Genomic DNA, 236,902 nt, shown 5'->3' with positions numbered 1-236,902 from the left:
ATAGGAGCTCTATCTTCGTAGTAGACACAGTTTCCAGCTTTAGAGTATGAATGGATGAATTTTAAAATTGAAATAGGTTGTGTCAAATAAAAAACATGCATAGTGTGAGAACAAGTTTCAGTTTTATTCAGGGGCTGCTTTGAGAACAATACCCCAAGAGATAGCCTCTCAGATAGCTGAGAAACTGCTCCAGAGAGGTAAGGGAGGAGACAGGTTTTATATGATTCTTTTTTGTTTTTTTTTTTGCTGGGAAAAACATGAAGTAGTGAAACATTACTGCTGGTTACAGAAAATGCATCACAGTTAATGATTTTAATGCTTTTCCATTTGTGGAAGATATAAGAATCTATTGTGGTGATCCAAGGATGAAAGAGCAGATAAAACCAAAGAGGGTTTTGGAATTCAGGAACAAAAAAACCAGACCTGTATCGTCCTTCCCTCCCCCATGTTGTAACTATTAGTGGAACAGTACAACCTGTCCCCATCTCCTATCCCATAGGGAGAAGGTATTTGCCCTATTGTTTCCCCACCCAGTATATATGCCTAATCCAATCAGCAAATGACCCGCAAGACCCCTATCCCACTCCTGTACCCTGGGTATAAAAAAGGACTAAGGACCCCCATTCAACATCAGTTCTCTCTTGAGCAGGCCCGCTGTTCTAACAGCATCTCTCACTCTAATAAACTTTATTTCTCTCTCACTCGGTCCCATGTCTGGAAATTCTTTTCCAACCCGTGCCCGGACCACAACATTTTTGGTGGCTCATACGGGGACCTTGGGGTCTCTTCCTCCACCTCCTTGCCTCTTCTTTTTCATAGGGGCCCTCTGCGAACAGGCAAGTGCTGTGGAAGCAACTGAGGCACTCTGGCCAGGGTTACCGTCTCGTGTGTTCCAAAGGCCCCACTGCTCACTGCACCCCAGTAGCTGCCGCCCGAATGGGTGAGGGTCTCTTCTTTGTCTTTTTTCCAACTGAGGACTAGGCCAACCGATATTGTCCGGGCATGGGTCAGGCACTTAAAAACCATTAGGGCTCCTGCCACATTGATAAGGGGGACACAGAACAGATCGGGCCACAAGGGCATTCCACCCCAAGCAAGACAACTTCCATGCACCAAGTCAGGCACATCGTGGTTGAAGCAAAACAGAGACCATCGTGCCCTGGCCACCGCCTCTCCGATAGGATTGTAAGGCGGATTCCTCAGCCTTCTTCCCTGTCACTTCTTTCCCTTTTGGTCCGGATTGACTTACAGGAGCCTAGATGTTGCTTTCATGGCCCTCAGTCAGAATCCAGACTTGAGGGACTCAGGCTGCATGTGTCTTTCTGTTGTCTCCCTATCTCCTGCCCCCTGTCTCTCTCCATCAGGTTTCCTAGACAACCCTTACTCGACCTTTCATATCCACATGACCTCTAGGAAAGGATTCTGAGGTTCCCTTTTGTCGGGTCTTTCTCCTATATTCAAAAGCCTGAAGAATCAAAAACTCTCCTAACATTCTAAAGAATCCCCTTCTAACTACGCTTATCTCTCAGGTGGCTGCTGCTAAGTCGCTTCAGTTGTGTCTGACTCTGTGTGACCCCATAGACGGCAGCCCACCAGGCTCCAAGAACACTGGAGTGGGTTGCCATTTCCTTCTCCAAAGCATGAAAGTGAAAAGTGAAAGTAAAGTCGCTCAGCCGCGTCTGACTCTTAGTGACCCCATGGACTGCAGCCTACCAGGCTCCTCCGTCCATGGGGTTTTCCAGGCAAGAGTACTGGAGTGGGTTGCCATTGCCTTCTCCTCTCTCAGGTGGAGAGGGAACCAAATTTCCCCCACTCCTGAACATCCTAAAGAATTCTCTTTTAACTACTCCTGTTTCTCAGGGTGGGGAAGGACCACACTTCCCCACTCCTGCAAATTCCCTTAGCACTTCAGATTGTTCTGATGGGACAAAGACCTCACTTCCCACCAAAGGGACAATCCAAGATTTTCATCAGCTCATCTGCCTCTGATATCAGAGTCAATTTGAGCACTAGTTGGTCTATATTTTAGCTATAAAACTATGACCACAGAAAGGAACGATGACTTTTGGACACAGGATGGCCATGATTTTCTTTAGACTCTGGAGAAGACTGGTTAAAATGAATTTTTTTTTCTTGGAAACTACAAAACCAGTTCTTTTTGCATACGCAGTTAAAAACAACTAGCTTATTAAAAGCCCTGCCTAGGGAAAAGCTTGAGGTTCATCCTTTCAAGTTCTTGAAATACACAGCCCACTTTGCCTGAGACCTCAGCCTTGGGCAAATTGGAACTTCAAGCAAAGAAAAAAAGGGGGGAGGGTCAAAGAGACATTTAAAATCTCAAGAAGCAAACTATGAGATCTCTGTTTGTCTGGATTTATGTATGTCTCAGTGTGTGTCTTTTTTTTTTTTTTAATATTGCTGAAGCTGTAAATGAGTTCTAATTTAAAAGGAAAGTTATGATCAACCTAGATAGCATATTCAAAAGCAGAGACATTATTTTGCCAACAAAGGTCCATTTAGTCACGGCTATGGTTTTTCCAGTGGTCATGTATGGATGTGAGAGTTGGACTGTGAAGAAAGCTGAGCGCCGAAGAGTTGATGCTTTTGAACTGTGGTGTTGGAGAAGACTCTTGAGAGTCCCTTGGACTGCAAGGAGATCCAACCAGTCCATCCGAAGGGCGATCAGCCCTGGGATTTCTTTGGAAGGAATGATGCTAAAGCTGAAACTCCAGTACTTTGGCCACCTCATGCGAAGAGTTGACTCATTGGAAAAGACCCTGATGCTGGGAGGGATTGGGGGCAGGAGGAGAAGGGGGCGACAGAGGATGAGATGGCTGGATGGCATCACCGACTCGATGGACATGAGTTTGAGTGAACTCCGAGAGTTGGTGATGGACAGGGAGGCCTGGCGTGCTGCAATTCATGGGGTCGCAAAGAGTCAGACACGACTGAGCGACTGAACTGAACTGAACTGAAAGAAAAGTAAGCACTTACAAATCAGACAGTTCTAAATACAAGAGAAATTAACCTAAATGAATTTCAGATTCACATGAACTGGGAAATAATCAATATTAAATACCTAGTATTAATGTTTGTTTGCTAATCTAATATAGACATGTCTAAGAGTCATTAACATTAAGCATATTTTCATTGTGTCTAGGTTTATTATAAGTTAAATATTGTTATATTGTTATATCTGTTACAAGTTTGTCAGTAAGGAAAGTACATCAAGTGAAGAAACTTCAAAAAAAAAAAAAGTAAATGAGATAGGAGCTTTTAGATAAACTATTAAGAATCATTATACTTTAGAAATGTTTCTCTAAAACAGTCCTTTTAGATTTTGGTAACCCTGAATTTCTAGGGTTGTGCTAAACTAAGTGACTGATGTATTGAATAGCTAGATCATTTCCAAATAAAATAAGATTCTGAAACATTCATTACTGAACACTAACTTCCTCTTACAGAGAAACTAGAGATTTTGGACTGTTAATGAATAATGTTTGATGCCATCCTGAGATGTTCTCTAGAATTTTTTTAGAAATTGTCACTGGTATTTATGTTCACCAATCTGTAGAATGCTAATATAAAGGTCAGTTCTTGGTTGCTTAAGGAAATTACGATGTGTGTTTTCAGTAAAGAAGGTATGAGGAATGAAATTACATTTTATGAAGGGAAAAGGAAGTAAGTCTGACTTACAGGTAGCTGTTTCAGGATGGGAGAACAAAGTAATGGGTACAGAAAGTGTTAAGAAGGTTTGATGGAAAGTGCATTCCAAGGGAAGAGTTTTGTGCATAAATACAAATTTTCTTGGTTTCTTGAACTGCCTTTGATAATGGATTTTAAGTTTCTTTACCTCTGAAGTGATCTGTTCTATGTTTAACTTTGAGACTCCCTTCCCGGGACGGAACTCCGTCCCTCCCTCTTTTGTCTCTTTTTTTGCCTTTTATATTTTTTCCTACCTCCTTTCGAAGAGTTGGGTTGCTTTTCTGGGTGCCTGATGTCCTCTGCCGGCATTCAGAAGTTGTTTTGTGGAATTTGCTCGACGTTTAAATGCTCTTTTGATGAATTTGTGGGGAAGAAAGTGTTCTCCCCGTCCTACTCCTCCGCCATCTTGGCTCCTCCCGCTATGTTTAACTTTGAAATCTTCTTTGTTACTTTTGCTAAGTGAATATATTATTTCACAGTGACTTACATGATCCTATCTGACTGACTTATGACCTTACTAATAACTGCTAGGGATCAGTATATTATTTTCTATGTCACTTGTTTCATAAGATTGTTTCTTATATCACCAAATGTGTGACTGAGCCTGTGATAAAATGCTGATATGCAGTTCCATATGAGATCAGTGATTGTAATAATGTAACTCTAGATATGAGAAGAAGCAACAAGAGGGAATATTTTCCTGGACCAAGAGGCTAGTAAGACAGGCATGGTCCAGAGACTTTTGCTCCTCGCAAGGCCTAGTCCAATAACAGCACACTGAATGGCCTGTCAATGGAATCTTCATTAGACCTGGGAATGAACATTCCCAGCACCGCGGGACACAATGGCTGTGAAATGCCCCCAAAGCAAGGTCAAATATGTGGCTATGAAGGGACCCTGCTGACTGGAAATTGGCACTTGCCAGCTGCCTCTGCAAGGATTACATTATGACCACTACAAGCTGCTGACCTTCAACATCCCCTGAAAGGAGTTCAGGGTGGAGACCAGAAATAAGGTACTCTGTGCTTGGGAAAAACCCACAAGAACCGGCCTTCAGATGGTCAGATGTTTTCAGGTAAAGATTTTATGAGGACAAATTCTTGCATCTTCTCATACCTAGAGAAACACTAATGTCACAAACCAACGTCTAGTCCTGATTCTCCTGACTAGCTCCTCAGCAGCTTTTCTACTTCTATTAATCTTTGGGCCAAGTACCTTTAACTTTCTTGTTGTTTGTTTCTTCTTCTGCTGCTGCTGCTGCTGCTAAGTCACTTCAGTCGTGTCTGACTCTGTGCGACCCCATAGACGGCAGCCCACTAGGCCCCTCTGTCCCTGGGATTCTCCAGGCAAGAATACTGGAGTGGGTTGCCATTTCCCTCTAGACTACAACAAATCTCCAAGTGGTAGTATGACAAGAATGTTCCCTGGCCAACACCCAGACGATGCTGAAACAAGCTGCCTTATCACTCCATGGACTTTCATCTCTCTGTAAATGCACCCCGACAGGGAGCAGGCAAAGGGAACCCAGAGCTCCACTACACCCCTGTACAGCCTGAAGAAGCCAGAGCGGTCATGGCCTCTTTTCCTTTGAGACTGGGTTCCCAAGTGCCTAAGAAGTGAAATAGGTAGGTAGGTAGAAATGAACTGGGTATCAAGAGTCCAAAGAATTGGCCCTAAAAATAGAGGGAGGAATGTGGTGACCCAAGGACGAAAGAGCAGATAAAACCCAGGAGGGTCTTGGAATGCAGAACAGAAAAACCATACCCTTATCGTCCTTCCCTCCCCCATGGAACAGTATGTGTTATATACTATATACTGTGTATATTATATGGGATTCCCTGGTGGCTCAGACGGTAAAGCGCCTGCCCACAATGCTGGAGACCTGGATTCGATCCCTGGGTCAGGAAAATCCCCTGGGGAAGGAAATGGCAACCCACTCCAGTATTCTTGCCTGGGAAATCCCATGGAAGGAGGAACCTGGTGGGCTATAGTCCATGGGGTCGCAAAGAGTCGGACAAGACTGAGCGACTTCACTTTGTGTATATTATATATACAGTATTAATGGAATAGTATAACCTGTCTCCCTCCTATCCCATAGAGAGAAGGTATTTGCTCTACTCTTTCCCCACCCAGTATACGTGCCTCATCCAATCAGCAAATGACTGCAAGACCCCTATCCCACTACTTGTACCCTGGGTATAAAAGTGGACTAAGGACCCCCATTCAAGTCGGTTCTCCCTAGAGCAGGCCCGGTATTCTAACAGCATCTCCTACTCTAATAAACTTTACTTTCCCTCTCACTCTGTCTCATGCCTGGAAACTCCTTTCCAACCCACGCCTGGACCACGACATCTATGAAATTTTCCCGGAGATACGCAACTTAACTACCTAAGGGTTAGTATACTCAAAGCAGGGAATGCGTGTTAATTTCCCCTAGTGTGAATTCCCCTCAGGGTGTACTGTAGTGAGTGCACTGCAGTGGGTTGAAGCTTAATCCGTATGAAACTCTTAACACAGGCAACGATTTTTTTTTTTTTTTTTAAACTTGGGGGGCTTGCTGTGGCTCAGCTGGTAATGAATCTGCCTGCAATGTAGGAGATCTGGGTTCGATCCCTGGGTTGGGAAGGTCCCCTGGCGAAAGGAAAGGCTACCCACTGCAGTATTCTGGCATGGAGAATTCATGGACTGTACAGTCCTTGAGGTCGCAGGATCAGGACACTGAGCGACTTTCACTTCATGCAATGCGGGAGACCAGGGTTCAATCCCTGGCTTGGGAAGATCACCTGGAGAAGGAAATGGCTATCCACTCCGGTGCTCTTGCCTGGAAAGTCCCATGGACAGAGGAACCTGGTAGGTTACAGTCCATGGGGTCGCGTAGAGGCGGACACGACTGAGCCACTTCACTTTCACTTTGTGGTGGTATAAACACAGGTGCACAGATGGACCGGGTTTGTCTTAAAAGAAGAGTTCAGGGGTTGTGGGTATTTAAACCAATGGGCGGCCAATAGGGAAGGAAAGAAGATACTAGGCTGGGGTATCCCTCCGTCTCGTGGCGGGCGGTGCCATTGCCTGATCCTCGTTCACTTGCCAGGCTCAGGCCGGCGATGCGGGTCCGGGTCTCAAGTGGAGTCTCCCTCCCAGGACTGGAGCCCGGGTCTGACCCGGAAGCTTTTCCGCGACCCCGGAAGCAGAGCCCAGCGGCGGAGGCGCCGCCGATGAGCCACCGCCCCCTCGCCGCCTGGCCGCTGCTTCAGAGAACCGCGGCGGCGCCGGGTTGCACTGATGATCCCCGGCAGGCGGCGGCGGCAGAGGCGGCGGGAGGATGACCTCTCCCCGCGAGCGGGGTGCCGATCTGGCCCGATTCTACACTGTCACCGAGCCCCAGCGACACCCGAGGGGCTACACGGTGTATAAGGTCACCGCCCGGGTGAGTGCAGTTGCCGGACGGGGGTCGGAGTCTGACCAGGGACGAGAGACAGGCGTGGACCCTGGTGTGGGGATGCCGGATGCCAGGTTGCGCCTAGTGCTGGGACAGGCGCCCGAGGTGGGGACTTTAAAAAGGATGCGGTAGGGGCAGAGCGTACCAAGTCCCGGATCGCGCTGGAAATGGTCTCAACAGTGTCCCCATTCCAGGGTGGGGCAGGCGTTGATGATCTTTAATAGATGACTCAGCCCCATCCCGCTTGGACTTTCTCTTCCGAGGCTGAAATATGCAGAAGTGGTTTTGCTTGTCTCCTAGGGATAATGCAGGTTTTTTAAAAAAATGTTAAATTGATGTACTATTTGACTTATATAATAGAGGATATTTCTTCCCTTCCTTCTGGGTTGCACAGAGGCAGATAAACCCTTGGGAAGTATGTCAGTGGTAGGGCCACCATCCTAGGACCTCTGTAACTGGTTGTGTCTTTTCGCCTCTGAATTTTTCGTGGCTTTCCGTAGGAGACATGAGAAATTCTGCTGAGGGTGTCTTGTGTGAGTTGTCTTGAGGGCACATTTGAAAGTTGTGAGGCTCCTTTACATTGACTAATTGATACAGTTTTTAGGACCCACTTTGTTCATGTTTGATTGCTCGAGTTTTAGAGTTTGCATCTTCCTCCTTGAAATAAGAGTAATAAAATTAAATATTAATATTAAATACAAATTAGTATTAAATTTACATATTTATGTGACGTATTATATGTAGTATGAATGTATGTGTGTGTTAGGCATATGTACACATCACCCAGTTAAATCCTAATTTTAATGAAGAGGAAACTATGGTTCAAGAAAGTGTCGTAGCTGGCCCAGCTTCACGTTGCAAGGAAGTAGCATATCTGGGGTATGAGGTCAATTCTGTTTAAGTTGTAAAAAAAAATGTTTAAGAATTAACTTCATCATTAATTGTTAAAAAAAGAGAGGTACAGATAGTAATATTACAGTATACGTTTGGGGGATGTAGTACTCTTGGGTGATAGATCAGGAAGTGGGCCTTGAAAAGAACCTTAGAGGTTAAATAGATTTAGATCCGCAGAGTTTGGGGCATGGGAGTGGCATGTGCTTTTTGGAGTTGGTGCACAGTTCAGACAAGTGTAAGAGGATAGGATGGGCAAATTTGTGTAAATTGTAGTAAGACCAGGCCTGGTTATTGCAGAGGGTTGTACCAAGAATACAGAGAAAATTGTTACTCTGTGTTTGCAAGTAAGGTTGTTATATAGGTGGAGTGTTAGTTTCAGCTTAAGAAAAAATTTCAAGATTAAGGGTGCTCTTACTATAGCCCCCTTGAAAGCTTCTTTTGGTCCTTCAGAAACCTAGACTTGGTTTCCTAATATAGTTTGTGAAATTAGAACAATTTTCAACATACTTAATGCCCTAACTCTAATGTTCCCCTCAGAGCACCCTGTTCATCTCCTATTGTAACACTTATCACAGTTATAATATATTGTATTAATGTGTTTGCTTGTCTGTGTCTCTCAGATTCAGAGCAGGTCACTATCATTGATGTTTATTTCCGTTTGTATCTCCCAAGGCATTGTGGGGCACAGAGTGCCTAAAATTATTGTTTTCCTCTGTGTTTTAGGTAGCACATTTACTGAATGTTTAGTTTCAGGTACTATGAGCTCTGAGGGTTACCAGGCAGCATAAAGTGTGGACCTTCTTTTCAACGATACTCCCAGTAGAAGATGGTTTACTGTACTTGAAGTATAGTGCAAGGTAGAAAGTGTTAAATGCTATAAAAGACTATAGGAAAGAGCTATGGGGTTTCACAATACAGAGTTTCTGGCTCAAGGGATCAGGGAACATGTACCAATTAAGATAGGTGGTGAGAGATGGGAAGAATCTAGATGGGTGGGAGAAGTGGAAAGGGCACTGCAGGTAGAAGGAATATGTGAATGTGTGTAGAACTTGAATAAGAAACTGAATATGATTATTACTTGTAGTCTTACTTTACAAAAGGGTTGGTTAATCTAGTTGAGATCTTAAATATCTTTTTTAAAGTGGTAAACTAACATATGACAACATCAATTAGAAGATAAAGTAGCACATTGCCGGTCTAACCAGATCCATGTAATATGCATATTAGTTATTGCTGTGGTTATTTAACTGGAAATTGCTTACACTTGTCTTTTTTTCTCCTTGTAAATATTTGTGTCCTCATTTATTGCTTATAGTACAGATATTGTTTTCTAATTTTAAAGATTGAGGATTAATAAAGAGATATACTTTAAAAAGCTTCATAGTATAAAATATAAGTAAATTATTTGTTATTTTTTGAGACTTAAAGAGAAAAACATCTTACCTCAGGAGAATTAATCAGGTAAGTAGTGCTCCCCTGACAGAACTTTGTGAGATAAAAATGTCCCTTTATGTTTCCTATTACTGACTGACTTATATTTTTAGGGAACAATCTCTATATTCTTGATTCTTGCAAGGTTCTTTATGTAAGAATAGAATCATTGGAATTACCACTGTTAAGTTTTGGTTGGCATAAGAGCTGTTTCATGTTCTTAAATCTCCTTTATACTTTTTTTTCCCCCAGTTCTCTGGAAGCTGGCAGGCTTAGATAACCTTATGACCAGTTACAAGCTTGCTAACGGATTTCCTAGTTAAATCCTATGTTGCTCGTTAATTTTCATCTTGAATAAGTACTTCTGTTCAGCATTAGAAAGTTCTTTTGTAGATTTCCCTTGATTGTTTAGTTAAAGGAGACATAGGTGTAAAAGAATCATTCACATAGTATTTTTGGTTGTTTCATCATGCTAAAGTTTACAAAATTTGTATAAGGTAATATAGATTTCTTAACAGTATTAAGTAAATAGTAATTCTTGCCTGTATTCTTTCATGAATATGGAAAGAAAATCTTGTTTCTATTTTTAAAAGACAATACTGCCTTATGACTTTCTTTCTATTGAGGCATAATTTATATACAGTAAGATTCACCAATTTTAAGTGTACAGTTTGGCGAGTTTTGACACGTGTCTGTAGTTGTGTAACCACCACCACGACGGTCATCACTGCAGGAGTTCCCTCATGCTCCTTTGCAGTCAGTTCCCTCTCCCCACCCCCTGTCCCTGGGCAGCCGCCTGTCAGCTTTCTGTTGTACTGTGCTTTTTTGTGGAGGAGGGATCTGGCTTCTTTAACTCAGCAGGCTTATTTGAGATTCATCTATATTGTGTATTTTTATTCTCCTTTATTGCTGGCCAGTATTCCCTTGTGGGCTTCTCTGTTGGGTCAGTGGTAGAGAATTCAGCTGCAGTGCAGGAGAGCAGGAGACGTGGATTTGATCCCTGGGTTGGGAAGATTCTTTAGAGGAGGGCATGACAACTCATTCCGGTATTCTTGCCTGGAGAATCCCATGGACAGAGGAGCCTGGCGGTCTATAGTCCCTACATAGGATCCAAAGAGTTGGACCTGACTGAAGCGATTGAGCATGCACGCACATCCCCTTGTATGGTTATACTACAGTTAATCCATCCGCATTTGGGTTGATGGACATTTGAGTTGTTTCCAGTTTTTGGCTCTTTTAAATACAGCTACTGTGAACATTTATATACAAGTCTCAATGAATGTGGGCTTTTATTTCTCTTGATAGCACACGGCCTTATTATACCTTTATACTAAGCTGAAATCCGATAGTCTTAGTCCTCTTTCTTTCTCAAAATTGTTTTGGCTATTCTAGATTGTTTGCATTTTTAGAAAAACTTTGGAATCAGCTTATTAAACTGCAAACATGCCTACTCAGATTTTGATTGGAGTTACATTGAGAATGTGGGGCTTTCCTGGTGGCTGGCGGCTCAGTTGTAAAGAAATCATTTGCAATGCAAGAGCCAAAGGCTATACAGGTTTGATCCCTGGGTCAGTAAGAGCCCCTGGAGGAGGGCTTAGCAACCAACTCCAGTATTCTTGCCTGGAGAATCCCTTGGACCAAGGAGCCTGGAGGGCTACAGTCCGTAAGGTCCCAAAGAGTTGGACACAACTGAAGCGATTGAGCACGCGTGCACGCACATTGATTGTAGATCAGTTTTAGAATTGATGTCTTTAAATAATATTGAATCTTCTAATCCATGAGCACAAATTTTCCATTTATTTAGCTCTTTTATTTGAGCAATATTTTCCAGTTTTTAGTGTGCAGGTCTTGCACATAATTTGGGTTTGTTTTCAAACTATCAGAATACATAAGTCTATTTTACATAGCTAACATTTGTTGAGTATTAATAGCACACACTTCTGCGGTGCTTAGTGTGAGTCAAGCTCTGTTCTGAGCACGTTATATAAATTAGCACATTTTTTATAGCAGTGCAGTGAGTAGGTGCCATTATTATTCTCACATTCTCACGTGAGGAAATTGAAGCACCTAAATGTTAAATAACTTGCCGAGGCTCACGAAACAAACAAGTGGTAGAGTTTAGATTTGAACCCTGGTAGTCTGTCAGAGTGCTTTTAATCCCAGTGCGATGCTGAGTTCCTAAGCACACTTTATTAGAGGCTGTGGGTATACTGTAGTTTACTAAAGTGATAGATGCAAATATGAATAGCAGTACTCAGCTTGACTTGAATCTGAAAATTGCCTCTTCCAAAGCTTCAAATTCAAGCACGATTTATATTGCTTGGAGGAAACCTGTTTTCAGTTCCTGACCACATTGTTGTATGGGCTGCTTGTGCTTGGAAAGATAATTATCTGTAGTCTCCTAAGTGTGCTGGTACACTGAGTTTTTCTTGTGTGTGTGTGCACATGTGTGTGTGCTCTGCTGTATCTGACTCTCTGCGATCCTGTGGGCTGTAGCCAACCAGGCTCCTCTGTCCATGGGATTTTCCAGGCAAGAATATTGGAGTGGATTGCCATTTCCTCCTCCAGATCTGCCCAACCCAGGGATTGAACACGCATCTACGTCTCCTGTGTCTCCTGCATTGGCAGGCGAATTCTTTACCACTGGGAAGCATGCTTCCTTGCCTCTCTGTTAGATGTGGCCTTCTCAGTCTGGAATGCGCTTCCATTTTTCCCTGGCAATTGCTGCTAGTCTCAAGTGACCTCTCCTGCCCTGTGTTCTAGAGAAAGCCTTTCTTAAACGGAGAACTCTGTGTATTGTATTAGGTTGGTGCAAAAGTATTTATGGTTTGCGTTGTTGAACTTTGCTGTTTGATATTGGAATACATTCTTAGATAAATGTGGTTATGTGACACATCATTTGAATGACCTTTCTTGTTTTATGTTTTCTTGTTAATGACTTAGTGAAAGTGAAGTTAGTCGCTCAGTCGTGTTTAGTTCTTTGTGACCCCACGGTCTATAGACCACCAGGCTCCTCTGTCCATGGGATTTTCCAGGCAAGATTACTGGAGTGGATTGCAATTCCTTTCTCCAGGGGATCTTTCTGACCCAGGGATCCAACCCAGGTCTTCTGCATTGCAGGCAGATTCTCTACTGTCTGAGCTAGCTGTTTATTTTATATTTATTTTAGACTAGGGAAATGATGTTAGACAAAAAGCGCATTCTAATAATTTTCTCATTTGAGTTCAAAGTCGGTAATAAAGCAGCGGAGACAACTCACAACATCAACAACACATTTGGCCTAGGAACTGTTAATGAACATACAGTGCAGTGGTGATTCAAGAAATTTTGCAAAGGAGATGAGAGCTTTGGAGATGAGGAGCATAGTGCCCAGCCATCAGAAGTTGACAATGACTAATTGACCGCAATCATCGAAGCTGATCCTCTACGACTACACGAGAAGTTGCTGAAGAACTCAACATTGACCATTCTATGATTGTTTGGCATTTTAAGCAAATTGCAAAGGTGAAAAAACTCAATAAGTGGGTGCCTCAAGAGCTGACCAAAAATTAAAAAAAATAGTCATTTTGAAGTGTTGTCTTTGCTTATTCTGTGAAATAACAATGAACCATTTCTCAGTTGGATTGTGACGTGCAATGAAAAGTGTGTTTTATACGACAGCTGGTAGTGACCAGCTCAGTGGTTGGACTGGGGAGAAGCTCCAAAGCACTTCTCAAAGCCAAATTTGCACCAGAAAAAGGGTCATAGTCACTGATTTGTGGTCTGCTGCCACCCTGATCCACTACAGCTTTCTGAATCCCTGCCAAACCATTACGTCTGAGAAGTATGCTCAGCAGATCGATGAGATGTACCAAAAACTGCAGCGCCGGCAACCAGCATTAGTCAACAGCATGGGCCCAATTCTTCTCCACGACAGTGACCAACTGCATGTCACAAACCAACACTTCAAAAGTTGAATGATTTGGACTACGAAGGTTTGCTTCATCCTCCACATTCACCTGACCTCTTGCCAAACAACTACCACTTCAAACATCTTGACAACTTTTTACAGGGAAAACGCTTTCACAACCAGTAGGAGGCAGAAAATGCTTTCCAAGAGTTCATTGAATCTCGAAGCACAGATTTTTATGCTAAGGAAATAAACTTATTTCTCACTGGCAGAAATTTGTTGATTGCAATGGTTCCTATTTTAATTAACAAAGATGTGTTTGAGCCTGGTTACAATGATTTAAGGTTCACCATCAGAAACTACAAGTACTTTTTCACCAACCTAATATATCCTTCCGTTAAAGCCTTTACCTTATTGTACTTGTTTGCTTCCTCTGAGTGAGGGCAAACTGTCTTTCTAACCTATTTTTAGTGCCTAACACAGCCTGGATATAGTAGGGACTTTAGAGAAGGCTGGAAAGAGGCAGTGTTTTCCTTTCTGTTATCTTTTAAATTAACATACAGTATAATTGATATTTTGTTGTGTAATTTTATGAATCTTTACACATGAATGGATTCACATATCCTTTGTCATGATCAGGAAGCAGAACAGTTCCCATCAGCCTCAAAATCTCCCTCTGCTTTCCTTGTTTTACACTCTTCTCCCACCTCTTAGTCCGTAGCAGCTACTGTTCTGCTCTCTTCTTCTATACTTCTGTCCTTTTGAGGGCATTTTATAAAGAGAATCATCCTCTTTTGTCTAGTTTTTTCAGTGGGTTTGTTTTATTGTTGACTTTTGATAGTTCTTTTTTGAATGTAAGTTTTTTGTCAGATATGTAGTTTGCAAGTGTTTCCTCCCAGTATGTAGCATATCTTTTCATTCTCTTTAACAATGTCTTTCACAAAGTAAAAATTTTTAATTTTGGTGAAGTCTAAGTTATCATATTTTTCTTTTATGGAGGAAAAATGGGCTTTTAGTGCTGTATCTAATAAAATCTCTTTGTTGACACCAGGTTTTAAAAAATATAAACCATTCCTGTTTTCATCTTGTTTATTGATGACTTATATGCTCAGATATTAACATTTTAATATTAAAGATTTTTACATAAACTCTTTTTTTGGCCTCACCCCAGGGTTTGCAGATATTAGTTCCCTGACTAGGGATTGAACCTGCACCCCCTGTGTTCAAAATGTGGAGTCCTAGCCACTAGACCTCCAGGAACTCAGTACATTAACTTTAACATTAAGAATTTTTACTTTCTTTGAATTTTGATTGGAAAATAGTTGTTTCCCTGCTGTCTCAGTGGTAAAGAATCCACCTGCCAATGCAGGAGATCGAACCCAGGTTCTGTCCCTGGGTTGGGAAGATCCCCTGTAGAAGATAATGGCAACTCACTCCAATATTCTTGTCTGGGAAATCCCTCGGACAGAGGAGCCTGGTGGACTATAGTCCATGGGATGGCAAAAGAGTTGGGTACACCTTCACAACTAAAAAACAGCAATAGTATTATAATAATTGGTAGAATCTGAAGTGAGAAAAGCAACTTTAGCAAAACATGTATTGAGTATACCAAGGTAACTTGCCGCTATAACTTTTATTTTTGCCGCAAAGACTTTTTTTTTTGGATGTGGACCAATTTTTAGTGTTTATTGACTTTGTTACATTTTTGCTTCTGTTTTATGTTTTGGTGTTTTGTCTGTGAAGCATGTGGTATCTTAGCTCCCAGGACCAGATATCACACTCTCATTCGCTGCATTGGAAGGCAAAGTCTTAACCACTGGACTGCCAAGGAAGTCCCTATGTTAACTAACATTACGGATTTTTATTTTCCTTGAACTTTGATTGGAAAGTAGTTTACCTTAGAGTAGTGCTATAATAATTGAGAGAATTTGAAGTGAGAAAAGTAACTTTAGCAAGTGTTTATTGAGTATACAAAAGTAACTTGTTGTTAGTTTCTTTATTCTCCTATAGATTTTGGGATTTTAATAATGTAGAAAATATTTCTTACTTTCAACATATTACTATCATAAGAAATTACTAGAAAGTTGAATGTCTAAAATTTTCCCCATTGACTTATCTATCTTAATGGGACTTCTCTCTTTTCAGAGTACTAAAAAAAAATATTGTAAAATATCCAATTATGGTTTGTGCAGGTGCTGTCTCTTGGGTCCTGACTACCTGGCTGGCAAGTGATTAACCAACCCAGGTATCCTTGCCAACCAGTGACACCTGCAGCTCTGCAGGGAAAAGAGGGGGAGGAGCTGAGATGCAGATGATGGAGGGGGAGGGGGAGGGGGGTTGAGTTTGGTAGGGGATGCTTGCCTGTGTGAGCTGGGCGCTTTGAGGTCGCTGTTCCTCTTGCCAGAGTGTGTGTGTGTGTGTGTGTGTGTGTGTGTGTGTATGAAATGCAGTTTAAAGATGTCAGTATGTTTCCATGAAGGTGGATTTTGTGAAAGTCAAATGTCTGAAAGTCAGGATTGCGTGCATTACACAGATGGATGTTCCGTTTGGTTTGCCTAATCACCATAATGGGAAATGTTCAGTATAGTGTAGCCTTACATTTCTGTATACCTTATTTTTTCTCTTCTACATTTGGAAAGTCATATCTTTGAGAAATAAAATGTGTGGGGCATGTCTCTGTTTTTCATTGAGTTTGATTATTTGTGTCATGACAGTTTTTTAAACAATATGTTACTTTTGTTAATATTTTATCCTCTTACCTCTGTTTCTGCCCTGAACTAGCAGCTGAATACTGATAGTGAAGTGGCCGTCAGGAGACCTGATTATTATAAATTGCTCATAAAAGTAGCTTTTTAAAATTCCTGTTTAAATTTGTGGTATAAATTATGATTATATGACTATAAATCATATTATGATTCTGTTTGTTTCCAAAGGGACTTATTTTGTGATCATTTTTGGTAGGAACTATAACGGTTAGATTGAATAAATTTTGTAGTTTTGTTTTCCAGTAGCTGTCTCTTAATCTTATGAAGATGACAATTCTTTTGTGTATTCAAGTTAAGAGATTGATTTTAAATCATTATCATGATAATTAGATAAGAGTGCTTTTGACTTTGACTATTGAGGAAACTAGTCACTAAGTCGTGTCCGACTCTTGTGACCCATGGACTGTAGCCTGAAAGGCTCCTCTGGCCCTAGGATTTTCCAGACAAGAATACTGGAGTAGGTTGCCATTTCCTTCTCCGGGGAATCTTCCCAACCCAGGAATAGAACCGGGGTCTTCTTCGCTTCATGCAGATTCTTTACCAGCTGAGCTCCCGGGAAGGCTCCTTAAGGAAACTAGGTAATAACTTGGTAAGAAGTAGATAAAAGAAGTTAGCACTGGGAAGAATTTAGAGGACCTAAATGCAGAGTACATCATGAGAAACGCTGGGCTGGAGGAAGCACAAGCTGGAATCAAGATTGCCGGGAGAAATATCAATAACCTCAGATATGCAGATGACACCACCCTTATGGCAGAAAGTGAAGAGGAACTAAAAAGTCTCCTGATGAAAGTGAAAGAGGAGAGTGAAAAAGTTGGCTTAAAGCTCAACATTCAGAAAATGAAGATCATGGCATCCGGTCCCATCACTTCATGGGAAATAGATGGGGAAACAGTGGAAATAGTGTCAGACTTTATTTTTTTGGGCTCCAGGGTCACTGCAGATGGTGATTGCAGCCATGAAATTAAAAGACGCTTACTCCTTGGAAGGAAAGTTATGACCAACCTAGATAGCATGTTAAAAAGCAGAGACATTACTTTGCCAACAAAGGTCCGTCTAGTCAAGGCTATGGTTTTTCCTGTGGTCATGTATGGATGTGAGAGTTGGACTGTGAAGAAAGCTGAGCGCCAAAGAATTGATGCTTTTGAACTGTGGTCTTGGAGAAGACTCTTGAGAGACCCTTGGACTGCAAGGAGATCCAACCAGTCCATCCTAAGGGTGATCAGTCCTGGGTGTTCATTGGAAGGACTGATGCTAAAGCTGAAACTCCAATACTTTGGCCACCTCATGCGAAGAGTTGACTCACTGGAAAAGACTCTGATGCTGGGAGGGATTGAGGGCAGGAGGAGAAGGGGATGACAGAGGATGAGATGGCTGGATGGCATCACCAACTTGATGGACATGACTTTGAGTGAACTCCAGGAGTTGGTGACGGACAGGGATGCCTGGCGTGCTGCAATTCATGGGGTTGCAAAGAGTTGGACTGGCATTAGGGCTGTTACTTGGAATTTTAATCTCTAGGAGGGTCAATTTAGTTATGTCCTGGAAAGAGCACTTTGTTTAGAACCAGAGGGTTGTGAGACCTGGTCCTGTGTATTACTGATGAATCTGATTAGTGCTAATATGTTCCCCTGGGCCTTGGTTATCTCATCTTAGCAGGCAAGATTGTTGTGTTGATTAAATGTAATAAAATATTTAATTTCTTAGCATAGTAAGAGATAGTTAACCTTTACTGTGAGTCCCTGTTTCCCTAAATTCAGAACTTGCTGTTGGGATTAATTGAGGCAAATGGACTACAAATGTTGCAGTAGCATTTCCCAGTCGTGTTCCAAATTTTATCAGTAATAGGTGTTGCATAAATAGTTGGGTGAAGAAATGACCTTGGGAAATACTATTTGTTTTTCCTTCGGAAATTTACCAGGTATAATAATGTTGAGAGGCCTTGAGGCCTTGAGAAATTCTGCTGTAAAAAAAAATTTTTTTTTTAAACGAAAGTAAACTGAATTGATCATTAAGCCCTTTAAAATAGGTGATTTAAAGAATATTTGTATTCCATGCAGCACAGTTTATCAAGCACTGCTTTAGATAATAATTTTCAAGATGACTTGGTGATAGAATTCTCTATAGCAAAAGGGTCTTCATGATATCTATAGTACTTACTGAGCTGGTGATAGTCTATGCTTGCCATGGAAATTTATGAACTTTAAATGAAAAGAATCACTGCTTTAAATTCTAACTTTTCTGGAATTGTATAACAAAATATTGAAATTCACCCAGAAAAAAAAATTACTGAATGCTAGCAACCTACACCAGGGTGAATTTACAGTATTTTTAAAAATATAATTTAGTTATTTATTTTTGGCCATGCTGGGTCTTTGTTGCTGTGAGCAGGCTTTTTCTAGCTGTGGTGAGTGGGGGCTACTCTGTTGCAGTACACAGGTTTCTTGTTGCAACGGCTTCTCTTTTTTTTGAGCACAGGCTCTAGGCATGAGGGCTTCAGTAGTTGCAGCATGGCAGCTCAGTAGTTGAGGCTCTTGGGCTCTAGAGCACTCGGCTCAGTATTGTGGTGCGTGGGCTTAGTTGCTCCCTGGTATGTGGAATCTTCTGGGATCAGGGATCGAACCCATGTCCCTGGCATTGGCACGCGATTCTTACCGCTGTACCATCAGGGAAGTCCCTGAATTTACAGTATTTTTGTTTTGGAATTGACTACTTATTAAGATAATTGTTAACACAATGTTAAAAGTTATAGAAATCTTCTGGATTTGAGGGTTCAATTTTGTTCATTTTCAGTATGATCATATTTTTTCCCTCAGATTTCTGATATTTTTATTTATTTATTTTTGTCAGTTTTGTAGTCCTGCTGAAGAGAATTACATAGTTAGAAAGAGTTACCCTTAAAGGACATTTGGGCTCAATTCATGCTATTCCATGAGGGGGTTTCCCTGATAGCTCAGCCAATTAAGAATCTTCCTGCAGTGCAGGAGACCTGGGTTCGATTTCTGGGTTGGGAAGATTCTCTGGAGAAGGGAACGTGAACCCACTCCAGTATTCTCACCTGGAGAATCCCACGGACAGAGAAGACTGGAGACTGGCAGGCTACAGTCCATGGAGTCTCAAGAGTCGGAGACGACTGAGCGACTAAACCACCACCACCATGTCATTCCAACCCATTGTGGTTTTTGGTTTTCATTTCAGAGGACAGATTATTAACTCATTTAAGTGAGTTTGCACACATGGGAATACTGAATCCTTATAGTGGGGTACCAAGTGGTTGAACTTGGTAATGTATTTAGCAAGTGATTATATTTTTCTAATGTTATTAAGAATCATACCCAGTGTATTCACTGTTATACTACTCTACCTATTAACAGAGTAGGCACTGATATTTGTTGAATGAATAAGAGTAAATAAAACCTAATGGTGCAGGATGTTCTGGAGTTAAGTAAAGTTATTGCAGAAAATACTGCAGGTAAATTGAAGGATACAGTAGAGCAGGATCTAATGCCTGATGATCAGAGGGTGGAGCTGATGTAATAATAATAGAAATAAAGTGCAGAGTAAGTGTAATGCTTTTGAGTCATCCCCAAGCCCACCCCCCCACCCCCATCTGTAGAAAAATTGTCTTTAACAAAACCGGTCCTTGGTGCCAAAAAGGTTGGGGACCTTTGCAATAGACTACGGTGGAAAGAGTACTGAATCAAGAATCAGAAAATCCGAGTTCTAATTCCATATCTGAAGGTGAAAAGCCATGTGACCTTATACAAGTTTCTGGACCTTGTTTCCTTGTGGGGTAAAAGGGGGACTCATAATAACCACTTCTGCATAATTCACAGGTTGTTGAGGGAATAAAATGAAAGATTGATATAAAATGCTGTGCAAATGTAAATGTATGAAGTCAAGGTTTTTTTTTTTTCCCCTCCCACTTGCCTAGTACAGTCAGTGCCTTGAACAGTATTAACACAGATTCAGACTTTCTCTCTCAATACTGAAAAGTTGAAGGTAGAAGGAGGAAGGAAAACCTACAAAAGAGAAGCAAAAGAACCAGCAAGGAACAAGAATCAAGCAAGTATAGCCCTCTACTTGCCAGACATGCTTTTCACTAAGCTTTTTTATGCTGTTTGGGAAGAGGATAGAATGCTCAGGAAGTAACTTTTGACCTAATTTTCTCAACTCTTGCCTCTTCATATGAGAAGTATGTGAGGATGAGGAGAAGTTCTTTTTGAGAGCTTAAAATTAAAGATCTCCACTTAGTTTGAGTACTTAAGTTTTGCTTTTCTATAATAACTATGAATGACTTGCCATGAAAACATTGGAGGTGCAGCCATTCTTAACTTGTTGCTTAGCAACTACCGTCTGCCACCAGACTGTAAGCTTTGGGAGGTGTGAAGGCAGGGACTTTCTTTTGCTTGCTATCATAGCCACATAGCAGAAATCCATGAGCCAACAAAGGGTGTGGATGAGGAGTCATAATCAGGTTGGTTCTTTCTTTCTTTTTTTTAAATTTTTATTTATTTATTTGGCTGCCCCAGGTCTTGGTTGAGACATGTGGGTCTTTTAGTTGCGGCATGTGGGATCTAGTTCCCTTGATCAGGGATTAAACTTGGCCCCTTGCATTGGGTGTGAGGAGTCTTAGCCACTGGGCCACAAGGGAAGTCCCAGATTGATCATTTCTTTCCTTTTTTAAACCAACTTTACAAAAAACTTATTTTTGGCTGTGCTGGGTCCTCGTTGCTGCGTGGGCTTTTCTCTAGTTGTAGAGAGTAGGGTCTGCTGTCCAGGCGCGGTGCACAGGCTTCTCACTGCGGCGGCTTCTCCTGTGGAGCGTGGGGTCTAGAGTGTGGGCTCCGTGGTTGTGGCGCATGGGCTTAGCTGCTCTGTGGCATGTGGGACCTTCTCGGATCAGGGACTGAACCCGTGTCTCCGGCATTGGCAGGCGGATTCTTCACCACTGAGCCACCAGGGAAGCCCCAGATTGGTTATTTCTGACGAAACTGTTTTTAAATTGTGGTTGTTGTTAGGGAATGGCTAATATATTTTTGATGATGCAGTACACATATATTTGATTTCCAGGAACAGCTTACCTGAGGAGAATCTAAAATGTGATATTTCTACTACATACACCAAGCAGGAAAATAATTTCTTTTGTCCCAGAAAGATCATCTGCATGTGTTAAAGTATTGTTTAGAATAGTAAGGTACATAAATCTTATTGCCAGTGATCATATGTTGATTTACTTTTGGTGGGTCGATATTAGTGGATTGATTATCTAACTTCTCTTTAGCACATTTTATAAAAATATGTTCTTATATTTTTAGGAAGCAAATTTATATTTATAGGAGGTAAAGTTAAATCATTTAGTTATGTGAAACACCATGCTTTTGGAAAGGTGGACATTTTTTAGGGGGTGGAATTTGAAAGTAATAGTTAAACTCCAGTTTTTGAATAATATGTTGTTGTTAGTTACCTGTTCTAACCTCTTACTGTAGATCTGTGTTGTTTAATATGGTAGCCATTAGTCATATGTGGCTACTTTTATTTTAATTTAAATTAATTTAAATGAAATAAAATTACTGTTCTTCAGTTGCCGTAGCCATATTTCCAGCGCTTAGGAGCCACATGTGCATGTGGCCAGGGGCTACTGTGTTGAACAGTGGCAATAGGGGATATTTCCTTCCATCATCAGAGAAAGTACTGTTGGAGAGCATTATTCTCAATTAATGAAAATGGCTAAGAGATTTCACCAAATTTTATATCCTGAGAGTTGGAGAGTAGAGTGGCAAGAAATTGGAAACCTTTTCTTTCGGACTTGTCGTGTGGGATCGTTTAAGGTACTTAAATTCCCTAGTAAGAGAAAGATAACTTTTAAATCATGGAGTTTTTGTGTCTCCATATTCGCTGTCGACTACAGCCGGCCAGAGAGTATTACCCTCCTTCCATAGAGCCCCTCGAGCCCGTGAGTGGAGGAACTGCAGTTTGAACCCAGGTTTCTGTGACTTCAGCATACTTCTTGTTTTGGACCTTAGGAGTAGTGTGGTGTTGAATGGATCATAATCTGCAGTTATAGTATTGTCACCTGTCATCAAAGACTTTTCTTCCTCTCATCTGCAGGCGCCGTTTTAATATGTTTGATCTATTTTTTTGTTTGTTTCTTCAGAATACATATTGTAGCATCAAGTTTATGACTTTTATATTTGCATAGAGGGTATGGCACCCCACTCCAGTACTCTTGCCTGGAAAATCCCATGGATGGAGGAGCCTGGTGGGCTGCAGTCCATGGGGTCGCGAAGAGTCGGACACGACTGAGCGACTTCACTTTCACTTTTCCCTTTCATGCATTGGAGAAGGAAATGGCAACCCACTCCAGTGCTTTTGCCTGGAGAATCCCAGGGACTGCGGAGCCTGGTGGGCTTCCATCTATGGGGTCACACAGAGATGGACACAACTGATGCGACTTAGCAGCAGCAGCAGCAGCAGAGGATATTATGTATCTAATATGAGATTTTCCCTGCATCACTCTGCAATGCATTTGATGATTTAAGCACCCAGCCTGCTTTTTGTACACTTTGTGAGGAATTCTTTGTACATGGTGGTAGACTTTTTGGCTTTTGTCATTAGAGAAGTCTGAAAGAATTCAACCCCACCCTCCAGGCTCAGGCAATAATGATAGGGTTATTTGTCAGTGAGTGATGTGTATACATTTTTTTTTTAACAGGTTACTTTTGTTTCTTTATTAAGCTAATTGTAGATTTATATATGGGTGTAAGAAATAATACAGAGAAAAAGAAAAATAAAAAAGAAGAAATAATACAGAGCTGTCCCTTTGTTTACTTTGCTGAGGTGCAGCTGCCTTTTTATGCTTCTGATTTATATGTAGCCTGGGAAGGGAGATAGATGAGCTGTTAGAATTGTCGAGTAAGAATAAAAGGATGAGGCATTCTCTTGTGAGTGTAATAGTACATGAACATTAGCATGTGGACTTTATTTTAGTTGCCTTTTTGTTTTCATTTTTTAGTATGTGTTTCAAATGATTTCTTTCAGCAAATTGAATTTTTCATACAAATGCTGTTGAAAGTAATCATGCAAGTGTAAAGTAGATTTGATAATGATTAGATATTTCTGTGTTCTCTTTGTTTTAGGTTGTTTCACGAAGAAATCCAGAGGATGTCCAGGAGGTAACATGTTTATCCATATGAAAATTTTATTTTATGCATTTTGACAAAAATTTAATTAAATGCTTCATTGAGGAAGCAGTTATTTGTATGTCAGTCTTTGTATGTTTGGAAATTGTCTTCAATTCACTGAACAGTAACTGAAGTATCTCATTTCAGACCTATTAAGTAAATGTTAAGTTTCAGTAGGTATTAAGGTATATAAATAAAAATTTCAGGAATTATAGTGCTATTTAATAATGTGATAACTTTTCTGATAATTGCCACTCATAAGATTTCAGTACTAGTTAAGGGCCCCTGTTGATTTGAAAATTATGATGCCTGTGTGGTAAAGAAAAAAAAATAAAAAAGAGACTATTTGGTAACTTGTATTAATTTTAAAGAGCGTAATAAATTATGGGTTTCTCTGTACTTGCAGTTTTTTTATTGGCATAGAATTGCTTTACAGTGTTGTGTTAGTCTCTGCTGTACAACAGAGTGAATCAGCTGTTCGTATACATACATCCCTTCCCTCCCGAACCTCCTTCTCTACTTCCATTTTTATATTGACTTGGCGTGTTGACATCCTGGAAAATTGCTTCTTTTTAGAATTTTGTATGTAGTTCTTTTGCAGACTAATTCCCTCTTTTTAAAATGATACCAGCTTGTTATAGTTTTGCTTAGAACTGTAGACTTCTCTATTTGTAATTACTTTGTCCTTGTTATATACCTTTAGGAATCCTAACTGAGGAGTTAACGTCTTTTAACATTTTTAAGTTTACTTTCATTTTGGTCCTTGTTTATAGTAGGACTAGAAGGATATGTATAGTCTATATATTTTTTCTTCCTATTAAAGTGTTTAAAACAGATGTTGTAATTTGTTAAGTCTTTATTCTGCAAGACTTTTTTTCCTAATTGCATTTTAATGTCTTCGGGTGGGCTATGTATTATCTATTTAACCACAAGCCCCACTTACTCCTTACCAAACATACCTGTCTTGATTCATAGATTTAAATTGATTGGTTCTGGTTGGTTTGAACATGTTTCGATAATATTTTAACTTTTATGTATTACTGCTTCTTGCTATATCTAATGTGGTACTTGTTTTTGTCCTGTTGTTAAAAAGAGTAAAAAAAAAAGTTTGATAAAAGACACATTTTAAAAAGATTCCATACTGTTTTCCTTAGGAGTTTTAACCTCACTCCCTGCCCCCCTGATAGCCAGGAAGAAAATATTGTTATTTTGGAAGACTATATTTATATATATCTATATCCTTTCAAAATGGCATTGAGAATAACTTGTACCTTTGATTAAGAGAGTACTCTTCCTATTTAAGTGTCAGTTCATTAGTATGAACTATTCCTTAGAATTCTGTTAATTCTGTTGAATTAATAGTCAATACCAAAAAAAAGAAAAGTCAATACCAGGCTTTTCTGCTTCTGAAAACTTACATCTGTTAGAATTGAAAATGGGTTGTTTCCTTTGAATACATTGTCTGATTGCTGTGCTGTAGTTTGTAGCTTGATGTTCCCCTTTTCCAGGGAGAATCCTGAGCCAACCTATCCATGAACATACTCTCTGCCATTTCCTTAATCCTTTTTGGGGGAAAACTCTTTTATAATAACAACTGTTGGTGAACCATTCATCAGAAACTCTTGTAAGTGTGCTTTAGTTAGATGATTGCATGGTCCTTTGTTAAAAATGATATAAAATCTTAAAAAGAATGTCTTCTGTCTAGCTGATTTCTTGAAGGATAGAATAACCTTGAAGTTATAACAACATTTTTTAGCTTCCCATGTGTTATTTCATTTAAACATTGAAATTCTTACTTAGGAAAGGAATTTACTACGTAGAATTTGTTTCCGTTTCTTTTCTTCTCACTTTCTTTCTCTGTTAACTGATTCACTTAGAATTTACTTATGTTTCACCAGAGCTGTTGAAGATCAGTAGATGTACTATTTGTCTAATCAAATATAAGACTAATAATAAGCTATGCTTAGAAAATTGGGGAGATTTAGCTCTTTTTCTCACTCACACACACACACCTTGGCACATGCTACCAGATAGTTATGTTTTCTTTCTAAGTAGGCCAGAATACTTGCATAGAGTCAATAATTTAAAATTATCCAGGATGGTTTTCCTTTTTATCTTTAAACATTCCCTCTAAATTTTCATTTAGTAAGAGCAGCACGGGTCACTCTGGAGGGGGGACAGCAACAGTTAATGTGACCTTTTGTCCAGTAGGTTCTCTAGAGCACACACACTTGTAGGATGTAAAGAAGTAACCTGTAGCTCTGTGTCTGTCTATTTCACTGGGGAAATCTGGGAAAGGAGAACCAAAATAGAACTTTCTGTGTATCAGAAGTCTCTCACTGTTAAGTCATTTCATAAATAAAACAGTTTTAGAAAAACTATTTGAGCACATTCAGAAATGTGTCGGGAAAGAAAAGGCTCTTTAAAGGGGGAGGAAAGAAAATTCATAAGCAGGTAGTATGATGGTGACATTGTAGGAAAATTTGATCCAGCAAGTTTTAAATATTATTTGAGAGTAAAAAGGAGAAAGTTAATTGAGTGGTTTTGTAAAAGATCTAAAGTTTTTTTGGTATTGTTAAGAGAAATTATCTGTATAGAAAGCATTCATTTTATGTAAAAAAAATCTAAGGAAATGTTTTTAATGAAAATTAAGCTTTTCTTTGTAGTCTGTTATGGTTGTCACTGAATTTTTAATCGAGGAATATTTAATTGAGAAATTTTATGCAGAGGTAACTTTAATGAATAGGATATTTCTACAGAGTTGAATCAGTAGAGTAAAAAGTGTTATTATAATTTTTTTTCCCAATAGGAAACAATTGATTATTAGAGGAAATATTTTGTTTGCCATTTGGCTGCTTTGTATAGTCCAGTTATAGACGTCGATACTCGCTGATACAGTGGAGGTGTGCTTTTGTTCACTTTTCCATTTTGAAGATCTTTAGAAATGTCCAAGCTTAAAAGGAGTGAGAAGAAAAGGAGGCAGTGGCTTGTGACATTTGGAGATGCTTTGGTTTCCTGCATTTTTTGAGGGTTTTTATTTGCTCTTGGGCATTTCACTTCTATAGTGTTGAGAATATGTGAGTGAATATGTGAATGAATAAATTAGGACATAATGAAGAAAAACAGGTTTCCTAATTTTTGCTCTGAAAGACTATCTGCTGGTTTATATGCCATGGTATTATTATCATTATTGTGATTAAATTATTAACTTTTGGCCCTTAAGTTACCCTGACTTTATTTGACAATGACCCTAACTGGAATACAGATTTTATCTACAGATTTGTTTCCATGAGCTGTGGTCTTTTGAAAAGCTCTCATGTCTAATTTATAATAGCTTTAAGGATTGTGCTTCCCTTAGGTAAGATTATTGTCAGAAGCCCACCACTCGTTTTGCCCTTAAGCCGTTGGCAGATGTGGTACCACCATAATTTGATCAATTTAAAAAATATGAAATAGCACTGTGTTCCCATGACCAGAATTATGTTAATGTATCAAGATTAGAAAATGCAGGGAAGCAAAATATGAAAATAAAAAAATCATGTAATCTCAGTGTCCTGAGGCCTTTTACTTTTCAAGTGTTGGTTTGACTCTCTCAGTTCCATTTACTCTCTCTTCTGCTGGAACTGTGGATGCTCTACTCTCTGCATTTGTCTTGTTCGTTTCCATTTCATATGAAACCTGTTCTTCCAGGTGTCCTGTCTCCTGGCACAGCTGAGCTGCTTCAATACTGACTTTGTCCTTGGTTTCCTCTTCTTTTACTTCTGGCTGACCCCCAACATTCAGCCGTCTGGACTCCTCATCTTGTAACAAGTGCTGAGAAATCTTTTCTGAGTTATTTCCACCTCTCTTCTCATGACTCCCCAGCTACTACATCTTGTTTGGTTCTTGCTCTTGAATTCCCGACCTGTCTATTGGATATTTTCAGTTAGACTTAGCCTCACATGCACCTAAATAAAATATATCTAAAATTGAGCTTCATTCTTATCTCATCACAGCTTTTTTCTCCTTGGCTCTTGACCTTTGGGAATATAGCACCACCATTTATCCAGTTGTAAAAGCCAAAATTTTAGTAGTTATATTTGGCCTTTCCCTCTCCTTTTAAAGTACTTCATTCCTGATCACTTCTGTCTCCCTCTCTTTTGTTTTTTCTGGCCATTACTTCCTCGGTGTGCTCACCTAAGTCGACACTGTGTAGGTGCTCCTTCCACAACACCCTCGGGCTGCCCCTTTCAGCATTTATCATGCCGTCTTGTGATACAGTTACTGTGTTGGCTTATTCTTCTTAATTTGACAGAGAACTCTTTAAAGGAGGGACTGTGTTTCTTATTTCTTCGTCCTTTGTGCCAACACAGTGCCTAGCATAAAGTATACTCATGAAAATATTTGCTTTGTTGACTATTTTTGTTGTTGAGTAAATGAATAAAAAGGGCTTCCCAGGTGGCTCAGTGGTAAAGGATCTGCCTGCCAGTGCAGGAGACGCAGGAGATGTGGGTTTGATCCCTGGGTCGGGAAGATCCCCTGGAGGAGGAAATGGTAATCCACTCCAGTATTATTGCCTGAAAAACTCCATGGGCCGAGGAGCCTGGCAGGCTACAGTCCATGGGGTCACAAAGAGCTGGACACAACTGAGTGACTGAGCACACACACATGCAAATGAATAAAAGAAAAGATCAGGAGTAAGCAGTTTGTTTAAATTAATTCATATTGTCTGACTAGTCTCCTAGAATTAAAAGCAAGTCTCTTATATGAAAAGCAGCACATTTAGTAATCATAATAGAATTTTTGATAGCATGACAGAATTTTGCGAAGAATTTCTTATATCACATCTAGTAATCATAATGGAAGTTCTGATAGCATGACAGAATTTTGCAAAGAATTTCTTATATGACATATAGTAATCATAATAAAATTTTTGATAGCATGACAGAATTTTGCAAAGAATTTCTTATATACAGTGAGTGGATTTTTTGACAGGTCTCTTAAATCACACTTGGTTACCTGTTTGGCCTAATGTTTGCTTATTAGTATTACACTATTGAGTTTGTTAGAAGTTAGGTAATTAGATTTTTCAGAAGTAAAGGGCCCAATGTACTAGATAATGGAATTTAAAACTCAGTTTTACCCTATAGAGACTGAGGTCTGGATCAGTGTTAAGACCATGTTTTAAATTCTTTTTATTAAGTGTTTTTTTTTCCCTTTTGATTTAATCTAAATAAGTTTAGACAATAATTTAAACTAATGAACGTAGCTTACTTTTATGTGTTATATAATCTAAATGATTGTTATTTTGTTTTTTGAAATATCCTAATTTTAGTGGTATTCTGATCAGGATTTACCTTGCCTCCAGAAATCTTATTACTATCTTAACTGAGATTTTATGAAATGCAAAAGTTTAGGTTAATTACTTGCTACAAAGCTATTTCTTCTTCAGTATTTTTCAGATTATTTATCCTTTAAAGCAAATGCTGAGTATGTTCTTTATGTTTAAATTTGTTTAAATTATTTTGTGTTTGTAAACATGCTGTTTTTGAGATGAATATATATTTTGACATCTAACTCATTTCCAGGGCAATTGTAATTAACGTTTGAAGAGGTTAAGTGACATTTTGTGTAGTGCAGACCTTTTTTGTACTAGGTTGGATATTTTTCTAATATGAAGAAAACAGTGCTTGCTTAAAATGAAATTTAAAAACCAAAACAGTTGGAGGGAGACTTGCTGCTTTATGTTTTTAAAGTAAATATTATTAGTTGATTTCAGACAGGTAACTGCATTGGTTAGAACACTTTTGTTTGCCTTTGCATGACAGTTGTGAGCACTTGAATGAAAAATTTTTTTCTTGTTCAGATATATGAACCGAAATGGTTTGACTGTGAGATACACATTTAATTTTCTTCTCTCTTTAGATAATCGTATGGAAGAGATATAGTGATTTTAAGAAACTGCACAAAGAACTATGGCAAATTCACAAAAACTTATTTCGACATTCAGAATTGTTTCCTCCGTTTGCTAAAGGAATCGTGTTTGGTAAGTGATTATTTTGTAATTGTGATTTTGAAAAGTGATGACTAGCTAATTATGTATATACACTGAACACTAAAACACTGTACCATGAGGTCAGAGGCCCCTTTATGATTGCTATTATGCCGCAAGCTCTTGAAGTTGTTTTCTCATGGCTTTTTTTTTTAAGATAGGAGATTCATATTTTATTTCTTCAGTGATATATTTACAGTTGAACATAAATTAAAGGCCTCCTTGCACACCAAAGCCAAGTGTCTTAGGTGCTTCAGTCAAAGAGGTGAGGCCGCTGACTGATGCACGTGAGAAGCAGCCACTCCTTGGCCCCGGTTTTGGGATTTTGCCAGCATCGAGTTCCTCAGTAATTTCTTCAGTATCCTTAGGCGTCAGATTCTCGTAGTAGCTGTCATTTACTTGAACCATTGGTGCGTTTACACAGCCTTCTAAACATTCTACTTCTATCAGGTGTAGCCTCCCCAGCCTTTATTCCAGGCTTTCTTCCTGAATGGCCTCCAGTGTGCTGTCCAGGTTTCAAAGCATGCAAGGCACAGTAGTATAGGCTTGGATATGGTACTTAACAACTGGCTTTGGATGGTACATTGCATAAAGAATTGCTGCTTCATATACTTTCATTGAAGATAATTGCAGAACTTCCTGTAACCTTTTTCATGTAGAGAGGGGCAGCCATGTATTCCATCTGGGCTAAATCCAGGAGTGGAAGCACAGCTATGGCCTTATGTGTTGCTGCTAGTTTTTTTTTTTTTTTTTTTTTTATAGTTGCTTCTGTCCTCTTAGAATTTTCCGGTATGAAGTCAAATGGAGTGTCTGGGTTATACTCAAGAGTATCTCTGTGCACAAATAAGGCTCCTCCAGCTCCATTTTGCACAGCTGTCTTATGCAGATTCCTTATACATCTTCCCCTCTGGGTGGTGAGGCTAGCTTTGCGGGCTCAAATTCCACAGAGAGGAACACGGCAGGACAGACGTCAGTCCTTTTGGGTCACTTGTTTTTTCATGTTCTTGCTGTGGTTTTGTTAACTCAGAGTGCATTTACTCTTCCCTTTCATGAAAAAAACAGCACCAGAACAACAACTCAAACTCTAACCAATTAAGCAAATAGAAAAACCCTGTAGGAACATAAGGTGACATTGACTTATTCTTGCATAGCTGTCCCTCAGTGTCTATGGGGCACTAGGTCCAGGACCCCCTTTGGGTACCAGAGTCTGTGGATGCTCATGTCCTTTGTCTGGTGTAGTGCAGTCGACCTTCGGTATCTGCAGGTTCCTCATCTATGGATTCAACCAACTGTGGATCAGCACCTCATATAAGTAAAATCATACAGTATTTGTTCTTTTGTGGCTGGCTTATTTCACTTAGCATCATTTCTCAAGATTTATCCACGTGGTAGCATGTATCAGAATTTCCTTCTTATTTCTGAATGTAGTCCATCAGGTGTGTGTCCACCATTTTGTTTATTTTTTCATCCATCAGTGAACGCTTGGATTGCTTTTACCTTTTGGCTGTTAAAAATACTGCTGCTGTATTGGGCTTCACTGGCGGTCCAGGGTTAATACTGCGTTCCAGTGCAGGTTACAGGTTTGATCCCTGGTTGGGAAGCTGGGATCCCATATGCCTTGCAGCCAAAAGACCAAAACATAAAACAAAAACAGTATGGTAAAATCTAGAACAGAAACATGAAACATAATAAAGAGGAAACTGAGAAAAACATCACAAAACCCACCAAACTAAAATGGTAGAAACAAGAAAAAAAAAATATGGAGCAACCAGAAAATGATAAACAAATGGCAATACTAAGTCTTCAAATGTCAGAAATCCCCCATATGTAAATGGATTGAATTCACTCAAAAGAAACAGAGTGACCAGAGGGATTAAAAACTGTTTGTTGCCTCTAGGATACTCAGCTCAGCTCTAGAGACAAATAAAGGCTCAATGGGATGGAAGGGATGGGAAGGGATGGAAGATGATACTCCAAGCAGATGTCAGCCGGAAGAAAGCATGTGTTCAGTTCAGTTCAGTCGCTCAGTCGTGTCCGACTCTTTGCGACCCCATGAACCGCAGCACGCCAGGCCTCCCTGTCATCACCAACTCCCGGAGTCCACCCAAACCCACGTCCATTGAGTCGGTGATGCCATCCAACCAACTCATCCTCTGTCGTCCCCTTCTCCTCCTGCCCTCAGTCTTTCCCAGCATCAGGGTCTTTTCCAATGAATCAGCTCTTCGCATCAGGTGGCCAAAGTATGGGAGCATCAGCTTCAACATCAGTCATTCCAATGAACACCCAGGACTGATCTCTTTTAGGATGGACCGGTTGGATCTCCTTGCAGTCCAAGGGACGCTCAAAAGTCTTCTCCAACACCACAGTTCAAAAGCATCAATTCTGCGCTCAGCTTTCTTTACAGTCCAACTCTCACATCCATACATGACTACTGGGAAAACCATAGCTTTGACTAGATGGACCTTTGTTGACAAAGTAATGTCTCTGCTTTTTAATATGCTGTCTAGGTTGGTCATAACTTTCCTTCCAAGGAGTAAGTGTCTTTTAATTTCATGGCTATAATCACCATCTGCAGAAAAATAGGCTTAAAGCCAAAAAAATTACAAGAGATAAAAATGGATGTTATATAATGATTAAGGGGACAGTCCATTAAGAAGACATGACTCATTAATAAGAATATATACATCTGACATAGCACCAAAATATATAAAACAATTATTAACAGTCCTAAAGGGAGGGATTGACAGCAACACAATAATAGTAGGGGACTTGAACATCCCACTTACATCAATGGATAGATCTAGACAGACAGTCAACAAGGAAACATTGACCTTAAATGAAATATTAGACCATTCTTACAGATATATACAGAATATTTCATTCAAAAGCAACAAATACACATTTTTCTCAAGTGTACATGAATTGTTTTCAAGGATAGACTGTATGTTGGGACACAAGTTCAGTCTCTTTAAGAAAATTGGCTAGGGACTTCCCTGGTGGTCCAGTGGTTAAGAATCTGCTTTCTAATGCAGCGGCTGTGAGTTCAGTCCCTGGTTGGTGAACTAAGAGCCCACGTGCTGTGGGACAACTAACCCCGGCACCACAAGTCGAGAGCCTGCATGTCGCAACTACTGCACTGCAGTGAAAAGATCCCACATGCTGCAACTAAGACCCGATACAGCCAAATAAATACGTTTTTAAAGAAGATCAAACTATAAGAAGAAAGCTGGAAAATATCCTAAGTATGTGGAGACTGAACAACTATTGGTCAATGAAGAAATCAAAAGAGAAATAAAAAATGCATGAAGACAAATGAAAATGGAAATATGACATATCAGAATCTATGGGATGCAGCAAAGACACAATTCTAAGACAGAAGTTTATAGCAGTGTAGGCCTTGGAACCCCACTCCAGTACTCTTGCCTGGAAAATCCCATGGACGGAGGAGCCTGGTGGGCTGCAGTCCATGGGGTCGCTAAGAGTTGGACACGACTGAGCGACTTCACTTTCACTTTTCATTTTCATACATTGGGGATGGAAATGGCAACCCACTCCAGTACTCTTGCCTGGAGAATCCCAGGGACGGAGGAGTCTCCTGTCTGCCGTCTATGGGGTCACACAGAGTCGGACACGACTGAAGCGACTTAGCAGCAGCAGCAGCAGCAGCAGGCCTTCTCTAAGTAACTAGAAAATCTCTAGTAATCTAACGTTAAACTAAAGAAACTAGAAGAAAAGAACAAATGAAGTATATAGTCAGTTGAAGGAAGGACATAAGAAAAGTTACAGTGGAAGTAAATGAAATAAAGATTTAAAAGACAATAGAAAAGATCAGTGAAATTAAGAGCTGGTTCTTTGAAAAGGTAAACAAAATTGACAAACCTTATGCTAGCCTCACTAAGAAAAAAGAGAAGGTTCAAATAAAATCAGAAACGTAAAGAAGTGAAGTTACAATGAATGCTGCAGAAATACAAAGGATTATAAGAGACTACTATGAATGAATATGCCACCAACTTGGACTGTCTAGAAGAACTGGATAAATTTAAGAATCATTCGACCTTTCAGGTCTGAAACATGAAGTATAAAATCTGAATAGACTGATCACTGGTAAAGAGATTGAAACTAAAAAAAAAAAAGCAACCACCCCAAAACATAAGTCCAGGACCACATGGCTTCAGCAGTGAATTCTCTGAATCTTTCAAAGATTTAATACCTGTTTTTCTGAAGCCCTTCCAAAAAATTGAGACTGGAGTGCTTCTTAACACGTTTTACGAGGCCATCATTACCTTGATACCAAAATCAGGTAAAGATAACATACAGAAAAGAAAATTACAGGCCAATATCTCTGATGAACGTAGATGCAAAAATCTTCAACAAAATATTAAGCAAATACAGTACACTAAAAGGTCATAATGATGAAGTGGCGTTCATTCCAGGGATACGAGGGTGGCTCTGTATCTGCAAATCTATTAATATTCTACACCACATTAATAAAATGGAAGATAAAAATCATACGATCATTTCAATAGATGTAGAAAAAACATTTGACAGATTTTAACGATCATTTGTGATAAACTTTGAATAAAATAAAATTATTATAGAAGGAATGTACCTAAACATGATAAAGGCCATATATGACAAATTGATAGTTAACATCATACTGAATGATGAAAAACTGAGAGCTGTCCTTTTATCAGTGAGATCAGGATGCCTACTCTTATTCAACGTAGTATTGGAAGTCCTAGCTAGAGCATTTAGGCAAGAAAAAGAAAAGACCTCTAAATTGGAAAGGAAGAAGGAAGACTGTCACTGTTTGCAGGTGACATGATTTTATATATAGAAACTCCTATAAACATCTCACCAAAAATCTGTTGGAAATAATAAATGAATGTAGAAAAGTTGCAGGATAGGAAATCAAAATATAAAACTGTTGCATTTTTATACCCTAATAAGAAGTAGCAGAAAGAGAAATTAAAACAATCCCATTTACAATCACAGCAAAAAGAATAAGATACTCTGGAATAAACTTAACCATGGAGGTGGAGACTTGTACACTGAAAACTGTAAAGCATTGTTGAAGGAAATTGAAGAAAACACAAAGTAATGGAAAGATAGCCCATGTTCATGGATTGGAAGAATTAACATTGTTAAAATGCCTATATTACCTAAAGCTATCCACAGATTCAATCCTTGTCAAAAATCCCAACAACAGATTTCATAGAAATTGAACAAAAAATCATAAAATTTTTATGGAATTGCAAAAGATCCGGAATAGCTGAAGTAATCCTGAGGAAAATGACCAAACCTGGAGGTTTCACACTCTCTGATTTCAAATTACACTGCGAAGCTCCCCAGAGGAGGAAACGCCAGCCCACTCCAGGATTCTTGCCTGGAGAAGCCCATGGAGGAGCCTGGTGGGCTCCAGTCCGTGGGTTCACAGTCGGACACAACTGAAGCGACTTAGCATGCATGCACAAATCTGTACTAATCAAAATAGCATGTTATTGGCAGAAAACAGACACACAGATCAATGGAGCAGAACTGAGAGCCCAGAAATAAATGCACACATACATATGGATAACTGAGAACATACCATGGAGAAAGGAAAGTCTCTCCATTAGTGTTGGCAAAAGTGAACAACTGTGTGCAAAAGAATAAACTGGAGCACTGTCTTATACCACACACGAAAAGTACCTTAAAACGTGCAAAAGACACGAACATCACATCCAAAAGCATGAATCCCTAGAAGAAAACAGGCTGTATGCTCTTTGCTATTAGTCTTAGCAGTAATTTTTTTGGATATGTCTCCTCAGGCAAAGGAAATAAAAGCAGAGATAAATGGGATGACTTCAAACTAAAAAGCGTCGGCACAGCAAATGAAACCATTAACAAAATGAAAAGACAGCTTACTGAGTGGGAGAAGGTACTTGCAAATTGTATACCTGTTAAGGGCTAATATTTGAAATATATGAAGAACTCCTCTAATTCAACAACAAAAAAGCCAAACAACCTGATTAAAAAATGGGCAGAGAATCTGAATAAATCTTTTCCCAAAGAGGATATAGATGTTCAACAAGCACATAAAAAATATTCAACATCACTATTAGGGAAATGCAAATCAGAGTCACAGTTAGATATCCCCTCATGCTCATTAGAATGCTGATTATCAAAAGTTGTTGGAGAGGATGCGAAGAGAAAGGAACCCTCTTACACTGGGAGTACAGCATGGAGATTCCTCAGAAAATTAATCAAAATGGCCATATGATCCATCTATTTTACTTCTGGGTATTCTGAAGAATATGAAAACAGTAATTTGAAAAGATCTATGCTTATTGCCAAATTCAGACTTAAATTGAAGAAAGTAGGGAAAACCATTAGACCATTCAGGTATGACCTAAATCAAATCCCTTATGATTATACAGTGGAAGTGAGAAATAGATTTAAGGGCCTAGATCTGATAGATAGAGTGCCTGATGAACTATGGACTGAGGTTCGTGACATTGTACAGGAGACAGGGATCAAGACCATTCCCATGGAAAAGAAATGCAAAAAAGCAAAATGGTTGTCGGGGAGGCCTTACAAATAGCTGTGAAAAGAAAAGAAGCGAAAAACAAAGGAGAAAAGGAAAGATATAAGCAATCTGAATGCAGAGTTCCAAAGAATAGCAAGAAGAGATAAGAAAGCCTTCTTCAGCGATCAATGCAAAGAAATAAAGGAAAACAACAGAATGGGAAAGACTAGAGATCTCTTCAAGAAACTTAGAGATACCAAGGGAACATTTCATGCAAAGATGGGCTCAATAAAGGACAGAAATGGTATGGACCTAACAGAAGCAGAAGATATTAAGAGGAGGTGGCAAGAATACATAGAAGAGGTGTACCAAAAAGATCTTCACGACCCAGATAATCACGATGGTGTGATCACTGACCTAGAGCCAGACATCCTGGAATGTGAAGTCAAGTGGGCCTTAGAAAGCATCACTACGAACAAAGCTAGTGGAGGTGATGGAATTCCAGTTGAGCTATTTCAGATCCTAAAAGATGATGCTGTGAAAGTGCTGCACTCAATATGCCAGCAAATTTGGAAAACTCAGCAGTGGCCACAGCACTGGAAAAGGTCAGTTTTCACTCCAGTCCCAAAGAAAGGCAATGCCAAAGAATGCTCAAACTACCGCACAATTGCACTCATCTCACATGCTAGTAAAGTAATGCTCAAAATTCTCCAAGCCAGGCTTCAGCAATACATGAACTGTGAACTTCCAGATGTTCAAGCTGGTTTTAGAAAACACAGAGGAACCAGAGACCAAATTGTCAACATCCACTGGATCATGGAAAAAGCAAGAGAGTTTCAGAAAAACATCTATTTCTGCTTTATTGACTATGCCAAAGCCTTTCACTGTGTGGATCACAGTAAACTGTGGAAAATTCTGAAAGAGATGGGAATACCAGACCACCTGATCTGCCTCTTGAGAAACCTGTGTGCAGGTCAAGAAGCAACAGTTAGAACTGGACATGGAACAACAGACTGGTTCCAAATAGGAAAAGGAGTACGTCAAGGCTGTATATTGTCACCCTGTTTATTTAACTTATATGCAGAGTACATCATGAGAAACGCTGGGCTGGAGGAAGCACAAGCTGGAATCAAGATTGCCGGGAGAAATATCAATAACCTCAGATATGCAGATGACACCACCCTTATGGCAGAAAGTGAAGAGGAACTAAAAAACCTCTTGATGAAGGTGAAAGTGGAGAGTGAAAAAGTTGCTTAAAACTCAGCATTCAGAAAATGAAGATCATGGCATCTGGTCCCATCACTTCATGGGAAATAGATGGGGAAACAGTGGAAACAGTGTCAGACTTTATATTCTTGGGCTCCAAAATCACTGTAGATGGTAACTGCAGCCATGAAATTAAAAGAGACTTACTCCTTGGAAGAAAAGTTATGACCAACCTAGATAGCATAATCAAAAGCAGAGACATTACTTTGCCAACAAAGATCCGTCTAGTCAAGGCTATGGTTTTTCTAGTGGTCATGTATGGATGTGAGAGTTGGACTGTGAAGAAAGCTGAGTGCCAAAGAATTGATGCTTTTGAACTGTGGTGTTGGAGAAGACTCTTGAGAGTCCCTTGGACTGCAGAGAGATCCAACCAGTCCATTCTGGAGATCAGCCTTGAGATTTCTTTGGGAGGAATGATGCTAAAGCTGAAACTCCAGTACATTGGCCACCTCATGCGAAGAGTTGACTCATTGGAAAAGACTCTGATGCTGGGAGGGATTGGGGGCAGGAGGAGAAGGGGATGACAGAGGATGAGATGGCTGGGTGGCATCACTGACTCGATGGACGTGAGTCTGAGTAAACTCCGGGAGTTGGTGATGGACAGGGAGGCCTGGCATGCTGCGATTCATGGGGTCGCAAAGAGTTGGACATGACTGAGCGACTGAACTGAACTGAACTGATGCAGACCTATGTATATTGCAACCTTATTTATAATTTCCAAGATAAGGAAACAACCTAAATACCACTGACGGATGAATAAAGAAAATGTTTCTGTGTACATATATGCAATCAAATACTACTCAGCCATAAGAAACAATGAAATCTTGCCATCTACAACAACATGAATGGACCTAGAGGGTATTATGTTAAGTGAAATAAATCAAATGGAAAAAGACAAATACCGTATGATTTCACTCATGTGTAATCTAATTGAAATGAAATGGAGCAAAAACAAACATGTGGATACAGATTGGTAGTTACCAGGGGGAAGAGTAGTGGGGATAGGGCACAATGGTTAAAGGCGGTCAAGTGCACAGGGATGGATGGAAGCTGGACTTGGGTGGTGAGCATGCTGTGGTGTGTACGAAAGTAGAATTAAAATGTTACACATGAGAAACTTGCTGTTGTAAACCAATGTGCAAATGGTTATAAACCTCAAACAAAAAAAAAAGTACTGTAATTTTCTGCTCTGTGCATCTTCTTCCCAGTTTTGCTTCTAGAGAAAACTGGCTTTTATCTTTTTTATTTTTCATTTTTTGAATGTGTATTCTGTATCTATAATAGTAAATTTATACAGTTTTTTTTTTTTTTGGTATAACAGCTTATGACATGTTTATCTACTTTTTACTCTGATAGGTAAGATTTTGACTTACCTGTTCCCGTGTATTATTACGTAATATTTTTAGTTCTTCTGTTGACCACGTCTCTATTTCTTTGTCCCATAGCTATGGACAACACCATTCTGTAAGATGAATCTAGGAGTGTATTTGTCCTCTCTTTTACCTCATTAGCTCCTTTTACCACTCAGCTTTTGAAACTTGTATGCTTATTTTAACATTTCTCAAAGGTGGTAATACTTATATTCTTTTCAATAATCATAATTAAGATTCCATACTTAATCTGTAGAATGATTTTCAAATCCGGAATTTTAATCAACTTCATCTGTAATATTAGTATCATTATGTCTATAAATATTGTTTATTATATCAGGTAATATTTGTATCATGACTGTAAATATTGTTCATTAAACAGGTAACAATTATCTTTTGTTAAGTTTAATTGTGATGACTACTGTGACAATGTAGGTTTTTTAAAACTTTTTATTTTCTGTTGTAGTTTAATCAGTTAACAACCTTGTAGTAGTTTCAGGTAAATAGCAGGGGGGCTCAGCCATACATACACATGTTACGACAATGTAGTTTTAATGGAATCTTTTTTCCTTATACTACCAGTAAATCAAATTGATGCTGCGTGCTAGTTTGCTAAATATTTGGACCATACCTTTTGTGATAGACCATCTCCAAGATGGCCGTATGTAATCCTTGTCTCCTGTTAGTTACACATTTGTGTATTCCCTTCCCAGGAATCGATTGGCCTGTGTGACCAGTAGCGTAAAAAAAGTGGCGGTGTGTCACTTCTGAGGTTAGGTTATAAAAGCTGTGGCTTGTCTCTTGGGGATGTTGTCTGCCTCTCTCATTACTTGCTCTGAGGGTTACCAGCTTTCATACTGTGAGGACACACACAACCCATGATGAGGCCCACGCTGAAAGAAACAGAGGCCAACATCAACACCCCGCAGTCATCTGAAACCTGGTACAATCATGTGGATGAGTTTAGGTGCTGATTTCTCCGGTTCAGTAGACCTTTGAGATGACTGCAGCACTGGCTGACAGTTTGACTGCAGCCTCATGAGAGACACTGAGCTGGAAACATCCTGCCTAGCCTCTTAGGATTCCTGACTATCAGAGGCTTTGTGAGATAGTAATGTTTGTTATTGTAGGCTACCAAGTTTTGGGATAATTTTTTACATCGCAATCAGTACTTAATTTTTTTTTTTTTAACCTGGAAGTTTGAGTGCTGTTATGACAAAACCCAAAAATGTGGAGAGTGGCTTTGGAATGAGCCATGGGCTTTGAGGAGAGTATGAGGGCCTACACTGTCTTGAGGAAGCTGTTTATAGAAGCCTCGTGGTCTTTGATAAGACTGCAGGTGAGGGTTTGCAGGAAAACAAGGTAAATGTTACTGGAAATTAGAGGAAGGGAGCGGGTCCTTCTTACATCGTTGTAGAAAGTTTAGCAATGTGGTTGCGTACAGAGGTGTGGGAAGTAGGAAAGGTACCAACGGAAGAGGGTATGCTGCTGGGAGATGTCCAACCAGAGTGTTTAGTAAGTTCGGTGTGGTTTCTTCTTGCTTCTTTTAGTAAAACGTGAGAGAGAAATTAGAGGAAGGTTTGTTTTTGTGGTGGCTTAAAACAATAGAGCTTTATTTTTTTTTTATAGTTTTGGAGGCCTGAAGTCTGAAATGAGTATCACTGGGCAGAAATCAAGGTGTTAGCAGAGCCTAGAGCTTCTAGGGAGGAATACATTCCTTGCCTCTTTCAGTTTTTGGTGACTGGGTGTATTCCTTGACTTATGCCAGCATCACTTCAGTCTTCAAGGCCCTCATCTTCAATTCTCTGTCTACTTCAATACTCCACTGCCTTCTCTGTGTGAAATCTCTCTCTGCCCCTCTCTTACAAGACATCTGTGATGGCATTAGTGCCCATTCCTGATAATCCAGGGTAATCTCTGCCTCTCAAGGTCCTTAATCACATCTGCACACACTCTTTGAATAAAGTATCATTTACAAGTTGCAGAAATTAGGACCTAGAAACTTTGGGGCCATCTTGAGACTATCACATATATTTGAGTTCCTCCTTTCCTCTCTCCATCCCTCTCTTCCTTTCTTTCAAAACTTTTAAGATCATGAATATATTCTGCTCTTTTACAAAATTGCCCCTTATGTTTAGCATCCATAGATTTTTGCACAAACCAGTGTTTACATCATGGCTTCAGTTCAGTTCAGTCGCTCAGTTGTGTCTGACTCTGCGACTCCATGGACTGGAGCATGCCCGGCCTCCCTGTCCATCACCAGCTCCCATCATGGCTTCATAATAATGAGTTTCCAGTTCTAGCACCGCTTCCACCTTAGTGATTATCCTCCCTATCTCTTTGTTTGTGTGTCTTTGTAACTGTTCTTCTTTTTACCTGAATCTCTGTTATCTATCTGTATGGCTGCATGTTTGTGTATTGTGTCTATTTCTGTATTTTTCCATCTATCCATTATTTATTTGGACTCATATACCTAATTTTCCCCTCCCAATAGTTTAGAATTTGGAATTCATTAGGCCTCCCTGGTAGCTCAGGTGGTAAAGAATCTGTCTGCAATGCAGGTGATCTGGGTTCTATCCCTGGGTCGGGAAGATCCCCTGGAGAAGGGAATGCTCCAGTATTCTTGCCTGGAAAATCCCATGGACAGAGGAACCTGGAAGGCTACAGTCCATGGGGTCACAGAGAATCGGACATGACTGAGTGACTTTCTCGTTCACACTTTCTTTCAGGGTACTAGATGCCCAAATTGTTCTAGATTTGACTAGTAGGGCCCCTTTTACTTTGGGCTTCTCTGTCCTTGAAACTTTTCACCATCACATGTTTTTGTGGTTGTTGTTTTTTTAAAGCACTTACTACTTTTAAGCATAACAAGACGTTCAGTGCTCATCTGTGAGCTCATAAGCTCCAGCCTTGGAATCGGCCATCTCTTCACAGAGCCCTGGTTGCTTTTTGTGGGGAATGTTTTTGGAAACTGTTAGTTATCATTTTTTTTGCATAAAATTAGCTCCAATTCCACCTTTTTTTTTTCCCCCTTATTGGACCTACTTTTCCAACTGGCTTGTATAAACTTAATCTGTCGAGGTGTTGAGGGACTCTGTGGGAGATGGACTTCTGTTCCTGCGTGCTCTGTGTTGCCAGTGGCGCGGACGTTTGTGGGCTTCCCAGCGGTCCTCACCTTCTAGCAAGTTTTGTTGCTCGCTCCTGTCTAGGGCTCCCCTCCTTCCACCTGTGGCCTGCTGACACCACAGAGAGTTTCCTGTTTGGCAGTCCAGCCTGCAGTTCCGTGCCCAGTGCCTTTGGCCCTCCTGCTGTGGAGCAAGTGGCTGGGGCAGCCCAGCTGACTCTCTCAGCCAGCCTGCTGCAGCCGCCCTGTCTCCGGGAGCCCCGAATCCAGCCTTGGGGAGCAGGCCCCCTTGCTAGGACTGCCTTCGGTTCTTCCCCTCCATCCTAGGATATGCCTTACACTTCTCTTTTATTCCTTCTTAGTAGTTAATCCCGGAGAAGGCAATGGCACCCCACTCCAGTACTCCTGCCTGGAAAATCCCATGGACGGAGGAGCCTGGAAGGCTGCAGTCCATGGGGTCGCTGAGGGTCAGATACCACTGAGCGACTTCACTTTCACTTTTCACTTTCATGCATTGGAGAAGGAAATGGCAACCCACTCCAGTGTTCTTGCCTGGAGAATCCCAGGGAACGGGGGAGCCTAGTGGGCTGCCGTCTGTGGGGTCGCACAGAGTCGGACATGACTGAAGTGACTTAGCAGCAGCAGCAGCAGTAGTTAATCCTGTGTAAGTAGTTAATAATTCTTTATAAGACTTTCCCTCTTCAAACTGCCGTGTGGATTCCACTTTTTGGCTGGACTCTGGCTGCCGCAGGGTCCTCTATCTGGGCAGTAGATAAGCTCACTATCTGGGTGGTAGACAGGCTCATTGTGGCCTGTTTCAAGGCTCTTTCAGCTGCTGTAGTTGGGAATCAGTGCATTTATGTACATACATATTACAATGCATGCATTGTACATACTTCCATTCATGTACAAATCTGTACATATATATATATATATACACCTACATGTGCTTATTTCAGAGTTGTTTATGATAGCTTTTGCCAAACAGAGTTTTATATGTTCAGTTTTATTCCTGAATGCTCCTCCACTAACCTCCTTGCCAAGCTTTTATGGTTTTGGTCCTGATGAGAAAGGTCGTCCCATACCTACATTTGCTTATAAGATGATTTTTATAGCTTAAAAAATTCTTTTTAATATCTGTGTGGAATTTATATTTGAATGGGATGTCACATGATGCTCCATTTTAGTTTTCTTTCAGATGGTTAGATATCTGTTGTCACATCACTTATTCAATAATTTGTATTTTTCCTAAGGAAATCTTTGTTATACTTTTCATATGCATTGCCATTAATTAAGGGTTTTTTCTTTTGTGGCATTTATTTGTCTATTCTTACATTAATTCTTGTTTCTATACCATGTTGATTTTTGTATAATGGCTTTATAGAGTATGGTCTGATGCTAGCTATATTTCTCATCAGCATTGGGGAAATGCTGCCTTGCAAGGTCATCTTGGAATACTTGGGGCTCTTACATTGGTTCTTCTTGGTTCTCAGAAGCCATGCCAGTTATCCATTATCCATTTATTGCCTCTGAGCTTCAGGTCCATTCCTTTTTTTTTTAAATTGGCCTCACTGTGCGGTTTGTGGGATTTAGTTCCCCCATTTTAGTTCCACTGGACCTCCAGGGAATTCCCGTCAGGTCCTTCTTTCATTTCCTGTTCCACATTAATAGGCTGGACTCCTCAAGCGTTTCCCTTTACAGTGAGTATTGCAGTTAAGCTTCACTTAGACATATGCTTAACTGTAGGGGACACTGGAGGGCGCTCTGGGAGGGTCAGGTCTCTTCTCCCTCCTTGCAGTCTGCTGTGGACTGTTTTGCTTTTGCTTTTGCTGCGCTGTTGTCAGAAGCATCTGCCTCAGCCACACACCTGGAGCCCAGGCTCCTGATGAGCTTGTAGCCACAGTTAGTTGGTGGCCGTCTAGCTAAGCACTGCACGGTCTCCAGGGCTGTTGGAGAGTGGGCTTCACACACTCTCTGTCTGTGTATTTGCCCCTCAGCTGCAGCCCGCTAGCACCCTGTACCTCTCCGACAGGACACTAGACCTCCGGCCTTGTTGCCCTGCAGGCGAACAGATTCTTGATACTCCCCCTTCTGCCTGCCAGTCTGACAGCTGCGGCCTGCCTTCCTTACCTCAGAAAGTCATTTCCTGTGGCCTTCCTTACCTCCAGCGTGTTCCCCAGGCCTTGCATGACCTTGCTTTATGCGTGGGCTCCCAGCACTGTGACTCTCTCGTTGCCCACCTGCCTGCCCTGTCCCTTCTGAAGTATGGAGGGGGTCTTTCCTGGTGACTGTGGACCAGTCCGGGGAGCCCAGCAAATGTCTCCCAATCCAGTGGCTGTAACCATACCTTTTCCAAGAGGATCTGAGATCGAACCGTGGGGAGGGCTTCCCTCTTCCAAGTTTTTTCTTCCTTGGGTACCCTGGGATATTCATTAGGATTCTCTTTTCACTTTAGAGTTTCTATTTTTCTATTGTCATGCTTAATAATTCTTTATATTAATTTTTTCCTATTCCAGTTGCTGTGTGATTTTTGATCTCTTGACTGGACCCTGCTGTCTGTCTTTGATTTTAGAAGAATTCTGGGTAATCTGACGTTATCCTGTCTCCGTTAGCTCAGGGTTCTCGTGGCACAGGGATTTCTTCATTCTAATTTGATTGCAGGGTCACGGTACTCCTGAGCTTCACACTTGCTTCCTCAGAATGTGCAGCAGGTTTTCACAGCTCCTTGAGATTTGGGCACAAGATGCAGAGAATCTTATATAGTATAGCAACATCAGTGACATTTATGCCAGAATAAAGGGGTCATTGAAAGCTTCTTGCTACAATGCTTTAATTTTAATAAATGCTAAATATTAACAATTTATGATATATGCTGACATTTCAAAATATAAGTAATAGCAACAAGTATCTTGGATGCATAATTAGAAAGATAAAAAAACAACTGAGGGAAGTGGGCCGCTGGTCACTAGCCGTAGAACCATTAGTTCTGATGGTTCCATCCATTCGTTACGTTCTTGTACTCAGCGTTAGGGGATCCACGGACTCTTGTTATTGTAGGCTGTTAACCTCTGACTGCTTGCTTTTGGTCTTTGAGTCTAGACATCCCATCGGTTCTCCACATTTCTCATGGTTTCTGTTCACAGTTACTATCCAAACCCTGTGGTTCCTTCCTTTTTTTCATGACACCTGTCCCGTTTAAGGTTGTCAAGTTGTAGCTGGTTACATGCCGTAAATGTAAGACTCTACTACTGGAGTCTTCTCTGATTAATTTCAGCTTAACCCTTAATTATCTGGGGGTTTTATGAGCACATTTAATTCAAGAAACATTTTAGAAATGGGCACTGTTGTATACAGTGACTCAGCCTCTGCCTTCTCAGAAATTTAGAGTCTCATAGTTGAAGCAAGCATCATGATCCAGAAGTGCTGGATGTGGCTTTCATCCGGTCAAGTTTTTAAGTCTTGTGATTCTCTACTTTTATTATGAAGGTGCAAGTAATGTAAAAAATTGACTATTCTGAGGAGTTTTAAGAATCATACTTCTAAAGCCACACCAACAGTTTTTTGTTTTTGTATTCTAAAAGGAAAGAAACTTCTCTTGTATTGTACCTACCTTTTCCTCCGCCTTTCCTGAGCTGTGTTGTTTAGAGACTGCTTTGTTCTTATTTACAGATGTATCTTCAGCATGTAGCACCATGCCTAACCATATATATACTTGAAAAATACAGAAATAATGAGTTAAGGTTTAAGAGCTGGACTAGTGACAGACAATGTTACCATTAAAAATCACTCTCATGGCAGAAATTTAAAAGTTTGATTATAACTAGTATGGGGAAGGGAGAAGGCAATGGCAACCCACTCCAGTACTCTTGCCTGGAAAACCCCGTGGGAGGAGCTTCTTAGGCTGCAGTCCATGGGGTCGCTAAGAGTTGGACATGACTGAGCGGCTTCACTTTCACTTTTCACTTTCATGCATTGGAGAAGGAAATGGCAACCCACTCCGGTGTTCCTGCCTGGAGAATCCCAGAGATGGGGGAGCCTGGTGGGCTGCCGTCTATGGGGTCACACAGAATCGGACACGACTGAGGTGACTTAGCAGCAGTACGGGGAAATAGATATAGGAAGGGTAGAAATTTGCATAGTTTGGGGAGGACAATTTGGAATATACCTTTTCCTGTTTTTTAGTAAATTTTACTACACATCTATTCTCTTGTCTACAGGGAGATAATTATTATTAGATATTTGGCTTCAGAATTCTCCTTTACACTCTTAAAAATTACTGAAGCTTGAAAAACTATTGTTTATGTGGTTGTAGCTATTAATATTTATCACACTAGAAGTTTAAAAATATTTTTGTACTTAGTTAAAAATGTAACGTGAGTATTTTTATGAAAAAATTAGAGTAGTATTAGTTTACTTATATGAATCTTCAATGCCTGGATTAAAAGAAAAATACCTAATTCTCATATCTGCTTCTGGATCCAGTCTGTGGTAAAATGTGATGAAGTATATGGAGAAGGCAATGGCACCCCACTCCAGTACTCTTGCCTGGAAAATCCCATGGACAGAGGAGCCTGGTAGGCTGCAGTCCATGGGGTTGCGAAGAGTCGGACATGACTGAGCGACTTCACTTTCACTTTTCACTTTCATGGATTGGAGAAGAAAATGGCAACCCACTCCAGTATTCTTGCCTGGAGAATCCCAGGGAGGAGGGAGCCTGGTGGGCTGCCGTCTGTGGGGTCGCACAGAGTCGGACATGACTGAAGCAACTTAGCAGCAGCAGCATATGAAGAAAAATTAGGGTCACACAGATGATGTTGTTGGAAAAGGGAGGAGTATTTTAACAGCTTTTCAGATGGTTGAAGATAACTCTTCTTCGATACACCAAAGCTTGGTAGTGGTAAATTCCTTCTTTTTTTGTTATTTAAGTATAGCTGATTTACTGTATTATATTAGTTTTAGGTATACAACATAGTGATTTGATATTTTTATAGATTATACTGTAGTTGAAGTTATTATAAAATGTTGGCTATATTTTTTGTGCTGTGCCTTGCATCCTGGTATCATATTTATTTCCTACCTAGTAGTTGGTACCTCTTAATCCTCTCCCACTATATTGCCCCTCCTCTCACCCTTTTCTGTGTTGGTAACCACTAGTTTGTATCTGTGAATCTGTTTCTGTTTTGTTATACTCATTTGTTTATTTTTTAGATTCTACAAATAAGTGAAAATACACAATATTTGTCTTCCTCTGTCTTGACTAATTTCAGTAAGCACGATACCTTCCAGGAGGTCCATCTATGTTGTTACATATGGGAAAATTCTATTCTTTTCTATGGCTGGGTAGACAGCAGTCATTTCGTAAAGGCTTAGTTACATTATGGAATCTGACACTCAGTCAATGAAGCTCTGGTCCTTTGTTATATTAAAATCCATTCATCTGTCTTTGGTTTGAATGTATCTTTTACTTATGTGTGAGCTTGTGACACACATTGATCATTTGACAAGTTTTGGTTCCCTGAGTTATGCAGATTTTGCAAATGTTGGCCATTTTCATTAAATAGTATCCAAAAATGTTAACTATCACAGCAGATCTCTAAAGGAAATTTTTTAAAGTATTAGGAAGCTGTCAAGCTTATAGTGAATTGACGGCTTGAATTTCATCACTGAAAATGATGCTCCTGGTTGTTTTCTTTGAAGTGTTAGGCTCAGTTTGTTTATTTTTGAGAAAATATCTGTCAGATATCCAAGTCATAGTAGTTTATATTTTTTTTACACACAGACTTTTAAAAAGAAATGGTCTCAAGTAAGTATTGAGGTTTAATAAAGTTAATTTTTATGCTTCATCACGGACATTCTTATGTAAAACTGGCATTAAAAAAATTTGATGTGAGTGGCAGTAAGGAATATGACTGTTACTAATAAGTATAGTTTGGTACCATTGTCTTGGTTCATGCCAAGAGGTCAGCAGTTTTACTGCCATTGCTTTTAGATTATCAGTGCAGATGTCCATGTGGTGAAAATGCAGCTGCTGTCTTGGTATTATTATGAAAATGGTTTTGACCTTATTGATTCTTTGAATGCCCTTGGGGGACCCCCAGCAGTCTGCGGACTACACTTTGAGAACACATAACACATGTCTGAACACATATATGTGTATACAGATGACTGTCCTTGCAGCATTTTTTCCCATTTACTTATTGGAATATAATTGCTTTAGTTTGGTTAGTTTCTACTGTACAACAGTGTGAGTCAGCCATTTGTATCCATATGCCCCCTCCTTGAGTCTCCCCCCCGCCGCCCCCCCAGGTCATCACGGGGCACTGGGCTGAGCTCCCCGAACTGCTCAGCAGCTCCCCCGCTGGCTGGCTGTTTACCCATGGTAGTGTAGATACGTCAGTGCTGCTCTCTCAATTCCTGCCTCCCTCTCCTTCAGTAGAAGAAAACTGAAACTGAGTTTTCTCACTATATGATTGTATGGATGTGCCATACAAATTTAGACAATTATAGGATTCTGCAGCTATTTGGGATACACTGATATGAAAACATGTCCAAGATTTATTTTTAAGATAAAGAAACAAATGTTGCATAGCAGTATGTTTAGTCAGATCCCATCTGTATTTAAATAGACATACATGTTTGTGTGAAGCCGTACCTAATGTGTGCAGCCTGTGGTGGCGTGGGTGGAGGGATATTTTTGCTTTCTGCCTTACGCCTTCTGTGCTGTGGAGTTCAACTGCGCTCAAGTAGCTTGTGAGCTTGTGCAAATTAAACGATAAGCTTATCACTGGGTGCAAGGGAATGGCTTCTGGATTGGTTGAGATTCTTAACTATTATTGTCTGTTGCTAGTGGGTTATTTCCAACTTTTCTCCACATCCTTATACATTAAAGAGTGAAAGTTTCTTATTAATCTTAGTAAGTAAGCAATTTATCTCTTTCAGTAACTGGTGCAGTCCATTTGTAATACTTATAGTTGCAGTGAACCCTGCAGGCAGCAGCTGTGGTTGTGTGAAGGGAAGTTTTAGTTAATCATCTATCTTTTTAGCTAGTCTCACATTTTTAGTACATGAGCCTCAGCTGCAAAAGAGTCCTGTTTGTGATTTACAGAACCATCAGATCTGTGGTTACTATTTGAGTGTTTCAGGGAAAAGAACATGCCTTTTGGAATCAGATTTAGGCCCAAATCTTCTCTCCGCTGTTCACTAGTGGTGTGATCTTGTACAAATTAACATCTGAGCTTGTTATTGAGGAGTTAGGAATTACATCCGTTCCTGAGGATCGTATCGGTAGCGTGGGTAGCTCGGTGCTTTACGCGTATCAGCTCCTTTAGCTCTCATCTGTTGCTCGGTCTGCCCTTCCCCTAACGCACCACACTGTCCATGTAGAAGCTTCTGGTTAGCCTTTCAGGGCTCTAGTTGTCTCTTCTTCTAGGAAGTTCTCTGTTTTCTTTGGGGATAGTTGAGATGGTTGTTTCCCCCTCTGGGCTGTACATCTCACCAGTCTGGCACTTAACTCATTTTATTTTTCTCCAATTTTTTTAACTTGCAAAATTTACAGAAAAGCCTAAAGAATAATATAGTGAACAGTTTATACCTTTGGCTCAAGTTCACTGAAAAACATTTTGCCACATTTTCCTGTGTCTCTGTGTATCATTTTTTTCCTGAACCACTTGAGAATACATTGCAGATTTTGTGACATTTCATCCCTACTTCCATATTTCCCCTATTACTCAAGAAATTTAATGCTGATATAATACTGTTGTTAAATATGTAGTTAATATTCAGTTTTCTCTAGTTATTCTAAATTTTTTTTTTTTTTGCATCCAGGATCATATCTGTAGGTTTGTTTATTTAGACTATTCCTTATGCATTTTTTTTGTCTGTTCATGACTTTGACATTTTTATTTGATTTTATTTTTTTTTTGACTTTGACATTTAAAAAAAAATATTATTTTGCTTTTGTTTTAAAAAATAACTTTATTTATTGGCTGTGCTGGGTCTTTGTTCTGACATTTTAAAAGAGTATTAGTTTGTAGGTTTCACAATCTTGATCTTTTTTAAGATCATAAAAAACTGTTTTTTGTTTGTTTTGTTACATCTCTCCTCACACTGTGATTTCCTGTGAGAATGGGAAAAGCAGCTCCTGACAGATATAAGGAAGAACTGGCCCGACACTCCCTATGTGTTCGACCTTGGTGTTTCTTACTAGAGTTGGCCTGGCATTCACAGCTAGGTCGTGGTGTTCTCCTGTTGAATATAAGCAGTTTCACAGAATAGGAACATTAGACAAGGGTGCTCTTTGTCTTTGGATCAAGACTAAAACAAGACCATGCTGTAATCATGTCTGAACACAGACAAAAACCTGAACATTGTCAAGTCACAAAAATGATCAAGCTTCGCTTCATCCTGGCTACCATGATGACTACAGATTTTTTTTTATAAATCACAGCCTTAGCCTCTCTTCATTCTTCTTGCCTCATAATAAAATTTATTAAAACCATAGAATCGAAGAATTATATAGAATTAACAGAATCTTAGAATGGCTCCCACTTCCTGACAGAGCAAACAAAGCCCCACTTCTTTGCGTCTTTCCCCCAGCAGCCAACAGAAACTCAAATTCTGTAAGTCCTTTCTAACACCCTCTGAGTGAAACGCCCCAGGGTTCCCTAGAGTATACATTCTCCTTAGTCGTGAAAGTGAAGTTGCTCAGTCGTGTCCAACTCTTAGCGACCCCATGGACTACAGCCCACCAGGCCCTCCATCCATGGGATTTTCCAGGCAAGAGTACTGGAGTGGGGTGCCATTGCCTTCTCCGTTAACAGCGGCTAGGCATATTATATTTACTTGGAGCTGGTATACTTGGTGACAGCCTTAGTGCCCTCGGACATGGCGTGCTTGGCCAGCTCCCCAGGTAGCAGCAAGCGCACGGCGGTCTGGATCTCCCTGGATGTGATAGTTGAGCGCTTGTTGTAATGCGCCAGGTGCCACGCCTTGCCAGCGATGCGCTCGAAGATGTTGTTGACAAAGGAGTTCATGATGCCCATGGCCTTGGACGAGATGCCGGTGTCCGGATGGACTTGCTTCAGCACCTTGTACACGTACATGGAGTAGCTCTCCTTGCGGCTGCGCTTGGGCTTCTTGCCGTCTTCTTCTGGGCCTTGGTCACAGCTTTTTTAGAGCCCTTTTTAGGGGCAGGAGCAGACTTAGCTGGTTCAGGCATGTCTATAATGACAACACCCAACAACACAGAAAGATCTTGAAAAGATCTATACATTCTCCTTACTCATAAGGAGTCTTAAACCTAACTTCTTTAACTAGAGGTATGTTCTTGGTGCTGTTGACTAGAGGAAATTCACACCTAAGAACTCGGCCTCTCCTTTTTGCCTTGTGAATGAGTTTTTAATACAGTTAGGAATTAGCACCAAGCTTCTCTGGCTAGTTTCTTACTGGTCAAGGATAACCTTTAGTTTTGTTTAACTGGTTTTTGGTTACTGACAGTTGCATTTTTAAAAAGCTGTAAATCCTGCTTTCATGAGTTGTTCTTCATAATTTAAAAAAAATTGGAGAAGATTTCAAAGACAGCTTAGAAATCAAAGAGAGAGACTGTATTTTCAGTGCTTTACCAGCTTTGTGAGAAGGTTTTGGTTTAATTTTCCTTCTGCCACTTTTAATAGCAAACCATTGTGGAGTAATTTGGAGGTGGTAGAGTGACTTAAAGATAATATATACACACTCATACACAAATAATATAGTACATAATGTGTAATACTGCATAATAAACTTCAGGAAAGATTGTTTTACATTTTCTATCATAAATTACCTATAATTTTTCTACTCTTCACAAGAAAATAAAATTTCCATTCCTGTAAATGGAAATTTAAAGGCTGTAAGAGAAGCACCTGTTCATAATTTCTCATTGTTGTTGACTTTCAAAGGAGGTTATGATGATATTAAAAGATGAACAGTTTGAGAGTAGCCCCTAGGGCGTTGTCTCCCATTAGAATTACTGTTGAATCTTGCTGCTTTTAAATTCAATTGTCAAATTAGGTGGCTTTGTGCCATGTATTAGAGCCAGTAGTCATTGCATTAAAATTTATCTGTTTCTCTTTGTCTGTGCTACCAATACTGTTTTTTATTTTTGTTATTCTGAAATATCTTAGGAACAAAGAAGTGAACATGTTCTTTTATCATATTTGTTCTGATGCGAGGATTTAGTGTAATTGAACCTTTTAATGCATTAGCCTTTAATTTTGGTTGTACTCTGAAAAATGTTCTAATTCATCTCTGCTTGTCCAAGTTTAGTGGAATAGAAATGCATAGATCAATAGAAATAGAACAAAAATGCACTTTTGACATGTTTATTCTACTTAGAAGTTGATATACTCACAACTTAAGCATTTAAATCTAGTTTAATAGGGAAGTGAGGTGATTCATTGATCACACTAGGATTAAAGCAGCCAAATTTTTATGTATTTGTTTCAACTAGTAAACTAGCATTTTTTTAGGATGTCATCAAATGTGGGGAAGTTTTTCATTTATCAGTTCAGTTCAGTCAGTCACTCAGTCGTGTCCGACTCTTTGTGACCCCATGAATCGCAGCACGCCAGGCCTCCCTGTCCATCACCAACTCCCGGAGTTCACCCAGACTCATGTCCACTGAGTCAGTGATGCCATCCAGCCATCTCATCCTCTGTCGTCCCCTTCTCCTCCTGCCCCCAATCCCTCCCAGCATCAGAGTCTTTTCCAGTAAGTCAACTCTTTGAATGAGGTGGCCAAAGTACTGGAGTTTCAGCTTCAGCATCATTCCTTCCAAAGAAATCCCAGGGCTGATGTCCTTCAGGATGGACTGGTTGGATCTCCTTGCAATCCAAGGGACTCTCAAGAGTCTTCTCCAACACCACAGTTCAAAAGCATCAGTTCTTCAGTGCTCAGCCTTCTTCACAGTCCAACTCTCACAATCATACCTGACCACAGGAAAAACCATAGGCTTGACTAGACAAACCTTTGTTGGCAAAGTAGTGTCTCTGCTTTTGAATATGCTCTCTAGGTTGGTCATAACTTTCCTTCCAAGGAGTAAGTGTCTTTTAATTTCATGGCTGCAGTCACCATCTGCAGTGATTTTGGAGCCCAGAAATATAAAGTCTGACACTGTTTCCACTGTTTCCCTGTCTATTTCCCATGAAGTGGTGGGACCGGATGCCATGATCTTCGTTTTCTGAGTGTTGAGCTTTAAGCCAACTTTTTCACTCTCCACTTTCACTTTCATCAAGAGGCTTTTTAGTTCCTCTTTACTTTCTGCCACAACAAATTATTAGTTCATTTAAAGATAATATTGGGTGGTTTTGTGGGTTGAAACATAATATAATGTGTGCATTTTCTGGATTTCTGTTCTAAGATTACGGATGCTCACACAATTACTACTACTATATTTATAGGTACTGCAGTTTGCTTTTTTGTTTAAAGGATAAATATGCTGGACAATAATCATAAGCACCGATGAATACTCAAATTCTTATTTAGGCAAAAGAAGGGATAATGGACATTTTTAGCTGTCATTTTCACCTATTTGGCCAATGTTTTTTTTCCCCCAGGATAAATATCTTAGGTTGTTTTCAGGCCAGAGAATTTGTGCTACATGTTATAGCTCTCAGAAGCTTGTTTCCAGCTAATATTATTGATAGGTAAGCTAGCAGTGTCACTTTGGGCGTGTTTTTGTCATTGGAAGAATGTAATGTAGTTGTTGAGTGTGAACTGGAAACTAGTAGATTTAGCATAATGGGTAATATTAGTTTTGGTTTCTCATGGCTAATGCTCTGGATGTAGCCTCAGGCAACGTGGCTCCAGAGCGATCAGGAATCCAAGCTCCTTCCTGCCTTGTTCTGTCTTGTTTTTAACCTCCTACATCCTAGTCCTTCCTGGAAGGGGAAAAGGAGATAGAATGAAGAGGAGAAGGGGGAGAAGGAGGGTGTATAGCAGTTATCTCTTAAAGAGATTTCTGGTAAGCTGCAAAATAAATTTCATTTATATTATTGGCCAGAATTTATTCCACAGGTAACCTCAAGGCAAGCTGGAAATTATCGTCTATTTCCACCCCTCCACTCCCGCCCCCACCCCTCGCCCACGGCTTCTCAGATAGCTCAGTGGTCAAGAACAATGACAGTGAAGTCACTCAGTCGAGTCCGACTCTTAGTGATCCCATGGACTGGAGCCTACCACACTCCTCCGTCCGTGGGATTTTCCAGGCAAGAGTACTGGAGTGGGTTGCCATTTCTTCTCCAGAGGATCTTCCCGACCCAGGGATCGAACCTGGGTCTCCTGCATTGTACGCAGATGCTTTACCATCTGAGGCACCAGGGGGGTGGTCAAGAATGGGCCTACCAGTGCTGGAGACGTAGGAGACGTGGGTTTAATCCCTATGTTGGGAGGATCCCCTGGAGAAGGAAATGGCAACCCACTCTAGTATTCTTGTCTGGAAAATTCCGTGGACAGAGTTTTTAAGTTTTTATTATTTACTCATACAGTCAACAAAAATATTTTAGCCTGTTCTATATACTGGACACTATGATGGTACTTGAAGGTTTAAAGAAACCATGATTGGTTTATTAAGAGCTTGCTATGTACTTGATGAGGAGGGCATGGCAACCCACTTCAGTGTTCTTGCCTAGAGAAACCCGTGGACAGAGGAAGCTGGCAGTTACAGTCCATGGGGTCACAGAGTTGGACACGACTGAAGTGACTGTGCATGCATGCGTGTGCTTGATACGGACTATTCATTTTGAGTACATTGTTCATTTTATTCATTTTGTAAATTAGGACGTCATCAGCCTAAATTTTATAACTACCAAATGAGAGAGCAAGTAGTTTGAACCCAGGTCTGTCTCTCAAACCGTTTCTTTCGGTTGTCATTAAGTAGATGTTTCATTAGACTTGAGTCACATTGAGCTGAGGCATTTAATTGTTCAGTTTCAAATTCTTGCCTTGGGTAGTATAACTAGGAGTCTTTCTTTTTTTTAAGGTTGACTCGTGTTTTTGTTGGAGAAGGCAATTGCAACCCACTCCAATACTCTTGCCTGGAAAATCCCATGGACGGAGGAGCCTGGTAGGCTGCAGCCCATGGGGTCGAGAAGAGTCGGACACAACTGAGCGATTTCACTTTCACTTTTCACTTTCATGCATTGGAGAAGGAAATGGCAACCCACTCCAGTGTTCTTGCCTGGAGAATCCCAGGGACAGCGGAGCCTGGTGGGCTGCCGTCTATGGGGTCACACAGAGTCGGACTCGACTGAAGTGACTTAGCAGCAGCAGCAGCGTTTTTGTGATCATACTACCTTGCTTATTTACACTTCATAGACTTGTAAAAACCTGTTCATTTTCTATATAACTATTTCTATTGTTATATATATATAACCATTTCTGTTGTGTTATATATATATATATATACATATATATATACACACACACACACCCATTTCTGTTGTTATATATATATAACCATTTCTGTTCTATTTCTGTTTAAAAACCTGTTCACTTTCTGTTGTTAACCATTTTAAGGTGATGTCATGATTAAAATCAACAAGCTTGAACCTCAGTTATTTTCCACAAAGTCTGGTTGTTAAGTTTGTCAGCTGGGAGATAGTATAATCTTACATGTAAGTGTTGGTTTTAAAGTATGTTGGATTAGATGTGTGTGATGTTTCCTAGGTTAGAACATTTTTTTTTTTTTGTAATTCTGTGCTCTCACAATAGAGTTGAGCATTTTGAAACAAATTTCCCTATAAACAATAGGGAGAGTAGAGATTTGGCACAAATTTAGTTAACATACCAAAATTTAATCATTAATTGTGTTTCTGAGTGAGTGGAAAACATATGTGATATTTTAAAAAGTTGCTAAAAAACAGATTTCCTTACTTTATCGTTATATTAAGTACTTAGTAAGCTACTGGAAGAAGTGTGGCAGTGTAAAAGTGACCTCTTTTCTCTCTGTACTCTCGGATGTACAGTGTTTAATCCTTTGACTAAAGCAACTGAGGGCTCTGTTCTAATCCATCTGTTTCTTTCTTCCCTTTCATTCATTTGCGGCTCTGTGATAATTGCAAAGAAGTTGATTTATTTCCAGTAAGTTGTGGTGCCTATAACTAAGAATCTCTTTATGCCTCTGTTTTCATTAACATTTTTCAAAGCCAGTCAAGTATGGGATGTGTTACTGTTTTGATTTTGTAGTTTTTTAAACCTAAATCGCAATCAGTATGATGCATGGCGTGTGACAAATGCCAACTGGTAATCTTATCCGAGAGTAGTACAAAATGCTCATATTTGAAAATGTCTTATCAGCATTCAAATTGTATATATCATTAAAAAAATTTCTATGAAAACCACCTTTCAATCACCTTGTAAACCAGAGCTGACTGCCATGCGGGTTCTCTGTTTTCTCGCAAGCATGCTTTATGTACACTGACAGCATCGCACATGGAAATTGGCTTGAAAGCTTTTTGCTTCAAGCTGAGGTGTTTGACCCCACTGCCATACAGATGTCCTCATAATTTCCTCTCTTCGACTCCTTTTATAAATCAAAAAGGAGTGGAAAAGGGAAAATGATATGAGTAATTGCAGTATTAAATTACTGTAGAAAACTGAGTTCTTTATAATTCTCTCTTCAACTTGAGTTTCAAATTGCCAGCTTCTTAAATGGTAAGTTTTTTGTATTGACAGTCTTTAGATTATGACAGCACTGTTTATTGGCTAGTTGACACCTCTGCCTCCCGTGTTATCAGAAACGTTCCTCTTCCCTGGTGGGAGCACAAGTGATTCCAGGTATGGAGACTAGATTTGACTTCAGAAGACTGCGTGGTGACCACAGCAGACAGCTTTCTCATTGTGAAGCTCAACTGTTGTAAACCAGCTTTGATCTTTCTTTCCTTCAGTGTTGACTCTTATTTAATTCCAGGACGATTTGATGAAACTGTTATTGAAGAGAGGAGGCAGTGTGCTGAAGATCTGCTGCAGTTTTCTGCCAACATTCCTGCCCTTTATAACAGTAAACAGCTTGAAGATTTTTTCAAGGTTTGGTGTTCTTTCTGGAATATTTTGTATCTTTTTTTGTTTTAAATATTTTGTATCTTATTCAATGTCTTTATTTTCTGATTTGTAGTAAAGCAAGATTGAAGTTTTTTTTTTCTCCCCCAAACAAAATGTCATTTACTTTTAAATTTCATTATTCAGTAAAATAACTAGAAGTTAATAGTAAATAACAGTGTCTGGCATGTCTTCTATTTCTCTTGTGGAAATGTGTACAGTTTGTGATTCACCAATTTAAGAAAATTGTTGCAGAGGGCTTAGAGCTTATCTAATTCATCATAATTGAAAAAATTAAAACATTTAAATACCATGAAACTCCAGTAGTTATCTTCACTTTTTGAGGTTTCTTTCAGTAAGAGACTTCTTTTGGGGACAGAAACCGCTGTAAGTCCATATTAAATTTGTTCTAATTAGACTAATTTGTATAAAGATAGAACGAAAAATAGTTCGTGTACAACTTAAAGAGGTAGTCTAGTTCAAACTGTATTACCAGAGATCTTTGGATATTAGTGTTTTAAGTTTCTTGACATGAGATGCCTTCATTCTGAGTTCATTATCATTTTTACTAATAATATCCTAGTTTATTATGTATTGAATTTTTGCTAGTTGTCGGTTAATATCAATGTCTTTATTCAATATTAATGTCTTAATTTTTCTGTTACATTTAGCTTTCTAGACTAAAACTATATGATTGTGCCATAATTATTTTTTGCCTTCTTTAACTAAAAATCTACTCAGTTGTATAAACGTAATTTCTTAGAACATGCAGCCAGCAAGGTATATGAGGATCTTACAAAAGAATATTATCTACAAAAGGAATTTATTTTTTATGGTCTATTTTAGTTTGCTGAAGGAAGTGGATCTTTTGAAAGACATTACAAACTTGTGATTTAGAAATAATAGTAGAAAAGTTTGTGGTAATAAGATTCTTGCTGATTGACTTTGTTGCTTAATTTTTCATTACTCTGCAAACTGGGCTGAGATGATGAATTGGCTTCTGCTTATGACCTAATGCTATTTAGGATAAAAGACCAAATCAAATTGATACAGTATTAGCTGTTTGCTAAATACAGCTGTTTCTGTATGGCAGGGAATCTGTGCTTATAGAAAAAGACAGCATTATTAAGCAAGAAGAATATTGCTTTATAGAAATTATGAAAGGCAATCTTGCAAATTAACACATGCTGCTGCTGCTGCTAAGTCGCTTCATTTGTGTCCAATTCTGTGCGACCCCATAGACGGCAGCCCACCAGGCTCCCCCGTCCCTGGGATTCTCCAGGCAAGCACACTGGAGTGGGTTGCCATTTCCTTCTCCAATGCATTAAAGTGAAAAGTGAAAGTGAAGTCACTCAGTCATGTCCGACTCTTAGCGACCCCATGGGCTGCAGCCTACCAGGCTCCTCCATCCATGGGATTGTCCAGACAAGAGTATTGGAGTGGGGTGCCATTGCCTTCTCCTATACCAAGGGCTAAAAAAAGAATATAGAGATCAGATCGTAGATTTTGAATAACTTAAATAAAATAAAAGCTGTTCATTCTGTTTCTTTTGGATCTGGGAATTCCTCATTGTAACTGTTGCTGAAAGATACTTATTTTTGGGTTATGTGAAATGAGAAACAAAAGAAGAGGAAGAAAAAATTGGGCAGTTTAAGAAAGGTCAAGCTAGTCTTGGAGAATATCTTGGAAATATCCTAAGCAGTGTGTTTGGTGGGAGAAGTATACTGATTTAATATCCTAACAGTGATGCTTAGTTTCTTAATGTAGAGATGAGTAAATATGGTCTTAGAAGGTTATTTGACTCCCAAGTAAGCAACAAAGCAAAACTCACCATGTTATCTTGTTTGTCTCACACAACAAAGTTTTTTTTTTCATATATGTACATATTTTAAAATTATAGTTGATTTACAAGATTATGTAAGTTTCAGGTATACAGTATAGTGGTTCACAATTTTAAAGGTTGTACCCTATTAATAGTTACTGTAAAATACTGGCTATATTCCCTGTGCTGTACAGTATATCCTGGTACCTCTTAGTCCCCTACTCCTATTTTGCTCTTCAGCTTTTCTCTCTTCCCAGTTGTAACCACTAGTTTCTCTTTGAGTCTGTTTCCTTTTTTTGTTTTATTCATTAGTTTGTTTTTTACATTCCACATATAAGTGATATCAAACAGTATTTGTCTTTCTCTGACTGACTTTTTTCACCAAACATGACACCCTCTGAGTCTATGCATTGTTGTTGCAGATGGCAAAATTTCATTATTGGGGAATGTAAAATGGTAAAAATCACTTTGGAAAACAGTTTCTTAAAAACATAAACTTCTGTTGATCTGTGTGCCTGTTCTTTTCTAATACCATACTGTCTTGATTATTGTAGCTTTATAATAAGTTTTGAAATGAAAAAGTGTAAGTTATCCCACTTTATTTGTATTTTTTCTGAGTTATTACAGCAGTTTTGATTCTTTTGAATTTTCATAAAATGTTTTAACATGAGTTTGTCCATGTGAGCACCAAATTCTGATGAAATTTTGATTGGAATTATATTAAGTATACAGTTCAATTTGGGGAGAATTGTTATCTTAATATAATCTGTGAACATGAAATAACTCACCATTTATTTAGGTATTCTTTAATTTATCTCAGCACTGTTTGTGATTTTCCTGTATAAGGTACTTTTTTTGTACCTTATACAAATTTAATATAAAATATTTTATTCTTATGATGCTATTATGAATGGAATTGTTCTTTCATTTAGCCTTGTGCTTTAAAGGTTTATCCATGTTATAGCCAGTATCCATTAATTCCTTAATTTATTTTTAAATACTAATTATAATTTTCCCTGTGTGGATCCATAGATATACCACATTTTGTTTATCTGTTCATCAAGTTGATGCCCATATGGGTTGTTGTCTTCTTTGACTACTATGAATGATGGCTGTTAGGAATATTGGCATGTAAGTTTTTATGTGCACATTTTTTGTTTCTCTTAGGTATATACTTAGGAGTGGAATTGATGTGGAAGATTTTAAATTCTAATTCAGTTTATTTTCTTGTATCAGATCAGATCAGTCGCTCAGTCGTGTCCGACTCTTTGCGACTCCATGAATTGCAGCACGCCAGGCCTCCCTGTCCATCACCAACTCCTGGAGTTCACTGAGACTCACATCCATCGAGTCAGTGATGCCATCCAGCCATCTCATCCTCTGTCGTCCCCTTCTCCTCCTGCCCCCAATCCCTCCCAGCATCAGGGTCTTTTCCAATGAGTCAACTCTTCGCATGAGGTGGCCAAAGTACTGGAGTTTCAGCTTTAGCATCATTCCTTCCAAAGAAATCCCAGGGCTGATGTCCTTCAGAATGGACTGGTTGGATCTCCTTGCAGTCCAAAGGACTCTCAAGAGTCTTCTCCAACACCACAGTTCAAAAGCATCAGTTCTTCGGTGCTCAGCCTTCTTCACAGTCCAACGCTCACATCCATACATGACCACTAGAAAAACCATAGGCTTGACTAGACAAACCTTTGTTGGCAAAGTAATGTCTCTGCTTTTGAATATGCTATCTAGGTTGGTCATAACTTTCCTTCCAAGGAGTAAGTGTCTTTTAATTTCATGGCTGCAGTCACCGTCTGTAGTGATTTTGGAGCCCAGAAAAATAAAGTCTGACACTGTTTCCACTGTTTCCCCGTCTATTTCCCATGAAGTGGTGGGACCAGATGCCATGATCTTCATTTTCTGAATGTTGAGCTTTAAGCCAACTTTTTCACTCTCCACTTTCACTTTCATCAAGAGGCTTTTGAGTTCCTCTTCACTTTCTGCCATAAGGGTGGTGTCATCTGCATATCTGAGGTTATTGATATTTCTCCCGGCAATCTTGATTCCAGCTTGTGCTTCCTCCAGCCCAGCGTTTCTCATGATGTACTCTGCATATAAGTTAAATAAACAGGGTGACAATATACAGCCTTGACATACTCCTTTTCCTATTTGGAACCAGTCTGTTGTTCCATGTCCAGTTCTAACTGTTGTTTCCTGACCTGCATACAAATTTCTCAAGAGGCAGATCAGGTGTTCTGGTATTCCCATCTCTTTCAGAATTTTCCACAGTTTATTGTGATCCACACAGTCAATGGCTTTGGCATAGTCAATAAAGCAGAAATAGATGTTTTTCTGAAACTCTCTTGCTTTTTCCATGATCCAGCGGATGTTGACAGTTTGGTCTCTGGTTCCTCTGTGTTTTCTAAAACCAGCTTGAACATCAGGAAGTTCACGGTTCACATATTGCTGAAGCCTGGCTTGGAGAATTTTAAGTATTACTTTACCAGCGTGTGAGATGAGTGCACTTGTGCGGTAGTTTGAGCATTCTTTGGCATTGCCTTTCTCTCTTTTTGCTTGATACTTGGTACAGCTTGGTAACTTGTGTTTTACTAGGAGTTTTCATTTGAATTCTGTAATTTGTTCATGCTGTTCACTTATAATGTTTCTAACTCCTATAGGAATGGTAGTGATATCCCCTCTTTCATTCGTAATTTTGGTAATTTGTGTCTATTTTTTCTTGACCCATTTAGCTAACGGTTTGGTATTTTTGTTGATCTTTTTAAAGGATCGACTTGGTTTCACTGATTTTTTTTCCCCTGTATTTTTCTATTTTGTTTTACTGATCTCTGTTCTAAACTATGTTTCCTTCCTTTTGCATGCTTTGGATTTACTTTGCTCTTTATCTGATTCTTTAATTCCTTAAATTGAAAGCTTTAGTTATTGATTTGAGATGGTTTTTCTTGTCTGACATAGGCATTTACAGCTATAAATTTCCCTCTTAGCACTGTTTGAGCCTCATAAGTTTTTGTTTTATTTTCACTTTTATTCAGTTTAAAGTATTTTCTGATTCCTTTTATGATTTTTCTGTTGACCCATTGGTTATTTGGAGATGTGTTCAATTTCCAAATGCTTGTGGATTTCTTAAAGTTTCATCTGTTACTGATTTCTAATTTTGTTTTCTTGTGGTTGTGATCAGAAAATATACATTGTATGATTTCAGACCTTTTAAATGTATTGGGACATGATTTATTTCCTAGCATGTCCTCTACCCTGGAGAATGTTACATGTTGACTTATTCTGTTATCAGGCAGAGTTACATTTATTAATTCAGGTGGAGTAAATATGAAGTCATGTTGGTTGATAGTATTGTCTTCATTATCCTTGCTGATTTTCTGTCTAGTTGTTCTAGCAATTATTGAGATTGAGGTATTGAAGTCTCTAATTACTGTCGAATTTTCTATTTTTCTTTTCAGTTATGTTGATTTTTACTTTATTTTGGGCCTTTTTTGGCGTGTGCATGTATGTTTAGAATTTTTCTGTCTTCCTGATGAAATGATTTACTTAATCTTACGAAATGTCCCTCTTCTAGTAATGTTTATTGTCTTAAAGTCGGTTTTGTGTGATTTTGATACAGGCAGTCTAGGTTTCTTACAATCTGCATGTACTTTTCTTTTAAATTTTGCTTTCAATCTGTTTGTATAACTGAATCTAAAGAGTACTCTTACATGCACTATATATAGTTTGACCCTATTTTTTTAATCTAGTCTGAGAACTGCTGTTGTTGATGTGGTATTTAGTCTTTTTGTATTCAATTATTGATAAGACTGAATTTTTGTCTGTCATTTGCTATTTGTTGTATGTCATACATATTTTTTGTTTTTTCGTTTCTACTTTATGCCACCGTTTGTATTGAATAGGTATTGTTTATTGTACCACTTAAATTCTTTTTTTTCTGTGTGTGCTTTTATTTAGAGAACACTTACTTGCTTGGCTGCACCACGTCCTAGTTGTGGCGCACAGGCGCAGTAGTCCCGGCCTGGGCCTGGTTGCTCTGCCACCTGTGGGGTCTTAGCTCCCCCACCAGGTTTTGAACCCAGGTCCCCTGTGTTGCAGGGCAGGTTCTTAACCACTGGCCACCAGTGAAGTCCCTTATGTATGTGCTTTTAAAAGTTATATTCTTACTGTTTGCTCTAGGGATTAATGTATGCATTTTAATTTATGACAATTTACTTGAGAAGAATGCTAAATTCTAGTAAAGTAGAGCTTTATGGTGCAAACTTACTCTATTTACTCCTTATTTTTTATTATTATCATCATAGACAGCATATTAAAAAGCGGAGACATTGCTTTGCCGACAAAGGTCCATCTAGTCAAAGCTATGGTTTTTCCAGTAGTCATGTATGGATGTGGGAGTTGGACTATAAAGAAAGCTGAGCGCTGAAGAATTGATGCTTTTGAACTGTTGTGTTGGAGAAGACTTTTAAGAGTCCCTTGGACTGCAGGGAGATCCAACCAGTCCTTCCTAAAGGAAATCAGTCCTGAATATTCGTTCGAAGGACTGATGCTGAAGCCAATACTTTGGCCACCTGATGCGAAGAACTGACTCATTGGAAAAGACTCCAATGCTGGGAAAAATTGAAGGCGGGAGAAGAAGGGACGGCAGTGGATAAGACAGTTGGATGGCATCACCGGCTCAATGGACATGAGTTTGAGCAAGCTTTGGGAGTTGGTGATAGACAGGGAGGCCTGGCGTGCTGCAGCCCTTGGGGTCACAAAGAGTCGGACTGAGTGACTGGACTGAACTGATACCTCATATATAAACAGAACAATACAGTGTTACAGTGTCTTTTTAAAAAGTTCAGGGAGGAAAAAATAAGACCACATATATATGTAGTCTGTGTACTTGCCCTGTTTCTCTCTCTCTCTCTGTCTTTTTTTTTTGGTGTTATTTATTTGTCTAGGTGGATTGGAATTACCATATGTTATTCTTTTCTTTCAGCTTGGAGGACTGTAGTTTTCTTTTGTGTGTGTAAGGCAGATTTGCTAGTAATAGAGTCTCTAGTCCTTATCTGGAAATGTTTTTATTTCCCCATCTTTTTAAAAATTTTAAGAATAATACATTAGCTTTGACATACAACTATATAATAATCTCAGTTTTAAATGTAAAGAAACAGATCCTTACAGGACCAAAGTAACCCCTGGGCCATGAGATTGGTTTTTCCTTTTTCCTTTTTTTTGGTTTCAATAATTGTGCACCACAGTGGTTCAGCATACAAGGTGGATGTGGTGAATACGAGAGTTGTAGTTTGCAATATACCACATCTAGAACTCAGAGGAGCTGAATTAGACAGAAGCGGTAGTTGTTCTAGTTAAAGAGTCAGGAAACACCCGGACAAGTTGGTCTACAGCATCAGAAGCATCCGTTTAAGTGTCTTTTTTCTTAATGATCAGAGGTCCCATATTGTCTCCAGTTTCTTCATTGTGTTTTGTGTCAGATCCATCACAGAATGGGAACTATTTGGGACCTTCAGCAGCGTCGTCAGTACACAGCTTTATCTGCCAAATCTTCCATGTCAAAAGCATGTACTACCTTGATGTTGTTTTTCTGGATGAGAGGGTTTACCCTAGATTTGTTGTGATGATCTTTAAAATCTTTTGTAAGCTAGATAACCAGTTGCAGCTGTCCCAGCAGCAGTGGTCAGTGCTGAAGTCCATTCAACTTGTGTGCTGGACGTCATACTCATGGCACTGTCCCTTGCCAGGGTGTGCCTTTACCCACAGTAAAGTTTAGCCTGGAGTAGTCTGGCAGGCTACAGTTCATGGGATTGCAAGAGGAGGACACGACATAGCACTGTCTTTCTCTCTTTCTTTTTTACTGGACATAGATAATTCTCGATTGACATGTTTCTTTTTTAAAAAATTCATTTACTTTATTTTTGACTGTGCTGGGTCTTCGTTGCTTTGCGTGGGCTTCCCTAGTTGCCGTGAGCAGGGGCCTCTTCTCACCGTGGTTTGTGGGCTTCTCACAGCTGTGGCTTTTCTTGTTGCGGACCACAGGCTGGGTGTGCACAGGCTTCGGTAGTTGCGGTACGTGGGCTCAGTGGTTGCGCTCGAGGGCTCTAGAGCGCTGGCTCAGTGGTTGTGGCATACAGGCTTCGTTGCTCCGCGGCACGTGCAGTCTTCCTGGATCAGGGATCGGACCCATGTGCCCTGGGTTTGTGAGATGTTTATGTGAGATTTAAGTCACATAACGTAAAATTCACCATCGGCAGGTGGGTTCTCATCCACTGTGCCACCAGGGAGGTCCCACGGTGTTTCTTTTAGCACTTTGAACTTATCATTCCTCTGCCTTTTGTCCTTTATTGTTTTTTTATGTGAAGTCAGCTGTTAATTATACTATGGCTCCACTGTATACATCTTTTTCTATTACTTCTTCCAGAATTTAGCCTTTGTCTTTCAATTGTGTGACTAGGTGTTGATCTCTTTCTGTTTATTTTATTTTGGGTTTATCTTCTTATATAGTAGATTAATTTTTTAAAATCAAATTTGGGAAGTTTTTTGCCCTCATCTTCTCAAATATTTTTTAGCCCTTTTCCCACTCTCCTCTCTGGTACTATTAGTTGGTATGTTTGATATTGTCTGGCAGCTCTCCCTGATTCTCTTTATTATTGCTCCTTTTTTTCCTATGATTTTCATATTGGATAGTTTATATTGATCTTCAAGCTCATTGATTATTTGTCTTTCAGAGATCTATTGTTGAACTTCTCTAAGTAAATTTAAAATTTTGTTATTAAACTTTTCAACTCCAGGATTTTCATCTGGTACTTTTAAAAAATTGAGACCAAGTCACATAACGTAAAATTTACCATTTAAGGCGTACAGTTCAGTGTTTTTCTTTTTTAGTATATTCACATGGTTAGGCAACCATTATTACTACCTAATTGAGAACATTTTTATCACCCATAAAGAAACCTTAGAGGCTTCCCGGTGACTCAGTGGTAAAGGACCTGCCTGCCTATGCAGGAGATGCAGATTCGATCCCTGCGTCAGGAATATCCCCTGGAAGAGGAAATGGCAACCCACTCCACTATTCTTGCCTGGAACATCCCGTGGATAGAGGAGCCTGATGGGCTACAGCCCATGGGAAACAAAGAGTGGGACAGGACTGAGCGACTGAATACACAAAGAAACTTTATATCCATTAGCGTTCACCCTTCCTACACCATTTGCCCCAACCTGTAGAAAACACTAATCTGCTTTCTGTCTTGATGAATTTGCCTATTCTGGACATGAATGGAATCATCTAATATATGGTCTTTTGCATCTGACTTGTTTCACATAGCTTAATGCTTTCAAGGTTCATCTGTATTGTAGCATATATCAGTACTTAAATCCATTATATGGTTGAATAATATTCTGTGAAGTGGATATGGATATATCACATTTTGTGTATTTACTCTTCATCACACTTGTCTGTTTCTTTGTATGTCTTGTAATTTTGTTGTTGAAAACCGAAAAGTTTGGATAATATAGCGAATCTGTGTTGATTTGTTTCCCCTGAGGGTTCTTGCTGTAGTTTTATCAGTGTGTTTACTAACATGTCTGTACTAAATCTGTGGAGTCTGTTTGATGTACAGTGTGTGACTGCTAATATTTCTGCTCAACATAATATATTTATTGTATTTTTAAACCTAGTTTGGTATTGGCTAGCCCTGTGTAAGCATAGCTTGGGTCAGCCAGTGATTGTTCTTTGCTTGTACACTTTGTTTCATTCTATTTCTCCCTTAATGTGATGGTTCTTTGTGTGTTTTGAAAGTTCAGGCATGTTTTAAGTTTGCTCTGGCTTTTGTTTTCCTCTGGGATCTCTTGGATTTCCTCTGTGCATGTGCACCCTCTCATGGTTTGCCAGGGATTTGCAGATAGCTTGATCCCTCTCTGGTTTTTCGTTCATGGATAGGTGGAGAGCTTATTAAGAACCCTTAATAGCTCTGCCATTTTCTGGATCTTCCTGCTAAATGTCTGGTCTTTTGTTGACTGCAACTTTGTGCTGCTACTGAGTCTATGTTCTTGCCATGTTTGGCACTGAGATTACTACTGTTGTTGATGACACTGGAGTGGACCTCTTTCTCTGCTTGAATCTGAATCATGCCAGCCTCATCTGCAAGTGAATCTGCTAGTTTTTAAGGTTTGTCTTCCCTTGTATGATTACCATGGCAACCCAGATGGGATGGAAGATGGAAACAACCCCAGGCAAGAATGCCACAGACTCCCACAGTTCTTACCTTTGGTTCTGTAGCTTTTCATGAGTAGCCACTTACTCATTTGCTCTGTGTTTTTTGTCAGTTTCCAGAGCTCTGGAATGGTTTCTTTGACATTTTTCTCTAGCTTTGTCATTGCCTTCTGAGGGGAGAGCATTTGCTCACTTCCCACCATATTTGGATATTCTAGCACATCTGATGGCACCCCACTCCAGTACTCTTGCCTGGAAAATCCCATGGGCAGAGGAGCCTGGTAGGCTGCAGTCCGTGGGGTTGCGAAGAGTTGGACACGACTGAGTGACTTCCCTTTCACTTTTCACTTTCATGCATTGGAGAAGGAAATGGCAACCCACTCCAGTGTTCTTGCCTGGAGAATCCCAGGGACGGGACAGCCTGGTGGGCTGCCGTCTATGGGGTTGCACAGAGTCGGACACGACTGAAGTGACTTAGCAGCAGCAGCAGCAGCAGCAGCACATCTGAACTCCCCTTCCCCTGCCTCCAAATAGACTCTTCATTAATCAATACCTTTGAGATGCTGTATAATAAGAGTTTCTTTTTACTACATATTCAGAAACACTAAAAGGTTAATATTTTTGAAGTGAAGATTTAAAATAGAATTGTGGCATATTTTCCTACTACTTAAGTTCCTCTAGAACAGTTTTTATTATTATTATTTCATTAAAGATTTATTCTTTATTATCTATTTTTTTTTACTAAATTGTTTATTAAATTAGGTAAGTAAAATTTCCCTAGGATTATGGGCTAAAACATTTTTTGTATTCTTTAGTGTTTTTATTTTTTTATAAGCAGATTTTATATCAGCTAGTAATAATAACAAATAATCATTTCCTGAGTACTTACATTGTCTTAAACACTTTATATACGTGAAATCTTTTAGTCCTGAGAAATCCTTGAGTTAGTTATATGCGTGTTATTTCCATTTTATAGGTGGGTAACTTAAAGTCACATACCTGGCAGTGGAAGAGGTAGTTAACAGTTGAAAGGCACCTTCTGTTACGTGAGATTGTAGGTCAAATCAACTTTGTCCATTAAAATGCTCAAAATACTTTTAGATTTTCTTAGGATTTGGTGTGGATGTTGTTTAGTGTAGAATGGATACTCTACTTTTTGGAGAAACAGTCAGTTGTAATCTGTGATTTGAATATTTGAGTACATACAATAAAGTGATAAAAATTCAAACATTTTCAGTGTTTCAGTTCACTTTAAACTCAAGGAAGTAAAATTTGATAATTTGAGAGGGACCATTTCACATTTCTCTTCCTTTAACTGGCAGGGAGACTTGATGAGGTAAAGATATTTTTGAGAGTTGGGGGAAGGATACTTGTTGAGTTCTGAGTGCCGAACCAGAGAGGAAATAGGGGGTTTGTATTTCTCTTCGGCTTTGCTACTCTGGTAATAGTGTTGTGGGTATAGAATGGTTGGTGGACGGTTAAAGAGCAGAAGAGCTGTTATTTTCATTGTTGGTTGGTTAGTCGCTAAGTTGTGTCTGACCGACTCTTTTGCAACCCCATGGACCATAGTCCTCCAGGCTCTTCTGTCCATGGTGTTTCCCAGGCAAGAATACTGATGAGGGTTGCCATTTCCTTCTCGAGGGGATCTTCGCCATCCAGAGATCAAACCCGGATCTACTGCATTGCAGGCAGATTCTTACCACTGAGCCACCAGGGAAGCCCATTAATTTAGTTCTTTAAGGGTTATAAGCCTTTAGAGCATTCAGTCCATAAAGCCACAGCACAAAATCACACTACACCACTTGCCTGACAGAGCAGTCTCTAGTTATATACAAAGTAAGAGAATCTTTTTAGGCATGAATTTGGAAACTTAAATATTTAATTACAACGATGGTCACACGGATAAATCAGTTTTATGTTTATTAAAAATGTTTCCGTAGGGATTTCCCCGATGGTCCAGTGGCTAAGACCCTGAGCAGGGTGCCTGGGTTCGATCCCTGGTCAGGGAACTAGATCCCACGTGTCGCATCTAAGACCTGATACAGCCAAATAAATATTAAAGAAAAGGTTCCTTAATAAACAAATTTATTTCATTTTGTGTGCATTGTATTCAAATGATTCTCAAATATAGTTTTTGGATCACTTGAGGTACTGTGTAGTATGTGGTAGTTTTTAATTTGGTAAAATTAAGTGACTCCCTAATGGAGTCCATCATTTATCACTAATTAGAAAGACTAGGGACTCTAAAGAAACTGAATAACATCCCCCACTTTAGCTGGTGGGCTTTTTCTTTTTCTGCATTTTAAAAAGATGAGCACTTTTGATGTATTTCAAATAACATGCTTTTGTAAAAAGCCACACATTATTAGAAACAGTATAAAATTCCTGTTGAATTAAAAAAGTTTTAGAACAGTATAGGTTTACAGAAGAATTATGCAGAAAGTATAGAGTTTTCCCATATATTCACCTTTCTCCCTCACAGTTTTCCTTGTTGTTAGCATCTTGCCTTGGTGTGGTACATTTTTTACTTTTGATAAACCAATATGGCTATTCCTGTTGATTTTTTAAAAAGCAATCGTAATCTAGTTTAATAGATGGACATTTTTGTAATTCTTATAAAATAGTTGCGATAACTATCATTCATTCATTACTGATATTTTAAAATAGTCATATTGACCATGAAACACAGTTATTCTAATCTTTTTAGGGTGGGATAATCAATGATGGCTCTGAATTGATCGGTCCCGTTGAAGCTTATCCGGATTCCCTCACTGATAGCTTTCCTGAGTGCAGCACAGAAGGTAAGAGATTTTTATTTTTTTCATTTCAGTGGTTTTGATTGCTGCAGACTGTAAATCATATCTACATTGCCCAAATCAGATGGATGTAGGAGTTTGAGAGTATTGCACTAATTCTAAGGTACTTTTTTCTTCACATTTTCACATCATTGCTATTGAGTACATAGTATTGGGTTGATGATACATTAATTGACAGCTTTTTTCTTTCTTAGTGATACATAAAATAATGATTTGTCCTACAATTAACGGCTTCTTAGGTTTGTTGAAATGTGGTATAGTAGGTGCTCAGAATTGGTATTGTTTAGTATAAGAGTGCCTTTCTGAAGTTTATTTAGCTGGATCTGACTTTCAGACAATTAATTTCAAAAGGGGCTTTGAAAGTTTAGTCATGTACCAGGAAGAATAAATCTAAGGCAGTTTTAGTATTTTTGATACTCTTTGTAATAACATGAGTCTTAACCAAAGCATTTTTTGTTCTATTAATTACTTTAATTCAATAATGCTTCATCTCTTCTTTTTGTTCCTCTATTAAGCCATTCTTGAATTTTTAATGAAGATTTAAAAAACTTCCTTAGCTCGTTTTTCTTCCAGAAAACATTTTAGATTTAAAAGAGAGAGATATTTGGGGACAGGGCTGGGGAGAGTCTTTAAAAATAGGTAAATTAGATTTGCTTGAAGTCGCTTAGGTTTGGTTTATATAAAAGAAAAATCATACACCAGAGAATATTTCTTGATCTGTTTCATGAGTAAGAATCTATGGTAGAGGAGAATGGTTTATGACTGACGTGAGAGGTGGTTGTGATCTCACTGTAGTGCTGGTTTTGTTGGAATGTGTACTGATGTCACACGTTGACATGCTAATATAGATCTGTTGCAATAAGTTCTCATCATGTTTTTGTAGGAGCAACAAGTTCCCATCCATTTTGTGGGTTGATGCACTTAAAATTTATTTTTCTTTTGGTGAAGAAAATCCACACTGAGAAGTAATTAAAATTTCTTATTTTTCTTGGTAGCTCCCATTGACTTAAAAGCACAGTCCATTAACTTCCATCCAGTGTTCTGTGTAATGTATGGGGGATCTTAGGCTGGGGTCTCCTTTGGGTCCTCAGTATCTTCAATTCCATCCTGAATCAGCTAAGATCATAGAAAAACAATATTGATAGTCATTTTACTTTACAGTCCATCAGATGTTTTTGGGGAAAAATACATCTATTCTCCATGACTTGTTTTGATCTGAGATTCTTGCTAGGCTTTGGAAAAATCTAACCACTTCTTGGGATCCCAAGGTGACTGTTTTTAGAAAAAGTTTCCTTGGAGGATGACTCTTTTGGGATAACCTGATCTGGCTGTTGCCTCAGAGATACCCTTGTACTTTTCAGAAAGAGGGAGACGACATTTTCTGCTTGTAAAATTGGCAGATTTGGTGATGTCCAAGAGAGGACAAGCAGGAAGTTGACTTAGAAAGATTTGTGGGAGAGTGTTCAGTGAGGAGTATAGTTCCTGAAAATTACGGAATCTTTTTTTTTCTCTCTTTGATTTTTGGGTCAGGAATTGAAGGGTATGTGACTTGAGGGTGACTCTATTTTATATCCTTGGTAAGTCTTTATTACCTAGGTAGGTGTCAGCCATGGTGAGAGAAGGGTGTCTCAGGAAATCAAGGATAGGAGGGGTGCAGAGGTCTTTTGCCCTTTGCTTAAGTTTAGAAGAGAAGGGGAAGAGTTGTTATTAGGATGACTTTTCTTGGGGTGGTGTTTTAAAATGTGGAAGGCTGTTCAGAATAAAAAGGTATTCATGTTAAAGGAGATATAACCTAAGGTGGGTTGTAGCCTTAAACTTATAGGGTGAGTTTGTAATTTATTGTCCCAACTGATACACTTCTGAGAATTAAAGAAGATGCTGTTGTCTTTATTGTTCACCAAGACCAGGACTGCTCTCCGGATGACTGCTCTCTCTACCTACAGTATAGGTAGGGTGTATTTGTTTCAGAGTTTATCTTTAACATTTCAAAACGGTGAGTTTTCCTTGGAAGCAATTATCATTTTAGGAATATGCTTTTATGGGGGAAGCTGGGGGCAACATTTCTGTTAAAAACACAGAAAAAGACTTAACGATACTTAAGAATAAGACTGAAATTTTATCCTTTCAGTGCATAATTTAGTTTTCTAACTACATTACCACCTCTGAAACACCCTGGGATCCATGAAGAATGAAAACCAGGGAACTGGAAAAGCTGTTAATGCTTACGTTTTTCACCCCCTCCCTTTAAAAACCTCTCTACCTGGCTCATTGATCCTGCCCAAAGACACCTTGTTGACAAATACAGGTTTGAGTATCAGACATCGTACAGATTCGCTGGTATTTGAGAGGAAAAATGACTTTTAAATATCATGAGATTGCCTGGCATCCTGGGTAAGTGTAAGAGTTACTTTCACTCCAAAAGTCTGCCAGTCCCAGAGACAACCAGGAGAGAGGGCCTCTTGTAGGAAGGGGCAGAGCAGCTCGCAGCCCGCCGAGCCCCGCAGGTGTGGAGGGCAGGGAAGGTTGTCAAGGGGCTGTGGAGGCGCATGCTGGCGAGGCGGGTTTAGAGCCGGAGCGCGAGGAGGTGATCCACTGCGTAACAGCTCCTCTGAGTGTAGTGTTTTAAATGGTGTTTTGAAGGTGGATTCATTTTTCATCCTTGTCATTTAGTTTGCCAGTGGAATGAGCCAGCGGGGCGAATCTTAATATGTATAGTCTGCTGTGCCAAGGCCCTTCAGTTAGAGTCAGAATGACACATGGCAAGTACATCACCTCTCAGAGAACAGATGCAGAGGCTAAGTGATCATTATTTTTATTAGTACCATAAAATGCAATCAACAAGTCTTTACCTTGAAAGAAAGTTTTCTAAGGAAAGCATAAAGAGTTGGGTTAGAGGATTTTTAAAAACTTTCAGTGGTTTATATAGTATACTGTGATAGAGGAAACCCCTTTAAGGTTTTAGAAAGCCCAACAATTTGGTGATTAACTGCTTAATGTATTTTTATCTAATGAAATTAAAAATTATAAAATTTTTCCAGTAGGTTTTTAGATGAAACATTAACGTTGTTTTATATTTTTAAAATGAAGTGCTGGTTTGCTCTTCATCTCTCTTGTTCAGTGAAATTAAACTATATATTTTCTCAAAGTTGAAAGAAGATTTAATTCATTGTTAACATCTTACTTCCTTTTTAAAATTCCATCTTTTTGTTGACTTAAACTTAGCCATAAAGTTCCTGTGGCATTTGTGGGGACCTGGCCAGAGTGGTGGATGGGAATTGAACTTCTTGGCATGTTTCTCTCATCTGTTGGCCTTTTGGAAGGATATAGGTTGCTTTACTGCATGCTGGCCTTAATATAGGAGCCTTTGATGTTTGTGTAAGCTCATCTGGTAAACTGTGTCATTTCCTCTTCGCAGTACATTACTTGACTTCTTTTGCAGTTTTGGGAGGGACATTTTCCAGGTGTATGCAGCAAGTAAGAAAAAGTAATTAGGTGATCATAACCACAGATAGAAATTGAGAGATCAGCTTCTTATATGTAGCATATCTTAAGAGTAAATATTCTTAAATGTTTCCTAGTCAAATTTACTTTTTTTTTTCTTTTTCTTTTTGCCTGTAAATTGTGGAGTGAGAACTCTCTAAGTGCTCACTGTAGCAATTGTAGACACAAGGAAGGGTCTATTAAGTAAGCTGTCTTGAATTAGCTATTTTAAAGTAAATGAGATGTACATTTTGAGAATAGAATCTATTGCTGGTCCGTGTAAAGGACCTTTTCAAAATCACTTTCAGTTCAAAATTTGTGTATTTATTTGGTGTCAGGGTAATAATTCTTTTCATTATATAGAAAAGCACAAAGATGACAAAATTAAGATTTTAAATTTAAAGTAGAATTTATAGCAAATGTCCACCAGGTGGCACCACAAGAACGCTAAATCTTGTTACTGGGCTAATTCTGGGTGCTCCTGTACTACTTCAGAGTGTATTTATTCAGTTTGAAGTTCCTTTTTCTCCTGAGTGCTTATCTACTTAACTTTTATTCACTGTCCATTATTAGTTGAATTTTCTTTGTGGGGAAGTTTAAAATAAATAGAAAAAGAATAAGTTATTATTATTTAAGATAAGCAGAAATGAGAATGTGTCCTTGTGTGTATGTGTGCATATAAAACAGTTGACACAAAATTACAAAAATTGACCCTTAACAATTCTGTGACTATTGAGGATAACATTGTATATTAAGAGTTTAGGAGTCTGATGGGGCAGATAAAAATTTCACGATGTTGTGGGAATAGATATTTTAGAGTAGAAGGAACAGTGGGAATGATATAGATAAATACCTTACCTTATAATTAAAAATTGGAATTTCAGAAAAGTTAAGACAGATGCCTAAGGCAGTCAAAGCCCTCCAGATATTTCACAGCAATCCCAGACCTGTATTCTGAAATGAGGTTTAATTTGGTATAGAAAGCTCAGTATGAACTGCTTGTGTGCTGGTCACAGATTTGATTTGCAGAGTAGATTATGGAGCAGCATAAAAAGTTCATTAAGTAAAAATGGAAGCCAACTCATAGATCTTTGTTGTTCATGATAAGGTAACAGTACTAGGGTTGTAATTGTGATTGATGTGTTGTTTCCTGTGCTTATTCTTTTTTCTTAAACCAAATATGCAGTAAATATTCCGATGTTCTTTTTATAAAATTTCAAGGGTGAAGCAAGACATGTATCAGGAACATTATAAAAATGTGAAATGTCAGAGGAATGGCTCTTTTTAGTAACAGTTGCTATTATTGAGTGATGAGTTGGCGATCAAATAGAGGAATCTTAACTAACATCATCTTTTAGGTTTAGGTAGTCACTTAAAATCATATTTATAAAGGCTTGTTTCTTAATGGAGATTGATATTATGTCTTCTACCTCAGGGTGACCTTTGTTCTGCTAGCTAGATACCTTGCTTTGTGTGTGAAGCTTGAGTCATCGCTACTAGGAAAGGTAGAAATTCCCTTTCATTGACTATGGCAATATTTGAACCTCAGGGCTCAGTGAAAGCTATCAGCTAATAATAATGAGGCCATGTATTTTAGGCATAGTCGGCCATGAGAGACCACCTGTTGTTCTAAAGGAAACTGATCTCTTTTTGCAGAAGGTCTTCAAATACAGATTTCTGATAGCTTATAGTATAAAGATTTATTCTATGGCAACTCAACCTTTTCCCCTGGTGCCTGTCTTTCAGAGATGGTGTCCTAGACGGATTACACTACACTGCCCTACTCTGAGCAGTTCAAAGCACAGAAGGTGAGGGTAGGTAGGTGAACTGGGACGCTGTACAAACCCCTCATGTCTGTAGCTGCTTTTTAACCAGTCACCTGGGGTCCTCTAATAGCCCTGAGACTTGAATCTCTGTGATATGAACCTGGAGGCTGAACACTTTCACAGAACCTTTGACTCCCCCCCACCCCCATCCTTTCCAAAAAAGGCTTAGGTTTTTGACTTGATGGTGTTGGTAAAGGATGCACCTTTTACTCTTCTGATGGCCCAGAGGGCCCCTTTAAACATGGATTGACTTCAGGTTGGTTTGACTTTTGACAAATAGCCTCTGTATTGTCAGTTGTTGCCCTGCATTATCCACAATGTTCTTCTTACTCACTTTAACTGAGAACCTCTTTCTTGCTTGCAGCTCTTTTTATCTTACTTGTTAACTTTCTGGGTTTCAGGGAGCTAGTGTCCATTATGTGAAGCTTTATAAAAAACAGACTGAATGACAAGACCGGTGGTTTCAAGGAGTTGAGCAAGCACTGTATTAAGTAGATATATTAAAGATATAAGATGAATAAAATAGGTACTGAGTATTTGCATTCCTCTCTCTCTATCTTTGTACTCATTGTTGAGGTAGTGATGGGGAATGTTCTTCTTGAGCTGGTTGGGGAGTTCTTCAGTGAAAAGAAGGGGAGTTAGCAGTTGCTTCAGTATGGAAGAGAAACATCAGATAATACTAGGTTAGTTGCAGTGTATAGTTGAGGAAATGTGCTAGTGCTAGGCTTTCCAGGTACATTAGGGTACATCTTAAGAGGACAATGAAAGGAAGAACATAAGTAAGAAAGGAGTGTCAGGGGTTAGTCTGCTTTGTACAGATCTGTTTTTATAATCATCTCTGTCTTCTCTCAAGTTAGAAGTTTCTTGGCACTGGCTGCTGGATGATTCACATAGGTCTACGTTTTATAAATTATGTCTGTATAACATATCTTGATTTACAAACAAATCGCCAGTTTCAGCTCTTGCTGCATCTTCTTTGATATCCTTCACATACATAGCCTTAAGGACTTGTCACACACATTCAGCAAATATGATGAGTCACCTGTACTTCCAGCATACAGAGAAAAGTGCTGTTAATGTTTCGTGTACTATTCTAACCTTTTTTCCTGTTTGTGTTTTTTAATTTTATTTTTTATGTATTTTTAATTGGAGGATAATTGCTTTATAGTGTTGTGTTGGTTTCTGCTATAAAACAGTGTAAATCAGCTATAAGTATACATATATCCCCTCCCTCTTGAGCCTCCCTCCCACCCCTCTAGGTCATCATAAAGCACCGAGCTGAGTTCCCTGTGCTATACACCTGCTTCCCACGAGGCTGGCTATTTTACACATTGTAGTGTATATATATGTCAACGCTATTCTCTCAATTTGTCTCCTCTTCTCTTTACCCCACTGTGTCTACAAGTCCATTCTCTACATCTTTATCTCTATTCCTGCCCTGCAAATAGGTTCATCAGTACTATTTTTCTAGATTCCATATATATAGGCATTAATATATGACATTTGTTTTTCTCCTTCTCACTTACTTCACAATGTATGACAGGCTCTAGGTTCATACACCTCACTACAACTGACTCAAATTCATTCCTTTTTATGGGTGATTAATATTCCATTGTATATATGTGCCACAACTTGTTTATAGATTCATCTGTCAATGAACAGCTAGGTTTCTTCCACATCCTAGCTACTGTAAATAGTGCTGCTATGAACATTGGTGTGTGTTTGTTTTTTTAAACTAGAATTATAGTGTATATACTGCTTTGCAGTTTGTTGTTTTTGATTAATAAAGCATGAATACTTTAGCATTAAATATTCTCTTATAACAATTTTTGTGCTTCATCCAGCCTGGCATTTCGCATGATATACTCTGCATATAAGTTAAATAAGCAGGCTGACAATATACAACCTTGATGTACTCCTTTTCTTATTTGGACCCAGTCTGCGAAATGTCCGTGCAAAATGCCAGGCTGGATGAGGCACAAGCTGGAATCAAGATTGCTGGGAGAAATATCAATAACCTCAGATACGCAGATGACACCACCCTTATGGCAGAAAGCAAAGAAGAACTAAAGAGCCTGTTGATGAAAGTGAAAGAGAAGAGTGAAAAAGTTGGCTTAAAATTCAACGTTCAGAAAACTAAGATCATGGCATCTGGTCCCATCACTTCAAGGCGAATAGATGGGGAGACAATGGAAACAGTGACAGACTTTATTTTGGGGGGCTCCAATATCACTGCAGATGGTGACTGCAGCCATGAAATTAAAAGGCTCTTTATTCCTTGGAAGAAAAGCTATGAGCAACCTAGACAGCATATTAAAAAGCAGAGACATTTGTTTGTCAACAAAGGTCCATCTAGGCAAAGCTGTGATTTTTCCAGTAGTCATGTATGGATGTGAGAGTTGGACTGTAGAGAAAGCTGAGTGCTGAAGAATTGATGCTTTTGAATTGCGGTGTTGGAGAAGACTCTTGAGAGCCCCTTGGACTGCAAGGAAATCCAACCAGTCCATCCTAAAGGAAATCAGTCCTGAATATGCATTGGAAGGACTGATGCTGAAGCTGAAACTCCAATACTTTGGCCACCTGATGCGAAGAACTGACTCATTTAAAAAGACTGATGCTGGGAAAGATGGAAGGTGGGAGGAGAAGGGGATGACAGAGGATGAGATGGTTGGATGGCATCACCGACTCGATGGACATGAGTTTGAGCAAGCTGAGGGAGTTGGTGATGGACAGGGAGACCTGGGTGCTGCAGAGTCAGACATGAATGAATGACTGAACTGAACTGATAAAAGTATTTAATAACTCTATAATATTTTTATCATCACTTCAGTTCAGTCGCTCAGTCATGTCCGACTCTTTGCGACCCCATGAATCGCAGCATGCCAGGCCTCCCTGTCCATCACCAACTCCCAGAGTTTACCCAAACTCATGTCCATCAAGTCGGTGATGCCATCCAGCCATCTCATCCTCTGTCGTTCCCTTCTCCTTCTGCCCCCAATCCCTCCCAGCATCAGGGTCTTTTCCAGTGAGTCAACTCTTCACATGAGGTGGCCAAATTATTGGAGTTTCAGCTTCAGCATCAGTCCCTCCAATGAATACCCAGGACTGATCTCCTTTAGGATGGACTGGTTGGATCTCCTTGCAGTCCAAGGGGCTCTCAAGAGTCTTCTCCAACACCACAGTTCAAAAGCATCAATTCTTCGGTGCTCAGCCTTCTTCACAGTCCAACTCTCACATCCATACATGACCACTGGAAAAACCATAGCCTTGACTAGACGAACCTTTGTTGGCAAAATAATGTCTCTGCTTTTTAATATGCTATCTAGGTTGGTCATAACCTTCCTTCCAAGGAGTGTCTTTTAATTTCATGACTGCAGTCACCATCTGCAGTGATTTTGGAGCCCAGAAAAATAAAGTCTGACACTGTTTCCACTGTTTCCCCATCTATTTGCCATGAAGTGATGGGACCGGATGCCATGATCTTAGTTTTCTGAATGTTGAGCTTTAAGCCAACTTTTTCACTCTCCTCTTTTTCTTTCATCAAGAGGCTTTTTAGTTCCCCTTCACATTCTGCCATAAGGGTGGTGTCATCTGCATATCTGAGGTTTTTGATATTTCTCCCAGCAATCTTGATTCTAGCTTGTGCTTCTTCCAGCCCAGTGTTTCTCATGATGTACTCTGCATATAAGTTAAATAAGCAGGGTGACAATATACAGCCTTGACGTACTCCTTTTCGTGTTTGGAACCAGTCTGTTGTTCCATGTCCAGTTCTAACTGTTGCTTCCTGACCTGCATATAGGTTTCTCAGGAGGCAGGTCAGGTGGTCTGGTATTCCCATCTCTTAAAGAATTTTCCACAGTTTATTGTGATCCACACAGTCAAAGGCTTTGGCATAGTCAATAAAGCAGAAGTAGATACTTTTCTGGAACTCTCTTGCTTTTTCCGTGATCCAGTGGATGTTAGCAATTTGATCTCTGGTTCCTCTGCCTTTTCTAAAACCAGCTTGAACATCTGGAAGTTCACGGTTCACGTATTGCTGAAGCCTAGCTTGGAGAATTTTGAGCATTACTTTACTAGCATGTGAGATGAGTGCAGTTGTGCGGTAGTTTGAGCATTTTTGGCATTGCCTTTCTTTGGGATTGGAATGAAAACTGACCTTTTCCAGTCCTGTGGCCACTGCTGAGTTTTCCAAATTTGCTGGCATATTGAGTGTAGCCCTTTCACAGCATCATCTTTCAGGATTTGAAATAGCTCAACTGGAATTCCATCACCTCCACTAGCTTTGTTCGTAGTGATGCTTTCTAAGCCCACTTGACTTCACATTCCAGGATGTTTGGCTCTAGGTCAGTGATCACACCATCGTGATTATCTTGGTCGTGAAGCTCTTTTTTGTACAGTTCTTCTGTGTATTCTTGCCACCTCTTCTTAATATCTTCTGCTTCTGTTAGGTCCATGCCATTTCTGTCCTTTTTCGAGCCCATCTTTGCATGAAATGCTCCCTTGGTATCTCTAATTTTCTTGAGGAGATCTCTAGTCTTTCCCATTCTGTTGTTTTCTTCGATTTCTTTGCATTGATACCTGAGGAAGGCTTTCTTATCTCTTCTTGCTATTCTTGGAACTCTACATTCAGATGCTTGTATCTTTCCTATTGTCCTTTGCTTTTTGCTTCTCTTCTTTTCACAGCTATTTGTAAGGCCTCCTCATAGGATATACCATATTCTCCAATTGTTAGGAATTTGTTATTTCAATTGCACTAGTTTTTGTGATGAATATTCTTACGTGTCAGTCTTTTTTTCCCTACATTTCTGATTGTTTCTGGTATATATTGCTAAATTTCTGGATTAAAGATATAAGCATTTTTGCATCTGACGTATATTTTAAAATTGCCCTCCATACACCAGAAGAAGTAGTGTTGTTTCCTTTGCTTCTCTTGCTTAGGCTAAAAAGTTTCTCTTCCTAACCGGCTAGTTCTTATTTGTTTGCTTATTTTGAAACATTTCTCATTTAGAATTAGGTAGGATTTGAAGAGGGAACAATTTGTATAGAGCTTTTGTTTATTACTTTATTTTACTCTCTGACTTTTCCCTAGGTGTTTTTATGATCTTACTTTTCTGATCTAGTTTCATGTAATCATGATTCTTTGCTAATAAAATAAGGTTGGAAGAGTGAGAGGAAATATGACTATGTGACTAGATTTTTATGGTCAGAAGCCAAGAAACTGAGTACACATAACTGTACCCTCTTGCCCTTTGGTATTATTGTTCTTGTTAGAAAGGAAAATCAAGCAAAGCATGAAGCAGTATGATGTGATAGATGATGTAGAGGTTATAGTGACAAGACATCAGAGAGCAGACAAAAGATCTGTAGCAACATTTCCTTTCATTTGTGATTAGCTGTATAAACCACAGCATTCTTTTCTTTGTTTATTAATTTCGGATGACCAGGTTATACAGTGATAACCATTTGAAGAAGTAAATTTGTATTGAATATAGAAAATAGTTAAAATTATTTTTTAAAAATCTTGGAAAGTTTATGTATTTCTCAGAGCAGTGCATAAATTTGTAGATGGCTATAAAGAGATTTTGATTTTAAGTGCTGTCTATGCAGTTGAAATGTGGTGAATTGAAGAGATTTCCACTAGATCCAGTGAATTTCATCTGATATCGTGGCTTTAATGAAGTCTCTTGCTTTCAGGGAACAAAATTAGTATTTCATGGGCATTCCAAGGATTTGTGGGGGAAAAAAGTGCCAAACCCTGAAAACAGGATATATTGACAGAGTGCCAAAATAGTGTCTAAAGTTGATTTGAAATTAGAGCTTAGCTGCCAGTAAATGTTTTTATCCCAACTTACTTTATTCGGTATGAAGTAAGCAATTTGATGAGATGGTTGGATGGCATCACCGACTCAATGGACATGAGTTTAAGTAAACTCCAGGAGTTGGTGATGGACAGGGAGGCCTGGCGTACTGTAGACCATGGGGTTGCGAAGAGTCAGACACGACTGAGCGACTGAACTGAACTGAAGCAATTTGAGTCTATAATAGGGGTTGACAGACTGTGGCCCATGGGCCAAGTCTGTCCTTCCACCTGTTTTTATATGACCCACCCTATAAGCTAAGAATGGTTTTTACATTTTTACACTTAGCATTTTATTTTGAATTTCAGAAAAGCCTTTTTTTTTTTTTTTTCCAGCTGTGGTATTTCTGGGTTAATATTACTTTTTTTTGTTGTTGTTGTGTGGCATGTGAACATTGTTCGGCATTCAGAGCTCAGCCCCCATCTGAGCAGCTTTGAGGGACACAGGCGCACTTGGACGTGTGGGTGTTGTCTGTGGCTGCTTCCCTGTGACAGCAGCAGCGTTGACTAGTTGTGACTGGGATTGTGTGGCCGAGAAAGCCTAAGATATTCACCCTGTGGCCCTCAGAAAAACAGTTTGCTGACCCCTGATCTGGAACTGTTCACTCAGATCCACCTTTGATTTTGACTTAGTGTGTGATGCTGGGGAGATCATTTTCTTCTTTATGTATTACGTTGGCCAGAAAGTTTGTTCGAGTTATGGAAAAACCTGAATGAACTTTTTGGCCAACCCAGTATTTTCCTTCCTGAGAAACGTGGCAGTCAGTATGTATTCAGTGATGATGCAGATCACATAGTTGTTCCAAAACCTAAGTTTTGCCTAACCCTGTTGTGAATCTTATTTAATGATACAAGTCAGTGGCGTTTAAAGTATAGTTTTCAGATCTCTGGGTATTCATTGCTGAGATCTTTTCAGGGACTCTCCAAGGCAGAAACTATTTTTTATAATAATCTAGGAAGTTATTTTCTGTTTCTACTTTGCTGACGTTTGTACTGATGATCCAAAAGCAGAGGTGGGTAAAACTGCTGTACTTGAGCATGAATCAGGACAGTGCTATGAGACTGTGACAGTATTCGTTGCACATCCTTACAGTAATACCAATGCTTACTTCACCTAGGAGGTCCTTGATAAAGCAGTAAAAACAGTTAATTTTACTGAAATCTCAACCCTTGGATATATGTCTTTTATATGCTATTATGTGAGATGAAATGAAAATGAAGAACACGTTACATAATGAACTGCCCTGGTTGTCTTGGAAAAAGGCACCTTTGCAGTTATTTGAACCGTAAACTAGCCACTCTTTTCCTGGGACCCCATTTTTGCTTGAAAGAATGATTGACAGACAACTCATTGTTCATTTTAAATGAAAAAAGGAAGCTTGTACTTCAAGGAAAACAGTTAACAGTATGTGTTGCCAGATAGTGATGATATTCTAGTTCTCAACACCAAAACAGAATTTTGGAGAACCTGTATCAGCCACTTTGAGCCTAACAGTTTTACAATATGTAAACAATTTTCTGACGAGCTTGGTGGTGATAGCAAATATGATTTTCTTGGAGATATTGTAATGATGAAATTTATCACCATTTGGAGGCTCCATGTAACTCAGGAAACTAATATTTTCAAAATGACCAGAGTGTGATGTTATAGACTCATACATGATAAAAGATCCATTCAGTGTGTGAGACAGACCCATAGATTTGAACGTAACAGAAACAGAAATTACACTGATAGAAATTTATATTCCACATGTAAACTAACCTTTAAGAAACTATTACTTGTTAAGTTTTGTTGTAGTATCAAAAAAACGATAGCTATAGTTATTTGAAAAGGCTGTTAAAATACTCACCCCATTTTCAGTTACTTACCAATGTGACATTTTCTTCAACTCTTTTAACCAGAACGACATTCAACAGATTGAGTGCAGAATTATGGCCATCTTCTGTTAACAAGATTTGCAAATATGTAAAACAATGGTACTTCTTAATTATTTTTATAAAAATTATGTTAACATATAATGGACTTTAAGTGTTTAAAAATTCAGTCTATTTTTAAAATACCAAGATCAGTAAATATTTACAGATGTAATCCATATAAACAAAAGCTCTTTGAGGTCCTTAATCATTTTTAAGAATGTACAAGTAGAGCAGGTTTAGTAACGGTTATTGTAGTTCAAGATTGTGTATCATGAAGTCAGTTATATGAAATGGAAGAAGTGATTTTCATTGAGTAAATGTTCAGTAGCATTCTCTATTCATTTTCTGTCAGAAAACTAAGATGCAAATACTGACCAAAGCTTTTGCCAAAAGCTTGTGGAAGAGGCTGAAACATGAATTTCAAAAAATTCGGTTAAAAAAGTGCTGCATGGCATACATTTTCCAGATATGGATGGTTACTTAAAAGCACATCTCTGAGGATACATTATATTATGTATAGTAAAATTATTATTATGTAATTGCTATAAAAGTTATAATTTAATCTTAGCCTATTATGTGCATTAGCTCTTTTTCTCATTTAAAGCCTTGCATAATAAGTTTTATTATTAAGTAACTTGTGGTTGGTCACACAGTAAGTTTTAAGAGCTGGGATTCAGGCACTTCTCTTTTCTATTCTAAAGCGCTTATTCTTTTCCTTTTATCATAATTCTGTTGTTCACAGAAGCTGTGTATATAAGCATCAACCTTCTGTAAATACAAGATCCTGTGGTAAAGGCTTGTAACAACAGGGCTAGATAAAGACTTGTCTTCAGTTTTAGTTTGATGGTTAAGGCAGGAGATTGTCTTCCAGAACTGTGGGGAGATAGTACAAAAATGAATGAACTAAGCTGAAACAAATTGCTAGACACTGACTTCCATCAGTAAATTGCAATCTTCCTGATTGACATGGGTAATATGAAAAAATGTTACGTCAGTGTGATTTGTATTCTTTTGGCCGATTCTCAGTTTAATATCTGTTCACTATTGTGATCATATTTCTAGGTTTCTCCAGCGACAGTGACCTGGTATCTCTTACTGTTGATGTGGATTCTCTTGCTGAGCTGGATGATGGAATGGCTTCCAATCAGAATTCTCCCATCAGGACTTTTGGTCCCAATCTTTCTTCGGATTCTTCAGTGCTAGGGACTGTTTTTTCTGACAGTGAACAGAACAAAACAGAAGAAGAACGGGAAAGTCGTAGCCTTTTTCCCAGCAGTTTAAAATCCAAGCTTGGCAAGAGAGATTATTTGGAGAAAGCAGGAGAATTAATAAAGCTGGCTTTAAAAAAGGAAGAAGAAGATGACTATGAAGCTGCCTCTGATTTTTATAGGAAGGGAGTTGATTTGCTCCTGGAAGGTGTTCAAGGTACAATTTTATCTGTATTATTATATTTTGGCATGTTCTTTTGTTGATATTTGGGGGAAAATACACACACACACACACATACGTACTTGTATATATAGCAATTTCTTATGTATAATCTTGTGTAAAAACAAGACTGAAAAAAAGAAATTACTGGAGATTAAATTACCTAAATATGGTAATTTAACTTTTAATTACGTGGTGGAAGACAGTATACTTAAGTCTCTGCTTTGATCAATTAATCAACACAAACAGAATTTTTAAAAATCAAGCTTCTAAGTCCCTTGTTTGAATAATATATATATATATTTTTTTCCTGCCATGTTCACCTGATTCTGTCAGGAGTATTCCCAGAGATTCTTTAGTACATTCACTCTTGATGGCCTGAAGAGGCGAGATGAAATGGGCTGTTAAACTGAGATCGTAAAGGGTTCTTGGATTTGCTTGCTATTCTGTTTGTGTTAGTTGTGATAAATTCTCAGCCAATTAATGGGGGTGATACAGGACATGGAGAGCTGAATGCTGCTAAATGTCTGTAAGTAGAATTTAGCCTGTTATTTATTTTTAAGCATCAGTTTTTCATCATTTGCCTTTCTCTTAGGGAAGCAGATTGAAGCATACTGCGATTCGTAATCTGACGTCCCGGACACAATGGTCAAAGGTTAATAGGACCTTCTTCCAGTGGTTTTCTTTCAGGAAAATCATCGTTGTTGTTGTTATTCTGTGGTCTTTGACTTGTCAGTACTGTTTAGATTATCACAGTCTCCTGGATTACTAACAGTTTTTGTTTTTTAACTGCAGTACTTCTGCCCTCACTATGCTTGGTGTACTGTGGTCAGAAGCCTCTCTTTACTCTTCCTCCAGTATAAACTTTCCGTCTTCTAGTATGAGTGATGTAAAAATGGATACTTGGCCATAAGGAGTGGAAGAAGGACTGTGTGTAGTGGCATCCTAACAACTTCTTAACTAGGATTTTGGTGAATTTTCTTGGTTTTAGCTTTCACACTCCCACAGCTATCTAAGACCACCAGTCCCTGAAATTTTGGAGAGATTTACATTGCTCTGTTAGTAAGGCAGCTTCCTTGAGTTGATCAAACAGTAACCACTTATTCATCTACTTTTTAACTTCTAAAATTTTGTTGCTGCTGTTTTCTTTCTTTTTGTTCTTGAAGGGTTTTGCCTTAAAAATAATTTCTTTTACTGCCACATTAATGGAACTTCAGGAGGGAGCATCTCTTATGATTTGATTGATATATCATTTTGATATAAATTTTGTTTTTCAGGTAGTTTCATTGTCTTTTGGGTTTTTTGTCTGCTAGTGGAACATTCCAATCTTAATGACTTACTCATTTTTCTTCTTTGTCTTAATTCTCATTTGGAGTTTGAAAATGGGGATGAGTTGCAAACAGTTAGATTTAATGTTACCCCCTTTTTTTTCTATGTAATTTTGTGCTAAAACACAAAATTGACATATATAAAACATATCAGTGTGTTACTTTTCTGTTTTAAAGTTATTAGTATTTAAACCTTAGAACACTTCATAATGTTACCACTTGATGGCACCAGAAAAATAAAAATCTTTTCTTCAAAATGAGAATTGTGGATACATATCAGCAAATACCAAAAAATAATATTGTTTCATTTGTTTCATTATTTCATAATAATAATGTTGTTATTTGTGATTATGGTGGTGAGTTATTTCTCCACTGCAACTTGATACCAAACCTACTGGTTCAGTTCAGTTCAGTTCAGTCGCTCAGTCGTGTCTGACTCTTGCGACCCCATGAACCGCAGCACGCCAGGCCTCCCTGTCCATCACCAACTCCCGGAGTCCACTCAAACCCATGTCCATCGAGTCAGTGATGCCATCCAACCATCTCATCCTCTGTCGTCCACTGATCTCCATTAGCATATTGGACACATACCGACCTGGGGAGTTCCTCTTTCAGTGTCCTGTCTTTTTGCCTTTTCATACTGTTCATGGGGTTCTCAAGGCAAGAATACTGAAGTGGTTTGCTGTTCCCTTCTCCAGTGGACCACATTCTGTCAGACCTCTCCACCATGACCCGTCCGTCTTGGGTGGCCCCACAGGGCATGGCTTAGTTTCATTGAGTTAGACAAGGCTGTGGTCCATGTGATCAGATTGGCTAGTTGTAAACCTACTAGACCTCTGTCTTAAGGAATGTTACAATTTAAACATACTTTTTTCTATTTAGCTTACCACATTTCTGAAACTGCAATCTCTATTTCTGCCTGGATTAGTTTTTGTGGTTAATATGCCATCAAGTCTAAAAAGTTATAGTCAACTAATTTTTTTTAGCCTTCTATTGTTTATCCATAATGTGATCAATTTAATTCATACAAACCGTGGTGACCATAGTCACAATTCTAACTTTTAACCAAAATGTATAATAATGTCTGTTTCAGGCACATGGTTATACATTTAACATGTTATATGTTTAAATGTTATACATGTTTAAATGTAACATTAGGGCAGTGTTTCTAGTCTGTGGATTCTGTTTAGAAATATACCAGTCACCACACATGGACATTATTTTTGAAAAATGTTTTCCCCAGTTTTACGGAGGTATAATTGACATATGACATCATAATGATTTGATATATGCATATATTGTGAAATGATTACTGCAGTAAGTTTAGTTAACACACATCACTTTACATAGTTATATATTTTTTTCTAGTAATAAGAACTTTAAAGTTATTCTTTTAGCAGCTTTCAAATATACAATATAGTAACGTTAACTGTAGTCACCATATTGTATGTTGTCATTGTTCAGTTGCTAAGTCGTGTCCGACTTTTTGTGACCCCATCGACTGTAGCCCTCCAGGCTCCTCTGTCCGTGGGACTTCCCAGGCAAGAATACTGGAGTGGGTTGCCATTCCCTTCTCCAGGGAATCTTCTTGACCCAGGGATTGAACTGGAGTCTCTGACATTGGCAGGCGGGTTTTTTTTTTTTTAACCACTGACCCACCTAGGAAGCCCATGTTGTATGTTTTATCCCCCAAATTTATTAATCTTATAAGTGAAAGTTTGCATTTTTTGACCACCTTCACCACTTGCCTCTGGCAACCACCAGTCTGTTCTATTTCTTTGTTTGGTTCTATTTAGATTCCACATATAAGTGAGATCATATGGTAGTTGTCTTTCTCTGACTTAATTTCACTTAGCATAGTGCCCTGAAGAATTTATTTTTTATGGTTGAATGATATTCTGCTGTATATTATTCACTATCTATCATAAAATATATTTTTTATGGTTGTATAATATTCCACCACACTATCAGTTCATCTGTTGATGGACACGGGTTGATTCATGTCTTGGCTGTTGTGAATAATTCTGCAGTGAACATGGACATGTAAATATATCTTTGAGATAATGATTTGTTTCTTTTGAATATATACCTGAAAATGGAATTGCTCAATCATATGGTAGTTCTATTTTTAATTTTTCCTCCATACCAGTTTTTGTAGGGGCTGCACCAATTTACATTCCTACCAACAGTGTATGAGGATTCCCTTTTTTTCACATCCCTGTCAACATTTGTTATGTATTGTATTTCTGATGATAGCATAGCCATTCTGACAGGTGTGAGGTGATACCTCATTGTGGTTTTGATTTGGGTTTCCCTTATGATGACTGATGTTAAGTACCTTTTCATATACCTTTTAAGCATTTGTATGTCTACTTTGGGAAAATGTCTGTTCACTTCCTCTGCCCATTTTTTAATCTGGTTGATTTTTTTCCTTTTGAGTTATGACAATTCTATATGTATTTTGGATATTAACTTTAAAAACATTTTATAGTGACACTACAGCTTCATTGCTGTGCCTGGGCTTTCTGTGGTTGTGGCGAGTGGGGACTTCTCCCTCCTTGTGGTGCCTGGGCTTCTCACTGCAGTGGCTTCTTTTGTGGCAGGGCATGGGCTTCAGTAGTTGCAGCTTGCAGGCTCTCGAGCATGGCTCAGTAGTTGAGGTGCATGGGCTTTGTTGACCTGTGGCGTATGGGATCTTTCTGGCCAGGGGTCAAACCCATGTGCCCTGCATTGTCAGGCAGATTCTTAACCATGGGACGACCAGGGAAGCCCCTGGATATTATCTTCTTATCAGGTATATAATTTGCAAATATTTCTCCCATTGGTATATTGCCTTTTGACTTTAAAAATTTTTTTTTTAATTGAAGGATAATTGTTTTACAGAATTTTGTTGTTTTCTGTCAAACCTCAACATGAATCAGCCATAGGTATACCTATATCCCCTCCCTTGTGAACCTCCTTTCCATCTCCCTCCCCATCCCACCTCTCTAGGTTGATATAGAGCCCCTGTTTGAGTTTCCTGAGACATACAGCAAATTCCTGTTGGCTATTTATTTTACATATGGTAATATAACTTTCCATGTTACTCTCAACATACATCTTACCCTCTCTTTCCCTCTCCCCATGTCCATAAGTCTGTTCTCTATGTCTGTTTCTCCATTGCTGCCTGCAAATAAATTCTTCAGTACCATTTTTCTAGGTTCTGTGTACATGCGTTAGTATATGATATTTCTCTTTCTGACTTACTTCACTCTGTATAATAGGTTCTAGGTTCATCCACCTCATTAGAACTGACTCAAATGCATTCATTTTTTATGGCCGAGTAATACTCCATTGTGTATGTGTGCCACAATTTCTTTATCCATTCATCTGTTGATGGACATCTAGATTGCTTCCGTGTTCTAGCTATTGTAAATAGTGCTGCAATGAACAATGGGATACATGTGTCTTTTTCAGTTTTGGTTTCCTCAGGGTAGATGCCTAGGAGTAGGATTGCTGGGTCATATGGTGGTTTTATTCCTAGTTTTTTAAGGAATCTCCATACTGTCTTTCATAGTGGCTGTATCAATTTATATTCCCACCAACACTGCAAGAGCGTTCCCTTTTCTCCACACTCTCTCCAGCATTTATTGTTTGTAGACTTTTTGGTGATGGCCATTCTGACCAGTGAGGTGATATCTCATTGTAGTTTTGATTTGTATTTCTCTAATAATGAGTGATGTTGAGCATCTTTTCATGTGTTTGTTAGCCATCTGTATGTCTTCTTTGGAAAATGTCTGTTTAGGTCTTTTCCCCACTTTTGGACTGGGTTGTTTGTTTTTCTAGTATTGAGTTCTATGAGCTGCTTGTATATTTTGGAAATTAATCCTTTGTCCATTGTTTCATTTGCTATTATTTTCTCCCGTTCTGAGGGTTGTCTTTTCACCTTGCTTATAGTTTCCTTTGCTGTGCAAAAGCTTTTACGTTTAATCAGGTCCCACTTGTTTACTTTTGTTTTTATTTTCCTTACTTTAGGAGGTGGATAATAGAAGATCTTGCTTTGATTTATGTCATTGAGTGTTCTGCCTGTTTTCCTCTAAGAGGTCTATAGTTTCTGGTGTTACATTTAGGTCTTTAATCCATTTTGAGTTTATCTTTGTGTATGGTGTTAGGAAGTGTTCTAATTTCATTCTTTTACATGGAGCTGTCCAGTTTTCCCATCACCATTTATTGAAGAGACTGACTTTGCCCCATTGTATATTCTTGCCTCCTTTGTCAAAAATAAGGTACCCATAGGTGCATGGGTTTATTTCTAGGCTTTTCTATCTTGTTCCAGTGGTCTATATTTCTGTTTTTGTGCCAGTACCATACTGTCTTGATGACTGTAGCTTTGTGGTATAGTCTGAAGTCAGGAAGGTTGATTCCTGCAGCTCCATTCTTCTTTCTCAAGACTCCTTTGGCTATTTGGAGTCTTTTGTGTTTCCATTTGAGTTGTGAAATTTTTTGTTCTAGTTCTGTGAAAAATGCCATTGGTAATTTGATAGGGATTGCATTCAATCTGTAGACTGTATTTGGTAATATAGTTATTTTTACAATATTGATTCTTCCTACCCAAGAACATGGAATATCTCTCCATCTGTTTATGCCATCTTTGATTTCTTTCATCAGTGTCTTATAATTTTCTGTGTACAGTTCTTTTGTCTCCTTAGGTAAGTTTATTCCTAGATATTTTATTCTTTTTGTTGCAACGGTGAATGGGATTGATTCCTTAATTTCTCTTTCTGATTTTTCACTGGTAGTCTATAGAAATGCAAGTGTTTTCTGTGTATTGATTTTGTATCTTGTGACTTTGCTATATTCACTAATTAGCTCTAGTAATTTTCTTTTATTATCTTTAGGATTTTCTATGTACAGTATCATGTCATCTGCAAACAGTGAGAGCTTTACTTCTTCTTTTCTGATCTGGATTCCTTTTATTTCTTTTTCTTCTCTGATTGCTGTAACTAGGACTGCCAAAACTGTGTTGAATAATAGTGGTAAAAGTGGTGACCGTTGTCTTCTTCCTGATTTTCAGGGGAGTGCTTTCAGTTTTTCACCATTGAGCATAATGTTTGCTGTAGGCTTATCATATATGGCCTTTACTATGTTGAGATAGGTTCCCTCTGTGCCCATTTTTTGTAACATTTTAATCATAAATGGGTGTGAATTTTGTCAAAGGCTTTCTCTGCATCTATTGAGATTATCATATGGTTTTTATCTTTCAATTTGTTGATACGGTGTATCATATTGATTGATTTGTGTATATTGAAGAATCTTTGCATCCCTGGAAAAAACCCAACTTGATCATGGTGTATGAGCTTTTTGATATGTTGCTGAATGCTGTTTGCTAAAATTTTGTTGACGATTTTTGCATCTATGTTCATCAGTGATATTGGCCTGTAGTTTTCTGTTTTTGTGTTGTCTTTGTCTGTTTTTGGTAGCAGGGTGGTGGCGACCTTGTAGAATGTTTGGAAGTGTTCTCTCTGCAGTTTTTTGGAAGAGTTTTAGAAGGATAGGCATTAGCTCTTCTCTAAATGTTTAATAGAGTTCTCTTGTGAAGCCATTTGATCCTAAAATGCTTTAAACTTTTTATTTTTTATTGGGTATAGCTGATTAACAATGTTATGATAGTTTCAGGCGATCAGCAAAAGGACTCAGCCATTCTGAGTATGTATCCATTTGCCCCCAAACTCATGTCCCATCCAGGCTGCCACATAAATAACATTGAGCAGAGTTCCATGTGCTACACAGTAGGTCCTTGTTAATTATCCATTTAAAATAAAGCAATATACACACGTCAATCCCAAACCCAACTGTCCTTCCCCTTCTGGTTTCTCTTTTGATTTTGTTGATGGGTTCCTTTGCTCTGCAGAAGAAGGTTTTTAGTTTGAGGTAGTCCCACTTGTTTATTTTTGGTTTTGTTGCCATTTCTTTTGGTTTCAAGTCCAAAAACTATTACCAAGACATGTCGTGGAATTTACCCTCCATGTTTTCTTCTAGGAATTTCACGGTCTCAAGTCTTACATTCAAGTTTGTAATCCATTTTGCGTTTATTTTTGTGTATGGTGTGAGATAGGGGTCCAGTTTTACTCTGTTAAAAGTGACTGCCCAGCTTTCCCAGCACCATTTATTGTGCATATTCTTTTCCTATTGAATATTCTTAGTTCCTTTGTTGAAAATTAGTTAACCATGCATGTATGGTTTTATTTCTGGACTATCTATTTGGTTCCATTAACGTTTATGTCTTTTTAATGTGAATACCGTACTATTTGATTACTATAGCTTTATAATATAGTTTGAAATTAAGAAATGTGAGACCTCCAGCTTTTTTCCTCTTTCTTAAGATTACTATGCCTGTTCAGTCTTCTGAGGTTCTGTATAAATTTTAGAATTGTTTTTTCTGCTTTTTGAAATTTTGATAGAGATTGCTTTAAATCATGGGTCACTTTGAGGAGTATGGACATTTTAACATTATTAATTCTCCCAGTTCATGAGCTTGGAATATCTTTCATCATTCTCTTCAGTTTCTTTCATCAGTTGTTTGTCGGTTTTAGTATACTTATGTTTCACCTCCCCAGTTAAATTTATTCCTAGGGTTTTTTTTTTTTTTTTTAATGCAGTTTTAAGTGGGGTTGCTCTCCTAATTTATCTTTCTAATACTTTGTTGCTAGTGTGTAGAAACACACTGATTTTTGTGTACTGATTTTGTATCTTGCACTTTTACTGAATTTATTAGTTTAACAGTTTTGGGGGGAATCTAGGATTTTATGTATCTATCATCATGTGGTCTGTAAAAAGACACAGTCTTACTTCTTCCTTTTGATTTGGATGTTGTCCTTCCCCCATCCCCCTTTTCCCTTGCCTGATTACTCTGGCTAGGACTTCCAGTACTGTGTTGAATAAAGTGGCAAAAGTAGGCACCCTTGTTTTGTTCCTGATCTTAGAGGAAAACCTTTCAACTTATTACTGTTGACTGAAGTTGAGTATAAAGACTTTGTTCTTTTGTTTGTGGGGAAACTGGAGGCTCTCGCTTGTGAACTAACTTAACATTTAGGAGCAGAAGAGATGTTTTCGTGGAGAAAAACTGTTATTGTGGCATCATTATAACTAGTTATACCAATGAGTCATTTTAGTTTAACTCTTTCTGTGAGAATTGTTATCTGTGACCTTGGATTGGATTGGCATGCTTTAAAATAAAATAACTATTTCTGGATATCTGATAATCCAGAGAAATAATCTTTCAGAGCTAAGTAAGAATACTTTATACAGGGGTTCTTATGAGTTGACAAGTTTTGTTATTTTGCATACTAACTATTCAGCTTAACTAACTATGCTTTCTAAAGGAATTTGTCTAGGTTGTTTGTAGATCTTATAAAGATGGCTTGATGTTTTTCTTACTTAACTGGTGTTTGCACAGCTGAGACTAGATACAGAACACAATAGCAGCAGTTCTCTTGCCCATCCAACAAAGAAAAAGCATACACTGAGTGGTAACTTTGAACTTTCCTTTTGAATCCAACAGTTATTTCCTTCGTCTGGAAATGGCTCTTGAAATTAGGGTCCCTCTACACTTCTAAGTCCTCAGGTTTTTCTGGATTTAAGAGAGAAAATGCAAAAAGTCAAGATTGAAGGAATCAAATTGACTCTTTGAAGAGAATGTTTCAGAATTTCTCATTTCTGTCTCTATAACCTTTCATTTCTGCCTTATTTATGTTTTTCTGCAAGTGACTGATATGATTAATCTGTATTCTTAGTGTGGGCTTATTGGAATAATTGAGATAATGTGGAGTGGCAAATGGATGATATAAAGGTATTCATGAAATATTTAAATAATAATTTATTATTGATTACATGTCTGTCACTGTACAACGGGTTTTTCTTAATGTTATTTTTAGCAAACCTATATACTATGAGCTATGGCTAGTCACACTGGGCTTTTTCTAAGGACACCAAAATTTAGAGGGTGCAAACATTCACTATAATGATTCTAAAAGCTTGGCACCTAGTTAGCAAGAATAATTATTTAAAAGAGGAAGCTACCAGATGGCGAGCATTGTTAGTAACACCCATCTGTGGGCTACATTATGAATTACAGAATTGATTTGAGAGCTGGTTTTGTTCAGTTTGTTCTAGGTGCCAACATTGCTGGTTTATTGTATTTGTAAGGTGGTTACTGGAATCCCCATTTTACAGATGGAGAAAACTAGTTCAGTCGCCAAGTCACGTCCAACTCTTCATGACCCCATGGACTGCAGGACGCCAGGCTTCCCTGTCCCTTGTCATCTCCCAGAGCTTGCCCAATTTCATGTCCATTGAATCGCTGATGCCATCCAACCATCTCATCCTCTGTTGCCCTCTTCTCCTTCTGCCTTCAGTCTTTCCCAGCATCAGAGTCTTTTCCAGTGAGTCAGCTTTTTGCATAGGGTAGCCAAAGAACTGGAGCTTCAGCTTCAGCATCAATCCTTCCAAAAAGTATTCTGGGTTGATTTCCTTCAAGATTGACTGGTTTGATCTCCCTGGTTTCCAGGGGACTCTCAAGAGTCTTCTCTAGCACCGTGGTTCAAAAGCATCAATTGTTCGGCACCCTGCCTTCTTTACTGTTGAGCTCTCACATCCATACATGACTACTGGAAAAGCCATAGCTTTGACTAGATGGACCTTTATCGGCAAAGTGACATCTTTGCTTTTTAACACACTGTCTAGGTTTGTCATAGCTTTCCTGCCAAGAAGCAGTTGTCTTCTACCTTCATGGCCGCAGTCACCATCTGCAGTGATTTTAGAGCCCAGGTGGAATTCTGTTCCTGCTTCCACCTTTTACCCTTCTATTTGCTGTGAAGTGATGGGACTGGATACCATGATCTTGTTAATTTTTTCAATATTGAGTTTTAAGTTGGCTTTTTCACTCTCCTCCTTCACCCGCATCAAGAGCCTCTTTGGTTCCTCTTCTCTTTCAGCCATTAGAATGGTATCATCTGCATATCTGAGGTTGTTGATGTTGCTCCTGGCAGTCTTGATTCCAGCTTGTAACTCATCCAGCTAGCATTTCGCATGATGTGCTCTGCGTATAAGTTAAAGAAACAGGGTGACAATATACAGCCCTGTTGTACTCATTTCTCACTCCTGAACCAGTCAAAACTAAGGCTTATATAAAATATTAGCAGCACAGACCAGTGAAAGTTTCATCCAGGATTTAAATCTAGGTCCTTTTGAATTCAAATCTTGCCTTCTTTCCACTCTGCCATGCTACTTCTCACATCTCTCTCCTATTAGATTAACTTTTTAACATGGAGACATATATCTTCTTCATAATCAAATATTTTTAAACTTCAAGTATTTTTTCTTTTTCATTCTACCCATTTGTTTCTTTGCTCATTCAGCCATCTATTCATTCAGTTGACCGTTCAACAAGCTTTTACTTCTTGTATGTACCAGGTATTGTGATAGTGACTATATAGTGTTCTCTTATAAAAATATAAAATTGAATGATGGCCTTTCAAAATGAGACCTCCTCTACTTTCTCTCCATTCCTTTTTTTCCTTTCTTTTCCTCTCTTCTCTCTCCCTCTCTTTTCTGTTTCTTTTTAAGTCTCCTGCATGCATTATGAATATCACTATGAAAAGAGTCCTTGGAAGAAAAGTTATGACAGCATATTAAAAGACAGCATATTAAAAAGCAGAGACATTACTTTGCCAACAAAGGTCCATCTAGGCAAAGCTATGGTTTTTCCAGTGGTCATGTATGGATGTGAGAGTTGGACTATAAAGAAGGCAGAGTGCCAAAAAATTGATGCTTTTGAACTGTGGTGTTGGAGAAGACTCTTGAGAGTCCCTTGGACTGCAAGGAGATCCAACCAGTCCATCCTAAAGGAAATCAGTCCTGAGTATTCATTGGAAGGACTGATGCTGAAGTGGAAACTCCAATACTCTGGCCACCTGATGCGAAGAACTGACTCATTTGAAAAGGCCCTGATGCTGGGAAAGATTGAAGGCAGGAGGAGAAGGGGACAGCAGAGGATGAGATGGTTGGATGGCATCACTGACTCAATGGACATGAGTTTGAATAAACTCTGGGAGTTGGTAATGGTCAGGGAGGCCTGGTGTGCTGTAGTCCATGGGGGGCAAAGAGTTGGACATGACTGAGTGAATGAACTGATGAAGAGAGTTTCTTGATGTTGTTGGTGTTTTTTTTTTTTTTTTTTTGGTCAAACTTACTGATGTTTTTAACATATGAGACTACTTGTGATGCTATTACTCAGCTGAAAGATGCAAACAGTCTTCTGCAGTTTTCCTCCTGGTAAATGGTATAATAAGCGGTACCAAACCATTTTTCATGGTTTACCCATCCCCTGCGTTTATGTGTGCTAGGCTCTCAGGGATGTCCAGATATATTTCAAAAGCCGAACTTGTGTAGAAGTACTACATCATTCTGGGTCTCTTACTGGGTCTTGCTTGTTTTTCTTCCCCTTCCTGCAGTGAGGAATAGAATTTCTGGAGAAATCATCAATCTACATATATGTCTAGGTTTCCTTTCAGTCACTTGGACTAGCTCAGAATTACAGGGTTGGTTCTAGGACATGTGTGAAAGTGAAGTCGCTCAGTCGTGTCCAACTCTTTGTGACCCCGTGGACTGTAGCCCACCAAACTCCTCCATCCTTGGGATTCTCCAGGCAAGAATACTGGAGTGGATTGCCATTTCCTTCTCCAGGGGATCTTCCCGACCCAGGGATCGAACCCAGGTCTCCCACATTGCAGGCAGAAGCTTTAACCTCTCAGCCACCAGGGATGTGGCTAGTCTCTATGCAGTCATAATGATATATATTTCGCATGCTTTATAAAACAGTTTTGACCATAGATTTATTCCTTTGAATGAGTTACTCAAATATGAGGAAGCTCAAAGGATAACTTTGTTTGCTTTAGAATGGATGGATATATGAGAAAGGGAGTAGTAAGTCTATGTTTGATGAAGAGAAGCAAGTCACAAGATTTCTTATTGCTGAATTCCAGAAGTGAAAATATGTAGCTTTAAACTTTGTTGGCTGTTTACGGTGTTAACTCTGATGATCTTACGAAAATATTATTCAGCCCACTTTTTCTCTAAGGGGTTGCCCAGTTCAGTACAAAGCATATTTATAAGGCTAACAAGACAAAAACCTGTATTTTAAGAAAAATATTTATTTATTTATTTGGCTTTGTCAAGTCTTAGTTGAGGCATGCAGATATTTTCCTCGTGGTTCACAGCTTCTTTAGTTGCAGTGCGCAGGCTCCAGGATGGGGGCTTCAGTAGCTGTGGCACACAGGTTTAGTTCTCTGCAGCATGTGGGAACGTTAGGTCCTTGACCAGGGATTGAACCTGAGTCCCCTGCATTGTAAGGTGGATTCTTAGCCACTGGACCACCAAGGAAATCCCCAAACTTTTATTTTTATCAGCAATAGTGGCGTGATTGTCTAGCCATCTAATACATTGGCTCCTAGCTTTTTTGATTTATGATCTTCTTTGAGAATTTTTCCCTTTGTCAATGTTGTTTCTACTGTGGGGTCTCCTTATAACTATATGAATTTGAAAATCACCTTAAAAAACTGAGGTATAATTGACATATTTTATTTTCAAAGTTTTTATTATTTTAGAAATCATGTTTTCTATTTCCGCCAAAAAAAAGCTATTGAAGTTTTACTGGGCATTGAATTAAATCTAAATAAATTTGGGCAATATTGCCATCTTAACAATATTAAGTCTTTCAATCTGTGAACATAGATGTCTTATTTATTTAGATCTTCTTTCTTTCAGCAATATTTTATGATTTTCAGCATATGAATCTTTTGCCTCCTTGGTTAAATAGGTTCCTAGATATTTATATTTTTCAATGCTATCATAAATGGAATTGTTTCATTAATTTTCTTGGCAGATTGTTGATTTCTAGTGTGTTAAAACACAACTGATTTTGTGTGTCTATCTTGTATCTGACAACTTGCTGAATTCATCTGTTAGCTCTAGGTAGGTGTTTGTAAATTCCTTGGGATTTCGGTATATAGGGTTATTTTATCCATGAATAGATGTAGTTTTATGTATTCTTTTGCAGTTTGGTTGCCTTTTGTTTCTTATCTGATGCTCTGGCTAGAACTTCTAGTATAGTGTTCAGTAGCATTGGGAAAGGAGGCATCCTTGTCCTGTTCCAGATCACAGGGGGAGAGCTTTGTCATTAACCATTGACTATGATGTTAGTTATTAGTTTTTCATAGGTGCCTTTGGTAATGTTGAAGAAGTTCCCATTTGTTTCTAGTTTTGTCAAGAAAGAGAGTTAGATTCTGTTATATAGAATTACTACAGATTTACAACACAAATTTATTATTTTATGGTTCTGTAGGTTAGAAATCTGCCATGAATCTTACAGGCTGAAATCAAAGTTTGGGCAGGACTGTATTCCCTTCCAGAGACTCTCGTGTTTCCTTGCCTTTTCCAGCTTCTAGAGGCCACCTGCATGTCTTCTACCTGGAAAGCCAGCAGTTTTGTATCTGCCTGGTCATTTTGCCATAGTTATATCTCACTCTGATTCTTAGCAAGGAAATGTTGCCTGACTTTAAGAACCCAGGTGATTTGGTTGGGCCCACCTTGATAATTCAGGAAAATTGCTCAGTCTCAAAATTTGTAACCTTAATCGCATTTTGCAAAGTTGTTTAGCCAAGTAAAGTAGTATATTCACAGGTTTCTTTGTTAGGGCACAGACATCTTAGGAGTCCATTAGTCTACCTCCTGTACTTGTGAATTACTTCTAAGTAATATATTTCTAGGGCTTCCCTGGTGGCTCAGATGGTAAAGATCTGCCTGTAGTGCAGGAGACCTGGGTTCAGTCTCTGGGTTGGGAAGATCAAGTGTACTATTTAATATCCTAGCAGTTGAGATTTTTTTCTGATTATCTTTTTGCTTCCGATTTCTAGCTTAATTCCATGGTGTCCAAGGGACTTGTTGAATGATTTTAACTTTTTGAAAATTGTTGAGACTTTCTTTATGGCCAGGTCATACTATTTAATCATTTTAACACAGGGACTTGAAATGGGGATGCTTGATACATTGTGTTATTTGAAGGTTTCATGACACTTTCTATAACATGGCTATCATATTTATGTTTGTCGGACATTTCCCACATTTTAGTAGTCTCTGTAATTTTTGATAATCAGTCATTATGGACTAGTCATAGGAACTTATAATTAAATTGATTTTTGAACTATATGAGGTGTCGTTAAGTTGTTCTCTGATTAATGAAAGCATACCTGCTTTTATTGGCTGTGGGTGAAAAGTTCATGATTAAAGTACAATCTTGGTATAAAATAGTTATCATGAATAAACTTAGATTAATTTAACTTTAACATTGTTTTTGTCTCTAGTAAATTTTTTTTTCTTGGAATCTATTTCAATACATGTTAGTATAGTTATCTACCTCTCTTATGATTAGTTTTTGTATGATACATTTTTCCATTCTTTTTCTTTCAACCTATATTTGTCTGAATAAAAGTGTTTCTCCTGTAGATGGAATGTAGTTAGATTTTTAAAAAAAAATTGGTCTTATAATCTCTACTTTTTGATTGGCATGTTTAATCCATATTCATTTAATGTATTTAATAATATCGGATTTATGTCTGCTGTCTTACTATTTGTTTTCTATATGTGTCATTTCTTTCTGTTTTTACTGCCTCCTCTGTGACTAGATGTATTTCTAGGCTGTCTTTATTATCTTTTTTTTCCCCTAGATTATATCATTTTGACTTTGATCTGACTGATTTTCCATAATAGTTTTTTTTAAAAAATTATTTAATTGAAGGATAATTGCTTTACAGAATTTTGTTGGTTTCTGCTAAACATCAACATGAATCTATACATATGTCCCCTCATTCTTGACCCTCCCTCCCATCTCCCTCCCCATTCTACCCCTCTAGGTTGTTGCAGAGCCCTTGTTGAGTTCCCTGAGTCACACAGCAAATTCCCGTTGGCTATATATTTTACATATGGTAATGGAAGTTTCCACGTTACTCTCTCCATACATCCCACCCTCTCCTTCTTCCCCCCATAATGGTTTTTCTGAAGATTAAAGTAATAAGCCTTTTAACTTAAAACATTTCTGCTGCTGCTTCTGCTAAGTCGCTTCAGTCGTGTCTGACTCTGTGTGACCCCAGGGACAGCAGCCCACCAGGCTCCCCCGTCCCTGGGATTCTCTAGGCAAGAACACTGGAGTGGGTTGCCATTTCCTTTTCCAATGCATGAAAGTGAAAAGTGAAAGTGAAGTCACTCAGCCGTGTCCGACTCCTAGCGACTCCATGGACTGCAGCCCACCAGGCTCCTCCGTCCATGGGATTTTCCAGGCAAGAGTACTGGAGTGGGGTGCCATTGGAGAAAACTACCTTAATTCTAGTGATATAGAGAAACTTTGCGTCAGTAGAGCTTCCTTCCCTTCCTTTTGCTAGTATTTTCATATGTATTGTCTTTATATAAGCCCTACAGTACAGTTTTACAATTATTGATTAAATTTGCTTGTCTTTGAAACCACTTTGGAGAAGAAATGAGAAGAAATATACTTACGCTATCTTTTAAAAATTTTTCCCAAGGCAAGTCTATTAGCAACAAATCCTCTCAGTGTTTCTGTAGGAATGTTTATTTTGTCTTTTTTTATTTTTTGGTTCTGGCTGTGCTGGTCCTCACGGCACACAGAGTTTGTCCAGTTGTGGCACGTAGCGGGTTTTCTCGTTGCAGGATGTGGGCCTCCTGCCCGGCGCAGGGCTCCAAAGCACTTGGATTCAGTAGTTGGGGTGTGCAGGCTTCTCTAGCTGCGGTGTGTGGGTTCTCTAGTTGCAGCGTGTGGGCTCAGTTGCCCCACGGCACGTGGGATCCTAGTTCCCTGCCCAGGGATTGAACACACGTGTCCCACCCTGGAAGGTGGACTCCCAACCACCGGACCACCAGGGAGGTCTCTATTTTGTCTTTATTGTTGAAAGATGGTTTCCCTAGATATTGGATTCTTGTGTGACAGGTTTTTATGCCCTTTTGCAGCATGTTGAATATGCTATGTCACTGCCTTTTGGTTTTCATTTTTCTGATAATAAGTCAGTTGTTAAATTTTGTTGAGATCCCCTAGTACGTGATAAGTAATGTTTATCTTTTGCTACTTTTTTAAGATTTTCTGCTTTGGCTTTTGACAGTTTGGCTATTATGTATTTGGGTGTGAGACTCTTAAGTTTATCCTTGTTGGTATTTGTTGTATCCATGATATTTGTTGATCTTCTTAGATACGAGTCCCTTCAGAGATGGGTTTCCCAAGTGGCGCTAGCGGTGAAGAATCCACCTGCCAGTGCAGGTTAGACATAAGAGACGTTGGTTCAATCCCTGGGTCGGGAAGATCCCCTGGAGAAGGGCATGGCAACTCCAGTATTCGTGCCTGGAGAATAGCACGACCAGGGGAGCCTGGTGGGCTGCAGTCCATAGAGGCACAAGGAGTCAAACACGACTGAAGTGATTTAGCATGCATGCATGCCCTTCAGAGATAGTTTTTACTGACTGCTTCTATTCTGATGATGGGCCATACCTTTCTTGTTTCTTTGCGTGTCTCGTACTTTTTTTTGAAAAGTTGACATTTTAGATAACAGAGCAACTCTTAAGATTCTGCCTCCTCCCTTCCATTTACCTAGGGTTGTTTGTTGTTGTTTGTGGTCAGTCAGTGATTATGTAGAGATGATTCTTAAACTGCCTCAGTTAGTGAGGCTTCTGCCATTTGCTGAGACTGTTGTGTGGGCTGGGGCTTTAAAAATTCAGGTGGTTTATAAGTCTTCCCTGGTTTTACTTTCTGTTTTTGCAGGGTCTCCTGTTCACCAAGAGTGAGTGGGTGGTTGTGACCCTCTGCGATCTCTTCTGTGAATGTGTATAACTTTGAAGATCCCTGTGAATATATGGGAGCTTATCAGAGCACACTATGACTTACCTAGTTTCTCAGATTTCTCTGTTAAATTTTTGTCTTGCCTTTTGTCACTGTTTGCTGTTGATTTTAATAGCCTGGAGCTTTTTCCAGTAGATGTCAGACTAGCCCCCTCCAGCATCAGGAAGACTGTTGATCCCCACATCCCCTATCAGCATTTGGCTAGGGACGGGTAGGAGTAGCTACGTGTTGAAACACCCTTGCTTCTCTGTCGCAGTTCAGTACTTTTTCTTACATACGTATTTCTTAATTTTCTGTTTCTCTGTAGTGTTTCCAGAGTTGTGATTTTTTGATAATTTTGACCGGTTTTGCCTGGGAAGATGTTTTCTCCAGTTCCTCTCTCTCATAATCTGGAAGTCCCACCTTCCATCATTGCTTTTCTAACAACTTTATAATTTCTTCCCTGCCTGCTCTGCTCTTGCTTGATTCTAATTTATTCTTTCTATACCAGTAGCCTGAGTGATCTTTTAAAAATGGTCTAATCATGTCACTTTCTTGCATTAAAATCATTACTTTGAGGACAAAATCCAAAGATATGGCCTCCGAGGCTGTGAGTGATGTGGCTTCTGCCTGCCTCTCCAAGCTCATCTTGAACCACTCCTCTTCACTTCGCCTTCTTTAGCCACAGTGGCCTTCTTTACCTCCCGGCAGGCACCAAGGTCTTTTCCGTGTTAATGCCTTCATGTGAGCTGTGCTGTGTTTGAGTGCCTTCCTGTGCTTCCTCAGTGGATACCTCCTTCTTCATCAGGTCTCAGTTTCAATGACAGTTCCTCAAGGAAGCCTTTCCTTACCTTTGTTTAGACCAGAATAGATTCCTTGAACCTTGTGGTCATTGTACACTGTTTTGTTTCAAGTGTATTTATTTACAATGAAATAATTATTTATTTAGTTATTTGTTGAATTAATGTCTCTTTGTTTACTTGTAGATGTCCTTGAATGCAAGGAATTTTCTTATTCACTATTGTATCTTCTAGCATAGTGGCTTTTCCATAGAAAATTCCCTATAAATATTTTTGAATGAGAGTGCTTCTGTAGATACATGTAAGTGGGCACTTGACCAAGGGGAAGGAGAAGGCTTATAGGAAAGGCTTCTGGAAGAGGTGATAGTTAAGTGAAGTCTTAAAGTATGTATGATGAATAGCCAGTATGCATCAAGGTAGCTTGTGAAAGTGTCAGGTAGGTTTAAAATGACCTCTGCCTGTCCTGTCAGTACTCCACACAGACATTAGTGTATTTATCCCGAAAGGTTGACAATGTGTAGAATGCAGCCATTTGAAATGACGATAATTATATGCATTATTACATTTATGTTTGTTGCTACATAAATAGTGAGAACTCAGTATTGAGAATTTCTGCTAATCTGATCCTAAGTTTGATTTCTAGCTCCAACAAATATACTTCTGTCTTGGTGCCTTTCCAGGTCTTGGTCTTGTGTTTCTATCCCAGCATCCTTGGAACTAGGACTCCGTTCTGTTTTAATTAGACTCAACCCTAAATTGTTTGTAAAGAATCTGCCTGCCATGCGGGAGACCCCAGTTCTATTCCTGGGCTGGGAAGATCCTCTGGAGAAGGGATAGGTTACCCACTCCAGAATTCTTGGGCTTCCCTTGTGGCTCAGCTGGTAAAGAACTCACCTGCAATGTGGGAGACCTGGCTTCAATCCCTGGGTTGGGAAGATCCCCTGGAGAAAGGAAAGGCTACCCTCTCCAGTATTCTGGCCTGGGGAATTCCACGGACTACAGTCCAGGGGGGTCACAAAAGGTTGGACACGACTGAGTGACTTTTACTTTCACTAATTTGTCCAGAATTAGCATTTGACCTAAAACACATGCTTGGCGGCTGGGAAACTGTCATTTGATTTACCCTAATATTTTCCTCATGTTCTTTTTGAGAACAAGGTAGGGATAGACAAACACCTGTACTCTGTTCCAGAAGACACCTGTAGCCTGTCACGGTAGCTGATAGTCAGGGGAAGAATGGGATAATTCGGTTTAGATATATTTGTATTAAAATTAAGAGTTATATAAGTTTGGACCCAGAAGGGCTAATTCTTATATTATCTCTCAGAATTTTCATTGTGAAAATAAGCAGAAAAACCTTGTGTACTAAGAGTTCTTTATTACCACATTTTTTTAATACTGTGGGTTTTAATCATAGAAGTTTTAAAAATTACATTTCTTATTTAAAAAAATATTTATGTATTTATGTATGGCTGTGCTGGGTCTTGATTGCTATGTGTGGCTTTCTCTAGTTGGACAAGCAGGAGCTGCTCTTTGCTGCAGGGCCCCTCACCGAGGTGGCTTCTCATTGCAGAGTATGGGCTCTAGGTGTGTGGCCCTCAGTAGTTGCAGCTCGTGGACTGTAGAGAGCAGGTTCAATAGTTACGGTGTACGGGCTTAGTTGTTCGGTGGCATGTTAGGAATTGAACGCATGTTCACTGCATTAGCAGGTGGATTCCCAGACACTGGATCACAGGGAAATCCCCCAAACTACCTTTTATAAGAAGAGAAGGAACCCCAGAAAATCTTATATTGTTGTGCTTCTTCATTAATTTTAGGTTTTGTTTCCTCTGGAAACAGAATTTAACAGATCACATACCTTGGGCCTAGAAGAACGTCCATTTAAGGATTATTATGAATAATATTGTTAATGTATAGTAATAGTAATGATAATTAAGATGATCTTTCATATAGTTAGAACTCAAGCAGGATGAATTGATTATGAAGCAGTATACTTTGGGCAGGATTTGATTCTTCATTTGTTGGTCTCATGTTGAAGATATGTATATTTGGTGGTCTAGATGGAATGACTATTGCACATTCAGAAAGCAATGCACCTCTAAGTCTGATGTTCAGAAGACTTAGCATACTGTAGTCGATCGGCAAAAAGTGCTGCATTCTCAGGCGGTTACAACTGAAGGAAGAAAGTCCTGTTGAATCATCTGTGGGCATATTATTTCTTGAATTGTTGGCTATTTTGGTAATGACTTTTATGTTTAGAATTTCATGTTTTAATGACAAAAATGTTTACTGGAAATTATAGCTTGGAAAAGAGAGCCACTTTCCTGCTTCTGCAAAAAGCTAGGTAAAGCATCGATGTGGGGTAAAGTAGCTGAGGAGTTTTATATTCAGATTGTATGAAGAGTAAACAGAGCATCTAAAATAACCACTTGCACATTGCAACAAACACATCATCATTTGCTTAAAAAAGAGTTATAATTACAGTTGACGAAGCATGGACACCATAAAAAATGCATTAGTTTGGCTTGACACATTAATTACCTGTTTTTGCAGATGTTTTTATGTATTGTTGTGTGAACAGTTTACAAAATAATTACAGGAAAGTCATATGGAAAATAAACTAAGTGGGTGGTTTCTCGTCTAAATATTTTCATTCATGTGAATCTGTGAGGCACAGCTGCTCTACAGCAAAAGCAGTGAGATAGATGAGGATTCTCGAAGGGCTTTTTTATTGTATTAGATGGTCTCTGTCATCAGTATCACCACATTTTTATATCTTTAGCAACACAATTTAAAACATTAAAATGAGAGGGTTGGTTTAATCCCTGTGATTATTAGGGGGGAAAAAAAGGAAAGAACCTTGATTCTGATCAGAAGAATTGTAGATATCCATGAGTATTTTAAAATAAACCAAACAGAACTAGAATACCCTAGGTGGAAAAACTACTACTACTATTTTAATTCTGGCAGGTTGTTAGGCACTTGGGCAAGGAGTTAATCATTATTTTGTTATTATTTGAGTTACGTACTTTTATATAACTTAGAGCTTCAGCTGTATCTTAAACATTGAGCTGTTAATAAATTGCATGGAAGTTCAGCCTATTTATTCCCTTTTAGGGAGTATTAAAAATGTAACTCTGCTTTTTCTCAGAAGATTACACTGTGTTTCTGTTTGTGGTCTCAAAGTGTGTTTATTTGAAAAATAACCAGATCACTGTGCAGACATATCATACTTTTATAAACTGTTAGAAACACATTTTCCAAAATTGTCAAACAATAAAGAGTTCATAGACTTCACAGTGATTTATAATTACTTAGAATATCTGTGTTATATTTTCCTCACTGATAGTTATAATGTAAAATTAGACCAAATACAGATTCTCTCTTTAGTTCAGCCATGCCCCTTCTATGCTATATTCCTTTGTATTCCTTTTATATACACAGATGATAAAGATGATAATTATACGCATGTCTGAAATGCATTTTATGTGACTATTATGAAAGGCACTAAGTTATAATTGGATCATCTCTAGGCGGGAAGGTATTGTTATCAGACTGTGAACTATTGGTGCAAAATCATTTACTTACTTTTCCATTCATTTGTTTAAAAAAATTTTATTGATAGTCTTCTATATGTAATGTTCAATGATAACACTGAAATGACTATAAACATTGAGATGACTTTCTGGAACATAATATATGGTTAGTGACTAGTAGATATCTTTCCTTCTGAAAGGGGTAGGAGGAGCAGGAATAAGTGATATGGAGAACTTTTTCACTTTGATGGCTTACTTAAAGAAAGCCAGTTGCTAGGAGGATTTTCATTGTTCTCTTGAAATGGGCTTTACATGTGATATATTCTGGGAGTATTGCTTTACACATATTTTGAACTGTTTGAATGTGGCGATATGTATATCTTTACCTTAGATCAGTCTGAAGAAAGATGGGATAGCATCTGTTCTAATTCTAGTATGCACCAAGTCAATCGAATTTTTAAGGTTAAAGTGAAAGTGTGTCATGTCCAACTGTTTATGACAGCAAGGACTGCAGCCCTCCAGGTACCTCTGTCCATGGGATTCTTAGGCAAGAATACTGGAGTGGGTTGCCATTCCCTTCTCCATGGGATCTTCCTGACTTAGGGATAGAACCTGGGTCTCCTGCATTGCATGCAGATTCTTTACCTCCTGAGCCACCAGGGGGATGCATTAAAAGAGTCTGTGAAGCTTCTAGAATTGAGAAGAATTTACAGATTATAGTCAATATTTCTGTTTATCATTTTATATCATCTAAGGGGAAAAAATGTGATTCCATATCATGACATCAAGAAAACAGTTGTTGAACTGAATCTTCATAGATTTGCTACTTCTTTTAAGATGTCTCCTATAGGCAGTGAAAAAATGAGTAAAAGCTTTTGTATGGCTTGGGGGACTTTGCATATTTATCTGTGTGGCAGATTAAAAAACTCCTAAGTGTATGTGGAGTTTGATTTCCGAATTTTCTTCTATCTTATTTTATTCCATCTTTTAAGAGAAAGTTTTAACTCCTTGGTTTTAATTCTTTATTCCCTTTTCCTTCAATGTATCTATAGCTTCTTTTAATCGTTTTATCTTAATCTTTTAGAAGTCATTTAATTAGAACATAATCCTTAGGGGATTATCATCATCTGGAACATTTAGGGGGTTGTTTGTTTACTTACTTTCTTACTTAGAAGAGTTTATTGTCAGAAAGAGAATGTCCAGGTAATATTCTTTTGAAGGAATTGAATGATTTGTCTTTTGAATTTTCATCTTTAAAATAAAAATAAGGATTATTTTGAGTGAGGTCTCTTTCCTTTGGGGTCAAAGGTTGTTTTTTTACTTTTGTTTTTTGGCTCTGCTAGTTTTTTGTTGTGGTGCATGGGCTGAGTTGCCACCTGGCATGTGGGGATCTTAGTTCCCCGACCAGGGATTGAACTCGTGTCCCCTGCATTGGAAGGCAGATTCTTAGCCACTGGACCACCAGGGAAGTCCCAAAAGGGTTTATTATGCATATTATCTCACTGGTCCTAACTGGGAGATTCCAGATCTGTTGGTTAAGATTCCAATCCTTGGGAAAGTTGAAATCTAAATTACAGTTAGATTTGGTATTAAGTCTTGGTTTGGTGATATGGGTTTAGCACAAGTGACTCCATTCTGGACCTGTTGTTTCTTTTTTTCTAAACAATTCTCCCCTTTTGATCAAACCCTTAGCTTAACTGAGAAATGTGATCAAAGTTTAAGGTTCAATATAATGTACCAGGGAGATTATTATGATTATAATAATCAAAAGCAGGATAATTCCCAGTATTTGGAGTGAATATTGGAACCATGGTCCCCAGGATCCAAATTAATCGAGACCAAATAAATCAAAGAACAACCCTCCTGAAGGAGTCACCTTTTAACCAAGTGGCTTGCTCAGCGATCTTATGTAATTGTTTCGGCTTCCCCCGAAGTGTTAATCTAGGCACAGCAGGTTGTACTGGCCACAGCACCTCCCTGCTCAGCTAAAAGATAATTAAGGGCTATTCTATTTTGAGGAACAATTCTGGCTGAAGAGTCTGAGGAGTTTTTTGGGGACAGCTGTTGTTTTAGCAGGGGATTCTTGAATATCTTCAAGAACTAAGGAGAATTTTAAAATCACATTCTCAGTTACATTTGCTCCTCACCAGGAAGGCATGGCGTTGCCAAAGGAAGTGAATTCTGAGTCATGAACACCTCCTGGTAGGTCTTTTCGAACTTTCTGGTGTAAATCTATGGGAGTTAACCAATGAGGTGACTAGTTCATTCGTGGAAACTTAGGGGTACTGTTAGATAACCTAAGAGGCATCACGTAGTCGTATGCCAGCCATCTAGGCATTCATGGGCCCAAGGAGAATTATAGCCACCACAAACAAAGACAAACCCTGTCGGGGCACAAACCATTCCTGTTAAAGTGATGCTGCTAATGGATCATTCACAGGGATTGCTGTTTTTAGTGTTCAAGCCAGGAGTCAATTAGGATTTCAGTGCATATGGAAAGAAAATCTTTTAGTCTGAAATAAAGAGGCACCCACCTTGCAAAGATGGGTGCTGCTAGTGAGATTTCCTAGTGAGTGGGGGCAGATTCATGTAGATTATCATGGGAATGTGGGGGTGCAAATGACCTAAAATTATGTGGGTGATTGTGTCTAACTGGGTAAGTATTATAATTGGAGAAAGATAAAAACAGTATTTGAAATTCTGACCACAAGAGTTGAAGTTGGTAAGAGATTTCTAGGTTGAGGGGGTGGTGTTGATCATAGTTCCCATTGGCATTGGGATAGAAGAGAAACTGGTCACAGGGAGGACCAGGAGACCTCTGCTGCTGCTGCTAAGTCACTTCAGTCGTGTCGGACTCTGTGTGACCCCATAGACGGCAGCCCACCAGGCTCCCCCATCCCTGGGATTCTCCAGGCAAGAACACTGGAGTGGGTTGCCATCTCCTTCTCCAATGCATGAAAGTGAAAAGTGAAAGTGAAGTCGCTCAGTCGTGTCTGACTCTTCAGCGACCCCATGGACTGCAGCCCACCAGGCTCCTCCATCCATGGGATTTGCCAGGCAAGAGTACTGGAGTAGGGTGCCATCGCCTTCTCCCAGGAGACCTCTGCTGCTGCTGCTAAGTCACTCCAGTCGTGTCCAACTCTGTGTGACCCCATAGACGGCAGCCACCAGGCTCCCCCATCCCTGGGATTCTCCAGGCAAGAACACTGGAGTGGGTTGCCATTTCCTTCTCCAATGCAGGAAAGTGAAAAGTGAAAGTGAAGTCGCTCAGTCGTGTCCGACTCTTCGAGACCCCATGGACTGCAGCCTACCAGGCTCCTCCATCCATGGGATTTTCCAGGCAAGAGTACTGGAGTGGGGTGCTATTGCCTTCTCCAGGAGAGCTCTAGTGTTGGGTATATCAGAATCTTTAGAGACAAACCCAGCAGGCTGAGATGTTACCCTACTTAGTACTGGACTGAGAGATATGTAAATGTCTTTCCAATTCCAGAGTAAAGGAAAGAAAGAGAAGAATAAAGGATTTCATGTTTTGTCTTGATCTGCCCGTCATATGGGCCCATCTGCCCATAACACATCATGGGCAGAAGCAATCTACCCTGATATCAGCTACTGCTCTCCCTTGAGCGTTTGGTTCAAAGGTCCTTCGTGCCTGTCCAGGACCAGATGTCAGGTGGAGCCATCTTCAGCTGTGAGACACATATCCATGGCTCAAGTGCCTGAAGTCTGACTGCCATCTGGGCAGGGAAGAGGACCTGGTTATTATAGTCCCTTCCAAGAAGATTCAAGGGCAGTCTTTGTTTTTGATAATTTTAAATTAGAAGGGTCAGAGAAAATTAGAAATGTTAGTTTGGAAAGTTGTAGCCAGATATTTGAGGAAACTAGAAAAATTTAGGATCTAGTTCAGTTGCTAGGTGTATCACAAAACCTCAAAAACAGTCGATAGAGTTTAGACTCTAAAATAGACAAAAGTCTAGGCATAATTTTTCTCCATACAATTATCTCCACTTCTCTTTTTTAAGGATAATTACAGTAAAACTAATTAGTTTGCATTAGACTGGCTTGATTACACAAATGCAGCAAGAATAGTGATTGATTGTATAAGTTCTTTTTTTGTGTGTGTGTGTGTAAGTTCTTTTTAAGACTGCTTTGGTGGAAATTTTCATAAGGGGTCTCAGACTGAACTCTTAAAATCCTTTGAGACTAGGAAGCCATTCTAAGAATCATCACTAGATTTTCCTTGTAGTACCTACAGTCTGAGTGAACTCTCTTCAAGGTTGCTGGGTCTGCCAGGAGGTGGAACCTTCCATACTCATCTGGTAAGATTGATGGTAAACGTGTTAAGTAAGGCACGAGGCCAGTTTTTCCAAGTTGTCTGGTCATATCTGGGTCTATACACATTTCTCTCAAATATGACATTCTGTTTAAAGCCTTTGTGATATAGCCAGTGTTTCTAATTGTGTTCTGGTGTAAAGAGAACATTCTTATTGCACTTATGCAAATAATGAAATTTATTGCAATGGAAAGAATACTCAAGAGTTTCTGAATTTTGGTGAGATCAGGTAAGGAGAATGTTTCACTTGAGTTCACAAATGTTTATTACCAAATTGCTAAAAGCTTTTAAGAGAAAAGAGGATTTCCTTAAGCCTAGAAAAACAAAACACAAAAGAAAGAACCAGCAATGTTTTAAACAAAAAAATCATAAAAAATTATACGAATCTTTATCAGTTCATTCAGTCCTATGCAGTTTTTGATCTTCATCTTTTGTTAGCAGTTTTATGAATCTGGTTTTTCCTTAGAGTTCCATAAATTCTTACCCAGTTGTTATTATGATCTGAAAGTTAACATAAACTTGTATCCTAGAGTACCTGTCAGAATGCTTTTTAGAAATTTCTCTGAAGAAAGAACACTTTTTAGGAACGCTTTAGGAAAAACCTCGGAGTAAAGCAATAACTGTCTGTAAATGTCAAAAGACTTAAAATGCCATGGTTAAAGATCTGATTAGAGTTCATTACAGTGTAGTTGACAGGGAAATTTGGTTATTTCTATGATACATAACACTCTAAGACAGTAACTAGAATTATGACTGATAACATTATCAGAGTTATTATTGTATTACTATTATAAATAAAATATCACTGTGTATTATAATGTTTTATCACAACATTACCAGATACTAACATATATCAGATTTCTAGGAACTTCATATATTTTTAAAAGTACTTACATCCTATATAAATACAACATAAACTTAGTATTTTTATTTCTCAATGCTTCTTCACATTGCTTCTAACATATCAAATAAGTGTAGTTAATTTAACATCTATCTTTTTATGAGAAGAGAGAACGAAATCTTTTGCAATATGCTTGGGGCCCTCTAAAAAACATCCCAAAGTTAGTTTGAGGTCAGAAAGACTTCTTTTAGAATTTGATTTTTGGGAAGTTTGTCAAAAATATTAAAAGGTTTAAAAATACTTGGTCACATAGGGTCATAGGAAACCGCGAAACAGTACTTATGTATTTAACTAAAGTGGCAAAGACTTTACAGGCAAATATAGATTACGTAGTTCTGAGTGAAAATTAGCTCTTTTAATATTGACAGGACTAGGTTTAAGAGATCAAAGGTCTGATATAGACAGCAGGAACATAGGTGCTTATTTTGACAAAGCAAAGATCTTTGTGTCCCCCACCTCCTCCCTGGCAGATTGTTCAAAAGGTAAAGAAAAACCTTTTATAATCTCTGATTGTGAAAAGCAGACCAACAGTCTAAGAAAGCTTTGTCCCTTTCAACAGGGAGAAAGTCAAATTCTAATTTTATACCAGCTTACTTTTGATGTTAAAACTCACTTAATCAGACTCATTCCCATCTTAGCCAGTCCTGATAACACATAAAATTCCTTTTCCTTTATTATTTCTAGTAGTTTTAATGATTAATATGAGAATTCTTAACCCTTATAAACCTTGTTTTTAAACTTGTTTAGAAAACTTGTTTCTAGTGAAAACTGGGAAGTGAGCAATTATGAACTATCTTTCGCATTAGCATTCTGTGGATTGGCAGATTCTTAAATATTTTTAAAATTTCTAGAAATGTGTTTTCTTATAGTTTCTCAGTGTGGCAAAAACAAGCTTATTAAGAGAACAAAATGCCTTTAATTCCTCTATGAAAGAAAACAAAAATTAAATAAACTTGTGTTCAGTAATTAATATTTCAGTGCTCCACCTTGTTTGGAAATGATCTAGATATTTAATGCCTATCGTTTAACTTAGTGGAATTTCAGGTTACTGTAAAGACTTGGAGACACTATTAGATGGTTCACCTACAAACTTTTTATCCTCCTTACATCTATTTTATTTACTTGTTTTTAACAATTATGCTTAGACTGCCCACAAAAGCTTCATGAAACATTAGACAATGTCAGTGTTCATTCTAAGCCATTTTTCTTGCTGACAAAATTTGTAATAGATAACATGAACTTATGTGATATTTAGTGAGCCTGGGTTGAATGAAAGGTGTATACTTTCATTATTTTTAATATCAATAACTTTAAAGATGTGTCTGTCTGTTTTAATGAAATCAACAAACTTAAAACAAGCTTATTTACTCAATGTTATCTCAGATCATGTGAACCTCAAAAGCATTGGGGTTAATTTTTCTTATTTTTTAAAGAATTTTATGAATACATGAAGTGTTTAATTTTTTGTAAGCCAATTAAATAGAGCTCTTCTATAAATTCATTTTGGCTGTACAATCCAGAGTAGAAAATATATCTGTAACTCAGGTATAGGCACATGGGAATGTATAGGCAGGCACGAACAGGGACTGCATAGCTTCTCTACACTTAAGATTTCTCAGTAGCTCAAGTTCCAAATGACCTACCCCCAGCTCCTCTTTCCTGTGTTTTTTTTACTAATAAGAATTACCTCTCTGAAGTTTGTACGTTAATATTTACATCCCAAAGACATAAGAAAAAAATGCAAGTTATAAGACTTTTAAGTAAATAAGGGAGGTTATATGACTAGAAGAAGGAATAGGTGAATTTTGGATTGCCTTGAGCTGCATTTCTAGTCTTGCAAAGATTTATAGGATAAGGACAGTTGCTCTCAATTACTCAAGGAATTGGGTGGTTACTTAAATGACATCATAGGTTGATCCACCCGTAAGTCCTTTCAAGGGCTTTAGAAGGTTTTTCTTTGCGCTGGGTATATTATTTTAGTTTAGGGGAGAAGGCCTTAAAAAGTTCTTACCAGGCTCTGTATATCAGCTTCCAAGTTGGCCAACTTTTGACCACAGAACTGCTTAAAATTTTAAAAATACAATCTTACCAGTTTTCAGCTTGAATAAACAGTAAATATTTCTGACAGTGTTGAACAACCCTTTGGACTTAAGAGGCATCCTGTAATGGGATTAAAAACACATTTTTCTCTTTATTGGGTACTACAGACAGAGATCCAGAAGAATTATAATAATTCTTACCCTTAGCTAACTTCTGCCAGTTTATTTCCAAGATCCTGGCTGCAGGTTCTAAGTGGGGTTTAAGTGGAAAGAATGTATCTCTGATGTTTACCAGAATTTGTCAAGGTTTTAAAATTAGTTTTTGATTTTAGCTTCCCCTTGGTTGTTTAAGGGAATGATGTAGCAGCTTAGCAGAAAATCCTCAGTCTCATTATGTCTGAGAGGGGTCTTTACAGGGTCCTTCTTTCAGAGCTATATGGGGGTACCTTTAAGGCCATTAACCTCATAGACTTTTGCTTATGGCCCTGTAGTCTCTTCAGAGTAGAAGGACAGTTCAAACAGAGGACTACTAGAGTGAGTACTAGATAAAGGTAGATAGGGGGCAGTAGGAGTGGTGTCTGTCTTACAGTCCTTTGTTTTAGATACCTCTTGTGTCTTTACTTTTTTATTAGTTTTTTGTAATGAAACTTTAAAGTTCTTTTTGGCATTTTGAAGCCTTTGGAAGCTCTGCATACCAATTAAAATATGTATCCCCTTCTGTTTGTAATTTAATTGGGGCACTCTTAAGTGTGCATCTCAAGTGAATGATCTTGTCTAGTTGCAAAGCTCCCCATAATGGCCATCATAATTCTAGGTTGTTTTTAGTTAGATTTTTGCCACTTTTGTAGATTTCCAGGATTATAGTTGTTAGACATAGGTTTGCTTAACTCTGGATTTTAAAGATTCCGTTATTATTTTTATTATTTTAGTTAAGCCTTTTGGTCTCTTGGAATCAAACTGATACCTAAGAGGGGTGAGTCACTGTATTGGGGATTATGTAGTGTTTTACCGTCTACCTCTGTGTGTGGAAATTTTCTTAAGGTTAGAAGATGATATCCCATTCTGTGACCAGCTTATCCTAATTCGGGAGTTTTTGAGTTAGGTGGTAGTTGCGCTAACAGATCTTAAATCCTTAATCCTTAACCATAAATGTTGAGGCTGTTTTGAATTCTGGGATATTATTAGCATTTAGCCTTTATCTACATAAAATAAGACCCCCGCCCCCACCATGTACCTTCAGGTAACTAAGTTCCAGCCAAGAAGAGGCCTTGTGTGTACCACACCAATGCCCCAATGTGGGACCTTAGACTGGGGAAAGGATTAAACCAGCAGATCTCAATAAATGAGGGCGGTGGACGGGGGGCTCCACATAAATAGGGAACTGCACATTACCGCGAACAGTTCCTAAGTGGATCCTGGGACAGAGTTAAGGGTTGAGGGTTCTGCTCAAAAACCTGGGAACTACAATCCATAATAAAGCGAGGGATTTGAGTTCCAGGCAGAAGTGCCCATCAGCTTAAGGTGTCTTGCTCTGTAAAGGAAAGCCAATCAGACGTGGAGCTTGATGCAGAGAGAAAGGAGCTTGGTGTTTACAGAAACTTACCCCTGGTCCTTGAAAATAGCAAGAAAGACAGCAACCGCAAAAAGGGCTCCACAGGTTCCAAACCTGTGTGTCAGAATGCCATCAGAAGTTTGTTCACTTTGGATCCCAGCACTGACACCCTATCTATTAAAAGGATCCAGCCTAGTAAGTTTGAAGATCTAGTTGGCTTTTTTAGTTGATTCATGAACCAGGCAGCCTCCCATCCAGCAAGGAGAAAGGAGCTCCAGGGAACTCCAGAAAGGGAAAGGTTGTTAAAGCCAGAGAGGGGCTGGGACAAGGAAGTTGTAAACAGAAAAGAACTATTTGAGCAAGGCACCTTCCTTTGGGAGACAAAAATACTTATTGGCCAGTTACCTCCCTGGTGCTGACCAGGAAACTCCAGACTGACTGGTTAAGATTCCAGTCCCGGGGAAGTTTGAAACTACAGTTAGGTTAGGTATTAAGTCTTGGTTTGGTGACATGGGCTTAGCTCAGGTGGCTCCATTTTGGGCTGCTTGTTTCTTTAAGGACAGAAAAACGGCAAAACAACATTGAAAGCAATTATAATCGAGGCAGTGCCTGGGTGTGAATGTTATTGTGACTATTGCTTTTACTATTCTTTGGTGACTCTTTGAACTTCTAGGGTTCACATGACACTGAGTTTAGAAAAAACATTAATAGAAGATTGGTTAAATGCAAATGGGAAGCAGATTTCCTTTCTCAACCAGGTTTGTGTTATTCATGGAAAGGCTGCTGGCTCCATGTTTGTGGATTTTGTATAGAACCATACATTACAGTTCTTCTCAAGGTTGCCTTTTGTTGTCAGAACACTTAGCATAAGTCAGAAATGGTAGGCTTTCCCTGAAAAGAACAAAAAACCCATTAAATATAATAAATCAGCACTTAAAAAAAAAAACAACAAATTCTCACCACCAAGGCCATCTCAAATAGGCGTATTCTTTTATGTGACTGAAGTTGTTTAAAAGAGAATCACTAACAAACAAAAACTTACTGCAGCAAACCCAGGTTGATTTGGATGTTCTTTCTAAAGTGATAAATTTGAATGCAAACCAGGCACCCTTGACCAAGAGTAATGTGGCATAGAGCCTGGTGGACAGTGTGGAGTAGAGGAGTAGAGATCAAAATATAAGATGTGATTAAGTACAGTCTTATATGGGAATTAAATTCTGAGCATGTGGAGACGATCAAGTATGATCAAAATGCTCTTAAAAATCCCCTAAAATTTCCCATAAAGTACAAATGTAGACACACTGGCTTTCAAGAAGTCCAACATGGGGCTTCCCGGGTGGCTCAGTGGTGGGGAGTCTGCCTGCCAACGCAGGAGACGCAGGTTTGATCCCACATGCTGCGGAGCTGCCCCGCCTGTCACCACATCTACCGAGCCTATGCCCCTGAGCCTGTGCTCCTCAACGGGGGAAACCACCCCAAAGAGAAGCCTATGCAGTACAACTGGGGAGTGGCCCCTGCTCCCTGCAATTAGAGAAGAGCCCGTGCGGCAGTGAGGATCCAGCACAGCCAAAAATGAATACATAAAATTATTGTAAAAAGTTCAACATGGTCAGTTCTTCCTTTAGCATTGCTTTTCTTCTGTTGAATCAGTGATGAGGCATTAGCTATATTCTTTTTTAGTGTCTAAGGGTAGAAAAACAGAACTGGAAGAATTCACTTTTCTAGTTCCTGAAACTGATTTTCATTATTTCTGTGAGTAAAAATGCCCTTTTTTAAAAACGGATAAATGAGTGGCCTTTAATCGGAGAAGGCAATGGCACCCCACTCCAGTACTCTTGCCTGGAAAATCCCATGGACGGAGGAGCCTCGTAGGCTCCAGTCCATGGGGTCGCTAAGAGTCGGGCACGACTGAGCGACTTCACTTTCGCTTTTGTTTTCCAAAGAAATCCTTGGGTAAGAAGAATGTTTGAGAGCCCAGTTTTTCTCCTAGAGGCCCATTCTCTTTTACATGGTGTGAAATTTATATGCCTCTTCATGGCTGTGATTTTACCGTGTGCTGTCTGATTCCTTCAGTCTCTTTGCTTCTCTCTGACTCAGGCTCCTGCCTCAACTCCTTACATTTATTTTCTCCTCATCTTTGTGCCCTTACTCACTTGTATTGTGCTTGCCCTGTGCTCTGTATTCTTCTTGTTCTACTCAATGATCTAATTCAGATTCAATTATGTGAAGCGTGGTAGCATACGACCTGGTTTAGATTTAAGTTCTTAAATTAACTTTGTGATGGAGAAAGGCATTTCCCATCTCCAAGCCTCCATTTCCTTTGTTAAAAAAAGAAGGTAATACCGTAGATGAATTTACTGTTGTGATCAAGGAGTGGCCAGATGGTGATAGCCTCTTGGGTAAATAAGAATTTCACAATTCTATTATCTGTAGATGAATGAGAATTTCACAATTCTATTATCTGTAGATGAATGAGAATTTCACAATTCTATTATCTGTAGATGGTACCTTCTATAAAAACTTCTCTGAGGAAGCTGAGTGAGAGTTGGTGCTCTGGGATAGGCTAGGCAGGCCAGTGCTTCTAAAATTGTCAATGACAACTTAAAAAAAATACTTATTTGGCTGAACAGGGTCTTGGTTGCAGCCCACAGGGGCTTTGATCTGAATTCCCTGTGGCATGTGGGATCTTTTTCATTGCAGTATGCACATTCTTTGTTGTGGTATTTGGGATCTAGTTCCCCGACCAAGGATCGAACCTGGGCCCCCTGTAATGGGAGTTGGGAGTCTTATCTACTGAACCACCAGGGAAGTCCCTCAATAACAACTACAAAATTTCTGCTCATTTCTATTGAGCTACACTTTCTTCTTTCACACGTTCTGTAATCACCCTGATTCTATCCTCTCTCTTGATTTGAGGTAAAGAAATATGAGTTGACTGAATATATACAAAACGTCTTTTACTGGACACCAGAACTTTTTGACCTAACAGTTGTTAAAGAAATAACAGAAGCAGCTTTTCTGTCTTGACTGCCAAAGCACAGTGGAAATTCTGAATGATCAACAGAAATGTAGAGAACTTACTGAAGGTATTGGTTTATTTCTAGGTAGCATGTTAAATATGGATCCATTTTTAAAAGCATTTATAGATAGATTACTGAAGAAATAATAGTCGCATGACCTAGTGTGGGGTTAGCAGTTAAATTCCAGGTAGCCTGGTTGCCCTGAAAAATAATCATAAGCTTTGTGTGTGTCTTAAAAGGAAGATTAAGAAATTAAGGTTAGATTCAAAAGTTTTGATCAAGTAAAATCCGTTTAAAGTCACATTTATAAATAATGTGATTAGTTGGACTTATTCTGGAAATCGATAGATTGATCTTTTCTTTCTGGGACTCACAGACCTCAGCAAGGATCCTGCAGCCACAGTCTGCAAGAGGTGGTTTTCATCCTGGGCGGCTGCTGTTGATCGGCAGTGCTTGTGACCTACTTTTAAGGGGCTGATAAGGAAGGAGTCCTAGTATGTATATTTAAGGTTACATTTAAAAAGGCTTCCAGTATTTCCATCACTTCATTGTTGTTTCCATGGAAGCGGAACCACTATCATCAGCAGGAGTCCATTTCAACTGCTAGTTTCCGGTTCTTTTTTCTCTGTTACTATGGTGACTGCCTAGAAAGCGACAGAAATACCAAAAGTTTAAAAAGCAGCAATTTGATTACAAAATAGAGTTTTAGCTCTAGCTTTAAATAGGTGTTTTATAGTCTTGACATTTTTGAATTTCAGGTTACTTTGTGAGAAAGTTAATTTTTTTTTCTTTTGAAAAAAAGAATATTTTGAAGTTTTATTAGAGGTTAATTACACTGAAGGTTTCCCAGGTGGCACAGTGCTAAAGAATCTGCCTGTGAATGCAAGAGACAGACACAAGAGGTTCAATCCCCGGTCGGGAAGATTTCCCTGGAGGAGGAAATAGCAACCCACTCCAGTATTCTTGCCTGGGAAATCCCATGGACAGAGGAGCCTGGTGGGCCAAAGTCCATGGGGTCACAAAGAGTTGGGCATGATTGAGTGACCGAACAACGACAACCATAAAGGAGAGAAGAGATGGAATTGTAAGGTAAGAGCTGTGAAAGGAAAGATATTCAAGCAAAATTGCAATCCAGGCTTTGTTGCAGTTTTTCTTTGAGGTCTGTATTCAGTTAGGGTTCTTTGGTTTACATGTGATACAGTCCACTTCCTTAGGATTGTAGGTCCAGCTAAAATCAGGGGCCCCAGTCACATTAGAGTTTCTTTTTTTGTCTCTCATATTTGCATCTGTCAAGTTCCTTCTTGTAGGTTTTTTTTTTTTTCTTCTTTGACAGAAACGATGGCTGTTGGCAGTCCCACTCATCTTATTTCCAGCATCAGTTACACAGAGGATTGGTCCAGTTTGTGTTGGGTCAAATTCTCCCTTCTCCAGCTGTGGCCAGGAGGGTGGGGTTCTGATTGGCTCTGCTGTAACAGGGAGGCTCACCCTTGGCTAACAAGTAGTGATTGGAGGGGCTGAGATCTGAAAAAAGGTAGAAGCTTTCTTTCAAACCATGTTAAGGGTTGAATGAACACAAGATGGAATCAAGATTGCCAGGAGAAGTATCAGTAATCTCAGATATGCAGATGACACCACCCTTATGGCAGAAAGTGAAGAACTAAAGAGCCTCTTGATGAAAGGGAAAGAGGAGAGTGAAGAAGTTGGCTTAAAGCTCAACATTCAGAAAATGAAGATCATGGCATCTGGTCCCATCACTTCATGACAAATAGATGGGGAAACAGTGGAAACAGTGACAGAATTTATTTTGGGGGGCTCCAAAATCACTGCAGATGGTGGCTGCAGCCATGAAATTAAAAGATGCTTACTCCTTGGAAGGAAAGTTATGACTAACCTAGACAGTATATTAAAAAGCAGAGACATTACTTTGCCAACAAAGGTCCCTCTAGTTAAAGCTAGTAGTCATGCATGGATGTGAGAGTTGGACTATAAAGAAAGCTGAGCGCCAAAGAAATGGTGCTTTTGAACTGTGGTGTTGGAGAAGACTCTTGAGAGTCCCTTGGACTGCAAGGAGAGCCAACTAGTCCATCCTAAAGGATATCAGTCCTGAATATTGGAAGGACTGATGCTGAAGCTGAAACTCCATTACTTTGGCCACCTGATGCAAAGAACTGAATCATTTGAAAAGACCTTGATACTGGGAAAGATTGAAGGCGGAAGGAGAGAGGGATGACAGAGGTTCAGATGGTTGGATGGCATCACTGACTCAATGGACATGAGTTTGAGTAGACTCCGGGAGTTGGTGATGGACAGCGAGGCCTGGTGTGCTGTGGTCCAAGGCGTTGCGAAGAGTTGGACATGACTGAGCGACTGAACTGAACTAAGAGTTGGTAGTGGTTGGCAGGAGATGGAGGGGTCTGAAGGGGAGGAGAAAAGGACATTTCCCAGAAGAAGTAGATGTTATTTCAGGCAGAAAGTCTTTTGGGGGAAAATATCTGCTTTATTGTAATTCAGTTCACTTCTAATTCAGCAAACTAGGTGACATTATTGCATAGGATTTGGTTTTGAAAGGAAAACCAAGATTGAAAACTTTAATAATTTATTGCTTTCTTTACTACTGGATCTGTTGTAGTACCTTTTATGTATTTTGTCTCCTTTAATCTCTGTAGTCATTTGAGGTATGTATTTCCATTTTAGAGAATGAGGAAGAGGTTCAGAGTTGAAATGGCTTATCATTGGACACATGACTAATGAGAGGCAGGGCCAGAATTCAGATAACCAGGGTTTCTGGGATGTAATCCAGGGTACTTTCCACTGTGTGATACTTAAAACAGCTTCATTCAGAAGGTGCCTAGGGTGAATTATAAAAACAGTACTGTGTATTATGAAGTGCTTTGATAAAAATGAGTCATGCACAGTATTGAATAGTATTTATAAACGGAACCATAGACATCGTATAGTACAGTGGTGTCAAACTTTTTGACTTTCAGCCCTAGAATCTTTTCTTCAAATGAAATGTTATAGTCGAGTACATAAAATGGATAAAAGAATCGGATCATCCTGCTCTGGAGAGGAGAGATCCAGGAGTAGACCGCCTCCTTTTTGAGATCCTGAGTTCATTAAAGGCCGCTTTGAATACCCTTCCGTTAGGGAAACTGGGAGCCAGACAGGGTAGTGACCCTATTTCAGTTTCAGATAATTATATGTTAAAAGAATTAAAGTCACATTCTTGTGTTCAGTTGTAAGGTGGGTGACAATTTGTTATTCATGAATAAACCATGACACTTGGAAAAATTAAAGTTTCCCTGAATACTTTTATCTGGTTTGGTGGTACTTTTACAGCATCTCACATCCATGTCTCACCTCTTACTAAACATCTCTTCCATTTGGTGCTATTTGTTGAGTTGGACTAGCCTAATCTTTTGTCCACAGAGCTTTTTATATCACATTCTTTATATATTGATTCCTTTTATACAATATGGGAATTTCAGAATTTAGATAAATGCAATTTATCTGGGTAGTATGTAGACCTTGCTGATATTAGTAACTTTGATGTCTGTTCCGATTTTGATCTCTCTCGTCTTTTCAATTAGAAATGTGACAGGTGGTAAATTGGGTAGAAGGAAGTTAATCTTCAGTTTGCAGGAGTGAAAGTTTACTTTCCACATGTCCGGACTTTTGTTTTCTCCTTTTAGGAGAGTCAAGCCCCACCCGGCGAGAAGCTGTGAAGAGAAGAACTGCAGAATATCTCATGCGAGCAGAGACTCTCTCTAGCCTTTGTGCGAAACCTCAGCTCGATGATGTGTCTCAGGTATGTCTTATGTTTCATTGTGCATTTCCTTTTAGCCATCTTTGCTGTTTTTTTTTTTCTCTTGATTTTATTTCGAACTAGGATGTTTGAGAATTTTGGTCTTTGGAATTTTATCAGTGATTTTCTTTCTTTCTTTTTTTTTTTTTAGCAGAAATTTTATTGGAAGAATTCTGATACACTCATTTATTATTTTTTAAAAATACGTTTGAGGTTAAAATATATCCGTGAATGTCTTCAGTTAGAAAAAAGCAAAATATGAGCTTGTTGTGTTGTTCTTAGGCAAATCATAATTGCTCACTCTAGTGTATTCAAACCAAATTAAAACATAGTTTTTGACACTTCAACCTAGCCGTGTATTCAGACGTTTATTTAGAATTGTTTTGATGGCATCCTCTTCACCAAAGAAATCAAACCCAGATCAAACTTGGCCATATGTTTAGAAACCATTAAAGACAGATAGGTAAAATGTTGTAGGGGTGTTTAAAATATACAAGAAAGGATTTGGCAGTTTTTCATTCACAGTATTTCTGACACAGAAGACCCATTGTGTTTCTTGATCAGACTCACAAACGTTCGGGCAAAATATCACTTGGGCAGATATATCACTGAATTTGCTGCTCTTAGAGGAAGCAATGAGACTCCTTGGCAAGCTCTTGACAGGATACCTCTAGTTCAAAATGGCAGCTTTATTGAGCCTAATTGATGTATGATACATGATACTTAAAATTCAAAATAAAGCTTTTTCGTTCTGCCAGCAAAAGAGAAGTTTTACATTGGCAGCAGCAATGAAAAGAGATGGCAAATAAGTAAAACCCAAAGAAATAAAGAGAAGCTCTATGAAAATTTATTATTTAGAGGGGAAAAAGAGAAGATGAAAACTATTCTAGGAATATTAGATCACTTAATGAATACATGTAGTGCTGCTTTTATAGAAGCACCTTCAAGATATACCTTTGAAAGAGTTTTGGATGAAAATATACCTGGGGTAAATGAAATAGAATGTTATACACAGGCCCTTAGAGTACTGGATAATAGGAATATGGTAATTTCCTATATGAAAAATTTGGCTATACAAGATATAAAAATTTAAGTGACCCACGTTCCACAGTCCCAATTCTACCAATTTCCTGTCCAACCCAGCATGCAAAATGGAAAACGTCTCTATATTCCCACTATTCCTATATTAAAATGAAGGAGCAGCTTACAAGGTTACTTGAGAAAAAAAAGGCCGAAGTGATCATAAAATCACTTATTTGTGCAAAAATGCCGTAGAAAAGATGAGATGTCTTCTGTAATAAACAGTAAATTACTGGTTTTACTTTACTTGTATATCCACTGCTGTCTACAATATTTACTCACTGGTTAACCAAATACTTACTGAGCCTGGAAGTGTAAATTTGTGCTGAATTGAGGGACAGTAGGATACATGAGACATTCTTTTTTCCACCATGATCAAAATTACACATATTGAATTTGCAAAGGCATGGGAAAATTCAAGAGTTCAGGGTAAAATATTAAGTTTAAGCATAAACTAATACTAATTAGGAAATCTATTTCTTCCTTTTGAAGAGGTGTCTGTAAAATGTTCAGTTCAGTTCAGTCACTCAGTTGTGTCCAACTCTTTGCAACCCCATGGACTGCAGCACGCCAGGCCTCCCTGTCCATCACCAACTCCCGGAGTTCACTCAAACTCATGTCCATTGAGTCAGTGATGCCGTCCAGCCATCTCATCCTCTGTCGTCCCCTTCTCCTCCTGCCCCCAATCCCTCCCAGCATCAGAGTCTTTTCAAATGAGTCAGCTCTTCACATCAGGTGGCCAAAGTATTGGAGTTTCAGCTTCAATATCAGTCCTTCCAATGAACACTCAGGACTTATCTCCTTTAGGATGGACTGGTTGGATCTTCTTGTAGTCCAAGGGTCTCTCAAGAGTCTTCTCCAACACCACAGTTCAAAAGCATCAATTCTTCGGGGCTCAGCTTTCTTTATAGTTCAACTCTCACATCCATACATGACTGGAAGAACCATAGCCTTGACTAGATGGACCTTTGTTGGCAAAGTAATGTCTCTGCTTTTTAATATGCTGTCTAGGTTAGTCATAACTTTCATAAATTAAAAGCGTCTTTTAATTTCATGGCTGCAGCCACCATCTGCAGTGATTTTGGAGCCCTCCAGAATAAAGTCTGTCACTGTTTCCATGGTTTCCCATCTATTTGCCATGAAGTGATGGGACCGGATGCCATGATTTTAGTTTTCTGAATGTTGAGGTTTAAGCCAACCTTTTCACTCTCCTGTTTCCCTTTCATCAAGAGGCTCTTTAGTTCTTCTTCACTTTCTGCCATAAGGGTGGTGTCATCTGCATATCTGAGGTTATTGATATTTCTCCCGGCAATCTATAAAATGGAATGTAAATCAAATCGTATATATCTCTCTCATGCAGTGCAAAATTATTTGTACTTAGACAACAACTTCCTGCCTTCTAAGTTAACATCTCTTGGCCAGGAGTTCAGTTTCTCTTCACTCACACTGGTACTGACAATATTGAATCAGTCCCTTTTAAGCAGCTTACTCTGTGAGTGTCAAGAAAACTTTTTTGTTAAACAAAAAGTTCTTAAAAGTGCTTAAAGGAGCTCTGATTGCTCATTTTGGCCTGCACAATGTTAGAAGGTAATTAGCATAGACGTGGGATCCAAAGAAGGAAATGAGTCTAAACAAGGTATATATAACAACTATTCCTCTTTGTCAATTTTGTCATTTTGATTGTTCATGATTTTATTTTGCTATTGTTGTTTACTCACTAAGTCATGTCTGAATCTTTTGTGACCCCATGGAGCCTGCTAGTCTCCGCTGTCCATAGGATTTCCCAGATAAGAATACTGGAGTGGATTACCATTTCCTTTTCCATCAATGATTTTCAGACCATGAACTCCTTATTGCCAAATTCAGACTTAAATTGAAGAAAGTAGGGAAAACCACTAGACCATTCAGGTATGACCTAAATCAAGTCCCTTATGATTATACAGTGGAAGTGAGAAATAGATTTAAGGGCCTAGATCTGATAGAGTGCCTGATGAACTATGGACTGAGGTTCATGACATTGTACAGGAGACAGGGATCAAGACCATCTCCATGGAAAAGAAATGCAAAAAAGCAAAATGGCTGTCTGGGGAGGCCTTACAAATAGCTGTGAAAAGAAGAGAAGCAAAAAGCAAAGGAGAAAAGGAAAGATACAAACATCTGAATGCAGAGTTCCAAAGAATAGCAAGAAGAGATAAGAAAGCCTTCCTCAGCGATCAATGCAAATAGAGGAAAACAACAGAATGGGAAAGGCTAGAGATCTCTTCAAGAAAATCAGAGATACCAAAGGAACATTTCATGCAAGATGGGCTCGATAAAGGACAGAAATGGTATGGACCTAACAGAAGCAGAAGATATTAAGAAGAGGTGGCAAGAATACACAGAAGAACTATACAAAAAAGATCTTCATGACCCAGATAATCACGATGGTGTGATCACTGACCTAGAGCCAGACATCCTGGAATGTGAAGTCAAGTGGGCCTTAGAAAGCATCACTATGAACAAAGCTAGTGAAGGTGATAGAATTCCAGTTGAGCTATTCCAAATCCTGAAGGATGATGCTGTGAAAGTGCTGCACTCAATATGCCAGCAAATTTGGAAAACTCAGCAGTGGCCACAGGACTGGAAAAGGTCCGTTTTCATTCCAATCCCAAAGAAAGGCAATGCCAAAGAATGCTCAAACTACCGCACAATTGCACTCATCTCACACGCTAGTAAAGTAATGCTCAAAATTCTCCAAGCCAGGCTTCAGCAGTATGTGAACCGTGAATTTCCTGATGTTCAAACTGGTTTTAGAAAAGGCAGAGGAACCAGCGATCAAATTGCCAACATCCGCTGGATCATGGAAAAAGCAAGAGAGTTCCAGAAAAACATCTATTTCTTCTTTATTGACTATGCCAAGCCTTTGACTGTGTGGATCACAAGAAACTGTAGAAAATTCTGTAAGAGATGGAAATACCAGACCACCTGATCTGCCTCTTGAGAAATTTGTATGCGCCTCAGGAAACAACAGTTAGAACTGGACACGGAACAACAGACTGGTTCCAAATAGGAAAAGGAGTACGTCAAGGCTGTATATTGTCACCCTGGTTATTTAACCTATATGCAGAGTACATCATGAAAAACGCTGGACTGGAAGAAACACAAGCTGGAATCAAGATTGCCGGGAGAAATATCAATAACCTCAGATATGCAGATGACACCACCCTTATGGGAGAAAGTGAAGAGGAACTCAAAAGCCTCTTGATGAAAGTGAAAGTGAAGAGTGAAAAAGTTGGCTTAAAGCTCAACATTCAGAAAACGAAGATCATGGCATCCGGTCCCACCACTTCATGGGAAATAGATGGGGAAACAGTGTCAGACTTTATTTTTCTGGGCTCCAAAATCACTGTAGATGGTGACTGCAGCCATGAAATTAAAAGACGCTTACTCCTTGGAAGGAAAGTTATGACCAACCTAGATAGCATATTCAAAAACAGAGACATTACTTTGCCAACAAAGGTCCATCTAGTCAAGGCTATGGTTTTTCCTGTGGTCAGCTATGGATGTGAGAGTTGGACTGTGAAGAAGGCTGAGCGCCGAAGAATTGATGCTTTTGAACTGTGGTGTTGGAGAAGACTCTTGAGAGTCCTTTGGACTGCAAGGAGATCCAACCAGTCCATCCTGAAGGACATCAGCCCTGGGATTTCTTTGGAAGGAATGATGCTAAAGCTGAAACTCCAGTACTTTGGCCACCTCACGCGAAGAGTTGACTCATTGGAAAAGACCCTGATGCTGGGAGGGATTGAGGGCAGGAGGAGAAGGGGACGACAGAGGATGAGATGGTTGGATGGCATCACTGACTCGATGGACATGAGTCTGAGTGAACTCTGGGAGTTGGTGATGGACAGGGAGGCCTGGCGTGCTGCGATTCATGGGGTCGTAAAGAGTCAGACCCGACTGAGCGACTGATCTGATCTGATCTGATTGATGGGAAGAAAAGCATTAAAGGAAATCATCAAAGATGAAATAAAATGAGACTCACCTTCTCCTTCTTTTTCTTGGCCCTTTGCTCTTTGTTCTGTGCTGTGCTGAACAGTTGTCATTTGTGTCTGACTCTCTGCGACCCCATGGGCTGTAGCCCGCTAGGCTCCTCTGTCTATGGGGATTCTCCAGGCAGGAATTCCATCCCTAATATCTATAATATTGCCATGTGTAGAATGACAGTAATTTATACTTTATTTCATTTGAAATTTTAAATTATGATTCTTACAGCATTCACATACAGTTTTATTGAGTCATGCTAAAACTAATTTAAGCGTAAGTCCTACAGGTGGCAGCTAACGATCACCTGGAATTAGAAAGGCATAATTCTAACAGGGATATTTAGGGTGTTTGGGGCTACCCCTAGTCTCATTAAGAAAGCAGGTGAATGCTTAAAATGTTAGAAACATTGTGGTTTATAGTTATTTTTTTTATGTTACGTCTATCTGGATGTGGCATATTTCTGGAAGATATTTTCTTTTTTAATTAAACCAAGGTTTTATTTTTATGATGCAATTTAAGAGTTACATCTTCTAGGGCAAAAATGTTTCTTAATTAATCTAAGGCAGGCTTGTCTACGTCTCAGATCTGTCCCTTGAAGCTGTGGAAGATTGGACAAGATACTTAACTCCACCTCTTCACTTCAGTTTCTACATGTGAATAGTGAGGATAATAGTAATTCCCTGCTAGGTTGTTGTTAGGATTAAATAGGTTAAAAAAAAATCGCTCACGTATGTGGATGCATGCACATACTCCCATGTAAACAATCAAGCGCCTACCTTGTAAAAAGACTGGCTAATAAGCCAAGCTTTTAAGACTAGAAGGAAATGGCAACCCACTCCAGTGTTGTTGCTTGGAGAATTCCAGGGACGGGGGAGCCTGGTGGGCTGCCGTCTATGGGGTCGCACAGAGTCGGACACGACTGAAGTGACTTAGCTTAATAAACATTAACCTATTTTCCATCTCCCCTCATATATTTGCTTTATATATTTTTTTGGACATTTATAAATGCTTTTTATACTTTTTGAAAATTGTAAAAGGTTTCAGTTTCTAGTTTAGAAACAGACTGTAATCTTGGTGCATCAGACCACTAGAAATTTTTCTGCTGCTTTTCTGAGTCCTTTTCATTTTCTGTATGACCTTTTAAAACGTACAGTTATCAGAACTATACTTCTTAGTGTAAGAATTTCTGTTGTTAGGCAGTTGACCGTTCTTTTTAGGACAAAGTATATACACTTTTGTTACTTCTTCTAACATAATAAATGTGTTTAAGTAAAGTTACCTGCTGAGCCATTTTCAGATTGTTAATGGTTATAACTCTGTTCTGTTTGCTAATCTTTTCCTGTTTTCTGTCATTGTTGTTTCAATTATAGTATTTCTTTACTATTGAATTAGTCTTTCTAATTTTAAAATTAAAAAGCATTTTTAATGAAGTATAATTGACTCAACGATATTGTATTAGTTTTAGGTGTACAGCATAGTGATTCAATATATTTATATATTGTAAAACATGCATCATAGTAAGTCTAGTTATCATCTATCACCATATGAAGTTATTACAGTACTATTAACAGTATTCCTTGTGCTGACTTATTTACTTTTAACTGAAAGTTTTTACCTCTTAATCTCCCTTACCTATTTCACTCAACTCTCCCACCTCCCCTCTGGCAACCACCAGTTTGGATCTGTGTCTGTTTCTATTTTGTTATGTTTATACATTTGTTTTTTAGATTCTGTATATAAGTGAAATCATATGCTGTTTGTCTTTCCTGTCTGATTTAGTGTACTTAGCCTAATATCCTCTAAGTCCATGCATGTTGTTGCAAATGACAGGGTTGCATTTAAACATTTTTAAGTGGACTGTTTATCTGAAGGTTGCTTTGAATTCAGTTCTTGTTTTCTGTGGAGTTGGCAGCTGGCCCTACGTGCAGTCCAGTGTGTATATTCTCCATCTATTTTGGGGGGACATTGATAAACATATTAAATAGGATGGGCCTCTATGAACTTAGTTTTTTTTTGTTTAACTAAATCCATCTTGTATATAAATACAGTTGATCTTGAACAACATGGGCTTGGACGGTGCGGGTCTACTTACATGTGAATTTTTTTTAGCAGTAGTACTGCAGGATCTGTTGTTCAGTTGCTGAGTTGGGTCTGACTCTTTGTGACCCCATGGACTGTAGCTCACCAGGTCTTCCATCTTCCACTGTGTCCTAGAGTTTGCTCAGATTCGTGTCCATTGAACTGGTGATGCCATCCAACCATCTCATCCTCTGCCGTCCTCTTCAATCTTTCCCAGCATCAGAATCTTTTCCAGTGCGTCATCACTTCGCATCAGGTGGCAAAGTGTTGGAGCTTCAGCATCAGTCCTTCCAATGACTATTCAGGGTTGATTCCTTTTAGGATAGACTGCAGTCTAAGGGTCTCTCAAGAGTCTTCTCCAGCACCACTATTTGAAAGCATGAATTCTCTGGTGCTAAGCCTTCTTTATGGTCCAATTCTCACATCCATACATGACTACGGGAAAAAACATAGCTTTAGTCGACTGTATGGACCTTTATTGGCAAAGTGATGTCTTTGCTTTTTAATATGCTCTCTAGATTGGTTGTAGCTTTTCTTCCAAGGAACAAGCGTCTCTTAATTTTGTGGCTGCAGTCACCATCCACAATGATTTTAGAGCCCAAGAAAATAAAATCTGTCACTGTGTTTCCATTTTATTCCCCAGCTATTTGCCACGAAGTGATGGGGCTGAATGCTGTGATCTTAGTTTTTTTAATGTTGAGTTTCAAGCCAGCTTTTTCACTCTCCTCTTTGACTTTCATCAAGAGGCTCGTTAATTCCTCTTCATTTTCTGTCATTAGAGTGGTATCATCTTCATATCTGAGGTTGTTGGTATTTCTCCCAGCAGTCTTGATTCCAGCTTGTGAGTCATCCAGCCTGGCATTTCTACTCATCCTTACTCATTCAAGCTCCCTATTTATACATTCTCTGTTACAGTTCCCCATAATCACTTTTATAAGGGAATAACTTATTAAGCAAATAAGTATATAAAGCCTGCCGTGTAACTTTTGACTTTGAGAAAGGAACCATGATGTGTATCAGTCAGAATTTTCTTTCAGGCATAGCTTTAAATGAAAATAAATCAAAAGAGATTTAGTATAGGGAAGCTGATTGTATTAGATTATATAAATTCACTAGCATCTAAGACTCTGTGTGTACATTATCAAACTAGGTGTGCGTTGGAGTTGCATCCACACAGTCTCTGCTCTTGCACACCTAAAGCAGGGTTTCCCAGCCTCTGGATCTAAGGCCTGATGATCTGAGATGGAGTTAATGTAATAATACGAGAAACAAAGTGCACAGTGAATGGAATGTGCGTGAATCGTCCCCAAACCGTCCCTCTTCCAGCCCGGCCAATGGAAGAATTGTCTTCCATGAAGCCAGTCCCTGGTGCCAAAGAGGTTTGGGACCACTGCCCCAAAGCACAGTTGAGGAGCCAGTATATGTGCATCATTGAGGTAACAAGCGTTAGAATTGTAAGAGCCATGTAGAATAATAAAACTTGTATCGGCAGGGGTTAAAAAGGGGTACCTAGTGAATTAGATTTGATATGTTAGGATTTTTTCCCTCAATTCTTAGGCAATTAACAGCAAGGTATTTTTCTTTTAGAGTAAGCATTTACTTTTTATTTTCACTTTTGTATTTTACTGTATTAATGTGTGTGTGTGTGTGCGTGCACGCGCACACATACCTGTGGCTCAATCGTGTCTGAAACTCTTTGTGACCCCCATGGACCTCCAGGTTCCTCTATTCATAGGATTTTCCAGGCAACAATACTGGAATGGGTTACAGTTTCCTTCCCCAGGGGAATCTTCCGGACCCGGGGATTGAACCCGCATCTCCTGCGTCTCCTGCTTTGGCAGGCAGGTTCTGTCACTGTGCCGCCTGGGAAGCCCTTACTCTGTTAAACCTGGCCTTTATTTAGGTTAGAGACGTGCTTGGTTATTTCTTGTCTGAAATTTAATGTAAAATGTCTTTTGGAGGTTCTTGATTAGCTTGATGAATTTATTTCTCTTCTTTAACCATATTTGGACTATAGTGTCAACCCATACAACAAGTGAATTGATTTAAATGATTTTTGGCAAGTCTTTAATTCTCTGCAGAGCAGATATTTTTCTTTTTTGAACACACAAACATTTGTTTCTAGCCTGGTTATTAAGAAAATAAAAGAATCTTCCTTTTCAGTTTTGAATTTTTTTGTTGATCACTGTTTTTCCTTTGGGGCAGTCTAGGTCATGACTTACTTTACTTACTGAGTTTTCTGTGATGGTTCAAGCTTTTGCTTTATTGAATTTATTTGAGACTCTCATGCAGTAAATAAAAAAGTTCCAAATTTTTCCAGTTGTTGTTGATAATATCTTTTTCAAAAAGAGGACAGAAAGGAACAAAAGCACTATCCTACTCTTTCTTTTCTTCATTACTAAAAAGCTCCGAGGAAATTTAAAGACCAAATCTCAAAAAAAAAAAAAAAAAAAGAAAGAAATGAGCTTTGCATAAACTAAAGATACAGTGGCTCAGATGATAAAGAATTCACCTGCAGTTTATGAGACCTGGGTTCGATCCCTGAGTTAGGAAGATCCCCTGGAGAAGGAAATGGCAAACCACTCTAGTATTCTTGTCCTGAGAATTCCATGGATAGAGGAACCTGGTGGGCTACAGTCCATGGAGTTGCAAAGAGCTGGATACGACTGAATGACTAAAACTTTCACTTAAAGTTGCAGTTTTAACTAAAGGAGATGGATTTCTTTTTCCTTTTTTTGAACTGTAGATGACTTTGAATGATTTAAGAGTTACTAGTTTTAGAGGAGATTTCCCTGTAAAAGACATGGAATAGCTCATTTGCTATTTTTAGCTCTAGGAATTTAAAACTCAAGATCAATGAAATTTAGAAAAAGTAAATGGTCTAAATTTAGGACATAAAAGATTGTGTAGTTTCTAAAGTATGAATGCAGCTTTTACTTGCAGTTATAAGGTATGAATGGAAACCCAGTGGGCCTTCTGTACGCATGGGCCCCACATTTGTGGATTAAACCAACTACACACTGAAAATAGTTGGGGAGACAAAATGCTAGAAAGTTCTAAAAAACAAAACTTGAATTTGCTGCATGCCAGCAACTACTGACATAACATTTGAATTGCGTTAGGTGTTATAAGTAGTTAGAGATGATTTAAAATATATATGGGTGGATGTGCGTAGGTTATATAACTACGACACCATTTTATATAAGGGACTTGAGCATCTGTGCATTTTAGTATTCATGGGGATCCTGGAATCAGTCTCCTGTGTATTGGTTCCAGGGACAGTTGTGTGTAGAATGTATGCATTTCCTGAGTATTTCATAGATTCTGAGTATAGTTGCTATAATATTGAAAGTATTTCACCGTTGTGCATTTTGTTTACTAGTATCACTGGTATGTCTAAATTCTTCTTCAGCAAATACTTTAGAATGAGTGTCGTGTCACCCTTAATGAGATGTGGGCAAAGCAAAGATGGCAGGCAGGTGCACTCCAGATCAGTAATAGGACGGCAGTTAGGAGTCATGCTTGAAATGTGACCTAAGAGAGACTTGTTTAGGAGGTTGAGTATTGGGGGTTAATAGGTTGCCAGGGAAGGTCTCGGCAAAGCCAAAAATCTACAGATGAAGCCAAGTTCAGAAACTAGTGCAGTTAGCTGTCATGGTTCAGAGTGTGGATTCTTGATATGTTCCTGGTAGAACTTTGCTTCTGCCTTTGACTGCTTGTTCCCGCCCAGATAATGCTGACTTAACTCTCAGGGTATTTAAGGACGAGCAGCTAACCCTGTTCCTCATACAGTTGGTGGACCAGCAGCTCAGCATCACCTGGTAGCTTCTGGGAAATGCAGATTCGTGGGCTCTACCACGAACTGACTGGGTCTGAATCTCCACTTTCACCAAGTCCTCAGGTGATGCGCATGCATGTTAAAAGTTTGAAAAGTACCTCACTAACAGATAGTTAAGAATTGAGCTAGATCTCATTGAGAAAAGGGAATAATATCAAGTAAAAACACTCTGGGCTGGATAAGTAACAACTTAAAAAGAACCCAAGTGAAAACAAAGGCAAGCTTCACTTCTGCCATGTAGACAGTGTCAGACAGTGATAGTAAACAGGTCTCACTAGGTGCTGGTAACTCTGATCCACTGATGGTGGCTGCCAAGAGCCCTGCGTTGCAAGACAGAGTATGGACTAACAGGGTCTGCCATAGGCTGGAACAGTTGAGTGATACATTCTTGCCATCTTTGCTTCTGAAAGTTGGTGGATTATCACATCTTCTTGTGTTTCCCCCCTGCTTCCACACCTCCTGTATTTAGTTTTGAACTTTTTGTTTCTCTAGGCATCTTCTGATATTGTAGTCGATACAAAGAAGTAAAATTTTTCTTTTCTTCCTTAAGGAAATGAGCCATATTGCCTGGAAATATTTTCATTTACCCTGCCCCAACAGTATCTGCTGAAGTTTCCTTTAACAGTGTTATGTAATTATATAAATAAGATCTAATCCCCCTTATCTATTATTTAGTTTTGTCATCTTAGCCAGATTGCTAAACCTTGCTGCTTTTCAGTTTTCTCATCTGAAAAAAAAAAAAAGAGTGTTGGACTTGATCTCTGCCTCTTCTGTTCTTAAAATTCTGTGGATTTATGTTTCCTTTTGCCATCTAAAAAAAGGAATAGATCTATAGGGATTCTGCCCAATTTAAACACTGCATATCAGAAATACAGGATTTTTTATTGATGATTTTATTTCATGATCTTTCTTTGTTCGTTTCTCTGATCTTAGACTTTTATAGATGGTTAAAGTAGAAAGAGAACTTGAATGATCACTTTGCCTTTGGTCTTTCCCCATTACAATTTCACCATTCCTGTCTTTGCAAAAGTAACCTTACTAAATACTGTTTCGTTGAGTTGCTTCTCATACAAAAACTTGTTTTCTAGATTCTGGAGAACATAGTCCAGACTTTTCTTCTTGGCATTCAAGGCCTGTTAAAGGCAGTAAGACCAGCCAACCTTAAATGTGTAATTTTATTTTCCTCTGTTCTACAATTTCAACATTTCCCCCCTACCAAGCCAGTTTTTTCCCCCAGTCCTATGTATAATATCCTTTCCTAACCTAATTTCTACGTAACATTTAAAATCCCCTTTGATTTCACTTCTTTCTGAGACCACAGTTTATCATACATTGACTAGTGACTTATCTCTATTTTTAAAAAATGTTTTACTGTTATTTAACTTTTCATGTGTTTAGCTTATCTCTTCAAGTAAATTGTAAATGTCTTGAAACTAGGGACTGTGTCTTTTGATGATTTTTATCCCTTTAAATTATCATGCACATGGTGGGCATGGTCATTTATTGAAAGACACAGTAGAGAGCTTGTGGTTTTCTGTCTGCTGTTGAGATTGATAAAGTGAACTGATAACTTTCCTTGGAAACGGAAAGATCCTATGACATCAGTGAATAAGAGGGATAAGTAGGAGATAGGGATATTGGACATGTTTGGCCATATTATTCTTTTTCCTCTTATGACGTTTTCTAGCCATTCCTTTTACAAAAATCACAAGCGGTTCTTATGCTTCCTTGATAATAGAGTAGGCAGAGCTGAATTTTTAATCATCAGAATGTGTTGTGTAACAGAAGGACTGCAATTTCATGTAAGGAGTTGGGATCTAGTCTGGGATCTTTCACTACTCTTTCTGACTGTAAACTCCCAACCATTCTGAACTTCCTTTTATTTATCTGTAAAATGGGATTATAATGATAACTTCTTGTAAGTACTACACTCAGACCAGGGTGAGATATGAAGATGAAATAATATAACATAGATTAAGAGAGAAGAGTCTGTATTTCTGTTTCATTTCTATTAAAATGCCCTGCTAAGTGTTTTTCTAGCCTTAAAAATTCCCCCTTGGATTTTAAGCTTTAGGGAGACAGAGATGTATCTGTGTTTTATGTCATCTAGCTCAGCACTTAATATAAGTGAGATATTAAAAATATAATTTTTTGGAAACATATCCTAGAAGTAGAAATGAATGATGCTAAAGCTGAAACTCCAGTACTTTGGCCACCTACTTCATGTGAAGAGTTGACTCATTAGAAAAGACTCTGATGCTGGGAGGGATTGGGGGCAGGAGGAGAAGGGGACGACAGAGGATGAGATGGCTGGATGGCATCACCGACTCGATGGATGTGAGTCTAAGTGAACTCTGGGAGTTGGTGATGGACAGGGAGGCCTGGCGTGCTGTGATTCATGGGGTCGCAAAGAGTCGGACACGACTGAGCAACTGAACTGAACTGAACTGAACTGAAAAGATTGTTATTACCCTGTTGAGTTGCCATTATCACCAACATTCTCAAGTTTCTTTAAAAAGTAAAGAGTTATCTTTTTTTAAAAAATCACCTCTTTAGGCATATTATAGTTAGTGTTTGCTTGCTAAACCTAAGAACAAACAAAAAAAATTTTGAAAGCTAATTGCACAGTGATAGTTTTCGTAGCTATTAAAGACACCTAATTAGTCTATGTGACCTCCCTCAGTTGTCACTCTCCTCTCTTCCTCCTTCCTTTCTTTTCTGCTCCTCCTCTTTGCTTCCAACCAGCATGCTAGCTGCTGTGAACATACAGGTGAATAAGGCCTACTTCCTGTTCCCAAGGAGCTTCTTGTCTAGTGATGTTGGGCTGCACGAGGACTTGAAGTATCGAAAATGGTAGCTCAGTAACTCCAGTAATCATAACATTTGGTTAGCCAGGTGATTTATCAGTAGCTACTCAGTGGGGCGATAAATGTTTCCTCTGTATTCTAACAGATTGTTGACAACAGAAGGGTCTGTTTTGAAGATATAATAAGGCTTTGTGTGTCCTGTCATCGCATCACCATTTTAATATAAAGGTTAATAAAGGATTGCTTTCTGATTGTGAATGCCAATGGAAAGGTCTTTGGAATTTATCTAGCCTAATGTTTTATATGACTGGTAGTGAAAAACTAAGACCAGTGGATGGGAAGTTAGGATTATTCTTTTATTGTAAGTGGTACTGAAATATCCCTTCTGTATTCATTGATCTTTTTTGCACTTTTTATTATGGTGAACAGATGAAGTTTTCCACATCACAAGTGTTCAAATATTTAAAAGACATTTTCTTCTGTAAATCATCTCTTTTCTAGGCTTAACCAATCTCAGTTCTAATAATTATTGGTTATGGGATAGAGTTTCTTAATTCTTCACCATTATTAGCAATTCTGGTTGACCTTAAATTTGCCAGTCTCTCTTAACATACATAGTATATATTTAAAAAGTAGCATTAAAGAACTGTAGTCTTATGATGAGAGAAAATGACTTATGTTCCCTCTCTCCCCAAGTTTATCTATTGTTTTTTAGTCTTTTTCTTCTAAATTGCTCTTGAGCCTTCTGGGGCAAATATAAGGCTGTGATTGATTGTTGGTTCAGTTATGCATTTGTTACAAAGTTGCATTATAGCTGTACAGTTCTGAATTGAATTGTTGCTCTGGAAACTGTATCAGCTCATTAATTTTTCTTTTTTAAAATCTTGTTTCCAGTGTTATCATGATTTATTTACTTGGGACTTTTTTCTTGCTTTTTCTTTTTGATTTCTTTCATTTTTTATTTTATTTTTTACTTTATATTACAGACAAACAGAAACTTCCTCGTTTCATCTTTCCATTCTCTGATTTATGATAAATTTAGTTCCTTTGGCCCGGCATTTGCTTCAGCAGGCAGTCTTCCTTCAAGTACCTCCCTGATTGATGTGTAATCTTTGATATCTTCCATTAGCCTCCAGGATCACTAAGTTCAAGGCCCCCTTGGAACCTAAGGAGCCCTGCCGAGGAGCTGAAGGCCTTCAGAGTCCTTGGGGTGATTGACAAGGTAATTCTTCAGTGTCTCTTCAAGAGTTCAGTAATAAATCGACTGCATGCTGACATTATGTCTTTGAAGCTTTGGATCTTAAGGATATGAAACAAAAGGAGAAAATGACTCAAATGCATCTGCACTTTAAAATAACAAAAGCAGAAAAGAAAAAGCTTTTATCTAAGCAATTCGTGTAAGGTCATGCAAAATATGTTATGTTAAAGGAGAAGGTGCTTATTTGTTGGCATTCAGTCTAGTAAAGAGTTTGATTTTATAAACCTGTTATAGCAGTAAAGATACTGTGTGTTAGTTACAAAAACTAGTGAGTCAGTAGTTGTTCAGCATTAACTGGTATAGTCAGTCTAGTGGTTAAAAAGAATGGTGCTCTCCTAATAAATACTGTTTCTTGAGTACCTACTATGTATCAGACTGTGTATTAGGCATTTTATGTAATATAAACAACATAATACAATGTTTTATGTATGTTTACAGTATAAACAGCATAATCCTTTTTCAGCCCTGTTATTTGCATCTTGGTGGAAAAGTGATGTTTAGAACAGTTTAAATAACTTGCCCTCAGAGTCACATAGAACTATTTGAGGTAGTACTGGAATTCAAACCAGGATCATTGTAACACCAAGAGCTGTGTTTTTTTCCCTGTACACTAAATCCCCTTTTACACACTCATATTTTTATATTTGAAATCCAAGTACTGCGATAGCATCAGATATCTCAGATATGCCAGACAACAGTGCTGGGGCGTCAGAAAGCTTTTGAGTAATTGTAAAATCATACCCACTAAGCCAGTTTTAAATATTTTTGGTCAACCACCACTATTTTAGTACCTTTAAAAGTGAAAGAAAATGCCTTAATATTAGATATAAATTAATTTAATCTTTTTAATGTCAGTCAATCCTTTATGAAGCACCTTAGTGTTTATTTATAACTTCGCATTCATTCACTGCTTCTTGTGTTCTAAAGTATGTGTGTGATTCTAAGCTAAAGTTGAATAATGTGGAATATATTTCAGGTAATTTGAATACTAACTAAGAGTTTGAGGTATTTCAAAAGGAATATTAGGTTAGATATTACATGAAGATGTTGTGGTCTTTTAAAATTCTTATCAGCATCAGTTTGTCTCAGAGAAATTTATTTGACTAAATTTTCAAGTTAAAGAATTCTAAGCAATAGAACTTTTGATCCTGAAATATTTCCTTAACCATATTTTTTTCTAGCCTTCCCAGATTAGAGAAAATTCTGTTTGAGAATTCAGAGAAGTAAAATAGCAGTTAAATATTTCTTGGATTAATTAAAAGTTCTTGGATTTCTGTGCAGGCAAATATACTTTTTTGAGGTACCGTGTCTGCTCCCTGTCTTAGATCTGTTTATTTTGACAAATATGACCTTTCATTGCTCGACTCTTAACCATGAGCAGGTCACCTTTAAGTCCTGGTAATAGCTATGAGTCTCACATGTTTATCCAAATAAGGGTGTTGACAGTGGAGGAATCCCTAAGTTCTATGCTGAGAACGATAATTCACTATTATCTTTGTTCTCTTAACTGGGGGAGTATGTTGGTGTTTAGAAGTGGACGTTTTAACTTTTCTAAGTAGAAATAAAGAAATCTGTACTTTGGAATTAATAAACTTTGCAAATAATCTTTAAAAATTTGTAATAGTCTCTTGTAAAAACATGAATAGGTGGATTTTAAAAAACTTTGAATTTTTTTTAAGATTAATTCTCCATTGTAATGAAGGGTACCTAATATTTGGGTTTTAGAAACTTAAAAGTTTGGGAGAGAAGTGTTGTGTCAATTCTAGAAAATAAACTGGATACATTAATCTCACCTGTTGTTTAGTTGCTAAGTTGTGTCCAACTCTTCTGCAGCCCCATGGACTGTAGCCCACTAGGCTCCTCTGTGCATGGGATTTCCCAGGCAAGAATACTGGAGTGGGTTACCATTTCCTCCTCCAGGGGCTCTTCCTGACCCAGAGCTCGAACCCGTGTCTTCTGCATTGGCAGGTGGATTTTTTACCACTGAGCCACCAGGGAAGCCCCAATCTCACCTGTACTGAACATAGATTCTCTAATTCTGTTTAATTATTATATGTTCTTTAAGAGCTATTTTAAATGTTATTCTCTAATAACTTAGGAAAATAAAATTTCCTTTGGAATAGAATTTGACAGACTTTTATAATGAAAACAAGTAAAGCAGATTTGTTCATTAATATCTAGACTGTGAGCTTCATGGAAATAAGATCATGTCTTTCTTGTTCACCTTTATAATATCAGCATCCAGAATCATGCCTGGCACATAATGGACACTTGGTCAATATTTGTTGAAGGGATGCAATTGAGACTTAAGTGACTTTTAATGCATCATATGTAGAGTGACACCTACTGGTATAACGTGAGACTGCCATCTAGTATCGTGGTTCAAGACGCTCAGATGTCCTTACCCAGAGGGACAGTAATTACGTCGTTGTGTCTTGGTCTAGAATTCAAAGAGGAGTAAGTGACTTTCTGTTCTTTAACTGGGATGGGAAAGTCTTTCATTTTAACGTGGTGCAAGGAAAGCAGCACTTTACTTCTTGAGGAGAAACAGTTCAAATGGCAGTGGATTTCTCACCAGAAACCACCAAGGCCGTGCGGACGTGGCGCAGCACTGGAGTGCTGAAGAACCGCCAGCCCCGTTTCTGTGTCCTGAAAAACAGTGTTCAAGAAGAAAAGGATGAAGCAACACTAAGGGAATTTGCCACTTGATAGTCTGCTGTGAGAGAATAGCTTAAGTAAGTTCTCTGAACAGAAAGGAAATAATAAAAGCAGGAATTCTAAAATATTAAGAAGGAAGAAAGAACAAAAGACTGAAATACGAGTGGATGTTTTCCTTTCCCTCTTGAGTATTCTAAGTTGTTTTATGGTTGAACAAAAAGTATCCTGTCTGATGTAGTTCCTTTAAAAAAAAAATCATTTATTTATTTTAATTGGAGGATAATTACTTTACAGTATTGTGATGGCTTTTGCCATACATCAACATGAATGGGCCACAGGTATACCCGTGTCCCCCCGTCCTCCCACTGCGCCCCGCCCCCTCCCTCCAGCTTGTCACAGAGCACCAGCCCTGGGTGGTCTGCTTCATGAGGGCCTGATGTAGTTCTAAAAGTGTGAAGAGAAAATAGTTAAGATAATTATAAATGAAGGCGTATAAAGGAATGTAAGGTTTCTGCACTTCATTTGAAATGGTAAAATGATGACACCAGTAGGCAGCGATGTTATTTGTATCTGATGGCTAGAGTAGAGAGAGATACACTAAAAAACACTCTAGATAAACCCAATGCAATTCTGAAAAGCATTCAAGTAACCCACAGGAAGGCAAGAAAAAGAGAATAGAAAAAACAAAGAGAACAAACAGAAAATGTAAAAATTGGCTTCAGAGCAAAGAAAATTAACCGGAGACAGGAAAATTTTATAATGATAAAAGGGTTAATCCACTAAGAACATGTAGCGGCCCTAGACATGCATTCACCGTATATAAGTTTGGTATATTAGTAGTAGTATACTGATGTGCACATTCAGAAAACTGATAAAGCTGAAAGGAGAAATAAACAATTCACATTTGTGAGATGTAGTGAAAGTGGTGCTTAGAAGGAAATTGACAGCATTGAATGCATATATTAAAATTGAAGAAAGATTTAATGTCAATTATCTAAGTTTCCATCCTAGGAAATGAGAAAAAGAAGAGCAAAATAAATAGGGAGTCGCCCAATCATGTCCAACTCTTTGCAACCCCATGAACTGTGGTCCACCAGGCATGGATTCAGGAATCCACATGCAATGCAAGAGACCCAAGTTCGATCCCTGGGTTGGGAAGATCCCCTGGAGAAGGCAATGGCTACCTGCTCCATTATTCTTGCTCGGAGAATTCCGTGGACAGAGCAGCTTGGCGGATTATAGTCCATGGGATTGCAAAGAGTTGGACATGACTCAGTGACTAACACTGGGTCTTCCCAGGTAGCACTAGTGGTAAAGAACCCTCTTGCCAGTGCAGGAGATGTAAGAGACATGAGTTCTATCCCCAGGTCAGGAAGATTCCCTGGAGGAATGCATGGCAACCCACTCCAGTATTCTTGCCTGGAGAATTCCAGGGCAGAAGAGCCTGGTGGACTACAGTCCATGGGATTGCAAACAGTCAGACACGACTGAAGCGACTTAGCAGGCATGCACAGGCAGAAGAAAAGAAATAATAAAAATTAAGGCAGAAATCATAAGAATTGAAAACAGGAAATCAAAAAAGAAAATCAACAAAACCCAAACCTGGTTCTGTTAAAAAGTCAATAAGCTTTTATCTAGGTTAACTAATAAAAAAAGAGAAAAGATACAAATTTTTAAGATCAGAGACGTAAGAGAGAACCTCATTTTAGGCATAAACCTTAAAAAAGTATTAAGGGAATACTGTGAAAAATGCTGTGCACACAAAGTTAATAATCTAGATGAAATGGACCGGTTCCTTGAAAGACATAGTCTGCTGAAACTCACACAAGAAATATTCAATCTGAGTAGGTCTATATCTATTAAAAAAAATTGAACCAATAATTAATAAGCTTCTAAAGTCGAAAGTATCAGGCCTAGATGGATTCACTGGTGAATCCCACCAACATTTAGGGAAGAGATTGAACCAATTCTATAATTTCTTCCAGAAGATCGAAGCAGTGGTCATACTTTCTAACTCAATCACTGAGGCCAGTGTTAGCTTAACAACAGAAGTAAAGATATTACTAGAAATGAAAGTTATAGACCAGTGTCTCTCATAAACATAGTAAATAAAGCCTAACAAAAATATTAGGAATTTTGAATCTAATAATGTATAGAAAGAGCTATGTCCTGTGACCAAATGGTATTTATCCCATGTGTGCAAGGCTGGTTTGATATTTCAAAGTCAATTAATGTTATCCAGCATATCTACAAGCTAAAGAAGAAAAATCACATCATCCTCTCAATTGACTGTGAAAAAACATATGGCATAATCCAGTACCCATTCATGATAAAAACTCTCAGCAAATTAGGAATCGAGGGAAAATGTCTCAACTTGATAATGCGCTTTTATAGAGCTCCTATAGTTTGCATCATCTTTAATGCTGAGAATCTTGAAGTTTCCCTCTAAGACCGTGATCAAGACAAGGATGTCCTTTCTCATCCCTCCTTTTCAGCATCCTACTGAAAGTTCTCACGATTGCAGTAAGGTAAGAAAAGGAAATAAAGATACAAAAACTGGAAAGGAAGAAAGAAAACTTCATTTGAAGGTGACATGATTGTCTATATGAAAAATGCACCAAAAAATAAACTATTATAGGAAGGCTGCATGATACATGGTTAATGTATAAAAGTCCATCACTTTCTTATATACCAGCAGTGAACAAGGGGAATTTAAAAACTCAGTATCACGTATATCAGCACTTCCAAAAAAATGAAATACTTAGACATAAATCTAACAAAATATATACAACTGTATATGAGGAAAACTATAAAACTCTAATGAAAAAAATTAAGGAAGAGCTAAATAAGTGGCGAGATATTCCATGTTCATATGTAGGGTGGTTCGTTATCGTCAAGATGTCAGTTCTTCCCTGCTTAATTTATACATTTAGTACAGTCTCAGTCAAAATCACAGCAAACTATTTTGTGGATATTGAGAGAACGATTCTAAAGTTTTTATAAAGGGACAGAAGTTCCAGAAAATATAATATTGAAGGAAAAGAACAAATTCAGAGAAGTAATTCTACCTGAATTTAAGACTTTCTGTAAATCTATCGAAATCAAGACAGTGGTGTGGGATTGGTGAAAGAATAGACAGATAAATGGAACAGAATAGAGTTTGGAAATAGATCTACATGAATAGAGTCTAGTGGTCTTTGATAAAGGAGTAAAGGCAGTACCATGGAGAAAAGATAGTTGCATCAGCAGATGGTACTGAAGCACCAAAGCCAGTGGACATTCACGTGAAGAAAGGGGCCCGAGACACAGGCCTTAAAGGGGCCCGAGGCCCAGGCCTTAAAGGGGCCCGAGACACAGGCCTTAAAGGGGCCCTAGACACAGACACATTGAAAAAAATGAACTCAAAGCAGATCATAGACCTAGAGAAAAACACAAAGGTATGAAAACCTTAGAATACAACATAGGAGAAAATCTAGATAACCTTGGGTATGGCAGTGACTTTTTAGATATAACACCAAAGACGTGATCCATGAAATATTTGATAAGCTGGACATCATCAAAATTAAAAACTTCTCCTCTATGAAAGACACTGTCAAGATAAGGAAGACCAGTTATAGACTGGGAAAAAATATTTGTAAAAGCATATATGATAAGGAATGTTACCCAGAATATACAAAGAACTTTTAAAACCTAACAATAAGAAAATGAACAAACCAATTAAAAATGGGCTGAAGACCTTAATAGGAACCTCACGAAAGGAAGTATACAGATGGCAAGTAAGCATATGAAAAGATACTGCACATCATACATCATCAGGGGAATGTAAAACAGCAATGGAATACCTCTAGATACTTATTGTTGAGTTGCCCAGTCATGTGGGACTCTTTGTGACCCTGTGGAGTATAGCCTGCCAGGTTGCTCTGTCCATGGGATTTCCAAGGCAAGAATACTGGAGTGGGCTGCCATTTTCTTCTCTAGGGGGTCTTCCTGACCCGACCCAGTGATTGAACCCGCGTCTCCTACAAGTCTCCTGGATTACAGGCAGATTCTTTACTGCTGAGCCACCAGGGAAGCCATTAGAATGGCCAAAACCTGAAACAATGACAACACCAAATGCTGAAGACGATGTGACACAACAGGGACTCTCATTCATTGCTGGCTGGGAGTACAAAACGGTGCAGCCACTTTGGAAGACATTTGACAGATTCTTACCAAACTAAACATACTTTTACTATATAATCCAGCAATTGTGCTTATTACTTATTTACTCAGATGAGTCGAAAAGTTAACATCCACACAAAAGTCTACATGTGTATGTTTATAACAGCTTTATTCATAATTGCCAAAAGTTGGAAGCAACCAGATGCCTTTCATGGGATAAATAAACTGTGGTACATCTAGACAATGGAAAATTATTCAGCGCTTAAAAGAAATGGGCTATCAAACTGTGAAGACATGGAGGAACTTTAAATGCATATCTCTCAGTGAAAAATGTGCATGCTGCCTGCGTCAGACTCTTTGCAACCCCGTGGACTGTAGCCCTGTAGGTTCTTCTGTCCATGGGATGCCAGGCAAATATACTGGAGTGGGTTTTCATTTCCTCCTCCAGAGGATCTTCCTAACCAGGGACTGAACCTGCATCTCTGATTCCTCCTGCGTTGGCAGGTGGGTTCTTTACCACTAGTGCCACCTGGGAATCCCAAACAAGGAAAACATACAAACCTGAAAAGGGTACGTGTTGTACGATTATAAGTGTATGACATTCTGGAAAGGGCACAAAGTCAGGGAGACAGTGAAATGATCAGTGATTACAAGGGATCAGGAGGAGGAGGGAAGGATGAATAGGTAGAGAATTTTGGGGGGCAGTGAAACTATTCCGCTTGATATAATGGTGGATACATGTCGTACATTTCTCAAAAACCACTGAAATACCCAGAGTGAACTCTAAATTGTGATCTCTGGGAGATAATAGTGTGTCACCGTAGGTTCATCAGTTTCAACAAATGTACCACTGCTGCAAGATGTTCACAATGGTGGAGCTTGTAGGCTGTTTGGGGCAGGAGGGATGTATGGAAACTTTGTACTTTCTGTTCAATTTTGTTGTGAACCTATATCTGCTTCAAGAAGCTAAGGAACAGTTAACAAAAGAGTTGGATTGTGCTGATAACCTTAATAACCACAAGCTAATTTATGCATATTGTTGAAGGACATGTAGTTTAGCCACAGTTTTTATACATGAAATCAAAATAGACTTTGGTTATAGCTAGTAATATCGTCTTTAGAGAATGGCATCTAATATACCTGTACATGTTTGATAAACACACACACATGCATTTGGGTTGTTTCATTATGTTCAGTACTTTAATATCTTATTCTGTCTCTTGGAAACATACGTCTTAACTATAATTGAATATATAAAAATGGATTCTATACTTGCAAAACTCTTTACCTATGATATTAATGTTAATAGATTAATAGAGTATTTTTTTGTTCTAAAGAACTCATTCTTTTTGTATTTAAAGTATGATTATCTAATATATTTTTAGGGATAGATTTGTATGGACAGTTTTATAATGTGATAACCTAAGTAATTTTGGAATCAAGGAGCTAGTTTCATTTTACCTCCTAATGGCTTGGCATATACAAGCTCAGGGTTAGAAAGGACTTTAAGGTCATCTGACCCAGTGAATTACATATCTTCTGGCCCATCTGGAGTGCCCCACTGAATGGCTGCTCAGCTTTAGGCTCTTTTATTTGTTAATTTAACAAGCTTCTTTTGAATGCCACCATGTGACAGCCACTGCTGGGTGCTGTATAGGACTTGTTTCTTCTTTTTAGTCTAGTGGAGAGATACAGGTCAGTATGTAAGTGGGCGTTAGAAAGCATCACTACTAACAAAGCTAGTGGAGGTGATAGAATTCCAGTTGAGCTATTCCAAATCCTGAAACATGATGCTGTGAAAGTGCTGCACTCAATATGCCAGCAAATTTGGAAAACTCAGCAGTGGCCACAGCACTGGAAAAGGTCAGTTTTCATTCCAATCCCAAAGAAAGGCAATGCCAAAGAATGCTCAAAGTACCGCACAATTGCACTCATCTCACACGCTAGTAAAGTAATGCTCAAAATTCTCCAAGCCAGGCTTCAGCAGTATGTGAACCGTGAACTTCCTGATGTTCAAACTGGTTTTAGAAAAGGCAGAGGAACCAGCGATCAAATTGCCAACATCCGCTGGATCATGGAAAAAGCAAGAGAGTTCCAGAAAAACATCTATTTCTGCTTTATTGACTATACCAAAGCCTTTGACTGTGTGCATCACAATAAACTGTGGAAAATTCTGAAAGAGATGGGAATACCAGAACACCTGATCTGCCTCTTGAGAAATTTGTATGCAGGTCAGGAAACAACAGTTAGAACTGGACATGGAACAACAGATTGGTTCCACATAGGAAAAGGAGTTCATCAAGGCTGTATATTGTCACCCTGTTTATTTAACTTCTATGCAGAGTACATCATGAGAAATGCTGGACTGGAAGAAACACAAGCTGGAATCAAGATTGCCGGGAGAAATATCAATAACCTCAGATATGCAGATGACACCACCCTTATGGCAGAAAGTGAAGAGGAACTCAAAAGCCTCTTGATGAAAGTGAAAGTGGAGAGTGAAAAAGTTGGCTTAAAGCTCAACAATCAGAAAACGAAGATCACGGCATCCGGTCCCACCACTTCATGGGAAATAGATGGGGAAACAGTGGAAACAGTGTCAGACTTTATTTTTGGGGGCTCCAAAATCACTGCAGATGGTGACTGCAGCCATGAAATTAAAGGATGCTTACTCCTTGGAAGGAAAGTTATGACCAACCTAGATAGCATATTGAAAAGCAGAGACATTACTTTGCCAACAAAGGCCTGTCTAGTCAAGGCTATGGTTTTTCCTGTGGTCAGCTATGGATGTGAGAGTTAGACTATGAAGAAGGCTGAGCACCGAAGAATTGATGCTTTTAAACTGTGGTGTTGGAGAAGACTCTTGAGAGTCCTTTGGACTGCAAGGAGATCCAACCAGTCCATTCTGAAGGAGATCAGCCCTGGGATTTCTTTGGGAGGAATGATGCTAAAGCTGAAACTCCAGTACTTTGGCCACCTCATGCGAAGAGTTGACTCATTGGAAAAGACTCTGATGCTGGGAGGGATTGGGGGCAGGAGGAGAAGGGGACGACAGAGGATGAGATGGCTGGATGGCATCACTGACTCAATGGACATGAATCTGCGTGAACTCCGAGAGTTGGTGATGGACAGGGAGGCCTGGCGTGCTGTGATTCATGGGGTCGCAAAGAGTCGGACACGACTGAGTGACTGATCTGATCTGGTCTGATGTAAATTCTAAAACAACATGGAAGGGAGTATAAAGAAGTGTGAGTAAAGACTGAGCTACTTAATGTCTCAGTCAGTCATTCCATTTTACACAATTGAAACTCTTAAAAAGTCTTTTTTTTTTTTTTCTCTTGAGCCAAGTACTGCTGCTTTAGTCCTTAGTACTGCCCTTCTCCAATAACCATTTTTTTTAGTTATTTCAAGACAGTGTGTTGTCTTTCCAGTTGGTATTGGTTTTCTGTTTGTTTCTTCTAGTTTTATTTTGCTTAAATTTGACCAAAATTTCAATCTGTTGAAATATCTTCAGACTTTCCTTGTACACACTTTTTGTTTTTTTCTGTAGGGTTAATATATTGCTTCCTTCTCTCCCCATCGCACTCCTCTTATTTTTTCCTATGTCCCTGTCCTTCTTATTTTTTACATTTATTACTAAACCATTTAATAAAACTTTAAAATGTCTCAGTACCATCAGGTGCCTCAGACAGTACTTTGGATCAGTGGTTTTCTTGTAGTCTTCTCTCTCGGATTCCTTCTTTGCTCTTCTCAAGTCTGGGTTGGTTTGTTCTCTTGGTCTTCTGCATAGATACCCTCATCACACTTTCACTTGTTTTCCTGGGAATTCCTTTCATCAATCTTCTATATTGGATTCCAGTTCCTGACCTTTCCCCCACCCCCACCTTCTTTCTGCTTGCTGGAGGCCTATAGGCTCTTCTTTCTGACCCTACTCTTTCAGAATTTCACAGTGATTTGTTTTGGTGGGATTTTATTTTATTTTATTTTCATTTGTTGAGTTGGGCATTTGGTGACCTTCAATTTGGATAATGATACAGATGTTTTATTAGGAGACCTAATAGTTTCAGTATCTATATGCCTTATCTTTTAGGCTACTTGGTTTTCTTAGAAAAGAACTTTCCGGTCTCTTACTGAGGGATGTAGTATTAGACCAACCAAGATTCTGGGAGCCCAGTGGTTGAAGGAGGACCACTGTCCTCATCCATTTGGTGTGTAGGTCTTCATATAAGCCCTGTTTTCACTGCCACTCTTCAGTCCCTGCTTTAGCTGTCTGTAGTATCCGATTCATTCTGTTGTCTGTCTTCCATCTTTTCTCATCTCCTCTCTTGTTTTCTTTGTAGTCATTATTATATAGCTTTAAAAATTTCTTTCAGTTCAGTTCAGCTGCTCAGTCATGTCTGACTCTGCGACCCCATGGACTGCAGCATGCCAGGCGTCCATGTCCATCACCAGTTTCTACAGGGGATAGTGATCTGTGTTTCAGAGAATGTTAAATTTAACACTTTGTGTGGACCTCTCAGCTTTGTGGTATCCATGATTTTGATCAACATGTCTTTGTTGACCTTTTTCAAGTTAACAATTTTTTTTTTCACCAAAATAGGACAAAGAATCCTGTAGATGACGTATAGCTAGAATAATTATTTCAAGTTGACCCAGTACCTTCTGGGCACTGCTAGTTACAACTAACCTTCAATTGTTTCAAATCAAAACTTAGGCATCCCAAGTTACTTGTAAGTTTAAAGGCATACACTATTCCCTTTATCCCCCTTTTAATATATACTATACTTGCCTCTAATCTGATTTTCCTCCAGTTCATTGTTGACACTGCTGTCAGAATAATTCATAAAATGGATGCTTTAGAAAAGTGATTTTTCCAAAGCTAGTAACTCTCTTGCTTATAAGCCTTTAATACCATCACATAGATTTTTAGGGTAATGTTTGCACTTCTTATCTAAGCCACAAAGACTGTTCCCAGACCACCTCAGCATGCTTCCTTGGGTATAGCCCTGTGGAACTTGTAAGGTACACAGGGTATCATGTTTTACACAGGATGTACCCCTCTACCTGGAGTGACTTTTTTTTTTCCCTTCCTCACTTAATTTTGTCTCATTCTGAATTATTATGTTTTTTTTTTTTTTGAAAGAATTATTATGTTTTTAAATATCTTTTGCTGTGTCTTTTTAATGCCTTGAACCTTTCTGCCGTAGCATTCATGCATATTATACGGTAGGTTTACTTTTTAAATATTTATTTATGTGGCTGCTCCGGGTCTTAACTGCAGCATGCAGGATCCTCGATCTTTGTTGTGGTGTGTGGGTTCTTTAGCTGTGGCATGCGAGCTCTTAGTTTTGGCATGTGGGATCCAGTTCCCTGACCAGGGATCGAACCTAGGCCCTCTGCATTGGGAGTGCAGAGTCTTAGCCACTGGACCACCAGGGAAATCCCTGTATGGTAGTTTTTGATACTATTTCTATGCCTCCTTCAACAAGCCTTCACATGCCTCAAATACCAAGTATTTTTCTTCTTTTTTCCTGAAAATTAACATTTTTTGTATTTTGATACAGTATCATAGACATCTATTAATTTTAGACAGGAAAGATAGTCTAAATCTTGGGCAGAAGATAATGTGTCTTTGAAGAGGAAGCCTCTATAAGATGTCAAATACCAGCTTGGTGACTATATCTTATTTAATTTTGTGTTTTTGACAGTTAGCATAGTTGACATTTAGCATAGTGACTTAGAAACAGCAGATACTCAATAAATATGTGTTGAAAAAAATGAATAAATAAATGAATGATACCTCTCTACTCACATTATCTTAAAAACAGGTAGGGACCATTTATTTTAATTGACCTACCTCCTCACCATTTCTCTCCAGGTCTTTTCTATTTCTATTTTTTCATTCATTCATTAATTCAGAAAATATTTGTTGAGCTCCTCAGTTCAGTTCAGTTCAGTCGCTCAGTCGTATCCAACTCTTTGTGACCCCATGGACCACAGCCTGCCGGGCCTCCATGTGTATCACCAACTCCCAAAATTTACCCAAACTCATGTCCATTGAGTCAGTGATGCCATCCAACCATCTCATCCTCTGTCGTCCCCTTCTCCTCCTGCCTTCAATCTTTCCCAGCCTCAGGGTCTTTTCCAGTGACTCAGCTCTTCGCTTCAGGAGGCCAAAGTATTGGAGTTTCAGCTTCAACATCAGTCCTTCCAGTGAACACCCAGGACTGATCTCCTTTAGGATGGACTGGTTGGATCTCCTTGAAGTCCAAGGGACTCTCAGGAGTCTTCTCCAACACCACAGTTCCAAAGCGTCAGTTCTTCGGCACTCAGCTTTCTTTATAGTCCAACTCTCACATCCATACATGACCACTGGAAAAACCATAGCCTTGACTAGATGGACCTTTGTTGGCAGAGTAATGTCTCTGCTTTTTCATATGCTTCCTTCCAAGGAGTAAGCATCTTTTAATTTCATGGCTGCAGTCACCATTTGCAGTGATTTTGTTGAGCTCCTGCTATATGTCAAATGTGATAATAGCCACTGGAGATATAATGGTGAATAAAACACCTGATCTGTACCCTCTCAGAGTTTATAATTTAGTGGGAAATAGCAGTTACAGTACAATGTGAAACTGTTTTCAGTGAGGGAAGTACACTAGAGAATTATGAGAACATGTAAGAGGGGTACCTAACTTGGGGCTCTCCAGAGGTTAAAGAAAGTAAAGTAAAGACATGAGAAATGAGTAGGGTTACTCATCGAAGGCTAAAGGAATGCTGTATTCAGAGGTATGCGAGACTAAGAGCATGCTTTCTTTCTAGCTTCTTCAACTGTGAATTTTTTCTTCTCTTTTCCTTCCTGCCTGCCTATATACAGTCCAGTCTTCACGACATAGTTGAAAGCTTACCTCCTCAACTGTAATATTCATCTTTCCTTTCTTTGAATTAAACTTAGTGTTCGTTTGTGTCTTATTTTCACTTTAGTTGCCTTAAATATATTGTTAACCTGTCTTAGAGGGCAGAAAGTATACCTTATTTACCTCTCTTTCTTTCTTTGATAATTCCTAATTAAACATATTGCTGTCTATCCAGTAAGGATTTAATAAATGCTTGCTGAATAGTTATAAAGGGGACAAAAAGAAATAATACATGTATTTTAAGGTTTCACATACTCTGTGAGGCTGCACCTCAAACTATACCACATGTTCAGGATCAGAGCAAGAGAGGGGTTTTGAAAACTGTCCAAGCATTCATCCCTCTCCTTTTTTCACCATCTCACGGAATACACGTGAAGATTGTTGGCAGGGAAATAGTTGCAGTCAATGAAATTGTCAGTTTGAGAATGAGTGTTGTGTCTTTGTGTTTCATATGTGCTTTGAAATACTTTGGAATGTTTTAAAGAACATCAGCACTTGGATTTTTAAACTAAATAAATGTTCTAGGTCATATTTAAAACACTGTTAAATTTTAATCAGTACCAAAATTTCGACTCCATCTGCTACAAAAGTGCAAAACTCATTTAAAACACTTAAAAATAATAGCATCTAAAGCTTTTTTGCCCTTGAAGCATTTTCTTCTGCATTGGAATCAGGCTGTCTCTGACATTGGCAACTTAGTTGGATACACATGATTGACTTGAAGATGTAGGCTCTGTGTCAGCCTCTTACCTTTGAAAGGTAGCATTTGCTGAGTACACACTACTCCAATTTTGAACACGATATACAAACTATGTGCATATATTTCCTAATTTTTAGGAACTTATTTCAGTTTCCAGAACCTATAAATTTATTCGAGTGTATTGACAGCACATTTAGCAGCCGAATGAAAATACTAAGGCAGAGTATGAATCAGTCTCAGTCTCAGTTCAGTCACTCAGTCGTGTCCGACTCTTTGCTCCTTGTTTTCATCACTATACTATACTGCCTCTCTGAATATAGACACCTATATGAGGCACTGATAAGGAAACATGATCAAAGTACACTATTAGGATGGGGGCAAAAGCAAGCTACTGAACAATATGTGAAATCCATTTGTTTTTAAAAATCAGAGAGATGAAGACAGAGTTCAGTTGAGTTCAGTTCAGTCACTCAGTTGTGTGACTCTTTGAGACCCCATGGACTGCAGCACGCCAGGCTTCCCTGTCCATCACCAACTCCCGGAGTTTACTCAAGCTCATGACCATTGAGTTGGTGATGCCATCCAACCATCTCATCCTCTGTTGTCCCCTTCTCCTCCCACCTTCAATCTTGACCAGCATCAGGGTCTTTTCTAGGGAGTCAGTTCTTTGCGTCAGGTGGCCAAAGTATTCGAGTTTCAGCTTCAGCATTAGTCCTTCCAATGAATATTCAGGATTGATTTTCTTTAGGATGGACTAGTTGGATCTCCTTGCAGTCCAAGGGACTCTCAAGAGTCTTCTCTAACACCACAGTTCAAAAGCATCAATTCTTCAGTGCTAAGCTTTCTTTGTAGTCCAGCTCTCACATCCATACATGACCACTGGAAAAACTATAGCCTTGACTAGATGGACCTTTGTTGGCAAAGTAATGTCTCTGCTTTTTAATATGGTGTCTAGGTTGGTCATAACTTTTCTTCCAAGGAGTAAGTGTCTTTTAATTTCATGGATATTTTTTATCAGCTCTAGAGTATTAGGTGTTTCTGGCAAATGCAAAAAAAAAAAAAAAAATGTATCTAAAGCTAAGTATAACAGATCATACTTTTGAGTTAATTTTCATCTAAAGTTAACAGTGTCAAATCATTATCCCAAGTGAACTTCAGAATTCAAACCAAAAAAATAAAATAAATGGTTTCATTATGGAATTGAATGACATGAGCTGAACTTGGGCCTATAAACCCAGAACTTCAGAGTTTTAACCTCTCTTTAGCGTAATCTCTTTGTGGCCTTGGGCAAGTTGCTTCACAAAAACAGAAAACAGACAATCAAAATGAGAATGACAAAGGTGTAGAGATCTAGCTTTTAAAGCATTTGGATCTGAGAAGAGCCTCCTAAGTGGATGTTTTTCCTAGCTCTTCAGCCTTTCTGTTCTAAACCTGATTTCTCTGTCTTTTATATTCTGCCTTCTGCTGTATTTATATCCTGTTTTCTTACAAAGACACAGCATGTCCTTTAGAAGCATGTTTTATGAAGTAATAGATGTATAGGCCTAGGATTTTAAAAATTATACAAAGTAAAAGTTTTTTCATGTATTTATGTTTGTGTGTGTGTGTGTATATATATAAGACATTTCTGTATAGGTTACTGTTCACTGAATCATTCACTTCACATCCTAATATGAGATATCACTGAGGAATGGCTCACATTCATTGACATTCGGCTAATAGGAATATAAGAGATTTAAAATTCATATTTGTGGTTGAAATAATTACTCCCTGGGTTATTTTCCAGAGAATCACATGTGTTTTGTATTGCTGTAGGGCAGGACTAGATTTAGCTATTTGCCTAAGGATGAATAATCCAGGTGTTGGCCAAATGACTTTTAGATGGGAAGTAGAGAAACATCCTTAAAATCCTTTTTATCTTTTCTGATCCTGATATTAGTCTGTCAAAGAAAACAAACTTTGCCAGCCATATTTCAGTGCCCTTTGGAGGAATGAAATAGTGTGAGAATGACTGGTTTTTGAATTTTGAGTACATTACTTGTTTTTGCAAATTCTTTTAGCACCACCAAAATATGCTTACTTTCTTTTTTTTAATGTTATGATTCATAATATATTCATAACATTTCTTGGAAGATAAAGTTATTTTGATAATGTTTACCTGTCCTGCCTCTTGAGAAATCTGTGTGCAGGTCAGGAAGCAACAGTTAGAACTGGACAGGGAACAACAGACTAGTTCCAAATAGGAAAAGGAGTACGTCAAGGCGGTATATTGTCTCCCTACTTATTTAACTTACATGCAGAGTACATCATGAGAAACGCTGGGCTGGAGGAAGCACAAGCTGGAATCAAGATTGCCGGGAGAAATATCAATAACCTCAGATATGCAGATGACACCACCCTTGTGGCAGAAAGTGAAGAACTAAAGAGCCTCTTGATGAAAGTGAAAGAGGAGAGTGAAAAAGTTGGCTTAAAGCTCAACATTCAGAAAACTAAGATCATGGCATCCGGTCCCTTCGCTTCATGGCAAATAGATGGGGAAACAGTGGAAACAGTGGCTGACTTTATTTTTTGGGGCTCCAAAATCACTGCAGATGGTGATTGCAGCCATGAAATTAAAAGACACTTACTCCTTGGAAGGAAAGTTATGACCAACCTAGACAGCATATTGAAAAGTAGAGACATTACTTTGTCAACAAAGGTCCGTGTAGTCAAGGCTATGGTTTTTCCAGTAGTCATGTATGGATGTGAGAGTTGGACTGTAAAAAAGCTGAGTGCCAAAGAATTGATGCTTTTGAACTGTGGTGTTGGAGAAGACTCTTGAGAGTCCCTTGGACAGCAAGGAGATCCAACCAGTCCATCCTAAAGATCAGTCCTGGGTGTTCATTGGAAGGACTGATGTTGAAGCTGAAACTCCAATACTTTGGCCACCTGACGCGAAGAGCTGACTCATTTGAAAAGACCATGATGCTGGGAAAGATTGAGGGCAGGAGGAGGGGACGACAGAGGATGAGATGGTTGGATGGCATCACCGACTCAATGGACATGGGTTTGGGTGGACTCCGGGAGTTGGTGATGGACAGGGAGGCCTGGCGTGCTGCGGTTCATGGGCTCGCAAAGAGTCGGACATGACTGAGCGACTGAAGTGAAGTGAACTGAACTCTATTTTTAGCTCTCACAATGACAAACTATGACCCTTTAAGAAATCATGATTATTATTGAAATTACAAGTGTACAGAGGTATTAACTGTGTTCTCCTGGGACACGCATACATACACTACACTACTGTATTCGGTTGTAGAAACTGTAGATAGTTGTGCTCAACAGGTTGTGTTCAATTTAAATAGAGGGCAGGACAAATGGGCTTCATCATGACAGTTCTTATGGTATATGAATGCTTAATAATGCCCTAGATTTAAATTAATTTATAACTAATTTGCTGTGGAAGTTTGGAAGAATTTTTAAATATCTGGATTAAGATTAGAATGAATTCTAACTAAATATATCTGTTGCCATTTTAAAATTAAGAATTGAAAGATGCTTTATATTCTCTAAAACATATTTTCTATATTGCTTTTTTCTAACTACATTTAAGAAACCAAAATAACCAACCTAGAAATCAAAGATGATGTGTAAGAAAATTTCATATTAGTTAATTTCTTTTAAGATGAATATGTCAATTATTCAGTATTATAATTGAATATAGCCAGGTTTTTGAGTTTCTCTCTTTAATATTTTAAAAGACACCACAATATTATGTTTCTCTATGCAGTATTGTGGTGAATATGATCATTACCTTAAATAAATGACATTTTTCAGTAGCCAGAAATCAGGGTTTTTAATTGCTGTTTTGTGAATTTTATAAAATCTCATCTCAAAGTACTTTGATAATATTTGAATGGTGGGTATGATGGTACACAGAAAATAAATCTTTCAAAGCAAAGTACCTTATTTTTGACTGCCTAAAATATATACTTATACCTTTATTATTATTCATAGATTAATATAACTTCAATTTTATATTTCATTTACCATATGCTTGCTTTGAATAAAATTACAGGAGATTTAAAAAATAACTATCCCCTCTCTTTTAAGGAAAAAAATCATCACACTTATTTACTTAAGTAAATGCCATTAGTGGTAGTATTTCTCTTGGCTGTTTGTTCAGCCACTAGAATCCCTTGTGACCTTGGGTATGTATTCGAAGAGGTGACTGATGGTTCGTGATGTTCTAAATTTTCTGGTAGCTTGCCTGTTGCCTGCCTCTGGGTTTGTCATCGCCCTTATGCTGACTTAGGCAGTATTCCTTCAGTCTCTTATCTCCAGGCTTTGATGCATATGTTCTGAAGGTGGCCACAGTGACTTTGGGTAGCAGCAGATGGTGAACCTTCAGGCTGCCACCGGCTATACTGGTGTTAAGTTGGAAAGTTAACGTTTGATGAAGAATCAGTAGTGCATATGAAAGAGCTTTCACTGCTGAAATATCTTTTAATTAAAAAATTAGCATACTCAAACCTTTGCAAATGTGTGGGCATTTAAAGACGTCTAAGATCAGTTGTTTTCTCCTAGAGAAATTAGTTATTTACCAGCTTAGTTTTGTGTTGCTTGCTTGTCCTAATGTCATTCTTTCCCCCTTGTTCTGCCCCAATTTGTTTATAGTTAAGGCAGATAAGAAAATTAGGTAAACTGAAATGGGATGTTGTGGGGAATTAAATGTGTTTGGATAAACATTTAAACTATATTTTTATTTACGATAATTTAGAATTTAATAACTAGAAAACAATGTGGATCTTGCATGCTCATTGCATATAATCCTAGTAGATCAGTTCTGTTGTTTCCTGCATTTGAAGATATTTCTAGGCTATATAGATGCCTAGAGAACTCAGCCCACTTCAAAATGATATTTCACCTTGCTGTAAGTTGCGTGGTGATGTTTTTGGCTTTGCCATCAATCCACAGAGCAATATCCTTTTGGATTGTTTGTTCACTTACTTCACGATGTTGTGTTATTTTGGAAATTCTAGCAAGAATAAAACACTGATAAGATGCCAAAGAATTTTTTTTCTGTTTCCCGTCAGTCACAAGGGTAATTTTTATGCTTTACTGAAAACAGATCCTTGAACTCTTCATCTTTTAGGATAGAGTTGTAAGTATCCATGTCTAATGTTGCTCTTCATACTTCAGTTCTTATCAGTGAAACTGAATAAGCACAGGACCATCCAGAACAGACTGGTTTCATGGCATAAGGGCAAGAAGTGCCTCTCCACTGTCTGTTCATGCTGACACTCCTGGTGCTGCAGTTTCTCATGGACAGAAGTGGTAGGCTGAGTATCCTTTGCTTTTTAGTTGCTGGGCGGTGGTACAGGGAACACTGCTAGTTTCTGATGTCCAAGAAAGAGAAAGTTAGACCCCGGTGGGAAGAATTGGAAGAGTTGTTCGTATTAAAGTTCACCAAGTACTCCTTGTTTTCTGGTTGTTGAATTTTTATAAGATGTCTCTCTTAAGAATAAGGTATGGAATTAACAGTTAACAGTCAAAATACATTTTGAATATTCTCAGCCTATGAAATGAGATGAGTTTTAGCAATAAGTGTAAGTAACATTTTATTATCATCATGTAGTATTGACAGGGAAAGCAAGGGTTTAGTACTTTAGGTTTGTGACTGTTTCTACAGAAGAATAACATTACCAGTACCTATAATGCTGCCAAGGTGAATTTAATGAATCTACTCATGGTCAAGTGTTGAGAACTATGTTGAGAAAAACTAGCTAACTTGTGTGAGTGGGCTTCTCTATTTTCTCTGGCTTCTTTCTTATGTTGATCCCCTTGTTCTCTGGTATATTTATATGTGAATTCTAAGTGGTATCAGTTGCACAACTGAAGTCCATTTAGATGACATCCAGACAACACGAATAATACCGTGACAACCGTTAGAGGAAAGGCAGTTTGTCCCAGTATGGCTATCTCTGTAGGCCTTTCTTAAACATTAAAAAAAGAAAAAACAAAAAAACTTTTATTAATTGTTTTGGAGTTCTGTGAAATAAGTGACACCAAAGTAGTGAGAGATGTTCCCTTGGATTACCCAGGTAATCTTTCTTCTTAAAGGAATTGGAGCTGGAGTTAACTCTAGAGGCTTACAGACTTTGAATGTCAGCATTTAAATTAAGTATCTAAAAAAATTAAAAAATAGATGACATATAATCTTCACCGAAGGGAACTTTCTGCACTTCCTCACCACATTCATCATGTCTTTATTGCTGTTTGTCTCTTTTCTTTTCTCCAAATTTATTTTTCATATGCCTAAAAATTAATTGTCATTTGATACTTTTGATATGCTCTCCCACCTCCCCTCTTTCCAGAGGTAGTACCTAGTTAAACCTAGTTAAATGTCAAGTCTTCCCCATTCTAGTTAACAAAATTTACTGATAATCAACTGGAACTTTTCTTGCTACTGTTGTGAAAGGAAAGTAGGCAAGTCTCATTGTGCTGGTGGAATTGAAGAACAGATGAGGCTAATCCTAGAGGGATAAGTTGTTTGCTTTTTTTTTTTCCAGTTAGGAGCAGTGATTCTATATATTACCATGGGCAAAGATGGAGTAATCTCTCCTGTTAGACCATATGCTAATATAGTGCTGATAAGTGAGTGTGAAAAATGAAAGGGAAAAATACATTAATTGTATTCTCTCAATAAGGTATGCCATCCAAGATAATTATTTCATGACAGTTTGAGTTATAGAACTTGTTTTATCATGAAATAAAAGCTGGTTTTAGGAGCCTTTTATTGGAAAGACAATTGTATCAAATTAGTACTAGATTAGATTTTTGTCTTTATAAAGGTGAGCAAACCCATGAGCAGTTTTTAAATTGATGTGTTCTAGTCCACAAACGAACAAATTCTGTTTGAGGGTTAAAGAAGCTATTATTTTGTCCTTTATGCTGACAGCTTCATTACAGATTGGCCTACTGTTGGCATTAAAAAAATGTTTGGCTCCTTATGATCTTTGTGCATGCAACTATAATATTAATGCAGTGCTATAGCACTGTTCATTAAGAAATGACTCTAAATGAGGTTGAAGCGTGTAAATTTGGAAAGATACAGATGTTAAATGCAGTCGTTTCTCTTTGTATACAGCCGTATGGCTAATAATTTCCAAGTGGCTAAAGCTCTTGTTAGCAGGAGTGCTGGTGTGTTAAGAATGGCTCTATAAATAACTTTAAGAACTGAAGTTGAAGGTGCTTCTTTTAAAGACTATTGTTAACTAAACATTATTGCCAAACAGATGGAAAGCATTCACCAGCCTGATGTTTTTGGGTCTAATTATATTATCACCAGCCCTGTACGGCTCAGTTGAAGAGGTGTATCCAGAGGCCAATTTATAATCATTTAGCCAACACCTGTTTGGGAGAAATTGACAGTCAAAGGGCACATTTAAAAAAAATCACATATGTTCTTGTGTTTATTGCCTCAATGTGAACATTGTCTGGTCACAAACAAACTTGGTAGGAGGAGAAAGTAAATGTAAGCAAAAGCCCTTCTCAGCCAATGTTCATCGATCTTAATTTGGCCTTTTTATCTATCGACTTCATGCTTCATGGCTAAGTGAGACCAGCAAAGAGGTATCACTGCTGATTTACACAGGTACATATAGTCCAGTCGGTTAAGAAGCTTCTGGTAGGAAAAAAGTTATTTCCTTTGTACGGCTTCCATACCTTTTCCCTGGTGAAATGTTTTGGATTGGAATCTGGTGAGTGACTTTAAAAGAGTCACAAACAGATATGAAAACAAATGAGATTTAAGGGACACTGAATGTCTTTACAGGCTCAGTAGATGTTTATTGAGCTCTCCTTTACAGAGATGTGCCTCCTTTTGCACTCATGGTATTAATTTGATTGTCAAGGTTCAGGTTCTTTGAATGTATTTCCTTGACTTGGAGGTTCAAGATTGGTGGTGAATACGAGTTCCAGGGGAGAGCAGTCTTACCCTGTCTGAAGAAGGGTCAAACCTGATAATCCTGCCAACTGTTTCATTTCAGGGTTTTTCCTTCTTCTGATATACTTCTCTGTGGAAAGATACGTATACGTTTCCTCCATTTTCTTACCCCCCATTACTAACTCAGAGCAGTTCGCTTCTGTCCCCAGGTCACCGCATAGTGCAGTATTGAAAGTTTCACACGTGTGGGTTTGATCCCTAGTTGGGGAACGAAGATCCCATATGCTGCATGGTGTGATCAAAGAAAAAAGGAAAAAGTATACTTTCCTTATTAGATTGTTGAATGAATTATGTGATTTGATTCTTTAAACCCCGTCACAGTGCCTGCTTGAAGCATTCTAGTAGGATAATTTCTCCTGTCTTTAGCTATTATTTTTAATGGAGAATTCTTAGCTATTCATATACATCTGTAGTCCTGACTTATTTTCTAAACTCCATTCCCACATTGCTATCTACCTTCCAAACTTTTATGCTTAAATTCATTCACATATGTTTAGTGAACAGTTACTTTGGGAGGTGGATAGGTTATGTGTTGCAGGAAATACAGTTTCTGCCCTGTATTAATTTTCTGTTGCTGCATTACAAATTACCACAAACTCTACAGCTTAAAACAACTCACTTTATTATGTCAGAGTTCTCTGGATCAGAGGTCTGACATGAGTTGCATTGGGCTGAAATCAAGGTGCCGGCAGGGCTGCTTTCTTTCCTGGAGACTCTGGGGGAAAACCCACTTTCAAGCTCATTCAGGTTGTTGGCTGTATTCCTTTCTTCGGGGTTGTAGGACTGTGGTTGCTAGCTCTCAGCCAAGGGTTGGTCTTTGTGCCTAAAAGCTGCCTGTTCCTTCCCATGCTTACTGTGAGTTCCTAGAGGTATGTGCAGTGTTTACATGTGGACCTCTGTGTCTTGGAGCCAGCAGTAGCACCTCTCTCTCATACTATGAATCCCTCTGATTTCCCCTTCTGGCATATCAGTTTTGTGCATCATTACAGTTCTGGACCGAGACAGTTCTCTAAGGGTTCATATGATTTGATTGAGCCCACTGAGATAATCCAAGGTAATCTGTTTTAAGGTCTATATCCTAATTGCATCTGCAGAGTCCTTTTGGCCAATAACATAACATATTCACAAGTTATGGAGATTAAGGTATGAGCATCATTGGCAACTGTTTTTCTGCTTACAACATGCTGATGAAAAGCTTGAAGTCTGGTTGGGATATAGACCAAAGTGACCAAATAAAACCATATTGAAGAGGCTGGTATCGTATACAGTAGGAACACATAGGAAGACAAGCATCAGTGACATTTGAGCTGAATATGGAAATATGAGTGCTTGTTTGATAAGGGGCTGGGTGAACATTGCAGGGAGAAGAAGCTATAATAGTAACAGCAGTAATAGTAACAAGTGGCTGTACCAAGTACTTTTAAAGATTATCTCACTGAAATTCTCACAAATGGTAGATACTATTATTATCTACCATTATGGGCTTCCCTTGTGGCTCAGCTGGTAAAAGAATCTGCCTGCAGTGCGAGATACCTGGGTTCAATCCCTGGGTTGGGAAGATCCCCTGGAGAAGGGAAAGGCTACCCACTCCAGTATTCTGGCCTGGAAAATTCTACAGACAGTCTGTGTGGTCGCAAAGAGTCGGACATGACTAAGCGACTTTCACTTCACTTCACCATTGTATCTTCTACAGATGAAGCTGTAATATCTTCACATATGGAGTGGGAATGGTAAAACTATCTTACTGGGTAATTGAAAGAATTAACAATGATTCCACGTGACTAAAGCATAGCACATAGTAAACACTGAAATCATGGTAGGTGAAGGAGAGTGGAGGGTGGAAAAGAGAAATACTTAGGGGGTAGAATTGACTAGACTTCTAGGTCACTGGTCATGAAGGTGGGGACGGGAGAACTCACAGGACTTAAGGAGCTTTTTGATTTAGGGGGTTTCATGGGTGATAATATTATTTAATACTGTTAAGAGGTGAAACTGGGTTTTGTTTTTAGTGAGAAGAGGGCTTTGGGAAGAGAATAGGAGTTAAGGAGGTATCCGTGGGAGTATTTGTTTGAGATTAGATGGAGTAGAATAGGATCGATGAAGCACTCAGAAGAGGGGTCAAAGATGAAGTTGTCGCTATGACTTCAGATTCATCAGGTCTTAAACAGGTTCCTCATTTTAACTCGCCTGTTTGTTCTCAGCATTCTTTTATTTCCCCAAGCTTGATACCTTCTTTTACCCTTGGCTCCCATCACTGAAGAGGGCAGGAAAGAAGGCCGTGTATGCAGTGCTGACAGATTGCTGGGTGTTTACAGATTTCTGTGTGCAAGTTCTCCCGCCACGGCCCATTTCAGACTGCTGCTTCATGTGCTTCTCTCTACACGAGAGACGACATGGGGTGCAAAGCCTAAGATACTTACTGTCTGTATCTCTCCAGGAATAGTTTGCCAACCTCTGCTGTAATGTCTCCAAAATGATAAGATCAACATGATATAAAATATGTAAATATCGAATATATTTATAAACTATAAATGTAAATATGGGAGGATAATTCCCTATCTCTGTTCACTCTTTTCATCAAGATGGGTAGGGGGAGTAGGTGGTTTGAGGGGGTGATGTGTGAAATTATGAGGGATCTTGAAGTCATTTTTTGGATGTATGCTTTTCCTCTGAATAAGAAAAGTGACATGATATAACATAATGTTTTAAAAAGAAAACCTGCCTACTATTTTGAGAATAGAGCATAGGACAGCAAAGATGGAAGCAGAGAAATCTGTTGGGAGGCCATTGTTATAATCCGGGTAAATCTTTGTTTTATTCAGGGTAATACCTGTGGAAGGGGTGAGGTGAGTTCAGATTCTGGATCCAGTTTGAAGAGAGAGCTGGCAGGATTTGCTGATGGGAAAAGAGGATTTAAGGATGAGTCCAGGATGGAGAAGTAGCACCAGAGGGTGCCTTGGGTTGAGCCTGAGTTATTGAGATCACATTGTAGCAAGTGGCTACGTGTGAGGTTTTGGGAAGAAAATTGAGACTTCAATTTCTGTAAAACAGTTATTTATTTATTCATTTTTTACTTAGCCACTTAATGTTTCATAAGGAAAAGTTCTTTTTCTAAAATAATTTTTCCTTTTAAGAATTATATTTTAAAATAAATCTAGGAAAACATGGTAGAGTTTCTAAAATATGGCATTTTTAGAAAGGAAATAGCCTTTGGATAAGAGTTTTCACTGTGTGATTTGGTGACTTTTAAAAAAGCCTATTCACAAATTAGCGGTTTTGGCTGAGTCAGTTTCAACACTTTCTCCCCAAACCTTTAGTATGGTTTCAAAAAGTTATGAGTTCGTATTTCATTATATTGTAAATAATTTATTACTCATGTCTTTTTTTGTAGGTTTTACTTGTAATGGACACAAGGACAGAACAGACATTTATTTTAAAAGTAAGAATTTTTCTGTTTAATGAGTTTAGAAATGTATTTTCAAATTATGCTTCTGAAAGAAAGTATTTTTTTTCTGGGTGTTTGAATGTTTTTTTTGTGTGTTTACAGTCATCTGGATTCACTTTATTCTGTGTCCTTCCATCACAGTTGATAAATACTCTGTAGCATACATTTAAAAAGAGTGGAGGAAATAATTTGGATAAGTTTAAGGCTCCTTTTATGCTGTTTAAATGTATAGTGTATAATTTAAGTACATCTCTAATATATTTTGCATAATTTATGAAGACCACATGCAATCATACATTTGATTATGATTACAGTTCTTAAGAGCTGAAATTTTACCTTAAAGTCTTTGTTAAAGGTATTTGGAAAAGTGTTATCTACGTCCCTGGCCGTGTCTTTTACCTAAATTCAATTTTGATTCTCTGTATTATTCAATTTGTAATTAAGTGAATAAGGGAAGAACCCCCCCCCCAATTTTGTAATTTCAAAATTATATTTGAAGTGGATTTTGATAGTGCAATATTCTAAAAGTATCCTAATTTTAAGCATTTCCTCAGCATCCAGAATTAATGAATTTCAAATTAGTGTTATGTTTTTCTGATATTTTTCCTTTTACTTATCAGCATGGCAGTAGGTCACATTGACATACACTGAAATAAAATTTTCTCTCTGCGTGTACTTTACTGCTGCTATTTCCTCAGGTTTTTAAACCAGGGTGTGATGTGAGGAACTCCACATACCTTGTTCCTTTGGAGAAAACTTAAAATGATCTTCGTATTTTTTTTGGAATAGAATTTCAAAACTGCCTGTTTAATCTCGGAATACCTTTTGTGTCTCAGGAATTTGAATTGATCTCACGATGTCTGCTGCTCTGAAGATACACATAAGTAAAATAAAACTTAAGAAAAGGTCATAGAGAAATAACTGTGTGTCATCCTGATGACTTAGTTTGAGAGCATCTCTAATAAAAACACTGACCCACGTAATTGATTTTAATGGCAGCTTTGTGGCATCTTCAGTGCTCTGGACTCACGCCAGATGCCATCAGCAGAGCCTCCAGGGACCGAGGGGCATAGAGCAGCAGATGAGTGGTTTCTCTGAAGCCCAGAGTAACTCGGATAGATTAGTTTGGTTGATAAACACAGAGCACAGCAGGCTCCAAAGGCAACTGAGGGTACAACTGACCTTTTTGTTCTCTGTCAGGGTCTAAGGAAAAGCAGTGAATACAGCAGGAACAGAAAGACCATCGTCCCCCGCTGTGTGCCCAACATGGTGTGCCTGCACAAGTACATCGTTTCTGAGGAGTCAGTATTTCTTGTGCTGCAGCACGCAGAAGGTTGGTTTGTAGCTTAAATTGTTTATGCACTGAAGCCGAGCACCCTTCTTAGCTTTTTAGTTTCTATAATGTCCTTCTTCCTTCTGTCATCACTTGAGTGGATAAAACATACGAAACACATGTGAGAAACTGTTTCCTATTCCTCTGCTCGCCACCTGCCCCCCCACCCCCGCCCACTTTGAGTTGCGAGGGACAATGAAAGCCCAGGCGAGCAGCAGATTTCATTTGAACCGTAGGAACATTCTTAGATACGCTTAACTGCTTCCTTACTCTGAGGATGGGTCCAGTATGACGAGAACTTTAATGCGGCCGTGTGCTGAGAGGACTAGGGTTTATTTTAGGGATTTCTCTTGTTCTTTGCTGAAAAAGATACATTAATGTTAGATGACAAAATGAAAAGCATCCCCTGAAGAATTAATTAATTACCTCCTTTTTTAGAAGGCGTAGGTATTTGCTTAACGTTTGACATTAACTAGTTATTCTGATCTGGGTTTTTATGAATACAGCCATTGGCATCACATATGGGTACAAAGCAGAGGCGCAGTGCTCTGCCTTCAGACTCTTTATGAGATTTCAGCTCTTAGTAAAGGGAACAGGTGGCAAAAAAAATACTACGTTTTGGTTTGTTTTTGCCCTTTAACACCTGAGTTTAAATAATTAGTCTTCTATTAAAATGAACACAGCATATAAATATAAATGCACAAGATAAACAATTGCCTTTTGGATTTTGAGAGATTTTTTTAAGTGGTAAAGAAAATTAAATTATTTTCTATGTTTCAAGAAGGTGTTGTTATTATTTTTACATCACTGAGAATAAAGAACTGTTGTGCTTTAGTAATAGGCGTAACATTTGAATTGAATGCATTTTGCTAGGAAAATGAGTCATTGCTTTGTGGAATGAGGTCTCTTATGATAACTAATGTAAGATTTTTGACAGGGGCAATAAACTATTAATATTGTTTATTATGAAGTACAGCACAAGATAACTACAGATGGAGGGAAGACCTCCATATGTAGTATTTAATAGGAAATTCAGAAGGGGCTCCATGGTCTCTCAGGTATTAAGAGAGTTAATTGCGTGTGTGAATTGGATAACTAATTCACCTTTGTTCAGACATTATAGACAGCTTTTATCTGAGGATACCAGTGCATTACAGACATTATTGAATTAGAGGTCATGTCATCTGATAGCGAAATACAGCCACCTCTGGTGTGGAACAAAATAACTTGCGTAGTAATAATCCATAATAATTTAGAACAAGGTCAGTAGGATGAATGTAATTATAGTCAATATTCTATTACCCAGTGTGGATTATTCATGTTGGAGATAATCTGTGGTAAATTTCCAATCCTGGTTTACCTCTGCTATTTGAGCTTCCTCTTCCTGTTTTTCCTTTTCCTTCTCCAAATACTTAATTTTTTCTTATGCCATCTTATCATTTCTTATACTTCTTAAAGCTCATATTTCAACTGATTTTACCTTGTTACTATAGACGATATTTATAATCTGCTTTAAAGCCATAGACATGTGGCTTTCAAATTTTTCAGTGTTTTAGATTGTCTTCACCAAATTTCTTTTCCTTTGCTGTTGACCATGCCTGACTTTGAATGATCATATGGCATGGAATTTGTCCTGGATTATTTAAATGGGGGGAAGGTGGGAGGATGGGGGTGGGGAGAGGAGAGAAATTGCTGTTGACAGTTTATTTCAGGTGTTTATTGTTTAATTTTTAAAAGATTTGATAATACAAATAGATTATAGTAGAAATAGGGACTCTGGATTCATTTAATATTCAGCAAATTTATTGAGTATGTACTGTCTATTAGGCTTTTTTTTCGATGAACAAGACAGGAAAATAAACTTAGATTCTTCTTGTGGAGAGTCAGACAGAAAATGAAAGAGTGATAATATCAGCTAATAATGGGGACTGTACTCATTTCTGGGGTTTCCCAGGTGGTGCTAGTGATAAAGTACTGGCCTGCCAGTGCTGGAGATGCCAGAGACAAGGGTTCAATCCCTGGATTGGGAAGATTCCTTGGAGGAGGGAATGGCAACCCACTCCAGTATTCCTGCCTGGAGAATACCATGGACAGAGTAGCCTGGCTGGCTATGGTCCATAGGGTCACAAAATATTGAACACGACTGAAGCGACTTAGCGCTCATTCATACTCATTTTTAACAGAGATCTAATAGAGAGTGACTGGGTGACAATTTTAGTTATTCAAGGAAGGCTACTCTAAAAAAGTGACATTTAGAGGAGTTCTGAATGACAAAAGAAATAACCCTTTGAATGTAAGGTGGAAGCCCGTTCTAGTAGGGATCAGTGTGAAAAATCGAAGGCAGAAGTAAACTTGGTTGGTTTGATGAACAAGAATGGAGACCATTCAGTTGGATCTAGCAATCGACGGCTTTGGTGTTACATGAAGCTACGGAAGAAGCAGGCGGGAGCAAGGTAGAGACTTTGGCTTTCATTCAAGGGCATTGGGAAGTGATTGGACATTTTAAGCAGTGACACGATCTGGTTCACATTCAAGAAAATCCCTCTGACTGTTATATGTGGAATGGATTATAGAAAGTCAAGAGGAGACGCAGTGAGCGGGCTAGTAAAATCGCCTGGGCAAGAGATGATGGTGGTATGGCCTTCTGGGATACTATGGAGTTGCTTTGAGGGTAATTAATGGGACCCTATGTGGGCTTCCCTGATAGCTCAATTGGTAAAGAATCTACCAGCAATGCAGGAGACCCTGGTTCAGTTCCTCAACCGGGAAGATCCTTTGGAGAAAGGAAAGGCTACCTACTCCAGTATTCTGGCCTAGAGAATTCACAGTCCATGGGATCCAAAGAGTTGGACACGACTGAGCAACTTTCACTTTCACTTTGCACTTTCAGTGGGACCTATGATGGATTTAAAGTTAGGGGGAGGAGAATTTAGGATGCTTTCCTGGATTTGGCATGAGCAGTCAGGTGAACTGGATGGGGGACAGTGTGTTACCTTTTACGTGTCGCTGGTACTTTGTTACCTGTGAAATAGGAGGTTGTGCATTTATCATAAAAATATCACTTTCATATGCATGAGTGGCTATTACTGAAAAAGTAAACATTGAAGAATTGTTTTCTCCATAATATAAATGTTTGAACATTTATGGTTTGGGCTTTAACTTCCCTTTGCTTACAGAACTATTCATTTTCCACACAAGTCTCTTGGACTAATTTTCTTAACATTTTAATTCATTCAATTAGAAATATTTTGGGCACGCTCTGGACTCTTAGTTTTAACATGCGTGCATGCACGCTAAGTCGCTTCTTAGCGTGTGTCTGACTCTTTTGTGACCCTATGGACTGTAGCCCACCAGGCTCTTCTGTCCATGGTATTCTCCAGGCAAGGACACTGGGGTGGGTTGTCATGCCCTGGGATCTTCCCAACCCAGAGATTGAACCCACGTCTCTTATGCCTTCTGGATTGGCAGGCAGGTTCTTTACCACTAGCGCCACCTGGGAAGCCCTAGTTCTAACATGTGCTGTGCTCACTCACTCAGTTGTGTCCGACGTTTTGCAGCCTCATGGACTGCAGGGTGCCAGGCTCCTCTGTCCATGGGGTTCTCCAGGCAAGAATACTGGAGTGGCTTGTCATGCATGCCCTACTCCAGGGGATCTTCCCAACCCAGGTCTCCTGCATTGCAGGCAGATTCTTTACCATTTGAGCCACCAGAGGAGCCCCAGTTCTAACATGGTAATGAGCAAAACGAAGAATATGCCCTCATGGAGTTAATAGTATAGAGGCAGAGCAGACAATAAGCAAATACATTGGTAAATATATGAGGGAATGCCAGAAGGGTGAGTTGAGGGTTTCTATTTTACATAGAGTGGTCGATCTTATTAAGAAGGGAACATTTGGCAGATGACCTGAGGGAAGTGAGAGAGGGAGCAGATGTGGACGTGGGAGGGAAGAGTATTTTGGCAAAGAGAACAAGCTCATAGGCCTGGAGGCAAGAGTGTATTTGCTGTACAAGAAACAGCAAGGTCAGCGGTGGCTGCAGCAGAATGTGAAGAGTGACAGGAAATGGTCTCGTGGAGGTGGGGACACATGTGGACAGAGCCGGTGTGGCCTCCTCAGACACTTTCAGAACATAGTTTTATTCTGAATGGAGAAGAAGTTACTGGGGCATATTGAGCAGAGAAGTGACAAGGTAGGGATCACTCTGGTTGCTTGGTGAAAAACAGAATCTAGGAGGAAAAATAGAATTTAAGAGGGAGACCACTTTGGAGGTTGTTGAAGTAATCCAGGAGAAGTCAGCGCTGCTGTGGACACAGAGGTGGAGGTGGTAAGAAATGGTTACTAGATTGTGAATGTATTTTGAAGACAGAACTGGCATGGTTCTGCCTTGTATGACTCCATGGTTTTGGGCTCAAATAACCGAAAGAATGGTTTCCATTTACTAAGATAAAGAAAGCTCTGGGAAGAGTAAATGTAGAGAGAAAAATGAGATTCGGTGTTGGACATTTGAGTGTGAAAGTGAACGTGTCTGTCTGACTCTTGGCAACCCCTTGGACTGTAGCCCACCAGGCTCCTCTGTCTATGGAGTTCTTCTGGCAAGAATAGTGGAGTGCGTTGCCATTCCCTTCTCTGGAGATCTTCCCAATGCAGGGATCAAACCCAGATCTCCCACATTGCAGGCAGATTCTTTACCATTTGAGCTACCTGGGAAGCCCCTTTTGAGTTTGAGATGCTTATTAAATTAAATTTCTAGGTGGTGTTGAGTAGGCAGTTGGAAATGCCAGACAGGATTTTAGGAGAGAGGGTTAAAACAGGTATTGTTCCTGTGAATGGATCTCTTAATTCTGTTTGAAGAAGAAAAGGTGGGAGAAACAAATATATTCAGTCAAGGCTACGTGTGTCATTAAAAACTTTAGGTTCCTAAGATTAGAGATTATGATTCATTGTGTAGACAGATACCTGCACTTACAGGAATGCTTGGCACACAGAAGGTGCTCAGTGTATAACTGTTCAATATTGAGTAAGAAAAGATGAATGATTAGGTTATAAGAAAGTGGAAAAGCATCTGAGCATGAACATACCAATTAGGTGGGGGATAGGAAAGAGTTTCTCCTTAAGATACCTGGGGACCCAAGGGATAAAATTATTCTTATTAGCTAGTTTCTAAAAAATATTATAAAATGAATATAGAAAGAAATTTACGCTAGATGGAAGTCTATAAAATAGAAATGGAAATTCTTCCTTTTTCACTTTGATGCCCAAGAAATGGGAATATTGTCAGAAACTTCCTTTGTATATAAACATACACTCCTCCCTCTTCTTGCCTTTTCGAAAACCAGCTTGAACATCTGGAAGTTCACGGTTCACTTACTGTTGAAGCCTGGCTTGGAGAATTCTGAGCATTACTTTGCTAGCGTGTGAGATGAGTGCAACTGTGTGTTCTTTGAGCATTCTTTGGCATTGCCTTTCTTTGGGATTGGAATGAAAACTGACCTTTTCCAGTCCTGTGGCCACTGCTGAGTTTTTCAAATTTGCTGCCATATTGAATGCAGCCCTTTCACAGCATCATCTTTTAGGATTTGAAATAGTTCAACTGGAATTCCATCATGTCCAGTAGCTTTGTTTGTAGTGATGCTTCCTAAGGCCACTTGACTTCACATTCCAGGATGTCTGGCTCTAGGTGGATGATCACACCATCGTGATTATCTGGATCGTGAAAATCTTTTTTGTACAGTTCTTCTGTGTATTCTTGCCACCTCTTCTTAATATCTTCTGCTTCTGTTAGGTCCCTACCATTTCTGTCCTTTATTGTGCCCATCTTTGCATGAAATGTTCTGTTGGTATCTCTAATTTTCTTGAAGAATTCTCTAGTCTTTCCCATTCTGTTGTTTTCCTCTATTTCTTTGCACTGATCGCTGAGGAAGGCTTTCTTATCTTTCCTTGCTGTTCTTTGGAACTCTGCATTCAAATGGGTATATCTTTTGCTTTTCTCTCTTGGCTCTTTGCTTCTCTTCTTTTCACAGCTATTTGTAAGGCCTCCTCAGACAGCCATTTTGCTTTTTTGCATTTCTTTTTCTTGGAGATGGTCTTGATCCCTATCTCCTGTACAATGTCACCAACCTCTGTCCATAGTTCTTCAGATCTTCAAGCTGGTTTTAGAAAAGGCAGAGGAACCAGAGATCAAATTCCCAACATCCGTTGGATCATCAAAAAAGCAAGAGAGTTCCAGAAAAACATCTATTTCTGCTTTATTGACTATGCCAAAGCCTTTGACTGTGTGGATCACCACAAACTGGAAAATTCTTCAACAGATGGGAATACCACACCACCTGACCTGCCTCTTGAGAAATCTGTTTGCAGGTCAGGAAGCAACAGTTAGAACTGGCCATGGAACAAGAGACTGGTTCCAAATCGGGAAAGGAGTACGTCAAGGCTGTATATTGTCACCCTGCTTAAACTTATATGCAGAGTACATCATGAGAAACGCTGGGCTAGTGGAGCACAAGCTGGAATCAAGATTGCCGGGAGAAATATCAATAACCTCAGATATGCAGATGACACCACCCTTATGGCAGACAGTGAAGAGGAACTCAAAAGCCTCTTGATGAAAGTGGAGAGTGAAAAAGTTGGCTTAAAGCTCAACATTCAGAAAATGAAGATCATGGCATCCGGTCCCACCACTTCATGGGAAATAGATGGGGAAACAGTGGAAACAGTGTCAGACTTTATTTTTTGGGGCTCCAAAATCACTGCAGATGGTGACTGCAGCCATGAAATTAAAAGACGCTTACTCCTTGGAAGGAAAGCTACAACCAACCCAGATAGCATATTGAAAAGCAGAGACATTGCTTTGCCGACAAAGGTCCCTCTAGTCAAAGCTATGGTTTTTCCAGTAGTCATGTATGGATGTGAGAGTTGGACCATAAAGAAAGCTGAGTGCCGAAGAATTGATGCTTTTGAACTGTGGTGTTGGAGAAGAGTCTTCAGAGTCCCTTGAACTGCAAGGAGATCTAACGAGTCCATCCTAAAGGAGATCAGTCCTGGGTGTTCATTGGAAGGACTGATGTTGAAGCTGAAACTCCAATACTTTGGCCACCTGATGGCGAAGAACTGACTCATTTGAAGAGACCCTGATGCTGGGAAAGATTGAAGGCAGGAGGAGAAGGCGACGACAGAGGATGAGATGGTTGGATGGCATCACTGACTCAATGGATATGAGTTTGAGTAAACTCTGGGAGTCGGTGATGGACAGGGAGGCCTGGTGTGCTGTAGTCCATGGGATCACAAAGAGTCAGACATGACTGAACTGAACTGAACTGAACTCCCTCTTCATCTTTCTGATATTTAAAAACAAATGGATTTCACATATTGTTCTACAGCTTGCTTTCCCCCTGTCCTAATAGTGTACTTTGATCATCTTTCCTATCAGTGCCTTGTATAGTTGTCTATATCCAGAGAGGCAGTATAGTATAGTCATTGAAAACAAGCATCTTAGAGCCAGACCACATTAGCTTGAAGGTGGGTTCGTAATTTACTAGTGGTGACCTTGCACAAGTCCCTTGGACTGCAAGGAGATCCAACCAGTCCATTCTGAAGGAGATCAGCCCTGGGATTTCTTTGGAAGGAATGATGCTAAAGCTGAAACTCCAGTACTTTGGCCACCTCATGCGAAGAGCTGAGTCATTGGAAAAGACTCTGATGCTGGGAGGGATTGGGGGCAGGAGGAGAAGGGGATGACAGAGGATGAGATGGTTGGATGGCATCACTGACTGGATGGACGTGAGTCTCAGTGAACTCCGGGAGTTGGTGATGGACAGGGAGGCCTGGCGTGCTGCGATTCATGGGGTCGCAGAGTCGGACACGACTGAGCGACTGAACTGAACTGATGCCTCTGTTTCCTTATATGTAAAATAGGGATAATAAGAATTATGTAATAGTTATATAATTAACTATAATAATTACATAGGTTTGATGTAAGGATTAAGTAGTTGATATATGTAAAATACTTAAAATAGTGCCTAGTACATGTTTGCAGTATTGTTGTTTTATTTATTTTTGAGTAGATGCAGGGTATTTATTTCGCTGTGCTGATTTACTGTAGTTGATTTAAGTAGTCCTCTGTCAATTGTTGTTTAAATTGTTTCTAGTACTTGTCCCTATACATCTTTGTACATTTTTGTTTTGAGAGTTATTTAAATAATAGTTTATTCTAATTATTATTTATTACAATAAATTATTTAAATAACCAATAATTTATTAGAATTAAATGAAATAACCTAAGTGTATAAATATTTATTTAAAATTGAATTAATTAAGTAATAATAAATTATTGTTTATTTATGGAACAAATTTCGTGAAGTAGAACTGCTGGGTCAAAAGATGATTTTTGATCATTTGTTCAGAAATATTTTATCATATGTATTAAAACAATTTGAATTCTGATAAGTAAATTGAACAGATTTTCTTTGCAATCTTGTAGAAAACCAATAGATGAAAATCTTAATGAGAGAGAATTCTTATTAAACTTTATGGATTGCTATTTTTGTAGCTTAAAATAGCTAATATCTACAATTTTATATGCTTCAACAGGGCTTAGAAAAGTGTCATTTATATTAGAGTATTAAAAATTATACATTTTTTAGATATTTGCTATTTCTATTTGTGATTTAGCAATAATGGGATTTTCTAGGTTAATGTCATTAATGTTACAATAATAATGTTAATGTTTGTGTAAGCTTGTGTATTAGGCCTGATCTTAACTCTGTAGTAAGTAAAACCCATTCAGCTTCTGTGGATCAGGAACTTTGTGGAATAATATGTTTTTTGTAAGTTATGTGTCTTCATGATTTTGTAATTGAAAAAAGTATGTCATAGGACCAAATTTTTGTTTCTGTAGCTCTATATTGAGCATTAAATCTAACTGGGGCCCCCAAATAGAATGGAGATGAGCTGAAACAGTTTTTTTCTCTCTGGAAAATGCAGTTTTTATATTTTGTGTTAGGGTACTCATTTAGGCTAGTAACAAATTTCATAAAGAAAATGCCGACAATTATATTAAAATTTTATCTGATAATGAAAAGAATGGAAATTAAATAAGATGCCATAGTTGATTAATCAAATTGGTAAACTTGCTAATGTTCAGTCTAGGTAAGATGCTATGAAGATGGCTCTGGTACATGTTGTAATAGGAGTGGATTCTGGCATAGCCTTTCTGTAAAGCAGTTTAATGACACATATCAGGAGCATTAAATATATTCATACTTCCTGACCTGCCACTTTCATTTCTGGTATTCTGTCCTGATGAAATAGTCAGAGGTGTTAAGTATTTGTAAATTAAACTATGAATATACAGTATTTAAATTCTAATTTAAAAGACTGGAAGCAAATGTTCAACAGTAGAGGAACATTTAAACACCTTATCTGTCTATCTCATGGATATGCTCTGTAGCCATTCAAGTTTGTATTCTCATGAAATGAGAAAATGCTTATGATAAGATGTTAGTTATGAAAAGTCTGAAAAAAATATACTAATGGTTAATACTGTTTGTGGTTGAATTATGTATTCTGAATTTTTTGCTGTTCTCCTTGTCCTTTTCTGTATTTAAATTTATTTTCATAGTAAAACTATTATATGTATCAGTTTTAGAATAAGAAGAAAATATGACCAAAAAAATGACATTTTTAGTGTGCATAAGCTTTTCCTTGAAAGATTTTCAAAAATTTGTAAAAATATCATTGTTTTAAAACTCTATTTAATAAATATTTAATTCCTATTATTTTACTTACTACACAGAATCCTCTCTTTGTAGTTATGAAGACCCTGCAGTCTGGTAAAGGAGCTGATGAAAGCATAAAAGTAATATTAGTAGGAAATAGGATGTTGTAAATGTAATAAGAGGGATGAAGTGATACAGAGGATTCTAAGAAGATAGGAATTGTATCCAGTGAGAACATGTAAAAAAATTGATAAAAGAAAACAAATTCTGAAAGACCTTCAAGAATGGATAGGATTTTGACAAGCAGATATTGGGGAAACTAAAAGGGAAGAAAATTCTAAGTGGTATAAATATCAATTCAGTTCAGTTCAGTCGCTCAGTCGTGTATGACTCTTTGGAACCCCATGGACTGCAGCACGCCAGGCCTCCCTGTCCATCACCAACTCCCAGAGTTTACTCAAACTTATGTCCATTGAGTCGGTGATGTCATCCAACCATCTCATCTTCTGTCATCCCCTTCTCCTCCTGCCTTCAATCTTTCCTGGCATCAGGTTCTTTTCAAATGAGTCAGTTCTTTGCATCAGGTGGCCAAAGTATTGGAGTTTCAGCTTCAGCATCAGTCCTTCCAATGAATATTCAGGACTGATTTCCTTTAGGATAGACTGGTTGGATCTCCTTGCAGTCCAAGGGACTCTGAAGAGTCTTCTCCAGCACCACAGTTCAAAAGCATCAATTCTTTGGCACTCAGCTTTCATTTGAGCAAAAACCCAGCATGGGTTATATGTGGAGAAATTCTGTTCAGGTAAAATGCCATAGTAATTTGAGGGAGAGAACCAAATCATGGATTGATACTGCATTAGTAGGGGTTTAAATGCCCATATGGTGTTGGTACATCATTCAGTGAGGCTTCCCAGGTGGCACAGTGGTAAAGAATCCACCTGCCAATGCAGGAGATGCAGGAGATGCGGGTTCAATCCCTGGGTCAGGAAGAAATGGCAACCCACTCCAGTATTCTTGCCTGGAGAATCCCATGGACAGAGGAGCCTGGCAGACTACAGTCCATGGAGTCAGAAAAAGTCAGACATGACTGAAATGACTGAGGATGTACATTATTCAGTAGGTGGGCAGCAGGGGGATTTGGGATTTTGGAGAAATGACATGATAAGATCTGTGCTAAAGTGAAAAGCTTACTTGGGTAGCAATTAGTATGGCAGGGCGCCACAAGAAGGACTGACAGTAGAGGTCTAGTTGTAGCTGTAACATTATTCCAGGAAGCACAGAGTGATCGGAGGAATTAGAAGAAGTGGAGGACTGTGGGAAGCATGTGTAGATCTTATAGGACTTTGAAACTTGTCAGATGTAGGAAGAACAGGGAGAGAAAGTGTCCAAGATGGTCCAAAGCTTTTGTGCCTCAGTAGCTCTGAAGTCAGAAAGAGGAAGTGATCTGGGGAGCAAAAATAAAGAATTTAAGCACAATCAGTTTTAGATTTGAGCAGCTCATCCAGGGTGTGTGTGTGTGTGTGTGTGTGTCTGTGTGTGTTAGTTGCTCAGTCATGTCCGACTCTTTGCGACCCCATGGACTATAGCCCACCAGGCTCCTCTGTCCATGTGATTCTCCAGGCAAGAATACTAGTGTGGGTTGCCATTTCCTTCTCCAGGAGATCTTCCTGATTCAGGGATCAACCCTGGGTCTTCTGCATTGCAGGTGGATGCTTTTTTTTTTTTTTATTACACTGTCTGAGCTACTAGGGAAGCCCAATTAGCCTAAAAATAAATGCAACTTGTCTTAGAACTTTATTAGGTTCCTTGCTGATTACTGGAACGTTACAGCTACAGATAGTAGCCACTTTGTGATGGCGTATCTCATCACAAATGAGTAACCATTTGAGTTAACAAGCATTGAGTGATGCCTGTCATTTCCTGCACACCGTATCAGCAGTAGGTATGCTGCTGCTGCTGCTGCTGCTGCTGCTGCTGCTGCTGCTAAGTCACTTCAGTCGTGTCCGACTCTGTGTGACCCCATAGACGGCTCCCCCATCCCTGGGATTCTCCAGGCAAGAACACTGGAGTGGGTTGCCCTTTCCTTCTCCAACACATGAAAGTGAAAAGTGAAAGTGAAGTCACTTAGTCGTGTCCGACTCTTGGTGACCCCATGGACTGCAGCCTACCAGGCTCCTCTGTCCATGGGATTTTCCAGGCAAGAGTACTGGAGTTGGGTGCCATCACCTTCTCCAGGCAGTAGGTATAGAAAGATGAAAAAGACTTGGTCCTGTCCTTACGGTGGTTATAATCTAAGAGCACTGAAAACAGTAGATAACATGATTTTTTGGATTTCACACAAGAATCCCAGCTTCAGGGTAGGCATTGCTTATTTATTTATTTGCTTGCACTGTGTCTCTGTTGCTGCCCCTGAGCTTTCCCTGGTTTTGGCGAGTGGGGTGAGCTCGCATTCATTCATTGTGATGCGCAGCCTTCTCATTGCAGTGGCTTCTCTTGTTGCAGAGCATGGGCTCTGGACCCTCAGGCTTCAGTAATTGCAGCACAGGGGCTCTGTAGTTGTGACTCGTTGGCTTAGTTGCTCTGTGGCATGTGGGATCTCCCCAGACCAGGAATGAAAGCCATGTCCCTTGCATTGGTCAGGTGGGCTCTTAACCACTGGAACACCAGGAGAGTCCCACGGTTGGCGTTATTATCAGTGTGCTGGTGAAGGTATTTGTGATCAGAGGAATGGCATCGTTGTTGTCAAAGAAATAAAAAAAGATGGAATCAATGCACAGCTTATTTTGTGTGTGAGTGAGTGAATTTGAAAGCCATATATGAATCCTTAAAGTAGTTTGAATATGGGGAAATGAGACTCTTGCATATAATCTAGTGATGACAGAAGATTAGCTAAGAAAAAGCCACAGGGAAAAGTTAAAAGCCACAATGTTTGAATTAAAAAAATGGGATAAGTCTATAAACTAGATCACTGGTAGAAGATGTCTGGGTATCCTAGGAATAATATTATGACAACTACCCTTCATAGCATTTACTCTGTGCTGGGCACCATGTTGGATATTTATGTTATTTACTGAGTTCCTTTAAATGAAGTGAGATGCCAAGGAGAGAAAGAGTTTTTAGATGCTTCCATTGACTTTTTACAGATATAATTGACTGTCAATGATTATTTCCTCTAAGATTTAGTTACCTTTGTTACATGATGTTTAATAGCAACATTTAAAAATGTACTGAAAAAATTGCCTTCTTCTTATTAGTACAGGGTTTCATTTTTAGTGCATTATTTCCTATTTTGGAAGAAATAGTTGTATCTTCACAAAGTATGTTCCCATAATTACTGTTTTTAAGATTTATGGATCAGACTTATTCTTTCTTTTTGTAATACTGTTTTCTTGTCAGTAGAGCTTCTGTGGCCATGCTTGAAAAAATTATTAACAAAGCAGAACATAGATATTTATAGAGTTAATTATTTGTAAGTAGAATTTTAGCTGTGAAATTTCATATTTAGTTTTTGTTATAACCAGTTCTTCAAAGGGAGAAATAGGTTGATATTTATAAAATAATTGATATTAGGAGATACGCTTGAAACTGTACTCACCATTTATAAACTATTTTATTTAGTTTCTTTTTTCATTGCAGAAATTCTATTTAAACTCTTTGTTGTCATGAATCCCAAATCCATGAGCAACTGTTCTTCAAGAAGGCATTTTTATTAAAATGCTTCTTACAGCGTACTTGACATTAATGGGTATCATTGACTTGCTTTTGATTATTAGAATACTTTTTAGTTTTTCTAATGGCTTCAATATGTAACTATTAATTTGGGGTTCTTAATTTTATTTTTTTGGTTGTACTTGTTCACAGGTGGCAAACTCTGGTCATATATCAGTAAGTTTCTCAACAGAAGTCCTGAAGAAAGCTTTGACATCGAAGAAGTGAAAAAGTCTTCAGTTGCTAAAGTTCACCTGCAGCAGCCAGCTTGTAGTCCCCAGGACAGCACCAGCTTTGAATCCGGAGGAAGTGATGGTGGAGCCACGCTCCAAGTTCTGCCTTTGAAGACTAGTCTTACTCCAAGCTCTCAGGATGATAGCAACCAAGATGATGGTGGGCAAGACAGCTCTCCACAATGGCCAGACTCCGGCTCCAGTTCCGAGGAAGAGTGCACTACTAGCTACTTAACATTATGCAATGAGTACGGGCAAGAGAAGATTGAACCAGGGTCTTTGAGTGAGGAACCTTTCATGAAGGCTGAAAGGAATGATGTTGATACCAAAGCTATAGAAAAGTTCCCAGGACAGCTTGCTACTGACGGCGACAGCCCCAGCAGACAGCTGAAGTTCTTCCCTGGAGATGATGGCCTTGAAGCCGCTAGTTCTCCAAGAACATCAGATTCCCTCAGTAGATCTAAAAACATCCCCATGGAATTCTTTAGGATAGATAGTAAGGACAGCACTAGTGAACTCCTAGGACTTGATTTTGGAGAAAAATTGTATAGTCTAAAGTCAGAACCTTTGAAACCGTTCTTCACTCTGTCAGATGGAGAAAGCACTCCCAGGAGCGTTAGGACGAGTGAAAGCAAGGTAGAGTGTGTAGCTCAGGACACGATTAGCAGGGGCTCAGATGACTCAGTCCCCGTTATTTCTTTTAAAGATGCTGCTTTTGATGATGTCAGTGGTACTGATGAAGGAAGGCCTGATCTTCTTGTAAATCTGCCTGGTGAACTGGAGCCAATGAAAGATGGCGTGGCAGTGGGACCTACTAAGTTCACACAGACTAATATAGGCATAATAGAGAGTAAACTGTTGGAAACCCCTGATGTTTTATGCCTCAGGCTTAGTACTGAACAGTGCCAAGCACAGGAAGAAAAAGGCACAGAGGAACTGAGTGATCCCTGTGGGCCTGAAGCCCACAGTATAACAGAGAAACACTACGTACAGGGGGATCTTGGGATGTTATTTTTACCAGCTGTTGATCATAGTAATACGGGAGACATGTCTTTGTTAGACAGTTCAGAGTCTCAGTTCCAAGGACTTAGCGCGGTTGAGTCACCAGGAACTGCAAACAACACGGAAGAAAGATTATTCCACATTTCTGACCCGCTCTCAGGTGCTAATGAATATAACGTAAATACAGACACTCTAAAAACTGAAGAAGTCTTGCTGTTTACAGATCAGGCTGATGATTTGGCTAAAGAGGAACCCGCTATATTTCAGAGAGACTTGGAGCCTAAGCAAGAGAGTGGGCTAGCACAAGAAGGAGACAAGGAAATACACCAGATTTTTGAGGACCTTGATAAAAAATTAGCACTGAACTCCAGGTTTTACATCCCAGAAGGCTGCATTCAAAGATGGGCAGCTGAAATGGTGGTAGCCCTTGATGCTTTACATAGAGAGGGGATTGTGTGCCGCGATTTGAACCCAAACAACATCTTATTGAATGATAGAGGTCAGGAACTTTTGCAAATGCATTTCTTTTTATTCGCTGTTGCTTCCAATTAACTGAGTAGGCGTTTTATCTTGTAATTAGTATCTTCATTTCCTGTCTAGAGCTTCATTATCAGTGCAGCAAATTCACCCCCAGTAATAGCTTCTAGTACTTAATGATGCCATTATTCTTAATGATACTGTTTTTAGCTACAAAAGGAGTAATTACAGTTCACTTCTGCAGAAAATGGAAGAGAAAAATGTTTTGATTTCTCCTGTCGTTTTGTTTTTAGGACACATTCAGCTAACGTATTTTAGCAGGTGGAGTGAGGTTGAAGATTCCTGTGACAGCGATGCCATAGAGAGAATGTACTGTGCCCCAGGTTAGAGCCGTCTCCTAAATGTCTCACTTGCAAAAGTAGTTCCGCAGCTCTCATTTCTTTATCCAAGTTGTATTTTCACTAGCCATTGACAAGATATTGGATCTGGTTATCTCTTTAACCCTTTAAAAAAGATTATTTGGGGGATAAAATCATTATATGGTCCATAGCATATGTGTATATGTATATTTGTTAGTGTATGCTGTTAAATGGGTTTACACTTCTCTTAGAACTGGCAATGAATTTGTAGAAATGTCTTAACTTCTTAGTGTTTAGAAAGACCTTTAAGTATCTTGAATCTCTTTGAAAAGAAAATCATTTATTTGACTGTACTGGGTCTTAGTTGCTGCAGGCAGGCTTAGTTTTTTCCATGGCCAATGGAATCTTAGTTCCCCTACCAGGGATTGAACCTCTGTCCCCTGCATTGCAAGGCAGATTATTAACCACTGGACCACCAGGGAAGTCTTCCTGAACCTCTTCAAATGGATCATTTTTATGATGTGAGAGGTAGATGACTAAAACAATAAAATTCCTAAGGCTATAAATGGATAAAATTTGAAATTAAAAAAAAAACAAAAACAATATTGTGTCTTCAGTGATGAGCCATCCTGACATTTTAGAACAGATTTTAAAGAATTCTTTCCATATTTGAGAAATTTTAGGAAGCATATTCTTCTTGTTTTGAAATAACCAAATATCTGACCCAGCAGGTTTCTTTTACTGTATTATCTTTGTTTTCTAAAATTAGAGACTTATTAGAGACCCTCTGGGGTTGTTAGGTCCTTTGCTGATAATTACAGGTCTCTTAAGCATATGAATTGGGTTTGAGTTACTTTCTCTGTCATCATTGCAGATGGGGCTGTGTTTGAATCCAGTTTGTTCACCTTTTGCCTAGTATGGGCTTGCCTCATAGCTCAGTTGGTAAAGAATCCGCCTGCAGTGCAGGAGACCCCAGTTCGATTCCTGAATTGGGAAGATCTGCTGGAGAAGGGATAGGCTACCCACTCCAGTATTCTTGGGCTTCTCTTGTGGCTCAGCTGGTAAAGAATCCGCCTGCAGTGAGGGAGACCTGGGTTCGATTCCTGGGTTGGGAAGATCCCCTGGAGAAGGGAAAGGCTCCCCACTCCAGTTTTCTGGCCTAGAGAATTCCAAGGACTGTATAGTCCATGGGGTTGCAAAGAGTCAAACACAACTGAGCGACTTCACTTTCAGCCCCTTTGGATGGCCAAAGTTGCTTTACTCGTCACCGCTCTGGATTGTATTGACATGATCAGCTTAGTTGTTGATTAATACAGTATTTAATGCTTACTAGCAAACCAGCGTTTTGTTGCTGTTAACATTGTTTCCCTGCATAATGGGAAATAATTACAAGGATTGAAAGAGCTATATGGTTTTTAGTTGTAATTTTCATTGTTAAGAATTATTTCTTTATTGGGGAATAGAAAAGTTTTTCAATATGCCTAGCAGATATCCTCAAACTATTTCCTGAAAACAATGATTTAGATTTTCTTCTTACTGTTATACTCTTCTTTTCTCTTTTGTCCCCCAAATTAGGATTGTTTGATTTTGTTTCTTCCTAGGGGCTATAAAGCATAGAACATGCCTACATTTTTTTGTTTCTCACAAATAGATAATATTACGCTGGCTTTTGATCTTATTAGTATGATTTAGTTAATGGGATAACAAAAAAAATTTCATAGTGAAATGACTTTATTATGGTTATCTGCTTTATTTTTTGACAGACTTTCCTCCTTTCTAATTTGATAATAAACAATATTTTAGGTACCAATGTATATAAATATGTATGTTAATATAATGAATTTCAAGGTTTTATTGTTGTTCAGTAGCTAAGCTGTGTCTGACTCTTTGTGACCTTATGGACTGCAGTATGTCAGGCTTCTCTGTCCTTCACTATCTCCTGGAGTTTGCTCAGATTCAAGGATTTAGGGTCAACATTAAATCTGGGAGTTGTTTTTCTTTTTTAAGTAAAACCTGTTAAGTCCTTAAGTGTAGTATAAATCTCACATCAAAAGCAGATGTTTGTAAAGTAGTTTAATGTTTATAACTGACTCTTTATTTCGTATTTTTCTTCTCACTTTCTTGTTGAAAACTATCTGAAGGGTTGTACTTTGGCTTTCTAGCAGATTATTTTTCTTCAAAATACAGACATGTTTAACATCCATAGCATGTTGACCCCCTGAGAATTCTAATACATGTGGAACAAAGCCATATGACGTTCATCAGCAGGTACATACTTTGGGCTCTGTACGCAGCTGAATACAGTTTTGTGTACTGAATTTAATTCAGATCAGTTTCCAAGTTCTAATTTTTAAGCCTTTTCCCAGAAATCGCAGTTCCCAAAGTTCACCAGCAGGTGGCAGTCTACCATTAATGGATTTTTGCTGTCATGGTCTAGGTTGTCCTTCACTAACATTTGAAAAAAGCTGTCGTCTGAAGAAGGGCTTTGTTTTAATTATTTATATAAAAGAACTGCAGGCTTTATGAGTTACCAAAGTGTTATAGTGTTGAGGCATATATTGAACAATGTGAGAAGTCTCTTCATTCCTTGGACGTATTAATTTGTCAATAGGATAAAACTCAGATCAGTAATGGCCTTAATTGAAAAGTAATGCTGGTATTCTAGTTCAGATGATTTGAAGCCTAGAGTTGCAGAACTCAAAGTTAAGTTTGTGTACTCCTGCCCATTGCTTATAATGAAGGGGAATTGCATTTGTAAGGAGCAAAAATTTGTGATTTACTGTTTCTTTCAAAACTGAATGGCAGTGCTGCTGATAAAAATACAAGTAGACTTTGCTCCTCTTCTCAGAGGGGTGGAAGCAGTGATAAGAAGCTGACGTTTCAGTGGTTAAAATCACAAATCAGTGAGCACATGGGGACACAGAGTACTAAATTATCTTGTGACCTACCCCTTGCAGCAGTAAGGGTTGACGTGCTTCTCCCATGTCCCCTTTCCCTCCTGTTTCCCAGCTCCGACCTTAGTACTCTTGCCCAAGTAACTCTGAAGCAGGCTAAGCAGCTGGTGTTTGCTTAGAAAGTAAAGTTGTCGGAAGATTGTGATGAGAACGACTCACTTCTGTTTAAACAGCGTGTAGCCTCTCCCTCACCACTCGTCTCTCCTGGGAATCCTTATCACACATTTGTCCTAAAAACATTGTCCACCTGCCCTGTACTCTATAATATCAGCAGTGTATCTTTTTATCTTGTGGATGATGTGCCTTTATATTTTGAGAAAATTTTCCAGTAACAGATTCGACAGAAACTTGAGCAAATGCCAGACTAGCAGGGGGGCCATTATTCTGCTCTATAAATAAGTTTAAAAAAGAAAACACACACAGAGAAACCTGTGAATCAACATGTTTTGGTCTAATTGAGGGGAAAAGCAAGATAGATAAATTTTGAAATGCAAATGATCACCTTCTGTTATTTAAGTATAGTTTCTGCCAACTTTGAGATCTTAGATTTTAAAAAGTCAGTTATTTCAGCAATATATATACTACCAGGGATGGCTGATGTTCACAAGTTTCTATAGTGAAACGAAGAACTTAAAAAGTTGTCACTTTTTTATATTAAAGAAAATAAATCCAACAACAAAAAGACAAAAACCATGGAGCTTTCTCTGTCTACATCTGTGAAAAAGCCAGCAAATAAATGGCTGCAGCTGCAGGCCCATCAAGAGGGTCTTGAGAATACGAATTCACTGATCAAACTCAGCCCTGTTTTCAAAGTAGAAGCCATTCCTTTTATATTCACTTTGTATCCTTAGATTATCTAGGATGATTCTCTAGAAAGGTTTTATTTTAAATAAACATCATTCATGGCAAATGGGTTCCTTTCATACCATAGAAACACAGAACAGAGTTCAGGAAAAGAAAGAGTGAAGAAATAGTCCCCAAAGTGGGAATAGATTTTATAGCATGACAGTATAAATATAGCACTATCTAGTGCCCATCTGAGGAGAGTTTTAGATATTAAGAGATGTCTAGACAGATTCTCCTATTTTTTTAAACTTATTTATTTTTAATTGAAGGATGATTGCTTCACAGTATTGTGTTGGTTTCTGCCATACATCAGTCTCCTGTTTTTTTGTTACTAGAGATTTTAGGATAATCTGGAGTATTATAGAAAAACTGGAGTTAACTAGTTACTCTTCTCCAGAGGGCTTCCTTATAGTTACTCATTTTGTTTCTGTTTGTATATACACACCTACAAACACAGATTTATGTAAAAGATTTTATGTGCTTTATCACTGGAGCTATTAGCTTATCATAATATAGAATAAAATTTTTGTTACACTATTTTAAATATAGAGGAAAAATAAAATGTCAAAAAAGTATTTTTTTCTTTTACCAGTATTTTTTTCTTAGTGGTCTCGTCTTTTATCATAAAAAGGCAGCTACAAAATAGTCCTTAGAATATTAAGCACATAAAAACACAAAAGACTGGATTTGAAAGTTTAATATGCAATTAAGACAAGTGAGTAAAATTTGTTTATGTGTCGTTTTTCTGCTAACATGATCACTTAAGTTTCCCACTCCAGTGTTAGCAACTTGATATGGTATCCTGTCAGTGTGTTCTTCACCTTTATTTTCCAGCCTATTATGAGCCTTTATAAACGCTTGAGATTTACATTGATATTTCTCATTGAACACTTTTCACACTTGAGAATTTATAGGTGAATGTGTGTGTAAATTGAAGAAGTCCGAAGTGCTTTTTACCGCAGCCCAATCTCCACGCTCCCAGATGTCAAATGACAGCTTTGCTTCCTCTCTTAGGCGATTTCACACTTGGGAACAGCTCACAGCTGACAGTGAAAAGCGAAACAGAAAAACCATGCTGAAAACTATCTGCAAAATTCAGTTTTAGAGCATGACATTTATTTACTACCACTCTTTGCTCTTCTTGCCTGATTTTGTCAAATAACCCATGAATATATTTTTGGGGCATAGTCTCTCCTGCCTTTCTCCATAAGCGTGCTTTATACACGATTAGTTGCCTTTTAAGCATGGTGTTCCGTGTGACAGTTATGTATTTGATAATTAGATCTGAGACTCGGACTGTGGATGGTTTAAAAATACCATGAGGGCATCATAGGTTTAAGATTTAGAATATTATGATGGAATTGAGAATTATCAAAACTCAATATTCTGAAATCAGCCATTAACTCATTGCATGACATAGGCAAATTATTTAAGACTTTTTAGGCCTTAATTTATCAGTAGTAAAATAGATTTTTTAAAACTTTTTTAACATTTTATTTTGAAAAAATTTCAAACATACAGAAAAGTTGGAAGAATTGTACACCCATATTTATCTGTCACCTAGATTCTGCAGTTAACATCCTATAATATTAATATTTGCTTTATCATATATCTACCCGAAGTAGATTTCATGAATATTGAAAAGATGCCAGATGTCAGATGATCTAATAGCCTTCTTATACAAAGTTTAGTCAAAATTGGAGACCATCTTATTAAGGCAAAAACTTTTCCCCTGAGGAATAAATACTGATTTCTTGTCTAACATCAGTAAGTTAAAAAATTATTTCACTTGGAGGACTTTCTAAGTATTCTGTTTTTACTCATGTATCATTTGTGCATAAATGATATGCAATATGGAAATGAGGAGTTTATGGAAAATATTTTCATTTGGAGGAAAAGAGCCAAGACAGCTCTTGAATAGTGTGAAATTTAAATGCCAAGATTTTTAACAAAGTTGTCTAAAAGAAGAATCATTTAGATCTCAGAATTTCTGGGTCCTAGGTAACTTCACCATGACTGAGGAATCTAATTTTAAGCATGTGAAGTTGATAGAGAAAGCAGACGAATATAGATGTATATTTTGAAATAGTAATGTTATAACCAGGAAGTATGGCTGTATTGCTGGTCTGGTCTTCCACCCCATAGGAAAAGGAAGAAAAAGGCAAGAGGGAACCATAGAAGTAATTGTAAAAGAGTGAAATATCTGTGGTTAATATTTAAACGTTATGTTTCAAACAGAAGCTCTTTTGTTTGATTTACCCTTAAGCAAAACTTCAACAGTAGCTCTCTTGTACATAGTAAATGTTTTAATGTTTTCCTTGAATGATTAGCAAGTACTTTTAATCTTTTGCCTTTAGTTCCTAATGCTATAAAACTAAATCTATATCTTCTTTGAGAGAAGCAGTATCTTTTCAAGTTTGCCGTAGAATAGTGGAAATTTTACGTGAGGAAAATTCCCTCCGTCAGTGCACTCCACCCCCCATCAGTGCCGCTGTGTACTATGAAGCTTGTGCCCTGAGTATATTAGGTTAAGCAAAAAGAGGTTCGAGTCAACTTAAGTCTTAATTAACCGTGTCCAGGAGGGCAAGAGCTTTCTGATGGAAAGAAGATTAAAGGGTTATTTTATGTATGTTGGGTTTCCTAGATAGCTCAGTTGGTAAAGAATCCGCTGGCAATGGTTCGATTCCTGGGTTGGGAAGATCCGCTGGGAAATGGATAAGCTACCCACTCCAGTATTCTTGGGCTTCCCTTGTGGCTCAGCAGGTAAAGAATCCACCTGCAATGCAGGAGAACTGGGTTTGATCCCTGGATTGGGAAGATCCCTTGGAGAAAGGAACAGCTACCCACTCCAGTATTCTGGCCTGGAGAATTCCATGGACTGTATAGTCCATGGGGTCGCAAAGAGTCAGAAACGATTGAGTGACTTTTGCTTTCACTTACGTATGTTTGAGGGTCTGGAACCTTGGGATCCATCCCTAGGCAGGGTGTATTCTGAAACCTTCATGAATCCCTTAATAATGGGCCAGTCACCTTCACCTCTGCATTAAGGTCACTCGGTACTGAAATAGACCCATTTTGAAACCATACTTCTTATCAGATCAGAATGTGATTTGGATCTAGTGGTAAAAATGAGACAGAGTAATAGAGTGTTTAGTCTTTGTTATTTGGCACTTGAGTAAAGACTATATTAGTCCCTCTCAAGAGAAGAAATTTTTTAGCTATTAGAACTAGAGAATTGATAAGGGTAAACGAATTGATACTGTATTTCACCTCTTCTGTGTGAAAACAATGTCTGTCCATTTCCTAGTACTACCTGATATTGGGGAAATAAGGGGTTTACTTCAAGCTTTAGATTATTAAAAGAAAGTTAATTTTCATCTCTTATTTCCTCCTAATCTTTCTCTTTATGATCTTAGACAAATTTCTTTTTTAGAAGAGGAACATGAGATTAGATACTTAAATAGTTTTAAGTAATAGCTGCATTGGGCTTCCCTTGTAGCTCACTTGGTAAAGAATCTGCATGCAGTGCAGGAGACCTAGGTTCGATCCCTGGGTTGGGGAGATCCCCTGGAAAAGGAAATGGCAACCCACTCCAGTATCATTGTCTGGAAAATCTCATGGACAGAGGAGCCTGTGAGCTGCAGTCCATGGGGTCGCAAAGAGTCGGGCACGACTGAGCGACTAACGCTTAAGAACACTTAATGCTTCTGAAGACCAAATGTATTTTTGGTAATTGTTCAGTTAATTGACCTTACCACCATATTATTCTGAAGAAGACAGGGAACTATCTTTCACTCCTGATACTTAACACGAAGATGAAAGCTGAGTTCAACATTACATACCAGAACTCTTGCCAAGCTACTTTGACCAAATCCTCAATTTTTATACCTTGTAAAATCTTGTAAGTTTGAATCACCAGGAAGTAACCAGGTCTGATGCCTTCTAAACAGTTATTCATAAACACTTCCTTCAAATAAATGTTTAAAAATCCTAAGATTTTAAAAAATTGATGATAAAGCAAATAGAATTCCTGAAGCTCCCTTCATAGCAGTGCATGTAGCTTGGCCTGCCTGACGCAGCAACAGAGCAGCAGGGAGAGGGAAAGCCGTGCCTGTCATATTCACAGTTTTCAGTTAGCCTTTTTCTCATCAGTCAACCGTAATGGCTTTGGTTGGGTAACACTGTGACACCTGATGGCTATTCAGAATGGAGTTGTTGTGGTATGATCAATGGAAAGTGGAGCATGCTATTGGTTTTTTTCCTACCAGAAATGCAGGGTGAGAGTTAAGTAAGCAGGACTGTACAGAGCTCAGAATTATAATCAGTCAGTCAACCAGAAGTCATCTGGTAGTTACCTGTTTCTTATTTTATCTCACAAGAAAACTATATAGTAACGGTACCTATAAACTTCCTTGAACAAGTGATTTTTGGCTCTGGAATGCTGCATCTAGTTAAATCAAGGAGTCCTGACCCAGGTTGTGCAGATAATTGGGTAAAAGCTCAGAACATGGTTGCCAGGTCACCACGACAACAAGGAATTAAAATATGGGTGGTGAGAGAAGCAGAAGTCGGTCAGACCTCCCCTGAATTGCCTTAGTGCGGTGTGTTACTTATGTTCAAGTCTCCACAATACAACCCAGGGCCCGGGGTTTCATATCATGAGATTACCTGGAAACCACCTGAATTAGTCTTGTGGTGGCAGGAAGCAAGGCTAGAGACTGGGATGCGCCGAGAGAGGGCAGGAGCCCCGCCTCCCTCCCGTCACCTGAGGCATGAGGAGAAGTATAGAGCCTGGCCGCTGCAAACTCTCCCCTCTGGAAAGTGCCAGCCCCTGTCATCGGTCTTCTCTGGTGACACTCTAATGAGTCCGAGTGATGCAACAGCAGCAACTTTTAAGCGGTTCATACGCTCTACTTGACAATAAGGTATTTGAATAATTGGTTGAGTACAATGTTGAAGGACTTCATGGCGTATGGAGCCAGATAACTGGGGAGCTTACATTTTCTGAAATACAGATAAAACTTTATTAAATAACAAAGGAGCAAAATGCCCATTTGAAAGGACGGGCTAGGAAATGCAGCTTCCAGGCTCTAGTTAGGGGTTATCTCCAGCTTACCCATTTGCACACATTTCATGTAATTGTGTCTAGATTCCTTCCATTGAACGCAGGCAGAGGAAAGCTCAGTTTACTTCCCTGTTCTCTCTTCTCCCTACTCCCAGGGCTTTCCAGTCCCTTTTGCTTACCACATGCTATCCATGCTAGGACAGACTGTAGCAGTCACACTCTGCAGAGGGGAGCCCTGGAAGGTGTCCACTTGACCACCCCTCTTTAAGCCACCGTCATCTCTTCCCTGGACTGTTGCAGTCCTTAGCTCAGTGACCTGCATTTCTACCTTGTTCTAATCGGGGTTTCATCTAGCAGCCAGAGCGATGCTTTAGATAACATTTAAAACTTTCTGGCCTACCACATGAAAAATGCCGAAAGACTTGCTGTAGATCTCTGCTCAATGAGACTTCAAGAAAACGCGTGCAGTGCAGCCTTTGCAGGTCTTTAGTGCATCGTGCTGCGAAACACGAGGTGGAGATGGTGGTTCTGCACACGCCTGTTAACGTGCTGCCCACGTGCCGGGCGCTGTGCCCTGGAGCCGGAGATAAGGCAGATTTGGTTGATACTGACATTTACTTTTGAAGATTTGTGTGAAGAGACAGCCCAAACCGTAGACATACACAGTTAACTGGGGCACGGATACACTTTATAGGTGAATAGTTATGTTTCCAGAATTGTAGTTTACCAAGCTAACAGAAGATATGCTTAGCTATCCTTCTTCTTACAGCTTAGTTCCATATACTGTTGGATATATAAAGAGAAAAGAAATGTTTTCTTCCGTGTTTCTCTTAGCTCTTTAGTCATTATCTGTAGTGGAAGACTAATGCTCAGCCCCTGCATAGAAAATCTTTATACACAGCAAGAGCTGGTGAGAGAAATTGACTAGAATTTTGTAATTCTAGTTCCTTTCAATTAGCAACAGATGCTGCAGGGAAAGACTGTCTGTGTAGAAACACAGGACTAATGTTTCCATGCTCTAGCTGACATGGAATGCTCATTGCAGAAGAAAGATACTCTTTTCCTTGGTTCACATATGTCACTAGTGATAGATCACATTAAAATAAAAATTTCTAAGGCCATTAATGAAGTCTGACTCTTTTGGAAGAAAGATAACGAACTATTTGTTTTAAATTTTACTGAACACTTACAGAATTTATGGAAAATTCAAATACCACAGCTTTTTTTTTTTTTTTTTGATACTGTAAAAGTATATGTGGTACTTAATTTTAAGGTTCGTAAGAATGTGGCTTAAGTTTTATATTGTCCTATTCACCAAAGATCTCTCTTTTATTCTAAAAGCTTATATATTTTTCTTACCTTTTTTTCCCCAAAAGAGAGACTTGGAATCCTTGAGTCATATAATTAACTTCAAAATTTAAAGAATTGTTTTGGGAAGAAAATCCTGTGACATTAGAGAACTGCATTTACCCTCCCCCCCACCTCCCCTCAAAGTATACGTACTATTGATTATCATTTTAATGTATTCTGTAGGTGTATACTTTTAAAATTGTTCCATCATTTTGATATTTGGATCAAGTGCTCCATCATTTATGTGACTAATTCTTTTAGCATCTAAATATTGGTTTAATTTGACTATTATATTTATTTGCAATAATAGTTGCTTTTTTTATTGAGTTTTATATGACCTCTTAGTAACAGTTCCACAATTACTGTAACTTCGAGAGTGAAGAGAAATGAAGCGTCTAAGATTCTATTTATTAAAAAGAAGTGTCGTTAAGGGAAAGAGTTTGGGAGAGATATTTAAATACTCTAAATTTAAATAGAATTTCTCTATATGTGAACTTACTGTATTTCCTATCATATCCTGAATGGAAGAGAGCAGCAACAGAGTATACTGCCAGAGGGAGGTCAAGGAATTGTCTCTTAGTATTTTTGGAATGTGGGTGAGTAGCTATTTGTTGTTATCAGTAGAGGTAAGGAGAAGGATGCGATGACATGTGTGGGTCTCACTTAGTGGAAAAACCAGGGAACAGAATCAAGTGATGTCACCAGTCTGAAAATGTGCCGTAACAAATACATCAAAGCCTAAATGCAGAGTATCAGGTTCCCTTCTTTATCAAGCACCATAGCAATGTCTCTTAAAGAAAAGTAAATTCTAACTCTGGGAATTCACAGTTTAAATGCAAGGTAGTTCCTTCTTCATAAAGCTTTACAGGAAGGTTGGTGTTCATTTTTAAAGCCTGGGCTTGAGACACATTTTCTAGCTTTTAAAATTTTCTGTACAATTTCTCGCTTAGTTTTAGTATTATCTACAGTTATTTCTGAGTCATATCTTTGACAGATCCACGTGGCTTCAATTGTGTGCCTAAAAGGCAGGGCCTGGGTCAGTAGACAGTACGTGTGTGATTTCAGTAATATTGGGATCACCTGGCTTCTCCAGCATCTCAGACTTCATGTAGTCTAAGAGTGTATACTTTGCATCTTTCCCTTCTCTTCTGATACACATAGAGATATTTTTTTTGTCTCCTGAGTCCAGGGTTTCTGCTTTTTTTTACTTTTCTGGAGTGAGGCTGCTTATAACACAGTTTTGGGGTCAGGTTAACACTATTGTTTTTGATTGTAAGAAGGAGACAGTAAACTCTGACTGTCATGAGGACTATAAAACTCTTATTCTATGTTTTAGCGAGCCTTTTGACAATATGGGTTACTAAAGCAGCATTATTTTTCTGAAAAATATCCTAGCTTGTTGAAGTGTTCTGTGAGTTAAACATGAGTGAAACAGAGGTAAACAATTTTTATGTTGTGATATCTTTATTGTTTTATTTAAACTTGTTTTATTTGTGAATTTTGGTAGTTTGAATCATTAGTGTGAATCAGTGAGATTTTATTTTGTTAGGATATGAGGATTGATAGGGCTAAAGTGGGAGTTCTAGAATTTTACTAAGGAGTTTTGCTGTCCTTCAAAAATTTGGATGAGTTGAAATCTAATCTGGAGCTGAGTTTGTGTCTCCAGTACGTTAAATGATGATAGCGGTTAGATTTAGTGACACTGATTGATTTTGCTCACCATCAGGTCTCAGGGGAAGGGAAGAGTCACTGTGGAGAAAAAGGAGAAGAAAGACTGTGGAATGCTGGCTCTTTTTAGCATAATCCCACTCTTTGGGCGTCTTAGGTTAATGGAGGGAGAAGTTATAAGAAAGGCTCATGAGTGCTTTTGAAAACACTTTCAGCATCATAAAATTACAGGTAGAAAGAGTGTTAGAAGTCTGGCTGTCCTCATTTTCAGAGAAGCTGAAATACCCAGCCAGACTCAAACAGCAGCAGAACTAGACCCATCGGTACATTTCTTTGATTGGAAGACAAAAATCCAGCATCCTTTGATATCACTATCTCTTTTTGAGTTTTCGTGGGAATAACCTGAGAATTTGTTTGTTTCCGTAGGAATTAGTGTACTTCCTCCCCCCCGACCCCGACCCCCATCACTTTGGTTAATGCCTGTAGCCCTGCTGTACTTATGGAGACTGGGGAGACTGCTCAACCACCCTGGAAACTGCAAATACAGAATGTAGTGTGGGGGGAGGGGTCCGCGTGGAAACTCAACACATTGGGTTTTATAGGGAAGATATTTTGAAAATTGACAAAGCAGTGGTAGAATTTATCCTTTAAATTTTTTGTTTTCTGCTCCCCCCCCCCGCCCCAGAGATTTAAAAAATTCAAGGTGGGAGTTTAAAGGAATTTCTCAGCTTTAACTACATTATACTTTAAAAGAGTGTAAGAGTATAAGAGCTTTTAAAAGAAGCCTCACAGATTTATTTGATATTTCTTTATATTCTCTGTGTTTGACTTTAGATATACATACCTATTCACCTTGTGTTTGTAGTAGCTATCACGTAGCTTTATATATGAATCGGCACTCTTGTTTAATGCTTGAAATTTTGTATAGACTTTACAAATAAGCAGTCTTAGAATATTAGTTTTGACAATTGCACAACCTCAGTCTTCTTTTTGGCAATGAGATTTCAGAGTGTATCTTTAAAATTTTAATCTTAAGAATTATTGAATGTTAAAGAATTTCAAAAAGACAACCAAAATATTTTATTCTGATTATTAAAAGAAAGTGAGATTCTGTTTTAAAACCCTAAAGGAGAAATTTTACAACTCTCTTAACATTTACATTTTCTTAGCCGTTGGGAAGTTCTTTGTATCTTATTGTTGTAGTTCAGAGTTATCTGTTAAAATCAAGGACAGTTGGTTATGATGTCAGTTTCACGTTAATTAATGAATCCCTGCTTAATATAAACTCATTTTGAAGTAGTTCAAGCTGCATTGTTAAGGGGATGGATTTAAAATTGTTTAGTGTCTTTTTCCAGGTTTCCATGAGAAAAAAAGTTAACTTTCCAAAGTTGCTGTCTTTATTTATTAGTCCAGTCAGATTCAAGATGAAATTCAGCCTAGCTGCCTCCGATTTTCAGGAGCACGTTTCTTAGATGGGGTTCAGTCGTTCCTTTAGGCTCAAGTGCTTTAGAAATCCCGCTTAACCAGTGGTGCCAAGGGGTGAGGGGAGGAAAGCGAGAGTTAGGGGAGGGGAAAAGAAGCAGGCTGTTTGTGGAAGAAGGAAGAGGGGAAGGTCAAGGAAAGATGGAAGAAGAAACGGGGAGTAGATGAAGTAGACTAAGGTTGATGGCGCTAGAGTGTCACCAGCGGCCCCACGAGGTGCCGTGTAGCGCATCCTGGACTGTACAGTGAGCCCACTGAAGATGGGAAGTGCGTTGGCTTTAGGGCCTGTCTGGGTCTCTGGCTACTGGCTCTGTTGTCTCACGTTCAGACTGAGGCTCGTTTTGAAGCACTATGTTGGTTGTTACCTACCTATTAAGGACTCGGGCAGAAAATTGTGAGAGATTTCAAAGCAGCATAAAAACCAGTGAGCCTTGTTCTTAGACGCCTTAGTTTAGCGAGGTTGCAGAAAACCAATAGAGACATAGCACCTTGTCTGTCTCCGGAAGTGCCTCTCAAACTTTTCTGTCCAGGTATTTCTGACTGTAGAGGAGGTATGAAATGGGGACCTCTGAGACTAGTCATATGATCCTGATGTTGCTTTGAAGTCTTTTTATCTTGCAGATCCATGCAAGGATTACATTCTGTTCCATGATGGGTCTGTGTTTCTTTTAATAATAAAACAACATCCTGCCCCCTCCCATACATAAAAATCTTTGATGCTCAGGAAGATGCACTATGCTTATGGTAGCATCAAGGAGCCCCCCTGCCCCCCCCGACACACACGTGGTAACACGTTTCACCCCCAGTCGCCTTCCTAGCAGTGATCTGGGAAGCAGGCAAACACATAGTGTTTGATTGTCTAGGCTGCACGGGTGATGGCACTTTGGACCTTAGCTGAATTTGAAAGGTCCCTTTATAAGTTGTATTAGCCATTGATTACCTTGCCAAGACTTACCCCAGTGACCCTTCGCTCAGTTGTGACAGGAAACCTTTGTGAGCGAGGCTTGGGGTGTGATTCTAGTCTAGAGCTCCTCAGGGCATGTTGTTAGACCCTACAACACATGTCTGATTTTCACAACTTAATCTGAGCTGACGGGATCAGGTGTTCCCCCTTTCCCTGAACACACAAATATAGTATTCTTTCTCCTTCAAAGTCTTTCTACCCAAGGAACTTCTCCATAAGGATGCTTGGAAATGTTAAATAATTCGTGTAAAATGTTAAACACGGTTCCTTACATATAGTAAGCAGTCAGCAGATGTTAGCTATTGTTTTATTGTTGCAACTATCATTATTGCAATACATGCCCACTAGCAACATTCATACACAGAAAGTTAGACTTGGAGGTGCCACATTCAAAACACATGGCTAGTCATTAACTTGGGGTCTTGAGTTGTGAGCATGTAACACCTTTATAAAAGTAAGGAGTATATAGTACTTGCTATATGATTAAAGAAAATGACATAACATATTCTTGAGCAAGGTATTTAAAAAGAAATCCATTAACCCTGCCAGGGGGGAAACTGACTTTAGCTTCACATCATTTAGCAACATAGTAAGTACATAGAGTTCTGCAGAGCAATAGGGCCTAGCAGGGGACCTAGTTTGTACTGCTTGTAAGTGTTGGTTTGAATGAATCAAATACATTGAGACCTCATTATGGAGACCTGAATGTATACATGCCTGGTTAAGCAAGACATTTGAATGTTACTGAATGTTTAGTGAGAAAGAGAAGCCATTATAGAATTTTGAATAGGTAAGTGATACAATCCATTGCCTGCTGTAGGCTAGAGGGAAATGTGCAAAAGGTTATATATGATGACAGGGCTGTGGTAAGTTTCTTCTACTTCCCAAACGTTTCTAAGAACACACATCCTTTCCAAAGTTTCTGGAGCACTCTTCTGAAGGTGGTGGTGGCTCTCTGTGTGGATGTTGGGAACGGCGGTGGGGGTAGTGTATTTGAATCTGGGAGGGGTAGTGTAAGTACTTTGAATGAGAGCCCCCAAGGAATGGTCCCTCAAGAAAATCTCCTTCAGGAAATCCATGTCAGAATTGTAGATTATACAGCTAAATTTAACCTAGGGGCCCTCAGATCTAATCCTCATGTTAGGATGAGATCAAGTGAATTCCTCAAGGTTCTTAGGCCAGGACTCTTGATTCCTAGTCCTCTACTGTCTCAAATAATATAACACGTTAAAGTAGAGGATAGCTTCTCAGTCTTTTGGCTAAGTTTAAGTGTAACATTGTAGAGCAAACTGTAGGCAGATAGATTCTTAGGGAGGACTGACCTATAATAGCTTCATCTTTCCTGCTCCAACAAGCCTGAATGAAGTTTTCATGTCATTTCACTATATGTTTAAAATCATACCACTTAGATATTCGTGTAGGTTAGTAAGTATAGAATGAAAATAAAGATCTCACCATCCCAGAGGCAAAACTAAAACATTTTGTTGTATTTTCGCTCCAGTCTCTTAAAAAAAAAATACATATTTTTAAAATTAAGATTCTATTGTTTTATAGCTTGTTTTTTAAAATTTAACGTATCCAGACATTTACTTACATACTTCAACCTTGTGTGAATACATCATTTAAAGTGCTTACGTAGTAATGTTCCATTGATGTGCCAATATATGTGTAACTGACCCTTTGCTGTCAGATAGTAAGGTAGTTCTAAGTTTTTCAAACAAATTGGCTATTTCATGAATGCAAAGGGCTCTCAGGGGATTAGGAGACTTTTGGTCATTCACACAGTAATTTGAGTTGGTTAAATATCTGTGTTTTCTTCTTACCACCTAGCTGAGAGCAGCTGAGTTAGAGAATAGAGGTTGTCATTTGGTGGGTAGCACCACCGGGGGAGAAAAGACTGCGTGGGAGCTAGTGTGGAGGGCGTAGTTGAACGTGGGCCTTTAGCAACCCAGAATGGGGTAGGGATACGGAAGAAGGTTGCTGCAGTGGAATAATTTCAGTATTCTGCATAGAAATGGCTCTTTTTCTGATGCCTGTGACCTTTAAGACTTAAAACTCAAGCTGTATTACAAGTCTTTTTGATTTTCCAACATAGTAGATTCACTTAGTATCCGTTAAAAGACTGGGCACCTGAGCACCTCTTCCACTTATTATTATTGTCCAAGTTCCAACCTAACTACTTACAAAGCCTTTTCAACATGATTATTGTGAGTTGTGGGCTACCTGCAGACAAATAATCAAGCATGTTTTATCAGTCTAATGGAAATGAAAGGGCAGATATATTCAGGCTTAGGGACTAGTTGGATCTTATTAGGAAAGGACAAGAAGACATCAAAACATGAGTTAGCTAAAAACCTCAAAAATGGTGAAATGAGGAGTTATTGCTGATTTACGGAGAAACCTGAAAGATTACACCTGAAAACGAATACATTTCAGGAACTTGTGCTGGTGAGAGAGAGGGATAACACAGATAAACTGTAATTTGGAGATACTCTAAAAGCCTTTACCTTAGCCAGTAGTTTCAGTTGTGGCTTAAGACACCGTGTCTGTCTGTACTTCTGAATAACAAGTTTGCATTTCACATGCTCCTTTAGTTGAAAACAGTTGATTATATAGGAGAGGGGTGATACTATAAACTGGGTCTTAGTTCTGCTGCTGATTTACTGTATGACATTGGACAAGACATTTCACCTTTCTGGTTTCTGTAACTCAAAGGATAATTAATACTGGTTTAGATAATTTTCGAAGTTCCTTCTGAAACCTAGAGTCTTTATTTCTAAAACAAAAAATGACCTCTGAGATAGAGTTGACTGTATATTCTCAAATTTGAAAAATTAAGCAAAATGCTGATCTAGTAGATTCATGTAACTTTTAAGTATAGCATCTTGAAGGTGTCCCTCTATCAACTAAAGAACAAATGTCTCAGTTTAATATATGACTGCATAGGAAAAAAAAATGCAACCACAGTAGGTGACCAAAGGGATAAGTAACTTTCAGGAATTTTGAAAGCCCAGTAGTATTTAGTATGTGCTCTCTCAGCATTAAAAAGGTCACCTTGCTAATACATGTTAATTTTGAGAGTTTAATTGACCTTTGGAATTTTAATATCAACCTTTTTTGGTGTGTTTAGAGGTTGGAGCAATCACGGAAGAAACTGAAGCCTGTGATTGGTGGAGTTTGGGTGCTGTCCTCTTTGAACTTCTCACTGGCAAGGTAAGCAGTGACCTGGAGGTTTAATAAGTTTATCCAGATGCTACCTTGATTTCAAATTGAGAATATTTAGCCTTTGCCTTTAGTTTTTAGGTTGGGGACTAAGTAAGAAAACCTTGATATCAAAAGGGATGGGACACCAGAAAAATGCAAATTTATCAAGATTCCAGAGGTTTTAAAAAGCAGAATTGTATTACATTGAATAAATTGATAGTAAAATTCTGTTATGTCACAGTGTCAGTACATAGCGAGATAGAAGACTAGACATTCTTTCTCTTCCTTTTCTGCGATTCAGTTTTAACAGAGTTAAACCTGTAAGGGTTGTGTAAGGATTTGTTAGAATTCTCTGTTTTAAACACCTGTCTGAAATCAGGAGGGAATTATCACTTTAGAAAATTAATGTAGATATTAAAGGTAGCATGATTTTTTTTCTCAACACTTAATTTTTCCATTCTGTTCTGTCTTAAGTACAGAATTCATACTCTTTCTGATCAATAATGTTTAAGTAAGATATTTGAGGTTAATAGATTCTAATAGAGTATTGTGCAAATTGCCTCCTGGGACTAAAATAGAAGAAATGAACAATCATACCTTTGTAAGCAGCCATCTACCTTAAATATGTAGTTAATACTGAGCTCCTAACATTGTTGTGAAATATACAAATCACCTATAGATGTTAATACATTTGAGCCATAAGGTGCTATACATATATAAAACATTATTATTAACAAATTCTCGACTTTGGACGTTTTTAAGAACATTAAAAAATTTCCAAGATACCGAGTCCTGTTTTAAGTTTTGGCTGTAATGGAATCTTTCTATTATGGACCATTTTCTTTATATCTAAGGGAAAATGGCAAGTGGCATAGCTTATGATGTGATTATGCTGACTGCCTTTTATCCAGTTAGAAGTTCTTTAGGCTCATAGCCTTTGTCCTAGACTGCTTAGAGGGCACTGCGGCTAGGGTGATTGTTGAGCTGTCTGTATTTGCTGTCTGTAAACCCTGTGATGGAACAGAATATGATGTTATTTCGGATAAGAAGTGTATGTGATTGATTGTTTCAGACTCTGGTTGAGTGCCATCCAGCAGGAATAAATACTCACACCACTTTGAACATGCCAGAATGTGTCTCTGAAGAGGCTCGCTCACTCATTCAACAGGTAATTTAATTGACCTATTGGCCAAGTATATCAACCATGCAAATTGGCAGAGCCCACAGCTCTAAAACCTTAAAGAAATTAGTTTTGGGCAAGAAGGACCCATTGTAATTACACGTTCAGAACTAGTACTGTGTATCTTTAGGCTTCTGTTATAATCTAAGTATTGGTGATGTCAGAACAGTTAAAAGTTGTATTTTATTTATTTTTTTATTTCTGAAATCCAGGCTAATGTTTAGTCAATTCCATATATCTGTATGGGGGCTTCCCTGGTGGCTCAGAGGTTAAAGCATCTGCCCGCAGTGTGGGAGACCTGGGTTCAATCCCTGGGTTGGGAAGATCCCCTGGAGAAGGAAATGGCAACCCACTCCAGTACTTTTGCCTGGAGAATCCCATGGAGGGAAGAGCCTGGTAAGCTACAGTCCACAGGATTGCAAAGAGTCGGACACGGCTGAGCTACTTCACTTCACTTCACATATATCTGTGTAGACGTGAAATTTAAGTATTGCTTTTAAGCCTGTCTGTAGCTGCTTTATATTTTGTAACCATATATGAATGGCTCCTTTTTTCCTTTTTTTTTTTTTTAAAGTTATTGAAGTGTTTATTCCTTAGAGCTAGTCTCGACATTTCATAAATGGCTATTTTAAATCTTTAATTCATATTGATAAGCTTAAGAATTGGCTGGTTGGGAGAGAAATGGTAGAAAATCTTGCCAAGTTAAATCACTTTAGGTCCAGTCATGGAACTTGAATATTGCTGTCAGTTAGTGTATTTCTGGTGGCTTTGAAAAAAGAGACTATTGATAATTAAAGTTTGGTATACCAGAGGTAGGCTTACTCTAGTGAGCTCCTTAAATTGATTCCCTACATTTAAAATGTTTGTCTAGCTTTATGGCAGACTCACCACAGATCAGCAAGAATTGTCAGAACTGTGATCCCTTACACTTTTGGGAAAATATCAATGGAAAACTTATTTGAAAAAGATCAAGAACCAAAATTTTTGTTTAATGAAACACAAATTATTTTTAAATCAGGGAAAGCAAAATTTGTAAAAAAAAAAAAAAAGAAGAGAGAGGAAAAAAAAAGAGGAGGGGATAATATATTAAGAAAAGATTTACCTAGTATTTTCTTAGGCAGTGATTTTGGTTCCATTCAGCAAATATATATAAAGGCATGGTGTCATAAGCTGCAAACCTGAGACTCACAAATAGCTATATCACAGATGGATTTGGTAAAGGCTATCAGAGCGGTTTAAAAAATACTTTGGCAAGTCAGGATAAAGAGATGTTATAACTGATGCAGTGGTGGTGGTGGGGAAGGTTTTGTGTAGTGAGTGTTATTTTTGTGGAGCCTTAGCCAGAATTTTGGCATTGGAAGGTTAGATGTGGGGGAATAGCTAGGAGGGATGAAAAGTTTGAATGAAGGCAAGGACTGAGTCAGAAAGACTCATTTGGGAAATCAAAAGTTTGGTTTATCTAGAGTACAGGGAGAATATAGGGATGAGTAACAGTAGTAAATGAGTGTGGAAAGAGAAGCTGGGATTCTCTTATCATAAATACCAAAAGAGAATGATAGTATTTAATTCAGTAAAAAATTGAGATTTGAAGTTTTTGTGCACAAAGAGTGAAAGGATCAGAGTTGTGCTTCAGGAAGATTCATTTGTCCAGAGTATGTAAAATACAAAGAAACATAATTAGGTTGAAAATAGTGAGATGAGAGTACCCTGAGCACTTTGTACAAGGATTAAGAGGTAATGTAAAGATTCATAAAGCATTTCATTCTAATGGAGAGAAAGGACAGCTCCTCCTCTATTTTCCTCTTTTTGTTGTGGAACAGCAAGGTAAATTCAAAGTATTTTTTTTGTCTATTAATTTAAGGAGGGCTAGCGGCAACCCACTCCAGTGTTCTTGCCTGGAGAATCCCAGGGACGGGGGAGCCTGATGGGCTGCCGTCTATGCGGTCGCACAGAGTCGGACACGACTGAAGCGACTTAGCAGCAGCAGCAGCAGCAGCAGCAGCAACTGCTTTTGTTTGTTTCTCTTTCTTAAAGAAGTAGTCATCATGACAAATACTGAGAATAGAATTCCCCACATTAATTAATAAACATCTGCTGCTCCTGTCTATCAGAATTTATATTGTAAGGAGTCTGAGCTTAAGATATGTTAAGTTCCCCTATACAGATGTGTACATATCTTATATAGTATATAAGTATATATATATATATATCTTATAGTATATAAGTATATTTATATAGTAAAGCAGCATTCTGTCCCTGGCCTGCCTAAGGAAACTACCACTCACGTTAAGGAAACATCGTCAGGAAAGGGAAAAGAGGTCTCTTGGCATGATTAGCAATCTGTCATTTTGACTTTCCTCTTCCACTACCTCACAGTTCATAGAGGTTATTTTAAAAAATCATCAAACAATTTATATGGAAAGAATTAGTCCACTTTGAGGAGATTTTCCTCTCTTTGGTCTTTTTAGCTGCTTGCTTTCTTCTAGAGTTCATAATTCCCTGTACCCATGGTCTAGTCATCCCAGTCCAAGTGAATGGTGCTAAAGTAAGTGAAGTTACATTTTGAATGCAATTTACAAAATATATATTTACAATTTACAGATGCTCAGAGCATGTATGTTTGTACTTCACAGTGTACATTTAGTTCTTTATGACACAATTGCTTTGTCAGTTGAAAGATAGTATATGAGAAACAAATTTCTGTGCTTTCATTGCTCAGCTTTATTGTCTGTTCTTTAAGAGAAAGGAAGTTGGCAGAGACTGTCTTGTTTTTGCCACTGGTCAACACATTCTCTTAGCAGAACAATCTTTGTGAAATCTCTCAGAAGATCTGGGATAGTATTAATATTTTAAATGGCAGAATAAGCAAGACAGTCATGGGTGAAACAGTTATATTTTTGCCTATGGATTTATACTTACAAGTTTATGAAGAGTTCACGAACTAAGGTAAATTGACTTTCATAAAAGTCAAAATATGAACTTTCATTGGAATTTCATAATGAGGTCATGGTTTGGAGAGAATGGGGGTGGAAAAACCAGTTGTAACAAGAAAGAGAGAACTTACATGTTTACATATTTGCCAAAATATTAAAAAGATGCTATAGTTATAGTTAATTCTTACCAATGTGTGGTATTTTAGTTTTATATTCAAATGTTTGATGCCTTCCACATCTCAATCAATAGATATGAATTGTCTGATTCTGAAAATGGATTTGCTATGTTAGAATATTCTTAGATGTTTGTTTTATAATAGCAGCTTTTCTCTTAACACACCTTAGCAACTTCTAATATAAAAATTCTTTGTACTCAGTACACTTTAATAAAAAGTCATTTTGAATGCTGGATACAGTAATTTCAAGTGAAAAGACTGAGAGTACAGTCTTTTGAAATGTATACTTCACTGCCCTTGTGGATTTGGTAATATCAAAGTAAAGTAATAGATTCTTGGCATTTGCAGATCACACACTCATAAGGCAGTGTGATGCTCTGGTTAACAGCATGGCTTCTGGAGACTTAGTACCTGAATTCAGATCGTATCCTTGCTGTCTACTGCCTAATATGACCTTAAACAAGTTTCTATCTTCTCATCTATAAAACAGAGATAATTATAGTAACTATTCATAGAGGTGTTGTGAGTTCAATGAACTAATTTATACAAGGCAATTAGAATAATGCCTAGTACACAGTAAGTGTCACATAAATATTTTGTATTATTATTATTGATAGAGTAGCACTGAGAGCTCATGACATGTAGTAATTTATAGTTTGATGAAGTATGTATTTGAATTATAGTATAGGGTTGCCAGTGTAAGAGTGAGGCTACTGCTGGTGATATATGTTGAAAAGGTCTAGAAAAGTACTGGATTGGCACCCAATAGGAAATCAACTGATATTTTTATATAGATAATTAAGTTAATGATTAGTGAATGAAAGAAAAAATAGAAATAAAGGAAAAAGAAGAAACAAACGTGTAGGTTTAATTTGAGCGTTGGGGTTTCCTACAGTTGTGGAACCATTAATGTAATCATCCAGATATTTTATTCCAGTTGACTAAATTCTGAAGAACAAAATTATATGCTTTAGGGATATTCTCAGATGCGAATGACTAGCCATATATGAGAAGGTTGGAAAGTTCTCTTCTCAAAAAAGGAAATTATAAAGTTGGACAGACTTGGCAGCCCTTTTCAATCACTAGTTGGCCCCTAAGCTATGCAGGCACAGGAGTGACCCTTAGGAAACCAAGCTTAAAAATGAAAATATAAAACTTGGGCTGATTCATGTTGATGTTTGACAGAAAACAAAAACATTTTGTAAAGCAATTATCATTCAATTGAAAAATAAATAAGTTAAAAAACTAAAAAAAAAAAAAAGAAAAAAAAAATGAGTAAGTCTGTCAACCTCTGCTTATTATAGTTGGAGGTGGGGGTGGGGGAAAGCAGATTTACAAATCTAGCTGGAAAAAAGTTACCAAACAAAGAATAAACAGTAATGATAACCATCTTCATGGAAAAAATGACTCTAGAGTCACTAAAATATATTGTCTAAGATGTCTCATTTTCAGCAAAATGTTGTAAGATATTCATAGAAACAAAATAGGCAGAGAAAAAAAGCAGTCAATAGAAGTTGCTCTTGGGTGTCCCGAGATTTTGGATATAGTGAAGACTTCAAAGCAGTTATTATAGTTATATTCAAAGAACTAAAGGAATCTGTGTATAAATAACTTAAAGGAGGACTTCCCTGGTGTTACAGTGGATAGGAATCTGCCTACCAATGCTGGGGACACAGATTCGATTCCTGGTCCAGAAAGATTCCACATGCCATGGAGCAGCTAAGCTTGTGCACCACAGCTACCGAGCCTGCAGTCTAGAGCCTGCGTGCTGCAGCCACTGAAGCCCGTGCGCCTAGAACCTGTGCTCCACAAGAGAAGTCACCGCAGTGAGAAGCTCGTGTACCACGACAAAGGGAGTAGCCCCTGCTTGCTGCAGCTAGAGAGCCCGCATGCAGCAACAAAGACCCAGAACAACCAAAAATAATTAATTGAAAAAGAATTAAAGGAAATTAAGACAATAATGAATCAATAAATAAAGATTCTCAATGATATTTAAATCTTATTTTTTTTAAAAAAGAGCCAAGTAGAAATTCTCAAGTTGAAAAGTACAATAATTGAAATGAAGACTTAAATAGGTGAAAAAAATTCCCTGGAGCATCTCAACAGCAAATTTTAGATAGATAAAGGAAAAGTCAAAGAACTTGAAGACCAGGATGATAGTAATTATTCAATTTGAAAACAGATTAAAAATGTTTGAAGAAAAATGAACAGGGATATGGAGACCTGTAAGATGATATTAAATACACCAAAATACATATAATGGGAGTTCCAGAAAGAGAGAACATAGAGAAAAGGGCAGCAAAAAATGTTTAAGACATAATAGCTAAAAGCGTCACAAATTTGATGAAGAACATTAAAATGCATTCGAGAAGCTTAGTGGACATTAAGTTGGAAAATACAGAGAGATCCACATAGGGATATTTCATCTTTCAATTGTTGAAAGACAAAAACAATTTGAAAATTTTGAAAGCAGCCAAGAACAACTTGTATTCAAAGGAACATTGATGTCTAACTTCTTATCAGAAACAATGGAAGACAAGTTAGTGGAAAGGCATATTTAAAGTGTTAAAAGGAAGTAATTTTCAGCCAAGAATTCCTTATCCAGCAAAATTATCCTTCAAAAAATAAAAATGAAATAAATAAATTTCCAAGTAAAGACAGAGCATTCATTCCTAGCAAACCTGTCTTATGAGGAATAACACAGGAAGTCCTTAGGCTGAAAGTTACCATATAGTGACTTGAATTCATAGAAATGAAGACTGTTAGAAAGATAAATATGAGTTAATAGAGAAGACTAAATATGTTTTTTTTCTCATTTCTCTGCTCAACTTCTTTTAAAAAACATAAGGTTGAACAAAGCAGTATTTATAACACTATGCTGGTTGGTTTATAACACATGTAATATATAGTATTTAATGACTATGTAGTATTTAATGACATATGGATATAATATACAGTATTTAGGGCTTCTCTGGTGGCTCAGTGGTGAAGAATCTGCCTACCAATGCAGGAGACTTGGGTTCAGTCCTGGGGTTGGCAAGATCCCCTGGAAAAGGAAATGGCAACCCATTTTAATATTCTTGCCTGGAAAATCCCATGGACAGGGGAGCCTGGTGGACTGTACTCCTTGGGGTCACCAAAGAGTCACACGTGACTTAGCGACTAAACAGCAACAACAGTGCAGTACTTAAGACGAAGGCAGAAGGAATAGAACCATCGTGGAGCAAAATTTCTTCGTTTCACTGGAAGAAGTAAATAAGTATTAATCTGAAGTGAAGTGAAAGTGAAGTCACTCAGTCGTGTCCGACTCTTTGCAACCCCATAGACTGTAGCCTACCAGGCTCCTCTGTCCATGGGATTTTCCAGGCAATAGTACTGGAGTGGATTGCCATTAATCTGAAATAGACTGTGATAAATTAAGAAGCATATTATAATCTTGATAGCAACCACTCAAAAAATAGTAAGTTAATAGAGGAACTGAAACAGTACAGTAGAAAGTGTTTGGCACAGAACAAGGCAGTAAAGAGGAATAGCAAAGGCAGTAACTGGAGAAGGCATAGCGAAATGGCAAATGTGAACTCACCGTGTCATTCAGTGTGAACCTCTAAGCACGTGAAGCGAAAGACAAAGATTGTTCACTGGATAAAAAAGATCCAGTTATCAGTGTATGAGAGGCATGCTTGAATTAATAAACACAAATAGGTTGAAAGAAAAAGGGTGGGAAAAGATAAACAATGCAAACAGTGACCACAAGAGAGATGAAGTGGTTTTATTAAATAACCAGATAAATATTAAATTTATTTTAATTTATTAATTAAATAATAAATAAATAAATTTAATTAAATAAAAGTGGTTTTATTAAATAACCAGATAAATATTAAATTTATTTTAATTTATTAAATAAAAATTAATTAATTTATTTAATTAACCAAATTAAATATCAGATAAAATAGATGTGAAGATGAGACTTATCAGAGACTAAGATTTTTTATAATGATGAGAGGATCAATACAAAGAAAGATATAACAATTATAAATGTATATGTTCTAATAACACCTTCAAAACATATGAAGCTAAGTCCTATTTTGAAGGAAAAATAGATATTCCAATAATAAATGGAGGCTTCAATACCCTATTCATGATAATTGATAGAAAATCAGCAAGGATATAGAGAAGACTTGAACAACACTATCAAACAACTCTGACATGTATAGAACAATGATTGTAGAATACATTCTTATCACATGCACACGGAATATTGTCTGTGATAGATCATTTGCTATGCCATAAAACAAGTTTCAGTATTTGAAAGACTTGAAATCACATAGCATACACTGACTGTAACAATTTTTTGTTAGAAATCATCAACAGAAAGAGATCTGGTGAGTCCATAACAGGTGTTTGGAAATTAAACAACACACTTCTTAAATAGCCTGAGTCAAAGAAGAAATCCCAAGAAAAGCCATAAAATGTTTTTAATGGAATGAAAACAGATCCACAGTATATCAAAATTTACAGGATGCAGGTACATCAGTTCTTGAGAAAAATGTATGGCTTTAGAAATCTCTATAGGAAAATAATGGTCTCAAATGAAAATCTCACCTTGTAATTGAGGAAACTAGAAAGATAAAAAGCATTTTGTAAAAAGCAAAATAAATCCAAAACAAGCAGAAATCAGTGAAGAGAAAATCTTCATTGGCTAGAAGATAAAAATAAGAGACAAATTAAATCTCAGGTTGGTTCTTTGAAAAGATTAGCAAAATTGGGAAATGTTTAGCTGACTTCAGAAATGAGTATTTTAAAAAGGTAAGGGAAGGGCTGCCATATGACCCAGCAATCCCACTGCTGGGCATTCACACCGAGGAAAGCAAAATTGAAAGAGACACATGTACCCCGATGTTCATCGCATCACTGTTTATAATAGCCAGGACATAGAAGCAACCTAGATGTCTGTCCACAGACGAATGGATAAGAAAGTTGTGGTACATATACACAATGGAATATTATTCAGCTATTAAAAAGAATGCATTTGAATCAGTTCTAATGAGGTGGATGAACTGGAGCCTATTATACAGAGTGAAATAAGCCAGAAAGAAAAACACCAATACAATATATTAACGCATATGTATGGAATTTAGAAAGATGGTCACAATGACCCTATATGCGAGATAGCAAAAGAGACACAGAGATAAAGAACAGACTTTTGGGCTCTGTAGGAGAAGGCGAGGGTGAGATGATTTGAGAGAATAGCATTGAAACATGTATTTTACTATATGTGAAATAGATCGCCAGTCCACATTCAATGCATGAGACAGGGCGCTCAGGGCTGGTGCACTGGGATGACCCTGAGGGATGGGATGGGGAGGGAGGTGGGAGAGGGGTTCAGGATGGGGGACGCCTGTACACCTGTGGCTGATTTGTGTTGATGTATGGGGAAAGCCACTACAATATTGTAAAGTAATTAGCTTCCAATTAAATAAATCAATTTTTAAAAAAGGCAAGGGACCTAGAATATCCAAAACAATTTTTTTTTTCAATTGGAATTGAGTATTTATTTAGTACAGAGTATGTGCAGACTAGAGACTATAGAAATAACCTAACAGCTGATAGCAGATGATAAATTGTATACTATACTGTCAATTAAAAGCTCTTAAAATGCTTAATAAAAATTTATAATGATAATTTTTTACTGAAATACTCATACTTCAAGAAGGTGTTCTGTTATGATGATACATGGCTTTGGCTGGAACTGAGTAGTATACTGTTTTGTTTTGTTTTTTTGATCTGTAAATGTGTTTATTTCAGTCCTGGGAAGTTTTTAAAGTATTATTTATTTGACAGTTTCTTCTCTTCCATGTATTTCTTTTTCCTGGAACACCTACTAGTTGGATGTTAGGCTTCCTGCATTAACTGTACTCATTTTTTAATATTCTTTTTTCTTATTCTTCTTTAAAAATTTTATTTATTTATTTTAATTGGAGGATGATTACTTTACAATATTGTGGTGGTTTTTGCCATACATCTACATGAATCAGCCATGGGTGCACATGTGTACCCTCATGTCCCTCTGCATCCTATGATTTTTCAATAAAAATGCCAAGATAATTTGGTGAAAAATAGTCTTTTCAACAAATGGTGTTGGGAAAATAAAATATTCACATGCTAAAACCAAAATGAACTAAGACTCTTAATTCATATCATATGCAAAAATTAACTCAAAAGTAGCTCATAGATCTATATGTGGAGCTGAAACTATAAAATCATAGGGAAAAAATAGGAGAAAATCTTCATGACCTTGCGTTAGGAAAAGAATTATTATATGTGACACCAAAATATGATCCATAAAATAAAAATGATAAAGTGGGCTTCAACAAAATTAAAAACATTTGCACTTCAAAAGATAACAGTGAAAAATTGAAAAGACAAGCCACATACTGGGAGAAAATACATTCACATCAAGTAACTGACATGTTTTCAGAATGTGTAAAGAAACCCTTTAACTCAGTAAGCAGACAGCTCAGTATAAAAATGGGCAAAGATTCACCAGAGAGGCTGTATAAATGGCTAGTAAGTATATGAAAAGATGCTCAGTGTTATTAGTCATTAGGGAATATAAATTAAAACCAAAATAAGATATAATTAATACCCACTAGAAGGACTGTAGTAAAGAAGATAGTATCAAGTGTTGATGCGGATATAGAGAAACTGAAACTCTCATACGTTGCTAACAGGAATGTAAAATGGTACAGATACCTTAGAAAAGTTTGGTAGTTTCTTAAAAAGCTAAACATAAACTTAACACAACCGACTGTCCCCACTCCTAGGGATGTCCTTAAGAGAAATGAAAATACACGTCTGCAGGAAGCCATATATGTAAATGTTAAAAGCAGTACAATTAATGGTAGCCACAACCTGGGGAGCCCATACGTCCATCGACTGGTGAACAGACTCACAGAATATGTTCCATCCAAAGTTCACAGAATATGTTCCATCCAAAGACGAGCAGGAGTGTTAGCTGCTCAGTCGTGTTCAACTCTTTGCAGCCCCATGGACTGTAGCCCACCAGGCTGTTCTGTCCATGGGATTCTCCAGGCAAGAATACTGGAGTGGCTTGCCATTCCCTTACTCCAGGGGACCTTCCTGACCTGGGGATCAAACCTGGGTCTCCTGCATTGCAGGCAGATTCTTTACCGTCTGAGCTACAGGGAACCCCAAGTAGTTATATTCAAATAGTGGAATGCTATTCAGAAACCGAAAGGAACAGACTGTTGACACCTTCTGCAACACCTTCTACAACACAGATGGACCTCAGAAACATTATGCTTAGTGAAAGAAGGCAGCTGCTTTATGATCTCATTTATATGAAATGTCCAGAAGGGGCAAGTTTATAGAGATAGAAAGCAAATCAGTGGTTGCCTGGGGGTGGGGATGGAAATGTAGATTGACTGCAAACCACATGAAGAAACTTTTTAGGGAGCTCTTCAAATTTGCCAAGAGTCATTAGGTTGTACGCTTGCAATAGATAAATTTCGTGCTATATAAATTATCTCTCAGTAAAGTTGTTAAAACAAAAATTTGAGGATACATGAATGTCTTAAGTAACACATTCTTTCAGTATGACCAGTGTCATCTGTTACTGTGTATGACTACTTTTATTTTCCCACACAAATCGTGTTGCAAATAACATTATTAACTTATTTTAGCCTTATTGCTATTAGTGAAGAAGTTGAAACACATTTCACTCATTGGATCAAATTGTTCCATGTGAGGCAGCTGTTTAAAAGAAAGCAGTTTTAGAATATGAATTTGCTTATTCAGACCTTGGGCTTCCCAGGTGGCACTGGTGATAAAGAACTCACCTACCAAGGCAGGAGACACAACAGACATAGGTTCAATCCCTGGGTTGGGAAGATCCCCTGGAGGAGGGCATTGTTGCCTGGGAAATTCCATGGACAGAGAAGCCTGATGGGCCCCAGCGCATAGGGTCACAAAGAGCTGGACATGACTGAAGCAGCTAGCACACACGTTCAGACCTTAGGTAAATTTAGTCCCAGGGCATATATAATTCACTAGAGGTTGAAAGACTTAATGTGCCTCTCAGACTTTCTAACCATGAAAGGAGTAGCTGGATCTCTCAGAATTTGGTGCAATATCTAATTAATGTCATGATCATTCTTTTGGAGTAGGAAATTGATAGGTGGAACTATCCTATAGTATATAGATATATAGTGTAGTATAGATATATAGTATAGATATAGTAGATATACTATAGCTATATAGTATATCAGAGAAGGCGATGGCACCCACTCCAGTACTCTTGTCTGGAAAGTCCCATGGACGGAGGAGCCTGGTAGGCTGAAGTCCATGGGGTCGCTAGGAGTCGGACACGACTGAGCGACTTCACTTTCACTTTTCACTTTCATGCATTGGAGAAGGAAATGGCAACCCACTCCAGTGTTCTTGCCTGGAGAATCCCAGGGACGGGGAGCCTGGTGGGCTGCTGTCTATGGGATCGCACAGAAATCGGACACGACTGAAGCGACTTAGCAGCAGCAGCATATAGTATATAGTAACAAAGTGAGTTACTCAAGGTGATATCATTTGAAAAGCCATAAACTCAGATATATTCCCCAGCACCCCATAGCTAGGGTGGTGTTACAGACACAATCCTCTTTCAAGGAAATACAGTCAGTTGGCTGTCATCAAGTCCATTTGTTACTGAGGTTGAATTTAGAAGTAGTTTCCTTTCATTATGTTTTTATTTTCCTTTGATTCTTTAGTTAGATTCCCACTACTCACTTAAATCCTTCCTTTTTAGCTCTTACAGTTCAACCCTGTGGAGCGGCTTGGTGCTGGAGTTGCTGGTGTTGAAGATATCAAATCTCATCCGTTTTTTACCCCTGTGGATTGGGCAGAGCTGATGAGATGAACAGAACGCAGAGTTCTCTGCACACATTCTGGCCTTCTCTGCAACAGGCATCTCTAGCACGGAGGCAGCTCAGCCTCACACTCACTCACGGGACACCAGGCATTGGGATGAAGAGCTTTAGAGGAAATGGAGAGAAAAGGCCTGAGAGAGAACAATTCCTTTACAGTTACTGTCTGGACAAGATACTGGCTACCTTTGCAAGGGGCTGTTACATACAAACCAAGGTGTGATCTTTATTTTATCTGCATTTAGTGGTGCAGGTGAGTTGTAAACCCAACTAAAAGAGGAACAACCTTCAAGAACTTCCTCTGAGATGAAGCTCCGAGTGTAGAATGAAGTGTTACTTGAAAGGATGACCTTTACATGGCAGCTGACTGTGCTTTTCGCTAACCAAGATATATATACTAAAAGTGCTTCACAAGTAGTGTCATCTATGAAGCTTAAAAAATGAGAAAAAAAGGAAGATACACATCATGTCTGATAGGAAACTCAACCACAATGCTATATAATTAATGTATATCGAATGTGGTCCCATATTCATTCTTTCTGAAGTCCACTTAAAAAAACACTTCCTGTTGTCAGCTCTACTTTCTTGGTTGGTATTGCTAACAGTAGGGTTCATATGAGCTCTCAGCTCTCTCTCTCTATCTTTCCACTTTCTACACCCTTTGCCTATTGTCATATTCTGTTCTTCCTACCGCTACTAATACATAGGCAGCAAAAAAGGGAAAGGAGTATTTATTTCCCCAAACTGTATCAACTTAATAAGAATTAAAGAATCATGATGTAAAATAAATGCACTAAAGATTGAAGTCTCTCTTTCTTTTAATTGCTTACAATTTTTTTTCTATTCAAAGACCTCTCTTCCTTTCATTTTGAAAGGTTAGCAGTTTCTGCTTCGTACTGTGTTTGACTTTGTTTTAGCTTTTTGGCTGAGTATCCTAAGAACCAAAGGATCTCATCTCAGTGGGATTGAACGGCAATCCTATTTTATTATGTATTGACAGGATTTCGAGATTTGACCTCCTCATCCACTTGACATTGTGTCGAAAGAACATGAGTATTTATACATTTGTGTTTGTTATTTCTTTCTGTTGCTGAGATCGCTCCTGTAGTCATACTGTGTTTACAACAGAATACAAACTTTTTAAGTTAATGCATGTTTTTTTTAAACTTTATCCAAAGATGAAAGAATAAATCACCATTTCCAAATGGTGCCACAAACATAATGAAAGTTTTCTGTATGTTTTAATTCTTTGTATTTTCAAGATCTGTGACAGAGCCTATCCCCACCCCAAGAGCCTCTGTGCAGCTTCCAGCTGCCATTGGCCAGGCCCGCCCATCACATTAAATGGAAGCAGAAAAAGCTTTAGTGGAACGAAGGAAATGTGCAAGCATTTTCCTTGTTCTGTTATCCTACTCCCCCATTTTCCTTTTTGGTCCCCTTATAACCTGAACCCCAGCTGAAGGGCTGCAACAACACCAGGATGGGGAGCAGGTCACCAGGATCATAGCTCAGTTGAGATGACATCACTCCCTGGAACTGGATTTCAACTCGCCAGCCCCCAGGTCTCAAAACAGGAACTCATGCAGGTGAGACACAAGAATGACTTCCTGTGTAGGACTAGTAGGAAATCTGCAAGTAGTTAGAGTTGGTCATTCCAGAGCTTCCTTCCAGAAGTGCCCTATGACATAAAGTAGGACTTCACAGCTAAGGTGACGCTCCCAGCCCTACCACATGACTTTCGTCCCTGGGTTCAAAGGACAGTGTTAACAGATGGAATTGTGTTGACATAAATCCATTGCTTCAGTTTCTCTATTTCTGTGTTTGGAACTTGTACTTAACGTAAATACATCATTCATAATCATGGTGGACATGAATTATAGAGTAATAAACACACAGGATAAATGGCTTTGAGGTGGTGACCCAAGTCTGTTTTTACTTGATGACATGTATTAGAAAAATCAAAATCAGAGAACTTACCACTTACATTTCTCATTTGATTTAAAAAATTTTTTTCTCAATTAGTTTTTTATTGTATCAAAATTTACATAATAAAATTTACCATTTTAACTACTTTTAAGTATACAATTCAATGCTATTAAGTATATTCACATTTTTTCCCAACCATTACCACTGCATTTCAAAATTTTTACATCTCTAAAACTGAAACTCTTTACCCATTAAACAAGAACTTTCCATTCCTCCTCCCTCCACCCCCTAGTAACCACTGTTCTACTTTCTGTATGAATCTTATTTTCTAAGTCTCTCACAGAAGTGGAATCATATAATATCTGTTCTTTTTTGTCAGACTTATTTTGCTTGATATAGTGTTTTCAAGGTTGATCCATGCTGTATCACATACTAGAGTTCCATTCCTTTTTAAGGCTGAATAATACTCCATTATATGTATATACCACATTTTGTTATCCATTCATCTGTCCGTGGACATTTGGATATTTCTACCTTCTGGCTGTTGTAAGCAGTGTCCTCAAGAACCTTGATGTACAGATAACCGTTTGAGTCCTTACTCTCGTTTGATTTTATATTTTTGTATGAAATTACCAATGCCATTGACTGTTATTTTACTACATTCTTTAAAAAGAGCTTTTCCAGCAGGTTGCCAATGATTTGGCATAATGCCACCTATCTTCAGATATGCTATGAATATCTACCATTTCTGTTTCACAAAAGGGGTAAGTTAAGGTCCCTAAAAGTAACAAAGAATGCTGTGATTTTAACAGTTTGTTTTAACAATGGTATGAGTTAAGATTTTGGGAGACATGTATGTCTTCAATTTACTTGTTATAATTACTGACCTCTTGTTCACATGTTTAAACCTGTATTTTAAGCCTTTCTAAACAGCTATAATTCCTATTGTGTTTTGACCCTCAGGCTTTTCCTACCCTGTCTTATTTCAGAATATTGTGAACCAAGATTAAGTTTAGCTTTCGTATAATGTGTGTAATGAAAAAGATAAAATCTATAAATAATATTCATGCTACGATCAGTAACACTATATTAGGACCCTGCACATAATGTATGCCTTAGTTGAATTCCACTTGCCCATAATTTATGACTCTAGATAGAAAAATAACCTAATTGTAGCACTGAGAATTTCTTTGCCTCACAGGGAGCCTTTTCTAGCATCTTTATTGGGCTCACTTAGGGATTACTTCCCAGGTGGCAGTAGTGGAAAAGAACCCACCTACCAAAGCGGAAGATGTAAGAGACTTGGTTTCAATCCCTGGGTCAGGAAGATCCCCTGGAGGATCCCCACTTCCCCACTCCAGTAGTCTTGCCTGGAGAAGCCCCTAGACAGAGGAGCTTGGTGGGCTACCGTCCACAGGGTCGTAAAGAGTCAGACATTAACTGAAGCAACTTAGCACACACAGGGATTACTTTATAGCAGAGGCCAAGGCATAAATGGGTCATCTTTTTTCTTAGAGTAGTGGATTTAACCTCTGGTATATCTAAATGCTCTGGGTCATGAAACCTGGTATTTCAAGTTCTTTCTCTAAGGATTGTGAAATATAATAGAAAGTCTTAGGGTGGTATCTGGTCCCACCTCTGTGACTAGCCTTTTAGTTTTAATAACAATATTCTAGATCTGTTCCCTTACCTATAGAATGAAAAGGCAGTTGAGTTCTAAGCGTCATAAGTATGTGGTGGATTTTTTCAGAGTAAACCAACATTGTAAAAATCCGAAGTTAATGAAAATCTTTGAAATTGGTACTTAACTGTTTTCTTGTAATGCTTTTTTAGTAATCCCAGGTACTTGGGTTGCTGCCATGCATTCGCTCAGTAGCACAGTGCTTGGTGGTTATGTGGCTATAAAAATTAAAAATAGATTGAAATATTAAAGGGCTGTGTCTCTGTCAGCTCTGCGCTGGAAAAGGAGAGTAGAAGGTCTAGATAGAAGTGCATGAAGGTGAAAGGAGCAGGACACGCCTACATTTGCTTACTTCTCAGACCTCTCTCCACAACTCGGGTGGTTTTCCTACCCCTGTTGCCCTCATCTATCACGTTTCATATGCTTATTTGACTCACTTCTTGGGCAGGCACAATCGGAGTACAAAACTGATACCTTCTGTTCCTATTTAATGCAGGAGAACATTAACCTCTACCAGTCTAGGTAATTTGGACTTTTGAGTCTACTCAGCTCATTTTAAGGATTTCATATTAAGTCCATGTTGAAGGGTTACTAAATGGCAAAAGCTGTGAAGTCAGTCATTTCTCAGTAAGATTGTAAACATAGCAGGGAAACGGGAAGGAAAGTACTACAGGCGTTTATGATTCAGCAGCACTTACTCTCAGTAAATAGGAAACCAGAGGACAAGCTTCCTTTTTTAGGAAGATTTATAATAGTGGTGATATGTAGTCAGATGGCAGAGCCCGCCTTTTTTGTCCCTGCCATGTGACTCCTTCCCTTGATCCAGGGGTCTGGCACAGGGAGAAATAGCGACAGAGAAAACGTGAGGGGGTGCAGGAGAGAAAGTGACTTGAGTGTTACTCTACGAGAGTGAGAGCAGGGCTGGTGAGGTGTGTTGGCCCAGGTTTCTGGAACAATGAGTGTGCTTTTTCGAGCTGAAGTGCTATTCTTTGTTCTTCCCCCAGCGAGAGTTAGGCAGAAACAGAAACTGTTCCTCTTCTTCCAGGAAAAGAGATGCTAAACTACCTTCTGGAAAGAATTAAATGACTCACTTACCCAGAGTTGCTTCTAGCTCTGCTTTCTTGCAGAGGACAGCTGGTATGTCTGCAGTCAAGGAAGAGGCCAGGAGTGTCTCCAAAGAGCTGCTTTGACTTCTTTGGGCAAGAAAACATCTCAGTGAATAAGAAAGAATGGCCAGCAAACCAACTTCTGGTCACACTTAGAGATGTTGGCGTCCTGCTTTTGTAAATCTCAAAAAAGTGTTCATATCAAAAAGGTAACTCTTCTGGGCATGTTGATCAAATTCCTTCTAAAGCTAAACCACAAGGTAGGAGTTTGACCAGCCCCACCAAAGAGGCAAATGTCAAAGGGGATTTGACACACGTAAAAAGACTTCAACCTGTTTCGTTATTGGAACCAAAATAACAATTGGAATGTGATATTGCCCTTATCCCATGTGAGACAGACATAAAATAGTGACATCGAATAGACAGACTCAGTAGTGACATCAGATCAGATCATTCACTCAGTCGTTTCTGACACTTTGTGACCCCATAAATCGCAGCACGCCAGGCCTCCCTGTCCATCACCAACTCCTGGAGTTCACTCAGACTCACATCCATCGAGTCAGTGATGCCATCCAGCCATCTCATCCTCTGTCGTCCCCTTCTCCTCCTGCCCCCAATCCCTCCCAGCATCAGAGTCTTTTCCATTGAGTCAACTCTTCGCATGAGGTGGCCAAAGTACTGGAGTTTCAGCTTTAGCATCATTCCTTCCAAAGAAATCCCAGGGCTGATCTCCTTCAGAATGGACTGGTTGGATCTCCTTGCAGTCCAAGGGACTCTCAAGAGTCTTCTCCAACACCACAGTTCAAAAGCATCAATTCTTCAGTGCTCAGCCTTCTTCACAGTCCAACTCTCAAATCCATACGTGACCACAGGAAAAACCATAGCCTTGACTAGACGGACCTTTGTTGGCAAAGTAATGTCTCTGCTTTTGAACACGCTATCTAGGTTGGTCGTAACTTTCCTTCCAAGGAGTAAGCATCTTTTAATTTCATGGCTGCAGTCACCATCTGCAGTGATTTTGGAGCCCAGAAAAATAAAGTCTGACACTGTTTCCACTGTTTCCCCATCTATTTCCCATGAAGTGATGGGACCAGATGCCATGATCTTCGTTTTCTGAATGTTGAGCTTTAAGCCAACCTTTTCACTCTCCACTTTCATCAAGAGGCTTTTGAGTTCCTCTTCACTGTCTGCCATAACGGTGGTGTCATCTGCATATCTGAGGTTATTGATATTTCTCCCGGCAATCTTGATTCCAGCTTGTGTTTCTTCCAGTCCAGCGTTTCTCATGATGTACTCTGCGTATAAGTTAAATAAACAGGGTGACAATATACAGCCTTGACGTACTCCTTTTCCTATTTGGAACCAGTCTGTTGTTCCATGTCCAGTTCTAACTGTTGCTTCCTGACCTGCATACAGATTTCTCAAGAGGCAGATCAGGTGGTCTGGTATTCCCATCTCTTTGAGAATTTTCCACAGTTGATTGTGATCCACACAGTCAAAGGCTTTGGCATAGTCAATAAAGCAGAAATAGATGTTTTTCTGGTACTCTCTTGCTTTTTCCATGATCCAGCAGCATAGAAAGTAAGAAAAAAAAAAGACGTGAAGTGTAGGCAAAACAAAAATCTGTATAACTTTATAGTCTTGGTTGTTCTGGAAGGAAAATGTATTAGATTTTTGAAGGATCTGTCTTCAGCAAAACATTCTAAAAGCCTAAGAAAACTAAAACTGAACACCTCCCCTCCCTGTGCTCGCCTTTTCTCATTCTTCTCCATCTTCCTCCCTTCATCTTTTCTTCGTCTGCCCACCATGCCTCCTGTGGGCTTCTCTGGTCATTGAACAAAAGACACGGTAATTGTCTTCAAGGACCTTATGAAACTCGGGGAAGAAAGCATAAATAACAAGTAGGGCAGGACGTGTTAGTGTCAGAAGGTACAAATAGAGGATGGTGAGCCTACAAAGGCGCAGGACGTGTTAGTGTCGGAAGGTACAAATAGAGGATGGTGAGCCTACACAGGCGAGACCAGGGCAACTGCAGGAAGGCTGCCTATATTGGAATGGAACCTTGACCTTTGAATAGTATTTTTAAACTTAAGGACTTCTCTTTTTCAAGATTTTGTTTGGGAAGAAGGAAAATCTCCAGGGGAACAAAAAACAGTTGTGTACAAAGGCCTGGAGCTAGGAAAAGGTGTAACTGTGCCTATTCTATTGAGGCTGGTGTGTAGACATATGCTTTTGAAAGGTAGGTTGGGGCCAGGTTAAATGCCACCTAGAGACATTTGGAATTCCTTCTCTAAGTGGTAGGGGGCTTCAGAGAGATGACATTATTGCAGCCTGCTGTTAAAAAGGTAACTTCAGGGTTAGAATGGAGGATAAATTGGAGAGAGGGTGATAAGAGGTCAAGAGATCAGTTAGGAGTTAACTGCAGACATCCAGGAAAGAGAGAAAGTCCTGAGTTCAGGCAGTAGAATAGAGGGGTACATGTCTCGTCCGTGTCTCTCAGGTACAGAGTTTCCCTAGCAAATAATTACTTTTCGTTTTTTTCAAAGACAGTTTATCCTAGGAGATACGGATCTGTAGTTTCAACATTCAGAAAACTCATGGCATCTGGTCCCATCACTTCATGGGAAATAGATGGGGAAACAGTGGAAACAGTGGTTGACTTTATTTTGGGGGGCTCAAAAATCACTGCAGATGGTGATTGCAGCCATGAAATTAAAAGACACTTATTCCTTGGAATGAAAATTATGACCAACCTAGATAGCATATTCAAAAGCAGAGACATTACTTTGCCAACAAAAGTCCGTCTAGTCAAGGCTGTGGTTTTTCCAGTAGTCATGTATGGATGTGAGAGTTGGTCTGTGAAGAAAGCTGAGCGCTGAAGAATTGATGCTTTTGAACTGTGGTGTTGGAGAAGACTCTTGAGAGTCTCTTGGACTGCAAGGAGATCCAATCAGTCCATTCTAAAGGAGATCAGTCCTGGGTGTTCTTTGGAAGGAATGATGCTAAAGCTGAAACTCCAGTACTTTGGCCACCTCATGCGAAGAGTTGACTCATTGGAAAAGGCTCTGATGCTGGGAGGGATTGGGGGCAGAGGAGAAGGGGACAACAGAGGATGAGATGGCTGGATGACATCACCGACTTGAGGGATGTGAGTTTGAGTGAACTCCGGAAGTTGGTGATGGACAGGGAGGCCTGGTGTGCTGCGATTCATGGGGTCGCAAAGAGTTGGACACGACTGAGCGACTGAACTGAATTGAACTGAAAATCACCCCTAAGGAATCACCAGAGAAACAAACCAGAAATTTCTATACTTCCGCCCGTTGGTTGCCAATGCTGTTCACTGTTCTGAGCTTAAAACCCCCGGGACCTCCTCTCAGTTTCACTCATCATTTTGTGACACTTTGTCCCACCTTCTAAAGAGTTGGTCTCCTTTCTATGTGGATAGCACTCCGCTCCTGTTCTTATAAGGCGGTGTGTCCTGCCAGGGGATTGTTTGCTCCTCAGACATAGCTTAGCTTCAGTTCAGTTCAGTCGCTCAGTCATGTCTGACTCTTTGCGACCCCATGAATCATAGCACGCCAGGCCTCCCTGTCCATCACCAACTCCCGGAGTTCACTCAGACTCAGGTCCATCAAGTCAGTGATGCCAACCAGCCATCTCATCCTCTGTTGTCCCCTTCTCCTCCTGCCCCCAATCCCTCCCAGCATCAGAGTCTTTTCCAATGAGTCAACTCTTCGCATGAGGTGGCCAAAGTACTGGAGTTTCAGCTTTAGCATTATTCCTTGCAAAGAAATCCCAGGGCTGATCTCCTTTAGAATGGACTGGTTGGATCTTCTTGCAGTCCAAGGGACTCTCAAGAGTCTTAGGGGTCCTCAAAAAGGGATCCCAATCTGAGTCAAGGGAACAGCGAGATTTTTACTCTTCTGAGGGTTTAAATTTGAAATTACTCCTGAATAAGAAAGTTTTAGGGAAATGGAAAAAAAAAAAAAAAGAGGTCCCCAGCCCATCAATGTTAGCATCACCTGGAACTTGTTAGAAATGCATAGTCTCGGACCCTATCCCAGATCTCAGCAATCAATTTTATTTAACAAACCCTTCAAGGTGATTCTCATGCACAATGAAGTTTGAGAACCACTGGCTTAGTTCCTTGTCAGCTAATCTCCTGTGCTTTGCATCAACACCAACATCCTTCCGTGTGGTGTGTGGTTTTGTTTTTTTTTTCTGGTGTGTGTTTTTTAATTTGAAGACATTTCCCAGCACTTAGCTTATTTCCCAGGAGGCTGGCCCAAGGAGTTTTTGCATCAGTGGGAACAAGTGACAGCAGAAGATAGATAAGGAAGTCAACAAGGGGGAAGGGAAAAGTCAAGGGGAAGAGCCAACTGGATGAAGAAGACATCAGAGGCGGGGGCAGAAGGAGGCGTACGTGGTGGGTTGTGATCTGGTCCCTCACAGAGACTCAGCCCCTTCTGTCGCAGTTCTCTGGATTCAAATAACTCATCCACTGAACAGAATAAACATTATCATTGCAATTCTTTTGATTACTTGGTGTATGTTGTTGGACTATTTGCTTATTCTTGAGCAGAGCCGCAGTGGAAGTTTAGTATTTAGACCCTGTGTTGTTCAAAATCTCAGTGTAAAGAATCTAAACCAAGATTGAGGAAGACACCAGAAAGTTCCAGGCGAATTTGGGAGGCTTGCAGAGCTGCTGCTCAGTGTTCTCCAGAACTGAGGGACTCAGCTGAGCACATTCTCTCTGTAGACTTGGTTTTGCCTTTTGAAAAGGGGCACCAAGCTTCACAGGAGTAGAGAGAAATACATTAGCTGTTCCCTGAAGGCTGTGTGTGTGTGTGTGTGTGTGTAGGTGGAGGGGGTGTGAAAGGGATGGGGGTGACCCACTATTTTCCTGTTTTTCACTTGAAGCTCCTTTTGTTTATAAGGTATCAAGGTTATTAGATGAGATAATAAAGTATATATAATAAAATATATCTTGACCAAATATATACTGACCATGTGTATGCATCTGCCAGATGTTTAGATAATTTCATGTTTCCAGGCGGTGGGATTTCAGTGTTGGCAGTTGCTTCACGTGTCTCTACAGTCTTGCTATGGCGGAACTCAGTCTCAGTAGTAATGTGCTAGCCTTTTTCAAAAGCAACACTGTTGCTTAACCACCATTGATAGAACATGCTTTGAAGAATTTTTTTCACTGGTAGATAGAAAAGCGTTAGTCACTCAGTCACGCCCAACTCTTTGCAACCCCACAGACTGTAGCCCACCAGGCTCCTCTGTCCACGGGCTTCTCCAGGCAAGAACACTGGAGTGGGTTGCCATTTCCTACTCCAGGGGATCTGATCCAGGGATCGAACCTGAATTGCAGGCAGATTCTTTACCATCTGAGCCACTAGGGAAGCCCTGACAGACAGGTTCCCCCTAACACCTCCTCCTCACCACTAAACTGTGAGCAGAGGCACCACCACGAGATTCTAGTTCTGATACAGTATCTGATGAGCAGAAAACAGCCAGTGTGCCCCAAGAGAAGCAGCCTCCCGCGGGCAGGTGTCCTCTGGGGCTGTCTCCCCAGTCTTCTGACAGTAGAAGCTGGGCTCTTTCCACCACGTCGACTCTGATTCTCTTGCTCCTCCCACTTGTATTTCAAGCCTAAGGCCCTGAACACCTCTTGATGGACATGATGGGGAAAAAGGGGGTGCTGGGTACAATTGGGGATTTTTAAGAAAGAAGAACCTCTGCCTCCTTTTTCTTCTCTCCTCTCGTTTCGGACCCTATCCTTTCCTCATGCAGCCCAGCCCTCCTGGGCCATGCCTTCACCTCATAGGACTCTGGCAGGATCCGAAGCTTCACTTGGGCTGGTGTCACTGTGGCATCAAAAATCAGTTGAAGGCAAAGGGCTTCTTTTTGCCTGCACCGCGTTCGTCTGCTCAAACCGGCACCCCCTCCACCCCGATCACACCTTTCTGGATCGAAAGGATCCCCTGAAGACAGCCGGTCTGAATCTCGCCCTGGCTGTTTCTTTGGCCTTGCCGTCATGGGTCGGTCTTGGCACCCAGAAAATGGAAAGCGATAGCCGTCCTGGTGTTGCCCCCAGTCCCCCAGCTGCAGATCAAAGCCCCATCCGGTGGCTGGTCTCCACTGTGGGCTCTCTCAGTGCCCGGAGCCCGGAGAACGTGGCTGCCTGCTGCAGCTGTCTCCTTTTGAATCAGCCACCCCCACTCCCCAGGTGCCAAAGCAGCTCGCTGGGTTTAAAATGCTCCCCATCTCTACCTCTCCCGCCCATGGCAGCATTGGTAGCAGCTTTCCAAGGAGTCTTTTGTTGTGGAGGCTCTAAATCCATGGTAGGGAAATTACCAAGAGACTCTTCCACAGCCTGCGCGCCCTCCCCGCGCTCCATCTCTTTCTTTCCTTCCTTTGTCTCCTTCCGTAGCTGGGGTCAGAATCCCTAGCCAGACTGAGAACATGGTTGCGATTCCAGGACCCAGATGCCAATATGTGGCAGCATCTGGCTTATTGGCAAGCGTCGCCGGCAGTTGTGCTGGCTGCTTCGAGGCCTGTCATGTGGCTGAGCTTGCTAATGGGGGCCCTGTCACAAAACGGAGTTTCTTTGAGAATATGGTGTCGACCAAGGAGCCCACCAGAAAACAATGAGCTGCGCGGCGAGGGCATGAATTATTGGGCAGGGCGGCTGCAGACGAGAGCTTTGATGCCGATCCTAGACCTGTTTTGCAAAAATCCCTGTTTCATGTTGTTGGAGTCTGCTCCTCCCGTAACCTTACCTTCTTGCGCTGTTAGTGTTTCAGCTGCCTTAAGGCATGGAGCTCCTTGAAAGGGAAACACAAATCACTCAAAATGTTGAGATAAAATCCTGCTCCTCAGAGGCGCCTGTTTGGCACGGTGAGTGCATGATAACAGCTTGCTTTAGAAAGGTGACATTTCTGCTGAAGGCTGAATAATAAAGCATGCATTTTAAAAACTCAGCTCTTCCCTGTCTTCTGATGCTTGACTTTTGGAGTGAAGGCCATTTCTTCCATGTGAAGGGTCCTTCTGGAGGTTACCCTCTCGAGTCCCAAACATGGGCTGATTAACTTTTGTTATTGCTGATGCGGCCAAGGAACTCTTTAAATTAATAATCCCATAATAGGGCTGTTAGTACTGTTTTTCAAGATGCAAGCACTGAGTACTCAGAATGTGTCAAGCACTCTGTGAAGCCCTGAAGGGCAGAGACAAGGATGAAGAACAGCACAGTCGCTGCCCCCCACCCCCCAGGACGCAGGCCGTGAATGACCAGATCATATATGCTTCTGTTATTTCATTTCTTCCCCCACAACCTACACACCTGAACAGGGCGGTGAGATGCGCAGTGTTTTAAAATGGGAGGAACTGAAGTCCCTAAGAGTTGCCTTCCCCCATTTGGCATGGCAAGCTAATAAGAGCTGTGATTGAAAACCAAGTAGCTATACTTCTGCTTCACTAAGCAAGTGTGTGTTGCATTCTTAGGTTCTAAACACCTAAGGGCAGGGACTGTGTCTTTAACTTTTTGCAATTGTGCCCCCAGTTAGCAGCAGCCTCAACTCATTCATGACCCTGTCTTCATACAGCTCAGCTACACACACACAAACGCACACACACTCTAATACAAGCTGAAGCCAAGTTCTTCCTGTGACAGGCTGAAGGAAGGAATCAAGAGGAAGTACAAAGCAAAAATTAGCTGGAATTAAAAGATGGTGAAAATCCTGGCAAGTTGGTGGTGATGATGGCAGTAACACACTGCTCTCATAATCCCATGTAAAAACGTAACGGTGCAATTAGATTAGCGAGGTCAAAAATTCACGGGTGACATTCACAATAAAACTAGGTAACAAGGTACCTGGTACCCCAGAATGCAAGCAGCTGGGGACAAAATACCAAGAACCACAAGACTCGTGTGATAAGCAAATTCGTGTGGGAAACAAAAGGAAGCAAAAGTCTAGCTTCTGACGGGACCAGAGAACAGGAGATTCCTAGCTAGCCAGCTGGTACTCACTGGACCAAGTTGAGAACAGCAGCTGAAGGAGAAGGTGTTTCGCCTGCTTAAACACCGGGTAAGTGCAGAGAGCTTGCAAGACAAGAGATTAAAGGGGCAGGTTCCTGGAACTTTCAAAATTGACCTGCCGGAGCCGCCTTCTAGTCCAGGACCCTACAATGAGGAGAAATCGCTGGGAATGGAATCAAAACTGAGCAGAGTAGGGACAAAAGAAAGGTCCAGTTGAAAGGAAAGGAAGAGTATCGAGGAAATTGCAGAAAGCAAGATGACATAGTTTAAAAAGAAAATAAAAAAACCTTAACAAAAACAACAGAAGGAGCTCTGTGAAGTTAGAGCCTTTGAAAGTTTAACCTGCTTCATTCTCATAGTTTAGGAAAACTAATTTCACATAAAAATACACAACAGAAAATAATCAAGTCCCATACAAAGTTATTATAAGAAAAAAGAGAATTCAGGCTAGAATAAAGTCCTTAGAGACAATGAGAGCATTCCGGAAAGACATTCTCACGAAACAGATGAAAATTTACAATTTCAAAATGAATGGAAAGACATTAAGAAAATTATATGACATGAAAGAATGACAGAAATCATTAAGTAGAAAACTCAGAAATGAGGTGACAACTCAGGAAAGACTTAGAGGTTAAAAAAAAAAAACACACAACTATTTTAGAAATGAACATAAACATGATAGATAATAAGAGAAATATAAAACGAAAATGAAAAACTAATTTAAAAAATTAAAGCATTTTACTGCACTTTCAGGTTCATAGCAAAATTGAGGGGAAGTTACAAATTCCCTAATGCCCTTTGCCCTCACATTCATAGCCTCCACCGCTGTGAACACCGCCCACTAGACTGGCTGATACGTTTGTTACAACTGATGAGGGTGGTTTGGCACATCATGTCCTTTGCTTGGTAGCTCAGAGGTTAAAGCATCTGCCTCCAATGCGAGAGTCCTGGGTTTGATTCCTGGGTGGGGAAGATCCTCTGGAGAAGGATATGGCAACCCACTCCAGTGTTCTTGCCTGGAGAATCCCATGGACGGTGGAACCTGGTAGGCTACAGTCCATGGGGTCGGAAAGAGTTGGACACAACTGAACGACTTCACTTTCATTTTCTTTTCACTTACCACTCAAAGTCCAAATTAACATTATGGTTCACGCTTGGTGCTGCACTTTCTATGGGTTTTGACAAATGTATAATGATGTGTATTCATCATTATGGCATAAACAGTATTTTCACCGCCCCCCAAATACTCTGTCAACTGCCTATTTATCCCTCCTTACCTCCTCCGACTCCTGACATCTGATAACCACTGAAGATTTTACTGTCTCCATAGTTTTGCTTTTTCTAGAATGTCACAGATGGAATCATACGTGATGCCAACCTTCAGATTGGCTTCTTTTACTTAGTAATATGCTTTTAAGTTTCCTCCGTGTCTTCATGATTTGATAGCTAATTTCTTTTTAATCCCTGGAGAAGGAAATGATAACCCACTCCAGTATTCTTGCCTGGAGAATGCCATGGACAGAGGAGCCTGGTGGGCTACAGTCCATACAGTCCATGGGGTTGCAAAGAGTCGGACATGACTGAGTGAATAACACTTTACACTTCTTTTTGATGCTAAATAATTTTCCATTATCTGAATGTACTATAATTTATTTATACATTCATCTGATGAAGGACATCTTGATTGCTTCTAAGATGGTTAGGCCATCATGAATAAAGTTGCTATCAATATCCATATGTAGATTTTTGTGTGGACATAAGTTTCAACTTATTTAAACAAATACTAATGAGAATGATTGCTGGATTGTATGGTAAAAGTATGTTTCATTTGGTTAAAAAACCGTCAGATGGTCTCCCAAAGTGGCTGTACCATTTTGTGCTGCCACCAGCAATGAATGAAAGTTTCTGTTGCTTTATATCCTCGACATCATTTGATACTGTCAGTGTTGCAGATTTTGGCCATTCTAATACGTGTGTGGTAGTATCTTATTGTTTTAATTTGCATGTCCCCAATGACACATGATGTGGGGCATCTATTTCACATGCTTATTTGCCATCTGTATATTTTCTCTAGTGAGGTGCCTGTTAAGGTTTTTGGCCCATTTTTAAACTTGGGTTTCTCATTTTCTTATTGTTGAGTTTAAGAGTTCTTTGAATATTTTGAAGAACAGTCCTTTATCAGATATGTACTTTGCAAATATTTTCTCCTAATCTGTGACTTGCCTTCTTATTCTCTTGACATTGTCTTTTGCAGAGCAGAAATTTGAAATTTTAACAAAGTCTTAGGCTTATAATTCTTTCTTTCATAGAACGTGCTTTTAGTCTGGTATCAAAAAGTCACTGCCGTACCTAAATTCATCTAGGTTTTTATTCTGTGTTATAGTCAAGAATTTTATGGTTTTTTATTTTATCTTTTGGCCTGTCATTCCATTTTGAGTTAATTTTTGTGAAGGATGTAAGGTCTATGTTTAGATTCGTTTTTTTGCATGTTCAGTTGTTCCAGCACCATTTGTTGAAAATATTTCTTTGTATTGCTTTGTCTGTGGTTCTACTTCTGGGGTCTCTACTTTGTTCAATAATCTATTTGTCCATTCTTTAACCAATACCACACTTTCATTCCACACTCCCCCCACCCCCACCGCAACACTTTCTTGATTACTATAGCTTTATAGTGAATCTTCGAATTGATTACTATAGCTTTATAGTGAATCTTTGAATTGGGTAGTGTCAGTATCTTTGTCCTTCAATATTGTGTTGGCTATTTTGAGTCTTTTGCCTTTCCATGTAAACTTGAGAATCAGTTTGCTGAGTGAGATTCTGATTGGAATTGCATTGAACCTATAGATCAAAGTGGAAAGAACTGACATCTTGACAATATTTAGTCTTCCTATCCATGAAATATCATAAACTATCCATTTATTTAGTTCTTTGATTTTGTTCAAAAGAATGTTATAGTTTTCCTTCTACAAAGATCTTGTCTTTTTATTTTTTTTCAATGTATACTAAAGTATCTCATTTTTGGAGGGTGCTAATGTAAATGGTATTGTGCTTTTTAATTTAAAATTTCAGATTTTCACTGCTGGTATATAGGAAATTGTATCCTGCCACCTTGCTATAATTGCTTATTAGTTCCAGGAAATTTTTTTTTGAGGGGGTCAATTCTTTCAGATTTTCTGCATAGACAATCATGTCATCTGTGAACAAACACAGTTTTATTTCTCCTTTTCCAATCTACATACCTATTCTTTCCTTTTCTTATATTATTGCATAAGTTTAGAACTTACAGAAGGACTTTGAAAAGGAGCACTGAGAAGCGACATTCTTTTCTCTGATCTTATTGTGAAAGATTTGAGTTTCTCACTGTCAAGTGTGTTAGCTGTAGATATTTTTTTAATAACGAATCCTTTATTTGCTTTCATCTCTTTTTTTTTGTACTTTTAAAAAATGGAAGTATAATTGATTTATGGTGTTGTATTAGTTTCAGGTATATACCACAGTGATTCAGTTACATATATATGATATATAATATATATATTTTTTGTTTATATCCTTTTCCCTTATAGATTATTAAAAAATACTAAGTATAGTTCCCTGGCTATACAGTCGGTTTGTGTTGGCTATCTATTTTATATACTGTAGAGTGTATATATTAATCCCAATCTCCTAGTTTACCCCTCGCTATAGACATTTTTGTAAATGCGCTTTTTCAAGCTGAGGAAGCTTCTTTCTATTCCTACTTCTCTGAGAGTCTGTATGAATGTGGGGTAGATTTTGTCAAATGGCTCTTATTTTTTTTTAAAGATACACTCTTATTCATTTATCTTTAAGATTTTTGAAACAATTCATTTATTTATTTTCGACTACACTGGGTCTTCGCTGCTGTATGCTGGCTTTCGCTAGTTGCGGCGAGCAGGGCTCCTCTCTACTTGCAATGCGTGGGCCTCTTATTGTGGTGGCTTCTCTCGTCACGGCTTAGTTGCTCCATGGCGCGTGGCATCCTCCCAGATCAGGGATCGAACCCGTGTGTCCCGCATTGGCAGGCAGATTCTTTACCACTGAGCCATCAGGGAACCCCTCAAATGTTTTTTCTTTATCAACTGATGCGATCATGTGATTTTCATTTTTCAGCCTATTGATATGATGGATCCATTTATCGATTTCTTTTAAAACTATTTATTTATTTTTATTTTTGGCTGTGCTGGGTCTTTGTTGCCATGCCTGGACTTTCTCTAGTTGCCAAGAGTGGGGGCTACTCTGGTTGCAGTGCAGGGCTTCTTACTGCGGTGACTTCTCTTATTGTGGAGTGTGGGCTCTAGGCATTGGGGCTTCAGTATTTGTGGCTCCCAGGCTCTGGAGTGTGGGCTCAGTAGTTGTGGCACATGGGCTTAGTTGCTTCTCAACATGTGGGATCTTCCTGGATCAGGGATTGATCCTGTGTCCCCTGAATTGACAGGTGGATTCTTAACCACTGGACACCAGGGAAGTCCCTGTTAATTGATTTTTGAATATTATTTATTCCCTCAATTTTTGTTTGAGGGTCTTTTTTAATCTTTCACTTTTGAATGTTAGTGTCTCAGGATGCAAATTTCTAGTCTGATTTTTTTTCCTCTCAACATGTTAAATATTTCACTCTACTCTCTTCTTGTTTGCATGGTTTCTAAGGAGAAGTCAGATGTGAGTTGTATCTTTGTTCCTCTAGATGTAACTTCCTGGGTCTGTGGTTTGATGTCTGACATTAATTTGGGAGAAATTCTGATATTAGTGTTTCAAATATTTCTTCTGTTCATTTCCTTCTTCTCCTTCTGGTATTAACATTACACGTGTGTTATACCTTTTGTAATTACTCCAAAGTCCTTGGATATTCTATTTTTTTCCCCCAATCTTTGTTTCCTTTGCTTTTCTGTTTTCAAGGATTCTTTTGCTATATCCTTTAGCTCAGAGATTCATTTGTCAGCTGCGTCTAGTCTACTAAGAAGCCCATCAAAGATATTCTTCATTTCTTTTAGCGTTTTTGTTTTTATCTGTAGCATTTCTTTTTGCTTCTTTCTTAGGATTTCCATGTGCTTGCTTACGCTGCCTATCTGTTCTTGCATATTGTCTTACCCATTAGAATCCTTACTATATTAATCATGCTTGTTTTAAATTTGCAATATAATGCCAACATTTTTGTTCTGTTGCTTGCTCTGTGACTTCAGGTGGTGGGTGGTTTTTTTTTTTGTTTGTTTGTTTTTTTGCCTTTTGGCATGCCTTGTAATTTTTCTTAATAGCCAGACATGATGCCTGCTGTAAATAGGCCTTTAGTAATGTCGTTGTGAGGTATGGAAAGAAAGGAAGCACTCTACAGTCTTGTGATTAGGGCTCATTCTTTTAGTGAAACTATGCTTCTGGATTGTGAATTTCATGGAGTTTCTTAGTTTTTTTCAACCTCCTTAGGTAGGACAGGTTGGTTAGACTGGAGTTAGTATTTCTATTCTCCCACATGGAAGACTAGAGGAGGCTGAAGTTGGTTATTTTCCTTCCCCAGATCAGTTAGGCTCTGATAATATCCCAGCAGATTATGCTGGGGTTAACTAGTTTCCCCCAAGGAAATGTCTTGTTAAGAAGAACAGACTGCCCTGACATATTACAAAATGGTTCCTTTCTTGCTCCCTTGCTGGGAACATGAAAACACAAGGGACTTTTTCTCTGGTGTGTGCTATGGAAACCTGGTTGAGTTTCTGGAGGTGAATCTCATGGTATTGTGGGGACCCCGATAACTGAGTCCCCTGGAGACTTTAAATCTCAAGCTTGTCCACACTGAGCCTCTATCACTTTGTCAATTACGATTCAGATTTTCTTACCGCAACCTTGATTCCCAGCTGTGAGTCTTCCATATGTGAATTTCTGCTCTGTAAGCCACAACTCCCTTCATTCACTTGTCTGTCTCTTCAGTCTTAGGGACACCAGTTTCCCTGTGTCCTTGCCCCTCTCTTACAAATCTAAGAGTTGTTGGTTTCTCACTCTGTATAGAATTTTACATGCTGTTAGGCTAGAGTTCAGTTCAGTTCAGTTCAGTTACTCAGTCGTGTCCGACTCTTTGCGAGCCCATGAATCGCAGCATGCCAGGCCTCCCTGTCCATCACCAATTCCCGGAGTTCACTCAGACTCACATCCATCGAGTCAGTGATGCCATCCAGCCATCTCATCCTCTGTCATCCCCTTCTCCTCCTGCCCCCAATCCCTCCCAGCATTAGAGTCTTTTCCAATAAGTCAACTCTTCGTATGAGGTGGCCAAAGTACTGGAGTTTCAGCTTTAGCATCATTCCTTCCAAAGAAATCCCAGGGCTGATCTCCTTCAGAATGGACTGGTTGGATCTCCTTGCAGTCCAAGGGACTCTCAAGAGTCTTCTCCAACACCACAGTTCAAAAGCATCAATTCTTCGGCGCTCAGCCTTCTTCACAGTCCAACTCTCACATCCATACCTGACCACAGGAAAAACCATAGCCTTGACTAGACGGACCTTTGTTGGCAAAGTAATGTCTCTGCTTTTCAATATGCTATCTAGGTTGGTCATAACTTTCCTTCCAAGGAGTAAGCGTCTTTTAATTTCATGGCTGCAGTCACCATCTGCAGTGATTTTGGAGCCCAGAAAAATAAAGTCTGACACTGTTTCCACTATTTCCCCATCTATTTCCCATGAAGTGATGGGACCAGATGCCATAATCTTCGTTTTCTGAATGTTGAGTTTTGAGCCAGCTTTTTCACTCTCCACTTTTACCTTCATCAAGAGGCTTTTTAATTCCTCTTCACTTTCTGCCATAAGGGTGGTATCATCTGCATATCTGAGGTCATTGATATTTCTCCTGGCAATCTTAATTCCAGCTTGTGCCTCTTCCAGCCCAGAGTTTCTCATGATGTACTCTGCGTATAAGTTAAATAAACATGGTGACAATATACAGCCTTGACGTACTCCTTTTCCTATTTGGAACCAGTCTGTTGTCCCATGTCCAGTTCTAACTGTTGCTTCCTGACCTGCATATAGGTTTCTCAAGAGGCAGGTCAGGTGGTCTGGCTAGAGTGGTGACTTCTAAACTCCTTATTTGTGGAACTGGAAACTGAGTGCCAGAAAATTTTTAAAAATAAAAAATTTAAGAGAGAAAGAGATAAAAAGCGTTCAAGAAAATGTCCCAAATATTGAAGTGGGCAAAGGAAATAGAATATATGGTTGGTAGGAGATCACAAAGAAAATCAAAGCAAGGCAATTGAAGTGTAAAAGCTAATTCAAGAAAACTTTCTTGAAAGTTAAAAGAAATTGAAGCTAAATACAGAAATAGCACACTGCATACCTGGGAATGGCAACAGTATGACTAACACCAAGAAAAGGAAAAAATCCTTTGAGCTTCTAGAAGAAAAAGTGCACGTGACTTACAAAGGAGACAAGTTTATCATTAATCACTTCTCAACAGCAGCGTTTTATTGCGGGGGAGAAATGAATCAACATAGAGTTGACCCTCGAACAAGGCGGATTTGAACTCTGCGGGTCCACGTATATGCGTTTTTCAATACTAAATACTATAGTACTACACCATCCGTGGTTCTTTGAATCTGGAGGTGTGAAACCGTGGATATGAAGGAACTGTGGATATGGAGTACCAAATATAAGTTATACCTGAATTTTCTACTGTGTGGAGGGTCAAGCCCCCAACTTTGTGTTGTTCAACCTTTGTATTTAAAATAAGGGGAAAAAAAATGTGCCAAGGATTTTACACCCAACAAAGCTAATTTTTAAGTATAAAGGGCACAATAGTGATCAACATGTGAGTATTCACAGAGTATTGTTTGCATGAGCTTTTCCTAAAAAATCTACTAGAGAATATATCGTAGATGACTGAGGTGATGAAAAAGACACCAATGTAAGCCTAAACATTAAATAAACAGATGCTTGTAGAATTAGGACTAAGGGGGAAAGTGTATCATGCATAATGATAATATTTTCTGACAGTGTAAATGTAACAGATCCATTTTTTACTGGGGAAATAAAGCATATACAAAAATTGAAACATATTTTTGACAATCATATTCGTGGTAACATCACTGCTGTCATTCTGATATTGCTGCTGTGTAACATGGGATAAACAGATCATTTGTAGATGTTCTAAGTCTATTGTGCTTTTTGCTTTTAAGAACCAGAATTCTCAGAATGGACGAAAGAAGATTCCAATGTTTAGAGAAGTGGTTAGGTAAAAGCTCTGTAGTGTTGAATTTGAATAGGTGTCAACATGCATTTATGAGATTTTTTTCTTTGAATTGATAGTATTTCCTAGTTTATTCCACTGAAAAGTCCTAGAAAATATGTCTAATTTAGCAAAGAACATCTCTAGCACTCAGACTCTGGTTCTGAAATACCATTTTTCTATAAAATAAATTAGGGCTTCTTAGAGAAATAAGTCTGAGGTAGAAAGTTTGTGAAATGAAACTGGAACATCTTATATAAGAAGGAAACTATAAAAGACTTCTTGGTGCTCGCTTCGGCAGCACATATACTAAAAGACTTCTCGGATCATGTCAAAAAGACACAGAGCCTCCCACTGGCCAAAGATGGAACAATTTGACCTTCAATATTGAGAAAAATGGAAGCCCATCATGTATGTTTAATCCATGATTTGATAAGGATATTAAAAAGAATTATCTTCAGAGAATTATAGAGAACTAATTCATTATCTTGTAAAAAAGGAAACAAAGGAAAAGAATCAAGCATTTACACTGATTTTTATATGAGCTATATCTCTGGGTATCCAGATATTAAATGAGGGACAGAGTTTCTTACAGAGTCATTCTAGCTACAGAATGAAAAAGAAGCAATAGAATTAGATTATCACCATTTTGTAACCCTCAATGGATGGATACAAGAATCAAACATCAATGGCTGCTAAGATTATAAAAAGAAAGACCACCAGACATTTTGTGACTCTTAATAATGTTGCCAGACACCACCTGTAGTCTTCATGAAGGGATCCAAAAGTGGCCTGATACTTAACTGGACTGAGCCTGCCATTTGCTGGGAACACAGAAGTCATAGGCAGGTGGGCTTTTCCATAAGGATGTCGTCAGCAGGGGCTTCCCAGTTGGTTCAGTGGGTAAAGAATCTGCCTGCAATGCAGGAGATGCAGATTTTATTCCTTTGTCGGGAAGAGCCCCTGGAAGAGGGCATGGCAACCCACTCCAGTATTCTTGTCTGGCAAATTACATGGACAGAGGAGCCTGGCAGGCTAGAGTCCATGGGGTCACTAAGAGCTGGACATGACTGAAGCGACTGAACAGGCACACGCATGTAGTCAGCAACATCAAGACACCGGGGAACTATATGTCAAATGTTCTGAAGTCTTCAGCAGATAATATCTTTATAAGATATGAAAATGATGGAGATGAATGGAGATGTGAAAATGCTAGATGAAAAGAAACGTTACTGAAGTTTTTAAGGGCACATCTAAACAGCACTATCTAGAGATGCATGTTTGGGTGATAAAATGATTTTTTAAATGCAAAGAAGTTAAAATTGTAACAGGATAACTGTTCCTTTGGGGGGAGGGAGGGATTATGATTGGGTAGGGTGCACAGAGGGACTTCTTGGGGATATTACATATATATGTGTGTGTGTGTGTGTGTGTGCACGCTTAGTAGCTCAGTTGTGTCCAACTCTTTGTAACCTCATGGACTGTAGCCCACCAGGCTCCTCTGTCCATGTTTAAGATTCTCCGGGTAGGAGAATACTGAAGTGGGTAGCCTATCCCTTCTCCATGGATAATATGTATATATATGCATAATATATACACACAAATATAATACATAAATAAACATAAAATTGCTATTTCTATTTCTATATTTTCCTATAAATGTATAAATAGAAATAGAGGGTACTGGCTACCTTGTACTTTTACTAGATCTAAGTTTCTCCAGAGCTTCCGCTAGTCTTTATCACATTAGAAAAAGTCAGCGCTTCCTTGGGCATTTGCTGCTATTGGCCAGTAAATACAAAAATATATAATAATGACTATGAATGAAAAGTGCCTCTTTGATGGTGGTTTTGTATGGTGCACAACCTGCTCAACATTATGAAATGGCCTCGAATCTCTACATTGTTTCAGGTTCGTCTCTGTTCAGTGTTGTTACAGAAAGGGATTTTTTTTTTTTTGGCAAACATCTTTTTGGTTTTTGAGGGATTTTACCTCAGTGCAATTTAGCAATCCAGTGGGATAGAGAAAGTGCTGTTCTAGCTAGTATTTCAGTGTTAGAAAGGTTTAAGAGAGCTGAATGGCTGCAGAGGCAGGAAATTCGATGGTATTGTACCCCTGCTCTGGTTAGCACAAAGGCGAGCTCTAGACCCCATCTTGGCCAGGTCCAGAACTTGATTCATCATAATTCATCAGGTTCAGGGGGATAGATCCACAGTAGCAAAGGTTCAAAAGATTGTGGTATAAATTTGAATGTCAGTTGATTAATTTCCTATTATAATAGTAACTGCTAAATGAATGAAGGTACTCACCTTATCTCTATTTTCTCCCTACTAGGTAAGTACGTTTGAAGCCAGGAAGTTATGTGGTTCACAAAGTGAAGTGGATGATCCTAATGGTTGGTGACATTCCCATCACACTCTGGTCCACCCCCGTCTACTCCAGGGAGATACCCGCCAGCTGGACCAAAACACTGTGTCAACCGTGTCAACATCGCGCAGTGTACACACTTACGAATTCTTGCTTTCTAGTGTATCTTTTCCTCGGCTCCACACAGAGGGAGAAAGGAAACACCTTCACAGTCAGAACATCTGGGTCAACCCTAGTGACTGGTGACACGACAGCTGGAGCAGCCTGCTCACTTCACACTTAAAGAATTTCAGGTAAATGAATCTAACGGCCTTGGAGCACCTTCCATGGACTAGACGCAGCGGGCAACCAGCAGCGGTTCCTGGTCTTAAGTAGCTTACAGCCTGGTAGGACCAGATTTAGCATTCTTTGCCCACTTCTACTTGGCATATCTCTGTCTGTCCATCATCTGTCTATAGTATGTGTGTGTGAGAGAGAGATGGAAATCAGAGAAAGCATCAAAGTAAACTGTAGTTTGGCCTGTGTCTGAGCAATGCGAGACTCAGATTACTGGGTCTCTGTCTAAATAAAGTTTTATTGGATTTCTTTTCTTGGGCTGAACTATGCTTGAACCCAATCTATAAATTTTCTTAGATGGGATTCTGATTTATCGGGTCCTATTGGAGGCAGCCCTGTCAGGCAGAAACTTGCTGTCTGGTCATGTATTTAAAGAAATAGCAGTAATTTCCTCTGAGGGTGACACAGCACTGAGCAAGGGGACTACATCTCTCCGTGCTTCCTTTAATAGTGTAGGTCTGTGTGGTTAAGTTTGGCTGCTCTTGTTTGTTGTTGTTGTTTTTTTTAATCCAGCCTAGGACAAGTAACTATTGGTGCTGCCCTACGTTTCTGGGCTCATCCTGCTCTGAGCTCAGGTGACTATGATGTGCAGCCCCCTCCTGTTCTTCAAACCCATCAGCCACATGGCCACTGTAGTATCTTCTCACATGCCTGCCACCTGGTCTGCAAATAGAGGGTTTAAAGTTAAGTGTGCTTTCTGTCTTGGAATTTTGAACTAATCTTTAGAACTCAAATGAGGAGTTGGCTATGACAGTGAAATAATTAATTTGGAGAGTTGGATGCTTAAAAAAAAAAAAAGACTTAAAAGCCCCATCCATTAAATATATTGGATCTGAAATGGAGATGATTGTGTGTATTTTGAATTTAAAAGAGTTTTGTAAAGAAATTTCTTTTCCATGAGTTTTTTGTTTAATTGCCTGGCAGGGTGGGAAATCCCAACACAACAGCATGGAACTGGGGCATGAAAAGCAGCAAGTGAAACGGATTTATGAAGCCCATAAATAAAAATGAAACTCAGTTCATTGTCCAAATTGAGTGGAAAGGCAAAATCTATCCCAAGTCTGATAAATAGAAGAATGGGACACACATAGGGGAAGTTCTTTCCATTTTAATAAGGCCAGATAAAGGTAACATAAATGAAGAGCTGCAGAAAAAGAGACATTTCCTTTTTCCAAACTTGACCAAGGAGGTATGTTACCCTTCTCTATGCTATGGGGGAAAACTGCACACTTTGCCAAAAAGAAGTACAATTGACTGCATGTTTAAACAGTGCCCCCAAACAAGCATTTGTTTGGGCAAGAACAGTGAAAAGAATGAGAAAAAGCAAAGACCAAAGTGGCAGTCAAGGTAGGAGATTTTCATACTTCTGGAATTTGAGGCATTGCCAGCCTATTACTATCCTCTCCTAAAAAGCACATTGGTACTTCACTGTTCTTCAAAGACTGTTTATTCCTGTACAAAGGGATCAGATAAGACAGAGGTGAACATCAGCTGTGAACAGTTTAAAAAAAAGTATGATGGAGAGCACTTGCAACTTGAATGGCAGCATATCTGTGCTCTGTGGTTCATCAGTGAGGCATGGGCCGCAGTCTGCTTCCTACTCCTCATTGATTACCAGCCCCTCCTTATCTTGTATGTCAATTCAGCCTGTTCTCTTTCCAACTAAATTTCTGGGTTTTGTAGATTTTTTTTTCTCTGTAGCTTTTTGCTGGTCCATTATCAGCCTCTTCCTGGGCCTGGTTGTGACAAGGGCAGGTATACCAGTTGGTTGGTACAAGTTAAGAGCCTAATCACTAGTCATAAAACTAGAGGCAAGCCAGTGGGCTTATAAAGCATCAAACCCAGGCATAAACTTACCATCTTTAACATGGAACTAAAAACTCACTCATCAATCATTTAATAAACATTTTGAACACTTGTACTACTCATCCTGCTAGGCATTTACATGATTCAAAGATAAATTAGACCTGGCTCCCGCCCTCAGTAATCCCATAGCAACGGGCAGAGTCCTCATTTCCTCCCTCAGTGTTCATCAACACCCCCAGGCCACTCCAAGAAACATTCAATCTAGGTAAAAATGGCATGTTTGCTTTGCAAATGTGGCTTCCAGACAAGTTCTCTAAGCCCCTTCCAACTGGATTGCTCCCTAAACCTATTTTATAAATAGAAATTCTGAAGCTACACTGGGTGTGCACTGAAAATACACTCTGGCAACTAAAGGGCTGCATAATCAAACCATCTCTTCATCCATCTCTTTATTCATGCGCAATTCAGGGCTCAAGAAGACCAGTAGATTCCCTCCCACTTTTTTGTGCAAACTTTTGGAAACATGGTGTTAACTTTTGCACACTGGGGAGAAACCACCCCTCTCTGGGAGATGATGAAATTTCTTCCACTGTTCCCTCTCACCCTTTAGCTTCAAGAATCGACTCTATAGCAACTTAGCCAACTTGATTGAAAACATGTTCAATGCAGACTCCTGGAATTGACCTTTCTTGTTTGGTGTTCTATTCTTGGATCACTAAAGACTGGCTGGGAGGAGCTTCTCCCATGGTGAGAATTTGACTACTTAAATTACTGCAAAGAGAAGAACTTTACTGGTAGATAAAGCAAGATATGTACCAGTGAAATAGAGGAAGAATCTTCACTGAAAATTGGAGTCCAGAGAGACCAAAGTCAACCTGTTTACACTGAATAAGTGAGAGGCACTTCTTTTCAAAGGATCACAGTATTTTGACTACAAGAAAGAGGTTCCCTGTTATGTGAAGGGGAAATTCCATTGGGCAGAACCCTCCCACACCATTTGCTTTCCTGATCTGATTTTGAATTCACCAAGGAGCCTTCTGATTAGTAACTCAGCATTCTTTCCTAAATACATTGATATTAGGAAGGGAGAGGAAACATGAGAATTCCAGCTCTAGAAAGAGAGTTTCTTAAATCCTCTATTAAAGATTAGTACATTAATACACTGATTTATTGGCTAATTTTACGTGAATTTGGTAAGAATACGTTCATCTGTAAGAAAACCTGATTTGTGAGGTGGGGATCCATCTCTGGAACATGTTGCCTGAGGTACCTGAGAACCCTTTTCCTGCGACCACCCTGTGGCATCTTCCTAGGTGCTGCCCAGACTCCAGTATGCTCCCCATTACTTTTCACTCAAGGAGGAGACTGTCCATCAAAGTTTGTGCTAGTTAGGTTGTGGGCTTTACAGGTTTTATGTCTTTCTCCTCCTTACCACCTTAAGATAGACAATAATTTTCTAAAAGGAAGTGGAGTAGTCAGTCAGTAGTACTATGCAAATTAACATTATCATGAAGAAACAAAGGAAGAACTGCTGCTGCTGCTGCTGCTTCGTCGCCTCAGTCGTGTCTGACTCTGTGCGACCCCATAGACTCTGTGCAGCCCACCAGGCTCCGCTGTCCCTGGGACTCTCCAG

At 38.8% G+C, this 236,902-nt stretch overlaps 1 protein-coding gene, 1 long non-coding RNA gene, 1 other non-coding gene and 3 pseudogenes across 9 annotated transcripts; 1 reads left to right on the top strand and 5 right to left on the bottom strand.

Moving 5' to 3' along the window:
* Positions 1 to 6,922: 6,922 nt before the first annotated feature.
* On the top strand, positions 6,923 to 211,011 carry RPS6KC1 (ribosomal protein S6 kinase C1). Of its 7 annotated transcripts, none has more exons than XM_059875427.1 (15): positions 6,923 to 7,132; positions 23,260 to 23,295; positions 29,209 to 29,329; positions 56,545 to 56,660; positions 69,417 to 69,510; positions 83,668 to 84,030; positions 121,145 to 121,260; positions 136,214 to 136,306; positions 162,154 to 162,201; positions 163,408 to 163,540; positions 177,114 to 178,694; positions 178,966 to 179,055; positions 196,491 to 196,573; positions 197,637 to 197,732; positions 202,494 to 202,844. In XM_059875427.1, exons 1-15 carry the CDS (start codon positions 7,028 to 7,030, stop codon positions 202,632 to 202,634), a joined length of 3,216 nt encoding a protein of 1,071 aa, XP_059731410.1. In that variant the 5' UTR covers positions 6,923 to 7,027; the 3' UTR covers positions 202,635 to 202,844. The 7 variants fall into 7 exon arrangements, with proteins under 7 accessions (XP_059731410.1, XP_005217428.1, XP_059731411.1 ...); NM_001193022.2 differs by lacking the exon at positions 202,494 to 202,844 and adding an exon at positions 209,672 to 211,011 and having other exon boundaries at positions 7,028 to 7,132; XM_059875429.1 differs by lacking the exon at positions 56,545 to 56,660 and adding an exon at positions 24,813 to 24,928 and having other exon boundaries at positions 7,080 to 7,132.
* Positions 29,324 to 32,456, bottom strand: LOC101905422 (NADH dehydrogenase [ubiquinone] flavoprotein 2, mitochondrial-like; annotated as a pseudogene).
* On the bottom strand, positions 50,403 to 50,874 carry LOC132342498 (histone H2B type 1-C/E/F/G/I-like; annotated as a pseudogene).
* On the bottom strand, positions 63,868 to 64,223 carry LOC132342499 (CDGSH iron-sulfur domain-containing protein 1-like; annotated as a pseudogene).
* Positions 115,042 to 118,257, bottom strand: LOC112441862 (uncharacterized). The gene is made up of 2 exons (XR_003029793.2): positions 117,831 to 118,257; positions 115,042 to 115,323 (listed from the first exon to the last, which is right to left on the bottom strand). It is a non-coding gene; the product is annotated as an uncharacterized lncRNA (long non-coding RNA).
* Positions 148,528 to 148,600, bottom strand: TRNAG-CCC (transfer RNA glycine (anticodon CCC)). The gene has a single exon. It is a non-coding gene; the product is annotated as a tRNA-Gly (tRNA).
* Positions 211,012 to 236,902: the final 25,891 nt, after the last annotated feature.

This window comes from Bos taurus, chromosome 16, assembly GCF_002263795.3.
Source record: "Bos taurus isolate L1 Dominette 01449 registration number 42190680 breed Hereford chromosome 16, ARS-UCD2.0, whole genome shotgun sequence".
Lineage (NCBI taxonomy): Eukaryota > Metazoa > Chordata > Mammalia > Artiodactyla > Bovidae > Bos > Bos taurus.
Note: the sequence above shows the minus strand (reverse complement) of the source record. Positions and strands in the feature narration are given on the sequence as shown.

Excerpts from the sequence above, each read along its gene's own strand:
- RPS6KC1 (XM_059875427.1), top strand. The coding sequence starts at position 7,028 with ATGACCTCTCCCCGCGAGCGGGGTGCCGATCTGGCCCGATTCTACACT. Across the intron at positions 121,261-136,213 it reads AGCTCGATGATGTGTCTCAG|CCTCCAGGATCACTAAGTTC; the intron begins GTATGTCTTATG and ends ATCTTCCATTAG. Across the intron at positions 196,574-197,636 it reads TTGAACTTCTCACTGGCAAG|ACTCTGGTTGAGTGCCATCC; the intron begins GTAAGCAGTGAC and ends TGATTGTTTCAG.